The sequence below is a fragment of the Drosophila mojavensis genome, unplaced genomic scaffold, assembly GCF_018153725.1.
Source record: "Drosophila mojavensis isolate 15081-1352.22 unplaced genomic scaffold, ASM1815372v1 contig_74, whole genome shotgun sequence".
Classification (NCBI taxonomy): domain Eukaryota; kingdom Metazoa; phylum Arthropoda; class Insecta; order Diptera; family Drosophilidae; genus Drosophila; species Drosophila mojavensis.
The window spans coordinates 4,982,036-5,208,083 of NW_025318899.1; the positions used below are offsets into that span (position 1 = coordinate 4,982,036).

Sequence of the window (226,048 nt, forward strand, 5' to 3'; positions counted from 1 at the left end):
GATGCGATGCGATGTGATGCGGGCTGAAGTCTTGCGATTCGCATTTATATCCTCGGCTCGAAATTTTATCCTTCAATTGTTTTCTTTGCTGTTGCTGTTGTTGTTGTTGTTTTTGCGCCAAAAAACTTGTGTTTACATGGCAAATAGTGGAGCTGAGTGCTGAGTGGGTGCCACGCCCACACCACTCGCATGGACCGACGCCTGCCAAAAGTTGGCGACTGTTTTAGTTGCTGCCACGCCCACGCGCGCAGCCTTTCGTTTCGAAAGTTTTGTGTTGCATCGAAAAGTTGTTGCCGTTGTTTTTGTTGCTGTTGCTGTTGTTGTTGGTGTTGCTGCTGCTGCTGTCATTGTTGTTATGTCTTGTTTTTTGCTGCCACTCACAGTTGAGTTCACAAAATTTGTCACGTTTGTTATTTTTGTCGACTCGATTCGGGCTGAGTTGTGTTTTGTCGAGTGGATTCGAGTTTGGATTTGAGTTTCAGTTCAGGTTGGGGTTGGGATTTGGATTTGGATTTGCTTTGCTTTGCTTTGCTTTGGTTACGTTTATTTACTCAACTGATTTTGATAACATTCGTGTGCTACATGCAACGATTTTGAAATCGCAATTAACTCTGGAACCCACACCGGCCCCACTAGCACACCCGCCGTTGTCACCGCCCGCCACGCCCGGCACACCAAGCGTGACGCCCACAAATGCGTGCAGCATAAATTCAGTCATGAGCATTTTGTCCTTTATAAAGTCTAATCCGCATTTATTTTATGCCCAGCTACAAATCGTCGCTTTAATAGTGTCACCATGAGTTATTGGAGCAGACCGGAGCAACCACAGCAGCCGGGCCATGCCGGTGGCTTTTGGGCACAACAGCAACAACAACAACAGCAACAACAACAAATAAATGCATGCATTAGTTAATGTCCAGTCGGAGGCAACCGTTTGGAGTGCGCCCAGCAGGATGCAGTTTATAAGCGCGCCGAATCGCGCACATCTCGCAGTCACAGTCACAGTCGACGGCATTGCCCGACCGCCCCGGTGCCCGCTACCCGGCGTCTCTCCTCCATCTGTCGGCGGCCTCGCATAAGCCAATTCAAAGTGGCGACCAAAACGGTGGCCGCATTCAATGGCAGAGCAGGCGACAAGCGGGATCGGGACAACTGGACTTAAACTCCACTCAACTCGACTCAAGTCAGGCTCAGGCTCAAGCTAAGCTGAACAGGCGGCCACGGAACGGAATGAGATGGGATGCGATGGCAGGGAACGGCACGATATGTTGCTCGCGTATTACATTTCGCGCTCGATAAATCTCCGCTGCCTGCCGACCGACACATATTTCATATCAACGCAGATAGCCGGCGGTACAGTGGGGCAAAAGTTGCAAAAGTTGGAGGAGATGTCTGCAATGGAAATGATGTAGTAGAGTCTTATCTAGAATATATTTAAAGTTTATAGAGTATAAATACAAATTGATGCATGTAGAGTACATTTTAAAATATAAAAAAAATATATTTATATTTATATGAATAGATATAAGAATCTGTTATATAATATTTATATATAACAGCTTCATTAAATTGCATTAATAATACTTAATTTCATTAATTCTCAGATCATAAGCATTCAATAATATAGAAATAGTTCCCTTCCATAGTTCATATAATACTAACAGATTTTAGAAATATATATCTGTATATTTACATACATACATATATCAACATATATTTAATCTCTTTGGATATGAAGCGTTTTTTATGTTTCCCAATTAAAAGTTATTATATATTATCTAATATTAATTTTGATTTTGTACATATTTATAAAATATGTATATATCATTTTCTATCACATTTGTCTCACTGTGCGTAGGCATGTCGCCCGGTTGCGCATCATAAAGCAAATTTCATTTTGAATTATTTTCGTATACATTTTGTTGCTGCTTTTGTTGCTCCTGTTGCTGTTGCTGATGTGGCTGATGTTGCTCCTGCTGCTGCTGTTGTTGTTGTTGTTGTTGCTTTTTGGCATGGGGTAGTCTGGTGTATGTTGTTGGGGCGTATTGTGCCGCTGTGCGCGCTCTGTGCGGCAAAAGGTGTTAATGATTATCATCATTATCGTCATCATCTGAGGCGGTGCTATAGACGCTCCACTGTGGCAATGTGGCAATATGGCAATATGTGGCAATGGGGGCAGCCAGCAATGGGGAATGGCAACGGGCAATGGGCAATGGGCAATGGCAGCCCATTGATGGCGTTGAACGCACATGTTCTTAAGTAAAATTTAGGAGCTTTTTGCACTGTTGTTGCCCTGTCGTGGCTGCCCGTGTTGCTCCGCACGTTAAGTTGATTTGCTGTGCCGCCCATAATTCATGTCAGGCGGACAGCGGCGTGAATAGGCAGCGATAACTTAGGGATTTCAATGATCAATGTCAGCGACCGCCAGTTGAAATTGTCATAATTTATGAAATTAAACCATGAAAATATTTACTCAGCATAGACGGACGACGCAATGTTGCAATGTTGGCATGTGACATGTGGCAAGGGGCACGCGGCGAGACGACTCATTAAAAGGCTGCAACTGAAACAAAGTCCATGTTGCTGGTGTGTGGCATGTTGCTGCGGATATGCAGCCACCACCCGAAAGCTGGCTAATAAAGCAAATCTTGTTGACAAGGCTCAAGGCGACAACAGCATCTGCAGCAGCAGCAGCAACGGCAGCAACAGTTGCCAGCAACAGCAACAACAAAGTTCTGTTTCCTTTTGGTTAGTCTCAACATGGAAATTTCGCCAATTAACACCTTTTAGCATGTTGGCCAAAGACGACAACAACATCAGCAACAGGCAGCAGGCAGCAGGCGACAACAGCAACAGCAGCAGCGGCAGCAGCAGCAGCAACAACTACAACGAATGCGTTAATTAAAATTATAAAAAGCGGCAGCTGCGGCAAAGTCGAATGAGAAATGAGGCAGCAAATCGAAAAACATTCGCAGTTTTTCATATAGATTGTTGTCATTGTTGTTGTTGTTGTTGCTGCATCGATATTAATATAAAACTGCAAAAATACGATTAGCCAGCAAAATGTTTTATATACAGGCAAAGCGCACCTTGGCAACATGTTGCTCATGCGGCGCATAGTAAATATGGATAACAGCAGCAGCAGCCAGCAACAACTGCAACTGTGGCAGCAACATCGCAACGGCAGCAACATGAATATCGCACCTTGTAAACTCATTTGCGCGTACGTGTTGAAACAAATGTTTGCGGGGGGTAACCAGCCGCAACAGCAACAGCAGCAACAACAGCAACAACAACTGGCAACAAATGTTGCATTGGCAATTGCCATAAGTCAGCAACTCAGCTCGGTAGCACTAGCAACATGACCACGCCACAGGAGCGCGCTGCCCAGTTGCATGCAGTTTATGTGAGGCCTAATGGGGTTGTTGTTGTTGCTGCTGCTGTTGCTGCTGCTGCCGTTGATGTGAAGCCACCAGCAACACGTCCATCTTCATCATAGCCAGCAAAGTTGTTGCTGCTGCCGTTGCTGCTGCTGCTGCTGCTGCTGTTTGCCATGCTGTGCACTTTGCGTTTGTCTGGTTTTTTTGGCACCATGACACCAGCAGAGCACCGATGGAAGCCTTCACAGCACTTCAGCCTCCCCCACCCTCAGCTGCTCCTGCTGCTGCTGCTGCTCCTGCCGTTGCTGCCATCCCAGCTTTATGCAAATGCGTCTCGACTGCTGCGGCGGCGGTGGCGGCTGCTGTTGCTGTTGCTGCTGCGTGTCAATGCAAACTTTGCTGACTTGCATGCGAATGTTGCTTGCACAAACATTGAGGCGAACTGCAAAGTTGTCGTCGTCAGTTGCTGTTCTTGTTGCTGTTGCTGTTGCTGTTGCTGTTGTTGTTGTTGTCTTGTCTTTGCTGCTGCTGCAACACAAACAACAACAGCAACTGCATTGGCTCTGGCTCTGGCTCTGGCTCCAGCTCCAGCTACGGAGACGGCAGCAACCGCTTGGCTTGTTGGCCTGTGCGACCACAGCTGGGTGTCCTGCGCGCGCACAGTTAAGCAAACTTTGAGGGCCAAGGGTTGGTACGGCGGACAACGGCCTGGACTTCAGCAATAGCCGTCAGTGCTGACAGCAAGCGGGACTATAGCTGGAATATACCGTTGTAATATAGCTCAGGTATATTGTATATATATTATTTTATATATTATTTATATTCATCATTCATTATTCAGCTTTCATTATTCATTTTTCATATTTTTATCATAATTCATCATTTTTGTTTTTCACCTTTTAGCTTACATATTTTATCTATTATCTTATATCTTTTTATCTTTCAACTTTAATCTTTCATCATTCGACATTCGACATTCCTCTTGATCATCATCTTCGATTCATATCCCTAACATCATTACCACCATAACAATCATCAAGATCATCACCAGCATCTGTTTCGCAATCGTCATCATGATGATGAAGCAATATGATCATCACCATCATCATCATCATCACCATCGTCGCCATCATCATCGTTATATTTCGTGCTCATTCATCATCTTATCACTATCATTATCATCATCATCATCATCATCAACATAATGACTATTAATACTTTATGATATCAACATATTTCGCTCGGCCTGTTACACACATTAAGAGAATGTAATTACAATTGCAAATTTGTATGAGTGCATGCCGCTGTCAAGTTTAGCTATAAAATGGCCAAGTGAGCTGCGCTGCTGCTGCGTAAGTTGTCAGTTTTGCAGTTGGTGTTACATTTTTACGTGCTCCAACGCCCAATGATGGCACGCACGCACACAACTGCAGTAATCAAACACGCACACACACACACACACACACACACACTCACACACATACGCACATTCAACTCGGTGGTCAGCGGACAAACGCCTACGCAGTGAGAGTTCGCGGCAATGGCCAGGCAACATGATAAATGTCCAATCTCTGGCAGAGCCTAGGTGAGCGAGCAGCAGCAGCAGCAGCAGCTGGAGGGCTATGAGTACGTGCTTGGCAGGAGCAGGACGTGTGCCAGTGAGTTATGCGGCATTTGGCACACACACACACACACATACGTCAACAGCTACAACGAGAGCAGCTTCAGTCATGGCACAAGATTATTCGGACAAAATCAATTAAAATGCCAGGCGGCATGACTCACTGAAGGGACCCCAAACGGTGTGCGGAGCACAAAGATTCTGTCTGATGGAAGAAGCAAAAAAGGAGACGCATCAGACCCATCACAGCACTGAGGTTGGTCTTCAACAACTGTTGAAAGCTTTGTGTGAGTGTGGAAATTACAACGCTTGTGGCTGCAGTCGCTGGGATTTGCATATACCCAATCATCATCATCAGCAACAGCAACAGCAACAGCAACATGGAGTCTCTCACACTTGACCCCATTTTTGAGCGGGCGGCACGTTCTGTAATCGATCATCAAGGCAAAAAGTGGCCCGCATGTCAGCGGCTCATCCGCATCAACAAAGTGCAGACATTGTGGCGTTGCCGATTGCAGGCGTGCAGCAATAACAACAACAATAACAACAACAACAACAACAACAACAACAACAACAACAACATCAACAGCAACATTCAACGCATTGGGGCAATAACAATGCGCATACCACAGATATCAATTAATTTCAGCGACGTGAAAAGGCCAACAAATCGTAATAAGTCAATGCCTGGCACACAGGGTTCGAACCGTGGCCTTTTCTCCATTATGCCCGCCAACAGCCAACAGAATCTATTGATAAACACAAATAAGTGTATGTGTGTGTGTGCGTGTGTGCGTCGAGTGGCAGGATGAATGTCTATATGTCGATAAGTCCGCGTGTCTCTGTTGAGAATCCAGCACAGCATTCGATGCAAAGTCACAATCATCATCAATCGGTTAAGAAAATATTTAACAAGTGTTTGAATGATTTTGAAAAATGATGTGCAGCATGTGCAGCAGCAGCAGCAGCAGCGGCAGCAACAGCAACGACATTGGATATGAGCTCAATTCCAGCTACGATTCTGGACGCAGCTCGAGCAACAGCAACACCAGCTCTACAAATTATTGCACGCGATCGCTCATTTCCAGCAGAAATAACACAAACACGGCAGCAGCAACAGCAACAACAGCAACAACAACAACAACCAAGATTCGATCATAAACCAGGCAGTCAGACCGGCAGCTAACCCGTTCCGTTCAGTCCATGCCCATGCCCGTGCCCGTGCCCGTGCCCATATAACCGTATCCGAATGCGATGTAGAGATATAGCAAATAAGATATGGCTGGGGCATGTCATGCGCCCGCGACTGTGAAAACATCTCAATGGCAAAAGTATCACATCATTCATAATTTCATTGCCGGGCAAGTGGGAATTGGGGAATTGAAGATGGAGATGGTAAAGGCGAAGGCGAAGGCGAAGGCGAAGACGAAGACGAAGGAGATGGGAATGCGGCATGGGGTATTTGGGAATTGAGTTGTTGTAGCTTGCCACAAAAAAATCTCTTGCCTCAAGTGTTGAATGTTTGCTCAAATAACAACAGCAACAGCAGCAGCCGCAGCAGCAGCGGCGACAACAACAACAACAACAGCAGCAACAACATCGATTCACAGATCTTGAGCTCTCGATCTTGTTGTCGATCTCAGTCAGAGGCGCGGTGAAATTTGACAAATGAACCACCAAAAATAATATATATGTATACATATATATATACTTATATATCTCTCTGATAGCATGATCATTATTAATGATGACGATTTGTTGATATTTTTGTAACGTGTTGTGGCAATGGCTGTGACTGTGAATGTGACTGTGAATGTGACTACGATCAGCCCGTTCAGCTGTCCGCTCTTCGATCCGATCTCCTTTCGACAATTACAAACAAGTGCAGTCCTGCATAAGTGTCAAGTCACGCACGCAGCCACCCGCCTGATGATGATGCACACAAATTGCTGACCAACTGTTGCTGTTGTTGTTGTTGTTGCTGTTGTTGCTTGGGTCCGATCGAACGTCGGATCGACTTCAACTGCCGCTGGCCGGAAATCTTTGCATAATCTAGGCTTATAATTCAATTAATACGATGGCTTGTGCACTTAACGCCGAGCCTGAAGTGCAACACTAGAATGCTGCCACATGACTGGCAACTCGAGTGTCGAGTGGACGACGATGCTACCTCCTCTTTCTCCTCCTCCAGCTTCTCCTCAGCCATGAGCTCTGCCGTCACACTGTCTGCCTCAGCTGCTGCATCGATCTTCTGATCTGTCTCTCGATCTGTGCTCGTGTGCACCGGAAATCGATTTCGAGTGTTGCCAAAGATCAGTTGGCATTAGCAAGTGTCGCATTAGCGTTCAATTGCGCCACGCTCAAGCTGCGACGTGCACTCGCCTTAAAAGCTCACAGCTGCCTCACCGTTACAGTCTTGATCAGCTATAGTCAATATTTGATGTGCCTAGTGAGTGGATAAGTTTTTGCTGTTTGTTGATTGAAAGTTGTGATCGGTAGTTGATTCCCAGTAATGAGATGAGAGTTGATTTTACATTTAATTTAAGTCAACTTGGCTAAGATATTAGGTTATAGATTACATTCATTCTTGGCTAGGCAGCATACTTACTACTCGTTATCGTTATCGTTATCGATAGACGAAAGCTGTTATGATAGCATTCTACTGCAATTACTTTGTTATTATTATCGTTATCGATATTTATCGAACGTTGTCCAAGTCCAGCTCTACAGCGTGTAACTTGTAATCGTTATCGATATACATAGACAAAAGTCGTTTTGGTGACACAACTTCTAAAACGTACAACTTATTAATCACAGCTCTATAGCATACTAGTTTATCGATAACTGTTATCAAAAGTCTTCAAGAAAACATTTTAAGCATTTTGGCTTTTTCTTCTAAACTCTCTGACTCTCTGACAACGCTGATTGTCTTATATGTTATGCCTATGCAGCTCACCCCAAGTACTTCCGGTTTCCAACGATAAATAGATAACACAGTAATCGATTTTTGTTTTTAAAAAGAGTTTTTTGTTTTGCATTTTAATTGATTTCGATTCGTCTTTAATTGTATAATTGTTTTGTAATTTGTGTTAACTAAATATTTTAGTTTCAATGAATCAATTTGCGTTGCTTATCAATTTCGGCTATTATAGAACTATGTACAAAATGCCTGGCCAGTTACATATACATATACATATATATATAAATAGGTATACTTTTTTTATACATTTAAAAAACAAGAAAATAAACAATAACAACATTTCTCATGATAGGCATATACATACATATTTATAAAGTTTAGTGTTTAAATATATTACAAAAGCCTTGGCAAGCAGCTGCATTTCTATGCTTAGAGGGACAGACTGAGACAGTTAGATGTACATTTAAAGAGAGAGAGATAGAGATAGATAGGCAGAGGGGCAAAACACTTAACAATTAGGCATTAAACTAAATTAAATTTAAATTTCATTTAAATTAAATTAACTAAACTAAGCTTAGGTTGTTTTATCTTTTCTTCATCTTCATCCTCTACTTCATTTTATAGGCTATGCAGGAATGTATGTGTTGTGTTCTGAGATTTGTGTGGATCATGAACGACTGGACAAACAATGCTCAAAGCATCGAAACAGATTGATCAACTCCGATTGGGTTTGCAGCGAGTTTTCCATGTTGCAAGTTTTCATCTTCTTCTTCGTTTTCGTTTTCGTTTTTGTTTTTCATTTCATATGAAATAAAATTTTGACTAGGAAAGGACGTTTTTTTTGTGTGTGTGTGTGTGTGTTTTCATAGATTTATTGTTGCTTGAGTAGCAGCCCACAGCCAGCTAATGCCACAGCTCCAAGGATGATCCATTGGTCTGATCATCCACTGAGCTAGCGATGGGCACGCGCTGGCGAGGACTGCTGCAGTCACACCTCGCTGGGCATACAGTGAACGCTCGAATCCTGCGACAGTTCATCCATGGAGGATTCTAGAGGGGCAGACAAGAGAAAGAGAGAGAGAGAGAGAGGAAGAGCAAGAGTTAGTTTAGGCTTAAGTTGAGATTTGCGCTTTCGTTTTGGACTCTTACCATGCGCTGGATATAGAGCCCCTTTGTTGCCATTCATATGCATGGGATTCTGTGCGTTATTCTGAAATGAATACGTTAACTGCAGGTTAATATGACGCGCAAATGAGCTTCCTTCCGGTTCGCGTACTGCAAGCAGAAATCGTTTTTCAAAATTCATAAATTAGCAAAGTCATATATATGATATGATATATGGATATAGATAGATTGATATAGATGTGGATATAGTAGGTAGTAAGTTCTAGTTAATACAGCTACTTAATGCTTAGGGTGTTTTAGGCTGTTGTGGGAGCGTGGTGGGTGGCTGGTAGTCTGGACATGCTGCACTAATCCACTACTTACTTTTGTTCTTACCAGCATGTATGTGTTTTTTTTGACGCGCCCGCGAATTCTGAAACCAAACTTGCGTCACGCGCTTGCTCAGACCAGTTACTGATGCGATGCGCTCCAAATCCTGGCCATCCGGATTACTGTCAATCTGAAAGTTGGCCTGCAGCACTTGCAACTGCTCCTCGGTAAAGGTGGTGCGCACGCGTTTCGTTTTACTCTTGTGATAACCATCACCATCACAGCCATCTAAACAGAGAAGAAGAACAAATTGAAATGGAATTTCAGTTAGCAATGCGACCATAAACGCTACATATACACACATATACATATACATTTATAGATCTGGTGAGTACGTGCCTAAGCCTGTGTCTAAAAGCATTTTGACAGTAGACCAAATTGAAAATGTCAAAAGTGTTTATAGTTTATAGCCATGTGGCTGGCTGGTTGGCTGCCCGCCTTTATGGCCAACAGCTTCTTGGTGGTCAACAGCAACAGCAACAACAACAACAGCGACAACGACAACGCGCACAAAACAACATTCTGAAGCCGATCACGTCGTCTGGCGCGTCGCGGCTTTGACTCTTTATGCCTCAGTTATGACACGATTTCATCAAGGAGCTGGCGACTACCTGGCGCTTAGTGCCCCGCCAAGCGTTCCAAATTGCCATACCGATTCGCTAGCAGCAGCCACACCGAACACACCATGCAACATGTTGCAACACAGCTACTTATTTCATTTGCTTGCTTCGTTTCTGTTCCTCTGTTTCTCTACTCTTTTCTCCTCCGCAGATTTCTTTTTATGACATTCTGATTTTGTGGTTCCGCTTACCGTCACTTGATGTGGTGCCACCCTCGACCGTTTCCAGATAATGAGCCTTGCAGAGCACCCGGTCATCCATGAGCGCAAACTGTTCCCCGGTGGACAATTGCCGTCCGCATTGATCGCAGGCAAAGCACGCCAAATGGAATACCAAATCGCGCGCTCGTCTCACCCAGTCGGAGGCGGAGATGCCGCGACAGCACTTCGAGCACTTGGCGCCGAAATTTCTGCAAAACAAAATTGAACGGAAATTGTTGTTAATTATCGATATGCCAACTGGTTTTTATATGTGTGTGTAAATATAAATACAAACATATAATGAATATGGACTGACTGCAGCTCTTTAAGAAACGTTTGTATAAATATATATCTATATATAAGCATTATATCTAAGAATATGTATATATTATAAAAATATGTCTATAAATATAATATACATATATTATTATTATAAGATTGCCTTTCATTAGCATTATTAGCATTATTCTTTAATTGATTTCTCTAAGGCCAAGCTAGCGTTTTTCTAGCGTTTTCCTTGCGTTTTGCAAGCGTCAAACAAAACGCTTTGCGATTCTTTAGCGTTTTGTTGGCGTTTTGCAGGCGACAGACAAAATGCTGTTCTGCGTTTCTTTCGCGTTTTGCTGGCGTTTTTAAAGCGATATTCTTGCATATACAATATTTTACATCAATTATGCATGCATTGGGTAAAAGTTGGCTGTTTATAAAATCGACAATAATTTTCACGCGTTTCTCTAGCGTCTCTCGAATTAACCTTTGATTGTCTGTGCCTAAGCATGGGGCAAGTACTACTGCATGCATTCGATTTTGTTTGACTGCTCGCGTTTTCCTCGCGCTGCTCACTGCTCGCTGCCCGCTGCCCGCTGCACGTTTTTCCAAGCGGAAGTTGCTGCGCGACTCTCTTGCGCCTGTGCGTTTTTCCAAATGAGTTGGCAACTTTGGCCGGCTTATTGTTAGCTTTTAAGCTTATTTTTACAAGCACAACATTGTGCCAAGATGACTGGACGACCGTGTGGCTGTATGGCTATGTGAGTGTATGGCTCTGTGGACACTGATGTCTCCATCTTCAGTTGCCGCCCCACCCAGCCTCCCTGCCCCGTTGGGCGGCCTGGGCCCACAGCGCCCAATGCACACTTAAAATTCTTAACTTGAAAAATAAATATTTTTACAGCATCTCACGGCGCGTTTGTTTGTTTATTTTCATTTCGTTCGCCGTCGACACCGTTTTCCGCCTGTGTGGACAGCAACAGACCAAGCGACAGCTAGACATGTATGTGTATATATGTGTGCGTAACTGTGTGTGTGTGTGTGTGCATCTGTAAGATACTTTGCTTGCAACTTGCATTTAAAGTCTGTTTCTCTCTCACTCTCTTTCTCTCTCCCTCTCCTTCACACTCACCGTCGCTCTCTGAAAGTCGCTTTCGTCGCGTTTTGGCCGCATCTTTCGACTTGGCTGTTTATCTTAGGGATTAAGTCGCAACGTTGTCGAATTGTTACAATTAACCTTAGACTTTATTTTCCATTCGCTTATCATGTGTGGGAAAATATGTGGAAAACACTTGTGCACACAGCAGAAGAGTTGGGTAGAAATCAAACAATGATCGCATCGATTACAAGAGGAGATATGTCGTGAAAGCGTGGAACAAATTGAAAACAGACAACGATATGCTATATAGATGCTGACACTGATTTAGTGCATATATAGACGATCGATAAATATCGATTTTGTCTACAGCAAAAAGTAATATATCGACAAAGCTAAGATTAAATTGCAAACTAACAAAGATATGGTATATATATGCTCTCACTGATTTAGTATAATATACTTAAGCTTAGTCGTACTTTGTGAAGCGATCGATAACTGATCGATTTTGTTTATATTTATATAACAGGAAGTGATATATGGAAAAAGTAGACACAACTATAGTAGATATATCACTAATTTGGTATCAGATATAGGTATATGCCTAAGCTAAATCAGGCTTAGCCTATAGATCGATAACTAATCGTTCGTATCTATATATATATATATGTATACTCACTTGCTGTAGTCGGCCTTGCAGTAGACCTGACGTTCCCTGATGAAGCACGACTGTTGGCGATCCAGCGGGCACATGCACATGCAACATCTGAGGCAATGGGCGTGCCACGAGCAGCCGCCAACCTCGAGAAAAAATCGATCCGAGATTGGCTCGCCGCACGCTGCGCAGGAACGCAGCTCAGTCTGAAATCGAACAGAAAATGAAAACCGATTTAGTTAAATAATCAAAGACAAATTAAAAACAATATAGATAAATCTTTAACTCTATATGCTACAATATATATTTATATGGGATATGCAGATATGTTTCGGTAAATATCATTTAAAGATCAGTGCACTCTGGCCGAACTTCTAGCTTTGAATGTAAATTGCTCCACAGCCCCAACAGAAGAGCGAAATTTATTTGCTCGTTTGATCTGAACTTTGAATGCCGAACCGGTTCACAGTGACATCTGTGGTACACTGATCTCAACTCTAATCGTAGCGCCCGTTTGGCATCTTTTGTTATGCTTTCCGCTGAAATCGCCCAATAAATCTATCGAATGTGCCGTCGGCTTCTGTTTTATATCTTTAGCTGCAACATTTAACTTATGAATGTGTATTAAAATTCCAACAACTAACACTAGGAAATGTCTATACAGAGGCAGACGAGTTTCTTTTGTTTTCATTTTGTTGCTGTTTAGATCGAAATATAAGTATAAAAAAAAAACTTATGCTAATTGTTATCATTTCAATATAGCTGAGTCGCAAATCGCAGTCACGATCACAGTTTGTGTCACAGTATTCGAGTCAAAGACAAAGACAACAACAACAACTACTACTACTACAACAACAGCTAAAACCCGGCCAAACACACAAAGAATATTTAACTAATTTATGAGCCATCAGCTGTGTGGCTTATCCATATTCATTTCGCTTTGATTTTTCGACTGCATTTTACGCCGCTTTTCAAACTGTTCCACCAGTTCATCTCGCTATATATAGGTATGGGTATATGTTATATCTGATTTTAAATGGACTTTCTGTGTTCTCGTCATATATCAAGAACAATATTTAAATCAACAGCTACAACATTTGGGATTAATTTATTGTCAGTAGCAACTAATTGTTGGCCAAAATCATATTGGAGTTGACTTTTGAATTAGGTTGGAAATTATAAAAGCAATTTATAAGCAAATTGTGCTTTTAGAAAACTGATAAAAATGTAATTTAATTAAAATAATATTTAAATAAAATTACATTTGATATATGTATGCATATTTTACACATAATGCTTAAGCATGATGTGATGATTAAAAATGCTAATAAGAAGATTTACAATACTTTGAGCACCTTTAACTGTGAATTCAAACTGCTCTATTTGAGCCTACGGAATGCTCTGAATTCAGTTTTATATCCATTTGATAGCTCCTCTTTATATATAGTATATTATATCTCTTTCAGGTAATTTTATATATTCTTTGTACTTTCTTATCAATGCTTCTCCATCTAGCATCCACTTTCAGCAGCTTCATCTCTTCACTTGACCTTCGACAAATTGAATCGTTAGCCAACCGATTTGAGCTTCTCAAAATTCTTCAAGTGCCTAATTGCTACAATACCTAATTAAATTGTTTTATAGTTTCGGCTACCGACAAAGTTCAAGACTTCAGTTCCAATTAAATGTCGATTAATTCTTATTTTTTGTGCGGTTTAGTATAAAGCAGACTTTTGTCTAATTTAAAACGTTTCAATTTCTCTTGTTTGACTGAAGTGAACAAATTTTATATGTATATACAATATATAGCATCAAATGCAGAGCGCCTGGCTTTAGGCATTTAATTAATGGCCAGCGTTTTGCATATTTTCAAATTCATTAACAAAAAAAAAAGTGGAAAAAAGAAATAAATAAAAATTGTCAACGGAAAAAATAAATAAATAAGAAGAAGAAGACGAAATGAGGCAGCGGACAGTTTAAAATTGTTTTTCCATTAATCAAAGCGGCAGAGAAAATAAATTTACCGTTTTTTTTTTTTTACAAATTAATTGCTAGCTGCCAATGTTGCTCTTGTTTCTGTTGTTGTTGCAAAACAATTGTTGAATACTACATATATATTTTTTTTGCAACAGTAGCTGGCAGCTTGTTATTAACTTTGGCTGACAAATTTTCAGTTAAAAGCGAATGCCGACAAGAGACAAAAAGACGTTGCCATTGACAAAAGATGCAAAATAAATACAAATAGCGCGAGAGACATATGCACATATGATACAAAAGTCAATATATGTATATACACACATATATATATATATATTGTATATGTATAAGTATATCTGTCTGCCTTTAGTTATATAGCCAAACAAAAAGCTGGCCGTGACTAGGCCGCAGGAGGCGGCACAAGATCAAAGCCGGCCGCAACGCCTAGGCCAATTAATAAATAAAAAAACAATAAACTATGCTCCATAGATCGATGCGTAAACTAAATAAATGTGACGCAGTTAAAGAAAAACAGCAGCTCAAAGTATTAGAAACAGCAACAACAACAACAAGAAGAACAACACCAGCAGCAGCAAAGCAAATATATTCATGACAATTTGTAGCTACAAGCTGCCAACTATTTATATATATATATATATATATATATATATGAATTCATGTGCATGTATACATTTGTATATATATTTTCATATTTTGAGGGTTAGTCATTTGGGTGGTTTTTGTTTTTTTTTTATGCCTGGGAAATTTGGCTTTGATATAGGAAATAAATAGCCGTCAAATGCAATATGGCCACCATCAAAGGCAGCAAGCAGGAGCAACATGTAGCTGCGCCTGTGCGCGCGTGTATCTCACAGATACGTATCTATAGCTATGTGTGTGTCAGTGTGTGTGTGTCTGTGTGTGTGTGTCTGTGTGTGTGGCTATAACTACATGCTAACATGGTGGCTGCTGCTCATTTTTGCTGGCCGCTGCTGCCATTTAACTTTTCAACCGCGTCGCCTCGTGTGACACGTTTAATCGCGCGCCCTCCCCAGCGAGCGAGCCTGCGCGTTGACTGCCTGCCTGCCCCCTCGCTACCCCTGTTGTTGCTCCGATTCCTGCTGCTGCCCCTGTCTCCGTGCCTGCCTCTGTCTCTGCCCTGCCCGCCTGTCACTTTCGTTTAACTTTTCACATTGCTCGAGCGAGCGCGCAGGCAGGCGCCCAAAAACCCAGAAGCTGCTCGACTCGGGGTGTTTTTGCCAATTTGTTTTCCCGACGCCCGTTATGACACACACACACACACACGCACACACTGGCACAGGCAAGGCCAGACATTGACTTCATATACATATATGCATTCATATGCCCCGCTGTTGTTATTGTTGTCATGTCTCTCTGTGCCCACTTCGGCAAAATATGCCCATTGTCAGAGCTGTGCCTGTGCCTGAAGTGGCATTTGGCTAGAATGTCATTTGGCTGTAATTGTAACTCATGAACGTTGAGGTTTTTGGCTTACAGTTGCATAAATCTGGCACAGCTTTGAATTTCAATAAGCCCAGCTGGGCCAGACAAACACATCACGAGAGGACATCAACTTTAATGTGCCCCATTTCAATTTGGATCTTTATCAGGCCAAGAGCTTGTGTATGGGCTATGTTAATGGACGGATGATGAGTAGCAGCTCATTGGATTAGAGATAGTGATTGGGGAGTTGAATTGTTATTATTGTTTTAAATGATATTGGTTGGCATTGGTATTGGACTTTGTATTGATATTAATAAAAAGTTGAGCGAAAATATTGAGTTTTATTATCATTAGTGTTAGTATTGCACTTGATATTGATATGAGGATAAATACGACATCTGAGTAAAATTAGGACTATGTTTTCATTATCATTAATATCATAGTCATTGTCATTGTCATTATTATAAATATTGTCATTATCATCATACTCATATTGCTTTAGCACTACCATTATTTTTATCATTATCATAATTATCATGATAACTATTATTATCATTGGTATTAACATTGTTTAATATCATTTTTATTGTATTATATGAGAACATTATCATGCTTAGTCTTTCCTTCATTATCATTTTCATAATCATTAATGATATAATGATTAGCACTGTAATAGGTTTATATTACATTCAGACTACATCCACACACAGATTCCTATGGGATTAACATACTCATTATTTATACCATTAGTAACTAACATAGCTTTAAGATATCAATCGCTTATCATCAAACTCTATTGACCTTTCAAGCCACACTTCCCAGTGCATCAAAGGCTACCTAGTTATCCAATCTGGTAAATATGGTAAGCATACGCATACGCAACTCTTTCCAGTTATCTCTTAAATAAAGTTCAAAATTGATGACAACTACAAGCTATTATGAAGATTGTTCATGATTTCAGCTACTATAAAAGTCAATTCATTATCATATGGACAGAATTGAGTCGGATAAAAATGCTAAAAAGCCAGATAAAAGATTAAAGAGAAAAAGATCTGCACATAATGATGGTAATATGAATAAACAAAAGAGATTATTAACAAATTTTATAGCACACAAGAGAGATATATATGCCCGATAAAGAACAAAAGAAAAAGTAGCTAAAAGAGCAGTTGAAGGTACTCAAAAACGGAATCCAATGCGGTTTGCTGACTTCTTGATTATGAAGAACTAGATAAGGCGGGCAGTTTGTAAATATGTCTTTCTCACATTTTTGCCGGCCATTGTCTTTGCTCTCTCTTTCTCTCTCTCTCTCTCTCTCTCTGTCTCTCATTTAGTATTTTGCTAGATATGTAAGTATGTACGATGTGTAGATATTATATAAGGGGAATGGCTTTAGATCGCTATCTACGCAACCATAAAAATTCCAGGCACAAAACTTGCACCTTGCAACTTTTGCTCAAATGTCATAAATAACATGGCACATAAAGTGCGATACAAAAGGCCAGAGAGAATAGAACTATAAAACTGAATAAGAGAACAAAAATTCACAACGCGACGCTCAAGAGTATGCAATAAAATGCGCTCACACTTGACAGCGAAGTCTCTGAAGTGTGAGAGTGGGCCATAAAAGGCGACAGATACTCATATATAGCCAGAGACGTGTCTATGCATATCTAGAGAATTTCATTTGAATATCAACTGAAGCTAGTCAACAGTAGCCACACAACATAATAGAAAGAACTATATCATCATCTGCTGCTGCTGCTGCACGCCTCGAAGATGGATTACCCTAAAAAACGATTCACTCACAATTTTCACGTCATTGCGCAAATTGAGCGATCATCAATCGATCGATTGACGGCAGCTAGAGACACACAAAATACAACTCTATATCTTTAGATATCTATATCAGTGGACAAAAGCCCTTGGCCAGAGACTGAGACACTTTTTATGTTGGGTGACTTGTCATCTTGTCGAGGGACAAATGCTCGCCAAGCCAAAATAATGAAAATCAACAAATGTAAACAGCGTGAGAATGTTGCAGGCAACATGACAAAGCCAAGCAAGCAACAAACACTATTATACATATATATATATATATATATATATATATATATTTGTATATATATATATACTTATATATCTCTATAACACATCTCCCATCTGTGGTCCACTTGTCGCTGTTTGCTTAAGGCCTTTGGCTCTCTATGTTAAGGCGCTTTAAAAATTGACATCAACACCCATAATAATAGTAGTAATAATAATAATATTAACAATATCAAATATTGCAGACGGGTGCTAACGACTGCATAATACTCGTTCGTAACGTATAGTCAATAAAGAGAAGCAGCAGTAATTTAATTCGCGATTTAGAGTGGCAAACCTTTGTGAGTTGCCACGCCTCCAAAGATCATATACATATATGTAATTTTGGGTAATTCAATAGAGCAGTAGGTCAAGTGTAAATTGGTAAAAATTTGGTATCTTCTATGCCTATCAAGCAACTCTTAACGCCTTAACAGACTTACTTAGCCGAATGCAAAGCCTTATTCATAAAAGAAAACTCAAAACTAATATACCCTGCTCAATTCCTGGGCGAGCATGGCAATAGACAAGCGCCAGCTAACAATTAAAGCTTTATGAAAACAGAAATTTAGCTCAAAAGAAGCTTGCTCAGTTTTATAAAAACCATAAAAACGAGCCTTAGTCAAATAAATATTTTTCTTTTTATAATTTCTATTGTAAACACAAATTTATATAAATAAAAAATATATATACATATAGATATTTATTGTATTTCTGATCAAACTTTCGAAAGGAACAAAAAAAATGAGACAGCTTTTAATTAGAGCTAACTTTTTGTTGAATTTCGCGTGGGATTTTATTTAAGGAATATATAGTATATAGTATATATATGTAAATATATATGTATATATGTTATTTATTATTTAAAATATGATGGCAATTTACACGTCGGCGTTTGTTTGGCGTTAAGATCGGCAACGTAGCTGATTGTTATTTAATGACTGCTCTTTATGAATGAAAATGAACGAAGGCAGATGAGCCATGGGCGTTGCGGGAGCCATTGAGTGGGGGGCATGGCTCGCCCACGAGTCAGCCAGCCTACAGATACAGATACAGATACATTTAGTATACAATGCTCGTAGTCTCTGAGGCATCCATAAATTGGTTAAATGTTTACAAATATTTCACGCTACGCGTATGTGTGTGCGTGTGTGTAAGTGTGCGTCCATTGTGTGTGACTGCGTATGTGTATGTAAATATAGCTGTTGAATGCTGCAGAGCTGCAGCTATAGCTGTTGTCGCATCCATTGATCCAATCAAATTAATGGCCGCTATAACACGACAGACAAAAGCACAGAGAGAACAGCATCAGCATCAGCATCATCATCAGGCATCAGCCCGAAGCGAAAGCTTTTCTATGGGAATACAGTGAATGCTGACTAAAGGCGAAGTGCAATACAAATGGATTAAGCAATTGACTTGGGTAATATAAGAAAGATGGAATTGAGCCATGTTCGATATGGTTTATAGATTTAGATGTTTGTTTATCTAATGTATAATAGAGGAATGACCTTAAGAACTAGTTTTTATTTAGGGATTATGTTTTGGGCAATGATTTTTGGGAGCGGTGCAAAAAGTGAAATATAAAGTAACTAGAAGAGGAAAGAGTTAAGAAAAGAGATAGATAAGAAAAGAGATAGATTGACACGAAGTAGGCTTTCTAGAGAGTAAGTAAGAATGAGTGTCATTAAAACTGCAAGCAAATTTGACAATGAACTAGTTCCAAAACACAGTTTCTTGACAATTATAGAATTTCTATTTATAGAATAAAATAAGAAAATATAAGAGCGAAGAGATATTGAAAGAATGAAGGTAAGTAAGAGTAGGTAGGCAGTGTACTATCGTAACTGCTAGTAAATTTAGAAGCTGATTCCAAGCTGAAATGAGTCTCTATAAATAGAGAAGAAAAATATTAGTTTGATAGTAAGTAGGAGTAGGTCGTGTATACGGCCGAAACTAGCTATAGCTATAACTATATATATAGTAAATACGAGAGAATATAAGAAGAGAAAAACTTAGCTAGATGGAAACGAACGACTTCTAGGTTAAAATGAACATGGAACTAGCCGTAAACATAATCAATTCTTGATATAGAAAGATGTAGACATTGTTAGCTCTGCTGTGAGTCAGTAAGAGTAGATTATGTGGTACTCAAACTGAACCAGTTCCAGGCTGAGCTGAACACCGTAGTAGTTCTAACTCCCAAGACGAATCAACCAAGTATTCATATAGAATGCTGATTGACATTTAATTGACAGCATCGCTTTCATCGCTAGCGCATCTTCACTGTACTGCATCCAAGTGCAACACGATGCTACAACGCATTCACGTCCAGATCAACATCGAGGCTGACGTTGAGTCCTGCTGCGAGTCAGCAAACTTAATTACCGCTTTATGTCAATGGCCCAACATGTTTTTGCTAAATTTATCAGCGTTATTAAATTTTATCACTGGCGACAAAATGTGCATATGCCATTCAATTTTCACAACATATTCACACATCAAACGCACACACACACGCACACACATAGATACAGTTTTACAGTTGCCGGTTGGAATGAATCTGCAGAGCCAGCAGGGGCAGGGGCAGAGGCTGGGGCTGGGAGCATTGGCGGCTGGGCCACAGACAAGCGCGCTTCTGGCCTAGGCAAATATTATGACGGCAATCCATGCCAAAAAGGTGGCCTATACAGAGATAGAGAGACAGATAGAGAGAGAGAGAGAGAGAGAGAGAGAGAGCGAGCGGGTTGCGGCAAGTGTAAAAGTTGGCACGCACATGGCGGTTTAGCTGGACAACGCTTTTGTTGGCGTAACATCGTAAAATATTTTACGGCCAATAGGCCCAGCGAGCTGCCAACGTTTTTATGGCCAAATACTCTTTTCTTTAGCGCTGTCAGCTGCCCGTTTGTGTCTGCATAGCTGCAAAAACTTAGCGGCTAAATAGCCACTAACTTAGCCAACTCCCCTGCCAAAAAGCCAGCCAATTGCATTTTCATTACCAAAACAATTCTCTCTCACCTTCTCTTTCTCTCTCTCTCTACTTTCTTAACAAGTATTATTCATATGACTTGAGCAGCAATAAATAAAAATAAAAATTTAATTAAAATGCCAAAAATAAACAAAAATTGTATACACATGTACATCTATATGTATATATATATATATATGTTTATAGTATATTGAAATTGTTTTGGGACTAACGCGATGACAAAGTCGCGTCTCAGCAACAATCTTTAATGGTTATATTGTTGGGGACGGTGTGTTGACAAGTTATTACCCCGATCAGGCGACGACTTAAAATGTCGCACTTTATTACACTACAAAACACAAAACTCAACTCAACTCAAGTCAAGTCAACTCAATTCGATTCCAGGCCCAAAGCCAGAGGGACAGACGGACGGACGGACAGACAGACAGACAGCATCCATATGCTGATCTTCCCAACGATCAGGCACAAAACAGGGCGTATATTCCAAAGACCGTTGACTTGGTCTGGCTTGGCTTGGCTTGGTGTTTTACAGCCAAGTTGTTATTGTTGTTGTTGGCAAACATTGGCTTTGTGTGCGCTCCCAGACGCGTTTTATTATAACTGTGGCTCGCCTCATACCAAATAAATTTCATTTTAATACTTTCTTCGTTTTAGTTTTCGTATATTTTATTGGACTACGAAATGAGAGAAGAAGAAGAAGAAGCAGCAGCAGAAGCAACAGCCAAGAACCTCTTGAAAGTGATTTGCATACACAAGCGTTCTCACGTTTTTCCCACCACCAAGCTGATAATCCACAGCAGCCCAAGAGATGCCACTTGATAGATCGTTGGATCAGCTGCAGCTAATACCGTTTGAACTGGGCTGCTGTCGCTGCTGCTGCCGCTGAAGCTGCCGCTGCTAGCCATTTCCATTGGCCATAAACATAAACAGGTGGCAATATTCATTTGCATAGACAACGTTTTCATATTAAATTTCAAAGCGTTCGACGACATTCCGTGTGCCACGCCGCCCCCCCCGCGCAGTGGCAGCTACGTAAATTGGTATTCGATTTGACCATGTCTATATGTCTCACATTTGTTGTCGTTGTTGTTGTTGTCGAAAGAGGTAGCCCTACATTTGGTATGAGTTTTTTGTTTTTGTTTCTCTTTTTTATTTATTTTTTTTTTTTCTTTTCTTCGATTTTTAGTCACTTTAGAACAGATTCGAGAACTTGTTTCGACCTGTTGCCTTTGAAGTTTGCCCAACAAAAAAAAATTGAGCTTATAAATCTTTAGGCAACATTTGAAACCAATTCTGAATAAGCTATTTGCATAGAAAAAAACGTCATATTTCTTTGAGCATAAATTCAATTTTCATTTCGATTAGGAAATGCATAAATTATCAGCTTAATATGAACATAAAGTTTTTACCTTAAGCTGAATAATTGATCTTTACTATCGAATTGCAAATGTTGTCTCTCAACCTTACTACCTTTCTCACCTCTCACTATCTCTCACTCGCTCTCTCTCTCTTTTCCCTCAATTTAAATAAAATACTCAGCTGCAAGTGCCATTTTTTATTGCCACTCATTAATTATTTTCTGCCAAACGGCAGTTGTGCAAACAACAGAGAGAGCGTGCGAGTGTTAGAGAGAGACAAGGAGCGAGTCAGAGTGAGAGGGCAAGCACGCTTTTACCGGTATGAGTCGCGACTCTTGCCGATCTGTCAGCCAGCACACTCGCTAACAAATCGCCCGCAAGTCTCATAGAATTTCGACACGCGTAGTTTTTTTTTTTTGTGCGATCTATCTAACTAGGTATACCCTGTAAGCGAAGGGTAGCATGGCTGCGGGCTAGAGTTTGGCAGAGCAGAGCGTGTGTAGCAGCAGGTAAAAGGCGAGCTAACTAATATACTTAATAATATAATAATATGAAATGTTAAGAAATCTATCTTTTGATATATGTATCTATATGAAATGCATTTCAACAAATGTATCTTGTGGCTTATGTATCTGAATAAAATGATGTTTAACTAAATAAATCTTAAGCAGTTATACATTCAAGAAATTAACCAAAAATATATATAAAATATATATATTAAGTTCTTTTTGAGGTTAATGATTGAAAAAGAAATTATTAAAAGAACTATGCCATTATAATATGAAGCTCTGTTAATTATAATATTGACTATATTTTATTATACAATAAATTTACTTGATAGCATATAGTTTTCATTCTAAAAACCAAAGTATTGCTGAAGATCCCTAAAGCTCCTAGACACCCCTAGAGTTCCTAGAGCGCCTACATCTCATTTGATAGTGAAGTATTGCTTGTCCATTCAAACCCTAGGTTCTTCAACTGCCTTAGGGCATACTTCAGTCGAGCATCGAATTGAAAGGTGAATCGAATGTCTGATTGATTGACGCACATAGCTTAGCTTCTAAGACACACATATGTCATCATCCAGTCGAACATGAATCGACATGATAGATGGATGGCCCAACAGTCCACTTCCTAGACTAGCGCAGATCGTCTTCCACTCAGGCACTCTATAGAGAGCGTCTACAGAGACACTTTCCGAATCAATATCACTTATAAGATTTAGTGCTCATCCCTAAATACATTTAATTGCCTTTAATACGCTGATTAAATATGCATTCGTCGCCATATAAGGCAGCTAGCCAGCTCACATCAAGGCTTTAACATTGTATGAAAATAAAGTGTAAATTCGCTTCGGCTTATTAAAAAATTCCGGTTTTTTGCACATCATATACAAACATTTTATTTTATTTTCTTTTATTGCCTTTACCGAATATTTTAGGCATTCATCATACAAGATGAGACGCGCAGACGACACAGAATCTGAATGCCCTTTTGTCTTTTCGTCAAACATCAATAAGACGACGTCGGCAGCGACGTCAGCAGCGCATTGTGTAAAGCTGAATATTTTGTTTTATTTCATTTCTTTTGCATTTTTTGTTATTTAATTTTTTTTAATTTTTTTTTTTTTTTTGGTTTTTTATTGAGCAGCGACTACAATTAATTAGTTAAATCTGCATTTTGCATAAATTAATAATAATATTTTAATATTTGCTTTCGTCTGTTTTTTATGGCTTTTACTATTGTTGTTGTTGTTATTGCTGTTCGGCACACAAAAATCGCGTCTTTTATTTTGAATGCAAATTTGGTTGTTTCTTTCGGATCGTCGATGTTTATGTTTAAACAATAAATCAAGCTAGATATCGCAGCTAAATTTATGCCGCTGCTCCGTATATTTAATTTATCTAGAAGCTGCCCAAAGACAACTTTTAGCAGGCGGCAAAGACAACAAAGCCAAAATGAAAATCAGTTCAATTTCTCAACGAGCTACTGTGCTTAGATGGACGAGGCTAGATAAGCTGTTAGCTGCCTTTTTTCTGGCCAATTGTTAAGCAATTAAATACCAATATTTTCCAATAGAAACAGCTAGAGTGTGTGTGAGAGGGAGAGAGGGAGGCGAACGGGGAGGGAGAGGCAAAGATTGGCTATGGAAAACTAATGAGAAAATCGTCTAGAGGCAAACATTTATTTTGCCAAACGATGAAAGTTTGTGGCAAATGTAAAATAAAATCAAATTGAAAACATACAGAAGCAAGAGGCAGGGGTAGGAGCAGGAGCAGGGCAGGAGCAGGGTTAGAGTCAGAGACAGAGTGAGAGCCAGAGGGCTGACTGAATTTTTAGGGGCGGAATTCGTGTCTCGAGTGCCATTGACAGGCGACAATGGGCAGATAGAAGTTGCAATGATTTGTGGCATTTTACAATTTTATTTGCCGCCGTTGGACGTCGAGCCCCTTTTTGCCGTGTGCATCATTTGTAAGCCAACTAAGCGTCCTTTAAGGACTATTTTGCGGATGCACTCGACAGAACAATGCCCGCACAGAGCACTTCGATGCGATGCTTCGTCTTCTTCTTGGCTCTCTTGTGCCTTTTGTGTCATGTTTTCAGCCGGCTGTGGCGTCTGCATTTGATTTTCATTTTCAGAATTTTCACAGTTACCTGCCAAAAAAATAAAGAATACCAGTGAGAGGCTGAGAGAAAGAGAGAGGTATACACATTGCAACGGCACGCATGCGCAACCTCTGGCCCAGGATACAGAAAACTGACCACTGAACAGAATAGCTATCGAGTTTGTTTTCTTGTTTCTCAGCCTCTTTTCATTGTCTTCGGAGCTGTGCAACAAAGGTGTGATATTTGTTTGTCTTTTGTGCCTGATCGGGGCAATTGGCTCAAGTCAAGATGCATGCGGCATTTGGCTATTGTTGCCGACTCCTTGTCAGCATTGTCACGCCACGCCGCAGTTGTCAATTAGACACTGGATGCCCTCGGTTGCTAGCCAAAATCCAATTACGAGTGGGCTATTGCCAGCCGCTTGACCAAGCCACCAAGCCAGCTGGCCGGGCCCGAACGGGCCTCAAATATTGTCATGCCTTAAGCTGGCTGGCACGCGTTGCCACAATGCTGCTTGAATTACACCTTGTGCGGCTCTTTCAGCTTGCACCTTTTGTATCTCGAGTAGATGTTGTAATAAGCGCAGATTTCGTCTCTTTCTTATCGTAAGTAGCTGTTGTGATAAGCGCATAATGCATAAGTCGAGGCAGTAAATTCTTCTCTATGTCGTCAAAGATTTTCTTGAGGCAGCTTAGCTCTCTTTGACTTTGGATTCGCTTTATTGAAATTCTAAATATACGAAATTCTCTATGAGATATACATTAATATATGCTTGAGATATTTCTCTATTATAAATCACAGAATAGCCTCTATGCTATTTTTCTATACAACTGTCAATCTGTCTTTTGTTTAATACCGAAATGCTTAATTTTTGACTTAGTCAGTAGGTTTTTTAGATCTAAAGAATTGTCTTCAAGGTGAATATTTTAAAAAACAATAAGTCCATTTCCATATTATGTAATGTATTAGAAGGTAATCCCCGTAACTGTCAGCTGGTGCGTTAGAAGTCTACAGAAGTCTTATTGGCTCTACTTTACGGTCTTCTTTTGTTCTCCCTTATAAATATGCTAAAAATGTGATTTATTCTATTTTAATAGCATATAAATCTTATTCAAATATTGCCTAGAAATATTGATAATTATGAATTATATTATAATTAATCTGGATTTTATGAATTATATTACAATATTATAATTAATATGAGTGAGATTTAAACTAGATGTTTGAGGAAAGATTGGCGTGTAAGAACTGGCAAATGAGTGTAGAAATTCCAGTTCAAGCAGAGCTCCAAAGCTGACAATTAGATTGAGTCTTAAGCGAAACATATAATAAATCCTGATAGCCTTCTGTATATAATTAATATCTCTAATTTGTTCAATTCGAATTTCAATTTATTTCACTCTTTGTTATAACTACATGATTTTGTGAATGGTATTTTACAATATTTTAAGAGTTTAGGCTAATACATAGTACTTTTCATATCTCTAATATAATATCACTATATTTCTAATAAAATTGTCTTTATAACACTCATCTATTCCAATATCTTTATTATATCTCTAATAATATTTTTATCTATTTTTAAATACCATCTCAAATAACATCTAATATCTTCTAACACATTCTATGCCCCCAAAGCTGACTCAGGGCAATACCCAAAATTGCCAATAGCCACATATTAAATTATATGGGATTTAGCCTAAGTGACACTTGGAAGCATATTGAAGACAAATTGCTAAGCGTAAAGCCCAACTCAAGAGCATTCAGATGCCAAGTTAATTATAACTTATCGCATAGTTCTCAATTAAAGAAACATGTTGCTTGCTGTTTCTCTCTATCAATATTATTATTATTGTTTTATTTTTTTATTATTATTTTTTTTTTTTTTAGAGGCGTTAACAATTTTTTCGCTTTTTTCAATTTTTGTTTTCAAATAATTTCCTCGTGAATTATTAATGAAAAATCATTAATTGAAATATGTATATTTTATAGTTGCCTTGCACACATTCGACATTTAAGCGCTTCAGTATTTATGCCTCGGCTACAAAAAGTAATACCAGAAAAAAAAAAGAACAACGTTTTTAATTGAATATTCATAAGCTGCGCTTTGTGGCGTCATATATACATTTATAGAGAAAGAGAAAGAGAAAGAGAGAGAGAGAGAGAGTTGTGTGTTGAGGGGGGTATCTCGCTACACAACTGGGGCGGGTCAAGATCGATGATGTCAAGTTAGAAAAGGGTCTTAAGCCCGGATCTATTGTTGTCCAGTTGCGGCTTAGAACTGTTGACATATGATTTTGAAGCCGTGTTGTAAGCCCTGCTGCTGCGGCTTTTTCTCTAAGATCTCCCGCTGTGCATATTGACAGTTATTAAAGGCCACGATCGATGCTATAGCAAAGCCAAGCGTTTATTTAGGCTCATGCGCTCATCTGCTTTCGATTTGGTTTATTTTATTCGTCTTTTGGCTTTGCCCATTTACGTGGGCCTAGTACAATTATTGGCTAAGCCGTCGAAGCTTGCCCACAAAAAATGTTCGAATTTTGAAATTTTCGATTTGAAATTTATAACACATTTTAGCCTTTTATGCGGCGAACCAATAAGCGTCAGCACCTTGTCTAATTTGTTATGGTAATGAAAATTATGTTTATGGACAAAGCCATGCAAAATACAAAATCCAAAACCGAATTCATATACACACACAAATATATGGGACAATGTGAAAGATTGCGGGTATAAATCATGATTCCTCGATCTGCCAACTCATGGCTGTCTCTGGTACAATATTTACAATTCTTACAACATTATATTCCATTGAATCCTGTGGGTGGCTCAGCACTTGCGTCAGAGTTCACACAAAGCACACAGCGGGCGGTTGTTAAGATAGAAGATAACTGAGGATGTGACTGACTGGGAAATACCAAGTACTTAGCACTTATCATAATTCTTAAGCTGTGTAGACATTTCGGTAGTCAACATTTCGGTACTACTCATATAGATTATAAAAACAAATATTACTAGCTCTACCTATGGCATTGTAGAATATGTATATACAATTTCAAGACATTAGTTTCAGTAGATCTCAAGATATGTAAAATACTACTGACTTCATATATCATATCATTAATATGCTCATATATCTATATTATAATTTACTTTCAGCCTAACCAGCTGTAGCCACAACAGTCATACCCTCTCCTCACCCAATTTGCTTGGGTATATTTGAACACAATTTCTATAAAACTTGAGTTACGGCAAATCTTTTGGCTTCAAAATCGATTAAACGCTTCGCAGTCCCAAAAATACAAAAATACAACAACAACAAATTCAAGTATAAAAAATCAAAATACTTTGTTGGCCATGTTTTGAATGAACAGATTTGAATTTAAGCGACGTCATGAGCCTGGGCCACAAAAGATTTAGAAATTAAAAACGTTAACTAATGATAAACGCGCCTATGATACGGAGACCCCAACTGCACAGGCTGCCTCTGCAACACAGCCAACCTCTCCCCTGCCCCCACTCGATTTGGAGCCACATAATTCGAGTGTGTGGGCTTGGGACATGGTCGTCAATCCGATATACAAAAATCCGTTTGCCATATCGTCGAGCATGTTGCGCCCCATGGCGCGATTTGTGTGCTTTTAATATTCACCGACTCGCGGGGTTCACTGAGGCTGCGACTGCGGCTGAGGCGGAGACTGCGACTGCGACTGAGGCGGAGGCTGTCGTCTGTCTGTTTTGAAAACTCATCGTTTTCGAAAAGTTATTAGTACGGTTTGTCCAGACAGTTGATGGCTTTGAATAGGCACCATGGGCATTGTTTTTAGATCCACCAAGCCAGCTCCCCCTTGTCCCGGCCTGGGCCCTTACTATATCCATATACAACTAACGCCGCCTGTTGCGTCCCAGCGGGTTTTTAGTTCAATATCTATTCAGCACGTTTTCTAGGTCAATCGAAAGGTTTTTACATGTGCATCAATTAAAACAGCTATAAGCCAAGATCTGTATATACCTAACGGGAAATGCGTGGGTGTCTATCTATAAGCAATGAGCTTGAAAATTAAAAAGCATTTCAGAAAACTCATTTTGGGCTTAGGTTTTATCAATTGTGTAGGGCGGTAGATGAGTCGTTTAGATGAGTCTTTCATAATGTCTCTAATATCTTTGATAATATCTATAAAATATCTATAAAAACTAGGCAAGAATTAAATGAAGGAGAAATTGAATAAGAGCAAATGTTTGTATAGAATATGCCTATAAAGTAGCGAAATAAATATATATCTTATGTTTATATTTATTTTATTTTCCTATAGAGCTTACAATATAATTCGATCTTTTCAGTTATGCTTGAGTCTCTAAGTTTCTTTTACATGGGAAGCTGAGTTGTCTATGATTTCAAAGAATGACGAATTGCAATCTATGGGCGTGTAATATGGTATCATCTAAGAACTGTGAAGAGCTATAAGACATATTCTGTAAGTACTGTTAAGCAAAAAGATATTGCACGAATTGTATTCATACATAATTCTTGCTTAAATTTAAATTAAAATTCTTTAAGAATTATAAAATATTGCTTTGAAGTAAATCCAGTAAAAATTGATAAATTTTCCAATTTGATAATTCTTAAAAATATATTTAAAATTATGCAAAGAACCTCTATAACGTGTGTCATTTCAAGAAGTTTAACTTATATAGAAAAACCTGACTCAGCATCGAAATCATGTCGATCTTTGCTTAAAACAAGAATTGAAAATAAATATTGTATCCTTTTAATGTTTTAGCATTGGAAGATAAGATATAATAGTTGCAAATGATAATTTTAATTTAGATAAATAGATCAAAGAAAAGTTTCTTATGTGAAATTTCTATATAGCCAGAAAATGAATATATTTAATATTGAACAATAATTATAAACAGAATTTTACAACAATTCTGAAAGTTTCTTAAGATCCATTCAGTCCAATAAGTATACAGTTCTAAGCCAAGATTTATGAACCATGTCTAGGGCCTAACTACCCAAAATTATCTGTTATTGTTCATATTTATAGTAAACAACATTCATCTACTAAAAATCATCATCATTCAGTGGACTCTCAATATTAAAAATTCCTTCCAAACTCCCCTTAAATATCCCTTAAACCTAAAGCTTACCTTCATTTTAATTGCCTCCACAATTTTGGCGATTTTTAATCCAAGTCTTTTGCACAAAAAATAGTTATTAAGCCAGCTTTTTGCTGTTGTTTTTATCAGTATTCTTATAGACGATCTATGCAGATCGAAATGTTTTTGACGACTTGATCAGTTGGTCAAGCGTCCAACAATTGACACCAAATGCATGCGAATTGATTGCATAAGTGATATCGAGACAATAAATGCGAATGTGCGTGTGCGTATGTGTGTGTGTGTGTATGTGATAATAGATATGAGAATTTTGCAATAATTTATAGCAACACTTTTTGTTTTTGTCGATTAATTAGCACATTTGAAATTTTGAAAAATTGTTCACTGATCTGCGATATTTGTATTCCTTTAAATATTTTTTTTTTTTTTTACATATTTTATTTAAATTGAATTCAATAATTCTGATGATGTTTTTTGCCGACGCTAAAAATTAGCAGCGGGCTGCTTATCAGACGGCGCGAACGCGTGGCGCGATAACAGACGCCAGTTACGGACTTGGCGATATTGTAATGTAACTCCGGCTCTCAGACGTGTGAGTTGTTATTGTTGTTGTTACTGCTGCTGTTGTTGCTGTTGTTGTGGTTGCTGTTGCTGTTGCTGCTAACGGACAACGACCAGCGGCTGCGACGGCTCACGAGCGACACGTTGTTACAGCAGCGAGGCCAGTGCATAAACTGCCGGCGCTCTAGCCTCATAAGCCATGGCACAGCATGGATGTGACGACGACGACGGCGACGACCCGGTTTCGAGAGTGGTAGCAGCATAAAGCAAACACACAAACACAGAGGCACTCACACACGCACACACACACGCACACTGGTAGAGCCACCACCGGTTGCAAAAACTCGCTCAACTGGTTTTTCGGTTTTCGCTTGGCTCTTGATTGGTTGCCATGGCGGCCGCTCAAACGGCCACGCCCCTCACGCTAGCTGAGCACGCGTGGAACGAGTTTCGCCCAACGTCCCCCATTTTGAGTGGAATCATTAAGCGTGAGCCCTGAGCCAATTGAGTGCGCCGGCGCGTGCCATCGCTCTCAAATTGAGTTCGGTTTGAGTTGTATTGAGCAGGTTTTGCTTCTTCTTCTTTACGTTTTTGAGCTTGTGCCGTTGCTGGCCATTGGGTGGGTGCTCTGGATGCTGGATGCTGGCCACGCTTCAATGCAGCGTAGCCGAGCGGAAGCAGAGTTGAGCAGCAGCGGCAGCAGCGCACTTGACTTTTTTGGGGTCAAACCGCTTGACGGCAGCACCCAAAAAAGCCAGCCTTACTATAAGCAGCTAAAGCTGACAGTTCCCCCCAAAACATTTTCGCATTCAAGTGCGGCGATATGTGCCGGATGTTGCCAACGAGCAGCGAGTTGGCCATTTAAATTTCAGCATTAAGCGACACACATAGGCCAAAGCAAGAAATAGGCAAATGAGATGGAACTGCTCCCAATTTTTATGAGATTGAAATGGCAGCATCTTTCGAGCAGCAACAGCTGCTGCTTATAATTATGAAATATGATTTGTCTAGTAGAAATGCTCATCAATGAGCACTACTTGTTAGCAGTAGCTAGTGGCAAGTGAGTTGTTATACAAACAATTAATTGTTGTTTATGGTAACAAATAGCAGATTCGTTCGCCATTTGAGCTTTAATTGAGAAAAAGTCTGTGAACGAGTGGCTTATTATAAAAACTATTGTTAACTACATCTACTTTTACTAGCGTAATTGTCGCATGTGCGCCTAGTTATGCCAGTTGATTAAGATTTCAATAAAAACCAAGGATTTATTCAAATGCTCACCGAATCGCTGTCCTTTGAACATGCATAAAATTGTGATTTCCATTCGAATTAATCCAAGATAATAAATTCTTAATCAATATCACATAAATCTATAATAATTGAACTTTAACTAAAATTAAGTATTATATGTGTATATCACACAGTTATAGTAGTATAGTAATATAGTAGTAGGGATCGAATTGAGAGCATCAATGCGCAGCTTTCTCTGTCTATCGCTCCATACTACACACAAATTTATATACACATATAATTCGATTTATCCCACTATACTATATAAGTGTTGTATGACCATATAACTATTGTATACAGATATGTTATGTGAGACATATGTATGTAATTATATATGCATGTTGAGGTAAATCGAAAGCGAAATACCTTCAAAGAAGAGCTTGATAATTATCTGAAGATATATCAAATTTATAAATTATTTTTTAATATTTTTGCATTTGCAATATGTTTGCATAGTTGATTATTAATTTTTAATTAATTTAATTAAGTTGTTTATTTTCATTATTTATTATTATTTTATTATTTTTTTAAGATGCTTAAAAATTTTTAAATAAAAAAATTTTTAAATAAAAATATTAAATATAAATAGATGTTTAAAATTTTGCAAATATAGAAACTTTGTAAATTCTGTAAAATTTAATTTTTAGAAATCAACCCTAAGCCCAAAATATTTATATAAATATAGCACCTTCTCAAATGTTTAATGAGCTCCAACAACAGCTTAGCCCAGTTTAACTTATTCTGCTCCTGCTCTTCCCCGCAATTGCAACTATCACTAACACATTAAATAGCTGAGCTCTTTTCAGCCTTTTCCACACATGTTTACTAAATGACAATCGTTGATTTATAGCTACATTTGATTAATATATTACACACCATCGATAGGCAACAACGAGAACAACTGCCACAGCTTCCATTCCATATTCCATTTTCCCGTTTAGTTCATTAAACACTTTTACGTTCACACTTTGGACTTTAATCTCAGCAGCGCCTCAAGCACTTTAAGCACCACTCGCACATTGAGTAGCTCTCTATCTCTCTCCCTGTCTCTCTATCTGCCTGTCTCATTCTGCCTATCTTACACTCAGCCTGACACTTAAAGCCGCTTCGCATTCAATTGGCATTTTGCTGTCGCCATCATCAGCCTCTGAACTCTGAGCGTCCCTCTCTTGCCACGCCCCCGCCGCATGTGATCCACCTTCATGTTGCGTTTCACGTTATTTAAGGATTATCATCATTTTATACTGCCTCGCAATGCCTTTTTTGCAGGATTAAATGCTGAATGTCTGACAGCCTTTAGCTCTCTCTCCCTCTCCCCCTCCCTCATCCTCTCTCACTCTTTTTATCGCTCTTTTTGAATTGATTGCATTGCACTTTTTTGCGCTGTTGTTGTTGCTGTAGCATAGTTTGCGCTGCTGCCGCCACGCCTTCATGCAGCAGCCGCCCCCACTCTGCGCCCTTTACTCACGACTACAAAGTGATTTTTATGGCTTTTCGCTGCAAGCGAATGCATGTGTGTGTGTGTATGCAAATGTTTGACTACATGCATGCAAGCGTGTGTGTGTGTGTGCACTTTGATGTCTCCGCATTATACAAAAAAAAGGCGGCACTTTAATGCTGTCCATATATCACGAGCGCAAAGCTTGACAGCGACGTCAGCTCATAGAAAGCTTTAACACGCATACGCCCCGTGGGGTGCTGCATACATGTAGTTAGAGAGATAGACACAGAGAGAGAGGGAGACGGAGGGAGGGAGGTCGGAGACAGTGGCTAGATGTTGTGCTGCTTATCGTACAAATGCTTGGTTTAACCTTTCACTGGCCTCTTATCCTTTGGGCCATCTGCGTGCAAGCCGCACACAAATAACTTCATCTCGGGCCCAAAACCAAATTGATTAACAGTAGCCCCCGGCAGTTGCAGCGCCGCTTGCTCGCTGTCTCTCTCTCTCTCTCTCTCTCTTCCTTTCACTCTTTCTCTGTCTCGCTGGGCTGTCAACGCTTCCCGGAATGCCTTCCATTTACATGCCATAATTTTTAAATGTCAACGGTTTACAAAAGCGCTGACCATTTGATTTTGACCGCAACAGCAGCAGCAGCAGCAGCAGCCGCCGTTGCCGTTGCCGTTGCCCTACTCACTCCACTCCACACACTCCCCTCTCCCTCTCCCTCTCCCTCTCTTCTCTACTGTCTGTTGTCGAAAACAGGTTGATATCTACCTGTGCTGCAATCGAACCCTAAATATACTCATATCCCTTTTTATACACACATTTCTCTTAGACCATATTATATTTATTTGACTCTTTATTGAGCTGCAACCTGTCGCTGCTTGGGTTTTCTGGCCCTCTCTTGGCAGATTTATGGTTGACCCAGAATGTGGTCCGTCGACTCCAACTTGATCGCCCTGGCAAGATACGATAACGTAACCTTTAACGAAATTTCAGGGTAATTTGTTGAAGAAGAAGAACAAAACTGTTGGTGGCATATATATATGGATTCTATATATACATATCTATATATATATCTAATATATTGCCTTTGACTTTTGAGCTCTTCTCTTTTGTGGCTCAATCGCGCGTGTTATGAAGTCGTCAAGGATCCTGTGAAAGGTTACAATGACCTTATCATATCATCTATAGCGCATATCAGCCATATATTGTCTGCAGTTCGTGTCTCTTCATAAATTCCCCTGCATTTTCTTACCCTAACCCACTACGATGTTTGCATACGCCTATCCACCTTTATCTCTTTGTTTTGTTGTATTATTTTTGTTTCTATTTGCCTGACCTGTTTTCATATGCTCAATGCTAACATGTGCCCCCACAGTGGACTTCATAAATGGCCGAGTCGCTCACAGCCTTGAGCGACGTCCAATGCGTTTTCATAAGCAATAAATCATATGAGCAATTGTCCTGTTTACTCAGCCGTAATTTATGGGTTATGCCATAAGTATGCCCCATTACAGTGTCTGGTACTTGCGGTTAAACAGCTTGAAGGTCCTTTAAGGGTTGCTGAGGGTCTGATACCTATTTACTGAGCTCCAATTGCCATGGGTAAAACCCGTTTATAGACAACTCCGTTTGCTGTCAAAATTTATTAAGTTTTTAGAGTAGAAAGATTTTTGCATATGTAGAATATAATAATATTAATAATATAAAATTGCAAGGGGTAGTCTGAAAAATATCTTTAAAAATAAATATGACATATTTATATATCTATAAAAAATAATATATGTATATAAATATTTTTATAAAAGTCCTCGAAGCACTTCAAGTAATCATTTTGGAATCCCGTGTCCTTCAATGCCGTCAGCTCTTGAACCGTAGCGATCCTATAATGCGATCCATCATCCCATTTCGGTAATAAGAAATACTTGCTAGAGCACAGATCTGGGATTGATTGTGGCATGTCCTTAGCCGACATTTGCATACCAATTCCTTGATAAATTTTTGGAATAGCACCAATTGCAAATTAGTTAGGCGCGAGAGTTCGAAATTTCCCATACTTTTCGAGCCCACCTCTTTAGCTCTTAGCTAATTGAAATCATTTCTCAGTTGTTTTTTTTTTTTTTTTTGCCTTATACATTATGTATATATATATTTGTAATAACTCTCTAGTGTATATATAAATTAAAATAAATAAATACATTTTATTTATTTTTGTTTTTTTTTCCGTTATTTTTGTTTTTTTTTTATCATCATAATTATCAATATCGTAATTCTCGTCGGTAAAAACTCCGTCTTTGTCTTTATCTCATTTTTATCAATATTACGAGTACTTTGCGTGCTGTTTGTTCGAGTTGTTGTTGTTGTATAATTATAATTACGATGCGTTTTATCATTAGATTAATCATGATGTAATAATAATATTGTATAACATATTACCCCTCAAGGGTCTTATATTTGTTTGGTTTTTGTTTTTTTTTATTTCCCATATTCTATGCCTAATCTTGTTACTGGTTATCCTCGCGCTCTCTCGCCCTATCCCACTGCCATTCTAACCTTTCCTCTCTCTTTTCCAATCTTAACGACAACCTCAACTTTACTCTCAACATTATTTTTTTTATTTTGTATAACAAACAGAGCAGTTAACAAAGAATTGCACAACAGGAGCAAATTGTTCGATATTTGTTCTGGTTCTAATCTGTAGACCAACCTGCGAATACTCATCCAACTCTAGCTAAACTCTAACCGACTGTCTAACTACCTGGTTACGGGACTAGCCAACAAAGCGTTTTCTCTTTTCTGTGTATGTTCTGAGTGTATGTGTGTGTGTGGTATAATATGTTTTACCCCCCAGATACTCGTTCACCAAGTGTAACGGGGAGTATATTGGTTTTACTTGCTTATTCGCTTTCTTAACTTGAGCAGTTTTTCTTTTCCTTCACTAACTTATTTGGTACGTTTTGCGTTTATAATATCTCGTATTGCCTTTATATAGGTATATATGTATATGTATATATATATCTATATCTATTACTATGTATAATAAATGGTTATGTAAGCATTTAAATCTGTTTAGCGCACTTTCTGAAAGCTATTCTTAATTCTGTGTGTTTATTAGGTGTCTGCGTGTGAGTTTCATAAGAATTGCAATGGATGAATCGAAGGTGAAACAGAAATCGTCTCTGATAAATGGGCATATGTTGGAAGTACTCTATATGGTAGAGGCTAATGTTCTAAAATATTTCCAGCGAATTTCTGGAAACTCCTTTAGTTCATAGTCCTAAGCTACTTATATGCTAAGAGTTTAGTCGCATTTAGGTTTTGGTTTTTATTTTGTTGTTGTTGTTGTAAATTATTGTTATGTACATTTAGACATGTAGTTTTTCTCTCAGTGATCTATTCGAGTTGTCCAATACAAAATTATCGAGCTGCAGTTTCGTTGTACAAAAATAACCAAAGAATGTAAAAAAAAAATTAGATGAAACAAATTTAAAGTAAATTCAACAAAAATCCAAACACAACTTGAACAAAATCAAATTTTCTTTTGTTTTTCTTTTTTATTTAGTTTTTCTGGTTTCTTGTTTTTCAGTTACCTATATGTATTATATATTAAATGGTAATTTATACGCTAAGCTAATTATTTTGTTTAACAATAAATGTATAGCTGCTTGGCTCTTACGTACCGCAAATTTACTTTCTCATTTCTCAATTTGGGTTTCTTAATTTGTCTCTATATGTATTTTATTTTATTTCAGTATATTTGTTTTTATTTTTTATTATTTCACTTATGTTTAAATAACGAAAAAATTAAAGTTTTATTTGCAGCTTCTTTGCCATAAGGAACAGAAATGATAATCAGAAAAATAATAATAAACATTAAGAATTCAATTCTAAATATGATGAGGAAAATTTCCAAAATTTAAATAAAAAAGTTTCACAAAAATTATATCATCAGATTAGTTGTAATAGTTATATATATAATGAATATATAAATTTATTCAATAACAAAATTATATTGATTTTGAAACAGATTTTGATGTGTTTTTTTCTTTCGAGAGTTTCTGAGATTAACTCGCAGAGCTTTACGAATTACAAATTTTGCAGTACAAAATAAGTATATATATATATATATAAATATATATCTATACAGTACAAGCCACGCCCACAGCAACAGAAAGAAAAACCAAACAGAAAATGTTTATAAAGATTCAAGTGACAGCAGTCGTCAGTTCGGGGTTTGTAGCGTATCCATGTAGTCGGTGTCATGTCCAGTTGTAGTTTTTTTCTTCTTCTTTTTTCATTGCTTTACTTTTGGTTGAGATTTCTAATGTAATTAAAACGCATTCAATTAAACACACCAAAGCAAAAGGACAAAGAATTTTGAGGTATATAAATATATACATATATATGTATATATATATATATATAAATATATATAGTAAAGCGATCGATCGGACCAAAAGCTGTCAGTCTTTAGGCAATAGCAATCATAGAATAGCGTATTCTCTAGTTAAGTCTAGTTGGTTGTTCTTTGTCAGGATCGTTTCGTTCTAGTGTAGCCGTCGATGTGTTCACTTATTGCTTCTCCGGTACTCGACTTATATACATATATATATATATCTATATATATATATATATGTTTACTGATTTTTAAAGACTATTTTTAATGGCACAAAATATACAGCTTTTCCTGTTGATGTTGTTGTTGTTGATGTTGCTGATGTTGTCGTAGCTAAAGCATAATTCCTTAACTAGAGCTAGTTAGCATTTTCAATTAGTATTATTATTAATTTCATTTTTGCCTGCGGAAGTTTGTTTCAACACTTTGTTGCATTAAGCTTGCAGTCCCGTTAGCTGCTGCACCCTCCCATCTTCAGTCTGCTCTGTTTCTGCTTCTGCTGCTGCCCTTTGCTCCTATGCTCTGTTACATCATGTTCATCTACTTCATCATCGTTCTTCACTCTTTCACTTTTCGTTTCATTCGTTTTACTTTTTTTGTGTTTTTTTTTCTCTTTTTTTTTTTTGTCAACTACATTATGTTCCACTAGATTAGGTTGCTATTTATATTTATCTTAGGTATGCCGTTATGTTTATGTAGTTCTTCTATTTCTTCTTCATCTTCTTTTCCTGCTTGTTGCTATCTCTCACTATCCGCCAGTTGTTCAGATTTAGCAGTTAGGCTAGATTTACCGCGGACGCGAGCCCTTGTAGTTCGGATTGGGATGACGACTTGGATGACGTGGAGGTGCTGCAGAGAGTTAAGAGAAATATATTAATCAAAGTTGAATAGATGATGATATATATACATATAAAACGATATACAGTTATCAACTCTTTCTGAATTTACGGATTACAATTACTCAATTTAGACACGTTTCCAATTTTGACTTTTATCTATGTGATTCCAATGCTACTTCGACTTACGCCAATTCTTACATTTAACCCTATGGTTTCTTCTTCTTATTTTCTTGACATATAACTTGCTTGCTTGCCCCACTTTTTACGCTTGCCCCATTTGGATTTCGTGCTCTGATAGGATCCCCTCTCACCTTGTATCATCATTGTGGCGGGATACATGCCGGTTACCTGCGCCATTTGCGGCCGGATATCGCTCGAGGGCGAACGTCGACTGTTGGGCAAGGCCACCGAGGGCTAGAGAGACGGAAAGAGAGAGAGAGAGAGACGTGAGTATAAAACATTCTGTATAGATATGTTAGAGTCCACTCACATGCGCAAAGTATGTCTGGCCATACTTGATGTAGACACTGGACGCCCCATTCGGATTGTAGCCACCGAGGGCCGCCACACCGCTGAGCACCGCTGTGGCCTGCTGGCTGTTGGCTGCTGCTGCAGCCGCCGCCGCTGCTGCCGCTCCGGCCGGATGGTGCAGCTGGGCTGGAATGTGCGAGGCACGCGGTCCGGCACCGCTGCCGCCGCCAGCGTTGCCACCACCGCCGCTCAGATAGAGCGACGGCGGCGAGGCGTTCATTGCGGCGCCCGTCGATGGATCCACCACGATGTACTGGGTGCCCAGGCTGGTGGTGGGTGGTGCACTGGTGGCGTTGGGCGTATTGGCGGCGCTGCTGCTGTTGTTGTTGCTGTTGTTGCTGCTGCTGCCGCCACCGCCGCCTGCAATACTGTTGGGCGAGTTGTTGCTGCTCTCGTGGCTGCCGCCGCCGTTGTTGCCATTGGCGCTCGGCGAGTTGCGCTGCGAGACGCTGCGCCTGAAGTCCGCATTGATCGTCTTCTGGCTACGGAAGCTGGCAGCGGCTGCATTCAGACGCACCGGTGGCTTCGTCTCGTAGCTAATGTTGCCACCGCCTCCGGCTCCTCCAGCTGGACTGCTTGTCGTGGGCGCATAGCTGGGCGGCGGTCCACTGATCAGTGGCAGCTGCGTGGGCTTATTCTCCCGCTTGCCCAGTCCATGCGGCGGTCCACGGTGTGCGGCATGGTGATAGCCCGACGATGTCGACGGTCCACCCAGGTTAACGCTGCTGGGCGAGGCGCGCGGCGTCGGCTCGTTGTTCGAGTTGAGCAGCGGCGTCTTGGCGCTCGTTGGCATGCCGCCCAGCGGCAGCGAGTGGCGCGGATTGTAGCCACCCGGATGGTAGGATTTGCGGCCGACGCTGGGCGCATTCGAGCCCAGCCCACTTGCGTTGTTGTTGCGCTTCTCGTAGGGCGTGCCGTAGCCGCCGTCGTTGCTGCTCTGGCTGTGGTAGTAGTGGGGCGTGGTGCTGTTGCTGTGGTAGCCCGAGCCACCGGCGCCCGAGATGGCACCGCCAGTGCTGTTGGCGCTGCCGGCGACATTCGGTGCGGGTGGCGTGCTGAACAGCGGTGCCTGGCGACCCGGCGCCGCTGGCGTGCTCGGCGCCGACTGAGAGGCGGCCACATCCATGGCGCCGCTGGCTGCCGGGTAGAACGGTGCGGCTGTGATGAGAGCGTGATGTGGTGCCGTGTGCTGAGCCGCTGACGGCGGCGGCGGTGGTGGTGGCTGCTGCTGCTGTTGCTGCTGCTGCTGGAGCACCGCATTATGCGGCCCCGCCGGCTGGGCGCCCGCCTGGCCGGGCGCATAGGGGAATATGTTAGTTGGTATCAGCGCCGTGGCATGCTGCGCTGGCACCGCATACACATGCGCACCGGCAGCGGCCGCAGCAGCCGCAGCAGCATTGAGATCTGTGTTGGCCCCCGCGCCGCCATGCGCCAGCGTTAGCGTGGGCAGCGCATGATATGTCGTTGTGCTGGCGCCGGGCGTCGTGGCAATCAGCTGCGCGGAGCCGGCGCCCGGATGATGTGCCGCAGTGGCATGGCCAGCTGCCGTCGCTGCTGACGGATAGCTGGCATTGTAGTGTATCGAGCCGCCGCCAGGGGTTCGCTTCACACGCCCACCGCCCATATAGCCGCCGCTGTTGTTGCCGCCGTTGCCGCCAGTGGTGATGAGGTGGCCATTGGTGGTCTGCTGGCCGCCAGCTACCGTGGGCGGACCAGCCGCTGTGGCAGTTGCGAGATTCAGCTGAGCTGCAGCCTGGGCCTGGGCCTGCGCTTGCGCTTGGGCCTGCACCGTCGGCTGCCCGGCGGGCGGAGGCTGGCCAGCCGCAGCAGTTGCCACCATGGGCGTGGCAGCGACTGCCTGCTGGGGTAGAGTGTAGTAGGGTATGGGATGATAATAATGATACGGATAGCCAATGGGATACGTGGCCATGGGCAGCTGCTGCAGCGGCGCACCAGACGGATCGCTGGAGTAGATCAACGGTCCCTGATAGATGGGCGCACCATTGGGAGCGGTGGCAGCAAACTGGGCTGCCGGATAGGTGGCGGTGGCCATTGGCATCACAGCCGTGGCTGGGCCAGCCGGCGTCTGGTATATGGCCTGGGCGGGTATTATACCGTCGCGCTGCTGCTGTGCCGGATCGAAGACAGGTATCATGTAGGTGCCGCCGGGCAGCTCGCCAGCCTCCTGTGAGGCGAATATCGCCTGCGTGGGCTGACTGCTGCTCGTCAGCTGGAAGAGCGGCTGCGAGGCAGCGCCACTAACCGTTGGCTGTGGATACGCCGCATACACCATGCCCTGGGGCACAGCATAGATGCTGCCATCGGGCTGCGAAAATAACCGAAACCGGTTAGTCAGTTAGTTAGTTTGACTACTACTTAAATCTACTCACCCCTTGCTGATATGTGGTGGCGCAATAGGGCGCCGCGCCATTGGGCGTGGTAGTGGTATGAAAGACGGTGGAGCCATCGGCTGCCTGATAGCTTTGCGTGTACGTCCAGCTGGTCGTCTTGGGCTCCTCGGCAACGGCCTGAGCTTGGCTCTGGCTGGCTGGCTTCATCTCGCACTGGCTGTAGGGCGTGGTGCTGGGCGACAGCGATTGGGCATCGCAGTTCAATGGAACTGCGGCCACTGGCAGCGGCGTTTGGCTAGCTGGCAACTCCTGCGGCGATGACACACTAGCGGTTTCCGTTTCCTGCTCCTGCAACTGCAATTGTTGCTGTTGCTGCTGCTGCTGCTGCTGCTGTTGTTGCTGCTGCTGTTGTTGTTGCTGCTGCTGCTGCTGCTGCTCGAGCTCCTTTTCAGCGGCACAGCAGGCTGGTATGTTGGGACTGGTTGCCTGATTCTTATACTTCTGCACCTCGATGCGGTCATAGTTCTTGGTGGACGTCGAGGTCGTGATGCTCAGGCAGGCCGTGGCACTGGACAGACTATCACACTCGTCGCCCTTGCCGCTGCCCGACTCGCAGAGCGACTGCATCTGCTGCGGCTCATTCTGATAGCTCTCGTAGCTATCGGAGCAGTCCATGCCCGGTGATTGCACCTCCTCGGCATAGCTTTCCGTGGAGCTGCAGGATAGCTCAGCGCTATATATCGGCTGCTGCTGCTGCTGTTGTTGTTGCGGCTGTTGTTGCTGCTGCTGTTGTTGTTGTTGCTGCTGCTGCTGCTGCTGTTGCTGCTGCTGCGGCTGCGGCTGATGTGGCGAAGACTTGCGATACGAGGCATAGTTGCCGCCAGAGTTGCCGCTCGACTGATAGTTCTGGCCGCCACTGTTGCCTCCATGCTGCAGCGCCTGGTTGGGCGGCAAGTTGGACGGGTCATAGTGGTAAATGGAGCTGCAAGCAGACAAAGGACAACAATTAGTGCACAAATATTTACAATGCAGCGATTTGAAATGTGTTTTTGGATGCTCGCTCATTGCATGCAAAAAAAAAAAAATAAATTAAAATAAAAATTAAAACAAATATTTGGTTGTCGCGCGTGTCTGTTAGAGTATATTAAAAGGAAGAGTACAGTAGTTGTCAGGGTTGCCACAGTTTTGCGAATAGAGTGCGCAGTGAAGGCAACGGCAGCGACAGACATTCTCTTTTGATTGATTTATATATATAACATTTATGGCGTATAAATTAATGCAAAAACAACAACAACAAATGCGAGACAGAGAGAGTGTGTGTGTGAGAGAGAGTTAAAGAGAGAGAGAGAGAGAATGATGCAATGCAATTAGAACGAACAACAATTAGACGACAACACTGGCAGACGGCAAATTTGACAGCTAGTTTAACTGCTTGTTAACTTTGCTTCACAAGAGACAACGGCAGCAAGCTGTATATATATAGATGAGAGAGCTGAGCGAGAAATGTGAGAGCAGCTGAGTGTGGGCGTGTGTGTGTGGGCGCTGTACAGGTGACATGGTGAGAGCGGGTGACTGCTGAGTTGATTGAGTGATTGAGCCAACTCTCAGTCAAAATAAATTTGAGCGAGAGCGAGCCTGTGATTTGATTTTGATTTTGATTTTAAGGCAGATAATTTACAAAAACAACATCAACAAGTTGAAAGTAGCGCATCGAAATGCCATTAATATAATGTAAGTATATATTAAATATTTAACAGGTATGCAAAAAAAAAAAAAAAAAAAAATAAAAATACTAAAATTTTAAAAAAATTAAAAAAGATTAAAATAATCAGAAATATTTTGAATTCAGTCAAGTTAGACTTTGCTTAGCCAACACATTCGGTATTATTATATATGAGAAGGAGGAAAAATTAGGCTTCGGCATGCCGAACTGCAAAATACCCTAACTCAGCAAGCGAGACGGAAGACATTTATGAAGACTGAAATAAACTTGAACAAGAAAAGTTTTAACAAAAATTGCTTAATATTTTACATCTTTTTTTCATTAAATATAAAACCTCATATAGTAAACAGACTGACAAAAGCAGAATAACAAAGTGATTCAATATAAAGTATATAACAAAGTCTTTGATCATAAATTAATTGAAAGTTTCATATCGAAGCACTTGGAAAATTGTTTTTATACAATTAATGAACAATTAGTAAAGAATATTAAAGAAAAACAAAGCATTGCGTTTATAACAATTGGCTGCATAATTATTTTTATGTTGTTTTGCATTTAGTTTTTTTTTTTTTTTTTTTTTTTTTTTTTGTTTTTTGGTTTTGTGTGTTTTCGGTTTTTGTAAATTACCCGTCTGCATTGAGAATTGGTTGGAGGGTTTGCGGATCAATGAGGACGCTGCCAATTGGCACACTCGAAATGTCTGTGACGGCCCAGACGAGTCCCGATGCTGTTGCCGACGACTCTGGAGAGCAGGACGCTGTTGCCGTTGTCGTTGCAATTGCTGTTGTTGTTGATGATGGTTGTTGTTGTTGTGGTGGTGGTGGCGTCGCTGCATGCTGCAGAAACGAGGCCATGCCCCGATTGGAATTGACCTGCGCCGTCGGCTGGCTGTACTCCGGCGTCTGTCTATCGCTGCCGTAGCCGGTGGGCGAGGGCGTTACGGAATCGGAGCGCACGGATTGAGTGCGCGTCTTGTAGCTGGATACATTTATTTTTTATTTTTTTTTGTATATGTAGGATTTTTTTTTTTTTTTTTTTGGGGTGGCATACAAAAATGTTTTTGGCAATTTTAACAACAGTTTTTCTTCAAAAAGTTTTGTTTGTTAAAGATAAATAAATATATATATATATTCATAGAGAGAGAAAGAGAGAGCGAGCGTATAGGGTATGGTAGGGGCTGGGTTGAATCTAAAATCAAATCTAATGCAAAGTATTTGGAAGGCTACTCACCCGCTGCTCGAGGGCGACAGGCGCCAGGGTGTGCTGGTGCTGCCAGTCGAGTCCTGCTTGGCAAAGTTGCTGCCGCGTCCGCTCTTGCTCGAATTGGTCGAATCGCCGCGTGGCAGCGAACCGCCACCGGGCCCGCCAGCGCTCGGCGGCCCGCCGTAGTTGCCAAAGTTGTGGGACTTGGGCACAGCACCACCGGAACGCATGCCGCCTCCATCACGTGACTCCGTTGACTAATCAAGGACAACAGCAATTAGTTTAGCTAGTTTATTATTAGTCAGCGAAGTCAGTCAACTTACATTCTGCATTTGCAGCATTTTGCCATTGGGACGTTTGGGTCGAGGCGGCTGCTGCTGCTGTTGTTGTTGCTGCTGCTGTTGCTGCTGCTGCTGCTGCTGCTCGACTGCATTGTGCCAGCCACCGTTGCCGCCGCCAGGACCACCGCCATAGCAATCCTCATCGTAGCCATCCTGCTGTGATGTGCGATTAAAGATGCGACTGCGTGCACGATCATAGTTCTCCTCGCGCTCCTCAAAGCTCTTGGCCTTGCGATCGAGCATCAGACGTTCCGGACAGAGATACGGCGACTGGCGCACCTCATCGAAGCTGTGCGTATCGCGCTTTAGAATTGACTTGCGCCCATCCTCACGATGATCGCCACGCACCAGAGACTTGAAGCGAATCTGTGGGTAGTAAGAGGAGTTAATATATGGCTATATGATGATATCATATAGTATATAGCTTACCTCTGGTATGCGTGTGCCCTTGGTAACGGCCACGATCACACACTGCTGCGTCTCGGAGTCCACATTGTGATCCATGCCAAAGAAGGCAGCCGTGCGATGGATTAGCATGCGATTATACGAAGACGACGACGGAAAGCGATACTCACAGCCCCGACTATAATGAAGAGATAGGTAAGTGAATATACTTTGATAATTTCGATTTATACTCACCCCTTTTCCTGCACAAAGTCTATCAAATCCTTTTCAATCTTCAGCAGATAGTTTCGATCCTTTGGATTCTTGTTGAGCGTGTCCCGGAAGAAGGTCAACAGATCGGTGCCACCAAAATCCGTATATTGCTCGCTTGAGTTCTCTGTTTGATGAAAGACTAGAATCAATGAATTGAGCTATGCACAATGGATGGCCAGCATCCACATAATCTGTATGCTGATAATTACCGCGCGATATAAAGCCTGATGTGTTGTTGCTCGAATTGTTGGAGTTGCAGCCAAGCGTTTGACCATTGCCACCACAGTTGCCATTGCCACCGCCACCGCCACCGCCGCTGCCGCCACCACCACCACCAGCACCACCGGCATCAATGCTGTTGGACGAGCTGCCCGTTAGGTTCTTCAAGCGGGGCTTGGAGCCCTTTGCATTGGTGTTGTTGGCGCGATGCTTCTTGCCACCGCCGCCGGTGCCGCGCTCATAATGATATTGCTCCTCCTCGTGGTTGCTGTTGCTGAGATTGCTATTCTGGCTGGACATTTCGTGGCGCTCGGCAGCCTTATAATTCATGCCTGAGTTGTACAGCAGCGTGGAGGAATTCTGGCTGTTGCCATTGTTGTTGCTGTTGCTGCCGCTGTTGTTGTTGTTGTGATGCTTTTCCAGTCCATTGGATTTCAAGTCCACCACATACTTTTTGCCACTGTTGCTGCTGTTGTTGTTGTTATTGTTGCTGCTGCTGTTGTTGTTGTTGTTGTTGTACTCAATGCCCGAGCTGCCGTTGCTGTTGGTGCGATTGTGATGACCAGCTCCAGATTTCTTGGGCGGCGACAACTTGGGAAACTCGGACTCATCGCGCAGCGGCACATTCAGCGGTGGCTGCTGCTGCTGTTGCTGTTGCAAGTGTTGCTGCTGCTGACTAGTAACAATCACAGCGGGCGTTTCCATCAGCGGCGAGTTGCCGCGTCCAGTTGATTGTGCTTTGCTATTGGTGTTTATATTGCTATTGTTGTTGTTGTTGTTGCTTAGTATGGCATTGTTGTTGCTGTTGCTGTTGCTGTTACTGTTGTTGTGCTCATGGGCATCGCTGGGGTGTTGTTGCTGCTCGGCGGCGCCTCGCGGCGTTGGCGTGCGTGGCGGCGACGTAGACTCGCGCATGGCATGGCTGCGTGTAAGATGTTTGCCCTTCATGTTGCCCTGTGTTCGGTTCATTGGAGTCGAGAAAAATGAGGAGAGAGTGAGAGCAATTAGTTTCAAATTAGCCACCAATTGAATGCCAAAGTTGACAGACCGAAAGAAAGGAAAAGAATGGAAAGCAAAGGACAGCACAGCACAGCGAGGAGGGCAACCTAGAGAGCCAGCCAACTGAAGCCAGTCAGCTCTACGTTGCGATGACGTTGCTCGACATGATGCAATTGTTGGCTCATTAAAATGTTAAACAAATGCCAGCGCCCAGGCGACGTTAACGATCCCCACACATGTGCTACAAAAAGGCAACGGCACAGGGGCGAATCTGTTGTGGGGGCCACAGAAAATCAATGCCTGATTTGCTATAGTCTTAAGATACCCTATAGAAACTTTGTTTTTGTGAGCAAGCATAAGTTCTAATAAACTTGACTACAAAGTTGGCTAGGTTAATATGCGTAAAGCCTAGATATGGAAGTGAACTGGTATATGAATGTCTATCCTAGATTTTAAACAGTCTGAAGACATTTTTAATATTTTATTAATTTTTTTTAATATTCATATATATTTTAATATTATTAATATCAATACATTTGAAGATTCACTAAATGCAAATGAATTTCTCGGATATTTTTTAGTTATTGTTTAAAAAAAAATTTTCCCAAAAATGTTTTTCATATAAAGCTTCGTTCATAAAAAAAATTTTGACAAAACTTACACTAAAGTGTTAAATCAACAAATATAACAAATAAAAACAAAAATTAATATTACTTTATGCAAAATTTTGTCTTAGACTCTCTTCACATTTCTTCAAGTTCTTTCATTTGTCTCTATAACCACAGGGCATTTCTTAGTCGTTCACTGCCCATGCTAGCCTTGCGACTGTTGCCGTGCCAGCCACATAAATCGCTTCATAGCCTGGGCTGCCATTTGACATTTAAACAAACGCCGAAGGACAACGCAGTCATATCAGTTAGTCAATAAGCCAGTCAGTCAGTCAATCACTCGCTCACTCACTCAGTCAGTTAATAAGTCAGTTGGTCAATCGGCCAATCGTTTAGTCCGTTAGTCACTTATTCACTTAACTAGGTAATTCGTTTGGGTTTTCCACTTTCCCTCCCTTCTGGCCACAATGCCGCATTGATTTTTATATTCACACTCAACTCCAGCCTATCGCACATCATTAATCAGTGAATTTTTGGTTGGCTCAGAAGACAGCTGCTACTTGAGCTCTCAATCCACCAAGCCCCATCAAGTGACGTCGCACAAAGCAGAAAACCCAAAGCAAAAGCAAAAGCAATAAAGCCAACTGCCAATGTCAAAGTCAAAGCGATGAGCACACACTCTGAGGGCCAATATAAACACCCATCAAACTCCCCTCTTTGAGCATACAATTTAGCAGTGATTAAATCAAAGTATACATATGATATAAAGTATATACAATATATATCATTATAATGCATCTCCTATATACTTTAATTTATATAGTTGGCAGTCGTTTATAAATTTTACAGTTGACAGCATTTTTGTCTACAACTTGTTTTTATATTAATTAGCAGAAATTTAATTATAAAACTATATACTAGCATATAGATTTTAAATTTATGTATATGTATATCTATTATGTATACTTTTTGATTTCTAAATATAAATTCTTTTGTTATTGCATTTTGCTTCAAACAAGTCATCGGTCACAAGTACAAGTAAGGGCATTTTAATCTTGCTATAGCAGAAGAATTCTTAGACAATCTAATGTATATACATAGATTCTTGATGAATTTCAAAAATAATAAATAAATCTTTTTATACAGCCTTGCCTGTTTATATGCCTATTCAAAATGATATATTTGTCTTGAAGTTCTCTCAATGAAAATCTTGTTTAGTTTAATATTTATTTGTATTATGCGTTATAGAAACTTAATTTTTCTTAATCTATTTAATCTATTTAATAGGGTTCTCAGAAATGAAGAGCTATGCCATTAAAATAATGTGCCTAATCGAATTGCTCGGAAGCAAGTAAAGAAAATATTGATTATAGCTAAGTTAATTGCTTCTACGAACTGTCAACATGGATATATTTTCTATTCTACTTCAATATGTCTGGAAAGATAGCATAGATATGGCACACAAATCACTCTATCAACTTGTAAACTTAACAGTCACGCCGTCCTGCCCCTATAATAACTGCTTAGCCCCAGTCGGCAGACTTTGCTAACCACAAATCTAGCTAACTGTCAATAGCTGAAACAAGGTCAGAAAATTGGTGTTGCTAGCAGTTTACTACGATTATCTTGCTCGCTTATAATTCAAATTGTCCAGATTTGAATAATCAAAGTGCAGACTTCGAACTTCGTGCTGGCCAACTTCCGCGAACGTCAGCAGTTGGCGGGAAAAATCAATAAATCGACCTTGGCAGGCAGAGTCCAAGCAGCAGCTGCAGCAGCTGCTGAGCCAAAAATGCTTTGGCATTGTTTTCATTGGTCGCCTGGATGGTTAAATACAAATTAGAAACAACTGAAATTGAACTATGGCCCCAACATATGCCACACACACACACACACACTCGGCCCATTTGTCTAGCGCCCATGCCCCCGGCAACCCACATAAACCTTGAACTCCGTTTGTAATTGGAAAAGCACTTGTCCAGGGCAGCAATCAAAAAGCCATTTTCAATGCAACACTTTGACATTCACTGCAATTTGGGAATTTCCAGCAAATCGAGCTTTCCAATAGACCAATTCCTAGAAAACTGCAGGACAACACCCGACGACCCAACGTCCCCCATCTCCCCTCTCAATGCATTGTGTTAACCTGACCTGACCCAGTTCTGTGCAGTTTTTGGGCGTGTATCTTTTTTGCACGGACCAATTCCAGTTCATGGCTGCTGCACGTGCAGAGAGTCAAGAGAGCGAGACAGAGAGTGAGAGAGAGAGAGAGAGAGGCAGACTCTCAGCGGTAAATGGATACACGCGCTGTGTAACTGTTACTGACCCATTTATATATGCATTATATATATGTACATATCTCTTGATAACTATATAGTTCCATATACATATATATATATATTTATGAATTTGTTTACTTACGCGTCTATTGCCAAAACTGTTTTGACGCCCCAAATTGGAAGCGTTCGATTGCTCCTCGTTGCAGTTGGTATTGTTGTTGTTGTTACTGTTGCTGCTGCTGTTGCTGGTTGCTGTTGTTGCTGCTGCTGCTGTTGATGACGTCACGACTGCTGTTGCACTTGTAGTTGGTGCTGCTGCTGCTGCTGTTGTTGTTGCTCCTGCAGGTGCAGTTGCAGTTGCAGATGCTGGTGACGTCGCAGAATTGTTGCTGGCAACGGCGGCGACAACAACAACGGCGGTGGCCGCAGTGGAGGTGGCTGAGGCGGAGGCTAAGTTGGTTGGAATATTTGTAGCGAGGGCTACTTGAGATTTTGTGGAACTCATAATCACAGTTTATGTAAAATGTACTGCAAAAAGCAAAAAAAAAAAAGAAAGAAAGACAAATGTATTAATATAAATTATGGAAGTTGTGTGGACAGGATTTCACTGAATTTCATAATATAAATATATTATTTATTTGGGTCCACTGTATGTACTATAGTAATAAAATATATTATACTTTGATATAAATACTTGGATATGTCTAAATTTTAGTTTAGCTTCTATGTCTTGCTGCTAGCTTGCTGCAGTTCTTTTAGAGATCAACTGACAGCTCAGTGGACAGTTAAAAAATTGCTGTCATTCAGATAGAGACAACTATAGCTGTTGCTGAGAGAAAGCGAGACGGCTAGTTATGTCCTTTGCATAGAGTTGCCATAGCTCCGATAAACGAGAAGAATGCGATTAGCAATATAGAGTCTGACAGATGAAGTCAGAGAAGGCACTTGGCTCAAGACTGCTGAACAATCATCGTTTGGGTTAGAGTCCCTGGTAAGTCTCTGGTCGAACTATACTATTTTATCTAAAAGCTTATCATACTACAAATAGTCAAACAGGATATATTATTCCCAATAAAAGAGATATGTATGATTGATAAATATATATAAATGGTATAATATACAAACAAAAAACAAATCTATCAGGCTACCTCATATAATATTAATACACAGATATTGGGGAAATGGTAAGGAATATAACGTATGTCAATAGCATAAAATTAGCCAATTATAGGACACTAAAATCTAGATGGTTAGTTAAGGCACCCAGATAGTAAATATTGTATAGAAGCAATCAAATGCTTTATTCAAATAGATATTGATATACATGAAGTAAACTTTATAGTATAGTACTACTAATACCACTATTAATATTTCATTGAATACCTTTTATTTAAATTTCTAAAATGTAATACTAATTCAATTTGTTTTTCTTTCCCCTTTACCTTTGCGAGTGAGAAAAACTATTGCATTTTGTTGAATGCTCCAACTTCTTTTAGTTGTTTTTGTTGTTGTTGATTTTGTCTTTTTGGTTGGTTTCATAAGAATCTTTGCGTACGATTAGAGTTTTTTGCTGTTATATGTATGTTTGTACGTATTTATTCCGAGTTGCTTTTTATATTAAATTTCTTTATAATTTCAGGAGTAAAATCATATTTTTTGTTATCCAAAAATATGCCGGCAGTGCAGTTATTAGAATATTTTTTTAAAAAAGGATCTGTCTACGGCTGTTTTTAGATTGTTTTTATTTTTATTTTTTTTAATTATTATTATTATAGTTTGTGCGACTAAAGTTAGTTAACAATTTAGTTTTTATACTCGCTTATAGAGACAAGGCTTAGTTTAGTCTAGTTTAGATATATATATATATATATAATATATGTGTGTATATAGTATAAGTATAGTTATTGTTGTTGTTGATTATTTAGTTGTTTTTTTTTTTTTTTTGGTATTTTTTATATTTTTTGTAAAAAATTATTTAAAACCAAAAAATGTAGAATCGAAAACACAATTTATTGAGATTTTTGTTGTAGTTATTGTTTTTACTTTTTTATTTTATTTTTGTAATTGCATTAAAAGTTTTTATAACGTTGTTTATCACATTTACACCATATCACCGAGAATCACGAACTGCCTTTAGGTAATTAGTTTATTTCTGTTGGTCTCTGCACTTTGCGACGTTTTCTCAATTAGAATTATTATTAGGGGCTTTTGTCCTTAAAGCTTACAGCTAAGTCATTTATAACTAGTCCTTAGAGTTTATGTATAGTTGTATACTTTAAAAATATTATTTAGTTAAAGCTTTTCTTTTGGTTGTGATTCTTAAATATTTCTGCTTGAATTTTATTTTCTTTCCGTTGATTATTCTTCTTTATTTATTTATTTATTTACTTATTTTCCTTTTGTTGTTTTGTATTTCTTTTGGTATTTGTTCTTCACTTTCTGTTGTCTATGGAGTAGTTCAGGTTATGTGAGAATTTCTTTGATTTGTTGTTTGTGGCACACATTTTGCTGCAAGTTGAGTAGTGGATTGAATAAAAGTTGACCGATTCAAAACTTTTCAGAGAGCGCGAACTTTTTCGTGTATGTATCTGTGTAGCACACACACATATACGCACACACACACACACATACACGCACATGGAATGTGACCTTGTTTACGATTTATTTTGATATTCAAAAGCGTCGAGAGCAGTGTAATTGAAATGCGTGTGCCTCTGCCTGCTCCAGGATATGAACTAAAAGCGCCGCATACAACGGCCAAGGGATGCTTTCTGCACACATAACGAACTTCGCCTCTCTCTCTGTCTTTCTCTTGCTCAGTCATACAGTCTTTCTTGCCCTCGTTACTTATCTATCTCTTCTTTCACTGTGGAGTCTTTGACCAGTTGTTTTTGTTTTTGTTATTCCTTCTAGCGAGTTCGTTGTCATAATTATGCTAATTTTTGATTGCTACAAGTTTTCTAACTCTTCTTCTTCTTTTTTCTTAGTTTAGGGTGCAAATCCTTTAGAGGGTTGTTGAACGATAAAATGAAGGTTAAATAGCTATAGATCTAAAAGATAAGGAAGAAGCGCGAAAACTTATGGGAAGTACAACCTAAATTCTTTAACCAGAGAAGAGGAAGTGACATAATAATTTTCCAAAGTCTAAAGAAACTTCAATCAAGAATTTACCTTAAGTCAATTAAAATTGGTTTTAATTTCCCTTAAATTACCTTGATATTATAACGAATCTCAATCTCTTTTGCCTTTCATTAAACACAGATGAAATAATTAACGATTTAATCGAACTGTTTACATAGGCTTTCCACTCAAGGTAAATCCAATTCTGAGACGCTGAGCAAACAAACAAGCGAGTTGCATTGGGCGACCATAAAACGTAAATGCGAAATATGAACAAGTCAAAAAGGCACACAAATGGATTCTCATTCCTCGTTTCCATGCTCTACTCTTAAGTCCAAGCCCCAACCCCTCATCATACCGTTCCTTATTTTCTTATACTTATATATATATATATATTTGTGTTCTTTGCATTTGTGTGTTTGGGAAATACCCGCGAAATGCCAGCATGATTTGGAGAATCGCATGGCACAGCGTAGAGGGCAAAAATAAGACGCGAATACAGGTGATAAATGGATGACGTAGTCGACCATAATAACAAACACGCATACGCCATGTGGCACAAACAGCCAAGAAAATGAATGTGAAGCACAAGTCACCCGAATAGCAAAAGAAACAACATTTGCCCATTGCAGTGACAGGCGAAGAAGAAAAAGACGCGGAAAACGAAAACTTTGCCCGGAATGCATGTGGCTCAGTGTTGCCCCGTTCACAGCTATTCCAATTCTCTGCTCCCGTTTCGTCCCATGTCAACTGTTTACAGCAGCTGTCGCTGTCGCCGTCGCCGTCTCAACACACTCAAAAAGCTTTGGCACAGGCCACACGCTGTACTCGAAATTGTGTTGCGGCTGTCGACGTTTCTTTTTTTTTTTTTTCAATTTATTTCTTTAGTGTTGTAAAGAGAGCGAGCTTTCTGAACGCCTGCGCTTGCGTGGGAGAGAGTAATCGAGACGAGAGAGAGAGAGTGCGTGCAGATAATGCGTGCATTTCTATTAAATGTGAGCCAACAGGAAGTTTGCCGCGTTGCATTGTTCGAGCGAAATGCCTAGCAATCTATACAGTTATTGTTTGTTTATGCTACAACTATTTCGTTGGATGAAGAGAAAAAAAAACTGCGTCGTTTAGCTAGGGCTAATAATTTTACAGGGCTTCACAAACGCTAACAATTTACAGCTAAGAACAACAACGAAGAGCGCCAAACGACGGCTCGGCTATGGGGCGAGCACACACGAACATGGACACGAGCGCGACATGAAATTGAAACGAACGCGTGTATGCGCGCCTATGCATGTGTATGTGTGAGTGTGAGTTTGTTGTGTGAAAAACGTGTGTAACGCTGTGTATGTATAATACACCAAAAAGTCAATGCAAAAAAGAAATGAAAAAAGGGCAAAGCGAAAGAAATCGTCAAATTTTAAATGAAAATTCCTCTAGCATTTTTCACGCGACAAAAAATCACAAAACAAAAACGAAAACTGTGGAAAATCGCGCCGCACAACACAAAATATTTTCCTGCTTTGCTTTGCACGGTTTTTCTGCTTTGCACTTTATATATATATATATATATATATGTATATATATTTAAGCACTGCGCCGGGCTTCCTTTTCCTGCATACACAGAAAAGAATGTGCATATATACATGTCTATATATATACATATGTATATATGTATATATAGAGATATATGATATACGCTGCACGCACTATTTAATGTCTCCTGCTTTCGTTTTTCTTATGTTGTTGCTGTTTTATTAATTGCTACGCGCGTGCCATTTTCATGATGGTGCGTTTGTGTGTGCGTGTGTATGTTTCCACACTATTTTCCGAACTGTATTTTGTTGTATTTTTGTATGCTTGATATATTCGTATTTGTTTTTAGCTTCATCAACGCAAACTAATTCATTTTTCTCTTGCCTTCGCCCGTTTGCTTCATTGTGAAAATGTATTTTTAAGCTGCTGCTCCTCTGCTGCTGCTTCTGCTTCTACTACTGCTGCTGCTACTGCTGCTGCTGCTGCTGCTGATGACAATGACAAAGTTGACGACGGCTGCGACGAATAGGACGACGGAGACGAGCGCTGCGCTCCGCTGGCAGACATTATGGGAACACGACCGAATGGATACTGGGCCACCGCACGCGAAAAGGCCGTCAGAAAAGCAAAAGCATCACTCAGGCTGGGGCACACACACACAAACATACTCTCTCTCTCTTGTGTGCTCTCTGCTCTATTTGTGCTTTATGCCTAAGCCAAAAGGGTGGCAAGGTAAGAGCGCTCTCTCTCTGTCTCTCTTTCTAGCTAGCAACCGAGTCGGAGTGCGTAAAAGCTTTGCGAAAAAACAGGTTAAAGCATGTGGCCCCCGCGACCCGCTAACAGTCATTACCTTTACTCTCTCTCTCTCTCTCCCTCTGTCTTTGTCTTTTACTCCTTGTCTCTTCTTGCTTACTTTAGTGTATTATGCCCCAGAGCCAAAATGCGCACGATTTGCTTTTGGGGTGGCATTTCACATCGCTGTGTTGTCCTTCCTGCGTGCGTGTATTTTGTGCAGTTGTTGTAGTTGTTGCTGGGCATCATCTTTGCCTATCTACACATCGTTTGGCTTCCAAGCAGGCCATGACAAGACCTTGGAGTAGCCTCTATATATGCCTGCATGTGCCTATATGTATATATATGTGTGCGTGTGCCAAACAGGATTGTATATCGCAGAATTTGTTTGTATGCCTGCAGTCAAACTTTATGCTTTTCTAGTACCCATATAAGCTCAATAGCATAGTTCAGAATTAAAAGTAATTATTCATCAAACTGAGAGGCGTATGAAATAAATGTATCTTCTTTTCCGAGAGTGGAAGGATAGGATTTTAGTATTACGATCTGTGGTATTAACCACAAAATTACGAAGTAACAGTAAAGTTTTAGTATCCAGTTTATTATGAATGAATAGTATAAATTCATTTATTTTAGAGAAATAAAATCCTATAAAATTAAATACTACCTATTTAGAGAAACGTTGTCATGCCATTTGTCTGTAAAACTCTGCAAAAAAAGATTCGATTCAACTCTGCATTTGAAATGCAATCAAGCGCAAAAATTCGATTTAAAAACTATCTAAGTTCTAGTTCAATATTTGTTGCAGCAATTCAATTAAAATGGTCAAATGCCTTTGGAAAAATTCAGATTTCGTTTTAAATGCATCCATCGCTCTCTCAATTATGGTTCGCAAATTAAGTTTGCTTTCGATGCTGTGAGTTTTCATCCAATTTTGATGGCATTTCATCAATCGTGCACGAGATGGGCAATAAAAGAGCTTTTACAAATAACTGTAAATAACTGTAAAATTGAAGAAGCACTTGCGTCTTTAATTGGAAGGGGGAGGAGTATCTACTTTCAGCTGTCACAGTGCATTACAGAAGCACAATCTATGTATAAGCTCTGTGAGTGTGTGTGTGTGTGCGAGAGGATTTCATTGTCAGTTACCGTGACTATAGACAAAACCTCAATATGTGCCATGATTGAGTAGTTAAAGGATTTGCACTGAGCACGCCGTGCCCTAGATTCGACAACAGAGCAATAGATAGATAAAGAGAGCGAGAGAGAACGAGAGAAGCAGCGCGCAATTGCAGCTTCAAAGTATGCAACAGAACGTGCATTACAATAAGCCACGATTGCAGCCATTAAATGCAAATTGAAAAGCGATTGAAGCGAAGTCGCAGCGATTAGCTATACACACGCATCATTAAACATAAACAAGCAACGACGCAGCATCTGAGGAGGTGGGGAACGTCCTATGTGTGTACAAATGCGTCGCAGTAAATAATTTATGCACAGACTACCAAAACGGAACAGTGGAATTGAAACGGAACGCCGACGCTGCTGGCACTTTAAAGCCGTCAGCTTTGATTCGGCTGTTTCTATTGTTTACATGGAGCGCGCGCTCATTAGAGAGAGAGTGAGAAGGAGCGTAAGCTAAAGAGAGCGTATAAGTAAAGATGGCAACTTGCGACGACTGTTGCTCGGCTCTCGTAATATGTAAACGTAACGTAAACGTAATTCTACGTATGTCTGCGTGTATGAGTGAATGTCGTGAGTGTCGCGCCTTGTTGCAATTACGACATCTTATTTGGGTCAGCGTAGACAGAGCGAGAGAGAGAGAGAGAGCGACTTTGTTTGTATGTGTGCGCTTGTCTGTGTGGTAAAGAGAGTGTGCGCCTGCCTGTCAGTGAGATAATGTGTGAGTGAGTGAGTTGACAAGTGTCTGTCGCACGTGTGAGCTTAAAAGCGCAATGCATTGCGTTTCGAGGCCAAGTGTCAGGCGTGTATGAAAGGCAAGGATGCTGCGTTTAACACTTCCCGTCGTCGTCGACGCCTTCGAGTAGGTGTGGCATTTAAGTGTCGCTGTGAGCCAAGAAATTGACTTCAATTAATGTAGCCAGATAGACACAGCTAACTAATCTCATCTAATTAGCTGACAAATGCCAAAGGCCACCAAATCCTTTTCCTGCTTTTATGACGCAATTAAAATGCTAAATGTTTTATGACAAAACGCCTGTGGGTGGCACTTTAATTAATTTGTCGGCCATGAAAGGTGTTAACAGCAAGGACAACAAGCAAGCACCTACTGTTACTTCTACTGCTGCTGCTTCTTCTTGTTGTTGTTGGTGTTGTTTTTTCTGTTGTACTTTAACGCTTGACCCAGACAAGAGAGACACAGCAGACAAGAGCCGCATTCACTTTAAGCGCGGCGCGTGTACAGGGTGAAAGCACAAATCTCCCTCCACACGCCCTCCACCCACACACAGTCACAGCCACAAGCCTTGCCACGCCCCCCCACTCATCCAACACCAAGATTATGCAGCTTATATGAGAGGCAAGCGCGTGGCTCGGCTTCATCCTGTGTGGCAAAGGCTGGCTTGTAATCATGTTGCCTTGTTTTTCAGCTGACACAAGATGAAATGTGCGGGCTGCTCGAAGCAGAGGAGGCACCAGTCAACGGCAACAAGCAGGCAACGGCAACGGCAACGCATGCTGCGGTCCTGTCATGCTCTCAAAGAGCATAAAACGCCAGCTAAGCACATTCAGACAAGCATATGAATCGAGCGACTGACAACTGCGCCGTTTAGTTGACTCAAAGATGTCCTGCGACGATTGCATGAACTGAAACTTAAGGCGAGCTTAAATCGGAAAATTAAATTATTTAAGAATTATGTTTCAATGAAAATAAAAAATAAAAGAAATGGAAATTACAAGTAACTTAAATGATTCTCAAATCAAAGATCTGTTTCAGTATAGGAATTTTTTTATTCCATTTCTTATAGAGAGCTCTCTATGGCAAGGGTTTCTTGATATAGGACTGTATATTTATCATTAGAAACAAGCAGAAATAGTTAAGATATTGAGGTATATCAGCATGTCCATCACAGAGATCAGAATGTAGAGCAAAGTTTTACAACTTTTATAGCTTAAATAAAAAACAATTTTAGCTTTTGCTATTTCAAATGCTTATAGACTTCATACCACTTCGCTCTAAGTTTATTAAATTATTTACATACATTTCTAGCGCTCTTGACATTTTATTCTTTCGTTTTCCAACACTGGCATAGGCGTGTTGGCCCGTAGCGTAAGAGCGGGCCTCACTCAAGTATTTCTATTGCCGCAGGTAGCAAACAAAATTCTTGTTGCATACACAAGGGGGCAACATGAGGTCGCATTTGATTGCTGCTGCTTTTGTCTGTGACCCCTTGCTGACCCACACTAGCACCACCATTACCCCCACCCCTGGTCCAACAAGGAGTTATGAATTATGCAAAGAGGCAGCTACTCCTTTTGCCTGGGGCCCCATCAAAATAGAATACGCAGACGTCTTTTTCTTCTGTGCGCCTTGGGAGCTGAGCCAAATCAAAGATCTTATCACAGATTCATTAAGCTATATATATATATGTATATAGAGTGAAAATACTAGATGCATTGCATACAAAGTATAGCAAATAAAATAAAACAGCGTGAAAAAACTCATAAATTAATTCAAACAAATTCTCAACATTTCTGCAAGGCACAAAAAAAAATTTACGTTCAAGTAAAAATTGTGAATTTTTGTAAACAGAAACAGAAACACAACGAAGCGAAGCGAAACCTAGCGGAATATCAACAAAAACAACACCAACTATCGAAACAACAATTAACAACAACATAAACAGCAACAACAACAACAATCAATAGAATGAACCATAACAAATCGAGATGACGACGACATTTCGTTTATAGCATCATCTCAAATAGCAACAACAATACTAACAACAACAATAACACACTCGATGCATGCAACGCGTGCTGTCTGTTTTAGTTACATTCAGAATAAATATCGACGATACAAAGATAAAGATATAAATATATATAAACTTATGTTTAGCATAGCTATGCACTGAGCTAGCCAAAAGTAAATCCTATTGCCCGGGCTATTTCAGCAAAAAAAAAAAAAAAAAAAAAAAAAACAAGTAAGAAAGCTCTAGTCGAGACTGCTCGACTACGAGATCCCCTGAACCCTTGGAGCAATAGATATTTCAATACTTTTTCGCGACTTTCATACACACACACATATACACACACACATACACACACAAGCAACCACGCATAAACACGCATGGGCGGCAGTGAGCGCTTACTATGAGAACTTAATTGCTTAATAACTTTTTTGTGGACGTACGATCTTCATGAAACTTTCAGATTATGATTATGACATGGATATGCATATAATTGCCAAAGCACAAGTCTCTAGTATTTGAAATAAGCTTTTTACAAAAGTGAGGGTGAGGGGGTGAATTTAAGGGTGGGGGGTAAATTTTAACAAAAACCGAAATTGTATAAATTGCATATAGGCATACCTAAAAAATTTTGAGACTCTAGCAATAAAGGTGTAGAAGATATAATTTTATAACTGGTTTTCGATAAGGTTTTTTATCGATAAAAAAGATCGGGATGAGTTATCGATTTTTAATGATAAACTTGATATGCGCGCTGTAATTACGAACATTAAAAAAAAATTTGAAGTCTCTAGCTCTTATATCTTCTGAAATCGACGCGTTCATACATACGGACAGACGGACAGACGGACGGACGGACAGACGGACAGACAGACGGACAGGGCCAAATCAACTCAGCTCGTCGCCCTGATCAAGAATATATATACTTTGTGGGGTCTGCCACGCCTCCTTCTGCCTGTTACATACATTTCAACAAAACCATTATACCCTGATTTCCCATTGAAAATGGGTTCAGGGTATAAAAAAAATGCAAACAAACCAAGCAAAAGAGGAAAGTTTAAAGGCAATAGAAACTGGCATAGATTAGCTAGATACTCTGTAGAAGAAATATATATTGAGTAGCATATACTGCGTTTCCTTTACCTAAGTCCATACCTTACCATAACATACTCTACCATACCACACCATAGGTATAGTATGATATGGTATGATATGGTATATCATATCACACATACCATAACATATCAAACAAATTTATAATTTGTAACAAGTTATTATCGATATTTATCGATTTGTTTTTAGATATGTCCAAATACAGTCGACAACAAGTTTTCCTGAAAATCAAATGTAGCTACATCAATACACTCTACCCATTAAACACTTATAACTCAATACGTCCAGGGTACATGATAAAATAACAACACAAACGACAAGATCGCAACGCAACGAATGCGAACTGAGAGGTCTGCCCTGCCTGGCGGCCTAGTCCGTCGGTCGGTTGGTTGGTCGGTCGGTCAGTCACTTAGTCTGTCGCTCGTTTGTCTCACATACGAAATAGATTTTCAATAAAAGCCCACTCGAAAAACGCCAACAATGGCGCACAGAAACGCATTGCGATCCATTCCTCGATCTATTTTCGAACCCAAACAAATATATTTCTAAAATTACAACAAATTTTAGAAAACTAGAAGGAAGACTAAACTATGTAGAGAACTATAGTAATATAGGCGTTTGATATAAAAACTAGATTTGAGCATTATAATATGTTAATATCATAATGATAAATTATCATAGAATGACGTAGAGTTAGCATACTTTATAAGGACTTAATTTAGCTTTGCAAGAAAATAGTAAAATGGTCTGACAACGCCGCAACTCCTTCAAAAATAGTTAAGGATCCTTATGGAAATCGCAAATGGCGTACAACAGAATAAGAAATTGAAGCTTGACAGAATTGCCACAAGGTAAATTAGTCAGTTGACCAGTGCTGCCACCTTTTAAAAAAACAAAACTCAGCCAACAAAATGACAGCAAAATGTAGGGCAACTCTATGTCTACAGCCCAAAGCTCCCAAATATTATTAAATTCAGTTAGTTATGTGTGTTAACAGAACAAACAGATCAATTTTATAATCTTTTTTTTTTTTTTAATGCTTTTGGTTTGTGTACGTTTTATAGTTGCAGATGTATTTGGATGAAAATTCAGAGATTTCTGGTTAAAGTTAGTATTCGGTAACAATCCATTCGTACCATCTAATTGGGAAATGTTCAGTACCGCCCCGAGGGGTTCGTATATTGATGAGCGCATCTGCAGGACCTATTGCAAGCATGTGCTGCTCGCCAATTGGCAGGAATTGCGTCTGGGCAGTCAAGAGTTGAATAATTGCGTGACGCCAGGACTGAACCGAGTGGATGCCTGCATACGGCACAAATCAGAGGCACAGGTTAGCTACGTGCCACCTCATAAGCTGGAGGAGCCCGGTCAAACGAAGCGGCAATTTCTGGGGGCGCGCAACGAATCGCTGCACAACTTCAAATGCAATCGATCGTCGCAATTGTGCTTCAAGTTGGACGAGGACATGGTCAACAATTATACAACCACATACAACATAATGTTCGACATTCTCCCCAAGCAGGCGAAAGAGAAGGCGAAGATGCCCGAGAATGCATCCATTGTGCCGAGCCGACCCGAACAACGGGATCTGATGCTCAGCTACGGCAATCGCACCAAGACGGGCAGCCGCTGCCGGCTTATGGCTGACATGTACCTGGATAAGTTGCAGCGCTTGCAAACAACTTATGCGGCAGAATATGAACGGTATGCAACGGGCTTATCGGACAAATAATTCACCCAAATGTACAAAATTTCACAATTAAATATATAGATGATTGGTAATATTCAATGTTTAGCTTCGCATCAAAATTTATTTTACTCACCATTTTCAGTTCTGCTGCCCATTGGATATGCTACAGCAGGCGCTTTGCAGCACACGGGCATTGTGTTGTTTGCAACTATTTGCGACTGCTGCTGTTGTATTTAGTTGTTGCCGGCTGCTGTTGCTTTTAACACACACGTCTTTTTATTTAATTTGCTAAGCACACGAAATGTTTTTATAAATTGCACAAAGAAATTTTTTCTTTTACGCTTGACATGCAAGTGTTGCAAAATTCTGGCGTATTTTATGCAAACAGCTGGGGTAGTGCTACAATGGCAAGCGATAACTATCGATAACTAGCTGCAGTGCAAAATGTACTCATTAGCTAACACTTGCGCTCCTCACTCTATAGCACTAACAGCAGGGATTTATTTTTTGCATTTGGATGATTTGGAAGTGCAGTAACAATTTCTGTACATTAACAGAATGGGATTATTATTTGATATTTGAGCGCGCTGTTTGAAATATTTACTTAAGAACCCAATTATATTAACATAATCTATGTTTTTAACATATATTTCGAGCTTGAACGTTAACAAAATAGTTAATGGCATATTTAAAATAAGGTTGGTTGACTTTTTGGTGCCATTTAAAGCGAGTGCAGCAACATATTTTCAATCTTAAGTGCGCGGTGCAGTGATCTTTTCCAACTTTGGATATATATAGAGTTACTATATATATATATAGGTGGTACGGCAGTTACTTAAATTAAATTTGTTTCTATGGAATACATAATTCAGTTCGTTCTAGATCGCTTTTTTATACGTCTCATAATTCGTATTCTCTTCACATACAATAATTTATTTAGGATTTCGAATAATTCAGTTTTTTTTTTGCTGTGTTCATTTCCTCACTTTTTGCTTAATTAGTTAATAATCTTTACTGCTTTGCATATTTTACTCATCTGAGTCGTACGTGTGGTACCTCGGCTTTGTCACATGTGGTTTTGTTCAATTTGTTGTTGATCGATTTCCTTCTGTATTTATCTAAACTAGCTCCAGACGCTTCATCTCCTTGAACAGCTCGTAACCCATCTTAGCAGGACTTCTGGTAACAATAACGCCGGCCTTTTCAAGAGCGGCAATCTTATCGTTGGCACCGCCTTTGCCGCCCGAGATGATGGCTCCGGCGTGACCCATGCGACGTCCAGGTGGAGCCGAAACACCAGCAATGAACGAGACCACCGGCTTGGCCTTGATGCCCTGCAAACGATGAAAGAATTCGATTAGTTTGTCTTGGTGATTGAAAATGAGGATTCCTTTTCTTTACCGTATTGAACTCCGTCAAGTAGTCAGCAGCCTTCTCCTCAGCCACACCGCCGATCTCTCCAATCAAGATGATGCCCTTCGTTTCGGGATCCTTGAGGAACACATCGAGGCAATCGATGAAGTCGGTGCCGTTGAACGGATCACCGCCAATGCCGACGCACAGCGTCTGGCCCAGACCCACCTCCGTGGTCTGGTGCACAGCCTCATAGGTGAGGGTGCCCGATCGGGAGACGACGCCAATCTTGCCACGCTTGTGAATATGGCCGGGCATAATTCCAATTTTGCACTGCAAAATGCAACTGAATTTAATCAAACTGTGATCATATATATATGGATACAAATTGATATAGCCGTTTGCCGAGTTCAAGAGATAAGCGAAAGCAAACAGAAATAATATAACAGTGTTTGCTCACTATGACAAACTTGCTTGAGAATAGTCAACAGAATTTGCCTTTCTCTAATCAGATCAATTTAGTGTACGTTAAGTCCAACTACAAATTAGTCGATTGTTTTATACCCTGTTTAGCAGTTGAGTGATTCAAAGGCACTGAAACTTAGGCAGATGACCTTTAAACTGACACTGAGGGCAGCTGAGCAATAGCTAAAAAACTAGACTAGAAACTAGATTGTTACAGTACTACAAGTATAATCTATGCAATGCATGCAACTACAGGGTATTTAACATAGCTTGAGTGAACCTTGGACTTTATACTTAGGCTTAGGAAATTTGTATTTCAAACAAGTTTTAAGCCTATATACCCCCTTCTATAGAAAAGTAGGGCATACCGGACAAGAAATTGTGCTACCATTAGACACGCCCATATTCCATTTTTGATTTGCGGTTTTTCAAAATACTCCCCGCATCATTTTTATCAAAGTATATAATGTAGTGATATCGGAAATTTCCCCTATAAACAATTTCCCTTTTGTTTGTTTTGCTTTTTTGTTCAAAATATCCCTCACAACATTTCTACCAGGGCATATAACGTAACAAACCCAACAACCGGCAAGCTAATCGGACGTTCTGCTTGAATTCGTCTCGCGTGAACTTTGCACCCTGCGCTTATCTCCCTTATCTCTTGAGCGGCCTTCTTCAGGCATCAGATCATGTTTTTATTGCTGCTTGAAAAACGAACCTGTTCGGGTGCGATGATGCCGGGGCAATTGGGTCCGACGAGGCGCGACTTGTCCTGGCTGACCAGGGCATGCTTCACCTTGACCATGTCGTGCTGTGGCACACCCTCCGTGATGCACACAATCAGAGGAATTTCAGCGTCCAAGGCTTCCATGATGGCAGCGGCAGCGCCGGGTGGTGGCACATAGATGACCGTGGCATGGGGATCCGTTGCCTTTTTGGCTTCCGCAACGGAGGCAAAGACGGGCAGGCCCAAATGCTGAGTGCCGCCCTTTTTGGGCGAAATGCCACCAACGAGCTTGGTGCCATACTCCAGCGCCTGCTGGCTGTGAAACGTTCCCTGTTTGCCGGTGAAGCCCTGGCAGATAACACGGGAGTCTCCAGTCAATTTCAGATTTCCACGCGTCTTGTTGTACTGCGAGCCACAACGTACGCTGGCAGTGAAGCCATCTAAGAAGGGGGAATGCAAATATAATTGTGAATTTCCCAATTAACAATTTCCCTTTTGTTGTTTGTTTTGCTTTTTTTCGGGTCACATGCGAACCTTGAACATGGCCCACTCACATCTCTAGCTCTGCCCTCTTCACATATGTACATTTAACACACATACATATGCATTCATATGCCGCAATTGCAGCCACGTCGTTTTCACTGCTAATCAGCATACAATTTTTCCAATTAATACATCCCAATAAGAAGCAGCTGTTACTTGTTGCCGCTTTTCTGATTGTATATCGCTCTATGTGCAATAAATTGCACATAAGTTATATAATTTTACACACACATAAAAATGTTTCGCAATAGGTATTTTTTTTTCATTGGATTTTTTTATTACTTACCTCGTACTTTCAGCAGCGCTCTCATTGAAGCAGCCATTATTTGTGTATGTGTGCTTTTGTTGTTGCTGTCGCTTGTGCGAAATGAAGCTGTGCAGCTTATTGTTTAAAACGCGTTTAATTAGTGCAAACGACGGCGACGGCACACGGATCCTCAACACGATATATCGCGTTAAGCGCAGCGATACATCGATTAGCACAGGTGTCTCTGGCAATCGTTAAAATCACATCTCTATTTGGCGATGGGTAAACGAATGCTATTTACTTACCATAAAAATATTTATTAAATATTTGAACATTAAATATTATAAACGATATTTTTAGGTATTAACTTCTTTATTAAGAGCATGGCCTAAACTCAAAAATGGAATACCCAAATACGACAAATAATAGCGATTTAAATAAACAATTTTTTTTTTCTACTCAACCTTTTTATTTTAAAAGAACTAAAAAAGGATACTATTAAATTAGTTGCACTTAAATATATTGCCTCACTTTAGACATACACGCCTAATACAAGATCATTGATTTAAATATTATCAACTACGACAAAACTATTAAAATCTGATGACAAAAACTGTTTCAAAAATACGTTTTAAAAACTGTTACTAAGGCCGTAATGTTAATAATTTCAATTAGTTGCTTACTTTTTGTTTTCAGTAACGGAGGGCTAAATGTCGCATCAAGTCTTTGCTATATAGAAAAAGGACAATTTAAGAAAATATTGCTTGACTTTAAAATAAATTAATTGAACAGATTTTCACTCGATTGCGGCTCAGCTGGCAGTTCCGCGTCTTCCTGACGATTAAATGCATTCTCCTCGCCCTTGTTCAGGCGCTGATAGACCAGTATGCTCTTACCCGTACGCGATTGCACGTGCTGCAAGAGAGACGCGACATTAGGCAGTTGCGTTCCCAATGCTGCGGACAAATCCTGCAGCAAAGGTGACTCAACCCATTTCTTTACCTCGGCGTGCTCGATACTGTACAACAGTTTGTAATTAATCAAGAAGTCGGTGATCTTCTTCTCTAGCGAATCAAAGAGGACCACATGGGAAGGCTGTGCAGTGATGGGATGAACAGGTATATGGGATCGCAGCCAGTGCATGGGCGCCTCAAAGAAACGATCAGCCTCATCCTTGAAGTTTTCTCGCTGCTCCAAGTTCGGATTGCAGGTGAGGAAGCGCATGGTGACATTCTCATGAATGTGACTGCAAAGGGAGAAGACAACGATAAATAAACATATAGATTTCTATAAATAATCTTCAGGACCAACCTATAATAGGGTGTCGAGTGGCATGGCATAAGGAAGAGTATATTAGCGCGTTGTTCGCGCTCGTCACGATAATCCTTAGCAATCTCCTGCAGCTTGGGCATCAGCTCAATGGGTCCCTTCTGGTGCACCGTGCTCAGATACCAAGCGGGCACCACATTGCCCAGCAGAATAATCAAAGCGGCTGCCCAAAGTTGAGTTCTCGAGGCGCGATAGCTCCAGCGGGACAGAGACTCAGCACACACATACAAACACAGAGGCAACAGCGAAGTCACAAACCGGAACTCCTTGTGCTCCACCGTACTGAGCACCACCAGCGTAACCAAAATGCTGATCAAGAGCTGCTTGCTCACTGGGTGCCGGTCGCCCTTACGCACGGTCTCCATGATGCCATAGATAAAGGGTAGCGTATTAATGCCCAGCACTGTGGGCAGACCCACTGTGAAGTACCAATACCAAGGATGCGAGCCGTAGAAGCTGCCAATGTTGTGTAGAATATTATACTTGAGGAACTCCCAAGGCGTCACAATCAATTGGCCATGCCAATAGGTGTCAATAGCAATACCAACGCCGGCTACAAAGGCGCTGAAAGAATAAGAAAAGAGGAATTTAGACATATATATAGGCCAGTATATATGATCATACATACCCAATCAGTACAAAGTGTTTCAGAATCAGCTCCAACGGAGGTTGTCTCGTCTTGCGCAGATGATAAATCACCAAGGGCACCCAGATCACAGCCGCAGTCGGACGCAAAAAGCAACAGATTGCAGCGGGCCACAGGTAAGCGGAGCCCTCGCCAATCCAGGGGAAGTAGCTGAGGGCGATGGTGGTTAGCGACGCCTCCAGCGTGTTGGACAGCGTGCGTGAGCCCGTGTAGAACCAGAACCATGGCACAAGTATTAGGAACAACGCCCACTTTCTTTTGCCAGTCCAGACGTAGAAACGATAATCCGAGTAGGCGGTCAATGTGGCTTGCAGTAGGCGTGGCAGCACCACCAACAACTGGGCGCTGTCCAACTGCAGCAGAGCGAGCAATTTATAAATGCCCGCTATTATCAGCGGATAAACATAACTGCGTATACCCTTCACCCACTCCCACGTGAGGTAGCCATAGCTGCAAATGTGAAAAGTATATTTGTAATTTATAACATTACAAATGAGCGCATGTTCCACTCTCATGCCATTCCACTCATACTAAACGGAAACGAGTTGTATTGAGTCATGTAACACGCGCTCATCTCTAGTTTCGACCTCCCGCAGTCCTGCTTACCCGAATGTGAGCTTGTGGGCCACCTCCAGGCTCTGCCAATACTCGTCCGGCACATAATAAGTCTGGACCACGAATACCGATGCTATGCGCACCGCCAGTATCAGCGCGAAGACGTACAGTAGCCTCATGGCATTGAATTTTCACTGCAGTAATATAATAAATTAGCCACTGTCAACTTTTTTAATTTATGCATGCAAATTTCTCATAATTTTGACAACTTTTTGTTAGTCGTGTCTAACCTTACAAATTTTGATAGCGCTGCGTGTGAGTTGTGTTTTATAAGTGGAAGCCTGCGTGTTTTGATGGAATTTTTTGTCTATTTTAGCCAGAAAAACATTTGGCGCGCTAGCGTCGAGAAAAAAATTGTGTTAGGCGGCCTAAAAATAACGCGAACTAAAGAGCAAAGCAGAAACAGAAAAGTGACGCCGACGTTGCCAGGGATGCACAAGTCAAACGAAAAAAAAACAACTATATTTAAGTGCTATCGATATATCAAATATATAAATTCTAAAAATTTTCACGTATTTGACATATTGTTTCTAATTTTTACCTTGTTTATTTTTTTAAATAAAATATAATGGATATTGGACTTCCTGAGCGCCTTGTATAATTGAAAAACTAATATTAATTTAATATTGCCATTTCTACACTAGTCACACAATCAACTCGATTATAACAATGTAAGCTAAGCAAATAGATTTTTAATGATAAGAGGCTGCGTGTATTCTGCAATCTTTTCTTACTGCCTTTCAGTTTTCAATATATAAAATATTATCAAAATTAATATACATAAAAGAACAATAAAAAGTATCGATAGATTTTAACGCTTTCTTGGTAACTACAACTATCGACTAATCCACTATCGACTGTTGATGAATCATCGCCCACCAGTTCGCCGTTATGCAAACCGATAATCAGAATAAACACGAACTAGTAACGTGATAACAAAAAAACAAAAACAAAAATACTTATCAGATGACAAGGCTCTAGAAAGCAGACGGTTTTGGTTGTTCCCTTAAACAGTGCTTTTTATCTGTGCGGCAGCATGTATGTGCTGGCTCGAGGATGCGTAGTTGTCTATCAACCACTACTGCAGCATAGCAGGAGATATTTAATACAACGTACATTCACAGCGTTTGCAAACAAGTCCCGAATCTTACCCAGACCTGATGTAATCGCTTATGGCCGAACGTGTGGAAGACGGCACGCACATGGCAAGGGCGAGGCCAGCGAGGCTAGCACTTTCATGCTTATGCGCTGGACCAAACTGGTGTGGAGCAAAATGTTTGGAAAATATCTGCTGCTGACCAATGTCCTCGGGTCCGGTATATTGATGGCTGTGGGCGATGTTATTGCCCAGGAATATGAATATCATCACGGTCTGAGTCGCCAGAATAGCTATGATGGCGAACGAATCTTTCGTATGTTCGTGGCGGGCGCGGTGCAGGGTCCGCTGCATCATTTCGTATACAATTGGATGGATCGCATCATGCCGCATCGCACAATGAAAAATATTGTCAACAAAATACTCATTGATCAGTTATTTATGTCACCCGTGTGCATTGTGTTGTTCTTCTATACGGTATGTCTGTTGGAGCGACAAACGCTACAGGCCACGAATGAGGAGCTAATTAGCAAGTTTCCCTACATATATCTGATGGATTGGCTAACATGGCCAGCGGCACAGTACATTAATTTTCGTTACCTGGACACCAAATATCGTGTCGCCTTTGTCAATGTCTGCACAGCGGCTTACAATGTGCTCATGTCGTATATGAAGCACGACTTTGGCTTACCTCTGCCCATAGATAATTCCATTGGATTGTCAACGAGCAAACTGCCCGCCACGCCCACTTCTCAATCGAATGCAACAGAAACCAAAACATAATTGTAAGAATCTGATTAAATTATGTGATATTCAAGTAAATTCTTAGCTACATTTGTTAAGTCATCTGCGTCATTGTTATTATTATTTATTGTTATTGTTCATAAGCAAGAGGCTATTAGCAGAATTCATATTAATATTATTAAATTTAAATGGCTATAGATTTAGTAACTATTTAAATTGACGATGTATTTGTGTATTTTGAAAGATTTAAAATTAAGTGTATTTATTAACTATTAACTTGTACCTTTAGGATCAATCTTATGCACAAACTAGTATATAGACAAACAATGTTATTTAACTGTTTAAATATGCATATCATATATATAAGTAGAATTTAATATATTTATATGACTGTTGAGATAAAAATACGATATGTATAAGTGTATTTATGTAGTATATGTAACAAAAAGTCAGCAACAAAGTAATATTTAAAATATTTATTATTTTCGTTACATATATTTACTATTTATTATATATTTATTTTTTGTAATTTAAAATTCAATTTTAAACAATATAAATAATAATTTGTTTGCAACATTTTTCTTTCAAAGATTAGTTAAATAAATTTTTGATAGAATCTAGAATCTATACAAATTCTCAGTCTAACTTAACTTCTTGTTGTTGTACAAAAAAATAATACAAATTGAAAGATTAAATATAATTGTTGTGCAAAATCAAATTTCTCGTTTTTTTTTTTTTTTTTAATTTACAATGCATTTTACAATGGACACATAAAATGTAAATATAGAGATATATGTACATACATGTTTCTACCAGAGCTGATTACACTAAGCTTAAAATAGATTCTTGGCAAAGTATCTTATCTATCTATATGAATTTTATCCCTCTATATTATTGCTATAAATATAGGCTTTATATGTACAATATGCAATCTGTTTTAAATTCTCAGCTCGATTTGCAAATATTTCATATGAATAACAATTTCGTATCGGATATATACAATATAGCTTTAATTTAAATATTAACTTAACTTCATTCTCTACAGCTTACAATAGTTTTTTAGCTTTTATGTGGAGTTATGGAGTCAATCTGAATAACGTTTTCATATCTGAATGATCACAAGCTATATTTCACCCACATATAACTAGCATAGTTTCCTAGTTGATTATTATATAGTCCGACTGTGCTCATTTGATGACAATAGTCTCCACAGGTGGAGCCATGCCAAAGATGTGCTGCACCAGCGTCAGATGCTCCTGCGTTATGAAATTGGCCACCAGCGTCGGCACATGCTCGTTGCAGCGCGCAATTTGCTGACGAATCAGCGATTTGAATTCATCTCGAGCGCCCTTGTCAGCGCCGCGAGTGCCAATGCGACGTGGCTGAGCCGCCGCAGCAGCAGCAGGTGTATTCGCTCCGCCAGAGGCGCCGCTGCCCGTGGGCGAGCCAGTCAACTCAAAGTTGACATCATCCTGCTGCTGTGTATTCCAAATGTATGCCAACTCCTCGATTATGTCCGTGGCAATGATATAGTTCGACAAGATGTGCAAATTGAACGATTTGCGTTGCGTGATCAAATTGAAAATATGTTGCTTAAGTAGAATATCCTTGTCAGGATTCAGTTGCAGCAATGCCAGCAAATCGCCCAGCAGTCGATCCGAGCAGTTGGGCTCGAACAGCATGCGACTCAAGCGACTGGTTATGGCGCGCGTGCAATACTGAATGAGTGCGATTTTGGTCAGCGGCAAGAATATCATGTGACGATGGCTCTTCAGGCTGATGTTCTCCAAGAGTTGGCCACTCGTTGCTGGCAATTCAGCGAGTATCTTTAGAATGCACTGAAAGCCCTGAAGCTGCAATTAGATAAAAGCATGTAATCTCTGAATATTTCTGAATTGCTCCAATATCTTCTCCCCTACCGTCATGCTGCCCTGCATCAGATTGAGGCTAAGTATTTGCAGGCTCTGCACCAGCGTGCTCTGCGTCGTCATGTCGGCCATCAGTTTGTTGGCTTCATCGCGATGGCCAAAGTAAATGGCCAGATCGAAGAGAAAGCGTGATATCCAAGGGGCCAAGGGAAGTGCCAACATCAGCTGGCTGAAATTCCGCTGGAATTGCTCAGTGTTTAATAGCTGCCAGCAGCGAGCGGCGTGCAGGAAGGCCTCCGACAGCTCTTGGCTGATGGCGGTGGTGGCCGAAAATTTAGGCGGCTCCATGCTCTGCACTTCAGCACCTTCTGGTGTCCAGTCCATGCTCTGCACCTCGCCACCCTCGGGCGTCCATTCAATGAAGCCCTCGACCAGGACGTGACTCACTTCCGCATCCTCTATGCGCAGCTTCCGTATATAGCCGTGCAGTGAGTAAATGAACAAAGTTGTGGCGTAGAATAGCACCTGGGAGCTGCCAGCCGGACTGCCGCGCAATATCTTTACCAGCTTATCCCAGTAGACATTCTGATTAACCTGCTTGCTGAATGGCAGAAACGGCTCCCAGCCCATCATCTGGCCGCACAGCATGAGCACCTTGAATATGTTTTTCCACGCCTCCGTTGTGTCGCACTTCTCATCGTCCATGATCTGGCGCAGATAATACTCCAATGAGTTTGTGTAGAGGCGACAAGCGAGCACTGGATTCAGCTCTGGCGGCTTGTTTTGAATCAGTGGCAGAACCTCCTCCACAAGCATGCGTTGATAAACATCCGGATCAGCTTTCATGCCTTCGGCGAGCATCTCCAGCAGCCGAGGAGCCTGCGTTACTGCCGTCTTCGGAAACTTATTGAACATGAGTATATAGCTATGGATGCACTGCTGTAAGTTGTCGCCGCAATTGCTTATCGTGTGCACGAATATGCTGTGCTGCACCTCTGGTGTCAGATGCTTGTACATCTTCACATAAAACTCCTGCTCGGGAGTATTTTCCGTTTCGTTGCGTAGCGCACTGGTCAAGGCGTTTACCTCTTGCCACAGCTCCGCATGTTGATTGGTAAAGTTTGTCGCGCTGTAAAGGCAAGGACTATTAATATATATTCAATTTCTGTTTTGTTTACCATTTTACATTAAACTAAAATATTGGGCTGCCATCTCGCTGTTCTTGGCATCGCGCTCCAGTAGATACGCTTCGTACTGTACATTGAATGCATTTGGATAAAGGGTTTTCGCAGTCAATATCCATGCTTTGGCTGAACTGGGGTCAGTTTTGCGCAAGCTTTGCGCTTGCCTAACCATATACATTTCGTTTTCATCAACAGATGTCATTGTTATTGCTACAAAACTAAATTTACAGACGCCGGTAATTAGAGATGTGCAAACTGCGAATATGCTGAACTGAGATGGCATAAAGCGCGTGCGTGAATGCCAGCGATATTTTTAGACAGTGGGGATATGTGCCTGAAAATACAAATAATAAATAAAACTATAATGAATAAAAATTTAAAGTAACTCTTGTACTTTACAGACATAAACGATATTCACTTAAAATACGTTCATTACGCACACAATCGATATACAATTAACATTATCACATATTATCATATATACAATCGATATATGCTGATCGCAAAAGCTTTACATAAAAAATACTATCGCACTAATCACCGGCAAATAACTATTTATGCTCTATCGATATAATCGATAGTACAAGTAGATAACAGGTGGCTTTTACAAACATTAAAATTAATGTTCTTAAAATTAGTTAAAATATTGTCATTTAACGGTCGAAAATGAAAGTGTAATCGTGCGTGATTGAGTTTAGTTAATAATTTATATCGTTGTGCAGTTTCTGGTGATTTGTGACTGTCATGGTGTAATTGTGAAGTTTTTGTTTTTTGTTTTTATTCTTTTCGAAACTTAGACAGCGTTCGGGTGTTAATCAAATGATTTCTCATTTATATAAAAATATTTTTTCTGAAAGTAACGTAATGTCAACCAAATTAGTACGTACATAACGAACAATGGCAGACCCAAAAGCGAAAAGCCCAGACACTGCAGAAGTGCCAGCAGCAACGTCAGCGTCATCTAGTCGACCCACAGTTAGCACCGCCGAGGCTGACGCATCTGCTGCTGATCGATTGGATAGAGAGACAGGTAAGTAAGGCGCTATAAAGGCGACCAGCTGATATGGGCATTACGATTCATTAATATTAAATAGTATTATAAAATGTTTAGTCATACATACATATGTTTATATGATTTTGCGCTTTTATAGATTAGTGATGGTCTCGTGCTGACACGATCAGAAAATATCGAAAAACTATTAATTAGCAGCAATTAACGTAAAGCACAAGATCGAACATCTACAACTTTTCAATTTTACTAAATTCATACATACGTTTTGTTATAATAATAATAACATTTTTAATGCACATTAACATTTTATATCCTTTTTACTTACTGAATCACGAAATCTTAAAATTGTGTTTACTCTGTACTCCTGCATGATTATTTAAATATTCGAAACTTTGGGTGATATTACCTGGAAAACAAATATAGGCTTTACTAATTGGGGAGCTTGACGCACAAAGTTTTTGTGTTGAAAACGATTGTTCTAGATGTTCGATCTATTTGTAGTTATTTAATGAATATGTAGTACTTTATTTTTACTTATCATAGTATTATTAGAATGTTTCTGTTCATTTATTATACCCTGAACCCATTGTAATTGGTAATTAATATACATATATATATGTAAATGGCAGAAAGAGGCGTGGCCGACTAAATAAAGTAACCAGAGCGTCAAACTAAGTCGATTTAGTCCTGTCTGTTTGTCCGATCTTTGAAGGCCTTATGATGGAGTATATTCTAAAACATTAATCGAACAGGGTTCAGAGTATATCCTAGTCGGACACATCCGACTATAGCTTTCTTGTTCAATATTTTCAAATTTATTTTTCAACAACAAACAGCAAGAAAGTTTATTTAGAATTTACTTTCGTCCTATTTTGCAATGTATATTTTTGTATAAGCAAATAGTTTCAATTTGATTGCATCGTGACTCAAATCCATAAATTGAAATTCGTTTTGTTTATGTTTACATTAGTTCGTTAGATTGTTATTTTTGTATGTATGTATGTATATATATTTCATTCACTGTGTAACTAAAATAGTGTATTTTTTACATTCGTCACACTCGATTATTTCGTGACACGGCACGCACTTCTGTTAATAATAAGCTTATGTGGTTTTTCCTTAAGTTTGGTAGTGCATAAATAATTCACGTAGAAACAAACATTTTTTGAGTTACGCACGTCACATACGCACATAGATTCGATCCTTTTTGCTCAACGTGTTTCGTTGCATCCTCTTTTTGTTGACTAATCTCTGCGACCTTATAGACATCAAGACACAATCTCTAAAGCACAGCACAAACCCCAAACGCTTTCGTGACTTTTTCACAGCAGCCAATGCAAGAGCAACAACAACTACTAAAAGCACTTCAGTCTACTCATTGCCAAAAAAAAACCTTGCCTCATTACAGCGGCTAACGATGATGGTAAACGACAAGGGGAGCAGCAGGTGATCGAAAAGGAGGAGGAGCTGCCGTTGTGTTTAGAGTATGCCACGCCCACATCGGTGCCGCTGCATCTGCAGCAATTGTTGCAACAGTATAAGAATACCAAGCTATCACCTGCTGAACTGTTGATGTTGCTGATCTATGTGGTCGCATTGGAGTCGGGATTTGTGGAGAATGAATGCTATGTGGAGAAGCGGGCACTGCTGAAGCCGGTGCCGTCTGTCGGTTGTTTTCACGTTTACAATGTCCGTTTGCTTAGTTGTCAGCGGGTGAACTACACAAAAGATGATACGAACTTTCGTATGTTGCTCCGCATCATGCTGGACAACAGCTCAATGGAGGAGCCAACTGCGATATATACACTGCAATCGCATCTCTTTGCCGTTGTGCTGGGCGATCTGATGATGGTCACCCTAAGTCCTGTGGCGCCCTCGACAGAGCCCGGCTTTAGCGTTTGCTTATCCATCGGACGATATGTGCTCAATGTACAGCTAGAGCCGATCCACCAGCGATTTCGCAAGCTGGACGAGCTCTCATTACAGCTGCGCCAGAAGCTCTTCCAACCGATGCGTGCCCAGCAATTGCTATCATTGAGCATTAAGCCCCACATGCATCCCTCGTTGCTCGGCTTGCCCGTGGAGCTGTACGACAAAATCTTTGCCCATCTGAACAATAATCAGCTCAACATTGTGGCGAATGTCAATAAGCAGCTGCGTCAATATAGCAATCAGTTCAAGGAACGACGACCACAGGGCTCTATGAAATATTTACTATAAAAATTTTATGTTTTAATGTGCGTAGGTATCAATAAAGCAGAGGAAAAAATTGTTTTAAATAATTCTTTGATGATGATTTCTTAATTTGGAATGTGGTGTATAGTTTGTCGGAATATCTAGCACTAAATTGGTAAACGTTTTCTATAATATACGTATATACATACAAAAATATATAAGACGAGTGTGTACCTTAAAAATATGTTAAACAAAATGAATTTCAATCTGATGTAAAGCAGTGTGAAGACTGGAAATGTATTTGTAAAATGAAAATTCGTTTCTGAATAAAATAAAGATTTGAATGAAAATTGAGTAAAAATATTATCAACTATGAGAATCAGTTTTCTTTTATACGAGAAAATTAAGAACATTTTTTGGGGTGATTTTTTTCTGATGTTTGTTGAAAATAAAAATAATAGAACAAAATCTTTAAATAGAAAAAAAAACATTTTTAAGTATGCCAGAAAGTTTAAATTTGTATCTTAAATTATAAAAATAAATAATGGAAATTTTTGTATTTAATTTTATTTAATTTTTTTTTTTTAATTTCTACAAATTATAAGGACTCATAAATATTAAGAAAACTCTGACTAAAAATTTGATCTTGATAAGTTTTTAAAATACGAAATAAAAATACTAAAACACAAAACAAATTGACAATTTAAAAAAAAAAATTTTTTTTTTATATATATATTTATTAGTAAATAAATTGGTACTCATTAAAATGAGTCCACTAATTTAAATAGGTGAAATAAGTAAGTTAAAGTTAAAGTAAACTTCTATTATCAGTAAGTATTATCTTTAGTTAAGATTGGGGAGCACTCTATGTAGATTTCTAAGTACATTGCTCAAGGAGAGCGAATTCAAGTGTAGAGTATTTTGTTAGTGAATTCTTCTTCTTTATATTTATGCCAACAGCGGAGGCCATTTCCTGCGACTCGTACAACATTTTCGAGCCGACGCCATTGGATTGCATCAGCATTAAGAGCAGCGCCAGTAATTATCTGCACGATCGTGATATAAGCGGTAAGTAGGCAATGATATAAGCAAAAATAAACGAAAAGCAGGGCAACTTGTTGGCCCATCAGCCGAATGGAACGCCCCTAAAACAGCCGACCCCTGAACACAGCACAACAGAAATCGCAACAAGCGGGCGGGTACACAAAATCAGAGCGCCAACTCGCTTTTCCCGCTTTTCCTTTTGCCTGACTTGGGGCCCACGCATAGAGCAGCCGCCAAAGCTCCATAGCCCAACGCCCAGTCCAGCCCTCCCCCGCCCCAGCCGGGAGCCAATTGCTATATGGTTAACATCCCATTTGATGCTGGGCTGCTTGCTGTGCACTTTTCTGGGCGCCTGCTATCTGTTTGTATTATGATATCGACCTTCTCCGGCGCACACTACTCTTATCACTTTGGGGGGGTGGGTTGAGCGATGCCCCACACCTGGCCGTCCTGTGGGTGCCATCGAAATTATCTGGCAACAACTTTATCAAAAGACCCAGTGACAAATATATAAATAAATTACGACTACACAGCATCGCGTGTTCGCATCAAAAAAAAAAAAAAAAAAAAAAAAAAAAACAAGGAAGGTATGAAGCAATGCGAACGGGGTTTCTCAATAAGGAGCAGCAACTCTCCGTCCGTCTCTTGTTGGGTGGAAAGCTTTACGAGAGCTTTGCAGCTGCTCTTGAAAATCAGTTTTTCTTTTTGGCTGCTGGCTCCTGGCTTCCCAGGAGCAGCTGTTCGCGCTGACGAGCTGTGCCTCGTGTTTGTCTTCTGGTTTGGGTGAATGAACCCAAACGACCAGAAGCTGCCTCAACGCCTCTGCGGCCGCGGTGGGTGGCAACTGTTGTAAATTCTGCATCAGGGACTTGCACAATGCTTCAATTCTATTCAATTTGCAACGTATTTTACTCTAACGTGGATAGTTCTAGATCTATTTATTTCTGTACTTATTTTTTGTCATTGCAAATTTCTTATCTTATCTGACCTATATGCGCAATCGAATAAATATGAAATACAGTCAGGTTGTACTCGAGTAGTTTATGACTTGAGTCTACACTATGGGTATTATCAGAAGAAACGAAAATAAGAAATAAAATAATAGTGCAAATGATATATTAACATAACAAAATTATACTATGTATTATACTATTGAGAATCGAATAGAAAAATTTATATAAAATAATTAAGTTATATGATTGAGAATCGAATAGAAAGGCGCATTTAATTGATATTGAAGTCGCATTAGCTTAATAAGACGGTCTTCTCAATAAAAAATAATAATAGATGGAAACAAACCCGTAAAAGAGGTGAACAACGAAACTCTTACTAGTTTTGCTTTCAATTTTATTTAACATTGCCTCACTGTAGAATGAATAAATAATTATGCAAAGAGTGAGCACGTAAATAAATAAGAGATACCACAAAAGAAAAATTAAAATATAAACATAAATTAATTAAATAAGAAATAAAAATAGTCTCAATACTACTTGAATAATTTACTGAGAATGGCATAGAAGAGTTGGCTGCATTCAATTTACATGGCTTTTACAAGAGTTTTACTTTACTGAGAATCGCATAGAAGAGATGGCTGAATTCAATTTACAAGAGTTTCTTATCAGTCAATGCTAAGAAATCTATTTGACTTTTACTTTTATTTATTTTCTTACATTTTACATTTAAGATGCTTTTCACTTCAATTTCGTGTGCTTTGCCCCACTGTGGCACGCCTTTAACTATGCCACACATTTCATAGCTGTCGTTTTGTCGGCTGTTTCACTCTTCTCGTGTACGTTTTTACGGTAAACAAAGTGAAAGAGTTGGCAAAACATACGCTCGTTGCATGCAAAAGAACGTTCATAAACAGAAGTAAGACAGGCGAAAACAACAAAAACAAAAAAAAAGTGCCGCCCCCAGAGCTGCCCGCCCATAGCCGAAACTGTGACTGTGACTGGTCCAGCTTGTGCTTTTTGGGAGCGAGCGCGCGCTCACTCTCTCGCGCTCGCTCTTGCTCTCTCGGCTGCAGGCTCTCGTTTGGCTGTGCTTTTGACTGCTTGGGCAGCTTTTGCACAGGATAACAAAGCTCGGCGCAATCAGTCGTTGTACTTAGGCGAAACATAGCTGGTCGAGTTGCGCGCTGCAAGTGCCAGCCGAACGCGTTGTTATCCTTGATAAAAAGAAAAAATTAAAAAAGAAAAAGAAGAAGCCACAGAGGCTCTCTGTGTGTGTGTTGGTGTGTGTGTTCGTGCGTGTTGTTTGATGAGAGTTTTTTTTGCAAGTAGGTCCCGTCCGACATACTAGCAACAACAACAACAACACCGTTCATAAATAAGTGACGACTGCATCATCAGCTGTTGGCACAGGACGCGAGCGCGTTTTAATGTTGCCCCATTTGGCTGGCGAACGTGCGGCGCCTCAATTAGTTGCCAGCCAATGAGCTAACGTGTGTGTGAGTGTGTGCGTGTGTGTGTGTGCGTTCGTGTGTTTGTTTTGAAGAAACGCTTTCAAGCTGGATTACAGCGGCGACAACAACGGACCCTGGGAGAAGCAGAAGCAGACCCAATCGACTGGCGAGAATGCTCCTGGCAAGAGCAATGAGCAACTGCAGCACGATCTGTTGCAGCAGCTGCAGCAGCAATTCCAAATGGCTGCCGTGCAACAGCAGCAACAGCAGCAGCACCAGCAGCGACAACTGCTGCAGCATCAGCACTCCCATCCGCCCTTCCAGCAGCAGCAGCCGCCGCTTCCGTCTAATCTATATGGCAGCGCTCATGCTCATCCGCATCAGCACGCACATCCGCCGTTGCAGCATCATTTGTCGTTAGGTGGCGCGCCTGCCTATCAGCTGCAACAGCAACAGCAGCAGCAGCAGCAACAGCAGTCGGCCCAGCCCACCGCCAACCATTGTCAGTACTCGACGCCGCAGCATCATTATCGCAGCAATGCGGCAACAACAACAACAACTACAATGGCCGCTGCCACCATACGACGTCGCACCTTAAGCCATGTGGCACGCTCGTATTCCGTGTGCGCCACCATGACGCCAGCCAGCAGCGGTGGTTCAGGTGGTGCCGGTGGTGCAGCCATAACCATTACCCAGCTAAAGGCGGCCAATCCATTGCCAGCCAATGTGCCCAGCAGCAGCTCTTCCGCCACAACGGGCACCCACTTGGCCAGCAGCGCCACCAAGCTGACCGTTGCCGGACACCACAAGACGGGCATCATGGTCGCCGCATCGCGCTGCCGCTCGCCCATTATGCTCTGCCACAGTCACAGCGACGGCGAGTTCCCCATGTATCGAGGTGAGTGAACAGCAGCAGCCCACTGGGGATTAGGGTCAAACGGAAGGTTCGTTTGAATGCCAGGCCCAAATAAGGCCAGTTCGACGGCGCTAATGAACAGTTGCCGTAACTGTTACAATTACAGTTACAGTTACAGTTGCTATTGCAGTTGAGCTAATGTGATGAGGGGCAGAGGGCGGATGATGCTCTGGAGTTTTGTGACATCATCAGATGATGATTTGACTTGATATTCTATTTTAGAGTTAGAGAGATATGGAAAGGATATGGGGTGATAGAATTAAAGAAAAAAGTAAGAGGTATAAGCAGAGATAGCGAGAAGAGAGGCAGAAACAAAGAGTGAGATAGAAAGATAGAGAAGAGAAAGTGAGAGACACAGATTGAGTGGAAGAGAGATAGATAGAGAGAAATAGGAGCCATAGAGAGTTAGAAGCAAACAGAGATATGGAATGAGAGACAGAGAAAAAGAGGGAGAGATAGAGTGAGGGAGAGACATAGGCTGGGGAGAGATGGGATAGAGAGAGTTAGTGATAGTGATAGAGATATATTGTGGAGAGATAGTGAGAGATGGGCCGAGAAAGAGAGAGATAGGATGAGAGAGACAGATGGAGAATAATAGCGTGAATTAGAGAAAAATATAAGTAGAAAGAAAGAGAGAAATATAGAGGAAAAGATAGAATTAGAGAGAGAGAGAGATAGAGGTAAAGATAGAATTAGAGGGAGAGAGAGAGTGATAAAGAGAATGAGAAAGTAAAAGACATAAATATAGATGGAGATAACGGGATAGAGGAAAAGATAGAGAGAGTGAAAAAAAAGAGAGCAGAGGAAGAGGATGGTGGAATGCCATAGGCTAGTAGCAAAATGTATGATAACATCGAGTTCAGATCATCTTAAATTAATTAAAGTAATATATTACGCTTTGACTGCAGAGCATCCTTATCTTTTCACAAAACTGATTGATAATAAAAATGCATATAAAATGCTCAATTAAATCGCATCTCGATTGTGCTTGCCAAAGGGGAAAACACACAGAGAGAAAATGCTCATGCATCTGATTGATTGGCGGGGGAGTAGGTGGGGGAGCAAGGAGTCTACCAACACATCCAACTAACATGATGCATCAGCATTTGCAACAACAGCGAGCAACTCATTAAAACAACGATTGAGGGGGGACAAATCGAAGCGAGTATCGAAAAGATATGCGTTCCCTTGACAGCATGGAACTGTTGTAGAGTAGGGGAGGCAAGGGTAGTTTGGGGTGGTGCTGGAAACTGTAATTTAATTAAGCGCCCCACCAAATGGCGACACTCTATATGCGGCACATAAAAGAAATGGTTAAAACAAAAATCAGTTTCGCTAGACGGCGCCAAGGCAACGGCGGGAGTATGAGAATGAGATGAAGACAGACAGAGAAAGAGAAAGACAGACAGAGAAAGAGAGAGAGAGATAGAGTGAGGAAAGTGTGAGAAACAACAGTAAAAAGGACAAAGGACATTCCCCACATTGCATTGCCAGCGCGCCACTTAATGAGTTGACGGCACAAAGAGGGCGTGGCACACACACACACACAGTCTGTGCGAAATAAAAAAATATATAAAACTTGACTCGAATGCATTTTTATTATATTTTTTTTTTATTTTTGTACTTTGTTTTTCGTGTTTAACTTGATGTCTTCAGTGTGAAATGCTCAAAGCGTAATTGGCCAACTAAAGTACTTGGTAAATTTGCATAGCCGCCATTTGGCATGGTTGTGTTTAAGTGGCATAAATACCAAGTGGTTAATCCGCATGTTAAACTGCAGCTGCAGAGAAACCCAAATGGAAACCTATTTAAATTTAGCTGTGAATGGGAGGGGCAGCGGAAATTACAGTTAATCATATGACTAGAGCTCAGGTTAGACTTAATTGGCAAAACGAAATGTTAACTATTTTACAATTTGTAGGAAATAATACTTAAATATTAGTTAATCCTCATGTCAAATGGGGCTGTAAATGAAGCAAGGAAAGAGAGGTAAAAACTTAGTGTAATGCCCTCATTTTCAATTCAGCTGTTAAATATTTACACTTATAAGGGAAACTTAAGCTCAGAGCTAGACAGCAGATATTGTACCAAAAATTTGGTTGAATTACTATATAACTAGATTTCAGATTAATTATTGGTAAAGCATCATCACAAAAGCTTCAAAAACTGCTTCAACGGTTTATCCCCAAGTTAAATGTAAATGTTAAAAGCTAAAACCCATTTTTCTTCACAGTAAAAAAAATTTTAAAATATATTTTTGGGTGTAGAAATCTATTTGGGAAGTCAGAAGTGAAAATTTGTAAGTCCGCCCATCTTATATCTTAGCCCCATCAGAGTTTAATAAACTGCATTGACATTGGGACTAAGTCAAGCATTTCTTGTATTTCAATTCAAATGTATTCATATTTACATTTACATAATTGCATCCTGCTCGGTTTCCTCCGACAGCATATCTACATCGATGTCCTCCTCCTCCTCCTCTACTTCGACAGTCTCGTTTTCTTCCTCATCGTCCTCAATTTCGCACTGCTCTTCCTCCATCTCTTCCTCGTCCTCGTCGCCCTCCTTTGAGTTAGCATTCTCATTCTCTTCGGCATTCTCCTCCTCCTCATCCGTCTCCTCTTCCGACACTAATTCAACAATGCGTGCTTTAAACTCATCAAATTCATTTTCGAGCGACAAAATGTAATCCCTGAACATCGTAACGCTTAGCTCTTCAGTGCGATTCTCCAAGAGATCTAAATAGGGGCATAGCGGGTCCCTAATGTAGATGCGATGACGCTGAGGTATTCCATTCTGATTGTGAAGCGTACGCTCCTGGGCATTGATGATGGCCACGCACAGCAGAAATAACAGTAAATCCAGAGCATACGGTGTCATTTCGTTGAGTCGATCCCCGAAATTGAGCTGAGCCGGTGGTGGCATCAGTTCGAAACGGACCGACCTCAGCACACGGCGTAAATACATCTTACGCTCCGTATAATCGCTAATGACCCACAACAGGCCCGCGTAGAACACCTCTACCTCGGTGTGAACGCCCAGCAAATCGGAGCTGAGCAGAGTGCACACCACATTTACGTTCAATTCGCGAAACTCGTCCGACGACACGAACACGAGAAACGATTTGCCGATGCGATCGATCATCAGATCGGCGACACTCGAAATGCCCTTGGTGCAGGCCTCGGTGAAGCAATTAAAGGCATCTAGATTCGAGAAGAAACGCTCATCATTCAGGGCCCCATAGACGCTCTGCACCAGCTTCGGGGCGTCCAAATACTCGGCTGCCACTAGCAGATCCAATAAATTGCCACGCTGACAGCTGCTATCCGAGCTGATCATCCAATTGTAGGCGAGGAGAAAGGACTCTGCCGAAATCTTATCCTCGGGCAGCGTAAAAGCCTTGCCCGACAGCAATGTCTGCTCAAAGCACTTGCAGAATGTGCGCAGCACACAGCTATGACACTCGAAGACCTGCTTTCCAATCGTGATCTTCACATCCTTCACCAGAGTGTTGACCATGAAGTTCTCAACGGCCTCCTGCAAGGGCGTCTTCTGCGGCAACACCTTCTGCATCTGACTCGAGCTCAAATTCGTCGAATTCTCGGCATCCTTCACCTGTGCCTCCTGCTCGGAGGGCTGGTGATTCTTGACAGTCGACATGTCCAATTAGCTGAAGAATATATATATATATATATAGAGAGAGAAAATCAAAACAAAGAGTTAATAAACTCACTGCAAATTAATTTAAAAATAAAAAAAATCGTATGAATCGCACTTGGTACAATTTATTATAAATTTGTTCTTAATCAAATTTTAGTAGCTTAATCGACAGCTAAAACAATATTCGCAGTGCGCACAGTTCAAGTTCAATCACTCAAAACAATTTTGCTAAGATTCTGTGCGAATTCTACAAATTGGACAGGAAAAGCAACGCCTCCTGTGCTAAAGTGCCACACATTATAGGCGGGCAAATACCATATATAATTTAAACAAAAGCACAAATGAAAAAATTATTATTTAATTTTCAGTAAAATGTGTTGTATGAGGTAAAAATAAACCTAAACAAAATTTCTACAAGCTTGAACAGTTATCAGAGAATGATTAGAGAATTTTAACAATATGTCTGATTTGTTTGTAGAATATTGGAGACATTTCATGCGACAAGGAAACATTTTTGAGAATGGAAGTGGAACTTTCCAAGACTTTTGTTGAAACAAACAAACTAGAATATTGAATATATAAAGCATTACAAATGGGTTTATTCAAATTGGGAATGAGAATAAAGAAATCAAGGCTATGACAAATTAGTTTGCAAAAGTTTTTTATGATAATAAAAGAGAGGTGAGCAGAGATCCAACAGGAAAAGCCAATGCCAACTGTGCAGGGTATTCTTACAGTGTTGTGCAATTCGTAAATGGGATGAGTTGCTTTGAAGGAGTGTTGGCAATCGTCATTAGCAGAGAGCCAGTGTTGGAAAGAAGAATTTCGATAGAATTTCGGAAGAATTAAGATAACACTTTTAATTAATAAACGAAAGGTTGGAAATGACTGTTAGGAATGCATTTGGATTATCATAGACATACAATATATAAAATATATGTGCTAATAGTTGTTGAGAAATTTAGCTGTTGATAGTTAGCGCTAGAGACAGCAGCTCTGTTCTCTCTCAATATAAACAAAAGCAGAAATCTTTCGAAGCTACTTGAAGTAGACTTTAATATATTCCTTAAAATAAATAAAAAAGTAGCAAGTTGTTGAATTTATGTAATGTAAATGTATAAGAGTTTATAGTAAAGTTCATATAGTAAAGTTAAGTAAATATATTCTATTGATTTCATATAAGCTTCTGCACCTCTTTAAGTAAAATAAAATTAAAAAATAAGGATATACATATATAATGTCATAATATAGTTTATATGATTTCTATATAATCTATATACTTCATATTAGGTATTTGTCCTCTTCGAGCTTAGTAAAATTCTTCTATTGTTCTTCATAGCTCTGGCTTCATTTTAAATTTAATTTAGTTCGAATTTAATATTAATAAAAGCATTATGTGGCTACATAAGCCTTTTGTTGGCTCTCGCATGCCACCAGCTACAGTATTGTAGCAGACCCCAGTGAATTTCTTGGTCTTTGGTTATCTAGGCAGCTGGCTATAGAAATGCATTGCAATGGCAGTCAACGCGCGAGTGAAACCTTTAGGGATGCGCCACAAAGCGGAATCGTAAAATCAAATGCTCACCAGAGAGCGAAATAAAGGCGAAAGAGAGAGATAGAGAGAGAGAGAGAGAGATAGCGAGATTGAGAGTGAGTGTGAGTGAGAGTGTTAGCGAGAGTTAATGTAATCTTTCGCAATAACACGAAAGCTACAGGCATACAGGCTATATGTAAGGCTTATGCACTACCCAAAACAGTGCATGCTTATAGGGTATATTCGCACTCGTGGAACTAGAATGAAACTTCAATGATTTAGATAATTTGGCGCAGCCTTAGTTAAGCATGTGGCGCAGTAAACTTTACCCATTTGATCTCATTTATTTCCGTTTACCAAACACCCACGCACACACGCACACCTACAGTCGGCACTCGCTAATGACGTCAAGTTTGGCCCAAATCAATAGGCCGTAAACAGAAGTAAAACTTATGTGGCTAGAAAATGTTTTGGCACAAGTTGCAAATTAAATTTACATTTCATGCACGTAACCGTGGCACTCCCCCTCACCCCCTCTCTCTCGCTGGCTCTCTCTTTGTCTACTCATCCTTAATTGTGGCAGCAGCGCGCCTGGCACAAAGGATGCTGCAGTCCGCCTGGCGAGCTGCCAACTTGAGCCAATTATGTGGCAAGCGAAAGGAGGCAACGGCAGCTGCAAAAGCGAAATCAATACGCGCAACATTAACTCGAACGCTAAAGACACGCCATGGACTCATTAGCTTGTGGCGCACACACTCACACACACACGCACAGAGAGAGACTCTAACTACCCGTCAAGATGGGCCAACGAGCTGTCAAAGTGTGTGTGTGTGTTTGTGTTTTTCGATTAGGACGATGCTGTTTGCCATCATTGTAGCCAAGTTTGTCATAAACGTTGCCATATTGACAGCATTAATACCCCGAGTACTCCAAATAGATCGACTATGAAATTGAGTTGAGATATTGAGTTGAGATATAAAAGTACATATGTATATAGATACCAATATATCATCATGTCACAGCTGCATTATGGATATTAAATACATATTAAGTGGATCAAGTAGAGCTTAGATGTGGTAGAATGTGGAGAGAACTTCTTGATATAAAAATAGGAAAGATATGCATGTACATATATATGTATATATGTCTATGTATGTGTTTATGTACAGTTAACTCCTTCATATAATATGCAAGATATAATATGCAAGATATATACAGTCGTCTCCGGTCATAACGATGATCCCTTTAACGTCGCTATAACCGGATACGACTGTATATATCTTTTAGTGGAAAACTCTATAATCTATAATAAAACTTATGTTTGTCTGGGGTTCAGAATTTTTGGCGCAATAACCACACAGACGCTATAAGCAGAGTTGTTATAACCGACATTTCATATATTTGATATATTGATATACATATATAATAATATATCGACATATGATATATTTGATATATTGATCGTCTATCAAAAATCCTCTAGCTATACTTTTATAGAATATGTAGTGAAATTCGAAAGTCTTTCATATACCTAGAGCACTCAGATTATGTTACAGATATACATACATGTATACTATAGCACACATATCTTATATAGACACTTTCATTCAATTAATAGTAAAAACTTTTCTAAGTACTCCCCCCATTCACCTTCCCCAGTTGTGAAAGCAGTCCAATTAAATGTTAAACAAGGCCCATAAATAGCAACTACTTGTGGCTATGATACTTTGGATAGCTACTTAAGGATGCTTCAAATACTTATAAACAATCTGTGAACACGAGAGAGAGGCTTGAGGGCAAAGTGAGGGGCGGGCGGGCGTGCGAGTTGAGGCAGCTTAAAGCTCGCTCAGCCTTAAGCAAAATTGCAGCAAAAGTTAAGCTGCAAGACGACAAAATTCTTAAGAAATCTAATATAATATATATGTGTGTATGTGTCTCCCCTCTTCCTCTCTCTCTCTCCCTCTCTTGGTACATACATCTTCATCTACATATGTGCGTGCTTTGGCATTTTGGATTAGGCGCTGCCAATTGCGGCTTGGCTGTGCCACGCCCTCAAGTGGCAATTCATGTTTGGCCTTTATGCGCTGGCTTTTGGCTTGTGGCCATTGTTTGTTGTTGCCATTGTTGTTGTTGTTGTTGTTGCTGTAGAATTAACATAAAAATGCGCAGCACATGACAGGCGCAGATAATCTTTATTTACACACACAAACACACACACAGAGATGAGAGACTTGGCCAAGTCCTTGAACCTTGCCAACGTCTTTGAAAAACTCAATCAGCAATTGCTTTACGTTTTATGCAAATGACAATATTTATAATCTATATATATATATATATAGTATAATATATCTGTGTATATATATTTGCGTGGTTCTTCTTTATTTATTTATGCTGGCCTACTTACCTGCTGACCATGCCCACACCCACGCCCACGCCCACTCCACGACATCAGCTGCATGCACTGCACATAATTGCATTCAAAGCCACACCGCACCACCGCCTACTGCCTCCCCCCCGCTGGCTGTTCAACTCAAGTTGAGGTCGTTTGCTGTGCATGTGGCCGACATTGTTGACCAGGCCAAGTCAAGTCAAGTCACGCCTCTCCCCTCCCTCTCTCTCTCTCTCTCTCTCTCTCTCTCTCTCTCCATCGCTTGGCTTATTGAGTGGCGCAGCAAATGACAATAAAGCGGTTACTTATACGCCATGTTGTACGCTTGTTGCCGGGGCTCAGCTCGGTCTGCTTCGGCTGCTGCTGCTGCTTCTGCTGCTGCTGCTGCCATATTATTGACAGCTTTGTTGCCTCGCATTTATTTAACAATTTTCCATAATTAAGTGCATTCAACTGCCTTCGTTTTTAATGGAAATATATTTATATATTATATACATATGTATATGTAGGTAGCGTTAGTTTGATAAAGCAGAAGTATTCGACTGGCCAATTATGCATTCTGCAGCTATTCTTTTTAATGTGAGATGAATGGGAGGATAATTGAAAAACGAGAAAGGGTATATGTGTATGTGTGCAATGAAAGAGAGAGAGATGAGCTTAATGCGAGACTGTTTGCTGATTGGTATTTGAGGAATGATAAGTGTAGTTAAGCTACTCACTCTTAAAATGAAAAGAGTATATTGGTTTGGAGGTAAGATTAGTGTAAATGGTGGATAAAGAGGAAGAAGACGGCAAAGAGAGAGAAAGATTGAGAGAAGACTGCTTGAAAGAATAAAGACAAAAAGGAAGAAAGGCATAGATAGATAGAGAGATAATGAGAGAGGAAGAGAGAGAGAGAGAGAGAGAGGGAGACAGGTTGAAAGAGTGAGATAGAGAGAGATATATATATGAAGAAAGAGAAATAGGTAAATGTAGAGCAAGACAGAGGGCGAGACAGACAGAGAGAGAGAGAGAAGAAACGGAAAGAATTCAATAACAACAGTGAGAAAGGGGAACAGAGAAAAGGCAACAGAGTGAGAAAATGAAAGAAAACAACAACGCTATATCGATGTTATGCTTCTACCTTCCCCAGTTATTCTTTTATGGTCATTTTGCCCTCCTAGTAGTTGTCTTTATTAGTGATAATGTATAGGTTTTCTATTTTCTTAAATTAAGAAGTGAAGCGCTTTTAATATCCTATATTTTCGTGAAATATATTCAACAGAAAGAAGGGATGTATTCCATTTTTAAGTTGTTTAGTTTAGATTATTTAGATTATTATTACAATATATATTTAATAAATATAACTAAATTCTTTGGTCAAAGAATATTATAACATTTAACTTCCATAAAATTTCCTATGGAACCTCATGCTAATCGTTCTAATTCTTCACTTCTTTCTACCAGTCCTTCACACTTTTCACTTTTGAATACCCTGTAAATTCCGTAAGAATCAATAGACGCGCTTATGTTTTGCCCCAGCTCGACCTTCGTGTGGGCTTTGACGTACGTTGACCAGTCGCTGGCCCACGGCATATGTTTAAATAAAAAGCGAACAGAGAAAAGTGTAGAAAATTAACTCAGGTTTTTCTTTTCGGTTTTTTTGTTTTTTTGTAGCGCGGCAATTGATTTTGGTTAGTTAGTTAAACGTGTTGAGCTCGCGGCGTGTGCTACGTGTCGGCTGAGCGATTTTCTTATATCTATATATAAAAATCGATTATACGCCACGTTAAACGCAGTCAATAATAAAAACGTGGGAGATGCGACGAGTTCGCCTTATCTCCAGAGAATTCAATTTAACGCCAGACATGAAAGCGGCAGTGTGTATATGTGTGTGTGTATGTGAGTGTCTGTATGTGTAAATTGGCAATTGAGTTGAATCAAGTTGAGTTGGCAAAAGTCAAGTGAGGCGGCCGTTTGATTTGTGTCCTTAATAGGCCAAACATTTATCAGCTGGCCAAAAAGCAGGCAAATGTTACGCAAACGTCGACAGGGGAAGCAGAAGCAGCAGCAGCAGCAGCAACAACAATTGAGGCTGAAACGTTCAGCGGGCGAACGGAAACGGAAATTGTTGCTGTGCATTTTTAACCGAGGTTCGACAACAATTTCCTTTCCCCTTTTCACCGCTATTATCATTATATTTTTCATTCATATATACATTATTAAGCAATGAATTCTTAATGTGCCACGCCCTCGCACACCGGTCAGCTGTTAATAAATGACGGGTCGCCCAACTGACCTGACAACGGGCTAAACGTGTTTTATCATGAGCATCGCGGCGCTTTATGAAAATTGAAACCGCCTTTTGAAGTGCTTCACGGGTCTAGACCGGCCTTCCATTTACTTGTTGAGCAGCGTCCGCCGTTGACACCGAAGACAAACGAGCGATGTTTAGCGAGAGAGGGGGCGGGCGGGGGAAGGGAAGAGAGCTCTATCGCTGTGAACAATTAATTGGACTTTACGCGGGCAATTAATCAAGCGCAATTTGATAATTGCAATTATTTAAACTCAAGTGATTTATGCGCTCGACCTCTGAGCTAAGAGCTCTGCATTATTCATTGAATTTTTGGGGCAGGCTCAAATCAAGCTGAAGTTGCTTTAAACTTAAAGTACTTGCAAGTTGATAGCTTACAGGGTATTCAAGTAGTTGTGTGTATCTTGTGTATCCTGTGTATTCATATTCATGGAACTGAGTTCTAATATTCTAGCATAATTTTATAGCATGCCATAATTTCAGGGGTTTTAAGCAGATTATCACAACAATAACTAGTAACAGGGTATTCAAAAAGTCAAACTAGTATTTACACGGTATTTTAGAAGATATTCATAAAATAAAGTACTTAACTCAAGGTCATTGACCCCCCAAGGTCATTGACCCCCCAAGGTCATTGACCCCCCAAGGTCATTGACCCCCCAAGGTCATTGATCCCCCAAGGTCATTGACCCCCCAAGGTCATTGACCCCCCAAGGTCATTGACCCCCCAAGGTCATTGACCCCCAAGGTCATTGACCCCCAAGGTCATTGACCCCCAAGGTCATTGACCCCCAAGGTCATTGACCCCCCAAGGTCATTGACCCCCCCAAGGTCATTGACCCCCAAGGTCATTGACCCCCCAAGGTCATTGACCCCCCAAGGTCATTGACCCCCAAGGTCATTGACCCCCCAAGGTCATTGACCCCCAAGGTCATTGACCCCCAAGGTCATTGACCCCCAAGGTCATTGACCCCCCAAGGTCATTGACCCCCAAGGTCATTGACCCCCCAAGGTCATTGACCCCCCAAGGTCATTGACCCCCCAAGGTCATTGACCCCCCAAGGTCATTGACCCCCCAAGGTCATTGACCCCCCAAGGTCATTGACGCCCCCTCTCATAAGATTGCCCACAAAATGATATTAATTCAGCTGTGAAAATATTTTATTTTTAAAACTCATGAACATGATTATGCTGTATGCTGTATGCTGTATGCCGTATGCTGTATGCTGTATGCTGTATGATGTATGCTGTATGCTGTATGCTGTATGCTGTATGCTGTATGCTGTATGCTGTATGCTGTATGCTGTATGCTGTATGCTGTATGCTGTATGCTGTATGCTGTTGTATGCTGTATGCTGTATGCTGTTGTATGCCGTATGCTGTATGCTGTATGCTGTATGCTGTATGCTGTATGCTGTATGCTGTATGCCGTATGCTGTATGCTGTATGCTGTATGCTGTATGCGTTGTATGCTGTATTTATCAAGTTTTATCAAGTTTTTTGAATGTCAAGTTTTCCTTTATATATTAATAGCTTGTCCCGTTATTTTGTTATCGATTAAAATTAAAGCATTATCGAAAGCATTATAAGATTGCCCACAAAATGATATTAATTCAGCTGTGAAAATATTTTATTTTTAAAACTCATGAACATGATTTTTATTATGCTGTATGCTGTATGCTGTATGCTGTATGCTGTATGCTGTATGCTGTATGCTGTATGCTGTATGCTGTATGCTGTATGCTGTATGCTGTATGCTGTATGCTGTATGCTGTATGCTGTATGCTGTATGCTGTATGCTGTATGCTGTATGCTGTATGCTGTATGCTGTATGCTGTATGCTGTATGCTGTATGCTGTATGCTGTATGCTGTATGCTGTATGCTGTATGCTGTATGCTGTATGCTGTATGCTGTATGCTGTATGCTGTATGCTGTATGCTGTATGCTGTATGCTGTATGTATGCTGTATGCTGTATGCTGTATGCTGTATGCTGTATGCTGTATGCTGTATGCTGTATGCTGTATGCTGTATGCTGTATGCTGTATGCTGTATGCTGTATGCTGTATGCTGTATGCTGTATGCTGTATGCTGTATGCTGTATGCTGTATGCTGTATGCTGTATGCTGTATGCTGTATGCTGTATGCTGTATGCTGTATGCTGTATGCTGTATTTATCAAGTTTTATCAAGTTTTTTGAATGTCAAGTTTTCCTTTAAATATTAATAGCTTGTCCCGTTATTTTGTTATCGATTAAAATTAAAGCATTATCGAAAATGCAACCCCCATCCCCAAGGTCAGTGCCCATCCAGGGCCATTGACCCCCCAAGGTCATTGACCCCCCAAGGTCATTGACCCCCCAAGGTCATTGACCCTCCCCCAAGGTCATTGACCCCCCCAAGGTCATTGACCCTCCCCCAAGGTCATTGACCCCCCCCAAGGTCATTGACCCCCAAGGTCATTGACCCCCCCAAGGTCATTGACCCCCCAAGGTCATTGACCCCCCCAAGGTCATTGACCCCCCCAAGGTCATTGACCCCCCAAGGTCATTGACCCCCCAAGGTCATTGACCCCCCAAGGTCATTGACCCCCCAAGGTCATTGACCCCCCAAGGTCATTGACCCCCCAAGGTCATTGACCCCCCAAGGTCATTGACCCCCCAAGGTCATTGACCCCCCAAGGTCATTGACCCCCCAAGGTCATTGACCCCCCAAGGTCATTGACCCCCCAAGGTCATTGACCCCCCAAGGTCATTGACCCCCCAAGGTCATTGACCCCCCAAAGTCATTGACCCCCAAGGTCATTGACCCCCCAAGGTCATTGACCCCCAAGGTCATTGACCCCCCAAGGTCATTGACCCCCCAAGGTCATTGACCCCCCAAAGTCATTGACCCCCAAGGTCATTGACCCCCCCAAGGTCATTGACCCCCAAGGTCATTGACCCCCCAAAGTCATTGACCCCCCAAGGTCATTGACCCCCCAAGGTCATTGACCCCCCAAGGTCATTGACCCCCCAAGGTCATTGACCCCCCAAGGTCATTGACCCCCCAAGGTTATTGACCCCCAAGGTCATTGACCCCCCAAGGTCATTGACCCCCCAAGGTCATTGACCCCCAAGGTCATTAACGCCCCCTCTCATAAGATTGTCCACAAAATGATATTAATTCAGCTGTGAAAATATTTTATTTTTAAAACTCATGAACATGATTATGCCGTATGCTGTATGCTGTATGCTGTATGCTGTATGCTGTATGCTGTATGCTGTATGCTGTATGCTGTATGCTGTATGCTGTATGCTGTATGCTGTATGCTGTATGCTGTATGCTGTATGCTGTATGTATGCTGTATGCTGTATGCTGTATGCTGTATGCTGTATGCTGTATGCTGTATGCTGTATGCTGTATGCTGTATGCTGTATGCTGTATGCTGTATGCTGTATGCTGTATGCTGTATGCTGTATGCTGTATGCTGTATGCTGTATGCTGTATGCTGTATGCTGTATGCTGTATGCTGTATGCTGTATGCTGTATGCTGTATGCTGTATGCTGTATGCTGTATGCTGTATGCTGTATGCTGTATGCTGTATGCTGTATGCTGTATGCTGTATGCTGTATGCTGTATGCTGTATGCTGTATGCTGTATGCTGTATGCTGTATGCTGTATGCTGTATGCTGTATGCTGTATGCTGTATGCTGTATGCTGTATGCTGTATGCCGTATGCTGTATGCTGTATGCTGTATGCTGTATGCTGTATGCTGTATGCTGTATGCTGTATTTATCAAGTTTTATCAAGTTTTTTGAATGTCAAGTTTTCCTTTAAATATTAATAGCTTGTCCCGTTATTTTGTTATCGATTAAAATTAAAGCATTATCGAAAGCATTATAAGATTGCCCACAAAATGATATTAATTCAGCTGTGAAAATATTTTATTTTTAAAACTCATGAACTTGATTTTTATTATGCTGTATGCTGTATGCTGTATGCTGTATGCTGTATGCTGTATGCTGTATGCTGTATGCTGTATGCTGTATGCTGTATGCTGTATGCTGTATGCTGTATGCTGTATGCTGTATGCCGTATGCTGTATGCTGTATGCTGTATGCTGTATGCTGTATGCTGTATGCTGTATGCTGTATGCTGTATGCTGTATGCTGTATGCTGTATGCTGTATGCTGTATGCTGTATGCTGTATGCTGTATGCTGTATGCTGTATGCTGTATGCTGTATGCTGTATGCTGTATGCTGTATGCTGTATGCTGTATGCTGTATGCTGTATGCTGTATGCTGTATGCTGTATGCTGTATGCTGTATGCTGTATGCTGTATGCTGTATGCCGTATGCTGTATGCTGTATGCTGTATGCCGTATGCTGTATGCTGTATGCTGACCCCCCAAGGTCATTGACCCCCCCAAGGTCATTGACCCCCCAAGGTCATTGACCCCCCAAGGTCATTGACCCCCCAAGGTCATTGACCCCCAAGGTCATTGACCCCCCCAAGGTCATTGACCCCCCAAGGTCATTGACCCCCCCAAGGTCATTGACCCCCCAAGGTCATTGACCCCCCCAAGGTCATTGACCCCCCAAGGTCATTGACCCCCCAAGGTCATTGACCCCCCAAGGTCATTGACCCCCCCAAGGTCATTGACCCCCAAGGTCATTGACCCCCCCAAGGTCATTGACCCCCCCAAGGTCATTGACCCCCCAAGGTCATTGACCCCCCCCAAGGTCATTGACCCCCCAAGGTCATTGACCCCCAAGGTCATTGACCCCCAAGGTCATTGACCCCCCAAGGTCATTGACCCCCAAGGTCATTGACCCCCAAGGTCATTGACCCCCCAAGGTCATTGACCCCCAAGGTCATTGACCCCCCAAGGTCATTGACCCCCAAGGCATTGACCCCCAAGGTCATTGACGCCCCCTCTCATAAGATTGTCCACAAAATGATATTAATTCAGCTGTGAAAATATTTTATTTTTAAAACTCATGAACATGATTATGCTGTATGCTGTATGCTGTATGCTGTATGCTGTATGCTGTATGCTGTATGCTGTATGCTGTATGCTGTATGCTGTATGCCGTATGCCGTATGCTGTATGCTGTATGCTGTATGCTGTATGCTGTATGCTGTATGCTGTATGCTGTATGCTGTATGCTGTATGCTGTATGCTGTATGCTGTATGCTGTATGCTGTATGCTGTATGCTGTATGCTGTATGCTGTATGCTGTATGCTGTATGCTGTATGCTGTTTGCTGTATGCTGTATGCTGTATGCTGTATGCTGTATGCCGTATGCTGTATGCTGTATGCTGTATGCTGTATGCTGTATTTATCAAGTTTTATCAAGTTTTTTGAATGTCAAGTTTTCCTTTAAATATTAATAGCTTGTCCCGTTATTTTGTTATCGATTAAAATTAAAGCATTATCGAAAATGCACCCCCCATCCCCAAGGTCATTGACCCCCCCCCCAAGGTCATTGACCCCCCAAGGTCATTGACCCCCCCAAGGTCATTGACCCCCCCAAGGTCATTGACCCCCCCAAGGTCATTGACCCCCCAAGGTCATTGACCCCCCAAGGTCATTGACCCCCAAGGTCATTGACCCCCCAAGGTCATTGACCCCCCAAGGTCATTGACCCCCAAGGTCATTGACCCCCCAAGGTCATTGACCCCCAAGGTCATTGACCCCCCAAGGTCATTGACCCCCAAGGTCATTGACCCCCAAGGTCATTGACCCCCCAAGGTCATTGACCCCCAAGGTCATTGACCCCCAAGGTCATTGACCCCCCAAGGTCATTGACCCCCAAGGTCATTGACCCCCCAAGGTCATTGACCCCCCAAGGTCATTGACCCCCCAAGGTCATTGACCCCCAAGGTCATTGACCCCCCAAGGTCATTGACCCCCCCAAGGTCATTGACCCCCCAAGGTCATTGACCCCCAAGGTCATTGACCCCCCAAGGTCATTGACCCCCAAGGTCATTGACCCCCCAAGGTCATTGACCCCCCAAGGTCATTGACGCCCCCTCTCATAAGATTGCCCACAAAATGATATTAATTCAGCTGTGAAAATATTTTATTTTTAAAACTCATGAACATGATTATGCTGTATGCTGTATGCTGTATGCTGTGCTGTATGCTGTATGCTGTATGCTGTATGCTGTATGCTGTATGCTGTATGCTGTATGCTGTATGCTGTATGCTGTATGCTGTATGCTGTATGCTGTATGCTGTATGCTGTATGCTGTATGCTGTATGCTGTATGCTGTATGCTGTATGCTGTATGCTGTATGCTGTATGCTGTATGCTGTATGCTGTATGCTGTATGCTGTATGCTGTATGCTGTATGCTGTATGCTGTATGCTGTATGCTGTATGCTGTATGCTGTATGCTGTATGCTGTATTTATCAAGTTTTATCAAGTTTTTTGAATGTCAAGTTTTCCTTTATATATTAATAGCTTGTCCCGTTATTTTGTTATCGATTAAAATTAAAGCATTATCGAAAGCATTATAAGATTGCCCACAAAATGATATTAATTCAGCTGTGAAAATATTTTATTTTTAAAACTCATGAACATGATTTTTATTATGCTGTATGCTGTATGCTGTATGCTGTATGCTGTATGCCGTATGCTGTATGCTGTATGCTGTATGCTGTATGCTGTATGCTGTATGCTGTATGCTGTATGCTGTATGCTGTATGCTGTATGCTGTATGCTGTATGATGTATGCTGTATGCTGTATGCTGTATGCTGTATGCTGTATGCTGTATGCTGTATGCTGTATGCTGTATGCTGTATGCTGTATGCTGTATGCTGTATGCTGTATGCTGTATGCTGTATGCTGTATGCTGTATGCTGTATGCTGTATGCTGTATGCTGTATGCTGTATGCTGTATGCTGTATGCTGTATGCTGTATGCTGTATGCTGTATGCTGTATGCTGTATGCTGTATGCTGTATGCTGTATGCTGTATGCTGTATGCTGTATGCTGTATGCTGTATGCTGTATGCTGTATGCTGTATGCTGTATGCTGTATGCTGTATGCTGTATGCTGTATGCTGTATGCTGTATTTATCAAGTTTTATCAAGTTTTTTGAATGTCAAGTTTTCCTTTAAATATTAATAGCTTGTCCCGTTATTTTGTTATCGATTAAAATTAAAGCATTATCGAAAATGCAACCCCCATCCCCAAGGTCAGTGCCCATCCAGGGCCATTGACCCCCCCAAGGTCATTGACCCCCCCCAAGGTCATTGACCCCCCCAAGGTCATTGACCCCCCCCAAGGTCATTGACCCCCCCAAGGTCATTGACCCTCCCCAAGGTCATTGACCCCCCAAGGTCATTGACCCCCCAAGGTCATTGACCCCCCCAAGGTCATTGACCCCCCAAGGTCATTGACCCCCCAAGGTCATTGACCCCCCAAGGTCATTGACCCCCCAAGGTCATTGACCCCCCAAGGTCATTGACCCCCCAAGGTCATTGACCCCCAAGGTCATTGACCCCCCAAGGTCATTGACCCCCCAAGGTCATTGATCCCCCAAGGTCATTGACCCCCCAAGGTCATTGACCCCCCCAAGGTCATTGACCCCCCAAGGTCATTGACCCCCCAAGGTCATTGACCCCCCAAGGTCATTGACCCCCAAGGTCATTGACCCCCAAAGTCATTGACCCCCAAGGTCATTGACCCCCAAGGTCATTGACCCCCCAAGGTCATTGACCCCCCAAGGTCATTGACCCCCCAAGGTCATTGACCCCCCAAGGTCATTGACCCCCAAGGTCATTGACCCCCAAGGTCATTGACCCCCAAGGTCATTGACCCCCCAAGGTTATTGACCCCCCAAGGTCATTGACCCCCCAAGGTCATTGACCCCCCCAAGGTCATTGACCCCCCAAGGTCATTGACGCCCCCTCTTATAAGATTGTCCACAAAATGATATTAATTCAGCTGTGAAAATATTTTATTTTTAAAACTCATGAACATGATTATGCTGTATGCTGTATGCTGTATGCTGTATGCTGTATGCTGTATGCTGTATGCTGTATGCTGTATGCTGTATGCTGTATGCTGTATGCTGTATGCTGTATGCTGTATGCTGTATGCTGTATGCTGTATGCTGTATGCTGTATGCTGTATGCTGTATGCTGTATGCTGTATGCTGTATGCTGTATGCTGTATGCTGTATGCTGTATGCTGTATGCTGTATGCTGTATGCTGTATGCTGTATGCTGTATGCTGTATGCTGTATGCTGTGTATGCTGTATGCTGTATGCTGTATGCCGTATGCTGTATGCTGTATGCTGTATGCTGTATGCTGTATGCTGTATGCTGTATGCCGTATGCTGTATGCTGTATGCTGTATGCTGTATGCTGTATGCTTTATGCTGTATGCTGTATGCTGTATGCTGTATGCTGTATGCTGTATGCTGTATGCTGTATGCTGTATGCTGTATGCTGTATGCTGTATGCTGTATGCTGTATGCTGTATGCTGTATGCTGTATGCTGTATGCTGTATGCTGTATGCTGTATGCTGTATGCTGTATGCTGTATGCTGTATGCTGTATGCTGTATGCTGTATGCTGTATGCTGTATGCTGTATGCTGTATGCTGTATGCTGTATGCTGTATGCTGTATGCTGTGTGCTGTATGCTGTATGCTGTATGCTGTATGCTGTATGCTGTATGCCGTATGCCGTATGCTGTATGCTGTATGCTGTATGCTGTATTTATCAAGTTTTATCAAGTTTTTTGAATGTCAAGTTTTCCTTTAAATATTAATAGCTTGTCCCGTTATTTTGTTATCGATTAAAATTAAAGCATTATCGAAAATGCACCCCCCATCCCCAAGGTCAGTGACCATCCAGGGCCATTGACCCCCCCAAGGTCATTGACCCCCCCCAAGGTCATTGACCCCCCCAAGGTCATTGACCCCCAAGGTCATTGACCCCCCAAGGTCATTGACCCCCCAAGGTCATTGACCCCCAAGGTCATTGACCCCCCAAGGTCATTGACCCCCCAAGGTCATTGACCCCCAAGGTCATTGACCCCCAAGGTCATTGACCCCCAAGGTCATTGACCCCCAAGGTCATTGACCCCCCAAGGTCATTGACCCCCAAGGTCATTGACCCCCAAGGTCATTGACCCCCAAGGTCATTGACCCCCAAGGTCATTGACCCCCAAGGTCATTGACCCCCCAAGGTCATTGACCCCCCAAGGTCATTGACCCCCAAGGTCATTGACCCCCAAGGTCATTGACCCCCAAGGTCATTGACCCCCAAGGTCATTGACCCCCCAAGGTCATTGACCCCCAAGGTCATTGACCCCCAAGGTCATTGACCCCCAAGGTCATTGACCCCCCAAGGTCATTGACCACCCAAGGTCATTGACCCCCCAAGATCATTGACCCCCCAAGGTCATTGACCCCCAAGGTCATTGACCCTCCAAGGTCATTGACCCCCAAGGTCATTGACCCCCAAGGTCATTGACCCCCCAAGGTCATTGACCCCCCCAAGGTCATTGACCCCCCAAGGTCATTGACCCCCCAAGGTCATTGACCCCCCAAGGTCATTGACCCCCAAGGTCATTGACCCCCCAAGGTCATTGACCCCCGAGGTCATTGACCCCCAAGGTCATTGACCCCCCAAGGTCATTGACCCCCCAAGGTCATTGACCCCCCAAGGTCATTGACCCCCCAAGGTCATTGACGCCCCCTCTCATAAGATTGCCCACAAAATGATATTAATTCAGCTGTGAAAATATTTTATTTTTAAAACTCATGAACATGATTTTTATACCCTGAACCCATTTTCAATGGGAAATCAGGGTATAATGGTTTTGTTGAAATGTATGTAACAGGCAGAAGGAGGCGTGGCAGACCCCACAAAGTACATATATTCTTGATCAGGGCGACGAGCTGAGTTGATTTGGCCCTGTCCGTCTGTCTGTCCGTCTGTCCGTCTGTCCGTCTGTCCGTATGTATGAACGCGTCGATTTCAGAAGACATAAGTGCTAGAGACTTCAAATTTTTTTTAAAATGTCCGTAATTACAGCGCGCATATCAAGTTTATCATTAAAAATCGATAACTCATCTCGATCTTTTTTTATCGATAAAAAACCTTATCGAAACCCAGTTATAAAATTATATCTTCTACACCTTTATAGCTAGAGTCTCCAAATTTTTAATGTATGCTTATAAGCAATTTATACAATTTCGGTTTTTGTTAAAATTTACCCCCCACCCTTAAATTCACCCCCTCACCCTCACTTTTGTAAAAAGCGTATTTCAAATACTAGAGACTTGTGCTTTGGCAATTACATGCATATTCATGTTATAATCATAATCTGAAAGTTTCATGAAGATCGTATCTTCATAAAAAAAGTTATTAAGCAATTAAGTTCTCATAGTAAGCGCACACTGCAGCCCATGCGTGTTTATGCGTGGGTGCTTGTGTGTGTATGTGTTTGTGTATGTGTGTGTATGTGTTTGTGTATTGTATGAATGTGTTTGTGTGTGTATGTGGGTATGTGAGTGTGTGTATGCGTTTGTGTCTGTATGCATGTGTGTGTATGTATGCCTGTGTGTGCGTACGTGCGTGTGTGTGTGTGTGTGTGCGTGTTTCTTGTATAAGCTGAAAGACGCGAAAAATTATTGAAATATCTATTGCTCCAAGGGTTCAGGGGATCTCGTAGTCGAGCAGTCTCGACTAGAGCTTTCTTACTTGTTTTTATTATGCTGTATGCTGTATGCTGTATGCTGTATGCTGTATGCTGTATGCTGTATGCTGTATGCTGTATGCTTTTGTATGCTGTATGCTGTATGCTGTATGCTGTATGCTGTATGCTGTATGCTGTATGCTGTATGCTGTATGCTGTATGCTGTATGCTGTATGCTGTATGCTGTATGCTGTATGCTGTATGCTGTATGCTGTATGCTGTATGCTGTATGCTGTATGCTGTATGCTGTATGCTGTATGCTGTATGCTGTATGCTGTATGCTGTATGCTGTATGCTGTATGCTGTATGCTGTATGCTGTATGCTGTATGCTGTATGCTGTATGCTGTATGCTGTATGCTGTATTTATCAAGTTTTATCAAGTTTTTTGAATGTCAAGTTTTCCTTTAAATATTAATAGCTTGTCCCGTTATTTTGTTATCGATTAAAATTAAAGCATTATCGAAAGCATTATAAGATTGCCCACAAAATGATATTAATTCAGCTGTGAAAATATTTTATTTTTAAAACTCATGAACTTGATTTTTATTATGCTGTATGCTGTATGCTGTATGCTGTATGCTGTATGCTGTATGCTGTATGCTGTATGCTGTATGCTGTATGCTGTATGCTGTATGCTGTATGCTGTATGCTGTATGCTGTATGCTGTATGCTGTATGCTGTATGCTGTATGCTGTATGCTGTATGCTGTATGCTGTATGCTGTATGCTGTATGCTGTATGCTGTATGCTGTATGCTGTATGCTGTATGCTGTATGCTGTATGCTGTATGCTGTATGCTGTATGCTGTATGCTGTATGCTGTATTTATCAAGTTTTATCAAGTTTTTTGAATGTCAAGTTTTCCTTTAAATATTAATAGCTTGTCCCGTTATTTTGTTATCGATTAAAATTAAAGCATTATCGAAAATGCACCCCCCATCGCCAAGGTCAGTGACCATCCAGGGCCATTGACCCCCCAAGGTCATTGACCCCCCAAGGTCATTGACCCTCCAAGGTCATTGACCCCCCAAGGTCATTGACCCCCAAGGTCATTGACCCCCAAGGTCATTGACCCCCCAAGGTCATTGACCCCCCCAAGGTCATTGACCCCCCAAGGTCATTGACCCCCAAGGTCATTGACCCCCCAAGGTCATTGACCCCCCAAGGTCATTGACCCCCGAGGTCATTGACCCCCAAGGTCATTGACCCCCAAGGTCATTGACCCCCCAAGGTCATTGACCCCCCAAGGTCATTGACCCCCCAAGGTCATTGACGCCCCCTCTCATAAGATTGCCCACAAAATGATATTAATTCAGCTGTGAAAATATTTTATTTTTAAAACTCATGAACATGATTTTTATACCCTGAACCCATTTTCAATGGGAAATCAGGGTATAATGGTTTTGTTGAAATGTATGTAACAGGCAGAAGGAGGCGTGGCAGACCCCACAAAGTACATATATTCTTGATCAGGGCGACGAGCTGAGTTGATTTGGCCCTGTCCGTCTGTCTGTCCGTCTGTCCGTCTGTCCGTCTGTCCGTCTGTCCGTATGTATGAACGCGTCGATTTCAGAAGACATAAGTGCTAGAGACTTCAAATTTTTTTTAAAATGTCCGTAATTACAGCGCGCATATCAAGTTTATCATTAAAAATCGATAACTCATCTCGATCTTTTTTTATCGATAAAAAACCTTATCGAAACCCAGTTATAAAATTATATCTTCTACACCTTTATAGCTAGAGTCTCCAAATTTTTAATGTATGCTTATAAGCAATTTATACAATTTCGGTTTTTGTTAAAATTTACCCCCCACCCTTAAATTCACCCCCTCACCCTCACTTTTGTAAAAAGCGTATTTCAAATACTAGAGACTTGTGCTTTGGCAATTACATGCATATTCATGTTATAATCATAATCTGAAAGTTTCATGAAGATCGTATCTTCATAAAAAAGTTATTAAGCAATTAAGTTCTCATAGTAAGCGCACACTGCAGCCCATGCGTGTTTATGCGTGGGTGCTTGTGTGTGTATGTGTTTGTGTATGTGTGTGTATGTGTTTGTGTATTGTATGAATGTGTTTGTGTGTGTATGTGGGTATGTGAGTGTGTGTATGCGTTTGTGTCTGTATGCATGTGTGTGTATGTATGCCTGTGTGTGCGTACGTGCGTGTGTGTGTGTGTGTGTGCGTGTTTCTTGTATAAGCTGAAAGACGCGAAAAATTATTGAAATATCTATTGCTCCAAGGGTTCAGGGGATCTCGTAGTCGAGCAGTCTCGACTAGAGCTTTCTTACTTGTTTTTATTATGCTGTATGCTGTATGCTGTATGCTGTATGCTGTATGCTGTATGCTGTATGCTGTATGCTGTATGCTGTATGCTGTATGCTGTATGCTGTATGCTGTATGCTGTATGCTGTATGCTGTATGCTGTATGCTGTATGCTGTATGCTGTATTTATCAAGTTTTATCAAGTTTTTTGAATGTCAAGTTTTCCTTTAAATATTAATAGCTTGTCCCGTTATTTTGTTATCGATTAAAATTAAAGCATTATCGAAAGCATTATAAGATTGCCCACAAAATGATATTAATTCAGCTGTGAAAATATTTTATTTTTAAAACTCATGAACTTGATTTTTATTATGCTGTATGCTGTATGCTGTATGCTGTATGCTGTATGCTGTATGCTGTATGCTGTATGCTGTATGCTGTATGCTGTATGCTGTATGCTGTGCTGTATGCTGTATGCTGTATGCTGTATGCTGTATGCCGTATGCTGTATGCTGTATGCTGTATGCTGTATGCTGTATGCTGTATGCTGTATGCTGTATGCTGTATGCTGTATGCTGTATGCTGTATGCTGTATGCTGTATGCTGTATTTATCAAGTTTTATCAAGTTTTTTGAATGTCAAGTTTTCCTTTAAATATTAATAGCTTGTCCCGTTATTTTGTTATCGATTAAAATTAAAGCATTATCGAAAATGCACCCCCCATCGCCAAGGTCAGTGACCATCCAGGGCCATTGACCCCCCCAAGGTCATTGACCCCCCAAGGTCATTGACCCCCCCAAGGTCATTGACCCCCCCCAAGGTCATTGACCCCCCAAGGTCATTGACCCCCCAAGGTCATTGACCCCCCCAAGGTCATTGACCCCCCCAAGGTCATTGACCCCCAAGGTCATTGACCCCCCAAGGTCATTGACCCCCCAAGGTCATTGACCCCCCAAGGTCATTGACCCCCCAAGGTCATTGACCCCCCCAAGGTCATTGACCCCCCAAGGTCATTGACCCCCCAAGGTCATTGACCCCCCAAGGTCATTGACCCCCCAAGGTCATTGACCCCCCCCCAAGGTCATTGACCCCCCAAGGTCATTGACCCCCCAAGGTCATTGACCCCCAAGGTCATTGACCCCCCAAGGTCATTGGATCCCCCAAGGTCATTGGATCCCCCCAAGGTCATTGGATCCCCCAAGGTCATTGGATCCCCCAAGGTCATTGGATCCCCCAAGGTCATTGACCCCCAAGGTCATTGACCCCCAAGGTCATTGACCCCCCAAGGTCATTGAACCCCCAAGGTCATTGAACCCCCAAGGTCATTGACCCCCAAGGTCATTGACCCCCAAGGTCATTGACCCCCAAGGTCATTGACCCCCAAGGTCATTGACCCCCCAAGGTCATTGACCCCCCAAGGTCATTGACCCCCAAGGTCATTGACCCCCAAGGTCATTGACCCCCCAAGGTCATTGACCCCCAAGGTCATTGACGCCCCCTCTCATAAGATTGTCCACAAAATGATATTAATTCAGCTGTGAAAATATTTTATTTTTAAAACTCATGAACATGATTATGCTGTATGCTGTATGCTGTATGCTGTATGCTGTATGCTGTATGCTGTATGCTGTATGCTGTATGCTGTATGCTGTATGCTGTATGCTGTATGCTGTATGCTGTATGCTGTATGCTGTATGCTGTATGCTGTATGCTGTATGCTGTATGCTGTATGCTGTATGCTGTATGCTGTATGCTGTATGCTGTATGCTGTATGCTGTATGCTGTATGCTGTATGCTGTATGCTGTATGCTGTATGCTGTATGCTGTATGCTGTATGCTGTATGCTGTGTATGCTGTATGCTGTATGCTGTATGCTGTATGCTGTATGCTGTATGCTGTATGCTGTATGCTGTATGCTGTATGCTGTATGCTGTATGCTGTATGCTGTATGCTGTATGCTGTATGCTGTATGCTGTATGCTGTATGCTGTATGCTGTATGCTGTATGCTGTATGCTGTATGCTGTATGCTGTATGCTGTATGCTGTATGCTGTATGCTGTATGCTGTATGCTGTATGCTGTATGCTGTATGCTGTATGCTGTATGCTGTATGCCGTATGCTGTATGCTGTATGCTGTATGCTGTATGCTGTATGCTGTATGCTGTATGCTGTATGCTGTATGCTGTATGCTGTATGCCGTATGCTGTATGCTGTATTTATCAAGTTTTATCAAGTTTTTTGAATGTCAAGTTTTCCTTTAAATATTAATAGCTTGTCCCGTTATTTTGTTATCGATTAAAATTAAAGCATTATCGAAAGCATTATAAGATTGCCCACAAAATGATATTAATTCAGCTGTGAAAATATTTTATTTTTTAAAACTCATGAGCTTGATTTTTATTATGCTGTATGCTGTATGCTGTATGCTGTATGCTGTATGCTGTATGCTGTATGCTGTATGCTGTATGCTGTATGCTGTATGCTGTATGCCGTATGCCGTATGCTGTATGCTGTATGCTGTATGCTGTATGCTGTATGCTGTATGCTGTATGCTGTATGCTGTATGCTGTATGCTGTATGCTGTATGCTGTATGCTGTATGCTGTATGCTGTATGCTGTATGCTGTATGCTGTATGCTGTATGCTGTATGCTGTATGCTGTATGCTGTATGCTGTATGCCGTATGCTGTATGCTGTATGCTGTATGCTGTATGCTGTATGCTGTATTTATCAAGTTTTATCAAGTTTTTTGAATGTCAAGTTTTCCTTTAAATATTAATAGCTTGTCCCGTTATTTTGTTATCGATTAAAATTAAAGCATTATCGAAAATGCACCCCCATCCCCAAGGTCAGTGACCATCCAGGGCCATTGACCCCCCCAAGGCCATTGACCCCCCAAGGTCATTGACCCCCCCCAAGGTCATTGACCCCCCAAGGTCATTGACCCCCCCAAGGTCATTTACCCCCCCCCCAAGGTCATTGACCCCCCAAGGTCATTGACCCCCCAAGGTCATTGACCCCCCAAGGTCAGTGACCCCCCAAGGTCATTGACCCCCCAAGGTCATTGACCCCCCCAAGGTCATTGACCCCCAAGGTCATTGACCCCCCAAGGTCATTGACCCCCCAAGGTCATTGACCCCCCAAGGTCATTGACCCCCCAAGGTCATTGACCCCCCAAGGTCATTGACCCCCCAAGGTCATTGACCCCCAAGGTCATTGACCCCCAAGGTCATTGACCCCCAAGGTCATTGACCCCCCCCAAGGTCATTGACCCCCCAAGGTCATTGACCCCCCCAAGGTCATTGACCCCCCAAGGTCATTGACCCCCCCAAGGTCATTGACCCCCCAAGGTCATTGACCCCCCCCAGGTCATTGACCCCCCAAGGTCATGGACCCCCTCCCAAGGTCATTGACCCCCAAGGTCATTGACCCCCCAAGGTCATTGACCCCCCAAGGTCATTGACCCCCCAAGGTCATTGATCCCCCAAGGTCATTGATCCCCCAAGGTCATTGACCCCCAAGGTCATTGACCCCCAAGGTCATTGACCCCCCAAGGTCATTGACCCCCAAGGTCATTGACCCCCAAGGTCATTGACCCCCAAGGTCATTGACCCCCCAAGGTCATTGACCCCCAAGGTCATTGACCCCCAAGGTCATTGACCCCCCAAGGTCATTGACCCCCAAGGTCATTGACCCCCCAAGGTCATTGACCCCCCCAAGGTCATTGACCCCCCAAGGTCATTGACCCCTCAAGGTCATTGACCCCCCAAGGTCATTGACCCCCCAAGGTCATTGACCCCCCAAGGTCATTGACCCCCAAGGTCATTGACCCCCCAAGGTCATTGACCCCCAAGGTCATTGACCCCCCAAGGTCATTGACCCCCAAGGTCATTGACCCCCCCAAGGTCATTGACCCCCCAAGGTCATTGACCCCCCAAGGTCATTGACGCCCCCTCTCATAAGATTGCCCACAAAATGATATTAATTCAGCTGTGAAAATATTTTATTTTTAAAACTCATGAACATGATTTTTATTATGCTGTATGCTGTATGCTGTATGCTGTATGCTGTATGCTGTATGCTGTATGCTGTATGCTGTATGCTGTATGCTGTATGCTGTATGCTGTATGCTGTATGCTGTATGCTGTATGCTGTATGCTGTATGCTGTATGCTGTATGCTGTATGCTGTATGCTGTATGCTGTATGCTGTATGCTGTATGCTGTATGCTGTATGCTGTATGCTGTATGCTGTATGCTGTATGCTGTATGCTGTATGCTGTATGCTGTATGCTGTATGCTGTATGCTGTATGCTGTATGCTGTATGCTGTATGCTGTATGCCGTATGCTGTATGCTGTATTTATCAAGTTTTATCAAGTTTTTTGAATGTCAAGTTTTCCTTTAAATATTAATAGCTTGTCCCGTTATTTTGTTATCGATTAAAATTAAAGCATTATCGAAAGCATTATAAGACTGCCCACAAAATGATATTAATTCAGCTGTGAAAATATTTTATTTTTAAAACTCATGAACTTGATTTTTATTATGCTGTATGCTGTATGCTGTATGCTGTATGCTGTATGCTGTATGCTGTATGCTGTATGCTGTATGCTGTATGCTGTATGCTGTATGCTGTATGCTGTATGCTGTATGCTGTATGCTGTATGCTGTATGCTGTATGCTGTATGCTGTATGCTGTATGCTGTATGCTGTATGCTGTATGCTGTATGCTGTATGCTGTATGCTGTATGCTGTATGCTGTATGCTGTATGCTGTATGCTGTATGCTGTATGCTGTATGCTGTATGCTGTATGCTGTATGCTGTATGCTGTATGCTGTATGCTGTATGCTGTATGCTGTATGCCGTATGCTGTATGCTGTATGCTGTATGCTGTATGCTGTATGCTGTATTTATCAAGTTTTATCAAGTTTTTTGAATGTCAAGTTTTCCTTTAAATATTAATAGCTTGTCCCGTTATTTTGTTATCGATTAAAATTAAAGCATTATCGAAAATGCACCCCCCATCACCAAGGTCATTGACCCCCCCAAGGTCATTGACCCCCCAAGGTCATTGACCCCCCAAGGTCATTGACCCCCCAAGGTCATTGACCCCCCAAGGTCATTGACCCCCCAAGGTCATTGACCCCCCAAGGTCATTGACCCCCCAAGGTCATTGACCCCCCAAGGTCATTGACCCCCCAAGGTCATTGACCCCCCCCAAGGTCATTGACCCCCCAAGGTCATTGACCCCCCCAAGGTCATTGACCCCCCAAGGTCATTGACCCCCCAAGGTCATTGACCCCCCAAGGTCATTGACCCCCCAAGGGCATTGACCCCCCAAGGTCATTGACCCCCCAAGGTCATTGACCCCCCCAAGGTCATTGACCCCCCAAGGTCATTGACCCCCCAAGGTCATTGACCCCCAAGGTCATTGACCCCCAAGGTCATTGACCCCCCAAGGTCATTGACCCCCCAAGGTCATTGACCCCTCAAGGTCATTGACCCCCCAAGGTCATTGACCCCCAAGGTCATTGACCCCCCAAGGTCATTGACCCCCAAGGTCATTGACCCCCCAAGGTCATTGACCCCCAAGGTCATTGACCCCCCAAGGTCATTGACCCCCCAAGGTCATTGACCCCCCAAGGTCATTGACCCCCCAAGGTCATTGACCCCCAAGGTCATTGACCCCCAAGGTCATTGACCCCCAAGGTCATTGACCCCCCAAGGTCATTGACCCCCCAAGGTCATTGACCCCCCAAGGTCATTGACCCCCAAGGTCATTGACCCCCAAGGTCATTGACCCCCAAGGTCATTGACCCCCAAGGTCATTGACCCCCCAAGGTCATTGACCCCCCAAGGTCATTGACCCCCAAGGTCATTGACCCCCCAAGGTCATTGACCCCCAAGGTCATTGACCCCCCAAGGTCATTGACCCCCCCAAGGTCATTGACCCCCCCAAGGTCATTGACCCCCAAGGTCATTGACCCCCCAAGGCCATTGACCCCCCAAGGCCATTGACCCCCAAGGCCATTGACCCCCCAAGGCCATTGACCCCCAAGGCCATTGACCCCCCAAAAAAGTATCGTATAAAAATTGAACTTGTAACCCACAAATAGCTGTAGAGTAAAGGCATTTTAGACAGAATATAAATACATATATATAAATATACATTACTCTTTCAATAATTATAAAAAGAGTTTGCATGTGTTTTTTTTCCATTTTTCATTTGTAATTCCCAATTGATTCAACACTCAAAGTCTGTGCAAATCTCTAGCAAGCATTGCTGCAAAGTAATCGCTCGATTCCCACAGCTATTTGGTTCGAACACATCGAAGTTGTTCTGGCTCAGCTCTGGAGAATTGGCTAGCTACAGAGTCTCGTGTTGATTCCGATGGTGCTGGGACTTGGCGTTTGAGTATTTGCCACGCCCACCTACACCCACTCACACTTCGAGTCGTAGCATTTTAATTTGATACAAGTGACATTATGCGACACACACAGAGAAATAAATTTGATATGCGACATTTACTTAGCTTGATTGCCAAACAATGCCAAAAAAAAATGCGACGAAAATCAACAACAATGTAGGGAATAGTAGTAGTAGTAGTAGGAAAAAAAAACAAAAAACAAAACAAGACAAAAATATGAGCTGGCATCAACATTTATTATGCGTGTGCAAATACCCTTTGCATAAATATGCTTGATTTCATATTCGAATGAGTTTTCATCGACATGATTGAAAAGCTCTCGCGTGAAAGGAAAAGTCAAGATCTGCTCAGTCCAGATTTTTGTTATCCCTATTGATACAGTATATCAAATTTGAATACAAATTGTTGTGAAAGCTCAGATTTGCATAGGGATTATGGTTGAAGGATTAGAGCTTATGCTTAATAGAATAACTTTTTCAATCAGCCTGATGATGGCTTATTAATGTGATATCAAGGAAAAGACATCATTGGGTAATTCAATGATATTTTAGGAATACATTTGAATATAGCCTACATTAAAGTCATGTCTACAGAGCTTTTAGGTTAAGGGCATTTTTATAGATATAAATATAGCTACGTCCCTTAGGGGCGTGGAAGTTGAGGGAAACTGTATCTTGTACAGTTTTTGAGCTATATAGAGATACCAACTGGGGGTGTGGCAAAGCAGAAAATGATTCTAAATAACTTTGGGCCATGAATAAGTATTCTACAGTCGGTAATGCCTGACTGCAAGGTTATAACTGTACTACTGCTGGGAATTGAATTGTTTAATATTTATTTTAAAATAAAAAATGTAATTTAAATTTTAGATAAATTAATTTCCGATTAAAATATTACTATATGAATTTATCTAAAGTTGATTTAAAAATTATTTTCAACTCTATTATTTATCAGGTGTTATACCGGGCTGAAATGTTGCCCTCCCTCTGCTCCTCTTCCAGGCTAAAGTAACTGTTTTTTTATTGAGGGTATTCCCTATGGCAGCTGCGCCCGTTTTCAATGCTTTTTGGGCATATTTAATATTTATGTATTAACACACATCGTTCATACACTTGGCTTTATTTAGCATTTCTATCGCAGTCAATCTGTAATGCATCAGCTACTCATACTCTCACTCTCGCTCACACTCTCTTTCTCTCTTTCTCTTGCAGGTAAGTTTGACATTGATGGACTACATAAGCCATTGCGCCCGACGATGGATGCTGATAATGAACAGTTAGCTTGGGTAAATAAAGGATGATTTTGTATGTGTGTGAGTATGTGTTTGTGTGCGTGGGAATGTGTGTTAACGGCATTTTTGTGACATTGTGTCAGAATTTGTCTTTTGTGACTGGAGCTTGGGAATAGACTTCGAGCAATTGCTGCACGTCCCCCACGCAAATATTTGTCGCACACTGTGAGTGGGCATGGGCGTGGGCGTGGATGTGGGCGTACGCCTCGACGCTTGACCTTTGGCCAGATGGACAAATGGACGGCTGGTCAGTGTCCTATTCACACGCCTCCAGCACTTTGTTCGGCTTGGGTCACAAATTTGATTTACCGAGGGAAGGAAAACAGAAGGAAAATTTTCGACACCTGTAAAAATTTGCTGGAAAGTTTTTTGTGTGTGTGTGAGTTTTTTTAAGCTGCCGCTAAAGTGTCGCATACGCTGATGGGTAATTACCATAAGATGGCGGCTAAAAGCCAAGCGTGGAGCTATTTTTTTTTTATTCTTGGGCAACTGCTAACAAAAGTGGGCCAAAAGTTGAGCAAAACTTTTCATTAGTTTGTCTTTTTTGTGTTTTGCTTACCGCTAAGCTAAAAGTTTGTAAAGCAGCTCTCGGAAAAATAAAACCAACTTTGAAATATCTGTGGGAAAAACAGGCTGAAAGTGAGATATCAACAGACATTTTATAGCTAGGAAAATATTAGAGCAGAGAAATGGCTAGGGGGAAAATGGGAAGGAAACTAATGGATAAGCTGAAGACGTAAGGAAATGCGCTGTCAACGTAAAATGTTAACTAAATGTTAGTGCAATGTTATATCACTTAAAATGAAGAAGGGGATAAATATATTATTTACAGATATTACCAGGATAAGATATAGTATGGATAGTAAGATATAGATAGATAGAGAGATAGATATAGACAGATAGATGGTTGGATGGATAGATATAGATAGATAGATAGACAAATAGATAGATATATGATATAGATGGATAGATAGATTGATAGATAGATAGATATATAAATAGATAGAGAGTATAAGGTATTAAATAGGTAAATAGATAGATAGTTAAGTTGACCTATTGGATAAATATATGAATGATTTGTAGTTTGGAAGCTTATAAAAAATCTAAAGAACTCATACAATAATAAAACAACTCATATAACATATATACTTAAGTGAAGTGCACCCTCGCTATATCAAACCGTCCTTTGTGCGGACATTAAACGAAAGTCAAATAAGAAATAAAATCTGAAATGCAAATTGAAAGAAAGAAATAAGTAGGAAAAATAGAAGCGAAATTATAAATATGCATGAAAGCCTTAAATTCAATAAGAACTTTGGTCGTTGGGCTTCAGCTTCAGCTGTTTTTTTTTTTTTATTTTGTCTCAAAATATTTAAAGAGCAAAATTTCATTGCTGTGAAATCAAATCAAATGGAAAATTGTGCAGAAAAAGAACAAATCAAACATATAGAAATTAAATTACACAGTGGAATAGATAATATGAGTGAAATGTGAAGAACAGCTAAATATATACAAAATGAAATTTTTAGATTTCTCATTCTATTCTGTGTAATATACATATGTATATAAATATTTTTAACAATACGTATGTATATATTTTTTTTCATATTTTAGTGTAGCTTATTTTATGTATTTTATTTTCATTTTTATTTTTTATTATTATTTTTTTTTTTTGTTCTTAGATCTGCTTAGCCTATTTTTTTTTTATTTTCTACTTATTTATTTTTTTGCGCTCTTTGAACCACTGTGCACAATGCGCCTAAAAGCATGCCACACAAAATATGCAAATGACGCTGATGCGCGTGTAGAAATCAAGAGAGTGAGAGAGTGAGAGAAAAGGAGGCCGATAGAGCTTATTTGTGTTGGTGTGTGTGTGTGTGGCGTGGGTGCTGCTGTGTGCGTGTATTGTGCGTGTTCGGGACAGCAGGCAGCAACTTAGTTGCCATAATTTTGCACATTTTAGCAGGCGACGCATGCAGGCGACAGCTGATCCCTAGCTACGCACCCTACCGCCCCCAGCACGCCCCCGCTCGCCAGCCGCCTTCGCCTGGCATGATATACGAGTCGCATGCTTTTGATGGCTGCACAAATTGCACTAAATATTCACACACACACACACGCACACACACGCACACACACAGAGAGAGCAACATCGTAAATATTTTACAAAGAGCAGGAGAAGATGAAAGGGGAAAATACCGCCCGCTGCGTTTTTTGTCGTTGTTGTTGCCTTTTCTCTTTGCCCTTTTCATTTTCCACTCGAATTTCCCGCTGAAAAGAATGTTTGTCACATCAATGTGATAGCTCAAAGCCAAATGACAGTCAAATAGTCGTGAAATTCTCTCGGTTTATTGCAGTTTAATTTCAATGTGGGTCATCAACAAGCCAGGTACAGTGTTCACTCGCTAGTGTGAGTGCGCGCTCTGCCGCGATCATCCTCAACGTCTCAGGTACAGGGAGCTGTAGGGATACGCGCTGTAGGCATAGGGCGATGCATACACGCCGCTGGTGTAGGCGGCGGTGTAGGGCGAGGCGTAAACGCCGCTGGTGTAGGCGGCCGCATAGGGCGTGGCTGCCACATAGGGTGCGCTGTAGGCCAGGAATTGGGGCTTGGCGGCGGCCAGAGCGACAACGGCGAACAGGCAGAGAGCGAACTGTGAATGGAGAGAGAGCAGTTAGTTAATGGTTCATGAACTAGTGGTTCAATGAAGCAGCAGGTAAAAATATGCAAGCCCTATGCAATAAAGAAAAGGCATTGATTGCGTTAACTAGTTCAAAGGAACTAGTTCAATGAACTAATTCAAACGAGTTCAATAAAACGAGTTCAATGAACTAGACCACAATAACTATTTTAAAAGAACTAGTTCAATTAACGAGCTCAAAAGAACCGACTCAATTAACTAGTCCCGGAATCCCGTTTTTTATAAGTAATTCTCCTATTATAACTCCTACAAAATATTATATTTACTGCTCTAATGTCGTTCCAAATTTTTTCTTACATTAAACTAGTTCATTTGAACAAATTTAGTAGGAATGTGATTTCGATTTGCTATGCGATTTTTGAGTTCCATTATTCACACCAATTGTTATATGAAAAGAACTAAAAAGTAGTTCATATATAAAAATAGTTTTTGATCACACTTGATCATCATGCTGTTCCCGTGAACTAGCTCCAATCGAATTCACTTTATAACCTCAGTCAAATCACTATGAAGGAACTTATAGTCACAACTATTTTCACACTTTCTTCACTAGTTCCATTATCCTGCTCAACTGGTTTACTTTTGGAGCTACTTACAAACTTGAACATCTTGATTTTGGATTGGGTTGTTACTGCTTGTGTATGACAAACTGATATGATTTGTGAGCCCAACTAGTTGTCGCTTTTATAGTCCAAAGCCCAGCGCCGACGTCAGAAATCGAACAGAATCTGATAAATCGGACCAAGTCATGATTGACCATGGCACGTTCCGCTGGATTCGGTAGCTCATTTGATTTTCGTTGTTGTTTTTTATTTATTATTTAATTTAGCTGTGGGCCAAATGTATGTGGGCTTTATGTGTCTCTCGGGTCGTGCGCTGCATTTGTAATAGGCCATAAGCTGTGTTTTTTTTTTTTTTTACCCATTTTCTGTTTACACTTGGGCCTCCCAAATCGGAAGTAATAAAAAAAAACTGAAGAAAATACTGGCAGAAAACCCCAAATGCTGCACTGTTCATTTGCTTGCCGGGGCCATGCACAATTATCGTGCCCTGTAGTTGGGCTAATTTGAAGGTCCTTGCCTAATAATTCGAGGACAGTCGAATTGGGCCCATTCGTAGCTGACTACAGTGGAGACTAGCTGGTAGGGAGCTGAAAGTGCTTTGAGAATTTTTATGGACTCTACGTGCTTGAGCGAACTATTCGGAACTAGATATTTTGAATGGATTTTTATTGTCATATGTAAAATAGAATGTAAATTTTCATTCAGTTTGTATAAGTTTTATACAATATATATCTTCAATCTCTGTGCGCCCATATGTCAAAAATATATATAATATATTCTGATGCTGAGCTTATATATAAAATAGAAGTTCTAAAGCGAACTTTCTTAATACTGTTTTAACTGTTACGTAAGAGTATTAACTCTTTTGACTTTTAAGCGTCCGCATTAGTTAGGCTTTACTGTCTGCCTTGAGTCTCCGACCAGGCTAATTTGCAGACATTTTTCGCCTATTTGAAGTGCTGCTAGCCAGGCTCAAACTCAGCCCATTGTCTATAAACTTTTCATCACTTGAGCTCTTTGTATACCAGATGTACTCAATATATATATACACTAGATATATATGTATCTATGTATATGCATATATTCAATTTGTCAAGTTGTTAAATTAAAGCAGCTTGGCTGGCAGCAAGTCCTTGGTGCATCCTTTTGTCTTAGCCATGGCAACGTCTCTTGCTGTCGCTGTTTCTCCCTTCTTCTTCTTCTTCTTTGCATTTTAAATCCGACATAAATTTAGTTGGCAGCTTTTCATTCTGATATCTCGACAAATATTTCAATGTCTGCAATGTCGCTTTGTCTAGATTTCATAGTTAATTTTGTTAAGCAATCCCAAATTGTTAATGGCATTTGCTTTCAATTGCAGCAAAAGCTCTGCAAATTATTCAAAATGTTTTGCGAAATTCGAAAATTGAAGGGCGAACTAGTGAACTAAAGTCAGTGAACTACTGCCAGCTCTTTTAAACCTAGCTCTTAATGGCAATTGCTGAATTTGTGAGAATTCTTTAAGTTGTGAAAGTTCTTTGAGAAATACTGAACTAGTTCAAGTTCACTCAAAGGTGAATTGAGATCAACAAAATATAATAGATGCAAAATGAACTAGTAAATACGAATCAGTAAACTGAAACGATTTTTTGCAATAGGGAACTAAATGAGAAATGAACTAGATCCCGCCTCTAGAGTATGGAGGTAAATAGAAAATAAACTACTGTCATTTGAACTAGTTCCAGAGCCTGAAAACTTCAAAATCGATGCGAACTAGTTACAAAGAATTTTAATGGGGAAAAAAAATTTATGAAATTGATTAGAAAATTTATATATTTATTTATTTACACACTTATTTCACTTATTTCCATTCTATTTTGACAAATTTCTATGCGGACGTTGCATTTACTGAAAATCCCTCCCAATTATTTATGTATTCACTCCTCTCAACACCTCTCTCTCCCTCTCTCTCACTCTCTCTCCTGTCTCTCTCGCTCTTAATCATAGTTCAAAGCATTTTAAGTAAACCTACAAACAAATGCCCACACACGAAGCAAAAACTCTTCAATTATTTACGCATAATTCATTTCAAAATTAAACAGCCCGAAGACAGTTTGAGAGCCACTGTTCAGTTGCTAATTTCTCGCATGCTATACAAATATCACAACAATCTGGAGCGCGCTGTTAACTCTGCAGTGGCTCTGCAACTGTTGTTGTTGTGTACGCTCGCTCTCTGTTTGTCTCTCTCTCACTCTTGCGCCTGCGCTCTGGCTTGTGCCGGCATTTTACCAAAACAATTCCTAGACAGACACTCACACACAAGCCTACCCTGCCCACCGTACCCGCCCCTGGGGCTTGCTTCCGTTTCCTGTTCTATATATGTGCATATATGTGTATACTATATATAGGCCGCATCTCCAACTGTAATTTGAAAATGAAAACAAAAATAAATTAGATCTAAAAATAGATTAGGAATTTGAAATTTTCCAAGTAGTTTTCGTATTTTCTTTTAGGAAATGCCACAAAAGATTGCGTGTAGCAAATGGAATAGAAGAAACACGGTAAATTGCTTTTGAAGTGGAGTAAAAACAAAACAATATTAACATTTCATTTTTGATTGCTCCATTTGCTTGGGAAATATGCTTATTGGGTTGGGGGCGGACTGGGCTGGGATGTTTATAGTTAGTGATGGGAATTAAAGCAGATATTTAACTATGCGTGTGTATGTGTGTGTGGATTATTGTCTGTACTGGTCATTGGCTCATCGCTAATTGGAATGAGACTAGATGCGTGTGTGAGCGTGTGTGTGTATGATTGCGGTGGGGCGAATAGGCGAGTGGGGAAAAAATTTTAATGGGAATATACGCATTTTAAGTGGAATGTTGAGAAACTTCCACGCATTTGAATTGGGCTGCTCGAAATTGCCAATTACTATTAATACGTTCGTACAAAAAATAATTTTAAATGTCTCATAAATGTGTAAACAACAAAGAACCGCTATTAATCATTGCCTAATATTAATAATCTCTACAATCAAAATTAATCATTACTGATAACATTTCACAATCAATAAACATATGAAATCAAAAACGATATTTCCCGTTCATTTTATTCCATTTTTATTTATAATTAGCTCTGTCGGCTAATTAAGACCCTCTCCGAAAATTTTCAATTGTCTTTGCTTTTGTTTTTGTTGTTTGTGTTTTGTGTTGTTTTGCTTTGTGGGAATTATGTTATTCACATGCCGCTCGCATGCTATACAATTGTAAATCGCTCTACCGCTGTCTCTCGCTCTTCCATTCTATACGTTTGGCACGCTCAGCTGGCGATGTTGCCAGACTGTTAAATTGTGGATTGCTTGATATTTATAATCTGCAAAAAACTAAGTTAGTTGTGATATATGACTGTAGTCAATAAATACATTATAATTATTAAGTATAATATTAATTAAGCTTATAAATAATCAACTAATCTAATTATGATTATTAATCTGTATAATATTTGCCGCTAAGACTTAACATAAGATGAGCGTGCGCTGTTAAATTAACAGACCTGCTCAGAAACAATCGCGCGAGCGGGAGAGTAACTTATCGTTGAGAATAACAACAAAGCTGTTGGTAAACACTAACACACACTTACTTCTGGCTAGAGATGAGCGCAGAGTGGCACTGACGGCCACTTGTGAATAGCCGTGACTGTTTGAATATTTTATTAATTTAATATAAAAACAAAAGTATATATTATTATGATAAAAGCAACATATTAAATAAAATATGTTGTTATTATTTCATAAGTAAAAAATGTATTTAGATGTATGCTAATGTGGTTTAATTGACAAACTGCTACCCGTGAATGCGTGAGAGCGGTTTCATATGTGTGTGAAATAACATGTATGCGATTATTATTCATCACTGTTGATGTTCGCCTCTCTCTTAGCGGAGTGTGCACGAAGCGAGTCGAAAAAAAACCGTTGAACGAGTTGGACGCGCGGTCTGCGGTTTAAGCAAATACAAACGCAAATGGACGCCAAATTTGTTGTTAAAATTAATTCAACTAACTAAAAAAAATGTTGGTTTGACGAAATTATATTATTGCCGTTGTGTGTTTCAACACATAGCGTGTTTCTATTGCGCGACGCGTTTCCAGTGCGTTTGTGTGTGTGTGTGAGTGTATTTGTGTGCAAGTACATTTGTATGTTGTGCATTAATAAAATATTAGTAAATCATTAATGAGCAAAGCTGAAAAGTCAACACGCAAATACTTGCGAAATTATTATCGCCAGCTGCAGGGCAAGTGTAAGTGAAAGAGTAAGAAGAAGAGGAAGAGAGCAGAACAGCGACGCCGCCGCAACGGCGGGTAAACAAATGGCAGCGTTCTATGGAATGTGAAGGCAAACGAACAACTAGAAGAACAAGCAGAAGAGCGTAAGACACGAGAGTCCGAGCGAATATGTGGAAAAGAACGGGATAGGGATATATAAAAAAAAAAACAACAGCAGCTTGTGTTCAATCAAAAATTGGTTTTTCATTTCAATATCGAATCGAAGACAAAGTGCAAAAGGCAACAACAACTGAGACAGCAATAAAAATATAAAAAAAAAAACTACTAAGCGCCCAAAAAGAAAATCCGGTTTTACAACTTCTGAAGCCGACGTCGCATTCTGCGCTGCTGCCGTTTCGTCTCTCGTTTTTTGTTGTTTTTTTTTTCTTGTCTCGCGTTTTGTTGCATGCATTGTGTTGAAAATTCCATAAAAATTTGTTGAAAACTGCAGGTGTGAATTAAATTTTCAATGAACCAAATGAAACTGACAAATAAATAAAAATAACGAAAGCAGATGCTAAACGTCAGCGCTGACGTCGGCAGCGCTGTGTACAGGTGCCAGCAGCAGCAACAACAACAATAACAGTTTTTCTATTTCTGTTATACACAAACAGCAACAACAACAACAACAGCAGCAGCAGCATCAGCGACGTCAACGTCGACAGCGGCCATTTGTGTATTAATAAAAAAGGCAGCATAAAATATTTATGAAAAAAGTGAAATCAATAACAAAACAAAAAGTGAAAAAATCAACAACATATTTAAACAATCTATTATTAAAATACATATTAAATGTGCTCTCTCTTTTGCACTTCTGAATAGTATTTTATTTTTGTGTTTTTGTTTCGGGGTTTTCCTTTGCTCTTTTAGCAGCTGTTATTTTAACACTTTGAAATTTGTTCCGTGTGCATCGCTATAAATTGAATTTGAACATGCCAACATGATTTTGTTTTTGTTTTTTGCTTTTTTGGGAGAGTTACTCAATTCCTTTATCTTATCCGCAACACGGCCGTTTAATGTTGTAGCAATAAAATTCCCCTCTCTCTGTCTCTCTCCCTCTTTCATGTTCGCCCTGGCCACACTGCAGTTATTTCCTTATCGGGAATTCCTATGCAATTGCAACATAATTTACCGCAATTTTACTTAAACATTTTTGCTGCTGTAATTTCTTTTGGTACAAATATTTTTATCTACTTTCCAGTCTAGACGGAAATATTTGTATTTTCTTTTTGTGTTGCCTCTTGCCTATCTATAATTGAAATACGTAAGTGTAGCGTGTGCGAGTGGAATGGAAGCTTTCATAAGAGGGCTTCTGTTAATGTGCTCTCTTTCCCTCTCGCTCGCTTACACATTTAACTGTTGTCTGCTGCGATTTTTACTACTTTCTGTTTGTGCTCCGCATCCTCCTCCCCTCAGAGGCAGGCAGCATCCAAATAGCCAAGCAACCCCCATAAAACGCATTTGTAGCCCCAACTCTCCCCGTCCCCCCAGGCCAGCTTGAACTGTGGTGGTTGTTCTTGTTCTTGCTTTGTGGGCGCACATTTAAATTTATGCGAATATTCCAACGCACTAACTGCGACGGGTTGTCGCCCGCGCCAAAAAAAAAAAAAAAAAAAACTTTTTGCAGCTTTGGACTTTGACACCGACGTCGACGCTGACGTCGCGACGCCAGTTGCTCTCTGTGTTATGTTTTGTCTGGGCTGTGTTCAATGCTATTTGCTGTATGCTTTCCTCTTGTTGTTGTTGTCGTTTTAGTTGTATTCTTGCATGCAGACAAAGAAGGAGACAGCAGACGAATAAGTACAAATGCCGCTCTGCGCCTCTCTCTATCTGTGCCTTTGCCTCTGTCGCTGCCTCGGTTGCTGCTTCTGTCTCTGCCTACAGGCTGCAGCAGCAGCAGCCGCCCTGTGAATTGTGTTCCATTAGCAACAACCCCACATACATATACACACATATACTTGCAATTACATACTTATGCTTCTCAGTGTATGTGTGTGTGTGAGCAATGAAGAAACTCAGTGGCACAGTGGTCAGCGGTTGAGCTGAAATGAAATGCAGATAAATAATATAAATAAATAGAACAAATAGTTATGCTAAATGTTTCCTGCTGCATTTATTTTATTAATATTTTAGTAGACTTTTAAATTGATTTTATAGCCTAAAAGACAGATGGAGAGAATAAATAAAATAATTAATTTTGGAAAACGTTTGGAAATGTGTTTAAGTGTTCTAGTTGACTTATATAAAGAGCTTTGCAGATTTATAGTGAGAGAAAGAGCTGTAGAGAGTAACAGTTATTGCAATTGCACTTTATACATTTCACACTGGAACGCCCACTGTGCAAGGCCTGTGCGACAGCTGCTGGCTGGTCAGAGAGCACATTCGGTCGGTGGCCGTTGCTGCTGCTGCTGCTGTTACTGTTACTCTTGTTATTGTTGTTGTTAGTGTGGAGTTTTTTTGCTGCTGTTGCTGCTGCGGTGGCGGCTACTTTGGTTTTGTTGTTTGCTTTTGCTTCTGTTTCTGTTTCTCTGTTTTTTTTTCGAGTCGCGTGTGCTGCAAAATTGTTTGTTGTTGCTGCTGCTAAGTTTACATATGGCACAAAACGTGCTCGAGTAATGGAACAAAAGTTCTGTTTCTTCTTCCTCTTCTTTTTTTCTATCTGCCCCTTCCCCCATACTCTCAGCGAGTTTTGCGCTTTTTCTGCTCTTAATTGGATTTGATTGGATTTTGGCGCTAGAGGCGCCAGCGTTCATAAACTTAAATACATACATGATGTGTGTGAATGTGTGTGTATATCTGTATTTGTGAGAGTGAGTGTGACTGTGTATATGTCTGCGTATGAATCTCTGTCTGTTTGACAGCAAATCGCATTAGTTGATCCTCTGCCCTCGTCCCGCGCTTCTCTACACTTTTTGTAGAGTTTCTCAGCGCTTTCCATTTTTTGTTTAGTTTTGCATTCGCATAGCTGATCTTTTGTACATCATTGTTGTTGTTGCTGGTTTTTGGCTTTTCCAAAATCTTGTGGGGCTGCCACACATTCGTTGCTGCCACAGTGCCATAAAAATCGCTAAACTACTGAACTGTAAAGGTTCATTGAACCTGCCACAGCGCCACAAAAGAGCCACAGTCAGTCCATTGTATGCCACTACTGTTGCTGTTGTTGTTGTTGCAGGCCCACTGCCTGCGCCGTTGTTGTATTTGCTTTTCACACACAGGCTGCAAGCTTTTTTTTCTCTCTTTATTCATATTTAATATGCAACGCTGATGTTGCAAGTTACAAGTTGCCAGCGTCATCGCTTTTCCGTTTCGCATATGTGCAATATGCCGCCGCCGCCGCCTCACTCGACATGCCCAGTTGCCACCGCTCGCCCCCTTCGGCGCCAAGCAATGACGACGCACTCGCTAATTTAATCGTTGCCTGTGCGTGCCATACCCTATAATTAAATGTTATACAAACTTGTCTGTTGAGGAATTATGTTAATAGTCTGTTAAGAATTGGCATTGCTGTTAATCGAACCTAAGGCTGGCTTACAGAGGCTTAACGTGCGTCTAACAGCATTGGCTACTCAGTAGTCGGTAATAGCTTAACTGTTATACACATAAGGAATATTACAGTTAGTTCAACTGATATATAATTCTTTACTCTCGCTCTCACTTATACTTCTAGTATGCTAGCTGTATGACAGTTAGTATTATAATAGAACATTGCTTAGCTCTCCACTCTCCAATATTTGGTATGAAAGCTTATCTACCCATCTACAACATCTCAACTGTTATACTGTGATAGCACACTATCTCGCTCACACTTTATATCCACCTGAATGGACATGATTTCATAAAATTCTCCAACATTTTCTCCGCCATAAAATGTTTTATATACAGTATAATTGCTGCTGATGCAGCAACAGTTGCTACTGTTTCTGCTGCTGTTGCTGTTTATGTTGCTGCTGCTGCTGCTGTTGATTTCTATGCCTATTGTATTAGTTGTTCCACATTTTGGCCAATTCTTGGATACTTAATGCGCTGACGCGCGCCAAATCCAAAAGCCAAATGGCCCCAAACTAACGAACGTCAAAGTCAGCGCACTGGAACATTTAACAGTAACAGAAACAACAACAGCAACAACAATGGCAACAGCAGCAGCAAATTTAATAACAGCCAACAATTCGTGTTTACAGTTAGCCAAGTTTCGCCTAACGTTTATTCTTGTTTGTAGATATTTTCGGCTTTTATTTATTGCTTTTTTTTTTGCCAGTTACGTAGATATAAATATATATACTACACAAATATATATATATATATATATATATTTTTTTTTTAGTTAAAGATCTGTGCGTGTTTAATTTTAAACTTCATTAAATAAACTGCGTGTTGTTGTTGTTGTTGTTGTCTAGCAGCTAACACGCAGTTTGAATTTTAAATATTGTCTGAGCCCTTGGCTTTGCCTTTGTAGTTGTCGGCTTTGTTAACTACACAAATACCCTGCACATGGGGTATACATGACTTGTACTGGAATTTCATAAGCTTTAAATTCATTATATATTAATTGTTCTGTTATACTGTTATACATTTGAAAATTGGTAACTTAGATAATTTCTTGAGCAGAAGAACAAATATTTATATTTTGGGCAAGTTTTTCAAATTTAATTAAATTTATTTATTTAATTTTTATAGTCATCTGTTATATAAAAAGACATTCATTTTCTAAATATTTGGGAAACTTTGCAATTTTTTCATATCATATTATTTAAAATTTTTGTTCATTAATTTCATTTCGAATAAAATGTACTTTCAATTTTCTCATTACAATTTCATCAAGGGTATTTCTTCTTCTACTACCTGTTCGCAATTGATCTTCTCCTTTGATTCTCGTGTTATTTTTCTCCTCTGTTATTTGGGTTTTCTTGTGTGTGTATCCTGTCATCAGCCCCAGCTTCATTCCCTTTTTGTTAGCCTACCTGTGCACTTTGCGTGCCTGGCTCTGAGCTCGCTTTTGTGTAGTTATAGCTGTAGCTGTAGCTGTATCTGTATCTGTGTTTGTATCTGTATCTGCACTTTAACAAAGTTGAAATCTACCTGACCTGTTAGCTACCTTGTCTCTCTACCTTTATCTCTCTCGGTCTCACTCACTCTCCCTCTCACCTGTGCTTCCTTTTGAGTATTCTAATAAGATTTGTCTGGGCCAGGAGCCAGGCAACTGGTTTGCCAAAGGATTGCGGCAGAGCCAGAGGCAGCGGGAGAGGGAGATGGAGATGGAGCAGGATTCCTCTTCGTTCGTTGGCAAAGAAAGATTAAAGTTAACTTTGTTCGGACTGTGTAAAAAGTAAACGTAGCGAATGGGTTTCGTTTGCCACACTTGTTTGAGCTGTAGATGTTGATTTTGAATTGAAATGCATTTTACACATCGTTTCACAGGTGCTTTAAGGGATTTATTGATTGAAACTCTTGAGTGATATTGATATATTTGAGGTGGCTGTAATATAGGTTTGGTTTTATGTTAAGCGCTAAATGTTAATGGTGTTTGTTTGGATTAACAAGATAATAAGGCTTACAGCTCAGAATGTCTGTTAAGCCCGTCTGTTAAAGCTGTTTATTAAGTCTGTCTGTTAAGCCTTTCTGTTAAAGCTGTTTATAAAGGCTGTCTGTTAAGGCTGTGAAGCTTGACTGTTAAGACATTTTGTTGACGTTGAGTGTTAAATGCTATAACATAAATGCTGCAGCTGACTGTTAGGGCGCCCTGTTAACTGTTCGAGCTGTTAACACTGTTAAGTCGGAGTGTTTTCTTTGCCTGTTATAGCTAACTGTTAAAACAGTCTGTTAAGACAAACTCTTCGGGCTGCTTGTTAATAGCTTCAATGTTAATTGCGCTGTTATAGAAGCTACTTCACATTATTTTCATTTACTTTGAAACATTGCAGACAATTCGTTTTTCACAGCTCCATCTTCCTTGCTCTCTTCCATCTTTCTCCCTCTCTCACTCTACGGCTATTCATTTTAATTATGTATACTCACACAATTTCCTTGCAGGCACACTCTACACACTCTCCTTCCCGTCACTCGTTTGCATATTTCCGCTTTAGCACAGATTTCATTGCCATTTGTCGGCGTTGCCACAATTTGTTACATTTCGTTTCTCTGTTCCTTTCCTTTTCTCGCTTTTGTTTCAAGTCAAGTGGCCCTCTGGCTGAGACTCCATATGACTGCCAATGGCCCAACTCCTGCACAGACTCCCAGATTCCCTTGCTACTCTGGTACTCACTTGACTCCGCATGCACCTCCATTTCCATTTGCATTTCCATTGCCATTTGCTACTCGCATCTCGATGTCGTTTGCTGCACTTCTCTCATGGCTGTTGTTGTTTCTCTTCTTCGCCTTCCTCCACTTGTTGTTGTTGTTGCTTCTTCTTTATAGCTACCTCCCATTCAACTCTTTTTTCGCTGCTGCATGTGCCGTTTGGGTTAATTTTCATCAAATTGAAAACATTTAGCTGAATGACACTTTACATTGAGTTTCTTTACTTGTTCGTTCTTGCTCTGGCTTTTACTGTTATTGCTTTATATGCTTATTCATTTGTAAAATTCATTTGATGAAAATCACTTTGAAATTGTCACGCATTAACGGCAATTTGGCTATTTACTTTGACTTTATAAAGTTGACTTCTTATTCTTCTTTATGTATTGCTTTATTAGACTGTTATACAGCCTGTTCTACAAAAATCCCGAGGGAATTTCGCACATAAATTCTCAAACTACAAAAAGCTTTCGTATACATGTTTTTTTTTTTTTAATTGTAAAATAAAAAGAAAAAAATCATAAAAAATAAACAACTATAAAAAAAAATATATATATTTAAAAAATATAAAAAAACTAAATAAAAAAAATTTTTTTAAATATATTAATGAAAAAATAAAGTAAAATACTGACTAAAAATAAAAAAAACAAAAACAGTTTACCTATACTTTAATATTAGTTATATATAACTGCAATATATCCCTTGGGGAAATTTAAAAATTCACCAACTGCCTTGGTAAAATTTGTCAAAAATATTTAAAATGAAATAATTAAAAACAAGATTTAGAAATTATTATGGGACTTTTAATGTGTTTAATGTACAGTTACGCGCGCAAAGTTCAAAGTAAAAGCTGGAGAAAAAACCGAAGCACTTCAGGGGTGTCAATGCCTAATGTTGTTGTTGCCCTTTGAAGCATGTTTATAAATTGTGTCTTTTAATAGCTTAATTGCAGTAATTAACTAGATAAAAAAAAGGAGAAGAAGCAGTGGAGAAAAAAGTGAAAAGCATAAAAGAAAGTGAAACGAAACGAGAAGTGTGACAAACTAAACGAGCAACCCACGCAAAGGGTCGCGTGTCTTTGACTAATTAAAACATGATGTTGGCAACCCTGTTGGCAGTTAGCTGAAAACTTCAACACACGACATTATGTCGCTGCGCAGCAACAACAGCGGCAACATGTCATACCAGCAGCAGCAGCAACAGTTGCTCGCACAGCTGCAGCAGCAGCATAAATTTCAGCAGCAACAGCAGCAGCAGCAGCAGCAGCAACAACAACAGCAGCAGCAACAGCTCTCCAATGGAGCTGGCTCCAAGTACATCAACAGCAATACGAGTCGCAATAATCTGGCAACGCTTGTAGCGGCCATCAATGGACATGACCAAGCGGATGGGCCAACGGCAACGCACAACAGCAACAGCAACAGCAGCAACAGCAACAACTATCAGCTCTCCCCTGCAGCTGCCTCGCGTGTTGCCCACTCAGCGCCGTTGGGTCCGCCCTCCTACAGCGCTGCCACCGCGCAGCAGCCGGCGTTCGCCTACTTCAGCCAGCAGCAACATGCAGCGTTAGCCTACCAGCAACAGCAGCAACAACAACAGCAGCAGCAACAGCAACAGCAACAATTGTCGCTGCCTCCGCCGGATCTCACGGATGGCATTGATCATCATCCGACCTCCAATTCGCCGCCAGATTCGCCGCTTGCCGCCTCTGCTGCTGAATTGGAGCAGCAGCTGTGCGTCGTGGCCAAGATGCAAAAGTCGGTAACAATTACCGTTACGCCGCAGCGCAGCAACTCCATGGATTTTCTCAACTTTGAGGAAAAGCGTCAGCTAATCGCCTCCTCGCTGTCGCTGTCCGATATTTTGCACAGCAACAATGCAAATGCCAAGGAATCGAACGCAATCAATGCGAATGGTGGTAAGTGCTTGAAACAGATGGCAACACTGGCAGCATTAGCCAGGAATGTTAAGTATGTTAACATAATATGAAAACAATGTTAAATGAGGAAATTGATCAACTATTGGGTTTACTGGATAATCAATTTCTTTGCAATATTTCTAATTGAAACTTGCTTCGATATTATTTCACTAGTTCATCAAAAGTTTATACTTAAACGTTTCGTTAAATTCTTTATATATTCCATACTCTCAAATTTTAGTAACTTCACTTGCTAGACGGAAAAAACCCTCAAATGTTCTGTTATTTTTCCTATATAGAGAACACTTTAACAATTTTATTTCGTTGCGCATTTCAATGGAATTTTTTCCCATTAATCGCTTCGATTGGCTGAGCTGCGAATGTGAAGTTAAATGAAATAAAATGAAATTGAGAATAACTTGAAAAACAGTTTATTGTATGTGCTTTGTTTTAATATTGTTTTTATTGTTTCACGACTCTTTTCTTTATATCAATTGAGAGTTTAACAAAAAAAAAGAACAACTTTTTTTTTGTTTTTTGTTTTTACACATCTGCCACAGAACGGAAATGTTTTTGTTCACTCTGCAAATGGTTCACTGCACTTGAATGCGAGCGTATGAATAGGTGGGGGAAGGGAAAGGCTTGGTCAACGAAAATGAGGGCGTGGCTGGGTGTGGGCAGCAGAGTTGACAACTCTGAACTAGACAATGTGAAGTGGGAGACGGAACAATAGTGGCCTACATGCGACAGTTGTTGTTGTTAACTAACACTAACTTCGGAGAACTGTTGAACAACACTGGCAATGCTTTTAGCCTTGTCAAATAACTGTTAGTGCCAGATATGCATCTATTTACCTCATTCTGCATTAACTCTCAACAATTTCAAATCATTTGCATACGTGCCGATTTTTTTTTTATTATTGTATTGCCTTAATTTGTATTTTTTCACACCTAACACATTTAGCTACTTCAGCTGCCCCACTGTAAAACGATTTGTAGACTTTTATAAGGCTGTCAGTCAAGTCAAGCCGCTACCCTACTCTTCCATCTCTGTCACTCTTTCGATGATACTCCTAAGCTGACAAACTGACTCATAATCGTCATCATCAATCAAAAGCAACAAGAAATTGGAGCGGCGTGTGAAAGAAAGAGCGAGATAGAGTTGAGATGAGCGCACTCTCCGAAATAAAATGTGAGCGTGTAGATCTTCTTTTTTTTTCGTTTGCGATCAACTAAGTTTGGTTCTCTTCATTTACCTAAGCTCGGCTATGTTCGGTTATGCTCGGCTTGGACTGCCTGCCGAAGCTTTTGAGTGCCTGTTCGTTGAGCCTGATTGGCTCATTGCAATTTCCAGGCACATTCCCAACAACAACAACAGCAAAAGCTTTATTGCATGCACATCTATTTATAGAATGCAAAGCAGCGAGCATTGTCTTCGTGTTCGTCGTTGTTATTGTTGGTGTCGTCTCTTTTATTGGCATTTAAATTTGTTAGCAATTAAAATGCTCGTATTTCAAGTTCAAGTGAGAGCACGCGTCGCAGTGAGTGGAAAAGAAGAGAGAGAGAGCGACAGAAAGAAAGAAAATAACAGAGCGCTCATTTCAGCTTGCCTTGTATAATTAATTCAGTGTGTCAAAGTGAGTCGATGAATCATATGATTTGCTGTTGCTGTCGCTGTCGCTGTCGCTCTCGTTGTCCCCGTCGCCGTCTTCATCAGTGAGCTTTTGTGTTGATATTGTTTACATTTGCTTTTGCTCTTTGCTTTGATTTTGCTAACCACATTCCGCGCATTTTTTGCAATAATTTACGAAATTGCAGCGCATTTGTAGCGCAAACAAGATTTGTTCACAAATTGAATTTGAAGTAATTATTTTCTTGTTTGTTTTCAATATACGTATGTATAAACAACAACGCGTACGGTCAAAAGGCGTCGCAGTCAATGATGAGACGTGGGCTTAATGGGTGTGGCAACGGAAATTCCACAAAAGGTAGGGGGTATAGCCCACAGTTACCCAAAAAGAACATTAATAAAAGTTCCAATGAACTTTGTCAAATTTATAGGCGGCTGTTTGACAGTCACTTGCGAATGTTAGACATGGTAGAGATGAGAAAGATATTGGCAAAAGCTTAGTCTAATGAGATTGCCATAAAAGTTAAGGAAGGTTCTTCTCAAGAACAATAAATTTAAATAAATTTATTGCTTTGACAAATTCGTAAGGAACGCTTACGAATGTGAGACATAGCAGATGGCCAAACAAGGGCTTAAAAGTAGTAAAAAGCTTAGCATAAACGTAAACCAGATGACAAACAATTAAAAAGAATATAATTTAGCTTAATTGATATTCAATAAAGAAAGAATAATAAGCAAAATAAATTGTGCTCATATCGATATCTGAGAAACTTGCGTCAAGAATCTTTTACGGACTTTAGACATTATAAGAGCTGAAAGAAAAACTACTCTTAAAGGCAGTTAAATCTCTCAGGTACTTACATATGCAATTCTATACCTGCCTTTTGCTCTATCATTTGCCAGATCAAAGCCCATAATTCTCTATTTATCGCTTCCGCTTCAGACGTAGCATTTTACTGCTCTGGGAAATTTAAGCGCTTACTTTTTGTCTCTCTCTCTCTCAGGAGGCTCAACTCGAAATCAATTGTTCTAATTTCCGCTTGTAAATAAAATAGAATTGAATTGCATTTACAGCTACGCAAAGCCTTCAACTTACATTCCCATGACTTGTTCAATATTTATTTGTTTGCCTTTGTTTTTTTTTTTTTTTTTTTTTTTTTTTTTTTTTTTTTTTTTTTTTTTGCGAAATTTTTCTCAATCGAAAACAATTTCGCTTCTGGCAATTATTTTGCGACGAAAACCTAACAAGAAAATTGGCTTCAATGAAACATACATCGAACTGGCAGCTGTCTCTCTGTCTAACGCTGTCTACCTCTTCCTCTTGCTCTCTCTTGTTGCCCGCCCTTTGTTTAACTCTGCCTACCTCTCGCCTTAACCCCCTCTTACTCATTCTATTTATCGCTTTCAGTCTCCATTTGGCTAACTTTTTTTCAATTCCGTTTCAATTGCAATCATCAAACGGTTTTTTTTCTTTTCCGCCACGCTCATAACTTGGCTAACACCTGGCATTGCGCCCCTTTATTTTTTTTCTCGCAACTTCAAACGTGTGTAAAATCGATATAAATTTCTTTGCTGTTGCTGTTGTTGTTGTTATCGATAACTTGGTACAATGTCAGTGCCGCCCATTTGGCGTTCACTTAAAATTTCATTTGATGGCAGCGTTGAGAATTTCCTCTTCATTTCTATCAATTTGCACGCCAATTTTCGCTGTCGGCAATTCAGTCAGTTCTTCAACGGCTGCTGCTGCTGCTGTTCCTCTTCTTCCCATTCTTCGTCTGCGATTAGAGCTGTAAAAATACAGAAGCTATCAAAATGCGAAGAGCGACGCAGCGTGATTGCCATAAAGTCAGCTAGAAGACGGGCCGAAACAGTAGCGCGAGCCCCAAAACAAAACTGGCTATAAAAATATGGAATGCAATAACAACAACAACAAGAACAACCACAACAAGAGCAATAATTATAGCAACAACAACAACAACAACAACAACAACAAAAACTGACATGTGAAGTCGCCCCAAAAGCGGAAGGTGAAGTGGTTATTGAGTGGGGCTTAGGGGCCGCCAAGCGAGGCGTGGCAGGCAGGTGCAGAGCTGCGGCACAAAAGGCTTGCCAGAGGATAATTTTTATTGTGGGTCGGGCAGCGCTATTTATATCTTTAAATAAACAACAACAACAACTGCAACAGCAACAAGGCTGCGCAGCCTGCGGAGGTTGCTTTGTCGTCGTCTGTCTGCCTCGCTGCCATTTTTTTTTTTTTATTTTTTTTTTTTTTTGGCTTTATCAAACGATTTTTAGGCCTTTTGCAGCTAGTTGGCAGCTCACTTGAGTCGCACAAAATGTAATTTGATTGAGATGCGCTGCAAAATTGAGCTGTGAATAGGGGGTATGCTGGGGACTAAGGGAAAAGAGGATATTCTTAACTTCATTTCAATACAATTGGTATTTATATTAAGTTCCTAAGAGATATATCATTTCTTATGAATGTTTTATGGCCCAAAAGGTGTTTCCGAAATTCCTAAATTTTGTTCTATGCTTCCATTTTTACAGAAAAATTTTAATATTGAAATTTTCATTTACAAGTTTATAAATACAGTTAATAAAATGTTCATATAGATATTTATGTAAACCTCGTTCATAACTTTTATAGACATTTCATTGATATTTGTATAAATTTCTCATGTCTTGTTGTCCAAATCCTCATTTATTGCTTTCACTAACATTTCTAGGGTATTTCTTAGCGTATACATTTGCATATCTCTTGTATAAGTTAAGAATTTGATTATCTTTTGTTTTCTTAATAAACAATTTTGCTTTCATTTCCTCAAGTTCATATACATTCCCAGGAAATTTCTTTGTCGATACTCTTGTAATATAGCTTAAGGAAAAAAATTTACATTTTCAAGGGTATTTCTTAGACTATACTCTTTTAATATAGCTTAGGGAATATAATTTACAATTTTTTCTTCAACAACAATTTATTGGAATTCATGTTGTTGCAATTACCACTTTTTCTCTTCTTTCTTAACTTTATATTTACAGGGTATACATAGTCTATACTTGCAAAGTTTATAGTTCTATAGCACATATTCTTCTTCCTTCATCGAAAATCTAATCTATTGTCTTTCTATACGTTCTTCTTTACTTACCTCTCTGATATCAATTTCCAGGGTATCTCTCAGTCTATTCTCACGTCTTACATCATCTCCCCAGACACTTGGCGGCTGTCCTGTTTGTCCGACTTGCCGGCGCCTATTGACAGTCAACATTGAAAACAAATTTCGGCCACAAGCGTGCTCCACTCATCCCTCGCTGCTCCTCTGCCACGCCCCCTCCCTTGCCTACTCATGGTATGGCATGGCTATATTGGTTTATTTCGATGGCACGCTAATCGAAGGGTATTAATCAATAAATTGACGTCGAGTGTTTGCTGATTAACTTTGTCGCTATTTATGGTTTGATTCGCTTGCTGTATCACTCTCTCTCTCTCTCTCTCTCTCTCTCTCTCTCTCTCTCTCTCTTTATCTTTCTTCTTCTCTTTCTCCCTCTCTATCCTCAATCGCATGTCTTACGCAAGCTAACTCACATACTTGTTAACAATTTCCATTTGTTTACAATCTTCCAACACAATTGCGGGAATCTTGTTGTGGGCGAGCGAGCGTTGAGGTGCTAATGAGGCTCAGCTCCAGCTACAGCTCATTAATATGAACATAATCAAGTTGATGATGATGTTGTTGATCGGCCACGTTTATTGTTCTCATCGTTTAGCTAAACGACAAGTTGTATAAGATTTTGTTTTTTTTTTTATTTTTTTTTATTATTTTTAATATTATTTTGTGCAGTCACGCTTTAAAAATAGCAGCTGCAACGAGCTTTGCTTTGAGCTGGGGCGTTTTGTCTTCTTCTCTAAGTTGTTTTTTTCTCATTGTAAATAATAAATAATATAAATGTTCCGAGTTGATCTTTTTGTTGAGCTGTCGATAAAGCATGCATAACTCAATTGAAATTTTTGTTGTTGTCTTTTAAAGAACGAGCGAGAGGCAGCAATCTAAAGAAACTCTTTGTCATCGATTGTGGCAGATATAAAATACTATATATATGTGTTTGTATTTATATATGTATGCTATGCAAAGATAAGAAATGCCCGCATAGAACGTGAGCTTTCATCATATTGATAAAGTCTGGCGTCTGTGTTCAAATGGCAAACGGAGCTGCAAACTTGCTTAGAAATTAAATATAAATATAAATATAAGTTTCACATGTTCAATATAATTATATGTGTCTACAAAAAATTATTTATCGATCGTCAAATAAACTGACAAAAAAATATTGGTCGAAGAAAATGAAGTTACTGAATTCGAACATCTTAATAGCAATATATGTTAATCTTAATAGTCAATTAAAATTGTTTAAAAAATATGTCTGTATATACACAAAAAATATTAGTTATTGGTTTACGGCTTTCAATGTCTAAAACATGGACGCTTCTGCAGCTTAAAAAATAAGAGAATGCTTCAATAACATAATTTTTTAAGTATTATCTGAGCTTTAAGAACATAGTATGCCCCATGTATTGAAAGTAATTTTTTTTTGCTACTCTTAATTTTTTATTCAATTTTTTTTAGCCATTAAGAGTCAAGGTTTTTGCTCATAGAAAGGCAAAGTAAAATATAAAATATAAAATATAAAATATAAAATATAAAATATGAAATATAAAATATAAAATATAAAATATAAAATATAGAATATAAAATATAAAATATAGAATATAAACTGTAAAAAATAATAGTAATAGATAATAATAGTAATAGATAATAGAAATGGGTTAATAATGAGAAGAAAATATCTTGAAGAAGCTTTTTTATGAATGACTATTCTGATAATGGATGCGAAGCCTCAAATCTGAGGCTAGGGCATGAATGAAGAGTTCACTTTATTGCCAATTCAACAATTTGTATTTATGATTATAATTTGTTAAGCTGAAATCTAGATATATTGACAGAGCACTCAAATTATTTACCAACACACTCTGAATTCCGTAAGATCTTCATCATGTCATCATCATCATCAAAGATCCTCTTCATATGTCTTCTTTCAATGGGCTCTGCACTTGCCTTAACATGATCTAAACTGAAGTTGCAGGTATTATTAACTCAAAAGCTGCTCAAGCGTTCATCGTCTGTGTTCAATTGAAAATTAGCTTCCACTATCTCAAGTTCAAGTTCCACAAATCGAAGTTCAAGTCGAGAAATCGTGTACAGTCCAGTGTAGACCTCATCCGTGGCCTCTGGTCAAATGAATTGCCACTTAGAGCAGAGTTAAACTTCAATTAACAAGCAGCAAAAGCGTTTAAGCATTTTAGCCAGCGGCATCTCTAGACCTTTTCGAGAGCATTCATAAAAAAAAAACAACAACACGAATACAATAATAAAAAAGAGAAGCAGAAAATAAAATGCCGCCATCAAATGTACAAGTCATAAGTCAAAGCCACATTGACCCCATGAAGATCAAAGCCTTTCTAGCTGCCTGATTAATGCGACACGCTGTGCCTAATGGCCCTCGCCGCAGACAGCTCGCTCTGCGACTAACTATGCCTTAACTATGCCAATAAACTTGTCACTTTGGGCCCGACACCAAATCACAAGTAACAAATCACAAATCAAAAGTCGAACAATGATCGATCAAATGTCGGCCGCACCTTCAGCTGAGAGGCTACACTCGAAGAAAAAACAAAGCAACATCCGAACTAGAAACTGTTTTGTTGTGTGCTGCACAAAGCAAAACAATATAAATGGGGAAAGGCGGGCGTTGCTTATAAGAAAATCGATAAAAATCGATAGTAGCTGTCAGTAGGAAAGTAATTTTTTACAGTCTAATGAAAGTTAAATTTTGCCAAGCTTTGTTTATCTATAAGAGTTACGGCTTAATTTGTTAACATATTTTATGCTAAGCATCTAAGATCGATAAATATTGATTAGTAGCTGTTTATATGAAAGTAAAAGTTAAGGAAAGTTAAATTTTGACAAGCTTTGTGGCGAGCATATTCAGATTAATTTGTTAGCATAAGATACGCTTCTTTGTAACTGGCAAATAAATATTAATTTGATTGTTAAGTTTTTACTAAAAATCGATAAATCTGTATATTTATTGTATGTAAAGTTCTTGAAGCTGCAGACGTCTTAGGTAAAAAGATGAATTTATGAGCACATTTACTGATGTATTAAAAATCGATAAATATTAATTGATAAAGGAAAATCGATTACTATCAACAAATAAATAGCTGTTCTTAAAGCATAGCTGAGCATTTTTTATATGAAGCTAGTTATACTTAAATTTTTGGTATCCCAAAATATTTATTTCTAAATATTTTTGATTTTTATTTAACGCTTAAAGCCCTAAATTCGTTGACAATAAATACAACAAATAAATGTTTAAAGAATCAATTAATGACAATGAGAGATTGACTTTATCGCACTGCCTTGCACTTGAGAGAACGGCGCAATTCAGTTTTAAATTATTCACTCTCAGTACATTTTGTGTTTTGGATTATGCAAATTGTGAATACATTCAATTTGAAGATGATGAGACGATGGGACGATTCAATCGGTCAACGAATCGACTTGGCGTTGATTTCGAATGCTGTTTGATGATCTCATCTGATGCTGCTCATGTGGCACGTGGCCAGCGCCAGATTCATTAAAATGTTATTTCAATCAGCACTCACTTTTCTACAGCCTCTTCTTCCACTCATTTTTCGCATTATTAATGAAGATATAAATAAGAGTTCCTTTACTTGACTTTACATACATTTTTTTTCCCCCATGCATTTGCCGTCAGTTTTCATTTGCTTTAATTAAAACGGAATTGCAACTGAGGCTGGATTGCAGGTCAAGTGTCTGCCTGGCTAACTGTCTCGCTATCCGACTGTCCAGCAGTCCGTGATATCAATTTGCGGTACAGTCTCGTCAAAGTGTTGCGGCTTGGATAAGCCACAAAGTTGAAAGCGAGCAATCATAATTGCTGCTTATCTATCTGTCCTTCAGGTCAATATTTATCTTGGCCAACTGCCAATTCGTTCGACTCAAAGTTTCTCTTTCCTCTCTCTGTTTGCTATTTGACAAAAGTTTTCAAACAACAAAAATTTCATTAACTGTTCTTTATAGTTTATCTTGCTGTTAACTATTTTAACTACAACAAAGGATATAACTTTCGCCTTAGACTGTTTGTGCATGTGCGATATTTGTTTTGGCCCAGGCTACAATATGCAAGTTTTTAATTGCCTTTTGATAAGCTAGCAAAAGTTTGTAAGCTACAAAATTGATTGAGTATGTGTTGTGTGTAGAGAAATTTCGCATTAATCTGTAAACACTATAGAGAGGGAGGAGGATTTGATGAAATGTTTGAAGAAAAATTTTACATTTAAATTTGATTTATTATTTTGTTAACGCTTTGATCTCATAACCTTTAAAAGCTAGAAACTTGAAATTTGTTTAGTAGGTCCTTCAGTAGCACTCGCAGACAGAGCTTGTTTCGAAAAATCGATAACTACACCAGTTTTAGTGTTATCGAATGGAAACCCTTTAAAAAATCAGCTATAAAATTATATTTCGTCTATCTTTAGAGCTAGAGCTATCCAAATTTGGTATATAGATGCATGTGTATTTTATACAATTTTGATTTTTGTTTTATTTTGTATACTAGATCCAAATCCATTTATTTCCCCTTAAATAAAGCCTCTTTAGCTGTTTTATATGCATTTTATGTACCTCCCATACCAAATTCATAAGCAAGTATATTTGTTTACCATATATCTGCTCATAATACCCAAGTAGTCGAGAGTAAATATCTAAATAGTTTCCTGTTTTGCCCCACTTTTCATTTAACTACACTATTTTTTAGGCATAGCTCAGACATAATCAAACGTAAACAAAAAACAAACTGCAATTGAAACGTAAATATAAATAAAAATTTTTTTTATAAACATTTTCGCACATTTAACTAAACTATTTTGTAGCTGTCTGGCTAAACAAAACGCAAAAGCCCACGCACAAATTCCAGATAAATATAAAGGAGATCTATATACATATATAAGCTCTATCTGCTTTGTTTAAGAGCCAAACAATTTAGCAATCAACTGCAGTGAAATTGAAATGTTTTTAATTAGTTTGTGGTACACTTTAAACCTGCAGCTGTATCTGTGTGTGTCTGCATCTGCATCTGTATCTGTATCTGATGCTGTGTATTTGTATCTGTCAGATACTTATTGGCTGAGGCCCGCACACGCTCGTTTCGCAATTTGTGCGTTTTGATTTACACAAGTTTTATGTTAATTGAAAATGGAATTTTATTTGTTTTCCTCTTCAATTTTCCGTGTGTTTCTCTTTTTTTTTTCCCCCCATTCTTTGTTCTCGTGCAAATATTTGGCCATATGCTGCTCATCGTTTGCATTTTTTTTTGTTAGGCTCATGCTTTATGTCCGAAAAATGTTGTTGTTTTTATTGTAGTTGTTGCTGTTGTTCTGTTTTCTGTTTTTGTTTGCGGCTTGTCCCATAAACTTGTTTGCCCACAGCCACACTTTGGCGACAGAACAATGTTGTAAATTTTCCAAACATGCCACCGAGCGGCAGGCTAACGACATCCCGCTCTGCCCCGCACCGCACTGCACTCGAGCTGCCCCACTGCGAGTGCGAGCCCACCTCATCAGAACCGAAATCAAATTAATAAAAGTTGTTGCTGTTGCTGTTGGTAATTTGAGCTGCCTGCGGGTGACAGACAGCGCGCTTCACTGCATTCTTCGCTCGTGCTCTTTGGCTCTGGCAATGGGTATTTCAAATTGAAGAGTTGATGTGTAACAGGATAGCCAATGTCATAATGTATATACATATATACATATATTTCAGTATCCTGATTTATTGAGACCTTAATAATGTTGTGGAATTCTCCCAGTATACATCTCTTTATACAACTCTTTACATTTATCTCTCCTCTGGCTTTACGACTCCATTGCTCTATCATTCTCTCAAAAGTCCCTGCTTCTTTTTATACCCTGAACCCATTTTCAATGGGAAATCAGGGTATAATGGTTTTGTTGAAATGTATGTAACAGGCAGAAGGAGGCGTGGCAGACCCCACAAAGTATATATATTCTTGATCAGGGCGACGAGCTGAGTTGATTTGGCCCTGTCCGTCTGTCTGTCCGTCTGTCCGTCTGTCCGTCCGTCCGTCTGTCCGTCTGTCCGTCTGTCCGTATGTATGAACGCGTCGATTTCAGAAGATATAAGAGCTAGAGACTTCAAATTTTTTTTAAAATGTTCGTAATTACAGCGCGCATATCAAGTTTATCATTAAAAATCGATAACTCATCCCAATCTTTTTTTATCGATAAAAAACCTTATCGAAAACCAGTTATAAAATTATATCTTCTACACCTTTATTGCTAGAGTCTCCAAAATTTTAATGTATGCCTATATGCAATTTATACAATTTCGGTTTTTGTTAAAATTTACCCCCCACCCTTAAATTCACCCCCTCACCCACACTTTTGTAAAAAGCGTATTTCAAATACTAGAGACTTGTGCTTTGGCAATTACATGCATATCCATGTCATAATCATAATCTGAAAGTTTCATGAAGATCGTACGTCCCAAAAAAGTTATTAAGCAATTAAGTTCTCATAGTAAGCGCTCACTGCCGCCCATGCGTGTTTATGCTTGTGTGTGTATATGTATGTAATTGTTTGTGTATGTGTGTGTGTGTGTATGTTTGTATGTATGTGTGTATGTATGCCTGTGTGTGCGTGCGTGCGTGCGTGTGTGTGTGTGTGTGTGCGTGTTTCTTGTGTAAGCTGAAAGACGCGAAAAATTATTGAAATAGCTATTACTCCAAGGGTTCAGGGGATCTCGTAGTCGAGTAGTCTCGACTAGAGCTTTCTTACTTGTTCTCAATATTTTACTTCATCGGATACTCATCATCATCATCCTCATCTCGCCATTTTCTACCTCTTTCTCTTTCTCTTTGTCTTATTCTGTCAGTCTTTCGTTCATTATATTTTCACTTCCATTATATCTCTATTTCATTATATCCATGTTCCAATATCTGTCTCTTTGCCTCTCTGTCTTTCTCTCTCTCTCTCTCTCTCTCTCTCTCTCTCTCTCTCTCGTTCTCTTTCTATTTGTCTTTCATTATCTCTCTCTTTCACTGTTTCTTTTATTATCTCTGTCGTTATATCTCTCAGCTTTTCTCTCTCACTCTCGCTCTCTCTCTTTCCACCTCTCTCTGCTTCTCACCCAATATCCCTTGTTAACTCTCATTCTCCTGTCTTCTATTCATCTTCTTGTCTTTATCACAACAAATCTCTAATTTGTTTTTTTCCAAAATTTGTGTACTTCTTGATAGTGAAATATTCTATTTGCTTTCTATTCCTATGGTATTTCCTGCACATCAGTTTCGCGACTCGTAACCCCCACTCTATGTGTAGCATTTATTGCATTAGTAACCTCACCCTTTTACCTACTAATTGACAACTGCTCCGACACTCAACTGTCGCATGTCGCTTGTTCCACATGTGCCCTTCTCTGCGATTCTCATTATATTACTCATTTGTGCTCAGCTATTTTTAGTTGAAATGCAGTTGATTGAATGTCAACGTATCGTATATACAGATATATGTCAAATGTCAAATGCAATTTAAATGCAATTAGCTGATAGTTGAGCTGCGTGCAAAATGCCTTTTAATTGGCCCAACAACAACGACTATATATATATATATCTCTCTCTCTCTATTTTTCGATTTACGATTTTGCATTTAATATGTCATTTGTTATTTTTTTATCTTTGTGATCGTTGTCTATCGCTCATTCTCTGAAATTTCATGAATCATAGCTATTTGTTATTCATGGACTTTTTTTTTCCCTAAATCTCATTCTATATTTCTCTCTCTCTATCTATCTATCTATCTCTCTGTATGTTACTCGTATGTTATCAACGCAATCATATATATACATTTTTGGTCAATTGCGAGAGTTATGCGTGTTTTATTTGTATTTTCTCGTACACGTAATCGTCGGAATTGTCTATCGTAATTGACTTTGACTTTGATGTACGCGTGCAAACTGTCAAATGGCAGAGCGAAGGGCGGGCGTAATAGCAGCGGGATGAGGTTGTGAGGGAGTTACAAATACTGCGTGAATGGGTGAGGGATTTAGCTTTAATCATTGTGGTATTGCGCTCATTCGGGTTTGCCTAATATATATAAATAATGGGAGGTCGAATTGAGTTGGTGCATTAAAATATAAATGAAACAATGAATGCGAATTAAGGGCGTTCTATATACGCTCATTGATAAACATTGATGTCTGAAAGTTTATTCTGAGTTAAATAGCATATTTAATATATTTAGTAATGTTTGCGCAAAAGTATAACACAAAATTTTGAAGGTATTTCTTGAGATATAAGAATATAGAGAAAGAAAGAAAAAAAAAAAAAAAAAAAATAAAAAAAAAATAAGAAAATATTAATATAAAAAAAAATAAATAAAAAAATATTAATATAAAAAAAAAATAAAAATAAAAAACAATAAATATAAAAAATATATATATATATATTTATATATATATAAAATAAATAGAAAAAAATGATAAATAGAAAAATATTATTTAAAAAAAATAAATAAATCAAATAAAAAATTAATAAAAAAAAAAATAAAAAAAAATCAGATAAAAAAAAAAATTAATAAAAAAACTGATAACAAAAATGAATAGCAAATAATTAATAAAATAATAAAACAGAATGAATAATACACAATGCATAGTCTTCATAATATAAAAGAATGCAAACGATTATTTTATTTTTCAAATGTCTATTATTCAAACTTATCACAGAACAGTTTTTTTCATATTCTTATTCAAAGTTACCGCCAAACATTTGCACTTGTGTAAACTTTTCGTAAATAATAATTTTTTAATGAGAATCTCAATAGTTTTGATTGAAGTTGTTCAAGTTTAACAAGTTAGTCCAGAGTATAAGTTTCTCGAAAAGATTTGATGACTGCACATCATAAATCCAAAGTCAACAACTATCGACAGTGGAGTTAAAGTTGCGCCGCACTTTTCACATCTAGCTGTCACCTTTTTTTAGTTTTTAGTTTTTTTTTTTTTTTTTTTTTTTTTGGCATTGGCTGCGCTTCAGTGCCGCAGCTGTCATTCAGACACACAGTGAGAGAGAAACCCACTCGCAGCAGTGTCTGTGTGTGTGTGTGTGTGTGTGTGTGTGTGTGTGTGTGTGTTGCCCATTGCCAGTGTGATACGCTCACGTTTTCTATCGCCTGCGCAACGTTGCGTATACGTAATGTGATTTGAATTTTGTGCATGTGCAGTGAACGCTGCGCTGCGCTTTGCCAAACGGCAGCGACACCGGCGACACTGCAATAGCAAAATGGAATTTTTAATAAGAACAGAGCGATAGATGGATACCCTATTAGGTGGGGTACTAGAGGGCATATCGGGTGTAGATATGGTTTATAACTAATAGATAAATGAATATGAAATGAAAGCCATATAGATATGAGTATATACCAATTGATATTAGTGGCGATATAAAGAGATATATTAATATAATGAGTGAGAGAATAAGAGCCAGAGAGAGAGAGAGAGAGCGTGCAAACAAGCAAGGGAGGGATAGAGATTATTCCTATGAATATTTGATATATCGCAGACTTTTAGCTTTTTCTTCCTCTCTACCTCCCTCCCTCCCTCTTGCTCATTCTATAGTGTATCTAATATCCGTTACTAACTAGCATCAATTTCCATTTAGCATTTACTATTTAGCTTTGGCCATTACCGAAGCGCCGTTGTCAAAATACGTGCCAGGCCAGGCGTAAATTTGGCAGCACCTCCCCTCGCTCTCACTCTTCCCCTCCCCACTGACACTACACGCTGTCACGCCCCCGCTGCCACTACGCCGACAGGCAATTGGGTAGGCTACACACCTACACACACACACGCACGCACACGCACACTCACACACACTCGCACGCGCCCCTGCCTTTATCTGTTGTAGTTTCTTTGTAATTACAATTAATTTCAGGTTTCATATTGCAATCAAAATCGACAGACAGGCGGAAAGGCGGCAAGGCGGACAGACCGGACGGACGGCCGCAAATTAGTTCAGTAATCGCATTGTTGTTGTGGCAATTCAAGTTGTCGTTGTTGTTGTTGTAACACATTTTACTGTATTTTGTTGGCGTCGCCTCAATTAGCGTCGCCTGCGACCTTCGAGCAAACATTTTTCTGTAGTTTTGTTAGATTTTTTTTATTTCGAAAGTGCCGACTAAAAAGTCGCACAAATTTTGCTTTAGCTATATTTAGCCATTTTAATTTTTGGCTTGAGTTTTTTTCAGCAATTTTCATTTTGGCTTAACACGTTTTTTGACTCTCAACTAATGTTTTTGTATGCATGCTGGTTCAGTAAGTGTAAAGGGGCATATTGGTTTGCCTGTCAATAATTTGGCTTGGTTGGTTATAGCGGGAGAGAATTTGATGATAGAGAGAGAAAGAGAGAGAGAGGGCGAGAATGAGTGAGCAAGAGACTTGTATTTCGGAAATTGGATTCTTGTCTAGCTTCAATAGAAGCGTAAAAAATTAGTAATTACTGAAGATCTCAAAATTTGAAATTTCCTTAATGAGAATGTATAGAAATAAATCTTCTATAGTTCAGAAAAAAGAGTCGTTCACTCCATGTTATTCTTCTTATTCGCAGTTTTGTTTCTACAGAGTCTAACTATGAATTGGGGCGTGGTAAATTGCATTAAAGCAATATTTTAATCAATTTTTTTTTTTTTTTTGGGTTAGTGAAAGAGCATTAAACAGTCAGTTAAGCTCGACTCACTTTCGTTATTTCGCTTTGACTTTGGCTTTTGACATGTTAATTCATTTTATTTTTGTTATTTTCGTTGGGCGTTTTCTATGCAGCTTGAATGTTTCACAATTTAATCGAAATTATTATTTATTTCTGATTTGCATTTAAATATATTTTTTTGTATTATTTTTATTTGTCGGTTCCATTTTACTTTCATTTAGTTTGGTTCAAGATTTCAGCGCTTTGTCACGTTGTGCAAATAAAAATTTGTTGCTCTGATTTTTGCTGTCAATGTGTTTGGCTTAGTTATCAGCACATATATATACACACACACACATACCTATCCACTTGACAGAGCTTTAAGTGGAACACGACAATTGACAATTTACATAAGCTCTTATATGCCTATGTATATATGAAATGCATGATAAATGTATATATATAAATGGAAAGAGTGATATAGATTGCGGCCTGGTTGTGATAGATATGATAGAGGTTTATATATATATATATATATGATAACTGGAACAGACCTTAGGGGTAAATATCTTAGTAGTTGCAAATAACTTTGCTAAATGCAGTTTGCTGTTCTCCTTGGCTGGCAGTCGAGCAATGCTTGAGCTGTGCATCAAAGTGTTGAAAACTTTTAGATATATTATATATATAGTATAGATTGACATGCAGACTATCTTTATTTTACTTTTAAACTTTTACAACTTTGTCATAATGCAGTTGTTTTTAGTCCTTGGCTGGCAGAACTTTTTACTATATTCAATTTATATATGTATACATATATTTCAAATTCTATTCATACATTTCTCTATATTATATATATTCTTTTTATATATATTCTATTATATTCTATTTATATAAAACAAATATATTTTATGTTTTCATTTAAAATCATTTTTATTTTTAAAAATATAATATATTTTATTTAAAAAAAAAATGATTTATTTTATTCTCAGCATCTTTTTTATTTGTCTAACTTTTTTTTTAATACTACAATATTTTTTTTAATTTTTTATTTATTTCTTAATATTTTAAATTTTTTATTATTATTATTTTTTTTATTAATATTTTGTATTAATATTATTATTTCTTTTTTTACATATTTATATAGTTTTTTTAAGTTTAGTTCGATATTTATTATTTTATCTAAAATTTTTTTAAAAATATTTTGTTTACAAATTTTTGTATTTTTATATTTTTATAATATATTTAAAAAAACTTTTTTTATACATAAATTTTTTTAAATACAATATTATTTTTTAAATACTATTTTTAAGTACTCATTCTTAAGTTTTAAAATCATTAAACACTATTTAAAAGTAGCTTAAAGAAATATATGCAGCTCTATTGAGAAGTCTGTAAACTCCATCCGAAAACCTTCCGAACTTTAGCTTAAGTCGCCATTCGATATGCGCCTAAACTATTCATAGACTACGAGATATATAAATGTATGTGCTTTGTCATAAATTGTATTAAGTTATGCACACGCCCCCTTGCCAGGCCGCCCATATTGATGCTGTGTCCAAATGTACAGACGCACATAAAATTTTTGTACAGAATTTATTTAAGAATATTTTGTTGTTGTTGTTGTTGCCAGCCGTATTTGTGTTATGGATTTCGAGGGGTATTCAAGCGAGAATAACAAAATACAGTGGAGCCACAAAAACGACAACAGCAACAACAACAAACACAAAACAATGGAACCCAACAACTTTCGCGAAAACTCGTTTTCCACGCGTTCGCATAAAATATTTAAAAAAAAAAAATACAACATTGTTGTTGACTTTTGTTGTTGTTGTTATTGTTGTTGCCGCCCTTGTCGCTTATTGCCGTGGCCTGTGCTGCACCATGGAGCAGCTGCCGTTGTTAAACTTGGCTCCCTCCAAAAAGTCGAAAGCCAAAAACTGGTTTCATTCTTTTTCTCTTCTTCTTCATTTTTCGCACACACCTTAAAGAGTGAGGGAGAGAGACATAACGCTGTAAGCTGTAAAAAATTTAAGCAGATTTTTCGCAGCTTAAATATGGTTTCAGTTTCAGTTTTTCTTTAAGCTTCAGCTGCTGGTGAAAAATGCTCGCTATTTTCTCTGGCGCCATTTAAATGTGGCTGCATTTCCGTTTACTTATTTTGTTTTGTTGTTGTTGTCGTTTTTTTGCGGTTATTTGTTTTTGTCGTTGCCGTTGCCTTCGGGCTGTGCAGCACAATGTTGCACGTTGCATGTCATTCACGTGCAACAGCTTCAATCCGAGTGGTTTCTCTCTCAGCTTGACACACATTCTCTACCCCCCCTCTTCCTCCCTTTCCCTCTCTCTCTCTCTCTCTCTCTCTTTCTCTCTGTGAGTGTCTCCCGCTCGTTATGCAACTGAAATCAAGCATGAAAAGCTGCTTCAACAATTGACCACAATTGGGACGGGCCGACAGCAGCTTGGCCCAGTCCATGCGCCATGCGCCCTGGCTAAAAGGAAGCCAAATAGTTCTTAGCCCATTTGCCACAATTTTGCGGTATTTATAAATACGCTTCAGCAGCGGAGCGGCTACAACAACTTGGCCACTGAAGTTGAAGTTGAAAGCAAAGGAAATTCAATTAAAGCTGTGCGAAAAGAAAAGTTTCAATTGAAGTTTTGGATGTGAAATGTGAAAGTATTTTAGGGAATTGCTAAATGATATATGAGAAAATTATATTTTAAGAATATAGGGGAATCATTTCAAGAGGTTTCTTAAATATGACTACCTAACAGCGGAATTTCAGAGTTAATTTTAAGCGGAGTTTAAAGTTCAGCGAATCTGTGTTTAATGAGAGAAACAACTTAGTTTATAAAGTTAATAAAATAAGTTTTAGGTTGAAAGTAATTTAATTCTTAAGAGTTCTGAACTTGAACTTGAAAACAAACAAAACAATAAAATAGTTAAACAAAATATTTAGAAAATATTGGAGTTTGAAAATAAATATAGATTTAGCTGTAAAAACATTTGTGTAAAAGTTAACTTTTACTTGTAAAAAATAAATAAATAGGAATATAAATATTATTTATTGTATATGAATAATTTGTATTATATTATAATATAGCTTAGTAATTAAAAATTCATATTCCAAATCTGCACACATTTTAGTTAGCACTCAAAAATAGAAGAGCTATAGCTGAATATAATATTCTGCTTAATTAATGTAAAGAAAATATGAAAGATTTAATATTAAAAAAAAAAAAAAAAATAAATAAAAAAAAAATAAATAAATAAATAAAAAAAATAAATAAATAAAAAATAAATAAATAAAAAAATAAATAAATAATAGCTTTAAAAAAAAAAAAATTAAAAAAAATAAATAATAGCTTAAAAATAAAAATTAGAAAATATAAATAAAAACTAAAAAAATAAATAAAATTAAGCTGAACAGCAGAGACTGAAACTTCCATAATATACTTAGGATACCTATATATATGTATATATAAATTCAATAGATTTATGTCTCAGATATCTCAGTGCTGAAATATTTATGTTTTATATAAATGAGACTTATTTACAGGGTATTTTATGGCTGTAATGTACAGAGCTGCGTCTTTCCGGACCATATACGGATTTTTTATTGAATTAGTTTAGAATTTTATGACCAGATAAACTTTATATGCGAAGTTTTTATGATGTTTTTATGTGTTAAGTATATGGCATATTACACACTATATCTATAGAGCATTTAAAATTCGCTCTTTTGCTGTCATTCTCCAAACTATTTTTTTTTACTATTTTTTTTTTTTTTTTACTATTTTATGTTGTTTTTATTCTGTTCTTCTTTTGCGCTCTTCTGCTTTGCTCCTCCAGCTATTTGTAGGTAGCCTAATTTCAACGCTTCAATGCTGTTCGTGTGTGTGTGTGTGTGTGGGTGTGTGTGAGTGTGCCCAGCTTATCTTTAGGCAGCATCAGAGTCAACAACAACAACAACAACAACAACAACAAATGAGAAACAGCTGCCACAGCAGTTGGAGGGAATTTTGTTTTATTTCTCCTGTTTTGGCCTCTGCCACTCCCACTTTTTGGCAATCGGCCCCCTCCTCCAGTTACATATCTGAAGCGATACTAAGTAGTCGAGGCAATCGTTGGCTATCTTAAGCTTAGCTCCGGCTTTGGTTCTGGCTCTGGTTCACTCTTAGCCAATTAGATTTGGCTCGCAGTCAAGTGGGCTTTTGGCCATTTGTATGCAGGCCAGGCGATGGCTCTTAATGGCTAACAATAATGGCTTAGAATTTTGATGCAGCAGCTCATTCTGCTTCTTCGCGTTGCAAAAAACTTGTTTTGAATTTGTAATTGATTTGTCAAATGATGTTAAAACATCATCATCATCATCGTCGTCTTCATCTTTATTATCATCATCGAGTTGTTGATTGCATAAAGAAAATTATTTAATGGTATTTTTTATGCAGTTGTTTTCGCTTTTCAATTTTTGCTTTCAAGCAACATATTAATGTTGCAACTGCAGCATTGCCGCATGCCACACGCACACTGAGACGACATGGGGTAGGGGCGTGGCATGCCGGCCTATTTATGGACAGTTGTTGAGCTGCTTCCGCGCTGCGTTTGTTTTCTTTGACACCGTTAATTATCAACTCATCTCTTATCTTCTCTCTTTCTCTCTCTCTCTCTCGTTGCAGCCAAGAAACAAAATGGCGCCGCCATACGCACAAATAGCTTGGGCTCTGGCACCCGCACCCCGCCCCTGGAGCGTAAAAGCAAATTGAGCGCCCTCGGCCGCTTCTTCAAGCCCTGGAAATGGCGCCGAAAAAAGAAGAGCGAAAAATTCGAAGCTGCATCCAAATGTAAGTTAGCAGATTATTATTATTGAGATTATCATTATCATTATAATTAAAATTGTCATTTACATTGTTATTGTCATTGACATTAGCAATTTCATTATCATTAACATTGTCATTGTCATTGGTAATCTCATTTTATTTGTCATTGCCAAGAACATTATCATTATCATTGTGTTTATTATTATTGTCATTGTCATTAACATTGGCATTAATATTGCCATTGTCATTGTCCTTGTGTTGGATATTGTCGATATCATTGTCATTGTTATTGCCGTTGCATTAGTATTATCATTATCATTATCATTGTCATGGTTATTGTCATTGTCATTGGCATTGACATTGTTATTATAGGTCTCATAGTGCTCATTATTATTAATCCTATTATTATTACATTACATTTTTTTTATTATTACTGACATTTTGTTATGTTTTTTATGTTAATTTTATTATTCTTGTTATTTTTACTATTATTCTTATTATTATTTAAATATTTGCATCTATTTGCTTTACAGCACTGGAGCGCAAGATTTCTGTACGTGCCAATCGCGATGAACTAGTGCAAAAGGGCATTCTGTTGCCAGAGAGCCCGCTGGGCAATATACCAGAACCGGGTGAGTGTTGGAGCTATGAACTAGTCGAAAATCGTAGCTCTCTTATTGGTAGTCGAAGAGATAGAGTGTTAGGAATATAAAAATTGAAACTGAATTTGAATTAGAAATAGAGGTGAACGATTGAAGTAAAGCGAGTAGTCCTAAACCAGATATAGAAGAATTTGTTCTGTAACTTGTCTTCTTCATTTAGTTTCCTCTTTTCCAAGGTCTTTTACTTCTATTCCTTATATCTTCCTCCACCTTTGCTTATTAAAAGGCTGTGTTTTTTCACCGTGTATTCAGTCTTTTCTTTATCATTAGCCCTAAATGTTTTCCTTTCCATCTCCCACTGTTTTTATCTATCACAAGATTTTCCTTGATGACCATCTCGTTCCTATATGCTTTTTGTGCTCGTCCTCTAATTTGTCCTTTTACAACGTTCCCTTCCTCCATAGTTGTAGCATATCCTTTTGCCTTTAGCTCCACAAACTTTCGCTTTTTCTTTGCTTTCCTGTCTACTCCTCCCTCTTTCATTCTTCCTTTCAGTTTGTCTTTCACCATTCGTTTTTTATTTTCTTTTCATTTCTTTTTAATTTTCCTAATTTGCTTTTTATTTATTTATTTTTTTTTTATCATTTTATTGTTATTTATTTTTTTCTTAAGAATTCACTTTTTACATTTGATCAAATCCATTGTCGCCTTTCTCTGCGATTTTCATTCAAGTCATGCTGACATTTATAATAAGCCAACGAGGTTGAGTGAGAGTGGACTTTAGAGTGAGATAGAAGAAGAAATGGGAATCTCAGCTTAAGCCTGATGAATAAGCTCTTACTATAACAAATATGGATTGGTTTATTTGTAAGGTATCTTCAAGTCTCTTAAGCCCAGCTCGCTTCACTCAATGCATTTCCAATTAAAATATTTCAATTCCTTCGCCCAGATTAAGATATTTATCTGCAATTTCTAACTGGTTCTGGCTCAACCTTGGCAATTTATTTTCTATTAAATTCCTAAATCGTTTCGCTACCCGTCGAGCGCAACTTCATAAACTTTGGCCAACTGTGAGCTGCATAACGGTATACATATTCCCATACATATGTATATGTATTTGTATATGCCGTGTTACTTAAGCGAATCTTTGAAAGCCATATAGCTCACATCTAATCCCCCATTGAGCTTTGTTGTTATGCACAAAAGTTTTATAAGTAAAGCCTGGCAAACTGTTTGTATTTTCTGGGTTTTTTTTTCTTGGTTTTGGCCAAGAAACTAAAACAGAAACCCGACCACAGGCGCTCAAATGTATCGTTGGCTTTCAGTTTTGGCCTTTGTGCGCTATGACAGACGAGCAAAACGGAAATTGGCCATAATCCACGCACGATTTAGCCGATGACGAGGCGGCCCGTTGACTTGGCTTTCAGTCACGACGACGACGACGGCGACGGCGACGGCGACGCTTAGCCAGGTTTCCACTTTGCTAAATTGTTTGTTCAGGGCCGGGGCGGGGCAGAGTCCGTAGCCGTGGCTCTTGTTTGTTTCCTTCCGCCACGCCTCAGTCATGACGAGCCGTCACAGCCCCCCAAACGACAATTGCAGATGTACAAAGTGAAATATATGGCAGACACTCCAATCCGTTGTCGCTATGGCTGTCCAGCTGTCTGTCTTTGGGGACGTCGCCAACATTCTCTGCTGTTTGGTAATTAATCAACGGCAGCTAATTGTCAATGCGAAACGAAGAAGCCGTCAGCCAGAGACGCCAAATGCATTCCAAATCGATGAGAGAAAGAAAAGCAGAAAATAGTAAAAACTCTCGAACCTACCTCAAGTTTTTATAGCTTAGCCCAGTCAAGCTTTGTGCCGCCGCTCGCTCATAGATGGCGCTGCACGGCGAAAGTTTGCCTTGTAAAAGGTGAAAGCTGAGCTGAATGAAAGAGCTTTTAAGCGAACAGGCCAAAGCTTATCGCATTTATGAATGACTACAAGCTTTTACTAACTAAATCTCTCACTATCTGCCCCTCTCTTTCTCTCTCTCCCTCTTGCAGGCGAGGAGTCGTACTATAATAGTGGAGCCACTGCGAATGGCTCTCTACTCTCAGCCGTCCACAATAATTCCATAAATCAAGCCAACAATTCCATTAATGCCACCACCTATGGCAGCGCCAACAATGCGTTGCTCACACAGCAACAACAGCAACAGCAGCAGCAACAATTGCAGCAGCAGCAGCAACAGCAGCAGCAATTGGTGGGCGGGGGCGTGGCCAGCTCAATATCCGTGCAACAGTTCAATGCAAATTCCATGCTCAATGGCGCCAGCCTCAATCAACAGAATTCCATGGCCAATGGTGGTGGAGGAGGAGGAGGAGGCGGCGGCGGAGGAGATGGCTCCTCGGACACATCCTCATTGAGTGGCGGCGTGCCACACTCGCAGTCGGCACCACAGCAACTGAGCGTGGGTCAGCAGGGGCAGCAGCAGCAGCAGCAGCAGCCGCCGCCATTGACGCCGCTCGCTCAGCATCATCAGGCGCTGGCACAGCAGCTGCAGCAGCGATTCGCCATCAGCAATAATAACGGTAAGTCAGCAAACTTCATATTCCTGGTGGTGGGTGGGAGGTGGATGGGCTGGGAACTTCGACATTTTGATTGTTGCATTTGCAATTTGCAACTATTGTTGGGGGAAAAAGGTTCGCTGTAATTGGAAAAGCGGGAAGAACAATTCATGAAAAGTTTTTGCACAGAATTGAAAAGATTCTGTTGCCTTTGTTGGGCACAATGCGCTTTATGATGAAGTTTTCAATGGAATTAATATAATTACAAATTGTATTGTTATTGTTTTTATTATTTTGATAAATATTATTAAATTTTTAAACAAGTCTTTGGCGAGCTTCATGTGGAATAATGAGGACAATTTTTCATATATTTTACATTTTATTTCTACAATGAATCATCCAACTTTAAAGTAAAAGGCAACTTATAAATAACTGGGAAATCCCAATTACATTCCGTCTCCTCAGACAGATTTGTTGCCACCCGCAAGCATTGCATACTTTGGGGCTGCCACGATTAGCCATAAATACCGTTGCCTACTTTCAAGTGCTGTGCTAAAACTCAATTACACACAGACAACAACAGGGCGAGTCGTAAATATGACGCGCTTTAAGCCAATTTCAGTCGGGTTAACGCGCAGTTAAGCTGTGCCCCTCTCCCTCTCTCACTCCCTCACTCACTCGCTTGCCCTTTCAACTTGTAAAGTCACATGTATTTATTTTGCCGTTATTCCCGGCTACAGCAACTGTCGTTGTTCTAGTTGTTGTCGTTGTCAGCAATTGCGGCAGTTTGCCAAAAAGGCAGATAAAATGTTAAACAAACCCCAAGCAAATGCTTTGATGGGCGAAGAGCGAGAAGGGGAAGTTTGTGGATAGTCGTGGCTATTTTGAATGGTAAACAAAACGGCATATCTGGCGTGCTTTTGCACTTGACATTTATGTATTCTAACTCGCCGTAAGTTCATACTGTCTCCCTCTCGCTTGCGCATTCATAATGAGCATGCAAACATATATTTGATGACTGTCGAAAAAAAATTCTTCAGTGCGCTTGAAGCTTTACGGCATTGCGTTTCGTGTTTGTTTTGTATTTGATGCTGCTGCCGGGGCGACGATTGCAGCCGGCATGTGCTTGCATGCGTCGTGCTCTCTTCGCCGCCGTCACTGTTGTCGTTGTCGTTGCGGTTGCCGTTGCCGCTCTCTCAGCGCGCACGTTTTGTGCTTTTGTTTATTTGGCACTTGTTTCGCTGAGCGCCAGACAGTTGAAGAGAGTTAGAGAGTGAGAGAGAGAGCGCGCACTCTCTCACTGTTACTTTTTATTGTACGCCACTGCGTCGTTTTTGTTGTTGGCTTTTCGGCTAGCTGGACGGCGTCGCATTTTTATGGCAAATCGTTTCGCTGCTCGCTGCTCTGTCGGCTCTGCCGTTTCCTATGTTCAGTTAACATTAAAACGCAGTCCGCTAGAGCAGTGTCTGTTTTTGTCGTCGCGTTAGAACTAAATGAAAAGAAAAGAAAAATAAATTAAGAAAACAAATATATATACAAAAAAATTACACTGCAAATATGCGCAAATATTTATAATTGTGTTTACTATGCAAGTCAAATATTTGTTGTAAAGTATCGTATCTAACGCTCTCTCTCGCTCGCCTCTCGTCTACATAAGTGTGCGTGTGTGTGAGTGTCTTGTGTTCTCGCGTGTGTGTGTGTGCTAAGACAACAATTTTACACGATAAAATATGTAATATTTGATAGCTGCAATATTTATAAGCCATTTAGCTGGGCGCTTTTTGCTTGTGCATAATCCCAAGTTGAAGCTGTTGGCAATATAACGGTTGTTTGGAAGAGTTCGCATTTTACCGGCTGTGCTACTTATACGAATTAAATTTCGAAACTTTTTCAAAGCTATTAAATTGTTTGGAAAGTTGTTTTATAAACTTTAAATTGCCTCTCAGCTTTGTTCTATGCTTCTTATATTTCAACTATAAAAATAGGCGAAGAAAAATTAAACTGCATTGTCAGCGTAATGTAAAAAAATGCAATTACATTTGAGCTTTTGTCAGTAACAGCAACAGCACTGACCACAAAAATAAACCACCCTCGAAAACAAAACAGAGAAAAGGCAAAAATAACAATAATAATAACAATAAATATATATGTATGTGTATATATAACTAACGTAACAAAAACAAACAATGCGGCAAGCTGAACTAACGGCACAAGCGAAACGTGCTCAAAATATTTCCTCTTGTTTTGGTTTGACGAGCGTCGTCACAAAGCGCAATACAAATATTTCAGCTAAAAGGAATTTCAGTGTAAAATGCAACAGCGGGCGGAGTATGAGCGAGAGGGACGCAGTCAAAGCAAGGCAACGGCGGCGAATTAAAAGCAGGCACGCAATAGCATTTTTAATATGCATATGTGCGTGTGTGTGTGTGTTTGTTTGAAGTAGTTGGTAGCCTGGTTTTCGCTATGCAGAGTGGGACAGACAGGGAGAGAGGTAGGTGGGCGCTAGGCTCTGCTATTTCTTTTTCGAGTTTTGTTTTGTGTGTTTGCTGCAGCGCTCACAGCGAACGAACTTTAATTTGCCGTCATTCTACTTTTGGTTCTGGTTTTCGCCGCCGCCTGCTCTGCTCACATTACGCATACGCAGCGGCAGCAAGAGGAAGCAGCAAATTGTTGCCTACCATTGGGCGCGCTCTCTCTCTCGCTTGCACTCGCAGACATCCTTGCTGCGCGTTGCCTTATGCTTTTGATATTCGCTGCGTTTGGTTCGGCTCTCCGGCAATTTCGCTAGAGAGCGCGGGTTTACTCTCTCGCTGGCATTGTTTTGTATTGAGTGTGGAAAAAAAAAAAAGTTAGCCGAAAACAAAGCTCAGCAGACTGTGGCTAATTTTTCGCTAGAATTTGTATTCCTGAAATATTTATAAATAATGGTTATTGGAACTGATTTTTAATTATTTATACGAAATTGTGTAGGAAAGCTTGAAAATGCTTGTGTGTGTGTCTGTGTGCGGATGAGTAAGAATTGTATTTGTTTTCCTGTGAGTGTGTTGGCCGCGCTGCATCCCTGAGGTCGTCTACCTTTTTTTTTTTTTGCTGCTACTTCTCTTTCGCTGCGATTTCGTCATTGTTCGAGATGCCAATGCAACTGCCTATATGTATGTGTATTTATGATATATACATATGTACGAGTGTGTGTTCCCGTGTGGGTGGTGGTGTATTTTTTCTGAGAATTTCCTCTGCATTTTAATCATCATAATAATAAACATTGCAATTTCTGTATTCTTTTCGCTTCATCTGCCATCTGTTCGTATTGTGCTAGGTTAGCAATTCGTTCAGTGTTGTAAAGCGCCTCGCTTACCCATCCTCTGGACACTTGCAACTTAGTTCCTTGCTGTCTTTATTTGTGTTCAGTGTTTATTTGCTTTTATTGAAAAGTCCTACTCTCTCTGTATTTTTGTCTGGTTTTCTTTTTTTTTTTTATGCTTTGATTTCCGCTCGTGTCGCATCGTAATCTATTAATATATGATATTTTTATTGTCGGCGCTTCTCCATAGAAAATTTTATTAAGTCGCTACACCTCATGCCACCAGATAAGTGCTCCTCCGTTATAAATGTACATATATACATATATATCTATATATAATGACTAATTGAGTCATCGTGAGACGCCCACAGTTGAGATAATGCAATTAGACGCGGCAGCTACCTGAAGTCTGTTGTGTTATTATTCCAATTGGAAAGTGGAATGAGTGGAGTGCAGATAGAGGAGAATTCTTAGCTCACGTAATCTTTGTCTATGTGTGCGTGTGTTTGTGTGTGCTTGTGTATGCAATTGCCTTGCTTAACAAACAATTCAATAATGTTACCCTGTAATATATGTGTGTATATTTAAAGGGTATATATGGTGGAAAAGAATTTGTTTGTCAGGGTATACAAATTTTAAGTATATATTACAGTTTTCAATATATATAACATTGTGTATAGTAGTATTTTCTAAGCTACTTTTCTAATGTGTCATTTACTTTAAATATTCTATATATCTTTAAGTTGCATGAAAACTTCTGTATAACGGTTTATCAATTGTGTTAAACAGCTTCAAGGGTTCTAAGGAAACTTTCAACTCTTTTATGCAGGGCTCAGTAAAAGTTTTTGTTTATTGTTTCTTTTTTGTAAAAAGATAAGCAATAATTAAAGATAAATACACACATAATTAAAGTTAAATTGCTGAATCATGAATGCTGTAGAGAATTAACTAATAAATTATTGAAGCTGAAGATATCCTATAAAAGTAAAAACTAAAGTTAAGTACAGATTTCTTTTAGATAAGTTAAGAATTATGTGAGCTATGAAATCTGTTCGCCTTTGGCCAGGGTATAAGATAATATAGACATTTTTGGTTGTCTTGAATGTGGCTTGGTTTGGCCTATCTCGTAGAGCTTAGTCATTAGCAGCCAATCTGGCAATTAGGGCAGCCCACAGCAACAAAATGTTTCAGTCTTTGATAAGTTTCGATTGGAAATCATAGAGAACAGACAAAGCCATCATTAGGTAGCAGTTAACTTGGCCTTTAAAGTTGTTTGCCAATTGGTTTGGGCCAGGTATTTGGGCTTTAAATGATGAATGACCAAATTGGTGGCAAAGCTACATTTATTTATGCCTGTTGTTGTAGTTATTGTTATTGTTGTTGCTGATGATTATGAATCGATTTTGGTGTTGCGTCTGCCCCCTGCGCATTTTGCATTTAATTTGCTAATTAAAATGTCTAGCTGGGCGTGTATATTGTTCACCTTAGTCGAAGTCAATAGCCTAATAGAGCGAGAGAGAGGGAGAGGGGGCGGGAGTGGGAGGCGGGTCATGTCCTGTGTGTGTGGCTGTCCTCTGTGGCGGCCACTCCTCGAGCTTTGCATGTCATTGGCTCGTAATCAGCGCTGAGGCGACATCCGTTCGCCGTTTGTCGTTTATATTTCCTCCACTCTATGTTGCCTCCTTTGGGGTTTCTTTTTTTTGACCTGTTTTGGCCGGCGTTACGTTCCACTTGACCAGTTTCCTGACTGTATATCCTCTCCCTCACTTCAGTCCAATTTGTTTAACAAATAGTTCGGCTGTTCACACTGTGTTTATTCATTTAACCAAAGCTCACTCTCTCTATCTCTCTCTCTCTCTCCCTCTCTCTTTCTCCCTCTTTATGTATATCTATCTCTGTCTCTCTCTATCTCTGTTCATTAATTAACATTTTACTCACTGTTCGAATTTCGATTTATTGTTTTTCGCTTAGCTTTTTTTTTTATTTTTTTTTTTATTTGTGTTTTTTGTGTAAACACAGCCCGAATTTCCGGACTGACATAAAGTGTTTTTCATTTTTTCACATCGATACTCTAGGTTTAAATCGCCGTGAAGGTATATTAGCTGCAAGTAGCAGCTCTTAATCAGATAAGATAAAGCACTGCGACGAGCGAGTTTAGATGATAGTAAAAGTGGCTTAAACTCCTCTGATATCACTAATTTATAATATCACTTTGACCTAGTTTTGTTAACAATGTTGCTAACTCATTTTGCTGCAAAGTCAATTTTCATAAATTAATAATAATATCTTGTGTAATAATTTAATAAAACAAAATTTTCGCTTTCATTTTAATCTTATTTATATATTAACTTAAACTTAACTTTCTTATTCTCCTTCGTTCTTCTTTCTCAGACATTTACAAGCTTATTTTTGTAGAGTTAAAGGCTCATTTCTTTTGTAGAGTATCTCTTGGTCGACTCTCTTGTGCACACTGTTTCATTAAATGTGTTGCGCTTGCCTTTGCCCCCCAGCTCGTCTCTCGTTTCGTTTGCCTCAATTAAAACTGTGCTGCCCACATGTTATATATATCTCTCTGGTTTTTTTTTTCTCCTACTCTTTGCTTCCATATTTTCGAGATACATTTTTAAGACGCCATAAAAGTCGAAAAAATGACAATGTCAATGTCTCAACACTTGTGCTACTCTCTGTCTATCTCTCTCTCTCTCTCTTTCTCTCTCCTGCTGCTGTGCTAGTGACCTCTAGGGCGCTGTGGGGGGGTAGCTGCTCCCTCCCCTGAGACAGTTTGTAGCTGAAGATCCGGTGCTGGAATTCTTGATGGTGGGCGCCTGGCCATCAATTATAATGCTCTGCTCGCATTTGATGTTTGCCTTTATGGTGGCGTATACTTGATGCGAATGTCTCGCGAGGCATTTTCGCTTGTCTGTTGTTGTTTTTTTTTTCTCGTCTTTTTTCTTTTTTAATTATGTACAATTGCCGCTAAATTTGTCGCGTTGCAGCTTCCGGTATTCAATTCTCGTTTGTTGTTGATTTCGCCTTTGTGTTGAAACCTTTCACTCGCCCCAACCTCTCCGCTGCCCCGTCCCGGTTTCGATTCAATTCAATTTTCGATTCTTGTCGTCTCGCAATGAATTAAAATATTTGAATTGAATTTTGTGCCGGCTTCAATGTGGCAGCTATCAATGCAGCTGCCGCATCTCTGGCCCTCGCTCGATCCACTCGGTTCCATGTCGTGCCTGGCGCGTTGACTTTCGGATTATAATCTTTATCAATTTGGTTTTGGGGCTGTGCGCCAGTTAAGCCCAAGTGTCTGTCATACGCGGCTCTGGTCTCTGGCTGGTGTTGCTCAGCTCTCTCGGCATGTGTCGCCTCATTCCGCCAGCAGTCGAACGATTTTTGGTCTGAGAAAGTGTGTCGGCTGACTTTTGTGGGACTTTCGCTTAAATTGTGACGCGGCTCAAACGGAATGACACCAGCTTTAAGAATATTGATGACGATGCGTGTCCCCTGGAGGCATTCGAGTTGACAGAATATTGTTAAATGTCTGTGGCTTGGGATTAGAAGTATCCGACTCAGGAATGTTAATTGAGCTGTCAGCGTTACTCTTCGAAAAGCTTTAATGTGCTTGCAGGCATTTGCTATGGAGCTTTTATGATTATTCTACTATTATTCTATCAAGATTAATTTTGTGTTTGGCATTAAAATGATGTTGTATTGTTCATTTCAAATGCTTGCAAGCTGTTCAAAGTAATTCTTGGCTACAAGAATATTACGTATACAACACGTGTTTTCAAAAGGCTTTCAAAGCTTCGTATTCAACTATTAGCAGTTCGATTCTCTACAAAACTAATGTAAAGTGTTTCAGTTCTCAGCTTAAAAATGCGAATTATCATTAATTCTCATAAATTATTACTGAATTGAAAAGTGTTTGATCTTGAGCTACTTTAAACACACAAATTTCTTAAAATTTGTTTATTTTGTTTGCCACCCACATGCCAAATGCTCTCGAATGCAATTGCTATTTATAGACAGCTCTAAATCACCCGATTAATATTGCATAAAAAGCGTTTTTAAATAAACAAATTTCTTCTGAGTTCGACGCATTAATAAAAATTAAATTCATCCATATGTTCAGATATTCGTTTTGTGATATTGTAAATAAATAAAAAAAACAAAAAACACCAACAAAACTCAAGCACAATCAGTTTAATAAATTTAAAAGTAAAAACAAAACAAAAATAAAACTAACGCACAAAGAAAAAAATAAATAGCAACAACGAGTGAAATCAACGAAGGGCGTAAATTTTCAATAAATGATATAACATAGAATCTGCAGCAATCAGTGATAATCAAACTAAACCAAAACGTGAAATCAGCACTTAAAGAAGAAGCAGAAGTAGCAGCAGAATATGTGATAAAGTCAAGTGTAAATCAATGTTTGTCATCACAATCAACAATAATAAAAAATAAATAAATAAATAATAAACACACATACTTCAAAAGGGGCCACGCACTCATGTATATACAAACAAACATACATACATATGTACAAACATACGTACGCACAACTTGCATCTTGAATGTGTGATAAGGCCGCAAGCGTTAAAAACCGGTTAGAGCCGGTCACAAATAGATGAGAGGCGGCGCAAGGACTCGCTACCACATTCTCATAACTGCCGTTAATTGATGAAACAAACTTCACCAATTCTAACTGTAAAGCAAAGACACAAAACAACAAAAATATCAAGTTAAACAACAACCAGAACAGGAACGTTAAAAGCGACCTCAAAGCCACGCTGATGATGGGCTACATCATGGGTTGTGCTTGTTTCAAAGGTATGTAAAACTCTTGTGTGTGTGTATGTGAGTGTATGTTTGTTAACAGTTATGCCACACCGACACACACGGACACTCGCTCTCACGCCCTGTCTCTGATCTCGCTTTCCCTCTCTCATTTTATCATTTGTCAACTCTCATTTATGCGTTGGCATCGCGTTTCCTTCCGCTCATTAGCTTTGTTGTTGCTGCTGCTGTTGCTGCGTCTTCTTCTTCTTCCACTTTATTGTTTTGCCTTTTACGCACTTTCGCATTCTTCGCATGCAAAACGTCATTAAACAACGTCACAAAGTTATCGTGCATGCGCACGTGCCAACACTTATGCTCTCTGGCGCGCGCTCTCTCTCTCTCTCTCTCACTGTCACTCGCTGTTTATGGCAAACTATTCGCACTGTTAGTTAACAGTTTTTATAGCAGCGCAGCTTCGTGACAACAGGCAGGCAGGCAGCGTCGCCTTTTTTATTGCCCTGTAAAATCTCTTTGAGTGCAAAATGCATGAGATTTGCCTTTGCCTTTGCCTTGCCTTGCCTTGCCCGTTACATTTTAGTGTGTGTGTGTGTGCGTGTGCGTGTATGTTTTCTTCGCCATTTCTTGCTGTCGACGCTTAAAGGATTTTTGAGTGCATATGTGTGTCTGCGTGTGTGTGTGCGTATGTGTATTGCTCGACAGCCTTTTGAGTGCAAAGTGATTTTTTCTGTTGTCTTTTGCACTTTTCTAGCGATTTGTTATGTGAGCTTAATAAGCTGCCAAGCTAGCTGCGGCCCTTTACAGTTATGCATGATGCATGTAGCTTGTTTTTAAACCTAAGTTAAAGAATTTTTAGGGTCATGCAATTGGAGTCTTATAGTTTTAAGAAGTAATAAATAAACTTATAATTTTAGTTAATATATTATATATATATAATATATATATAATATATAATTAATATATAATTAATTCACATTTTATTTGTGAAATAATATATAATACAATATATTTATCGCTAAAATTTTTTTTATTTTTTTATAAGCTGCTCAATTATTATCTGAATTATTCTTTATTTATTTATAAATAGCTCAATCATTATCTTAATTATTCTTTATTTATTTATAAATTGCTCAATCATTATCTTAATTATTCTTTATTCAATTCAATTCAATTCAATTCTTAGCAAACAACTTTGCCTCTTCTCTCAGTGCATACACTTTAACGTAATTTTGTATTTTATTTTTTATTTTTACAAATATTACATTAAACTGTTTGGGGCATACAAATTTCAGCAGCGTCTTACATTAACAGCTTTTTATATGGTCGCAATGTCGCTGTGCCGCAAATTGTGGCACACACACACTCATCGCGAGCATGCTGCAGCTGCGGCACGCATTGCAGCCCTTAACCTTTCACATTTGCATGTTTGCGAAACTCAAGCCCGCAGCACGCGGACCGCTCCGCTCCTTGCTGTGAGTTAGTTTGATTCAATTGCAATTTGCAGCATCCGCATGCTGCCTAACGCAGGAAGCGTGTGACACAGAGAGCGAAAGAGCGAAAGAGAGAGAGAGAGTGGGGAGGGGGGTGAGAAGGAGGAGTAGAGTGTGGAGAGTGGGTCTAGTGGTGCAAAGTGCAGCAGCAGCTGACAAGCGGCGCTAAGTGCTCTGCCCATTAAAGTATGCAATCATTTTGCGGTTAACAGGATCACACTATGCACACACTCACTATCTACCTCTCTCGCTCACTGTCTGTCTCTTTCTAAGTGCTTTAGTCCTCATATAATGCTGCCAGCGCTCCTCAAGGCATTTCCTTTGACAAGATTAACGTTGCACAATGGCCCCTAGCTCTGTCTATCTCGCTGTCTCACTCACTTTCGTTTTCTATCTCCCTCTCTTTCATCTCTCAAATTTCTTTCATTCATAAACAAATTGGTGCCAATTTTTAGCTGCCCACAATTAAATAACAAATGCAAATGAAAATTGTATCCACAGTCAAAAACGTCAGACAACCACAGCAACACCCCCAGCATCCCCTGCTCTTCTCTGTCTCAGTCTGTCACTCTATCTCCCCCTCTCTCTCACTATCTCTCTCTCTCTCTCTGTCTAACTTGCTCAACCGCCTGTGGGAGCGCATAAATAAATAAATAAATAAACAAGCGTTTAATTGAACCGGAAATTATTTTTCTGTGGGCGTCGATTGGATTTCTATTCATATGTGTGTGCATGCATGTGTGTCTTCCATGTGTGTGTGTGTGTGTGTGTATTTTTATTGGAATTTATAGCACACTTGTCGCTGTGTTGTTGTTGCTGTTGTTTGCCTCAGTTGTTGAAGCAATGCGTTGCGATTTTGTTGTAGCTAAAAGGTTTTACTTCGGTTCGACTGGGTGATATAATGCTGTTGCTCTATCTCTCTCTCTCTATCTTCCTCTCTCACACACACACACTCTCTTATTGAACTGGGGTATCGTTGAGCAGTTTTAGAAACTTTTGTAAACTTATATAAATTTACAAAGTTCAAAAATAAAAAATTAAATTAAATTAAATAGCCAAAGTTAGTCTATAAAACTTTATTTTTATTTTTATTTATTTTGTTTTCAATTCAGCAATTATTTGCATCGATAGTTTTGTTATTGCTATCGATTACTCTGTTAGCTAGTAGTAATTGTGATGGATAATTATTTGATGATCACCATTTATCGTTATCGATATATGTCGCTTTCATTCTGGCTGATTTATTTTAAAATTTAACTTGATTTATTTTAAAATTTAATTTAACTTCTGTTAGGTGTGATTAAATTTAATTCATTTATATATTATTTATAAACAGCATTCAGCTCTACTATAGACCCCCATAATTCTCTTGCGTATTCCTCCATATATATTGTATTTAGTTCGGTTTATGGTTGAGATAGCTTATCGAATTTGTTTTTGATGATGCCATAAAGCGAATCAATTTGATTTTCTGCACAGAGTACAAAAATCCACATGAATTATCTACGTTTTCTTTTCTGCTTCTTTTTATTAGAGAGTATTCAATATTCGCTGTAGCAATTATAGAATTTTCGTTAGTCAGCTTCTCTTGGCTTTCTATTAATATGCAATGCCGCATTAGCAAGTTGCTCTCTGGCTGTGCGCTAAATTGACGCTAAAGCTCGTTAGATTGTGAGATGTAGATGTAGTTGTAGCTGTAGCTGTAATTGTATATGTAACTGTTACTGTAGTTGTAACTATAAGTGTATCTGTATGTGTCTCTGTTCTCTCCGCCTCTGGACTCAGTATGCATATGTGCTGCTCGTTATGCCGCCTCTGCGTTTGAGTTAGTTTCGTTTGCATGTGTTGCTTGTCGCACACAAAAACTTTGCAAACTTTATGTGGACTTTGCCTTAAATGAACCGCCCACTTGTTGAATTAAATGTAATTTAACTAAGCACGCAAATCTTATGAAGTACTTGAGCTGCGTTTAAGGCGATACTAAAAATAATATTTACTAAAAATGAAAATTAAATAATAGGAAAATTAGAGATTAAAAGAATAATAATAAAAATTTAAAAACATAAGTAAACTAAAATATAAATGGTAATAAAATAAAATAAATATAATAAAACTAAAATAAAATAATAATAAATAAAAAAATAAAATAAATTAATTAATTTATTAAGATAAACTTATATTAGAAAAACAAAAAATGTTAAAAATATATATAATAAAAGAAAATATAATAAAAAAAAGAAATTAAGTTGATAAATATATGATAACAAATACAATAAAAATATATAATAATAATTAAAAAAAAAAAAAAACTATAAAAATATATAACACAAAAAATATACTAAACAAATAAATAATGAAAAAAATAATAATAATAATATAATAAATCAATAAGTAAAAAAAAAAAAAAAAAAAAATAGGTAGAATTATTTAGTTACAAAAAATGAAGGAAAATAAATAAATGGAAATATTTAATATAAGAAAAAATAAATAAATATAAATATTTAGTATAAAAACAAAAAAAAATATTAAATTAAAAAAAAAAATAAAATAAAAAAAAGTAATAAATGAATAAAAAAAAAATTATAAATTCAAATTAAAAAGTAAAATAAAATAAAGCAATTTAAGTAAAGTAAAATCAATTTACTGATAGCAGCATAAAGGGAATATTTTTAGTGGCGTTTATAAAAAATGTAAGAAGTCTACGTAAGGTTGACTGAAATTGACTGAATATACATATTTGATGTAAGTAGTGGAAGTCTGTCGAGGCTCTGCACGCTTAACATAAAAATCGCCTTCGCTCTGTGGATACAATTATAATTTCATGTGCTGTGGCATGTGAAAATATTTACATTACTCGACACTTGTCGTGGCACGCGATAATTACAGTAATTTATATGCCCATCCGGGGAATAATTATTGTCGACCATGTTCTGTGCATCTGATAGCGCGAGCCTAGTTGAATGAGTTTCGAGAGACAGTCGTTGGCCAGGATGTGGCTTCAGTTCCATTGAAATGTCTCGGCTGAAGAGGGCCTTTCGCAAGACGCTCGTCGAGTTCTTCAAGAAGACGAGCCTGAATGGCTTCGGCTTGCTCTACTTTATTCGTCGGCGGCCGTATCAGCGCATCTTCTGGTTCCTTTTCATAGCCACGGGCATCGCGGCGGCCACATTTGTGGTATGTACGACGCTGTTGCAGTTCTTGGCCAGGCCCACAGTGACGTCCTTGTCCGAGGCGAGCTTCGAGTCGGTGGAGTCGTTGCCGTTTCCTGCTCTAAGCATTTGCAGTGCGAACAAGTTGAGTCGCCAGCGCCTGGAGGCATTTGCCGAGCAGCTGGCGTTGACTAACGGAAAGTCTAGAGCGGATTGGCTTAAACAGCTGCAGCTGCTCGCTGGCTACTTTTATCCTTTGGCCGTCTCAGCTACGGCAGCGGCTGAGCTGCAGGCTGCGTTGGCTGCTCTCTGGCCTCTGGATGTGCGCAGGCAGCTGCTGCATTTGTCGCCCAGCTGCGAGAGTTTGCTGCTCAGCTGCCACGTGGATGGAGTTGCCAGCAATTGCTCCGAGCTCTTTCGGCTAACGCCCAGACTTGAGGGCAGCTGCTGTGTCCTGCAGCGCACAGACCGCATCTCCGATGCTCTGAGGCTGCGTTTGAATGCCTCCCATGCTGATGATTTCCACATGCCGCGTCCTGGCTTCAGCACTGCCTTCAGCCTGCATCTGCCTGGCTGGCTGGGCCGAGCCACGCTCGCACCTGGCGAGTCCTCAGCTCTGCATTTACGCCCGCTCCATTTGAAAGCCGATCCCCAGCTACGTGATTATCCCTTGACCCAGCGTGGCTGTCATTTTCCCGAGGAAGCTGACCATCTGGTGCAGTGCTTGCCCCAGTGTCGCCTACGCAGCACCGTTGCTGCCTGCAACTGCGCACCGTTTGTCTACGACCTGGCCTCGACCGATGGTCAGCTGGAGAACGTGAGCTACTGTAATTTGGCACAAACGGCATGTCTGCAGTCGGTGGAGGGTAAGCAGTCACAAAGGATATTAACAGAGAGCTAACATTATAGCAGCAGACTGGGTTTATGGTCAATAAGAAAGGTTTTATTATGGCAATGACCGAAAGTCTTTAATGTGGGCATTGTAGTTGGATGTGGCGGGCCATGTGTTGAGTTGGTGAGGTAGAGGCTCAGAGATGGTTGGCGTTGGCTGAGTAGTAGTTCTTAATTAGGTATGTAGAGAGAAACTGTTAGCAGTTGAGCCTAACTGCAGCTACTTCCATTCATTTGTTGGCCACAAACAGCGTTGATAGTAGCTGGCATATGGTGTTTTTTTCTATGTCTATTTAAGGTTTCTTTTTTGCCTTTGCCAACCTTTACCAGGCACAATATCTAGGCAGGCATTGAAAAAGTATAGTATATAGTATAGTATAGTATTATAGATTAAAATATATAGTATAGTACAGTATTATAGTTTAAAGTATATAGAATAGTATAGTATATATTATAGAAAATATTCGTGATCGACTAATTACATGAAATATCTATTTAAAAGTGTGTTAGAAATATTAGGAAACTATATTGCATGGAAACAAGACATAGCTTATATCCAATGCTTTTCGATTCATCAGATCTCAAGTCTAATGTTAACAAAAACAATTTTATATAATCAGAAGATGCTTCATAGGAAGAGAAAAGATAATGTACCAAAATCATATACCGAAATTCTTAATTCCCCATCGACTTTAGTGATACTTCCAAGCAACAGCTGAAGATTGAATTTTTACCATGTACTTAAGTCTCTGTCATGTACCAAAACTCTTGATATCTTGCTAAAATTAGTAATAGAGAGAGGCAAGTGGCATCAGATAATCTATTCAGAGCTAGAAATGTAGTTCAGAAGACAATCGGATCTTCAAATTTTAAAATTTAGTATGGCATTTGCCATGTACCAAAAATAAATAACATTTACCTAGACTCTAATGTTTGTAACTGAATATTTTATGATGTTGTCCAAAATCGTAGCAATGACAAATTAAACTGTACCTTAGCATATAAGTATCAAATCTACCCGATAACGTTGATTTTAACATTTTGAAATTAACATAATTAAAATAACACATGCTGTATAACAGTGCGGATAACTGTAAGCAGTTCTATTAACAGACACAAATTTTGTGAGTCAATTAGGGGCTTTGCCTGCTTAATTAGGTACAAATGTCAAATATCTCGCGGCTCTCAAGAGCCTTGAGCCTTCATCATAGCCTCAGCTCTCTCCCTCTATCTCTCTCCTCTGTTTGTCTCTAACAGCCAGCTGGTCGCCTTGGAGCTGTGCGGAATGCCTGCCCGCTTGCAATGATTGGCGCTACGAGCTGCGCAAGAGTTTGACCGGCTACGTGGACCGATTGGAGAGTACAGTGAGCATTAGCTATGATGGACAACGTGTGCCAGTTTATCAGCAGGACGGACTCTACAAGTGGTACCAGCTGCTGTGTGAGTTGCCATCGAGCCGCTGCCTTAGCATCAGCTAATTGAGTACGAAATTCCGTTTAGCTAACGTCGGGGGCGTGTTGAGCGTTTGCATTGGCTGCTCGTTCATTAGCGGCGTGGAGCTGGTCTACTTTATGGTGTATCGACTGTGGTACAACTGGCAGCAATTAGGCATGTGATTTGTGCACTCTCTCCTTCTCTCTCTCACTCTCTCTCTCTCTTCTGGTATGCACGTTTAATAAATATCACGCATACGCCATATGCGACAGCAAATGAAATTAGTTTTGATTTATCTGAGCCTTGGTCACAACGTCGCCTCGCACTTGTCAACAGCGCTCACACACGCACTCAATAAGGATGTCTATCTACATTCATCTAGCTGACAGCCACGCCCACAGCTGGGCTGAGGAGGGTACTCGAAGCGTAAAGCAAATCGAAACGCGCGACTGCTCTATTGATGGCCTCTTGCGAAATGAAAGATAAATGTGACTGACATATACGTACATATATATATGTATGTGTATATATATATATGTATATATTCCGGATCAGCATCAAGGTTAAGTTGTCTAAGGCAAACACTTTAAAACGCGCTCGAAAGGTCACTTAATGTCCAATACATATATATATATATGGCTATGACTGTGGCTTACGGATGTGGATGGAATGTGTGTCGGGGTTTAAGCACATAAATCGATAGCTCCTCTCTTTGTTCTCTCAGGTGGCTCATGACCTGTGAATAGCTGATTTTTATTGCTCTGTCCATTGGGGATTACGAATGCAGTTTTATCCAAAGTTATGAGGCGAATGAAAACGGCAAACAAATTAAAGAGACAAAAATATTTAATAAACGGAGAGGAACTTTACGAAAGTTTTCATGTAAAATAATAAAGAAAATTTTAACAATATTGAAAAAAAAAAAAAAATAAATAAATAAAATAAAAATACAAAAAAAAATAAATAAATAAAAAAAAAATAATAAAAAAAAAAATATATTAAAAAAAAAATAATTAAAAAAAAATAATAATAAAAAAATATATATATAAAAAATAATAATCAATTAGAAAAAAAAAAAAAAAAATACTTTACTTTACTTTACTTTAATGAAATAATACCTTCGTATACCAAAAACTATGTACATTTATTTAAAAAAAAACCTGAACAATTGTAAGATATTTTTCATGATTTCCTTGACTCGGATGATATTGATTATACTTCTCTTAAAATATCTTTATACATTAAATATATACTTTATAATATATTTTCTAATAAACTTTGCCATAGAATATACATTTGAGTTCTCAAACTATTTCTACAGTAAATATAATTCAGCTCCGATAACAGCTGTTTTAATTCATATAATTTCATGATTTATACGTTAAATGTGCAATAATTAAATTTTCATGCGTATTTTTCTATTTCTTTCTCATTGCAGGTGAGTTTTCCCAGGGCCTTGTCAAATCCATTTAAATTATAATTCTAACAGTTGTGGGTGAGTTTAACGTATTTCAAATTCAAATGCCTAACAGCTGCTGTTAAAGCGCTGTTAACTAAAAGCTGCGAAAGCTTGCAAGCGTAAGCTTTGGCAACAGGGTGCACTAGGTACTACAAACACAGAAAGCTTCTGGGGAAGCTTTCTTGCTTATGGGGCTTAACTAAGTCTTACGGTTTTCGCAAATAAATTATGCTAAATCAATTTAATATAAAATGCGTGCGAGCTCTTGAGCCTTGTCAAGTGTATATATACATATATATTTATATGTATCATTTATAATGGCGTCCACACATCATGGCAAATCATTGTTGCACAGAATTGCAAGTTAAGCATTTGTGCTTTAATGGCATGCCCAACCACGCCCATTTGCCGCCTCCACTCGTAGGTCGGGAGCTCTGTAACGCTTCGAACAATGCCAACATCTCCATTAATTTTAAATACCGTCAACTTATCAGGCCGCGTCATGGCCCTAAGTGATTTCTTGCTTCTTGATTTAGCGCTCAATTCTTATGCGCGAGGGTGGCTCAAGCAGTTGGTAATGAGCGAGTGAATTGGAAAGGGAGGGAATTGTGAATGGAACAGACGTTTCTTAGTATTGAATTTAGAAAATGAAGAGCAGAGAGTGGATCAGACTAAAGCCTTGTGGAGAGTAGTGGAAACTATTTTTGAGCACTGGAGTGCAATGTAGAGAGGAGTGCAGACTAATGGAAAGTAGTGGAAAATATTGAAGAGTAGTAGAGCCTAATGAGGAGAGGAGTAGAGGCTAAAGGAGAGTTGTGAAATCTATTGGAGAGTAGTAGATCCAAATGGAGACTATTTTTGGGGCAGTGGAGACTAGTGGAAACTAGTGGAGGCTAATGGAACTTCTCTACAATAGCAGTAGAGCCTACTGGAGACTTGTGTAGACTATTGCAGACCAGTGGAGACTACCGGACGCTAAACTAGACTAGTTTTCGAGTAGGCAAGACTAGATAAAATTATAGTAACCTGGAAGACCTAGTCTCCAAGCTCCGATTCAATTCTAGCGAATACTTTTTTATTATTATTCTTCTCCTCTTTCTCCTTTCGCTCTTTGTAATGCATTATGATTTTGGTCCGCAAAGAATCTTGTCTAGATTTCCTCAGATTAGAATCAGTTCCCATTCTAGCACAGTCGAGATTATACTATTATAGGCTAGTCTATGCTACTATTATATTTTAATGCTTGGACAGTCCTTCCTCAAAAATCTTGGGCTCTGCCAGATTTTAGTCAATATTTTGCTCACATTGCCAACTTTAAGTTTCACTTTCCGTTATTCCACTTCCATTTCACTTTAGTCTACCTTAATTAATTCTCTTTTAATTATATGCTATTCCCATCTCTTCCACTCTCTATTTCACATTATGTGGCAAATTAAAACTAATTCGAAAAACTTCACCGATAAGCCTCGTGTCTATTATTATGCTAAGCCAATTAATAGTGTAGCTACGCCCAGCTGACCTTCGTTTAATTGACAAGCGACCCTCGTATTTTGGGTTCTTCATAGTCTATATATATGTAGAGGGAGAGGGGGAGCTGTACAATATCTATAGCCGTACATAAAGAGACGCATTCCCATTTGTGGCCAAAAGCTGGCAAGGACATGCGGCTGGCGTGCTCTTTTGTTGCATGCACACATGCCCTTCACCTTGCCACGCACACATACACACACAAACAAACACAAACACACATACACACATACACACAGACACACAGTTATATAAATAACATAGTTTGGGCTCTGGCATGCCTGGCTCTCGACAGCATTTTTTGGCTAACTGTTCTTTAATCAAAGCCATTCCACTAAATTATGGCCACGTCTAAAAAGCTGGCTAGCTAACTGGCTAACTGGCTGAGCTCTGCCTGGCTGGCTGCTTGCTAATTCGCTGCGGCATTCCTGAAGGCTGAAGGCTTCAAGGCTAACGCCAACACGTACCCAGGATGCGTTGCACACACACTCAGCTGACTCGCTTTCTCTCATCCCCTCTCTTCCTTTCTCTCTCTCTCTCTCTGATTTGCATAATTCTAATACGACATTTTTCGGGCTCCTTTTGCTGGCAGTTTCATTGCCCTCACATGCCACACATGCGATTTGCATAAATAAATTTGTAGTGGCCTTTGACATACTTGCTGAGGGAGTGAAACGAGTATATTGGCTTGCTTACTGTTGGTGTACTTTTATGTGGTGTACTCTTTATGTGTTTGTAAATTTATTATTTGAAATCTTCAGTTTTGTTCATTAAAATAGCAAGGCAAAACTTTATTCAAAGCAAGTGCAAATTTTCCTTTTGGAATTTGAAAAAATTTATATAGTCGTGCATACTCTAGTTTTATAGAATACTATTCCTCGGCATTTGTTGGCTTTTTTCTTCTTCAAAGTCTCTCCAAATGTTTTTTTCCCTTTACCACAGCCATCTCATCTACCCTGAGCTAAGCACGATTTTAGTGTTTACTAACATCCCACTACAAAAAATTATACAACACTGTCTCTTCTCAATAAGACGCTAAGAATATCATTAATTATTATATCTTCGGCAAATGTACATAGTTCCTCTGTTGTGGAGCTAGATTCTAAATAAATATAGTTATAAATTTATTGTTCAGCCCGTTTAGAGATGGACTTTAAATTATATTTATACAATATTTATAATAGTCCTATATATGGTATATGAATCTATAGATATTAAATGAAAATACTATTAATAAACTATATATGTATATTATTGTTTTCTTTATCATATGAGAATCCATAGAGCCTAGCGACATTCACTTAATGATTTTAATTTGTCCCATAGATGGCGCTAGATTTCTTAAGAAATAGCCCCATAAATAGCTCTAGATTCTTTAAGAAATAACCTATTTGGAAGCTGGGCTTGTCAGCTAACAGTTAAATGTTATATATACCCCTATTTGAAATCATGAATGAGTATACCATAGGCGTATATGCTCGTCGCTTACATCTACTGCTTATTGCTGTCTTGAACGGGTATGCACCAGTCGTATATGCTCGCCGCTCACATCTACGCTTATTTGAAATCATGAATGAGTATGCAGCAGTCGTATATGCTCACATCTACCCTTATTTGAATTCATGAACGAGTATGTGGCTGTCTTATACGCTCGACTGACTTTCGATTGCTCCGCTTTGCTCTCTACTCTCTTCCCTCTTCCTATTACTGCGGCTGCTGTGTGCCTCTGTCGTCGGCTGTCAACCTAAATTAGGGTCCATTTGATTTTTGGCAATTACAACGCATTTTTGTGCAACAATTTAGCGTGTTTTGTCCCTTGTCCGTTGTCATTTGTTCAATGGCATGTCCTTGCGCCGCTTGATTTATGCTTTGTCTCTTTCTCTCTCTTTTTTTTTTGTTTGTATTTTTATTGCTCGACTATTTCAATTTCAATTTCAAGTTAATTATCTGCTTGGCCTTGACAAACTGACAATTGCCTGCATTTGTCAATGATTTATGTGAATCGCCCGAAAGTATCTACACTTTGTATTTACAGTTTGTCGCATTTGTTTATTGTTTTTGTCAGCGAACGTGGCGAGAGTGAGAGAGAGAGGTAGATGACAGTGGGTGTGGCAGAGATGGCAAAGAAAAGCTGCAGGTGCAGAGGCAGAGAAAGAGATGGAGAGTGGGAGAGGGAGGTCGAGACCTTCGTCTGTCTGTGGCTCGTTTACATTTCTCCGCTGGTTTCGCTTGGCTTTGGCTTTGGTTTTGGTTTTTGTGGCTCATAGCCATTTGCATTGCACAACTATAAATGATAAACATTTGTTTTCGTTAGCTCACTGCCAAAAACCTCGAAAGCCAGAGCCAAACCCAGAGCCAAAGCCAAAGCCAAATGTCCGAAAGTCCACGTGCCGCTTGTGGCATGCAGCTGGAGCAGCAGCAGCAGCTCATAAAAATGAATTACTTACGGCGTCTCGCATTTATAGAGAACAGCATAAGCAGAGATGGAGAGTGTGTGTGTGAGTGAGACGGCAAGTGTGGGGTTTGGTTTGTATCTGATTCGCTGGCTGTGCTAAAGGAAGTGTGCCCAGACTCTGATTTCAAGGTTGGCTAATTTGTTTATTGCGTGTGCTCTCTTGCTCACTCCCTCGCTGTCCCTTTCTCCCACTCTCTATCTCTCTCTCGCTCTCTCTCTCTCTCTATATTTTTTCGACCAAGTGAATACTTAATTTATAGAGCGTGTTTTATATTTAAGCACGAGTTCCCGCTTCCATTTTCCGCACATAATAATAAAAGGCAGCTGGATTAAACGATTTAGCACATTCTAAACTTGTTTTAATGTTCCTTAGCTTTGTTCACACTAAAGTTACTTCAATTAAATTTTAGCATTAAGCTGAATTTTACTTTTAGTTTTCATTATGTTTATATAGAGTTTTTTCTATGATTTTACTATGGAATTCTAGTAAAATTATAGTCCAACTAACTAGACAATGTCGTTTAGGATAAAGTCATAAATTTATTTGACCCATCGATAAATTTTCCTATAATTTAATAACTTGGGCATATCTCCTAAATGCTTTATACCATAACTTGATGACCTTTTCCAAAATGTCATTTCATTTGCTCTCTCCACGTTCAACCATTTTGCATATACTAAACATCTTTATAAATTTTATATTCTATCAAATATTGCATAAATTTACATATCCAAATGTAAACCCCTTTTACCTCCGCTTCTAGGAACAAATTTAAAATAACGTAATCCTCTCAAATCTTTTATTTACGCACTTAACATTTATTTACTTACGCTCTTCTATGCGATTCGTGTATTTCCTATTTATATACATAATTTATCTGTGTTGGATTTCGTTGCATAATCCACTTGCTGGGCGCCCCAGCGTGGCATTAACTTTAGCTAGAACCTTTAAGTCTTTCGGTTTCGCTATTTTCACTTTCCGCTTTGCTTTGCCATTGTCCATTGTGTTGAGAGGACTCGGGACTTATGCAAATGCTGCTCAAGTTTTCGGTAGTCAATCAAAGTCGACGACGCCCTGCTGTTCGCTATTTCCTTCAACATCATCATCATCATCATCGTCCTCATCATCATCGTCGTCGTCATTATACTCATTGCCAACATTGTGTTTTAAAATGATTTTATTTATGCAGCGACATGTTTCAAGTGAGCTCCTCAAGCTGTTTTCCTAACCGAATTTCGCATGCAAATTTACACGTGGGCGGGCTTTTTCTGTATGGCGGCGTGGGCGTGGCAACTGCTGCTGCTGCTGCTGTTGCTGTTGCTGCTACTTTGTGCGCCTGCATTTAATTATTAAAATTTAATTTAGTCAATTTACAGAGACGACGCCGCCTTTCATTTCCTCTTGCATACAATTCCTTTTATTGGCCACCTTTTCGTTTTTTAGGCCGAACTCATGAATATTGCGAATGTCCGCAGCGGAACTACTTAAAATTGGGAACATATTGGCTTCTCTCAGAAACTAGGCTAAGGTTGTATATACATAGTATGTAGTGCAAATGAAATCGAGATGTGGCAGTAAATAAGGTTTTATTGTAGCACTTGAAAGGTTAAAGTTTCTGAGGAAAGCTGAGAGAGCTCATCATATATTATGTACATATGTTTCCTCTCTTCAAATATCAAAAATTATCTCAAATATTGAATAGTGAAAGATTTAAGTACAGGGTATTTCCAAGTTCCGTAAGCACTCCCAATAATTCTAATATTAATTCACATATGATCTCTTCTATAAGAATTTCCCTTCAGGACACAAATTTTAGTTACCTACAGGGTATTCGTCTAGTTCATCAGCGTCGCTTAGACGCCCATTTCAGATTGCACCATTTGCCACGCCATTTTGGACAAAGTTTAATTGTTATCTACTTTCGTGTTGTCGCCTTTTAGGGGCGGACCATTCAACCTGTTAGCTTCATGCAAAAAACGCTCAACTTACGGCCCCAAAAATATTATCATCAAGATGCTAAATAGTTTTTGGCTGCTGCCTGTTGTCGTCGATGTTGTTGTTCTTGTTCCGCTCTCTTTGCATTAATTTTTTATCACTTGCGTCACTCGCATTTTTAATGACGCCCATCAAAAAAGCAAAGAAAATAAAGCAAATGTTGTTAAGAGAGAGTGAGAGAGCCGCCAGCAGAAGAGAGCGCGCGAAAAGCACAAAAGCTTTAAGCACGTGCCACGCGTCGTATGTGCAAAATACAAAGAGAGCGAGCGAACGTGTGACTATGTGTGTGAGTGGGTGAGTGAGTGAGTGAGATAGAGCGTGTGGACGGCATGTGAGTAAGCGAGTGAGCATGCCAGCACGCGCTTATGTTCAAGTTCAAGTAAAAACATTGAATAGCACAAGTTCAGCTTCAAGGCGCAGGCTGCTCACACACAAACACACTCGTACATTTATACAGTTAGGTTGCCTGTGAGACAAACACGTGCTGGGCACTCTCTCTCGCACCGCCGCTGCCCTCCTCTGCTCTCAAGCCCGCTGCAGCAGCCAATCGTCTTGCCGCCTGCTTTTTCTGTGATTATGTAAGCAACGGTATTTTTTTTTTTATATTTTTATTCTTTTATTATTTGCGGTTTGTTGAATTCTCGCGCGCTCTCTTTCTCTCTCTCTTTTTGTATTATCCATGCTGCGTGCATTCTTTGTTGTTGTTGTTTTTTTTTTTTTACCGCAAAATTTTCAATTGCATTGCTGCCATTTGCTGTCGTTTTTGTCGTTGTTTTGTATCTTTCTGGTATTTATTTTTCATTTGCCTTGGAATTTTTGAGCCCGCGGTCATCCTTTTTGCTGTTGTCCTTGTTGTTGTTGTTGTTGTCGTTGCTGTGGTTGTTTTTGTTGTTGTTGCCTGTGGTCTGTTGCTATCTATCTGTTGTTATTCGGCGTTGTCTTTGTTTGCCATCGCTTTTGGCTTGTCAATGACAGGACAACAACAACAACAACAACAACAACAGCAACTGGAACGGAAGGACGCCATTCTTTCTCCGGCATTTTGGATGGCTGCTCGCTCGCATATTTTCGGGCCAGTCGTTATCCTGTGCACACTGTCGGCAAACTCATAAACTATACTACCCCAAAGACAAGAAAAAACAGAAAAAACCATACACACATACAAAATTGTATCTGTATTTATATTTGTTTTTATTTGTCATATTGTTGCTACTACTGCTACTGCTGCTCTCCTTCTTGTGGCAAAACAAATTCATTTGACCCTGAAGGTCCTGCGTTTGCGTATCTTGGCAGTTGTTGCGTCCCCAGTGAACTTGCAGCTTCGCACAATATTCGGCATTATCTTAATTTTGTTGAGCCTGCGGCTATTTGTTGTGCTTCACTCACACACACACACACACACGCACACGCACACGCACAGAAAACTAACACACGCGCCCTTGTGTGACTCCATTTTGACATTCATATAAGGTCGTTAATAATTAAGTGTTTAAAGATATTTTTGACCACAACAAAATCCTCTTACATTCCGAGGAATTTGTTGTTGTTTGTTTATGGCATATGAGTGTTGCTATAAATATGCGTATTACTTTTTATAAACCATAACGTTTTTATAGATAGTTAAAGAATTTTTATACAATCTAAACTATTCTCAATTAGCAGACTTATATACATATATAGAAGGAGTAGAGACTAGTCTAGTCTAATTAAAGTTTAAGAGTCTAGTTAAGGAATTAAAATAGATATATTGATTATATATATATAAAGGAAATTTTTTCAATATTTTTTTATATTTTTTTTTTATATCTTAAATAATATAATATTATAATATAATTTTTTAAATATAGATCGTTAACTATACAAATACTTATTGTACAGTTTGTCTCACCATCCTAAAGATAACAAATTTAAACTGAATTACACTCTATATCCCAGTTCATTGATGCTGGAAATAAACTGTTTTCTTTAAACTATTCATTCATAGTTAACCTTTAGGTATATCAAAAATTCAAATTGACCTAGCTTAAGGACAGACGCCCATGCAAAAACCCAAAAAGGTAAAGCATTACAAACTAAGTGGGAAAACACCCACAGAAAACCCACGTGGAATATGTATATCTAGTCAAATGCAGGGATTAGAGCACATTAAACTTCAAATAATCTGTAATAATAGGTAATACTTATGCCGCCCTTCAGCTGTTGTTGTTGTTGTTGTTGCTGTCAGTTCTTGGCCTTTGCATGCGACAGGAAGCACAATCATGGCCAGGGACAGAGTCGGATTGTTATTTTTAGCGGCAACTAAATGAACGACCTTCGTGCTGGGGCCACATCCTTTTGGCAGACGTCCCGTCAGAGAATGTAAATACATAATACACACACAGAGCGTCTGATTGCAAATGAAAAACGTTTACCCAGAAATAAATAATAAAAGAATGAAAGAAATGGGCGAGGGCGTGGGGCGAGAAAGAGCTGCAATGAAGTGTTGACAATGCGGCGGGTTGGCATTGAGCGAGCTGAGAGGCGTGGCAGGTACAGGGACACAGGAAGTCGCCTGATATGACATTGGCACTGACTGACTGAAAAAAATAGAGATAGAGGTGGAAGAGAGGGAGAGAGAGAGAGAGAGAGAGAGAGAGAGAGAGAGAGAGACGCGCAAGTAGCTGATAGTGGAAGGTAAACGACTTTATAATGCTCGTTTAAGCTGTGAGAGGAATGCAAGCTTATAGGTATTTTATGGGATATAGCATAGCTTAATGGATGGATCATAACATGTATAGCTCTTTAAAGTAGCAAGTGGCTCACATCATAATATATCATATATCCTGCTCTATATCTCAGCGATTTACCTATCCTTAATGTATATAAATGTTATTTATAGGTATATAGGTCGATCTGTAAAGCTTACGTGCTAAAATAAGATATTTCATGTTCTATGAAATCTTGAAACAGCTGAAGAATTTTGTATATTTTTCGGATGCTTCAATTTATCCGTCTATATTCTATATATAAAATCTCACAAAACCAATATACTCTCTTGCCATCTGCTGAACGAGCATTGAAAGAAGTAGGCGGAGGAGAAGTAGAGGCATGCCAAAAGGCATTCCAATGGAAATGCTCAAGTTATGGCTTTGAAGCGTTGCCATCACATAGTCAACTTGCGCTATGTGCATTGAAATGTGACCGACAGAGTTAGAGAGAGAGAGGGAGAGACAGATAGAGAGAGAGAGAGAGCTGGCAGTGCCAGGAGAGGGCCAGCTAATTGTGTATAAATAAAAAGCATTGTATGCTTACAGGCGTTGCTAATGGTAACTGAATGGCTGCTGGCTAATTTGTAGTCTCATTCTCTCCCTCTCTCTGCCTCCCACTCTCTTTTCATTTGTCTTTAGTTTATGCTTCTTAACTAATTACATATAATGTAATAAGCATAATTTGTTGTTTTCGCTTTGATCTGCTTTTCAATTAAGACTCGGAACTTCTTTTGCTTTTGGCCAGCGCAAAATATGTTTACCAAAATGTGCAACAGGCAACAGACACGCACACATAGACACAGACTCGCATCAGGGACACGCACACACACACACACACAGACTCGCATCAGGGACACGCACACACACACACACACATACACATACAGTTGGCCATGGCAATGACGCTGGTTGCATTGACGCACATAATCCCAGTCTCGAGCTACAGGTTCGAACCCCTCCCAGCTTCCGTACAAAGTTTAGTTTTTGGTTGATTTCAATCGCACTTTATGCATAAACAGCACATGCAGAAGAGTGTGTGTGGGTGTATATGCGTTTGTGTGTGTGCGTGTAGCCGGGCAAACAAACAGGCCTAGCATAAACAAAACCCACACATTGACAAGCAAAAGAGCGAGAGAGAGGGCGTGAGTGAGATGGAGAGCAGTCTGAGAGTGATGGAGCGTGCGATTGAAAGAGCAAAAGTGTTTAATGGCGCGTTGCACAAAAGCTCGCTCACGCATGCATGAAGAGAAAGTTTGTAAGCAAAAGGCAGAGCAGCGGACAGAACGAGATGGAGAGTGGGAGAGATAGAAAGATGTAAAGCTTTTGTTAGCTACACTCGAACGTTCAGGCATTTCAATGCTGTAAGAACTTTGAGTGAAAATAAGAATGATATAAACTACGAATATATGTTGTTATTGTACGACAGCAAATTTTAAAACTTTGTCAATTTATTTTTGAAGTGAAATATTTTGTAAATATTCTGTAAAATACTCTAATGACTCATTGCTAATATAATGATTCTTAGAAGCACTTTTTACAGTGTTGCACATTGAAGAAGCATTCGATTAAGGCATGTGAATTTTCTTATGTATATTTATTATTATTATTATTTATTGTTAATTATTACTATTACTTGATTTACTTTTTTTGTCTTTTAAAAACTAAATAAAATTTTAAAATTTACGAAAAAATGGCATTGATTATATATTGTATATGTTACTTATATATAAAAATTATATAAAGTATATATGTAACACTGTATTTTGATATTTTTTATTCAGTTTTTATAACATTTATATATTTTCTTTGAGCCTCTATAGACTTTGTTTTAAAACTGTTGGAATTATAGATTTTCTAGAATAATAGCTATAGCTACTATTAAAAAAGCTATAGCTGCCAAATGGCTATATCAAAGCAGACATTAACAAAAAACATTTTGCTAAATGTGTTAAGAAGAAATATTTAAACATTTCGGAGATTAATTTGCGTTCTGAATATAAATGTGAATATTATTCTAGGTGCTTCAGCTTAATTTAAGTAGATTTTTATTATATACAGACATATACATATTTAAAGAATATATATTTAAAGCATAACGTTTAAATATATAAAAGTTTAATTACTTTCATATAACGCCTCTCTATGAGATTCACATAATTTTAATTTTTACCCTTATACACTTTTATAACGTTTCTTATAATAAGCTTTAATTATAAGGCTAAGGCTAAAGTTAGTTAAGTCCATAGAATTCTAGTGAAAAGTCAGAGTTTCATGTCCACTTCAGACTAGCATAAATAATTAGTTAACGGCTTCATTGTCTAGGCCGTTAAACTGTTACTAATAGTTGGGCAAACTTCAAGTGCTTTCTCTTAAGAGAGCAGAAATTCTCTTTCTGTTTACACAATTCGCGTGGATGAAAAAGCTCTCTTTTGCTTATCAGTTGCTGTCGCTGCTGCTGCTGCTGCCGTTGGCGCTGCTGCCGTCGCCACAGTCACCGTCGCAGTCGCTGTTTGGTTGGGCTGCTGTGCGCCGCATCGACACGGTCGAGAGTGTTTGTCATGAAAAGCGTTTGGACGGCTTCCGTTTGGCATCAGTTTGTTGGCAATACTCAGACGCGTCGGCCGCACTCGCCGTAGAGACCAAACAGAGACAGAGCCAGAGACACAGCTAACCAAAGACAGATCGTGGACAGCGACGTACCGTGGTCAAAGAACGTGCAAATTGCAAATTTTTTAAATTAAAAACAAATAAAAGTTGGCTATGTTTATAGTTGAATGCCAAAACATTTGTGATGTGATATAAAAGACAATTCGAACGCGTTGTTCTTTTTCGTTTTGATTAAGTTCTCCCCAATCCCCGCCCTGCCCAAATTGGTTCGTTTTCCAGCTTGATTTATTTTGATTTCCGTTTTTATTTTTAAACACCCAAACTATTTTTTTTCAATACGTTCTTTTACGAGCTGTTAAATTGCCAAAACATTTGCAATTCTCTCTCTGTGTGTGTGTGTACGTGTAAAGTTAATTTATATTTATGCTTTGGAATTTATGTGGTTAATGTTTATGATTTGGCCGAACAAATAAAAAGTATATCAACGCGACGCCCACAACCAAAGCCAAATATCTAAAAAAAACAACAAAAACAACAAATCTAAAATATATATCTTAACGAAATTGAAATTTTGCCATTGGCCGTGAATGAAAGCGAAAATTTGTTTTTGTCAAAGAGCGCGTTCTCCGGCGGCACTCACTCAACATATTTGAGCGCTAAAAGTATGCCAGAAAATAGTACAGAGCAACAACAGCAACCATATCATTAGCCTACTCATCGTCAGCATCATCATCATCATCATTCTTCTACTCATTATTAGCATTGTCAAGTGTGGCAAGTGCATTGACTGTGGCCAAGGCACAAAGTCAAGGTGCTCAACGAAATGCGTGCCAGGGCATTAATTTTTATTATGTGACATGTTTACACACACACACACATTTAACATATATACACTCACACACACTCACACACATTTACATGCGTGTTAAGCTCTTTTTGTAAGCGTGCAAGATCTGCTGGTCCGCCTTAACTCAATCAATTAATTGCGAGGTTGCCTTTTTTAATTGCCACATTAATTCGCTTAAAAAAGTCACATGTAGTATATAAATATATATAAATTCGTGTTAATTAAGTTAAAGAGCAATGCAGCGCAGATAAATATATATAGTATATAGTAAAATATCTATTTAATCCGTGTGTGCAATTTTTTGTTTACTCTACAAAATGAGATTACTTAATTCAATTTGTGGCTTGCTGTTGTTTTTATTTGCATTTTCAATTTTCAATTTTTAATTTTTGATTCACGATGTTTAAATATCTGTTTTATTTGGCTATATATTTCATAACCTTTAAAATGTTATGGGACATAAAATATTTATTAAATGCAGAGTAAAGGCAAAAATATTTAAAAATTTTAATTTGTTGAGATTTTACTTGAACATAAATAATTTGAATTACCCTTGTACAGCTATGTGAGTGGAGAATTGCTGCCTTAGACTGACTTTAATAAACCATATGTCATATATATTATGCAGTCAGAGCGGTTTAGATTATTCAATATAATTTCGAGTGAATATATAACATTTCAAATAATTAAATATTAGTGCAGTTTTATAAATAAGACATTTTAAAGTTGCACTAAAACTAAAATTTCTGAATACAGTAAAATTCAATTATAATGACGCTCGAGGGACCGAAGCTTTTAAATCGTTATAACTAATTAATTATAACTAAATCGTTATAACTAATAGAAGCCCTTTTCATATAAGTTTGTATATATTTGTTTGTATTGAGACCATCCAAAACATCGAATTTTTGTCGCAATAACCGAAAGAAAGCTATAAGCGTAGGCCTTATATTGAAAGCAAATTATTTATTAGTGAATACTTTATGGTACCAAATATCTGAAAGTCTTAATTACTTTACTAATATTTAACAAATTGAGTTACTTTAACTCCAAACTAACTTTCTTTAGGCAAAAAAAAAAAAAAAAAAAAAAATTAAATAAATAAAACCAAAGATAAAAATTAAAAAAAAAAAAATTAGATTAAATTAAAAAAATTTTTTAAATATTAATTTAAGAAATTAATTTAAAAAAATTAGATTAAATAAAAAAATTTTTTTTAAATTAATTCAAGAAATTAATTTAAAAAATTACCTTAAAAAATTAATTAAAAAAACATAAAAAAAAAAAAAAAAAAAAAAAAAAACAAAAATAATAAAAGAAGATATTATTTTTATTTTTATTTTCTTCTATTCTCTAGGCAAGTGAGCGTTTTAGTTAACTGAATCTGATTGATGATGTTTGCTTATTTTTATGATGCTCATATATTGATTTTAGCTGGCTTTTTATAGACAAACCAAACAATAACAAAATCTATGGCTTTCTTATAAAAACAAACAATCAAAACACAAGATATTCCAGCTCCTCCAATATGGATGCAAATTTGAGCTAAGATATTTATCGAATAATTTCGCATATGTATTAAAAGTCAGTCTGCAAGCAGCTTTGAGAGTTAAGCAAAAATTATTGATTGTCTTTTAAGCGAAGCAATCTTAAATAGTTCCACGTTTACCTGTCATATGATTTTATTTGCTGTTAAGCTTGTTTAGCTTGCCTTGCACTCAATTAAAACTGTTTCGCTAGTTTCTTATTATATTCATAATATTTACTCTATTCACATCAAATCCTTGCAAGTTGTCAAAAGACAAATAACAAAGTATTAGCTAATTCAAGTGCTTTTCGAATGGGCAAACATGGCTGAAAGGCAACTTGTTTCAATTTCCGCACACACGCGCGCATATGAGTATGTGTGTTCGAAAATTCTATTCAATTAGAAGTTTTAGTTGAGTTGAGTTGAGCCAAAGTAAATAGCCAAATAAAGCAAAAAAATAAACAACTTGCGTAGTCTGTGCAAATTGACATGAGGCCCAAAACTTTTACAATTAGTGTTAAGGCAGAGCAGCCTACACGCACACATGCACACACACACACACGCACACACACGTGCGATGCGCACACTTGATATATGTATGTATAACAGTTTCTTCTTTTGGCATTTTTGGTTCTTGGCTTTGCCTGCCTATTGCCTGGCTATTATCCTTGGTCAATTTGTGCCACTCCCCAATGCCAACTAACGAGCGGCCATTACGCGCCACCCGACTCAGACTCACTCGCCTTCTCTCCCCCTCTCTCTCTCTCTCTCTATCTCTCTGTCTCTTTCTTTACAAATGCCTCTACATTTGAAATATTATTTGGCGGACTTTTTTCCCTTTTTTAGTTGTTGCTTTTAAAATACGCACCTGAGAGCAAAGCTATTGTCTCACTCCTCTACTCTTCTCTTCTCTCCCCCTCCTCACCCTTCTTCTCTTGCCCTTTGTGCTCAGCTACATAAATAATACGCACAGCTATGCCCTGGCTCAAGTCAACGGCCATCTGCTAAAGCATCCTATAATGTTGTTTCAGACTAAGCTGGCTTATATTTCTCAACAGTTACGCCTGCCCCTCGCCCCCGCCTCCTGCCTCCTGCTTCTGCCCTCAACTCTCTGTTGAAGCCTTACGTGACTTTTGTGGCATGCGTCGTTTATTGGATACTTCAGTTCTGTCTATCTGTCTGTCTGTCTGTCTTTCTGTCTGTCTCTCCGTTCGTCTCTTTGTCTGTCTAGCTCTTCTTCATATTTTCTAGCCTCTCTCGCTGCTCGTGGCAAAATTAATGAAGCAGTTCATCTGACACTGAATTGATTGGCTTATTACGAACACAACTCGATTGCTGCCACAAATGGAATTCTGTTTGCTGGCTCGGTTGGCTCGGCTGCATTAGTGGCGCGACGTTGCTGTGCTGCCATGTGTGGCGCGTTGACAAGTGTCAGCTTTAGCTAAATACCCTGTAATCGCAACGGGTGGCGTAGGCAGTGCTTCGCTTGTCAGAATTACGCATTATCTTGTCAGATTTGGGCGGATCTTGTAATTTGACGTGCGATGAGCAGATCAGAATAATATTTATATACTCGAAATGCCCTGTTATAAACTGGGTAAAGGGCATGTTGATTGGGTGCAATTTTGAAAGATGAAAATTAGATTAATTTCATGAAAGCTTGCTGCAGTCTTTAGCAATGATTTAACCATGAGAATTTCTTATATATATACCCTGTAAAATTAGAAAAATAATGAAATGAAAACTTGAAATGTTTTATTCTATTATATGCAATACTTTTTATAAGAAATGGAATACATAATGTCTTTATGTGCTTAAACATTATTCATAAATTTTTGGAAAAATATGAGGAATATATAATAGATGCTGGTTTTAACGACTTCGCTTATAGCGTCCGTACGGTTATTGCGATGACGGTCCCTTGAGCGATTCTACTGTAATTTACTTTCAAATATGCCTTAGAAATTTTTTTTTCTGAAGTTTCTTGTTATTTCTGCTTTAATTGTTGATATTATTTTCCTGAGTTCTTGGAGAGTAACGCTGGACTAATATGAAAGTATTCCAAAACTAAAACAGAAATTTGTTATATGTTGTACCTTTCAATTGTGTGGAAAATGAAGCTAGACATATTTATAAAATTTGCAGGGTATATATCTAATCATATCTACTAATAGTGTTTGGTCTTGAAAGATGTTTTTTTTACTACTCAGACTTCCATAAGTTTTACAGGGTATTCTCTTAGTTGCACTCAATACTCTGAGCAACTCTCCACTCTACTACGTCCAACCACTTCGATTGACAGCTTTTAGAAAAAAAAGCAGCCGCAATTTCTGATTGGATGGACATCGCATTGAAGCATATGCGACTTTTCCTCAGACAGCTGTATAAATGAATACAGAATTGCTTATGTATTTGTAATGTATACATATTTTTATATACTCTGTGTATATATATGTATATGTATATGTATTTGCTCATTCCATTCAATTTGTTGCAGCAGCTTGGAAAAAACATCAAAATTACATTACGCCCGCATCCCGGCGATCCTTAGCGAACCATTTGGCTGGCATTGGCTTAATTATACTACTTGGCACGCCCATTTCTAGGCCATTTCTCTCCCATTTTCTCATTTCGCTTCTTCTTTTTTTTATGGGCTCATCGTAAAATCAAATCGAATATTTCAGTCACGTTTCAATGCTATCAATAGGGCGCCGTCGTATGCCAATACATCAATGTAGGCAAAGAGCTCTGAAGAGAAGAGTAGAGAAGAGAAGAGAGCAGAGTCGAGTTGAGTCCTGGGTCCTGCCTCAATGTGCTGTCGAGTCATTAATTTTATGAAAAATCAACATTTACATAATGATGAGCATTGCGGCTTGTGTTTGATTAGTACGGCAACAAAAATGAAAAGGGGGCGTGGCACACACACACACACACACACAGAGGTTGCAAAAGTTTTGTAAAAATTTGCATTCATGGCCTGCCAACACGAATTTATTGGCCAGCCTTGAAAAGTCAATTAAAGAAAATGCTCAACATTTTACAGGCGAACAAAAAAAGAAATAAAAAAGTTTCTAAAAAAGTTACTAAAAACAAAAGAGAAAAACATAAAGAAAAAATTTGTTTCCTGCTTCAAGTGAAATCTACAATACAAAAAGAAAAGCAACAACAACAAAACTACGATTTTAATATATTTTAAAGTTAATCAAAAAAAAAAAATATATATATATATGTATACATAATATAATCAACAATAATTAATCAATAATTAATATATTCAAAAGGCTTTCAATACATTGATGTGAGTTGACTAAAAATATACAAAAAAAAAAAAAAACAACAAAGTTAAATTTTAAAAACTATATATAAAAAAAAAAAAAAAAAATATATATATATAAATTATTTAAAAAAATCTAAGCGCTTCGAATTCAAGTTGTCAATGAACTATTTTTAATAAATAAATATATATTTGAATAAATGAAAGCAAATAATTGTTATTAAATGTGCAAGCAGAACTAAACAAAAAACAAAACATATATATACACACACATATACACATATATATACAACAAATATATGTATATATATATTGATAAATATTTGGTCAAATTAATATGCAAACAAATGTGCAAATAATTCAATAAGCAACACGAAAAATCAAACTATGCAAATATTTGTTAATAACCAAAAGCCAAGCCAACTAAACAAAGACAAGGACAGAGCCAGAGAGAGAGCGAAGGAGAGAGACAGAGATACATATATATATATATATATATATATATATATATAACTAATTTCTAATAATAATACAAATTAAAGCAAACAAAGTTACAAACGCAGCAATTGAAAGCTTCCATTTTTGAAAACGCAAAAACTCTTAACAAATAAATATATAAATATAAATCTAAATACATATATATATCTATATAAATATATATACACAATATATAAAGTTACTATTTTCTATAAATATAAATCAATATATATATATTATACAAGAACTTGACACCTGCAATATATCAGCTCTCAATGCTGCAATACGAAACCGCGTGCAGTCATCAAACACCGCGCAAGCAAACCTACAAGGAGTATCTACAGCAACATCAGCAGCAAAAGCAGCAACAACAACAGCAACAACAACAACAACAACAGCAGCAACAACAGCAACAGCAATCACAATCTAAGCAACCTGTACGAATCTTTCGGGTACATTATATACGCGTCAATTCAAAAGACGGCAGCCCGTCCTTTTCGTCCGGCAGCTCGAATCGTTTGGCGGCTGCGGCCGCCTCAGCGGCGCATGGCCCCAAAATGAAGACCATTGCGCCAAATATACGACGGCGGCGACGCTGCGACAAGCATCACTTGGAGCTCTATTGCAATGAGAGTGGTGCAGCGAGTGGTGCCAGCCAAGCCACCATGACTCTGAAGCCAGGTGGGCTGCGTCTGCGCGAATCGATTACAGCGCCCAGCACAGCGGCCAGCTCGCCGGTGGATGAGAAGATGTGCATACCAGCGCCGCCCATAACGCCGCCGCCCGCTTTTCTCACCGAGGGCTATAAGCGTTCCAGCACCTCGGTCTCCACATCGGCGCTGCCCAGCGCCACGCAGGAGCTGCAAGCAGCGCTGCAGCCGCCGCCGCCGCCGCTGGCACGGCAGAAGCCTTCGCTGACGCTGGCGCCCAAACTGAAGCCAAAGACAACGGCAACAATTGCCGTCACCATCAACAGCAGCAAGCCACGTGGCACAGTCAAACGCAGTTTAGTAGGTAAGCAAGGGACGGGAAAAGGTGCCTGGGCATAGCTGTGGGTGTGGCTGTGGGTGTGGGTAGAGGAGCTCTTGATACAGGGCTGTCCATTTTCGAGGTACTCATCTGGCAATTCTACAAGGTTGCCGATATTCATCGAAATAAATAAATAATACAAAAACACAAAATATAATCTAATATACAATAGTTATAGTATACTCCATAGAGAAGACACTCTGGCTTCATATAGTCTCTATCGTATGATAAATACATCAATTATTGAAAACTATATAATATATTATTATTATATTATACGCAGGAGAATTTTAGATCCAGCCAGGAATCATAGGAAGTTTGAATGTTGGATTTTTTCTCCATTAAGCAAACGATAATCGTTTCGTATAATTATTTTGTTCTTAAAAATTATAATTTGTGTTCCATATAATAAATATGACGTATTGGGAGAGCTATTTAGAAGTGAATGTAGGACCGCTATTCATTAGTTTAATTTTATTGAAATTTTGTATACTTGGTTTTTGTAAGTTAACTTTTATGAAACTTAAAAAAATATATACATCTTTGCTGAAATCTAATTCGATTTGTCTTATGCTAAAAAGAATGTAACATTTTAGGGGTATATTTTAAATGGTATATAATATATTCAACATTAACAGAGAACGTGCAGACTCTGCTATCCTGCTATGATTATAGTCTATAGATATTTATTTTTAAATATATTCTGATTTATGTTTATATATTTTTTTATTTACATTTATTTTGTTTTATTTTTTGTTTTACTGTTTAGTCTATATATATTCATATATTTATTTATATTCATATATATAATCATATATTATTTAACAAGTCCCTCAACTGGAAGGAATTCCTAAACTCTTTCCAGCCTTAACCACATTTTGTTGACATATATTAATAACTTTTCGCTAAGACTCAACACGTTTGTTGCTTTTGAAAAATGATTCGCTTGTCATATTTCATAAGACCGAGTGTCATAATGGAGTACTTCTTTCGGAGTGTATATACCCTGTGGAGCTACGTGTCGGGCTTGCTGCTGCTTCAAGTCTATTTGAAAATTCAATGCTGTTAAATTGGTCCCAAGTCGTTTTTATATACAATATATGTATATATTGTTTGGGGCTAGCATTAAAACGCGTGCATGTTTTATGCCCTCATAAAGTCGATGGCGGTGGGCGGTGGTCGGTGGTCGGTGGCCTTAAGGGCGTGGCTGACAGCAAGTCATCAAATTGTTGTTTGCCCCGATGTCGCTGGCAGATTGCTGGTCAGGGGATTAGACTTAAGTCGAACGCGTGTGCAGCTCGCTGCAGCTTAATTGAAAATGTATGTGTGGTTGTTTATGCTCGTTGTTGTTTCAGTTGAGGCTGTGGCGGCGGCTGCGGCTCTGTGGCTCCTGTGGTTGTAGCTGTTATTGCTGCAGCAGCTGTTGCCCGATTCCTGATGCCTTAGCGCGTCATGCTTATTTGTCAGCTTCAAACAGCGCATTGATGTTTGTCATTCGAGGCGCACTTAGTGGGCGACAAGTGTTAGTCTAGTGGGTGGGTGGGTGTATGAGAGAAAGAGAGGGGGAGAGAGAGAGAGTGTGGAGAATGTGTGCTGGTGCGTGATATCGTCTTGAATCGTAACAGCATATATTTGCATTGCAGCTTAGAAGATATCGATATAGAAAGGGAAGGTGGTGTGAGAGGGGGAGGGAGGGAGCGAGAGTGCTTGCAAATGTTGAACCTAACACAGCCGTCGGCTTAGAGCACACAGCTGCTGAGTGTCAATAAAAAACGAAGCAAGATGTTGCCAGCGAGCATAATCGACTGCTCAATACCTGTTCAGTATATAGAAATATGTGGGCTATATGGGATATACTGTGGTTAGAAAGTTTATATGGAAGGAAATCTAAAGGAGGGGCTTACTGCGCCTCAATTATACAACTTTATGATCTTAGTTATAGAAGTATGGTAAATAAATATAAAAATACATAGAAAAATGTTTATCTACATATAATCTATCTAAATACTACAGTCAAGTCTCGATAAGTTGTAAATAAAAATCACAATAAATCGAAAGAAATTCTATACTATTGAAAAAAATTCATTATCGGTAATTCTCGATAGTTTGAATTTATGTGTAAATCGAAAAAAAAACTGATCCCCTTGCCATTTCGAATTATCGGGGCTGTTCAGTCCATCGATCTCTACTTGTAGAGCTAGTCTTCATAAGGGGCTTACTACGCCTATACAACTCTGCAATCTTAGTTCTTGGAATATGATAGATAAATATAGTGAGAGATGAATGAATATAGAAAATAGAAAATATATTTTTCATATGGATAGCAAGGGCAAAGAATTTGCTAAGAGAAGGACTAAGAGGTCACAGAGACAGATACACTATATTCTGTCATCTCTAGATCCAGTAGATGCCCTAGGATACACTAGATAGAGTAAATATGCCGATTGTCTAGTCTCTACTTTCTACTCTCAAGACATACCTTGTCTCAAACCAATATACCCCTCCCACATATATCACCATCAGGCAAATCTTGCGATTGCAAACAGATTCAATGGATGATTGCATCTTGAGTCTGAGGATTTGATGCCTTTGGCAAGGTGCAAAATGCAAAATTGTCGTCGATTTGAGGCACATTTCTTTACAATTTCGAGTGCTTGCAGCTAGAGCTGTTTGCACTGCTATACAACTATGTGAGATATTATGCAATGCAGTCTGCTGCAGCTGCAGTTGCTGCTACAAATTTACATAATGTCAAATATGCATTTGGTTTTTGGCTTTTGTGTTGCTTGCCAAGTTTTGTGGTAATCAAATAAAGTAAAGAATTACTGTAGAAATCTTGACCCAAGGTAAAAAGAAGAAGAAGAAGAAAAAAATGCAATTTGAATGAAACAATTTGAAGTAATAAATTGCAGCTGGAATTAGTCAACATGTCGAAAAGGTTGTGCAATCAGAGCTTCTCGGTTATTCAGTTGGCTCGTTGCGCCATTAGCCAATAATTTCATTATTCAAATGTTTTGCTGGCATTGCATAGCTGGCAATAATATTTTCGGTCAGCATCAAAGAATTTCTAAAGCTTCATGGAGAAAGAGTGAGACAGAGAGACAGAGACTGAGCGAGAGGGAGCTGGATTTAGTTGCCATGGCAAACTATTTGATGCCCAGGCATTTACAGTGAGTTGAAGCAGTTCGTAGCTCGTATGTCTATCCATGCTTTGAATGGAATTGAATTGAATTGTATTTTTGGCCGAAATGGAAAGCGGATTATGTGCGGTAATTTATCTCCTTGTGGCTGCTATTCCAACTGCATTTGGTGCGTGTGCCGACATCAAATAGCAAATATCGATTGAAATTTATGGAAAGTTGTTCAAATTTAACTGGCAAATTATATGGAAAATGTCGTCAACTTTGAAGTGGATGCAATGGATGCTGTGAATAGGTGTTAGATAAAGTTGATGTATTTATGATGGAGATAAGACACTAAGAGAGGCTCTAGCTGTGCTTGTTTGTTGAAAAGTGAGTTGGGAGGTGAGTTTTAGATGTGCATGGAAAAAGAGAAAATATTCACAAATTCTATTTTAAGCATTTAAGGAAACTCACATATTTATTGAGCGTTTTAGCAGCTGTTTGTTATCAATAACTTAAGCAGTTGCTGATATACAGTTGTCTCAGCTGGATTTGTGTGATTTCTTTCATTTCCTCTTTAAAGCAAATTTCGGTTAGACAAAGAAGAAATATTTTATACAAGAGATGTCTTTAAAATCTTGGATATATAGTTAGAAATGAAATGAAAAAAAATTTTTTTTTTGTAAATTAAAAATTAAATGAAATCAAGTAAAACGTAAGCAGTTCTTCAAGATCTTCAGAGGAAGCCTCACTTGCCATTCTGGTATATCAGAAATACTTCAATTTTTGTCAGATTATCAATGGCACTAGAATATAAAAAATAAGCACTATTTTTCAGGGACCGTGACGAATATAACTTTTAAAGCAAAAAATTAAAAAAATAAGAATTATTCTTTGAGTAATTTAAAAAAAATTTATTTCTAATTATAAATAATTTATATTATAAAAATCAAAAATAATTATTACAGATCAGTTTTGATATAAAAATCAAATCAGAGCTCTTATTTTTAATATTTATAATAAATTTAATTTTTATAATAAAAATTAAAAATAGGAGTTATGGCTTAACTTTTATTATAAAAATTGAAAATAAAAATTGAATTCATATATCTCTTGAACTAAAGGAGCTAGATCATATATTTTTGTATATATATGATCTACGCATTAATTCATTTCATTTGATAATATGGACATGTATATTTACATATATATATATTTAATTATCTGCATAGGCACTCGCTCAGTGACTTGCCCTGTACACTTGACAGTAATTAGTATTTATAGTAAACCCCAATGAAACTAATGTAAGCAAAGCTACAACTAGCTAGTCAAAAAACATTAGGTAAATAAACTTTACAATAAATATTTTGCTCTTGCTTTCAATACAAAGCGATTTATTGACTGCGTCTGGTTTATATTTCCTTACAGTCACTAAAACTAGATTAAATGCAAGAGCATCTGCTCTCTACTCTCCCTTTCATACATGTATATATATCTATATTGCTGCTATTTCAATTTTCCCAAGTTATTTTTGCCTGACCTCAGCCTCAGCCCAAACACAGAAGCCTCAATTCAATTTGAGTCGCTGAGTTCATTCAAAAATTCCTTTGAATCAGGCAGTGATTGCAATTGAGGTGCACACAAAAGCCGATGCATTTTAATAATGTTGATTGGCCCGGCCAACTGGCTTGGCTGGAACTTGGAACTTGGCAACAGAGGCTAAATTAATTGGCAGTTAATTGAAAAGTTTTGGGTTTTTAGCTAAAGCAAAGTTTTAAGTGCACTCGCGCTCGGCTCGCTCTCTCGCCTCGGAGCCAAAGCAACTGATGTTGCAACATGTTTAAGCAACTTGACGCCAAATTGTATTAAATGTATCACAGGCGGGCGTGGGCGTGGGCGTGGGCGTATGGTTGTGGTGGGAGTGGGCGTGCCCTATGGGTTTTGACTCATAAGAAATGCACAGCACATCTCCAGGCAATTGGTAATGTGGCATTGAAGTTGCAGCAGCAGCAGCAGCAGCAGCAGCAGCAGCAGCAGCAGGAAAAATAAAACTTTTTAAGGACTCGAGGGTGGAGGCAGGCCTTGAGCGCTGAATGTTGCATAACTGTAAATGTTATATGTGCTGACTTCGAGAGGTAGAGTGGAAGAGGGAAATGGAGAGAGTGTGAGTGTGGAGGGAGTGTGGGCGCATTTAATGATTAAAGGCAAATCTACGTAACTTGGTGTTATAATTCGTTAAGTAGGGTTAGTCGTGAAGTGAGACCGTGCGCCCGTTAATTGAATGCGTGACTGTTTGCAGCCTTTTATGATTTACCATTTGGCAGACCCAATCATGATGAGGGCCAGGCAGCCACAGCATAAATGTGTGTGGCAGGTTGTGGCCTCCCTCTACCCCCCCCTCCCCCTTCCAGTTTGAGGGCGATCAATTTTGCGGTCGTCAGCGTGCCGTATAAGTCGATTAAATAAAATATCAAGCGGTTACGGGTCGTGGCATGTCGTGGCGTGTCGTGTCGCATCTCGGGGCGTGCGTTAACTGTGAGCAGCTTAGAGTTAAGTAAGCGCTGATGCTTGTATTAATTACATAAATTGTATTGATTAACATTTTTAATTAGTTAATTAGAAAACTTAATTGGCAATTAAACGTTATGCTTGCAATGCGAAACGGATTCGTTTACGAGCGGAGGGGCTCTGGCTAAAGTGGAACTTGTGGGGGGCACTCAGAGTTGTAAAAGAGGGTTGCTTGAAAGCATTAATGTATACAATTATAGTTGGAATATAGTCGGTATATATATAACTATAATAAAAATATTATTTTTTAATTAATAAAATCTTAAAATTTTGCTTAGTAAGATGTATGAAAGCTTTAGTTTTGTACAGCTTTTCTATGATTATAAATGTTTTTATGAAAATCAAACTGAATTATATATTACTATATAATATATTATTTTTTTAGATTTATTTATTTTTTGTTTATTTATTTATATTTTTTTATCTCAAATAATTATTAAAAGAATTTTTTATTTTATTATAATTATTTTTAATAAAATAATTTCAGTTAAAATTATTTTTATTAGCTATTGCTGCAATTTTTTAAAATTTAAATTAGTTAAAATAATTAAAATAAATTGAATAAATTTATATTTATATGAGATACTTTTTAATTCAATTTCGGTATACAAATATTAAATATTTTTCATTTAAATTCATTTTGCATTTTTTGTGCATTATAATTTTTTTTTTTTTTTTTCATTTGTTATTTATTATTATTATTTTTTTTAGATATTTATTATCATACATATCTATTATATTTATTACCTAAAACTTAATATACATACACATATATATTTCATATCAATTCTAACTTTCATCAACTTTCTTATATATTTCCAGGTAAGTTGCAAAGAAGAAGAAGAGGAAGAAGTAAAACAAGTAGAATAAATCGAAATCTTCAGCTAAGTATGAGTTGCACTTAAACAACTTTTCTGTTTGTCAGCTGCCATTCTCACGAGATTGCTTATATATCTATCTATATCTATATATCTATCTCTCTCTCTCGTCCTGTCTCTGTGCATTAATCAAAATGTGTCCAAAGTTAGTTGCTTGAGGGCAAGTCTAACTATCAATAGGAAACCGCTGTGGCCAACTGTAATCAATTACGGCATAGACAGCTTTTCTCTTTTCCTCATTTTATCAACTTTTTTTCTTTTGCTCTCTTGTCTTTTCTGCTTCTTTTCATTTACTCAAGTTTTCTGCACTTCATAAAATGCGAGCACAAAATGAAAAGTATTTGCAATTTGATGCTGTTGTTGTTGTTGTTGTTGTTGCTGCTGCAGCTGAGATTGCTTCGAATGTCGTTTGTAATCTAATCCCAAGCCAAGCCAATGCGCATATTTATGTTGCAAGTTGATAACCTGCCCAATGGAGAGCTAGCTAAAAGACAATTCCAATGTCATTGTTTGCTGCTGTCGCTGCTTGGAAACAAAATTTCATGTCGACAGCTCTGTTTGCTGTTGTTGTTGTTGTAGTTGTTGCGATAAGCAGCGTTCGTGGCATGCCAACATTGTGGGAAAACAATTTAAATTGAATTACTTGGCTGCACACACACACACTCACACACACCCGCATACACACATACAGCCTCATAGAGTCGCGCTTGCCGCAATCAAATATGTAGTTATTTTTTGTAGCCTACTTTTTTGGGCGGCATTTAAATTGCCATTTTTGATAGTTTTACATAACGAATGCAACTGTGTGTGTGTATGTTTCTGCTGGCGCTATGCCAAAAAGCAAAGCATAAAAAAGAAATGCCAAACGAACAGCAAACAAAAAATTTGCAGAAAAATTTGCATTGCACAAAATGTGTAATTAAACAGACTGCACACATACACACACACACATGTATCTGTGTGTGTGTGTGTGCTTTTTCATGTGTGTGATCCTTGAGCCTCGCGGCACAAACTTTACGCACTTTTCAATGCATTTTTTATGCGGCACGTGGACGCAGTCATGTGTGCTCCTCCTGCTGCTCCTGCTGCCGTTTGTCTCTGTGCGAGTTTATCAGCTTATGGCGGCCTTGCACAAAGTGCAGCAAAAGCAAGTTGCAAAAAAAAAAAAAAAAAAAATGGCGGAAAATCAACATCCGGCTGCAGCAAGTGGCAAGTGCAAGGTCAACTTTGTTGAAGGACATGCCAGCAACAGCAACAGCAGCAGCAGGAGCAGCAGCAGGAGCTGCAGGATCCGCCCAACCAGTCAACACGCACACAGCATGTTCTCTGCTGGTTTGTTCAGTTGTGTTTGTATTTGAATATGGTGTATGTGTGTGTGTGTGGGTGTGCGTGTGCGTGTGTCCATGTGTGCCTGCGTTTGTTTGTGTATTTGTGTCCTTTTTGTGCGCATTGTTTGCTGCACCGTTACATTTCATTGCGTTTAGCTGCGTTTTGCGTTTTGTGTTTTTGTTTTTCTGCTGAACTGGATAAAAGCATCCGTTGAGGCAACTGTAGTCGAATGTCCTCTGGCATCAAGTTGACAACAATAATAACAACAACAACAACAAAAGCATCCACAGATGCCACATGTTTCCCAACTGAAGTTGCCAGCTAATGACAGAGTAAAAAATTTCTGGGAAAAGTTTTTTTTTTCTTTTTTTTGCTGTACAAATATTGAATGAAAATCTATTTGTAATCTCTTGGGTTTTTCTTGGAAATAGTTCTGTTAAATAAAGTATGTAGCATGGAAAAAGAAAGTATTTTAAGAGATTGAAATCCATTTGGTTTTTCTGTTTTTCAATGATTTTTGTTGAATTTCAAGCGTCAATTATTTTGAAATGTTTAAAAAAAATTTAACAGACACATAACATGTCATGGAACTCTAACAGTTTAATTTTAAGAATAACATTATTATGAATGTTAAGTTAGAGATTGATTTATATGTTAATTGAACATAAGATCGAACTGTTAATTAACATGCCCGGTGAGTTAAGAGAACTAGTGCTGCTATATTTCTATTACAGTGCAAAAGGGTTTCAATACACTAATGTTCTGTTAGCAAGGCTGTTGCAAGTCAATTAACAGTGAGAGCAGCTGCTGCTGTTAGTTTCGGTTACGGCGCTATGTTAAGTGCTTAAGAGTATATATACGAATATGCTAAACGTATAGTTAACAGTTGTGCAATGTAAAATCTAACATTCAAATAACATTGCTTGCCTGTTAAAGCGACTGTTGCAACTTGATTAACATCTGTTGCCTTTACACTAGTGAAATTTCCCTTTATGCAGCTTACAATGTATATAAATTCTTTTTAACAGCTATGCTAAGTGACATTTAGTTAAATATTTAACAGCTGTGCACATCATATTTAACATAAGACTGCAAATTTATTAAAAATTCTCTTTTTTCGCGCTGTTCTTACACTTGCTTACATTCAACAGGGCGGCAAACAATGGTAACTAATTTCATGCCCATTTATCTATGCCATTTAAACTGGTACGCCTCTTTTATTCTCCAAGTCCAAGTCGTTCGTCAAAAGTCAGCACAATTTTTTGCGCCACATAATTCAAATTGTTTGCTAGCGTTTCGTTTAAATAATTCAATGTTAATCTTGAAATGAGAATCAGCTCCATTAGGAACAAAGCAGGCGAAGTGTGTGTGTGTGTGTGTCTCAAAAGCAAAGAAGTGTGTGTGTGTGTGTGTATGTATATTCTGTATAGGCTAACAAGTTATCTCTGCTTTATATACAGTCTGTTATATATATAATATATATTTAGCTGCCTGCATTGTTAAAGACCGCAAATTTTTATTTACTGAAGGCGGCTACACCACGACTCTGCTATATATATTATATATTTACAAAAAAAAAAAAAAAAAAAAAATTGGTTCTGCATAAAATTTGCAAGCAGCAAAAACCCCAAAAAAGTTTCAGCCAGCTTGCTGACTCTGTCTAGCTGGCATGTTGGCCTTAGCTAGCTATCTCTTTCTGCATGAAATATGCGAAGCCGCTTTCAACAATTTGCGCTGGAAATTTGCACAATGTTTGTCAGCTTCGATGTGTGTGTGTGCGCGAGTGTGTGGGTGTTGCTATTTTATGTAATACCGAGCGTAAAATAAAATTTGCACTCACTTAAATAGATGCCAGGCAGCGCCGCAGCGACGCAGCGCTTCACGTGTCAAACTAATGCAAAAGTGTCACAGACTACAAATTAAAAATTCAAATGAAAATGCGACGGAGCCGACGGAGCCTGGACGCAAATTAAGCGCTTCCGCCTAAACCAAAAACCAACTCTTGCCATTTCCCTCACTCTCCCTCTCCCTCTCGCTGTCTCGCTCTTTCTGTAGTGCCTCGAGCTGCTTATGCAAAGAGTGACAGCGGCAGTCCGTAATTCATTTTAATGCGTCGCCTGGCCGAGCCGAGCTGAGTTGAGCATATTTTTCGGTTTAAATTTTAATTTCCTGCAACTCAATGTCGACACTTCCTGGCAGCCGAAAAAGCAAATAAGGAAGACCATTGTGGCAGCTAAGGGACGTGACTGCACAGGTCCTTCCTGCACTCACTTAAATAGTTTGAAGTTGCTTTTAGTTGATTGGGTTACTGAAGCACAAACACACAGAGGAAGAGAGAGAGAGGGGAGAGAGACAGTGAGAAAGGGAGCTCTGACATGTAAGACGCTTAAGGCAGACGAGCAAATAGTTACTACTATTACTACTACTACTACTACTACTACACTCTGCTACATAGATGTATTCAATGCGTGCCCAGTTCTTAAACTGTGCTACACACAATTTTAATTAAGCTCAGTTTCTCCTTTGAGGTAGAACTGAACAGACAGCCCTCAAAAGGGGAAATAATGTAAATCACAGTCTTATATATACATATATAATATATACATACATATAAACACTATATATATTTGCCTTTGGTCTTCTCTCTTTTGCTTTTCATGCTTTTCATTCTTTGCATTGCATAATTTGTTTGGCCAGCGATTTTGATGGTCTTCTCAGCGTATTTAAGGCTTACCCAAAAAAAAAAAAAAAAAAAAAAAGAAAAAGGTTATTTTCTCGCTAGACGACCTTTTTTAAAAGTATTTATTTGTGCATTAACTAGGCTTTATAACTTCTGATTAATTTGCAGACTATATAAAAGATACAATATACAATAAAAAAGTTGATCAAGTTGAGCAGATGATTTGCAAATGGGTTCGATTGGAGTGAGAGAATAATAACAACTACGTTGTTAAGTAATTAAAAGTTGAGGTTTTTTACTTTTGGCACAACTTGCAGTAAAACATTAAAGAATGAGGCACGAAAGAAAATTGCAAGAATTTAGGTTATAGCCGGAGAACCGTTTAGATGTTTTTTGCTCTTTATCTCAGTAGGTCTTCATGTTGGTGTTTCACTTTATTTATTTGCAACACTATTTATATGTTTAGCTTACTCTGTCTGTCTCTCTCTCTCTCTCTGTATGTCTTGCTCTCTCTCTCTCTCTCTTTCTTTCCCCATCTTGTTCCAAGTATCTCTGCGACAGTTTGATGCGACCACTGCATCTGCATTGACCTCTTAAATAGGTCTTAAAGTGGTTCCACAGATCATCTCCTGGTCTAACTGCCTGCTTGTTCTTATCCATCTCTACCTATTCGTACTGCTCTCTCTCTCTCTCTCTCTCTCTCTCTCTCTCTCTCGCCCCTTCCTTTCTCTATCTATACTTGCTGCACTTTTATTCTACCTTGTGGTCGTTTAAACATGTCTTAAATTAGGCCCAACGGACTTTTGTTTGCCTATATATATATATTTCTCTTTGTTTTTCTCTGCTTGTCTTATTCTCTTTTATTATGTCTTTTAGCTGTCCTTGCTGCTTCTTCTCACTATTATTCTACCATTTTTTGGTCATTTAGAGCTGCCTTAAAGTAGTCCCCCAGGTCATCTTTTAGTCCAGCGCTCGCCCTTACTTATATCCCTCTCTCCCTCGCTCTCCCTGCCTTTCTCCATCTCTATCTCCATCTAGCCTTGCTGCACTTCGCTGGTGTTTGGCTCTTCTTTCAGCTTTTGAATAATTCATAGCCATCTTTTTTTCCCCCCTTTGTTGGCCAAGGTCAGTTTGGCTGGCCGCCTGACCGTAAACTATGCAATAAACTGCAGTCTCAAACAGATTTTCGTGGCCTTGATATTGCGCGTTTAGCCTTCGGAATGCCTGGCCCGGACCTTGACTTGACGTTTTACTTTTCATAATGATCATTAGCAGCAGCAGCGGCAGCAGCAGCAGCCTCATCAACGTCATTCGAACTCATCACAATTGTCAGCACCAAAAACATTTTTCACATTCTAATGACTGTCAGGCACTGAAAATTTCCACAGCAAAAGTTTGCATTTTTTTTTTCACTCACTCTCTCTCTTTCTGTCTCTCTCTCTCTCTCTCTCTCTCTCTCTCTCTCTCATTGGTTTAGTTTTTACAGTGCGCTTATCAAATTTGTTGGACTCTCGTAAATTATGATGCGTCCCACACATATGTAGCCCATCATTATGCTCAACATTTGATTGCTGTTGGTAGTTTTGGCTTTATCCAACTTTGATTTATGTACGAGCCACACACACACACACTCTGGGATTTGATGTGAACTTGTCTTGTGACACGTTTATCAGTGCTCTAGCTTAATTACATTTGGTTTGTTGCTTGTGGTTGGGCGCTATTCCCCAAGCCAAAGACAATGCTAGCCGAGTTGTTGTAACATGACACAAGAAAGAAGAGCTCAATTCAATTAAATTGCCCAAATTAGTTATTCTTAAGAACCGACTTCTAATTCAGCCACAAAACTTGCCCTTCGACTTGATTGATTGCGGCTTAATTACCTCATGGCTAATGATTCGAATGCCGAGCGCAATATACAATGTTACAGCGATACGCGAATGCTGGGCAACAGAAATCAATTGTAAATGAAAATAATGCACTCAGACGATTTTAATTAGCTGTCTGATTGTGAATGTGAAGACGTCGAGATGAGATTTGGAATTACAAGTTTCACTTGCTTTTATGTAACTTTTTGTTTGTGCAGATTCTACTTAGAGATTTGTTTAGATTTGCTTGTCTGATTGAGGGCATTCTGTGTCTTTTAATGAAATGAATTTGATTAGTATTAGTCAAATTTATGATATGAAAACTTTGCGTAGAATTTCTGTGTTAAGAGGTTGAGATGAGGCTGAAGCTGAAGAAGTGATCGAACACAATGAGTTCAAGTTCTTGTCTGAGGAACCCATTTGACTATGTCTTAAATCTGGGACCATATACTAGCTAGATGTCTGAAATTTCGGAACATATACTAGGTAGATATATTTTTCTTAAGACTTTCGGTGTATTTCTTTGTCGAACAATCCCTAGATTATTCTCTTCCCTTATGCTTATGAAGGCTATCTTAGTTTAGAACTGAAATCAACCTCATCTTCACTAAATTACCATAGTCTGAACTAAAGTTGTATTGAAAGCAAACTAGCACCGTCTCAAAACTTACCTAAAGCACCTTGACATTATTTAAATTAACCCAGGTTAAGCGTTGTAAAATGCACCTCAACTGGAATCTGAAATACCTTAAACTTAACTAACTTATTCAATCCTTACCAATACCAATCTCAACCAACTGAATCAAACCTCATAAAAACTCAGCCAACTAACCTTACCCAACTTTATCCATCCACTCACATGCACTAACCTACCCTATGCCATCCCATAGCATAACCTAACCTAAGCTAAACCAAACTAATGCCTGCCTAACTCAACTTCTATCACACTATGCCTCAGCACACTACCTGAACATAGTAGACTATAATATATTCCATAATATTCTTTTATGATTTCCGCGTGTGACATCATCGCAGCAGTCTTTTGCCAGCCAGCTTGCTTCCATTAATGTCACGGCATCAGCGATGCCATTTTGCTGGTTAATCCAAACGCATTTCCAAACACACAGATGTGCAACGTCAGAGTGTGCCGGGGCGACGTCATCGAGGCAGCAACCACCGACAGCAGCTGCCAAGATAAACACAAAAAGCGAAACGCAAATTAGTTTCCAGCAGGTCGCTAAATATGCTGACGATGTCGGCCAAGAAACACACAACGTAAAGCAGTCAGCCATAAACTATATATATACATATATCTGATATATATGTATATTTGAAAATATTTGTATATTTGGAATAGAATTTTGCTTGCTCGATTTTGTTTTTGACCTTCACCCAATCGTAACGCATTTGTTTTGAGCGACGCGGAATTTAAATGAACTTCACCTTCAGAGAGTCTCTCTATGTGTCTCACTCTCTCATTCTCTCTCACTCTGCCTCTTTACATGTTAATGAACTTGTGGGTATTACGAGGATGTTGGCATGTCCAATGCGAATATATTTTTGGCTAGCCTCACATATTTTTATACATTGTGTGCAGCCGATCTATTTATATTCATATATATAGATAATACTTGATAATTATTATAAATAATATAATAATTGTGTTTTGTTCATGTGATTTGGTATCTTTGTAGCTTGACTCATTCGAATAGTATTTCGAGCTGTTTTATAAATACCCAGCGCACACCTATGCCACATGATTCATTTTGACAATCCTTTCACGAAACGTCGCCAGATATATTTCTCTCTCTCTCTCTCTCTCTCACTCTCTTTCTTTATATATGTATATATATATTTTTTTTGTGTTCTGGCGCTGTGACGTCAGTGGAACCTGTCGCACATAGATGTCGACCAGCACACATAATTCATATGTTTTATTTACTTGGCTTAAATTCTTTGATTGCCACATAAAAAATAATATATATTTATAATAAAATGCAAAACAGGATGGACCAACGATTGATGTGTGGCGCATCGACGTTGAAATACGCTTGCAACGTGGACTTCGATATGTAAACAGAAATTTGCTAATGAATTTTTATGGGTTTTCATTTATTGAGTTGAAATAGTTTGTTAAGAAAAGATTTGTAGTAAGAATTTATAGCTCAATTATTCATATGAATTACTTCTTATAGACATATTTATATATAATGAAATATATATAATGATAAGAAATTTTAAATTTACTTAGATTAACAGAACTGCAGTTAGTCAATTTTGGAAAAAATCAAATATATAAAAATAAAAAATAAATAAATAAATAAAAACCGTACGATATAATTGGTATATGAAACAATAGGTCTTAAAGTGTTTCTCTATTATCAATTTTTGTTTGTTTATTTTTTTTTAAATATTTTTTTTCTCTATTACTTAACTTCCTAACTGTATGATAAACTTGAACAGAATATAAAGATAAATGAAAAGTTCTAACTATATTTTAATTTAAATTAGGCTCAACCTTTTTTCGAAATTTTTTTCAAACTGAACATTTCATATACTTCATCTATCTATTATCATATCTTAACTCTCCAATCAACAAAACATCTCCCATTAAATACGACAAATATCACTTAGCCCAACCAAAACACCCTCAGCTAGTGTATTTTGACAAATGAGCGAAAGCAACAACAAAATGAGAATGTTGTACAAATATTTTTAGCATAAACAACAAACAGCAAACAACAACAGAAAGTCAGGGCAAATATAACTAGGCATTTTGCGATGGTTTTTGTGTCTTTTAACAACTCTGCACAAATAGCTTTACGAAAGTCATAAAAATGAAAATGAAATAAATATAAATCAAAGCAGTTTTTCGCTGGTGTTGAAATTTGTGAATTTGCCAACTTTGATTCGATAAGCCTCAAGCCACAAGGTGGGCGGGGCCACATTAATCCTTTTGGCTCTATCGAGAAGATTCTCAGAATTTGGGTTAATTAAATATTTATGTGATTCGCTTTTGTAATCTTGAATTGCTTCATGTATAGGCTGAGTTTGATAAATGGCAGCAAGTGCATCATTAATCAAGCGTCCGATCAGCAGCTGATGACATTTCGTCTCGAGTCTTGTAGCAGGCAGCTTTTGTGCGCACCCGAAGCTTCGAGTCATCAATCATAGCAGGCAGCTTGCTGTGGCAATGGCAAGAAAAATGCTTTTAATTTATGATTATTATTATGAGCGTGGCAGACTCGAAATGAGAGAAATGTCATAAATAATTTCTTTTTAATTATGCCAATTTTTGGCCACTTGTCATCAAATTGGCTTCATCTACTATTTACTCTCAAGCCTCTAGAAATTGTTGAGACCACAAATAAACCATCATCGTCATCATCGTCATCATCATCATGTGGTGGTGCTGCTGCTGCTGTTGACCTTGTCGACTTCCGCTGTTGCCAAATATTATTGCCAATTTATCACAACTTAAAGCAACATTTTTGCAGCCCCAGCTGGGCATACACTTGGCTTTTTTTTTTCCTGTCCACTTCCGCTGCCAATTGGCAACAATTTACGGCTTAACCTAGCCTTAGCCTTGCACTGTCCTGTTGCTGATAGAGCGAAGGGAAGAAAGGGAGAGAGAGTATAAGATAGAGTGTGTATCCGCTCAACTGCTACATAATTCAAAGGCACAACTAATTGCTCTACCCTGTGCATGTGTGTGTGTGTGTGTGTACGTGAAACACATGGCGTATGATTAATACGCATCAGCTTTTATCATTTTTCTGCTTCTGTTGAAGCCGGCGACCTTCAGCTATTGATTGAAGTCACCGTCGCCATCTTAGGCAACGCCCCAGCCTATGCATAGCAATTGGTATACACATAATTGAGCAGCTGTGCTGAGAGTCGGGCATATACGCACTCGAGATGCGCTGCAAGAGAGAGAGAGAGAGAATGAGAGATGTGAGTTGATTTGGATAAAGTTGAATTTAGCTGTATAGAAAATCTAATTGATTGTTGAAATTCTGCTCTCTGTTAAAACGCTGTAAATCTAATTCTGTTAACCAAATTCATGAAATTTTCACAATGAATTCGCTTAGCTTCTAAAGCCAAAAGTTTTCTTTTCACAAAGCAATCAAATTCTATGCAAAACCCCTACCTTAAATTCCAATTCATTTTATTTGAACCCAAAGTGAATCGATTTTTATGCATTTCTTTTATCAAGCTGCTTCGCATCAAACTTGATTTGTTCTATAAATTTTGTTGTTAAAATAGGTTTTTGCCTGGAGAACATAACAACTAAATTGAAATTTTCATGTATTGAATACAAATTTTGTTATTTGATAGTCTGCCATACACACACACACACACACACACACACACACACATTGGCTCACCCATATGTCGCAACCGAGCTCATATATCAAATATACCCAAATACAATGGCAAAAGGCAGCATTTGGCTAGCAAGTTTATGGCCAAAACTGCTGTTCGACACACAATATATGAGCTGACAGGCTCCGAGCATGTGTGTGTGTGTGTGTGAGTGAGTGAATGCTGTATGTGTGTGTGTGTGTGTGCGTTAGGCTTTACTGCGCACTCTGCTCTGGTCTGGGACGAAATTGTAATCATAACTTGAGCGACGCGTTAAACATAACAAAAAATAGCTTCAAGCACGTAGCCAAACACAGCCAAGAGAGACATGAGTTGGTGTGCGAGAGAGTGTATATGTGTGTGTGTGTGTATGTCACATTGTTGTTGTTATTTTTTTTGCTTGTTGCCTGTCAAAGTTTTACGCAGGAAAAGCATTTAACTCGCGCGGCTCGTCTACTGCGTTGCTATTTCGCGTTTCAGGTTGTTGTTTTTGTTGTTTTTGTTTTTGTAACATGCGTGCGAAAAATTGGGTGTGAAAAGCACTTTGGCCATTTCGCCTCGAGAGTGACGTTTACTGTTATGCGAGCACTTCACGCGTGGCAGCCACGCCCCTCCAAGTGTCTCGCAGCTCTTCAGCTGGCAAGGCTGAGACATTTAAGCCTTTAGGCTATGTTGTAGGCCTGCCTACCAGCCAGCCATAGCTGGGCACATTAAAGGCTTTCCTTTTATTAAATTTTAAACCTAAAATGTGAGCACGCCGCAGCCCCGCCCCCAAGTAGTCGAAGTCGAAGGGCGCATTGGCTTGTGTTACATGTTGTCGGGGGCAACAAATCCGCTTTGATGGGCTTTTACCTCCAATGCCAACGTCATGTAGCTGTGTATATGTAGGGCTTTAACTGTATATATGTATGTATGTACATGTATATATGTCTATCGGTCTATCGGTCTATCGGTCTATCTATGTCTATCTATACTCCGAGGCTATTCAAGTTATTTGCGGTCAGCGCTTTTCAAATGAATTGCATTTAAAATGAATTCCCATAAATTAAGTTTGCATAGTTTTTTATGCAAAATTTTTTACCAAAGAAATCTCTTATATTTCAGTTTTATGTAATTTTTACTGTTGATATTTGTCTTATATAAAACTTGCATAAAAATTTGCTAAAAATTAGCTCTAACTTTGGCTTGGGCCTTTACAGCTATTAAATTTCTTTACAGTTAAAATGGGCTTTCTATTTTCGTCGAAATTTTGTCAACAATATTGTGTTTTATACATATATATATATACTTATATAAAGATATTTGTGGGCGTACAAATCCAGCGCCGTCTGGCGTTTAATTTTATGTCTTGCATTATTTTTTTGGCAGCCAAATTTTTTGTTGCCTACTTTTCAGCGCCTATAAATTTGACACCTCCAGCGCGCCGCACGTGCTGTGAGTGAGTGAGTCTACCAGTGTGTATGTGTGTGTGTGTGTATACTGAGTGTGCCTGCTCGTAAAGTTTTTGCCATGCCCGTAGCCTTTGATTATGTTGGCAACCACAACTCAAATTCCACGAGCCACGAACTTTGTCCAACTTTCTCGAAACTTTTTCTTGTTTTTTGTTCTCTCTCGATGCTCCCCATTTCACACGCCTCCCCTCAGTGTCCACTCACCGCACCGCTCTGCTCTCTGACAGTCATCCTTTTTCCATTTCGTTTCTTGTTCTTCTTACATGTTTTCTAAAATACTTTTTCGCTTTTTCAGTTTTCCATTAAGCACTTTCTTTTATTTCATTTGTATTATTTGTTCGGAGTAGCCCGTCTTGGCCAAAATTAAATGTTATTGGCCTCGCTGGCGTTGCTTTACGAGATGCCCAACAATTTTAATGCCCATAAATCAGTTGCTTAGAAAGATCTACGCACCTTTCAGCAGACCTTTTCGTATATGTATGTGTGTATATACATATATTGCTGGCCTGGTTTTTGGCTTTTTTCATTTTATTTTGGGTTTTCTCTCTGCATTTTTCGGCGCTGATTTCATCTAACAAATTAAGAAAGTAAAAGCTCAAAATTTGTTTACTCGTAAATTTTCAGGCGTCGCCAAAAAAAAGAAAAGAAATACATGTATATACATATATCACATTATATGTACAATATATATATTTCTAGTATATGATAATGTATTTTGGCCAACATTTTACGCCTATCGTTAGCCAACTGCTTGCGGCTGAGAATTTGGCAAGGGCTCTCGGAGGCGTGGCCGTGTCAACTGCCATTAAAATTTCATTTCAACGAGCGTCTACACAAATTTGATGGTTTGTTGTCGCAGCGCCTCAATTAAGTCATTTGAAAATTGCTTCAGTTTGTGACCTTTGGACAGGTTTCTTAAACGGATCTAATTGAGCGCGACTCGGCGGCGCCGCACAAAGGGTCCTTTTGTTGTTGTGAAAGGATTCTTTTTCTCGCTTGTTGATTTTTGTTAATTAGCGGACAATTGAGCAATTCGCAATTTTCAGTAGGGGTGAAATTTGACAGGGAGTTAGGAATTTGACAGGCGGTTAAGTGAGCAAAACAAAAGCAGGTTGCCAGACAATGAATATATCATGAGCAGAGAGCGAAGGAGAGAGAGAGAGAGAGAGGGAGAGGGAGAGAGGGGCAGAAACAACGGTCGTTGAACTGAGTTAAGAAAATATGATGTTATTCAAATTTGAGTGGGACTTTGGAATTTGACAGCAGTTTAGTGAAGCAACGAATGAAGACTGAGATGATGATGTGCAGGTGGTAAAGGTAGAAGTAGGCAAGGCAATGAGGGTGATACGTGAGCCGTGAAAAAAGAATGAATGAAATGAAAGACTATATATGACTGGGAGTTAAAAATGTGAGCAGAAGGAAGGAAGGCAGACAGACGGTAGACAAGATTAACTGGAATGTCATTGAACTCAGATAAGTAAAGATGATGTGGCACAAGCTTAACTGAGAGTTGGAAATTTGACAGCAGCTTTATTGAACACATCGATGTGAGATTGAGAGATGATAAAGGAAGAATTGAGCAGGATAGGGATGGTTGTAGCTTATAGGAAAAATAGCTGAAGATGAAAATAAGAAAGATGACGTTTGAAGTTAACTGGAAGCTAAAAATTTGACAACAGGTAAAAAAAACTGAATGGCAGATATAAAACCACTAAGGAAGAAGTAGATAGGACAATCTTAAATATAATAAGAATAGAGATGATATTTTAACTAGGATAAGAACAAATGAACTTGGGAATAAAATAGTTAGTTAAGTGAGCACAGAAGAATAAACTATATGTTTATCTACCATAACTTGATGACAAGAGGAATCATTGACTTTAATACTTATTTCCAAGAAGAATCATTCTCTTTCATTCTTCATTCTTATAACGTTTTACCGTTATATTATATAAACATAAAGTTCAATAACATACAGTAAAATAAGTTATGAAATGCAACAGATAATGATGATGTTTTGTCAACATAACTGGAAGTTAAGAATTTAACAAGAACTCCAGTAAACAGAGCCAAATGATTGAGCAGGAGACTAAAATCTAAAGTGAAAAAAAAAAGAAATGCTGCCACATGAATTTGACAGGGAGTTATAACTTTGACAAAGGTAAGAGAAAATTGTCATTGAACTTCAGCTTGGGTAGTTCAATTCCGAGGAACAACAGGTGCCCCAAGTTTTCAATTAGACTCCTTAAGCTCTTGCGCTCGGCCTCACAATTTTATGAATAATAATCAGTGATGAGACTCGACATTCTGCTCATAAAACAAAAGTTCTTGGAATAAGTCATCAGTAAGAGGTTTAATGAAACATGAAAAGAAACAACAACAACAAAATATAGCCGCTCAATAATTTATGAGCAACAAGTTTGGGCAATGAGCTCAAGTATTTATTGGCTGGGGGAGCGGGGGAGATTCTGAAACACATTAAAAATGTTGATTTGTTGCTTTTGCTTTCAAGTATATTTTAGTATTTCCGAATTAGTCGGGGAGAGTAAATTTCTTGCCTTTGGCCCTTAATTAAATCACCTGTCACACAAGTAAAGCGAGTTGTCTGCAGTATGCAAGGGACCCGCATGATGTTACTTCGCTTTGTTTTGATTTCTTTTACGGTTTGTCAGGCCCGCAGGCAGCTGTCAGGGCACCCAAAGCTGACAGCGTTTACCTCCTAACTGAACTTTGCCCTTTTGCTGAGTGTTTATTTATAATACAAGTATTTATATAGCTGGCGTAGGCGCAGCCAGGGGACGACACATTGGCCCACAAATGACGTCGATTGGGTTTGGCATTTAAGCGACTAAAAAATAAACAAACAGCTCACGAATCTGTGTACTGAATGTTTATACATATATATGTATATATATATCAAGCTGCGAAATATCTTAAGAGCAATTAAAAGTTTCTCGATGCAGCAATTTGGAGGCGCAAGAAAACAGCGAGCCGCCAATTAAATGGCGATTAAAAATAAATTAAGTTTACTTTATGCACAACTTGTGTGTAGGTACAGTTACAACAACAGCAACAACAGCAATTGTAGAGTGTATAAATAAATAATTTAAGTTTAACAACTCGAGCAGCAGCAGCAGGAGGAGGAGCAGAAGCAACAGCAGCAGCAGCAGCAGGAGCATAAAGGTGAAGGTCGCTGCTGCTGGTCCACAGAGTCATCAGCAAAGCAAGAAAACTTAGTCAGCCATATAAACCACACACATACATACACACACACACACACACACACACACACACACACACACGCACACACCACTAGTGGAGTGGGCAAATGCTTCGCTATAAATAGCCATGTTTCTCTTGTCGTTTCGCATTTTTGATGCGATTAGCCTAAAGATTTGTAACCGAATGCGAATGCAAACAAATCCGCATAAACACTATTTTGTAGGCGTGGGCGTGAGGGAGCAGTGGGTGTGGCTGACAGGCAGGCAGGCAACAAAAATGAAAAATTGAAATTAAATTAATTTTTGAGCACTCAAGGTGCCCAGAATAAAGCGTGGGCGAGCGTTGGCTATCCTTCTCTCTCTCACTCTCCCTCTGATTCTCTAAATTTTTTGCAGTAAATATGAATTTTTCTAGTATTTGAGCAAATCAATTAGCTGAGAATGTTTGCTTTCGTATGAAATACATATGCCAGCGCCTGGAACCACTCAAGCCGCATTGTTGTTTGCTTTGCTGTAAAACTGAAATATTTGCAACTTAAGCGAAATGTATTTGCCTGCTTCGAGTGCACTTGACCCAGGCACTGGCTCAAAAAGCATTCACGGCGTAAGACAATATATTTTACATGCTGCTAACCCAATGACAATCTCGAGCAGCTGATCAATAAAATGTTGGAGAATATTTGCCATGGCATAAGCAGATGGGGTGCATGCTTCAAGATACAAATTGGGTCTTTGGCCAAATGACAGAGACAGACACTTGTAGTCCTCTATCAACAAGCGAGCATAAATTTCCAATGTGTATAAGGCGATGAGCAAATGAATAAAATATGCAAATCTATGGCGTATAGGAAAGCCACAAGAAATGCCTAAATATATTCAAGGCAATGTGAATCAGTCGATGCAGGTGGGCGTGGCCGTGCTGTTGGCTTGGCTAACCATGGGCCATTAATTAAATTTAATGAATTGTGTCGGCGTGTTGATTTGTCGGGCGACAAAAAAAAAAAACAACAAAAAAAAAAATTCGTCGTGGCAACGCGGCGTATACGTGTTGCTACAAATTGAGGCCAACAACAACAACAAGAACAAAAAAACTTGGCTGTTGGAGGCTGTGTAAGTCGCGCACGTCGTGCCACTAGATCTTCGTCTATTTCCAATGCACGTGTTGCATTTATTAAAACGTAGCATAGCTGCGCACCACGCTGCGTATGCGTAACGCAATAAATGTCAGAATCTCACATGACAGCTGGTTGAGCTCCAAGAGCTCCACTGCTCCTGCCGCTGCTCCTCCTGCTGGTGCTTCTGCTTCTGTTGCTGCTCCTGCTGGTGCGTCTGCTTCTGCTGCTGCTCCTGCTGGTGCTCTTGGCACATTTGTTGAGTGACGTCAGCAGCTGTCAGCTAATGTCCAGAGCACCCGCCACACATTTGGCCTCTGCCCGTATTCCCTGGTGCCATGGCATGCTGTTATTACGAGTTGCTCTCTCTTTTTTCACACATGCCATACGAAAATTAGGCTATGAAGCGTCCTGAGTGTGCGGGCGTATGTGTGTGTGTGCGTGTGTGTGGGTGGGTGTATGTGTGTGCCATGCGAACATATTTGTGCTGCGGTTCGTCCTGGCACAAAATGCCTCAAATGCGCAGCCTCGCATTGTTTATTTATCAAATATCCACACTCTGTCAGAGCCAAAAATCCAAGGCTGGCGAAGCAGGTCGGAAGAGGGAGTGGGGAGGGAGACAGCCAGCAGCGCGTATGTAAAAGCAAAACAAAAGAAAAGCATATAGAGTATAGGGACCTTTCGAATGCACACAATGTAAATACCCTGTAATGCATGAGAGGCAGAGAGAGAAAGAGAGAGAGAGCATAACAGGTGAGCCATGATTTATAGCCGATCTAAGACTCAAAGAACTCTGAAGTTGTTTTGCATATCAGCTTAATATAATATTTTTATGGGCTTATTCTCATTTACTGTTGGCCTAAACCTGATTATGCATATTAAGTAGCGGGACTTCAACGTGGAGCTCTCGCATTTATGCCCTGGGGCAGCTCATCTGCCAAGGACCTTTAACACATTAAATGTTATCCCAAATGATTTCAATTGTTTTGCAACAAAATGCTGCAAAGAGCTGATGAGGCCGTTTCAATTGAGTGCAGAATGGGTGAGAGGGAGTGAAAGAGAGAGAGGGAGAAGGCATGGTAAACCAAATGCCCGTTGCTTGTTAGCCTTGTTTGCCTGTTTCCTGTGCGTGTGCTTGTGTGTGTTTGTGTGGGCTGCTCCAACATGCTGAGAGCCGCACAATTAATTTGCGGCTTGCTTACCAAATTCAGTTACGTGTTATTTTTGTACTCTTCTCGGTTCCCTTTTTACTTGTTTTTGTTATTTTTGTTATTTTGTGTTTGCTCTTTCTCTGGCACTCTCTGAATTATAAATAAATCTGTGCATTCGACTCCATGGAATTGCAGATGTCACTGACGTCACACGCACGCACGCACGCACAGCATCTCATTTATTTTTGTTTTGCCTACTTATTGGCATGTCAGTTGTAATGCTCGTTGAACCACCTGAACTCTTCTTACCTTGGCCCGACTGCACCTAATTGATTAAAGGCCAAGCGAGTGGCCCATTATGAGCAGCCCCAGCGCAGATGTTGGCCCAGCTAATTAGACACCAAACTTTCTGCTTAATTAATTTTGTCATTAGACTGTGAGTGGGCGAGCGAGATAGAGAGAGGAAGTGTGTGAGAGAGGGGGTGTGCAGCAGATAGTAGCCAGCAGATGGCTGATATAAGTAATTGACATTAGTTTGAATAGTTTGCTTTGAAGAAATTCTTGTTTTTCGAGAGCAAAGGGAAAAGCTGTTGAAGTGCAGGTGCTCAAAAGATGCAAAGAAGATTAAGCTTCTCAGCAGCTAAAGGGATTTTATTATGATCGTATGAATAAGCATTTAGTCTAAGAGCCAACTAAGTTGTAGTAATAGAGGGTAGAGTTGCAAGAATTGCGATGATGATCACCCGATGGATTGCGTTATCGATACTATCGTGTGTGCCATGAATGGATTTACCAACTCTTGTTGGCAGATAAATTTAGTTACTTTAGAGCTGACTTGAAAAGCTTATAGACTAAAAAAAAAGGAAAAAAAAAAAACAAAAACAAAATATTTTATGTATATTTAAATAAAGTATAATTTTATTTCATTTTTGTAGTTTTTATTATATTTTTTTTTACTATTGTCGTCAAGGGACAAATATTGATTATAGCGCTCATTTTTTTAAATTTAATTTTTTTTTTTTTTTTTTTTTTATTGTATTTATTTTTATTTATTTTTATTTTTTTCGGGTCTGAGATCTGGGCATTATATTCATGTGTTATTTTTATTAATATTTTATCTATTATCTGTGCTAACTTTTTTATTACCCAGTATTCGGCTGAGACCTTATAAAAGGACAAAATCAGTAGCGTCTGATCTGAAGGTCTATAATCTATTTATATTTGAAGAAAACAATGTGAAGTCTACTAGTTCATTAAATTTTGTCATCGTTTTAATTGATTTGTGACACGGTAGATAATCCTCTTGACCTTTTTTTCTCTGCAAATATAACAGTTTATATATCATCATCATATTCACCTTATACATTATCAAAATAATCTTAGCTGCATTTGTCTTCAGCATAAACTATGCAAATGCTATTTCTGAGTTAATTGAACTAAGCAACTAAATGGAATTTAGCAGAAGAAGAAATAAAAGATATTAAACAAGCAGATAAGGCAAGACAAGAAAGCGAGAGAGACAGAGAGAGGGGGAAACTGAGAGCTAAACTGAAGTAAGATTTATGGCAAAATCTGCGGCAAGCTAAGATAAGAGCTTTGTTCTTAATTGAATAATAGGCCTATAAATACAATGTGTTGAATATTTATGCTGGAAATCAATTAAATTTTGCAGGCCTGCATTAGGGGTATTCATTTTGATTATGTGTTGTGTGGACCCTACTCAAAGCCCTGAGCTACTTTTCTTAGTTGGACTTTTCTCTTCTTTTGTTTCTTCGTTTCCTTCTGCTGTGACGGTACCCAAGTTGTCAGGCCATAAATTTGCAGAGACTGGGAGAGAGAGAGAGAGAGAGAGAGAGCAGCAAGGGCTGGTCGCTAGCCAGTTAATACAAAGACATTTGTCGCCATAATTTGACAGGCACATAAATTCATTAAAATATGCTATGCACAGAGCTATCACCGTCTCTGTCTGTCTCTCTCTCTCTATATATATATATCTCTGCCTCTCTGTCTGTTGCTCTTCCTGTCTGTTGGCCAACGTCTCATGAACTTGATGCATGAAAATGTTTTCTTGGCTTTCAAAATAATTTCATTACTTCATCACTCGCATTGTCATAGAGTGTTTAACTATATGGCACATATTCTTCTCCCTCTCTCGCTCTTCAGCTCTCTTCTTTTCTTTTAATGTTTTTATTATTTTCGTGAAAATATTTTTGCAAACACGTCAAGGCATTGCCCCCTGCCGCCAGCCAACCGCATAGACTCGCGTTTATTTAGTCATTTGGGCTCTTCTCTTCGCCCCAGCCTTTGGCGGCGTTCTGGCTCTGGGCCAACGGAATTTGTATCTGTTTCAAATAGTTTTCGGCTTCGCCCCCTCCTCCCACCACTCACCCCCCACTGCCATCCGTCTCTAATCTGGTAATTTGTGTGCTGCTTATTTAAACTAAACGCGCTTTGATATTTATTTACGTGTGATTAGCAACAATTGGTTAAAGGTTTTGCGGCTGCTGCATTTTCACATTTAATTTCCTTTCTCTATAAATGTCTTATTCCGCATTTTTTTCCCCCTCGCTGTTTGTTGTTGCTGTTGTCTTTATTTGCCAATTAATTGCCAGCGAGAGCGCAGAGAATTCTTCTTTCGCTTGCCGAAAGATATTTTCATCTGCTTAGACAATAAATATTGTTGCCCAGATTTCTTAGCCCTCATATATATATATATATATATATATATATATATTTTTTTTTTTTTTGGATCGACTGTCCGTCAATTGTTAAATTCATTTTAATGACTGACTGAAGCATTTGAGCACTTGTTAAGGAATTTTCTACTAATTGCTTTTTCGGCATTTTGGTAAATGATATCGTGACGGCCTCTTCCACTTCCATAACAGCAGTCGAATATTTTTCAATTTTGGTTTGAGTAATTAAACAAGTCGATTGATTATCTATCAGGCTGTTTCCGGTTGTTGAGTTGTGTTTGAAATTTTGAAGGCTTCAATTGACTTTCATGTGAGCTGAGAGGTGGAAGCTATGTTGGGATTTACTAGGGATTGATTTATATATATGTATGTTGGGCTTGTGCCTTGAATAAGGAATTCCCGCGGTGCTGTCACTCACAATGTGATTCGCCAGAGTGACAATTTCCAGTCAGCCTCTTTTCATCTACTGAAAATCTTGACAGCCCTGTCTATCCCTCTCACTCTAGCACTCTCTTAGCAGCACTTGTTCAGCAATAGCTATCTTGGTTTTACAGAGGGAGCATTAGAGGATGCATGTCAGATATGAGAAGGGCGACTTTCTAACCCACAGTCTCAGTCTGACACTAATACTAGTGCAACAGTAGATGAAATTAGGAAGTTTACTAAACAGACCTTAGGTTATATATGATTTTATAAATTTGTTATTATTTATTATTTTTTAAATATTATTACTTATTATTTTTTAATATTTATTATTTATATTTATTATTTATTATTTATTATTTATTATTTATTATTTATTATTTATTATTTATTATTTATTATTTATTATTTATTATTTATTATTTATTATTTATTATTTATTATTTATTATTTATTATTTATTATTTATTATTTATTATTTATTATTTATTATTTATTATTTATTATTTATTATTCATTATTTATTATTTAATATTTAATATATATTTTTATTAATATTATTTTAATATATATTTTGTTTGTATTTATACTCATTCACGAAAGTGAATCAGTATATTGGTTTTGTGCAATGTCCGTCTTGCTGTCCGTCCGTCTGTCCGTCCGTCCGTCTGTCCGTCTGTCCGTCTGTCCGTATGGACGCAATCTATTTCGGCGCTATTGAAGCTAGAGACTTGAAATTTGGAACACATACTCGTGTATATCTCCGATTTATAAAGTGTTAAAATTTTCTCGATCCGCCCACTAGGGGCGTGGCAAATCGGAAAATGCATTTTCCGATATACCAGAAATCATATAAGTTTAAGAGCTAGAAAGCTGAAATTTGGTATGTAGGTCCGCATCGACAACCCAAGATCACAAACTATGGCGGATATATCTCCGCCCATTGGGGGCGTGGCAAATCGGATAAAACTGTATCTCCTAAAGTTGTAAACCTAGAATGCTGAAATTTTGCATGTCAGCTAATGTTATGATTCTATAAAGTCTAAAGATAAAATTATAAGTCTACACCCATTAGGGGCGTGGCAAATCGGACCTGAAGATATAGTGATTTTTCAAATTCTGCTATTTTTTGGACACTATTGAAGCCAGAGATTTCAAATTTTGTATATATACTCGGGCTGATCACCCAAGACTAAAAAGCTTTGTCGGATATATGTCCGCCCACAGGGGGCGTGGCAAACCGCAAAAGTTTATATCTCCTAAAGTATAATAGCTACTAGCTTTAAATTTGGATAGTTGAGTTACTGGTAGCCTCCTCTATCGATGCCTCAAAAAATAATTTTTACGCCTCTTTAGGGGCGTGGCATATCGAAAAATACCCTGTAATTTTCACTTTTTTTGAGAGTAAGCATTCAAACTTTGCAGTTAGGGTACTGTTATCTCGTTCTAGAAACTGACCAAAAATGAGGTGTCTACGCCCAGTAGGGGCGTGGCAAATCGGAAAAGCCTGTATATTCTACAGTATTAGAGCGAAACTTAACTACTAAATTGTTGATGGGATGTGAATGAGTATTCCGCAGTCGGTAACGCCCGACTGCAACGTTCTTACTTGTTTCTTAGCTAAGTTTGCCAAGTCCTTTTCCATTTGCTTGCTTTCTCTACAGGCAACACTACCCATCTTATCCACAATCTTAGCTAAACATATTTAATTTGTTTACCTCTTCTGCTCCTCCTCATTTCCCAGTCTACTTAAGCCGATTTGCTTTCCTTCGCTTTCTTATTTAAATGCTGCACAAATAGCGATAAGCATTTGCCGTGCTACAAATTAAACGAGAGTCTGTTGTGCTTCGCACACTCAAATTAACGGGCGCATATAATTGTTTGCCATTACTCATTATTAATGAGAGAGGCACCACACCCACACACACACACACACATGCGCGCACATTTAATGTTCAGTCAGCTGTCCGGCAGGGCTTTAGTTTTGTTTTCTTTTTGTTTCTTTTTGTTTCTTTTGTACTCAAAAGTCTCTCTCGGGACTGGCTGGAGGCTCTGAAGAGCCGAACCACACGCTTAACCCTTTAACAACAATTAAAAATATTACACTTGACCAACAAGAGCAGGTCAGAAACAAGAAGGGTAGCAGCTGTGTGAGTGTGTGAGTGTATTTGTGTAAATGTCTTTCAATGTGTGTGTGTGTGTGTGTGTGTGTGTGTGTGTACTTTGTGGCCACTCAAGTGGCTGCCCTGGCAGGCAATTTACAGCTGCTGCTCCTGCTACTGCTGCTCCTGCTGCTGCTCCTGCTCCTGCTGCTGCTGTTGTGGTCAAGGGAAACCGAGAAAACCGAGCAAACCGAGCTCAACCACTAGCCAGCATGACAATTAATGTAAAAGCCCATCAAGTGCTTGCTCGAGGCTCCACATGCTGTAGTTCTGCCCTCTCTCTCTCTCTCTTATACCCCCTCTCTCTCTCTTTTCGTCTGGCTAGTTTTGGCACATGTTTGTAAATTAGTTGACTGCACTTGTTACAAGCTTTTACTATATGTATGTGTGTATATTATATACTTTATTCATTTTTCTTCTCTCACTCTCTCTCTCTTTCCCTCTCTATTTATAGAACCAAGAAAAGACAAGACTGATGCACAACAACACGGTGGCAATGGCACATTATCAACACCGAATATTGAGCAGCCAACATGCCAGGGCTCTATGCTGCCACCACCCGGCGGTGGCGGTGGCGGTGGTGGTGGCGGAGGCGCTGGTGTTGGTGGTGGTGCGGGCGGTGGTGGCATGCACCAGCAGCAATATAACCAACAGAACGATTCCAACAACAAGGCGGAGAGACCCAATACTCTGGGTGGCAGCAACAAGCTGTCGCGGCGAGGAGTCAACATTTGCTACCACAATGAGCATTGTAAGTGAAGCGAACTCAAGCTCAACTGTTTCTGTTTCTGTATAATAAACTATTTAAAGCTAGATTAGCAATAGATCTGAGATTAGTTGTGGAAAATTGCATAGGAAGAATGGAATTGCATAAGTGATGGAAACTGAATTGGTAGTTTGAATCGTATTCATGAATAATCAAAAGCAATATTGATTTCCTGGTATTTGTGCAGCTTGATGTATAAATTATATTCATACTCAATAGCATCTTATATCAGTCAAGTTCTATTACAGAAATCCCAATAAATATATATCTTTTTACTCTGCTATAGCAATTCATTGTTGAGTGAAAACTTGTTTTAATTTTTCATCGATTAATTATCGATAATTGATCAAAATATATATGATATTGTATAATTTTATTAATATTTTTAGTGGTTCAAACCATGAGTAATTTCTTAAAAATCGATAAGTTATCGATAATTGTTATTCATAGATACAGCTTACTTACAGCTATTTAAGCTAGCTAAGCGAATAATTTTGATAGTGTATTATCTATTATAGCCCACATATATTGAATGTTGAAACAATAAATATGATTCACAATTGCGATAATCGCGATAAAGTTATCGATAATTATTACTAGCTTAATCTTGCTATCGATATACTTAACTTTTCTATCAACATTTAGCTATGCAATTTCCCAGTAACTAGCTATCCCACACTTCTCTCTCAAACACACACGCACACACACACATGCATACACTACACACACTCACATGCACACGCACACATCAAAATTCATTGCCTAGAAGAACAATAATTCACATTCACACTCACTGTCTCTGACGTCTCGCCTCTCTCTCTCTCTCTCTCTCTCTCTTTCTCTGTCTACTTCTCTCTTGTTTGTGTTGCCCCGACTCTTGATTGTAATCGTTTTTGTAGATGGCGGCGAGGATGGCAAAATGGTGGGCGGTCCGCCGGGCAGCACACCGCCGCCATATGCTGGGGGCAAGCTGCCGCCGGGCGTGATGCTCAGCGAGCTGCCAGAGCCGCCGATACCGGTATCGGAAATTGGACCCATCCCACCGCCGCCGATGTTCTCCACGCCGAGCCCGACGCTCATCGCTGGACGACCGCACGGGCCAGGCGCCATGAACGATCAGGACTATCAGCAGGACTATGACTATGATGGTAAACATAATCAATACGAACACCAAAGCTCTCTCTCTAGCTTTCAGCTCATTAACAACGCGCACTTCATAACTATGCTAGTGCCCTATGCCCTGCTCCTCCTGCTCTCACAATGACAGCAATTGTGCAATAGGTTGCCTCCAGTTGCTATTTAAACTAAACCGCCTCAATCTCTCCTCCTTGCCTCCGCAGATCACGATCCCGATCAGGATGAGCTCGACTCGGATGATGAGTATGCGCCGTACGGCGGCGTTGCTGGCAATCATGTGCGAGTCATGGATACGCAGCGTGTCGAGGAAATTCCAGCCAAAGAGCCAAAACCAAATGCAGTTCCTCTCAAGTCGGCGCTGAAGAAGAAGGTGGGCATCGGCGGCAGCAACGCCAGCTCCGCCTCGACGCCCGCCACGCCCACACAGGAGCATCACAGTGCTGCCACGGCGGCAGCCATATCCAATAGCAACGGCGGCATCGGCTCCATGGCAGCCGCAGCTGCCGCTGCCGCCCAGCAGCAGTCGGCCAACCAGCGTCCCTTGGTGGTGCGCCAGGATGCGGCGGGCAACAACTATTCGCTCAAGTAAGTCCAGTGATGAGACTTTAATTGCAATCGAATTTTACTCTACGATAGTTGCGTTAGCTCTTGCGTTACACTTTGTTTGTAGTTTGGATTTGATTTACTTATAAACTCTTCTCTCTCTCTCTCTACTCCTCTTTCTCTCTCTCTGTCTTTCTATTTATATATACTAAAATATATATAAATTCATCATGCGCGGCGTTCTTCCCCCACTTGTGTTTCGTTCTGCTGCTGCAATTAAATTAATATAAAATTCAAACCCCCGCCCCCTCCAAATATAATCTATATCAATTACAATACATTTATATAAATTTTATATTGATTGTTCTGCAATTTCTTTTTGTTCTCATTTGATTATTTTGTAATTTTGTGTGTGCGTGTTCAAACACGTTCGACTGCTCCATATTCCAACTACAACAACAATCAATCAATCAATCAATCTCTACTCTCTCTATATACAAACTATATCGAAACATACAAAAATATATCTATAACCCGAAACGAAATCAGGCCTATACTACGACCACGGATTAGAATATGGTAAACATTTTTTTCGCTAATTTATTTGTCATGTGAAATGTATGCCAAAAAATGCTTTTAGACTACATCTAACTATCTCATTCACTCACTCACTCACTCTCTCTTTCTCTGTCGCTCTGTTGTGACTAGATTTTTGGTTGCGCCAAACTTAAAATTGCAAACTTTTATGCTTTTCCTTTATTTCCACTCATTTCCACAAGTAATTTTAAGCGGAAATTGTTTTCGTCCTGCATAGTCCTGGAATTGCTTTAGTCCTCTGCAAGTCAACGACCTTTCCCCCCTACCCACTGCTGCACCTTCACAATCATATTTCGGTTATGTGTGCTTTGATTAAATTTTTCAACACAAGCGAAATTTGACAACACTTAAACGAGCAGCTGAAGAAGAAGAAGAAGCAGTTACAGCTCACTCAACAACAAACATGGACACACTTTTTTTTTTTTCCTTTATTTTTTTTCTTTCCTGTTTTCTTGTTTCTTTTAGTATTAAATTACGAACTTTTGGTTGTTTGACATTAAGTTTAATTTTCTCATGTGCTGCCTTCTCGCCTTCAATGTCGTATACATTTACTGTGCCTCTCTCTATCTGTGTGTGTGTGTGCGTATGTGTGTATTTCCCTTCTTTTTTTGTCGTATGATAAAAGTTTTCGTTTGCTTTAACGCCGCGTTGCATGCTACGATTGCGAAGCAAGTTTTCATTTTTCGACTTCCTTATGAAGCCGTTGACATATTACAAAAGGCATGTCTTAATCTCATTTCTTTGTCGCATGTCAAATTAAATCAAGAAAGGCCAGTGATGCCCACCAAAAGGCTGGCAATAAATTGCTATATATTATATAATAAAAAAAAAAAAAAAAAAAAACAGAAAAGAGAAAAAATTTGACAGATGACAAGTGCTACGAGTTGAATGCTGTAGCCAACGATGCGGCATAATCGAAACTCGATTGCTGGCAACCGCACATGCGAGTCCCTTTTAGCCACGCCCCAATGGCTGCAAAAAAAAGGAGCTTCAAACAGGAGCTAAAGATGCGGAATATGCAAAACAGTTGCAGCAAAGCGTGAAACTGAAGCAACTGAACGTAAATGCAAGACATTTTCCACATATTTATCATAAAATGTACGAGAGCAGGGCAGCGCAGAGGGGGCAGGGAGGCAAAGAACATTTCAGTTTATCACAAACAATGTGGAAAGCATTACGAATATGATTCGTATCTTCATTGTGAATAGTCCAGATGATTTACAGCTGACGTCTTGGAAATGAGAGAAATATTATTATATGATAACTGTGAATTGGACGAAAAATAGTGCTGTATAGCAATATTATGTTTCAAGTAGATAATATATTATATGAAAATTAACTTGAAGAGGGCAGCCGCAGCATTACTTATTAGGGAATAAAACGAGAAGCTTATAAGGCAAATGTTTGAAGCTTAAATTAAATTAGTTTCGAAATTCTATCAAGGCTTGTCGAATGATAGACTTGCAATACAAGCAAGAATCCTTTATATATAATGCTGATAGACTTGCAATACAATCAAGAATTTCTTATATATAAAAACCTTGCTTATAGCTTGAATATAATGATAATGATATATGATATCATTACATCTATTTATAGACACAAGTGTGTGTCTTAAGATATGAAATCCATTGGCTGTTCTTATAGGCAACACGTATTATTTAGCACTAGAAACCCCATACAAAAGAGAGAGAAAAAGTTGATCAAAATTTACCATTAAATTAAAGAGATACTTATTTGTGTAGTTAAGTGAATCTGCTGCTGAGTATTTCGGTATATATTACCAATATTAAAGAACGGTTAATTATAGCCGTTGCTCTATGTATTTAAAAGCGAGAAACTTGATAGAATTTTATAGTTAATTATATAGGAACTTTTTTATTTAGTAAATTTTTGGTAGGCTGGAGCACAAATTTAAGAATTAAGATCAATTCAGTATTTGAATATTTACTGCCACGTTTGAAAGACACAAAACACAAGTAATTTATTCATATTACGAGGGAGAAACTTGATAACATTTAAAAACAACTTAAATAGAAACTTTACTGCTTAAAACATTTAGTTGATTAGACTAAGCCCTGTCTTGAATTCTTTAATTAGTCATTGATTTCATAAGAGAAAAACGATTTGCAGTTCATTTCAGAAGTGAGAAACTTACTCTCAGATGAAGTTAGGACTTCTTAACGAACTTATCTAGTTTAATTTCCTCTCTCTCTCATTAGTGCACTTCGTTTAGACTTCACTTAAGCTATCCTAAATAAAATGCCACAAATAGTCGCCTCACAGTGCTTCGCTTGCCAAAAAGCCAAAGCACTCTCTGCTTACAACTGCACAATAGACCAGCTAAAACCTGCTTAAAGGCGCGTCCTTTCACTGGCAGGACTCGCTTCAGATTGAAGATGACTTGCGAAAGAGTATTGAGAGAGTAGCAATTGCGTTGCATAATTCGCTTCAACTCGCTTTGCATGGTAATGTGGCTGGCATAGATACAACATATGAATACACACACACACACACACTCACACACACATACATGTACAGTTATATATATATACGATATATTTATATGGCGAAAGTGTTGCGGATGCGCCTGACAGGATATAGCATTCTGGGCGGGCTCTTTGGCCGTGCGACAGCTTTAAGTACAAAGCCAAGCACATCCACACGTGCACACCACACACACACACACACACTAGCATGCCTGTGGTAAATGTATGCGAATGAGTTGCCAGATGTGCGCACACGTGTCGTTAAAAAGAAAGGCAGAGAAACAAAAGCAACAACAAATTGCCGCCGAGAGCAGCAGGCGAAAGCGTTTTGATAGCAGGCAAAAAACTTTAAGGACATGTGCCTGAGAGTTATGCAGGAAGATGAATAAATTAAGCGCACTTTTGCTGCTGTGCGTGTGTGCGTGTGTGGGTGCGTATAAATCTGTCAGATTGCTCATGCGAGATTGCAGAGATGAAAGTGCGTATTTGTTTGTAGTTTGACTTTGGCTGCATGCATCCAGCTGCCTTAGCTGTGACTTTGTGTGTTTGTGTGTGTGTGTGGCTAATGCTTATAGCAATACATACATATATATATAGAGATAATGTTAATTGCGTAATGACATTGGCTAATGCAGAATTTGTTTGCACTGAATTACCAACAGCAGGCAGCAAATGTTCAATATCCAACTGCCCTGCACTGTGGAGAACAAGGAGAACACTCGGCCGTTTGTGATAAGGGAGAGCAGCAGCGATAGCGATGAGAGCGACGGCCAGATTGTCTATCGGGACGATGACAATGATAATACACGGCTGGCCAAGCTGGCGCGCAAGGAGTCGCTGTCGCTGAAGCTGCAGCTGCGGCCGGACAAACAGGATCTGATCAATCGCAACATCCTGCATCAGGTCAACGACAATGAGATCAAGGAGTCCAAGGAGGCGATCGGGGCGCGCCTCATCCGACGACTGTCGATGCGACCCACCGCCGAGGAGCTGGTCGAGCGCAACATTCTAAAAAGTGAGTACACTGAATGGGAAATGGGAAATGAAAGGAAATTTGTGATTCGTTAACCCTTTTTTTTGCTCAGCTCAATCACCCGCCGAGGAGAAGAAGCAAAAGGAGGAGAAGAAATCGTATTTGCTGCGCAAGCTCAGCTTTCGGCCCACCGTCGAGGAGCTCAAGGAGAAGAAGATCATACGCTTCAACGACTACATTGAGGTGACGCAGGCCCACGACTACGATCGACGGGCGGACAAGCCATGGACAAGACTGACGCCAAAGGACAAGGCCGCCATACGCAAGGAGCTGAACGAGTTCAAGTCCTCCGAAATGGCAGTCCACGAGGGCAGTCGCCATCTGACGAGGTAATTAAACCCAATCGCCACTAACACCACCACAACGATTGCCAGCAACCACAATTCATTCTCGTCCTTGGCCACAGACCCAAAGCAAATTCAACAATTGCGCCAAGCGCACCAAATTGCCAAATGCCCAATGAAGTGTCACGTGCACTGCTCACAGCCGCCGCTGACCAATCCCCATATGAAGCAGAGGCAGTGGCAGTGGCAGGGGCAGCGGCAGCTTCACATGTGCCACTTGCGTCAGCTTTGCTGCCGCCTCCACTTGTGCCCCATTGTTCGTGCTGTTGCCACAAAGGACTTTTGCGTTTGGTAACTGCATTTTGTCGTTGGTCGTCCATAGTTTTGCAGTGGGCAGTTTTTCTGCCTTTTTCCCGCTAGCTGCTGCCGCTCAACTTTTATAATGGCCTTTGGATTTTGTGGCCAGCTCTTCGAGTCTAGGCTTCAAGCCCCATGCGACGCTTCGCTTCAACTCACTAAGCGCTTACGACTCCTGCGACTGAGCAGGAGGCTGCAGCAGCAAATTAGACAAGCAGCCAAAATGCAAGCAGCAGCAAATGGTCAGAAATTTATGTGGCTGAGCTGTGGCTACAGCTCGAATGCCATTTCAGCTTTTTTCCGTCAGAGCTGGCTTTTTTTTTTTTTTTTTTTTTTAATTAAAAATTGAATAAGTTTTTGGGGATTTAAAATGAGTATAAAATATAACATTTTATATATTGTACTACAACATTGTTCAACAATTCTATATAAAATTGAAAAAGTGTTGCCAGACGGGTAAACATTATGCAGCATTTATACATTGTCACAAAATTGCGTTGCCACCTAGTTGAAATTTTAGTTTTCTCTATAAAAGTTAGCTCTGCTTTACCTGAAAAGAAAAAAAAACGTGATATATAAACCAATTCCCAGCTCCTGCTCGCCTAATCATTTTCTACCCACACACACACACATGCAACTGTGCAGTGTTGCAAAGTTCTTTATGAAAGCAGCTGAAACTAATCTCAACTTTTTTTTTGCAGATTCCATAGGCCATGACGATTGCAATGGCAGCAACTTTCCAACAAATTACAACAACAACCCAAACAATTGTATTTTGTGCAGCAACCAATTGTCAACAAATATTTAAAAGCAAAACATTAAAAAAAAAAAAAAATCACAAAAAAAAATAAAAATAAAAACTAAAAAAAAAGAGGAAATAAAAAAGCGTTGAAACACAATAAGAAGAAAAACAAGTAATGCAAAAAAAAAAAGGAAGATTATAATAAATATATAAAAAATAATTTTCAAATGGCAAGAAATAGTTAAAGAAAGAAGAAGAGAAGGAAGCAAATCAAATTAAACAGTTTTAATTATTAGGATCTTCTGTTAAATGCGAATTCCGCTTTGGTTTTCTAATTTTAAGTTCTATTCTGTACGTAGTATTTCCTATGTTGAACTCTTCAATTATATCATTATTTTTTGTTGATTGTGTGTAAATAAATTCTTTTCGATACGGCCCCCTCCCTTCCCCTTCCCTTTTCCGAAAAATGCAAATCAAAATATGTGAAATTCGTCTTTTGTGTAGATGATTTTTTTTGTAAGTCGATTTGTTAATATTTTTCAGTCAAGGCAATTATGTATTATATTATATAACAGAGAGCAAATATGTTTACACTAAATTATATTCAACCAACAGCAAACAAGTCAAGCAAAACTAACAACAATTTCAATGATTTCTTAAATTTTAAGCATCAATTTTACTTTTACTGCTGATTTCCATAAATTTTTAGATTTTCGAATTAAGCAAAATATGAATAAAATACGAAAAAGCAAAACCGCAAATATTATTATAAATTATACAAGAAATGCAAACAGTTCTAAAGAATATAATATATATTTTTAAATTTATTATTATTGTAAAAAGCTTAAAAACATAGAGAAAACAAAAAATTAACCATAACAAAAAATTATTTAAAAATAAATTCAAATATTTTGAAAGACATTCGAGCAAATGATTCTTATTATTTTATTTCAGTTTTTATTATTATATAAGCTAGTATGCCCACATCCTCTCCCCCGCCCCCTTTTTGATTTGTATATAACATGTACATACATATCGCCAAATTGCGTTAAGAACATAAAGAACTTATCGATAACAGATAGGAAATGCCATGAACTAACATACACACACTCGAAACTCTAGAACACAATGAAAAAGGCAAAGCAAAGTAAAAAAGAGAAAAAAATGCTCAAATGATAAGTAAAGTAAAGCAGATTGATAACATTTCTATTTAAATATGGCAACAAAATATCAGGAATAACAAACTGAAGCAAGTTGGACCCAGATTGATGATTTTTCTAGTGAACAAACACAACGGTAACAATTTATAAAAACATAAGATTTTAGAGGCAGAAGGAACCAAAATAAAAATAAAAAATAAAATAAAAAAATACAAATAAAAATAAAGAATAAAGCATCAACAACAAATGTTGCATGCAAATATCTATTTTGTAAAGCAAATTGCGAATAGTTACGAAACATTTAAAATGAGATACTGAAACTTTTACTCCAGCATTCAAATAGTTATGAATAATCCAAAATGAAAATGAACAAAAATTCCTAATTGTAAAAAATTTGCAGAATAAAAGAAAACAACAAAAGCGAAAAAACTAAATGCAAATTGAAATGCTCGCGCGTGCTCGTGAATATCTTAAATTTAATGGTAACAAAAAAATAATGATACAAAATAAAAAGCAGTTTCAAAGGACATTTAGCATGAAATGAATTTCATGATTAAGCTCTAAAAATAATAAGAAGAAAATGGAAAAAATAACAGAAAAAAATAAATACAAAGCAAATGCGAACTTAGTTTAAAGATAAATTGGCGCTTCCTTTGCAAGTTTCATATTTCTAAAGCAAAACACACACACACACACAGATACAAACAATTTTAAAATAAAAGCAACACAAAAATAGACTAAAGTAAATAATGAGTAAATAAAACTTGTTTCAGGGCAGTCAACAGCAGTTTTTGGCTCAGTTAGCAAAGCTTTTGCTTGATTTTGAGTGACTTGGCCCAGAGTTCAAAGCGAATCGATATCTACATATATTGGCAACTCTGTCTCTCCCAACTCTCTGTCTTTAGCTTCAAAGCGTTGCATTGTCAGAGTTAAGCAATATTAATTGCAACTATATATATATACACATTATATATACATTAAATATCTATACAAACTATATATAGTATATATGTATACAACTATTTATATGAGATGAGGAAGCATGCTATATACATACAACTATCAATATGGGATAGCATAATTTACACTTTTTCTATCGAGTCGATTTATAGTGTACTATAAAACCAACAACAACATTACAACAACAACAACAACAACATGAGGAGCCCCCGCGTTGATTGAGAGCCTACCTATCCAAAACTAGCGAAAAGTTTCGTTTTGTGTACAGCATTTCACACTGTCCTTTCGCATTCTGTTCACAAAACTCTAAAAAAAAGAACGAAAAAAAATTAACAAAAAATTGCAGTTGCAAAAAATTAACAACAAATAAATGAAAATGAAATGTAGCAATAATAAGAACACCACAAAACAAAACAAAGCAAACAGCAGCCAGAGCCAGCAGCTATTAGCACTTGGTAAGATCTTAAGAAAAGAAAAAAAGAAATTGAAAATTTGTAAACGCCTCTTCAAAGGCAGCAGCCGTTGTGAAGATTTGCAGAGCGACTCGTTAAGTAACTTAGCAAATTAAGCTTAGCAGAAAGAAAACACAGAATGAAACTGTAAGAACAACAACAAAAAGAAACAACCGCAAAAAAGATATTGAATAATAATCACCGAAAAATTGAGATTTAATAAAGATTTAATTACTTAAAAAAAAAAAAAAAAACGAACTAATTAGTTTGATAATCAAATGGAATGGTAAGACTTGTTGTGTACCATATATATATATCAGATATTTATATATTGATTTCAGACTTGTAATAATGACTATCAACAACTAGCAAATATCAATGACAAGAAACCTTATAAATAGGCAATGAACGTTGATCCTCACCAAGGCCAGACATAGCATAAAAATATGCAATAGATGTACCAGATTTAGGGATTGAATTTATGAATAATTCTGGGGTATACAAAGTTAGGCTGAGGAGAATAGGGAGTAATATAGAACTGAAGACCACTACAGTTAAATGTCTTATTGGTGCTATGAATCTGAGATAACTGTATATATATATATATATTTGATCTATTATGTTTGGGATACATGGGCTTATTTCATATTTAGTAAAATTTTAGGGGAAGGCAAAAAAATAGTGCCTTCATATGTTTCTTTGCTTCTTTGAAGATTCCTAAATATTTTGGTACCTTTTGCTCTTTGCCCTTCAATATTATATATCATTAAAAAGTGGGTATTATGACAATTTAAAGAGGTTAAATTAATTATAAGGTCAAACTGAATTTTATTGAGTAATAGTTAATAAATAGTCAGACAATTGTAGTAATTCGGTTTTTTGCAAGAAGTATTCCCAGTAAAATATATCACTAGAAACTACTCCTGCCACAAGCTAAATTCTTTTCCATTAATAGACCAGTTATAGTATTAAGAGTTTCCAAAATTGATCTTACAGCGCTAATCGCCCCTCCCATTATTAAAGATAACACAAAATATTTGGCAAGACATTTGGAGTACTTATAGATTTAATACAATTTCAACGACCTAGAACCTAGCGCGTTTTGCATTGCGTGTTCGTGTGTATGAGTGTGAGTGTGTGTGTGTGTGCACGTGTGTGTGTGTGCTTAGAAAAGAAAGTTAGTGGTCCATCTCGCCATCGTACATAATATTGAAACGTACGCGAATCGCCTCGACGCTGTCACAGCCATTGATCACATCGGCCACGTGCTGGGTGCCCGCCTCGAGCAGGCCCTCGATGTTGAGGTAGTCGGCCGCCATAATTAGCTCAAAGATGGTCGAGTCACTGGGATTCGATTCGCCGAGAATGTTCTTGAATATGGTGCGCTCCTGCTGCAGTTTGCTCTTCGGATCGGCGGGTTGGCCGCTGGCCTGGATGGCGTGGCACCAGTTGAGCACCAGCTTAAATATCTCCGAGCTGACACGGTCCAGTGGCATGATATTGGCATCATCATCATCGCTGCTCCTGAGCTCACCGTGCTCCGTCTGCAGCCAGTTGTGTGTCAATCCCATTTGCTGGGCCACCTTGAGGCTCACATCGAACACGACGCCGTCGCTCGTCCTCATTTGCAGCATTTCTGGTTGATGTGACATATTGCCGAGCTAGTTTCTGACTATAATAGAACGTGTTCCTTTGCTCGTTGCCGACGAAAAGAATATGAATTTCATATTTTGCGCAGGGTTGACAGGAGAAGGTCAGGCCTGCTTAGCCGTGCTGCCAGCACTTTCAAATAGACCAGCTCCAACCTGCTGCATAGCTGCATAACCGGCTACAACTCTGCCCAATTTATTTGTCAGCCGAAAAGTAGGCAATGCAAATTGTGAGTGAAG

The 226,048-nt window shown here is 39.1% G+C and overlaps 12 protein-coding genes and 2 long non-coding RNA genes across 34 annotated transcripts; 6 read left to right on the top strand and 8 right to left on the bottom strand.

The window, feature by feature from the left end:
* Positions 1 to 8,245: 8,245 nt before the first annotated feature.
* On the bottom strand, positions 8,246 to 30,603 carry LOC6581471 (LIM/homeobox protein Awh). Of its 2 annotated transcripts, none has more exons than XM_032731675.2 (6): positions 29,885 to 30,603; positions 12,278 to 12,459; positions 10,227 to 10,444; positions 9,422 to 9,643; positions 9,071 to 9,196; positions 8,246 to 8,971 (listed from the first exon to the last, which is right to left on the bottom strand). In XM_032731675.2, the coding sequence occupies exons 1-6, from the start codon at positions 29,888 to 29,890 to the stop codon at positions 8,910 to 8,912; spliced, it is 816 nt and encodes a 271-aa protein (XP_032587566.1). In that variant the 5' UTR covers positions 29,891 to 30,603; the 3' UTR covers positions 8,246 to 8,909. The 2 variants fall into 2 exon arrangements, with proteins under 2 accessions (XP_032587566.1, XP_002007199.3); XM_002007163.4 differs by having other exon boundaries at positions 9,410 to 9,643.
* A 6,426-nt stretch (positions 30,604 to 37,029) lies between these two features.
* On the bottom strand, positions 37,030 to 61,852 carry LOC6581472 (protein encore). 5 transcript variants are annotated; one of them, XM_032731486.2, is made up of 12 exons: positions 61,600 to 61,852; positions 49,438 to 49,823; positions 45,400 to 46,363; positions 45,173 to 45,314; positions 44,963 to 45,116; positions 44,516 to 44,899; positions 44,220 to 44,449; positions 43,617 to 43,967; positions 41,306 to 42,248; positions 38,875 to 41,241; positions 38,696 to 38,798; positions 37,030 to 38,394 (listed from the first exon to the last, which is right to left on the bottom strand). In XM_032731486.2, the coding sequence occupies exons 2-12, from the start codon at positions 49,798 to 49,800 to the stop codon at positions 38,333 to 38,335; spliced, it is 6,063 nt and encodes a 2,020-aa protein (XP_032587377.1). In that variant the 5' UTR covers positions 49,801 to 49,823; positions 61,600 to 61,852; the 3' UTR covers positions 37,030 to 38,332. The 5 variants fall into 5 exon arrangements, with proteins under 5 accessions (XP_032587377.1, XP_032587374.1, XP_032587376.1 ...); XM_032731483.2 differs by having other exon boundaries at positions 45,173 to 45,329; XM_032731485.2 differs by lacking the exon at positions 61,600 to 61,852 and adding an exon at positions 50,738 to 51,057 and having other exon boundaries at positions 45,173 to 45,329.
* LOC116804307 lies at positions 60,927 to 61,508 on the top strand. Its single transcript, XM_032731008.1, has one exon. The coding sequence runs from the start codon at positions 60,927 to 60,929 to the stop codon at positions 61,506 to 61,508; it is 582 nt and encodes a 193-aa protein (XP_032586899.1).
* Positions 61,853 to 62,098: 246 nt separating the features above from the next.
* LOC6581474 (succinate--CoA ligase [ADP/GDP-forming] subunit alpha, mitochondrial) lies at positions 62,099 to 64,980 on the bottom strand. The gene is made up of 4 exons (XM_002007166.4): positions 64,841 to 64,980; positions 64,003 to 64,451; positions 62,868 to 63,152; positions 62,099 to 62,800 (listed from the first exon to the last, which is right to left on the bottom strand). The coding sequence occupies exons 1-4, from the start codon at positions 64,875 to 64,877 to the stop codon at positions 62,585 to 62,587; spliced, it is 987 nt and encodes a 328-aa protein (XP_002007202.1). The 5' UTR covers positions 64,878 to 64,980; the 3' UTR covers positions 62,099 to 62,584.
* Positions 64,981 to 64,995: 15 nt separating this feature from the next.
* LOC116804365 lies at positions 64,996 to 65,280 on the top strand. Its single transcript, XR_004364355.2, has 2 exons — positions 64,996 to 65,083; positions 65,162 to 65,280. It is a non-coding gene; the product is annotated as an uncharacterized LOC116804365 (long non-coding RNA).
* A 24-nt stretch (positions 65,281 to 65,304) lies between these two features.
* Positions 65,305 to 67,797, bottom strand: LOC6581475 (GPI mannosyltransferase 3). 3 transcript variants are annotated; one of them, XM_002007167.4, is made up of 6 exons: positions 67,622 to 67,796; positions 67,383 to 67,525; positions 66,759 to 67,226; positions 66,113 to 66,694; positions 65,804 to 66,047; positions 65,305 to 65,716 (listed from the first exon to the last, which is right to left on the bottom strand). In XM_002007167.4, exons 2-6 carry the CDS (start codon positions 67,508 to 67,510, stop codon positions 65,582 to 65,584), a joined length of 1,557 nt encoding a protein of 518 aa, XP_002007203.1. In that variant the 5' UTR covers positions 67,511 to 67,525; positions 67,622 to 67,796; the 3' UTR covers positions 65,305 to 65,581. The 3 variants fall into 3 exon arrangements, with proteins under 3 accessions (XP_002007203.1, XP_015017338.1, XP_015017340.1); XM_015161852.3 differs by having other exon boundaries at positions 65,305 to 66,047; positions 67,627 to 67,797; XM_015161854.3 differs by having other exon boundaries at positions 65,305 to 66,047.
* Positions 67,798 to 67,896: 99 nt separating this feature from the next.
* On the top strand, positions 67,897 to 69,333 carry LOC6581476 (mpv17-like protein 2). The gene is made up of 2 exons (XM_002007168.4): positions 67,897 to 68,062; positions 68,136 to 69,333. Exon 2 carries the CDS (start codon positions 68,428 to 68,430, stop codon positions 69,268 to 69,270), a length of 843 nt encoding a protein of 280 aa, XP_002007204.1. The 5' UTR covers positions 67,897 to 68,062; positions 68,136 to 68,427; the 3' UTR covers positions 69,271 to 69,333.
* An 886-nt stretch (positions 69,334 to 70,219) lies between these two features.
* Positions 70,220 to 72,614, bottom strand: LOC6581477 (integrator complex subunit 10). The gene is made up of 3 exons (XM_002007169.4): positions 72,286 to 72,614; positions 71,151 to 72,228; positions 70,220 to 71,084 (listed from the first exon to the last, which is right to left on the bottom strand). Exons 1-3 carry the CDS (start codon positions 72,564 to 72,566, stop codon positions 70,419 to 70,421), a joined length of 2,025 nt encoding a protein of 674 aa, XP_002007205.2. The 5' UTR covers positions 72,567 to 72,614; the 3' UTR covers positions 70,220 to 70,418.
* A 240-nt stretch (positions 72,615 to 72,854) lies between these two features.
* Positions 72,855 to 221,636, top strand: LOC6581485 (phosphatase and actin regulator 4). Of its 14 annotated transcripts, none has more exons than XM_015161863.3 (12): positions 72,855 to 73,313; positions 76,431 to 76,538; positions 146,311 to 146,475; positions 146,985 to 147,083; positions 149,102 to 149,629; positions 214,094 to 214,390; positions 215,305 to 215,553; positions 215,746 to 216,127; positions 216,635 to 216,664; positions 219,834 to 220,186; positions 220,257 to 220,533; positions 221,547 to 221,636. In XM_015161863.3, the coding sequence occupies exons 1-12, from the start codon at positions 73,181 to 73,183 to the stop codon at positions 221,560 to 221,562; spliced, it is 2,637 nt and encodes an 878-aa protein (XP_015017349.2). In that variant the 5' UTR covers positions 72,855 to 73,180; the 3' UTR covers positions 221,563 to 221,636. The 14 variants fall into 14 exon arrangements, with proteins under 14 accessions (XP_015017349.2, XP_015017346.2, XP_032587130.2 ...); XM_032731234.2 differs by lacking the exons at positions 72,855 to 73,313; positions 76,431 to 76,538 and adding exons at positions 117,589 to 117,943; positions 125,201 to 126,177; XM_032731235.2 differs by lacking the exons at positions 72,855 to 73,313; positions 76,431 to 76,538 and adding exons at positions 117,589 to 117,943; positions 125,201 to 126,177 and having other exon boundaries at positions 219,837 to 220,186.
* LOC6581480 (actin-binding protein IPP) lies at positions 82,185 to 83,945 on the bottom strand. The gene is made up of 2 exons (XM_032731242.2): positions 83,568 to 83,945; positions 82,185 to 83,504 (listed from the first exon to the last, which is right to left on the bottom strand). The coding sequence occupies exon 2, from the start codon at positions 83,492 to 83,494 to the stop codon at positions 82,247 to 82,249; it is 1,248 nt and encodes a 415-aa protein (XP_032587133.1). The 5' UTR covers positions 83,495 to 83,504; positions 83,568 to 83,945; the 3' UTR covers positions 82,185 to 82,246.
* LOC6581481 lies at positions 112,732 to 113,808 on the bottom strand. Its single transcript, XM_002007173.4, has 2 exons — positions 113,703 to 113,808; positions 112,732 to 113,058 (listed from the first exon to the last, which is right to left on the bottom strand). Exons 1-2 carry the CDS (start codon positions 113,712 to 113,714, stop codon positions 112,843 to 112,845), a joined length of 228 nt encoding a protein of 75 aa, XP_002007209.1. The 5' UTR covers positions 113,715 to 113,808; the 3' UTR covers positions 112,732 to 112,842.
* Positions 161,770 to 163,594, top strand: LOC6581484 (sodium channel protein Nach). Its single transcript, XM_032731243.2, has one exon. The coding sequence runs from the start codon at positions 162,209 to 162,211 to the stop codon at positions 163,244 to 163,246; it is 1,038 nt and encodes a 345-aa protein (XP_032587134.1). The 5' UTR covers positions 161,770 to 162,208; the 3' UTR covers positions 163,247 to 163,594.
* On the top strand, positions 176,621 to 183,342 carry LOC122757550. Its single transcript, XR_006357620.1, has 2 exons — positions 176,621 to 178,123; positions 182,880 to 183,342. It is a non-coding gene; the product is annotated as an uncharacterized LOC122757550 (long non-coding RNA).
* Positions 221,637 to 225,337: 3,701 nt separating the features above from the next.
* Positions 225,338 to 225,811, bottom strand: LOC6581486 (S-phase kinase-associated protein 1). Its single transcript, XM_002007178.2, has one exon. The coding sequence runs from the start codon at positions 225,809 to 225,811 to the stop codon at positions 225,338 to 225,340; it is 474 nt and encodes a 157-aa protein (XP_002007214.2).
* Positions 225,812 to 226,048: the final 237 nt, after the last annotated feature.

Bases quoted from the DNA above. Each gene is read 5' to 3' on its own strand.
- LOC6581480 (XM_032731242.2), bottom strand. From the start codon at position 83,494: ATGTCGACTGTCAAGAATCACCAGCCCTCCGAGCAGGAGGCACAGGTG.
- LOC6581476 (XM_002007168.4), top strand. From the start codon at position 68,428: ATGTATGTGCTGGCTCGAGGATGCGTAGTTGTCTATCAACCACTACTG.
- LOC6581486 (XM_002007178.2), bottom strand. From the start codon at position 225,811: ATGTCACATCAACCAGAAATGCTGCAAATGAGGACGAGCGACGGCGTC.
- LOC6581485 (XM_032731234.2), top strand. From the start codon at position 125,406: ATGTCGCTGCGCAGCAACAACAGCGGCAACATGTCATACCAGCAGCAG. The intron at 126,178-146,310 runs GTAAGTGCTTGA...CTCTCGTTGCAG, and splicing joins CGCAATCAATGCGAATGGTG to CCAAGAAACAAAATGGCGCC. The intron at 147,084-149,101 runs GTGAGTGTTGGA...TCCCTCTTGCAG, and splicing joins GGGCAATATACCAGAACCGG to GCGAGGAGTCGTACTATAAT.
- LOC6581472 (XM_032731483.2), bottom strand. From the start codon at position 49,800: ATGAGTTCCACAAAATCTCAAGTAGCCCTCGCTACAAATATTCCAACC. The intron at 45,117-45,172 runs GTGAGTATAAAT...TCTTCATTATAG, and splicing joins GACTTTGTGCAGGAAAAGGG to TCGGGGCTGTGAGTATCGCT. The intron at 44,900-44,962 runs GTAAGCTATATA...TACTACCCACAG, and splicing joins AGGGCACACGCATACCAGAG to ATTCGCTTCAAGTCTCTGGT.
- LOC6581474 (XM_002007166.4), bottom strand. From the start codon at position 64,877: ATGGCTGCTTCAATGAGAGCGCTGCTGAAAGTACGAG. The intron at 63,153-64,002 runs GTTCGTTTTTCA...TGCATTTTGCAG, and splicing joins GCATCATCGCACCCGAACAG to TGCAAAATTGGAATTATGCC. The intron at 62,801-62,867 runs GTAAAGAAAAGG...CATCGTTTGCAG, and splicing joins ACTTGACGGAGTTCAATACG to GGCATCAAGGCCAAGCCGGT.
- LOC6581471 (XM_002007163.4), bottom strand. The intron at 9,197-9,409 runs GTAAGTAGTGGA...TTCTGCTTGCAG, and splicing joins ACATGCTGGTAAGAACAAAA to TACGCGAACCGGAAGGAAGC. The intron at 8,972-9,070 runs GTAAGAGTCCAA...CTGCCCCTCTAG, and splicing joins GGCTCTATATCCAGCGCATG to AATCCTCCATGGATGAACTG.
- LOC116804307 (XM_032731008.1), top strand. From the start codon at position 60,927: ATGTTCAGTACCGCCCCGAGGGGTTCGTATATTGATGAGCGCATCTGC.
- LOC6581475 (XM_015161852.3), bottom strand. From the start codon at position 67,510: ATGAGGCTACTGTACGTCTTCGCGCTGATACTGGCGGTGCGCATAGCA. The intron at 66,695-66,758 runs GTATGTATGATC...TTATTCTTTCAG, and splicing joins AAACACTTTGTACTGATTGG to CGCCTTTGTAGCCGGCGTTG. The intron at 66,048-66,112 runs GTTGGTCCTGAA...CTCCCTTTGCAG, and splicing joins CACTCGACACCCTATTATAG to TCACATTCATGAGAATGTCA.
- LOC6581484 (XM_032731243.2), top strand. From the start codon at position 162,209: ATGTCTCGGCTGAAGAGGGCCTTTCGCAAGACGCTCGTCGAGTTCTTC.
- LOC6581477 (XM_002007169.4), bottom strand. From the start codon at position 72,566: ATGCCATCTCAGTTCAGCATATTCGCAGTTTGCACATCTCTAATTACC. The intron at 72,229-72,285 runs GTAAAATGGTAA...TTGCCTTTACAG, and splicing joins GCCCAATATTTTAGTTTAAT to CGCGACAAACTTTACCAATC. The intron at 71,085-71,150 runs GTAGGGGAGAAG...ATCTAATTGCAG, and splicing joins TGATGCAGGGCAGCATGACG to CTTCAGGGCTTTCAGTGCAT.